This window comes from Pelodiscus sinensis, chromosome 7, assembly GCF_049634645.1.
Source record: "Pelodiscus sinensis isolate JC-2024 chromosome 7, ASM4963464v1, whole genome shotgun sequence".
Classification (NCBI taxonomy): Eukaryota; Metazoa; Chordata; order Testudines; family Trionychidae; genus Pelodiscus; species Pelodiscus sinensis.
The window spans coordinates 30,897,624-31,142,500 of NC_134717.1; the positions used below are offsets into that span (position 1 = coordinate 30,897,624).

At 41.4% G+C, this 244,877-nt stretch overlaps 2 protein-coding genes and 2 non-coding genes across 13 annotated transcripts; 2 read left to right on the plus strand and 2 right to left on the minus strand.

Moving 5' to 3' along the window:
- Positions 1-48,493: 48,493 nt before the first annotated feature.
- NR4A2 (nuclear receptor subfamily 4 group A member 2) lies at positions 48,494-67,471 on the minus strand. 6 transcript variants are annotated; one of them, XM_075933425.1, is made up of 8 exons: positions 56,442-59,663; positions 54,697-54,818; positions 53,389-54,076; positions 52,487-52,616; positions 52,008-52,171; positions 51,068-51,270; positions 50,677-50,855; positions 48,494-50,559 (listed from the first exon to the last, which is right to left on the minus strand). In XM_075933425.1, the coding sequence occupies exons 3-8, from the start codon at positions 54,061-54,063 to the stop codon at positions 50,303-50,305; spliced, it is 1,608 nt and encodes a 535-aa protein (XP_075789540.1). In that variant the 5' UTR covers positions 54,064-54,076; positions 54,697-54,818; positions 56,442-59,663; the 3' UTR covers positions 48,494-50,302. The 6 variants fall into 6 exon arrangements, with proteins under 6 accessions (XP_075789540.1, XP_075789539.1, XP_075789538.1 ...); XM_025185927.2 differs by lacking the exon at positions 56,442-59,663 and adding an exon at positions 66,939-67,471 and having other exon boundaries at positions 48,528-50,559; positions 53,389-54,254; XM_006125656.4 differs by having other exon boundaries at positions 48,528-50,559; positions 53,389-54,254; positions 56,442-59,629.
- Positions 67,472-86,671: 19,200 nt separating this feature from the next.
- TRNAA-CGC (transfer RNA alanine (anticodon CGC)) lies at positions 86,672-86,743 on the plus strand. Its single transcript has one exon. It is a non-coding gene; the product is annotated as a tRNA-Ala (tRNA).
- Positions 86,744-87,039: 296 nt separating this feature from the next.
- TRNAG-GCC (transfer RNA glycine (anticodon GCC)) lies at positions 87,040-87,110 on the minus strand. The gene has a single exon. It is a non-coding gene; the product is annotated as a tRNA-Gly (tRNA).
- A 24,062-nt stretch (positions 87,111-111,172) lies between these two features.
- Positions 111,173-243,570, plus strand: GPD2 (glycerol-3-phosphate dehydrogenase 2). Of its 5 annotated transcripts, XM_075933428.1 has the most exons (19): positions 111,173-111,376; positions 111,926-112,031; positions 138,215-138,256; positions 139,834-139,943; positions 156,048-156,219; positions 172,630-172,754; positions 173,751-173,848; positions 176,901-177,064; positions 207,024-207,188; positions 208,498-208,642; positions 219,854-220,047; positions 227,363-227,497; positions 227,733-227,908; positions 228,469-228,600; positions 229,073-229,231; positions 232,079-232,191; positions 232,288-232,366; positions 232,473-232,571; positions 240,506-243,570. In XM_075933428.1, exons 4-19 carry the CDS (start codon positions 139,842-139,844, stop codon positions 240,629-240,631), a joined length of 2,184 nt encoding a protein of 727 aa, XP_075789543.1. In that variant the 5' UTR covers positions 111,173-111,376; positions 111,926-112,031; positions 138,215-138,256; positions 139,834-139,841; the 3' UTR covers positions 240,632-243,570. The 5 variants fall into 5 exon arrangements, with proteins under 5 accessions (XP_075789543.1, XP_075789544.1, XP_075789542.1 ...); XM_075933427.1 differs by lacking the exon at positions 138,215-138,256 and having other exon boundaries at positions 111,174-111,376; XM_025185928.2 differs by lacking the exon at positions 111,173-111,376 and having other exon boundaries at positions 111,548-112,031.
- Positions 243,571-244,877: the final 1,307 nt, after the last annotated feature.

Below are 244,877 nucleotides of genomic sequence, written 5' to 3' on the forward strand. Positions count from 1 at the left end.
TTTGAAAGCTTATTTTATGGACATTTAGATGATGTAGAACATGGAGGTGTCAACTGGTTCAATAAGACTGCTGGCATAGTGGAACAATATGAGAAAGGAGAAAGGAGCCATTTTGCACAGTCCCAGAAATACATGTAACATGACTATGACTAGAGTTCTTAAGTTAATTTTAACAGCTTAATGTGTTGTTCTCTAGTCAAAACTACCAGAAAACTATGTACTGAAAGACTTATGAGTTTTGCATGGACTTATTTTTTCAGAAATTATTAAGCTTTTTAGCATGTGTCAAAATGTAAAACATCAACATTTAGCAACATGCTATATGAAATGTTTTCATATTGCATATTCTAAACTGGCAGAGTATCTCACTAATTATTATAACAGTTTTCTATATTTTCAATTGAAATTTGTGGACCAGATCAGTCTCACACTTAAGGTTATACACCAATAGCAGTAGCTAGCATTCCCATAGTGTGTAAAGCATAGTGGATAGGTATAAATGTGTGAATTCCTAATTTTAAAGCTTCCACATTTGAAGGTTTGCTACATACTACATAGCAGACAGTCAGCCTGGTAGAAGATTTTAGATTTTAACTATTTACGCATGCAGTACTAACCTCTAAAGTATTCAGTGAAACAGTTTTTTAAATTAAGTGACATCTTTGTATAGGTAACATTAGTATTAGACATGACAGTATACAACTTTATCTTCAATCAAGTGTTCACTACACAAAAATGGCAAATTTGATACTAACCAATAAATCTGATGGAGCACAAATCTGTATACTTTTACAACATGAAAAGGTGGTGATGGTGGTAGTGGTAATACACTTTGGAAATTTTACTCCACTAGGCAAGTTACATGGTGAAAATATGGTGGGGTACAAGCTCATTAAAGCTTCCAAAGAGAAAAAAGCGCTCTATACATTTTGAAAAATGAGTTATTTGTCAAGAAAATAAAAATAAAAAACCATCAAAAGTCACTAATCCTGGGAAGAGTTTGGTGATGCTAGCAGCAGAAGCCAAGAGAGATCAACTGTACTGTTGGCTACTGAATGAGTTTTCTAGTATGGCTGATGTACCACCATTTTGTGCTCTGTCACAAGGGTTTCTTTCAGAAATACACAAATAGGTCCAATTTGGCAAATATCAGAGTTATATTGAACCCAGAAATAAAAGAGAAAGCATCATGCACACTTGCTTCTATAGCCACCAGAACAAGTACATACACCAATGGCTGGCCCTGGTGTACTGTTTACATGAAAAAAAAGCCACACGAGACAGCAAAGAAACTTCATAAAATAGAAACATTTCAGAAAACAACCAATCGAAGGAAGGCAGCACTTCCAAGAGGAGATACGTTGTGCAGAACTGCGGAAGACTTGACTGTTAAGGATCATGGATGTAAAACCCTGTTTAATCAATTAACTGGATAAACGTTATTTTTAACCAGTTAATCGCTTAAATGGGGTGGGCTTCTCCGGCCAGGCCAGGTTGCCATGGGCAGCGGCTGGTCAGCCCAGCCAGGCCACTGGTTAACCCATAACTAGTAAGCATCACCCGATAAGAGTGATGCTTACCCAGTTAACCATTGGTATTCCTACTAAGGATGCAGTTCATCACTCAACATGTCTTTCGTCCTAGTTAAATAAAACAAATCTTAAAACAAACCAAATCTAGTTACACTGCAGGAGTCACCTTATTACATTGCATTTAGTCAGCAATATTCAAGGTTATATTTCAATGGCAACTGTTCTTAGTAACCAAAAAGGACTTATGCCTACATTCTGTAATGGACCAATGAGAAGAACAGAAAGCTAAATCAGTTGGAATCTCAAGCCAAAAGAATCTATGAGGATGCAATAATGTAACCACTATGTACATCACTGATGTCATGGCTGTGATACAAATAATGACTAGAGACAAATTCCACACGTTTGTAAATTGGCTGGTAAGTATTTGAGGCAGGTCCTAAAAAGACTGGACAAATCTAATTCTATAATTAATTCTCTGACAGATATGACAAAAGTAACCCTGTGAAAACTGGGGGGGAGGGGGAGAGAAAGACAGAGACAGACAGCATCTAAGTTTGAATACAAGAAACACCAAGTAATTGGCGATGAAAAAAATTTCTACACATGACATCCAACAGCAGTCACTTCTAAAATTTCTCTGCAAAAATATGATTAAAAATGCACCTGAGAGTGTCAGAGCACACCCAAAAGAAACACTTCTTTCCAGAGGCATTTTGCATGAGAGGACAATTGTGAAGATCATGTTAAAAGAGTATCTTGGCAAACCAAAATTGGGATGTCTGCACACACAGGTAAGCCAGATTCAGATCACCATAGAAATATGGATGGGAAAATAGGGATGAACTACTTCCTGTATTCTTCAAGGCCCAATTGCATATGAACTTCTACAAGATGTTATCTGTGCCTATTCCAGTTGGTGCAAACAATAATCAACTTTGTCTATAGTCAGAACAGTCATCCCTGTATAAAACCACGAACACACCAAGGCAATGAAGAATGTGGTAACCCATCCATTCTTGAGAGAGATCATGATGAACAAGATTTTGATAATGATGTTGACTAGGAATGTCACTAGCACTATTACATTTCAATGGTACCAGTACAAATTTATCATTAGATTTTGTTTTACCCTTCATTGTTGTTGTGATGCTTTGAGGTCCCAGAGAAATCTAATATTATGTCTTGAAATAATACACAGAGTTATTAAACTAAAACTAATATAAATATTTTAAAGAGATCATTTAATGTGTTGATGTTGTCATTGTTTATCCCCTTTGCACAGTAACAGCAGCACTTGACAGCTCCACATTATACATCATCTTAAAGTAGACAATAATAAGCTTTGAAATTATGTATGATGTGTGCATATGTATGATGATTATATGTAGACAGGGTCAACTAAATCGGTGGCATCTGCCTCTCACCTATTAGGACTGACAGCAAACAGAAGCTCTAATATCATCCTACGAGTAGACTTTATATTGTTTTACTCTGTTGATATTGCACTGAATCTGTGGGCTTATACATTGTTTTCCCCTCTTTTAGATACTTATTTCAGCTTTTTCAATCTTCTCATTTATCACATTCTTCTTACATTGTCACTCAGCATGATATCTAGAACTCTGTTCATACATTCCTAAACAATTACATCAAATTAAAATAAAATAAATGATACAGTGATTGATTTTTCAAATGCCTGCAGAAGCCATCAGATTCTCATCAGCTGTCTAGTGGATTGTGTGTTTCATCTTGAAGCAAGACTCATTGACATAAAACAGAAGAAACAAGCTAAACTCAGTCAAGTACCAGTTTAAAACTGCTCAAGAAAGCTGAGTCACGACCTAAAGGTTTGATAAAATGTCAACTAAAGGAAGCCAGAAAAGGAGAAAGTACACTTCAGAGTAAGCATGACTCCAAAGAAAATAATGCATGACTCCAAAGAAATAAATCAACACATTTTTCTTTAAACAACTGGACTCTTATTTTATTGAAATTAATGTAGTTCATATCCTTCTGATTTTTCTATTAGCACCTCTGAATTTTCAGTAGCACATTTTTGATTAGTCGATTACAATCAAATTTCTCCAATTTATCTCACATTTCTCAAAGTCCGCTAGTCTAAAGACTAATCCTTTTGAGCTACTATCTTTCACACAAACCCTCAGGTATATTTCAAACATGATGATATGATTACTAGACCCTAGATATTCACCAGCTTCCATCTTATTTATCATACTCGGTTCATTTCCTAGGACTAAGGCCTGATTCATTAAAAATTATATGCCCCATTTAAGCAGGTTTTCTGCATACTTTACTCAGGAAAAAATGTTGAATGCATTTTTCCACATAAAAGTATGTCTTTTTTATGATTTATTGACCTTTTATACCATGCATGTAAGTGGTTGCCTCTCAGCAGACACCTAGTGGTGCATAATTCCTGAAGAGGGTAACATTTGGTGATAAAAGGGCATTTCCAAGTCAAACTCAGTACATGCAACTGCTCATGAGAAACTAAATGTCATAATTATTATTGACTATTTATAAAAAATAAATGCCATAATGTTACAAAAAATATTCACAAAATTCTAGAGAGAGGGGAGCTTGGAAGGGTAAAATCTACAATAAACTTCACATTCATTTTTGAAAGATCCATAGCTACACACTTCTGGGCCAAATTTGGTCCAGAAAACCAATTGGATCCAATATATATTTCTATACAGGCTCAGATTTTCTCAATAGAGTCTGTATAATTGATAGTAACAATCTCTCTCATTAACCTTTTGGAGAGCTAACTTATCTAGAACTTGCAGAGTGAAAAATCTTAGGTTGAAATTCACCACAGTGCATGGAGCAATTACAAGGCCTTCCATACCACATAAGTCTTCTCCAAATGCTTAAGTGATGCAGGTGTCTTTGCATATCTTCTGTACACCATGATGAATTTTATTGTGAATGAGGAGCATCTTATCAACATTCATTTTGTAAGACTTTTCCCTTCTTTGCTTTGTATATGTAGACAACAGACAGATGGTATGAATTAGAAATGCAATTTTCTTAAAATCAATATTTTGTTGCTGCTTCTGCATTGCAGAAGCGATAAGGAGTCCTGTGACACCTTATAGATGTATAGGAGCATAAAATTTCGTGGGCAAGGACCCACTTCATCAGATGTATTTCAGTAGTCACTGATATTCTAATGTTTTATTAATTGGAAAGGATATGAATCTTTCCATCCCAGGAAAAATAAAATTCTAATGAACATTTTGTGAATGAATGCAGAGGATACTTGTTAAACCTCTGTCAGCAAGAATAACTGCTGTGGTACAAAATGATTGTATTTTTAACCTATCATAACTTCAATTAAGTTATTTCTATTATTGTTATACATTTGTAATGGTCACTATGAAAATGTCAATATTTTTCAGCTGTTACTTGTTACTGTTCTTCTTCTTATAGGGAAATAAATAAGAAGTTACTGAACTTGTGCAGTAACAATGGTTCTTCAAGATGTGTCCCCCATATGTGCTCCAATGTACATGTGCTTGTGTCCCTGTACTGCTGATCAAATAACTTTGGTAGCAGTGTCCATTTAGCCCAATCATGCACTTTTGCTCCGTCAAACCCTGCCACGAGGCTAACCAGAACAGACAAGCAAACCCCCTTCACTCTACGGTGTATTTACTAATATTTTAATCCTTCTCATGGATCTTCTCTGATACTTCTCTGATTCATCAAGTCATTTTCTGAATTGTGGCTACCAACACTGGACATGGAATTACAGCAGCAGTCACACTAGTGCCAAATCAGAGACAAAATAACCTCTTCATGTCTATTCAAGATCCCCATTTATACATCCCAGCAGCACAATAGTTCTTTTGGTCACTGTGTCGCACTGGGAACTCATATTCAACTAATCATCCACCTCAATCTCAAAAACACTGAAGCACGAGAGCACTTAAAAATCAAATTCAGATTTTTGTATTGTTGAAAATGTTTTAAGACAACCTCAGTACGGGGGTCACTTCCACTCTGGGTTACTGCCATACTGAGCATAAATATGTACTATTTTTATTCTTCTCAGCATGAGGAATCACTCAACTAGTGTAGAGCTGCCATAATTACTTCCTAAATCAACAATTAGCCTGCAATAGAGGATGCAACAGCTCATTGAGAGTGCATGGGTACAGGACACTGTGCTCTCGCAATTGCCAGCTAGGAGATAGTCATCTGGAAGCTGCTTATAGTTGGTGGAATGTGGAGCAATTGCTAGTCTGCTCTAAACCAGTGGTCACCAACCAGTAGGTCAGGATCTACTAGTAGATCTTGGAGCCTCTGGCAGGTGATCCTGACTGGTTTGGCCAAGAGGCTATCAAGAACCAACATTTCAGCTGCCCCTTCCTCCCACTGCTGCTCATCTCCTGCCCTTTGCCTTGAAGCTGCACCTTTCCCTGGGGAGCCTCCTGCTTTCTGTGCAGGACAGGAGAGGGAGAAAAAGGTGCTGATGTCAAGATGCCCCCTCCCATTCTGTATCCTGTCTCCACGAAGCACAGAGGGGGCACAACAAGACTTGGGATGGAGTTTGCTGGCTGCTTTAGAGAGTGGTGCAGGGTGAGGACAGGGCTGAGCCTGCCTTAGCCCCATTGCACCACCACCCAGGAGCCACCTGAGGTAGGCAGGGCCCAGCTGGAGCCCACAGACTGAACTCCTACCCCAGTCATGATCCCCCTCCTGCACACCAAGACCCAAGCACCCCTTCATCCAAATGACATCCCAGAGACTGCACCTAGAACCCCCTCCTATCCAAGAGCAGCTCAGAGTCTCTCTGACACTCCAGATCCCTTAATTCAAGACCAGAGCCTGCACCCCAACCCTCTGCCACAGCCTGATGAATGTGAGTGAGGATGGGCAAGAAAGGGAGGACTGAGTGAGCAGGGATGGGGCGTTGGAGTAGGGACAGGAGTAAGGCGGGACAAGGGCATTTATATTTGAGGTAGATCTTGAACTGAACTTAAATTCAAAAAGTGATCTTGTACTTTAAAAGGTTGGAACCCCTGCTCTAAACTATGCTATAATCAATATACGGTAGTTGCTCCTTGTCTCACTCCTCCCACTTCTCTGTCTGAAATAAGACCAAGAGTGGAGGCTTGCCTCCCTTGCTTTTAAGGTTTTCCCTTTAAGGAAAGGAACTACAGTTAAAACTTGCTGACAACATCCCAGAGTAACATTCAGCATCTAACTAATTTTTTTTCACACCTGAGTTAAAAAAAAAAAGAATAATCCCTCTGTAAATTTAGGAATTTGTTTTGAAGAATGAGTTGCTCCAATTTCATAGACTTTAGACTAAATTAAATTAAGTTATACAAATTGTATAATTAAGGTGTACAAATTAAATGAAACATCTGATGTTTTCATTCCACAACGAAAAACTGGTTAACTAAAGTTTTTCTTTTTTTTTAACTGATTTCAAAATTTCTCCAAATACTAAAAGTTTCACTGTAGAAGTGTTTGTCAAGTAAGATTCTAAGATCTCATCAAGTACAACATAAGAGATAACTTTACCAGACTAGAACTTTATCACTGTATAATGTTCTTGATCTGCTACATTTTAAAACAAAACCAAGATATTTACTTTCAAACTGAAGACATTTATCCTGCATTATTCTTTTACAAGAAATAATTGAGGGTTAATTCATTCAGTTTGATAGATATTATTGTAGTAGACAGTTACTCACTGTAGCATTATTTTGGGTGTAATAAGAATAATTGAGCAAAAATGTGCAGCCTTTCCAGGTTTAAAACTCTCATACAGATCACATTCTGCATGTGAAACAGAATAATGCCCAACAGAAAAAAAGTGCATTTACCAATGGGAAAATAAATCCTTTAAATTGCTGTATGAAATACTGCCATAAAAGTATGACTGGTATGGGACTGAACCAGAGTACAAATTAGTGCAACAACATGGTATCAAGATTCTCTTTAAATCATTTTCAACTTCTCAATTTCTATTTTGAAATTTTCTTAGTTTTAATACAAAATTAAATCTGTCCAGTCATCTAGATGGAAAACTAACGTATGCATTGATAAAAACCACCACAAAAAGTGTAAACTAGTTAGAACACATGTACAGCATGTTTTCTTTCTCTTATGGATGAGCTATTTTTGATTGACATAGTGACAAAGCAAGTCTGTTCTCCAAGCCAATAAGAATGTGGCTTATTTTTAATGACAGATTGGTCCTGCACAGTGATAGATGCTCACTGTCCTTCAGACAGATCATTTTCATCATCTGTTTGGTAAAGCAAATGGGATTGATTTTTATCTCACATAAGGAATAAATGAGCACAAATTATGCTGACAGTCAAGAGTTAGACCAGCACAATATTATTGTAAGCCCAATCAGAATGAGGGCCAGCCTAACATTATGTGTATTGTAGGATTAGTGTCTCACTTTGGAAAAAAGTGTCTGCTTCATCAAAGTATTTTGCCATCAGTCAAACAGCCATTACTCTCCTCATTATTCAGAAAATTCCTCATCATTTTCATAAACTTGAATAGAAGCTATACACACACGAAGCATGAGGAGTTGCATATATTGCATGTGTGGATTCATGTCATTCACTTGAACATTGTAAAATGAACAGCTAACAGCAGAGCAATAGATAACTGCATGCATAAAAATGTACCATGTAGAAGTGCTGCACTTAAATCTCAACTCCACCTGCATAATAGATATGGCAAGTCTCCTTTTAATGAACTGGGCTCCAGGCCCATAATTATTAACACATTAGTTTCTCAGTTGACTTCCCCAAAAAAGAGCAAGATCCTTGAGTCTGCCTTACCTGCAAGCCTCCCTTACTTCAATTTTAAACTTGTCAGGAGACCATTGAGCACCAGTTGCCTTTCCCAAGGCACAACTCCAACAAGTTTCAAGGATTCTCTAAGTTATGCCAGCTCATAATGATCCCCAAGGGCCTTTTATGTCCAATTGGTTTCTGGCTATCCTAACAGCTCATCATTCATGTCCCTCTTTTCCACAATCACATTGCCTATGCAAGAGATTGAGAGAATGGAAGACTGGAAGAGAACAGCATAGGGGCCATTACATCCTTTGCTACCTGAAATTCCCCATGCTAGCGAATCATGTAGGCTACATCTAGACTGGCATGATTTTCCGGAAATGCTTTTAACGGAAAAGTTTTCCATTAAAAGCATTTGCGGAAAAGAGTGTCTAGCTTGGCACGGATGCTTTTCCACAAAAGCACTTTGTGCAGAAAAGCATCCGTGCCAATCTAGAAGTGCTTTTGCGCAAAAAACCCCTGATCGCCATTTTAGCCATCTGGGCTTTTTTGCGCAAAACAGTACTGTGCTGTCTACACTGGCCCTCTTGCGCAAATGATTTGCGCAAAAGGGCTTTTGCCCGAATGGGAGCAGCATAGTATTTCCTCAAGAAGCACTGATTTCTTACAGTAGGAAGTCAGCATTCTTGCGGAAATTCAAGCGGCCAGTGTAGACAGCTGGCAAGTTTTTCCACACAAGCAGCTGATTTTGTGGAAAAACTTGCCAGTCTAGACACAGCCCCCATGAATTAAGCAGATTTTTCAATTGCATTGCATGTGAATCAGGGGGACAAATCTGGCCATTTTTTTATTTAGAAGAGTATTTCTCTACAATTGTAAGTTATTAAAGTTTATTGTAAATTATTCTGCAATTATTAATACAGATGATTTGGTATGTTTCTGATTCCATTAATGAGCCTTGTAGAATCAGATTTCCAGAGCAAATAGTCAAGATAGCAAATTCAAAATGAGTTTTCCATAAATGTTCTAAAACATGTATTTAAATATGTCACTTCATCAAATATTCCTGCTAGTAAAAATCTTTAGTAAGACATTGAAGAAGAATAAATGCAGGAGAGGGCAAACACATTAAAAATTTATTTAAAACTACAAATGCATATCACCTATGTGTTTTTGCTATACACTTCAACTCTTGTCTTTCAACAGGCTTCTTTTATGCATATGTTTTACCATTGTTCTATCAGGCTCAGTGACTTTTCCCTAAAGATCTTACAATTTTATAATAATTTCTAATCTTCTTTGCATAGCACTCATCTAGACTGTTTGTGTTGCCAAGCATTATATGCTATAGTATATCTTTCTACAGACAATTTCAACCATCATCTATCTTATCAGTTACATTTGATCTTGTTTTATATTATCTTGCATATGTAGCCTTAAATCCTAGTGGCTTGGATTTATTATAGTCTTTCTTGACTGTTTGATTGTGACTAAACAACGGCAAGGAGCCACTTAGATATTTGCTTTGAATTACGTACCTTGCCTATGAGATTTTACCTCATGCTGAATATAACATCAAGCCCAGACAAATATAGAGGACACATGGGGGTGAGACTAAGCTGTCTGATGCCCAAGGCAAAATTGTGCAAGAAGTCCCCTCTGAAGAGGAAATGACATTCTGGATAGCCTGGATGGGAGGAAAGATTCTGAAGACTAAAAGACTGAATAGGGTTTGGATGGGACACATTTTGAATACATCACATTGTGGCATCCTAGGTAGCTGCACGGAATGCCTTATGGACTCCTGCAATGAAGAGTAACAGTAGTTCGAATTAGGAGCTTTAATTCGAACTATCAAGCCCGTGCCGCGTGTAGCCGCGGGCAGGTAGTTTGAACTATGGGGCATTTAAAAATGGCGGCGCCCAGGAACATGCAAATAAGCCCGGGATATTTAAATCCCGGGCTTCATTTGCAAGTTCGAATGACTACATTAGCCATCCTAGTTCGAACTAGGTGGCAGTGTAGACATACCCTAAGGGTACATCTCCACTAGCTCATTAGTTCGAGCTAGGTAGGGTAATTAGGGCAAGCGGATTTGCAAATGGAGCCCGGGATTTAAATATCCCGGGCTTCATTTGCATGTTCCGGGGCGCCGCCATTTTTAAATCCCCCTTAGCCCGAACTCCATGCCCGTGGCTACACACAGCATGGACTAGTTAGTTCGAATTAAAAATCCTAATTCGAACTACCATTACTCTTCGTGGAACGAGGTATACCAGTAGTTTGAATTAGGATCTTTAATTCGAACTACCTACTCCGTTCCGCATGTAGCCGCAGGCACACAGTTCAGACTAAGGGGGATTTAAAAATGGTGTCGCCCGGTAACATCCAAATAAAGCCCAGGATATTTAAATTCTGGGCTTCATTTGCAACTCTGCTTGCCCTAATTACCCTACCTAGCTTGAACTAACGAGCTAGTGTAGACGTATCCTAAGAGAGCACTATGACTGCTTAGCATTCCAATGTATAGAGGGAGAAAAGCCTGCTGAGAATCTTTGGGTAAAGCTTAAAGGTGAGAGCAGAGATGATATTGTGGTTGGTGTCTGCTATAGACCTCTTGATAAGGTGGATGAGGTAGATAAGGCTTTCTTCAGACAAATAAGACAAGTTGGCCCTGGTTCTCATGGGGGACTTTAATCAACCTGACTTCTGTTGGGAGCCCAATACAGCAGTACACAGACAATCTAGGAAGTTGTTGGAGAATATTGGAAATAACTTCCTGGTACAAGTGCTGAGAGAACCAACCAGGGGCCATGATCAGCTTGCCCTGCTGTTTACAAACAGGGAGGAACTAGTATGGGAAGTAGATGTGGGTGGCAACCTGAGAAGCAGTGATCATGAGATTTCAGGCTCCTGATCAAAGAAAGAAAGGAGAGCAGCAAAATATACACCCTGGACTTCAGAAAAGCAGACTTTGAGTCCCTAAGAGAACTGAAGGCAGGATATCTTGGGATGCTAATATGAGGAGTAAAGGAGTCCAAGACAGCTGGCAGTGTTTTAAAGAAGCCTTATTGAAGGCACAGGAAAAAACCATTTCAATGCACAGTAAGAACAGAAAGTCTGGCTTAGCAGTGATATCCTTGGTGAGCTTAAACACAAAAGGGAAGCTTACAAGAAGTGGAAACTTGTACAGATGACCAGGGAGGAGTATAAATATATTGCTCGAGAATGCAGGAGAGTAATCAGGAAGGTAAAGCACAATTGGAATTGCAGCTAGCAAGGGATGTGAAGGGTAACAAGAAAGGTTTCTACAGGCATGTTAGCAATAAGAGGATAATCAGAGCAGATGTGGGGCACTTAGTGGATGAGGGAGGTAACCTTGGTACAGATGATGTGGGAAAAGCTGAAGTACTTTATGCTTTTTTTGCCTCTGTCTTCACAGACAAGATCAGCTCCCAGACTATTGCAGTGGACAACAGAGTACGGGAAGGAGGTGGACAGCCTCGGAGGAGAAATAACAGGTTAAGAACTATTTAGAAAAGCTAGACACACACAAATCCATGGGTCCAAATTTAATGCATTCGAGGGTACGAGAGAGTTGGCAGATGTCATTGCAGACATTATCTTCGGTCATTATCTTTGAAAATTCATGGACACTGGAAGAGGTCCCAAATGACTAGAAAAAGGTAAATATAGTGCTTATCTTTAAAAAAGGGAAGAAGGACAATCCAGGGAACTACAGACTGGTCAGCCTCACCTCAGTCCCCAGAAAAATCACAGAGGGGATCCTCAGAGAATCCATTTTGAAGCACTTTGAAGAGGGGAATGTGATCAGGAATAGTCGACATGGATTCACCAAGGGCAAGTCATGCCTGATCAATCTGATTAGCTTCTATGATGAGGTAACTGGCTCTGTCAACATGGGGAAGTCAGTGGATGTAATATACCTTGATTTTAGCAAAGCTTTTGATACAGTCTCCCACAATATGGTTGCCAGCAAGTTAAGGAAGTATGGATTGGATAAATGGACGATAAGGTGGCTGGAAAACTGGCTAGATTGTCAGGCTCAATGGGTAGCGATCAGTGGCTCAATGTCTAGCTGGCGGTTGGTTTCAAGTGAAGTGCCCCAAGAATCGGTTCCAGAGCTAGTTTTGTTCAACATCTTTATTAATGAGCAGCATGAGGGGATGGATTGCACCCTCAGCAAGTTTGCGCATGACACTATGTTAGGCAGAGAGGTAGATATGATGGAGGGTTGGGATAGGGTCCAGAGTTACCTAGACAAATTGGAGGATTGGGCCAAAAGAAATCTGATGAGATTCAAGAAGGAAAGTGCAGAGTCCTGCATTTGGGATAGAAGAATCCCAAGCACTTTTACAGACTGGGGACCGACTGGCTAAGTAGCAGTTGAGCACAAAAGGATCTGGGAATTACAGTGGCTGAGAATCTAGATAAATCAACAGTGTGCCCTTTTAGCTAAGAAGGCTAACTGCATGTAGGGGCATTGCCAGCAAATCTAGGGAAGTTATTATTCCCCTTTATTTGGCATTGGTGAGGCCACATCTGGAGTACTCTGTCCAGTTCTGGACCTTCCATTATAGAAAGGATGTGGACACATTGGAGAAGATCCAGTGGAGGAGAACCAAAATGATGAGTGGGCTGGAGACATGACCAATGAGGAGAGGCTGAGGGAGTTGGGCTTATTTAGTCTGCAGAAGAGTGAGAAGGGATTTGATAACAGCCTTCAACTTCCTGAAAGGAGGTTCCAGAGAGAATGAAGAGAAGCTGTTCTCAGTAGAGACAGAGGGAAGAACAAGGAGTAATGGTCTCAAGTTGCAGTGGAGAATGTTGCATAAAAAAACCTCCGTTTGAGCTCACTAGATTTATATACATGGATTTTCTAAAGCTACACCAAACTGTAAGGTCTAAGGTTTTAAACTAATTTATTATGATCCTTGTCAATCTTTGCAATCTGTGTAACTCTCAAACTTACTGTTAACTGCAACTTTGTAATCTTTGTAACATGCAGCCACCTTGCTTGTAACTTTCCCTAAGCTGCAGTCTCCCGAGTGAATGAAGAGAGGGTATGTCTACACTACCACCTCGTTCCACAAGGAGTGCAGGTAGTTCGGAGTAGGAAGCCTAGTCCAAACTACCTAGTTCGTGCCGCATGTAGCCGCGGGGCACAGAGTCCGAACTAGCGGACATTTAAAAATGGCGGCGCCCGGCAACATGCAAATGAAGCCCAGGAAATTCAAATCCTGGGCTTCATTTGCAAATCCGGTTGACTACATTACCACCCTAGTTCGAACTAGGGTGGTAGTGTAGACATACCCAGAGAGTGTGAGTGTGAGAGTGTGTTTGAAGAAGACTGGGAACAATGGAGCACATTTCAATGAGTCATCACAGTAAGGGCATGTTCCCTGCTGGATAAAGGGAAGTCTGGGCATGCTCCCTGATGACGAGGTGAATGAGTCACAGGAGCCATTCAGACACTATATAAAGAGAAGGAGCACATGTGAGACTCTCTTTTTTCTTCCCCTGCTCACTCCTGAGAAGCTCCTCTCCAGTATGTCTCTCTCCTGACCAGCTTTCCCAGCCAAGATGAGCAGACAGACCCTCCAGGATCCACATGCCTTGGCTCCTTCTGCAACCCATATGTCTGTGTAAGTGTGTGAGTGCCTGAGGGCAGGAATGAATGGGTGTGAATGAGTGAGTGAATGAAGGGGTGTGTGCTTGCTTGCTTGTCTGTGTGTGTGTGAGAGAGAGAGAGTTCTATCTTCTTTAGCTTAAACCTTTGGTAGCTGCTTTCTCCTCTTTAGTTCTACCTAGTGTAACCCTGGGTGGTCTCCAATGAGAATATTTTTAAGATAACAGAGAAGGGATAGGTTGGATATTAGGAAAAACCTATTTCACTAGGTGGGTGGTGAAATACTGGAATGGGTTACTTAGCGAGATGGTGAAATCTCCATCCCTAGAGGTTTTTAAGTCCCAGCTTGACAAAATCCTGGCTGGGATGGTTTAGTTGGGATTGGTCCTACTTTGGGCAGGGAGCTGAACTCAATGTTCTCCTGAGGTCTCTTCCAGCCCTAGGATTCTATGATTCTATGATCCACGCTGTAAAAGCATGCTAGGGAAAGGGGCTCAAGTCCAAGCCCTGTCATTTTGTAGCATCGATGCATTACACAGACTGAGTCAAAAGATTGGCATAGTGCAATGCAGATGTGATAGCAAGATTATGAAACATGGGCCAAGCAACTGTAAACCCAAGTTTTCAAAGCAATGTTGAGGCTCAAGTGCTGGCTTGGAAACACCAAGTCCCCAATCCTGGAACTATAATGCAGTGTAGACATACCTGTAGTGTCAAGATCCAAAAAGGTTATGATTCAAATTCCAGACTTGGTTACAGAAATTATATTCATACGTTTTAGAGAAAACAGTATCAATATCTTCTTAATATGATCAGTATATATTTAACTTTGATAATTCAACACAGTTTATTGTGGTTGGACTTCATATTACTGTTCAGCTGTGGAGGCAGATTCAGAAAGATCTAATAGGTGAAGCTATTGCTAATATCTCTTGTGAATCCATAGTCAAACTGATCAAATACTACTTGTCAGGAATAGGTTATTCAATTAATTTTTGCCATTTTTCACTGATTAATTTTCACATTTTGATTAATCATTTCTTCTGGTAACTGAAGTCAGTAATACTGACTTCCACTGTGTGAGTAAAATTAATTCTCATTTTGATTCCAATGATGTTTTCTAGAAAGTTAGAAAAATTATTCCTACAAATGGTGCCAATACCATCAAATCTCAAGAAAACCAGAATATAGCTGTGTCAGCATTAAGGATGTTAAGAAGTGAGTAACTGACTAATTGTGTACTCAATACAATTTGTACTGAGTACACGATTAATCAATAAGAGGCCTCACTGTGGCTCTGCAGTTTAAATGCAGTAAGAGCCAGGCACACAAGCTGCTCATCTCTCACTACATTTAAACTTCAGAGCTGCACTGGGGGTAGGTCCCAGACCTGGCATGAGCTGGGACTCAGTAGTCCCGGCTCGTGCCAGGTCCCTGATCACTATGCCTCTCCCTCCCCTGCTCCTCCACTGCAGAGACCATGGGAGGTCGAACAGGCTCCTGCTTCTCCCCTTTGCTGCCGGGGAAGGGGGCTATGCAAGTAATCGACTTGAATACCCAGTAAGCCTAGCCTTATCGGGTAGTCTACTAATCAGCTACTCTTTTACATCCCTAGTCAGCACATGAATAGAATAAAAGGGCTATGCAGAACATTAGTAGCACTCGGGAGTCAATAGGCAGCAAATCTCCAGCAAACTATATCAAGGCACTATTCTGCTGGGGGAGCAGTTTTTGGGTGCACAACTGAGGATCTAACCACTTAATCCCAAATATCTAATTGCATTTTTTACAAGAGTAGAAGCAATGGCTTTCAGATTCTCAAAAGCGATGTTGACATTTGAAAAGATGTTCATATCCTGTTCTAGACTATTATGTAAGATTTCTCTGCACTATTAAACAGCTGCTGCTTCTCAAATTAGTTGTGGCTGCATCTCAGCAGTGGATGATATCATACCCATGTGTAGTTTATATTTCAGTTTGCAAAGAACGTTGGGATTTTTGTGAATGAAACACTATATAATATAAGTTTTCTAAGCAATCCATAGTTCATGAAAGTTCTGTAGAATTTGTCACCTTTGTCTTATGAAGATCCTTGGAAATTATTCAGTTAAACGTTTTTCGTCAGACAAAGTCTACTCAAAACTGAAACTACTGATGGGAAAAGATCAGATTCTTTGACAAATTTCCTCTCTCTGCGGAGACAGAGGAGGAAGGTTTCAAAACTGTCAAAACATTTTCAAAACAGAAGTTCTGCTTTATGGTTTGAAACAACTTTTCATGTTGAAATTTCAGTTAAAAAGGTTAAAATCAAAATGAAGCATTTAAAAATTATTAAAAGGATTTTTTTTCAATCAACCTGATTCATAAAATGAATTTTCAAGTCATGAAAATGAGAGATTTGGGCCTTTTCGTCCCAATTTGGGACAGGATATTTTTGAAAATCCAAAGATCCCCACCAAATTCTAGAAATAGGCACTCTTTCCCCTCTTTCACCAAGGTGGCACTGTGTGTGAAGAGGAGGCTTCTAAGGAAGATGGCATCGTTGGGGGTTTTTAAGAAAAGGTTAGACAAATACCTGCCAGAGATGGTTTAAGTATGTTTGGCTCTACATCAGCACAGGCAGATGAACTAGATGATCTCTCAAGGTCCCTCCAAGTGCTACATTTCTGTGATCTCTGTGAGGACTAGGGATGTTAGATACTGGGAAACTGAATAGTTGAGTAACCACATGAATTCTTAGCAGTTACTCAACTATTCTATAGTCCCCATGGGTGGGACCAGCACCCAGTGCAATCAGGCCCACTCCCGGGGAGCCCGGTGCCTGTATCAGAGGCAGCAGCATGGGATGCCAGGAAGGAGCCAGTCCACAAGGGGAGCCAGTTTAAAATCCAGCTCCTCACTCAGATTGGCTGCCTGCCACACTGCACTGCTGCCTCTGGTACAGAGGCATCAGTCCCTGTCTGCCAGGGGTCCGAGGTCCCTGCAGACAGAGGATGCTCCACTTCCCACAAAGCAGTCTCTGTCTGCTGCAAGCTTGGGCTTACCAAGGATAGAGGCTGGTCTGGCAGCAGCCCCTGTCCACAGGAGGTCCCAGATCCCCACGGACAGAGGCGGCTCTGTAGGAGGCTGAGGAGCCTCTGTCAGCAGGGAACTCGGACTCCTCACTAACAGGGGCTGCTGCCACAAAGCAACCTCTGCCTGTGGCAGGCCTAGGCTTATCGGTTAATCATGTACTTGACTAAGTCTCATTTACATTGCTAATGAGGACATGGTAGTTCAGTTTCCAAACCTGTCAAGACTCCCAGTTATGAAGGTGAGTCTTGTGTTGTTTACGAACTGAATCAAGGCCAAACTCAACCAACTCAACAATGGCCGTTTAACAGCCATCCAAAAAGAACAGCTTTCAGTTACTAACAACCTGGGCTAGAACTGAATGAGCAACCTAGAAGCTGAAGGCTATATATGGGCCACTGCTAGTTTGCCAAGCCATTAAGTTTCCCTTATGTACTAAATATGATCCACTATTTATAAAATGTGCGATAGAAAACCCAAGGGCTACATTTCTATTTACACAGAATAGTTAACAACTGTATACAGTTTTTGTAAAAATTAGATTAAGAGCTTTATTTGAGCCCCCCGGATTTCCTTAAAATGTTTGATATGAAGCTTTTATCTCTGAGGTAAAATGAGCATAAGGATACAGTGACAGGGAGGAGATATTTCTGAATATGTTTGAAGAAATTTCATCCATGAAGGAACCAAATTACCATGGTAATTATCGTCTCACTTGCAAATGTAAGGATAGCCATACATATGAACCTTTTTTATTCTGTGTCCCTTAATCCTCCCTAGAAAGAGATTTATCATTTATAGAGTAACAATATTAAATGTGTTCTGTCAACCAGGAAGCTATGTTTTATTTGGGTTCTTTGCAGATGGTGCCTTATTTGTGGCATAATTTTAAATGTTCCTGTTCTGCTTCAGTGCAATGTTACAGAAGACTGAGAAACCGAAGGTCCTAGAAAGCCCATGAGTCTGACATTCATTATTGAAGCCTGAAAACTACCTGCGTGTTTACCAGGGTTGCACTGTCAAAAGAAGAGTAACTGCAGTAACGCAGCAGTATACAGTGGAATCAATTTAATTTCATTCATTTAAAAAATATGTAAAAACCATTTGATATGAGAAGTCCAAAACAAAGGGAGGGTGAGTATTAGTTTGTCTAAATAGCAGATTATTTAAATATGAAGGAGTCTTTTAGTGAGAATCCACTTTTTGGAACAATAATAGCACAGCAAGTAAAGTTCTGAGCCTGTTGTTAAACTGTATATTGGTCAGAGTCTTCAGCTTTGTTGGTCCATTCTTGTGGCTGATTCTTCTGAATGACTCAATGTTGTAGGTAAACATATTCCTGGTCCAATTCGTTTATAGAAAAATCAATTCTTCCAAATGGTTCTCAATCACTCAGAAGGGAAGAACTATGGACAGGCAACTACCTATTTATTCAGTCTAAGAATTGAACAAGTGACATGTGGAGTCGGGGTCACGGGTTCAACTTAATTCAATCAGTGACTGAATATTTGTTTCCTGAATGTTTGTTAAATGTTTATATTCAGGGGGCAGGTAAATTAATTCATAAAAATGGCTTGACTTCAAAGAAGGACTTTCAGAATAATTAAGTAAAAAAAATTAGTCACTAGCTGGTAAAGGTATGTGTGGAAGTGAGTGACTCCTTGACTCTCTCTGAGACAAGCAAGCAAAGCAAGATTCAGGATAAAGGTCTTATGAGTGAGAACACAAAAGTAGGATTTCCTGCATGATAGTTCTACAACCTAACACTGTAGGAAGAGATTAGAACTAAAACAGTTTTATGCAACAAAACATAATGGGCTCAAATGCTTTACTAAAGTCTAGAACAAGGGTCGGCCACCTTTTCAAACCAAAGAGTGAAACCACATCAAAATTCAGAACAAGTGGCCAACCAAGACCATATAAGAGTGCCCATTTGCATGACTGAAATTATACATCTTAATATTATTGGCAACTGACATAATGATTAATAGCATAAATGAAACATGGTACTCATAGACTTTATTTAATGAGACTTCTGCTGCTGTATCTTTTCACACATTTCTTTTAAGCTTACATCATAACTGATTGAATCCAGCTTCATGCACACACTCATGCTGTCTTCTGTCAATCTTATGGCAGGGGGGCTGGAGATGTGGGGGCATGAGGAGCTCAGGGAAGGGGGTTCGGGTGTATGATGGGCTCAGGACCCAACGTTGGGGTGTGTGGGGTTGCAGGAGTGTTATGGCGGGAGCTGGGGATATAGGGGTGCAGGCGTCTGGGTTGGGATGTATGAGGGGCTTAGGGCAGAGGGTTTGGGTGTTATAATAGATAGGAGTGCTGGCACTCAAGTATAGCTTTTGTTTTGTTAATAAAAATCACTTTTAAGGCAATGATTTGATTCTTGTGTTCTGGAAAGTATCAGAGATCTTATGTGTGCATTTGCTTGTCTAAGACTGGGCGGTCAGCTACCAGAGAGAGACTGTAGTTTGTTTCTCTCTCCCCCTTTTTCAAGCTTTTTTGGAACAAAAGAGCTTGAGGTACTCCTGAGGAAGGAATGTAAGTGTTCCTTCCTGTTTTTTAGCATGAAATCACTTGATGGTGGCAGCCTTTGGGGGGGGGGGGGGTGTTATCCTCAAGAGCGCCAGTGTATCTATGACTCTGGGGAGTGGAGTTTTTTTTGGAAGAAGAGCTTATAGAGGCAAGGTATTTAAGGTCTTTGCAGGGCCCCACCCTCTGCACTTCGAGAGCCAGAGTGGGGAACAGCCCTGACAGGTGTATAATGGGCTCAGGATTGGTGTGTGCAAGAGTGTTATAATGCTGTGGCCAGATGGGGGCTGGGCCCCAACTGGGGGCTTGTTGGCCAGGCTTAATTTTTAAATAAAAGTAAAATATGATGTCCAACACAAAAGGTTTCAATGTTGTCTTTATTTATGGCAGGGATGGGGAATCTTGTTTGGGTGAAGGAGGCAATTGTGACCCAAGGCATGGAACTAGCATGCATGAGTTTGGATTGTGACCTAGGGCAGAGGATTAGAGTGAAGGGTTTGGATTGTGACCTAGGGCAGGAGGGAATTGAGACAGGAGCAGGGGACTAGGGTGCAGGAGAAAGTGCAGGGGTTTGGATTGTGATCTAGATCTAGAGCAGGAGGGGATTGTGACTTAGGGCAGAGGACTGGGGTGCAGAGGTTTGGACTGTGACCTAGGACAGAGGACTGGGGTGCAGGGGTTTGGGCTGTGACCTAGGGCAGGGGATTACAGTGCAGGGGTTTGAGTTGTGGATGGGGGGGATTGTGACGGGGGGCAGGGGACTAGGGTGTAGGGTCTGGAAGGGGGCATGGGCTTTGGGGGGGCAGAGGGTTTGGGTTATGTGGTGTAGGGGGGCAGAGGGCTGGGGTCCCAGAGGCAGGCTCTGGCCAGGAGACTTACCAGTGAGACTCCCAGCCAGCAGCCCAGCACATTTTTTCAGGAGCCTGCCCCACCACCGCACAGGCTGTAGGGCCATGTGCTCTATCAATAAGAGCCCGAGGGGGTAAGATTGGTGCTTCACATACTGCCTGTTCTTGAAACAGGCAGCTCCCATTGGCCAGAAACCAGACAATGGGATTGTGCTGGGGGTGGGAGCAGACGTGAAGCACGACTTCCCCCTTCTCTCCTGGCTCAGTTTGTGAAAAATGAACGGCGTGCAGCCACTTTTCTGAGCGGCGTGTGGGAATGGAGCAAGCAGAGGAGTCTGCCTAGAGGCTCCCTGCTGTGTCCACAGGCCAGATTGTTCCACCCAGGCCTAATGTAACGCCAGCGCTGGCTCCCTGCTGAGGGGGGAATCAAGGGAGGGGGGCTAGGTTTCAGCTTCAAAAGAGCCATATCTGGCTCCCTATTGAGCCATAATTGGCTTGTAAGCCATAGGTTGCAGACCCCAGCCTAGAATCTTCATTTCTTACTCGATATGTGAAAGTATTCTATATAGCTTACGTTTTATACAATATTTGCATGTAACATACTTTTTAAAACTATATTTATTACTAATTTTCTTGGATTCTGCGTGAAAATTGTAATATGAAATTGAAGTGAAAATGAGGCCAGTTATCTTACACAACTTACACTGTTTTTATTTAAATGAAACAATCACAGAATCTGTTTCCTTACCTTGTCAAATCTTTGTTTTAAAACTTTCCCTTTACTATTTTTAGCAGTTTACATTTAACACAGTACTGTACTTGTCTTTCTGGGGGTGATGGTTGCTCTGTTGTTGCTCACTTGCATTTCCAGGTTCCAAATGTGTGTGGAAGTGTGTGGTTGACTGATCATTTTTTAACTCTGGTGTTAGTAACTCTGAGATTTTACTGTACATTTCTGAATGTGTGAATAGTTTATTGAAGGGACATAACACCGCTGAAAATGTGGACTTTAGTCTTACTCAAATACAGTTATGTTTTTAAAAAATACATTATGCAATCTTACTGTTTTATGCTGTATTCCTGTGCTGGTAGAGATGGTGTCTGTAAATAAATGCTACTGTTTATAGGTATTACTGACTGGATCTATTCTGAAAGCATATTTCTAAAGTAAGTGATTACCTAAAGAATCAGAAGTTAAAAAATAACCCTGCCAGCCACTAACGTGAGAAAAGATAATAATGTGAGAATTCTTTTCATTGGCAAAAGAGTCAAAGACATCCTCATCCTGAGATAAAGGTAGAGTCAGTGACTGTACAAAAGGGGTGTGGTTTAAGTTTCCTCAGGGAGGTCAGCATAAGCATCTGACAGGAGCCTTGACAGAGTGGATGACAGAGAAGATTTGGAATGAGGAGGCAGGGGATATTGAAATGAGTTGTGCCAGGAGATTGGATTGGGAACTAAAAGGGTAGGCAAAGATATTCACACAAGCAGCCAGAAGGAAGGTGCCAGGGTGACATCAAGACTGAGCGAGAAGCCCAATAAGGCAGACATGGACTGGGACCGTGTTTCGGCAGGGGAGGGAAGCAAGAGAAACCAGGTGAGGAGCTAGGGAAAGGGAACTAGGATTGGCTGGGAAAAGAGAGAGACTGGAACATGATCTGAGGAGGGGGGTGAAATGGACTCAAATGGTGAGTCCAGAGAGGGACTCCACAGGCAGAGGCTAGGACTAGCCGGGGTAAGGAGACTGGGATGAGAAGCCTGAAGAATGGAGACAGAGCAGGCAAGGTTAAATGGGATTGAGATGGGCCAGCAGTGGAGAAGAGACAGGCTGGAGGGGACATTCCAAGAACAGTCAAGCTTGGGGGACAACAAGCAGAATAATCTATGTTAACTAGGGATAAAAAAATCCTGATTAATCAATTAACCAGTTAAATCTTACATTTACTCAGTTTAATCTTACATTTACTCAGTTTAATCTTGGGTTTATCTAGTTTGACCTTATAGTTAACTGGTTTGACCTTACGTTTAATCAGTTAACCAATTAAGTGGTATGAGGACAGGACCTCTCAACCCTCGCCCCAGCCCCCATGAGCCTGCTACCAGCCTTACCCTGGCCTATGATGCAGTGGGCCACAGGCAGAGGGCTGCTCCTGCGCATCAGTAAACAATTTCCCAGTAAGCATCACCCAGTATGGGTTAACTGTTCACACTGTTAACTAGAAAAAACCCCCACTCCAGAACACAGAATAGAATTCAAGATTCCCACGTCTAGACACTCCTCTGCTGTCAGCCAATATCTATGAAACTTACTGACAAAGTATGTTTTTCATCCCCATTTAGTGGTGGTCTTCATACAGGATTACAAATTATCGTGATCAATATGCATACAATTTTATCACAGTATAATTAGGCAAAATCCACAAAATGGTCATGGTAAAATGTACAATATCTGTAAATGGTCATGGCAACAAAAAAACTCACAATTTAACAATGAAGTATTACAGTGCAACGTGGAAGTGCTGACACTAACCCAAAGGCTGGGCAGCCCCCTGATGTGAGTCAGTTGTGCAGGTAGAAGCCCCTCCCCAATCCCTACAGCCTGAGACTGAAGACCAAATTCAAAAACATCTTTTAAAATGACAGATTCCATGACTAAGGATGTTAAATTTAGACTAATCAATTCATTGAAGAGTCGATCAATTTGCATTGACTATTCGATTAGTCAATAAGGGCGCCTCTGCCTTTGAAATGGAGAGAAAGCTGGTACCACTTGCTACATTTCAAATGTGGAAGCACCGCGGGGAGCACGGGGCAAGCAGGGACTCCAGCAGTCCCCTGCTGCTCCCTAACTCCCTGCTTTTGAAATGTACAAGAGCCCCAGAGCTATCATACATTTCAAAAGCAGAGAATGCGGGGCCAGCAGAGGACTGCTCAAATCCTCCACTGGTCCCATGCTCTCCATTCACACTTTGCTTTTGAAATATACAAAGAGCTCCGTTCTTGCTACATTTCAAAAGCAGAAGTGCTGCTAGTTCCCCGCTGTGTCCCTGCCCATCTCCCTCTCCCCTCCCCAGCCTCTCCCCGGAGATGGTGATGGGGGGAACCAGCTTTTAAGCCCACTACCTCCACCACTGGCTCCTGCTCCCCCGCTCCTTGCATCCTCTCTCCGATAGAGGCAGCGAGGTGGGGGAAAGCTACTAAAGTAAAGCCAACTATCCGATAAGCATATGCTTATCAAATAGTCGACTGCATCCCTACCTCCCTGACAATCATAGCCTTACTAATCAGTTACCCTGTTAGCTCTGGGGACAGAAATCTGTGCAGTGGATATACAAATTCTATACCTGCTGATGTCTCATCTGAATGTTAATATGGGATCACATGATGGAATTTCTGTATTTTCAGTTTGCTTTTTTACAATACCTAAGAAATTATACACAAACTTCCCCTCCCCCTACATTTAAAAGAACATTATTAAGGTTGCAAGAAGTTAGGAAACAGCAGAATTAATGCTGCCTGTGCAACCCAGACCTGCCTTCATGTCCAATAGGGCATGTCAGATGCAGGGAGGAGCCCTGGCCAAAGTTCCACCACAGAACACATATTCTCTGTTTTCAAGGGCTCACAAGAAGCAGAATCTATGTTAGAGGAGCCTCGTGGTCCAATAATACAGAGAATACAAAATTAACTTAAACCCATCTTTGTCCTTCACCTCTTCCATTTCTGACCCAACTGAAGGTCTGGAGAAAACTGAAAATCAAGCCAAAAATTGCAAAACAAACATTTCAACCAAAATAGATCAGAGTTTGGAGTTTGTAATAGAACTTGAACTTGTATTTCTATTCATATATTTGTAATTAATATTCTAACTTGACGCTAAATCCTCAAGTTCTTACTCAGCCAGTGGGAGTTTTAACAAAAAACAGGACTGTGTAGCACTTTAAAGACTAACAAGATGACCTTTTAGGATCTTTTTCCCCATGAAAACATCTACTGGGCTATAGGGATGTGAAAGTGTAACTATATAAATGGTTAACTGATATACCTAGGCTTATTGGTTAATGTTCACAGTTAAACACAGGTGCCCGGTATGTGCAGGGAGACAGCTTAAAAGCCAGCTTCCCCACATACCACTTCCTGGGGAGCTGCCTGCCACCCTGCTGCTCTGAAAGAGAGGCAGCAGTGAAGGTTGGCAAGCGGGAGCCGATACACGTGGGGAGCCAATTTAAAAGCTAGCTCCCGATGCACACTGACTCCTGGGGAGCCTCCTTCCACCCCATCCCACCTGAAATTTTCAGCAGTTACGTGGTAACTTAATTACATGCATTTTAACATCCCTACTAGGCTAAGCAAGACTTGTGAGAGTTCTGTACAGTGCCAGTGTAGCACACATCCTACGATCCAGCAAGCCATATCCATGTCCTTAATGCCTTCACATACCATAATCATTTTGAAAGCTTCAACACATGTCTTCTAATAGTGTCACTCTATATAATAAGATATGCAAATTAGAATGCCAGATAGAGTTTTAATTTCATTATATCATTCTGAATTGTAAATTGTCAGTTAGTTACTGTCCAGGTAGGGCAATCAGGAAAAGAGAAGAGAAATACTCTTTTAGATGTCTGACCCCAAAATGAAATAGACTTACATTACTAATAGGCATATTAATATGCTTTTCAGTCACATGTTGAACAGTGGGTAAACACAGATAGCCTCAGGAGGTCATCAGCTTTTCCTTATAAATGCTTTATGAACCCTGGCTTCAGTGTTTTGGGGTCCTTAGGCTGTACTTCATATATTGTTTTTAAAGCTTATTGTAAACCCTGAGGAAAAAAACTTAGATCAAATACAGTTTGGCAGGTAAAGGGCATACTAGAAACTGCATAAGCATGCCTGCTAAAGGGGGAATGCATTCACGGGATAAGAAATCTTTTCAATGCTGTGCAGAAGTAAGTCTCTCCTGCAGAATTATTTCTCTTTGTCCCAACTATTGTATCCCTTTAAAGAGCTGTTGGATGCTCTATTTTTTTAAATAAACAAATGATTACATTCATTACTAGTCCTGATCCAGAATGTGGTGTCACTCCATTTTTATTCATATACTAGATAGAAAATTCATCCAGCATGGATCAAGTCCTTAACTTAATTTATTTTTTATTTTTGAAAAATAAAATGAAAATGCACATGATTCATTTACAACATTGCTCTGGGATGGGGATGGGACTTAGGGATGACCATGTGTAGCTGTTTATATGATTAACCAAAGGGCTCATAAGTTAATTCTAACTGTTATACGCAGCACCCTCTACCCTTCCCCATGCTGCCTCTGGATCAGAGGCAGCTGGAGGGGAAGCAGGTAACCTGCACAGGGAGCAGGCTTTTTAGCCAGCTCCCCACATGTGCTGGCTCCCATAGATCTGTTCCCCTGAGCACTGGCTCCCACAGAGCCACCTGCCTCCCCCCTCCACGCTACTGCCTCTCTGATAAAAAGGCAGCGGCGCAAAGGGGAAGGAGGCAGAAGCTGACCAGCTCCTACAGCGCTGCCTGCTCCCCACACACACACCCTGCACTGCTGCCTCCCACAGGGGCAGCAGCATGGGGATGGGGAGAGGCAGGAGCTGGTGCCCATGGGATGCCAGCTTAAAAGCCCACTCCCCAGGAGCACCAGCTCCTCTTTGCTATCCCATGTGTAAACACGTAACTGCTGAAAATTACTGCCATTACTGTTTACAAAATTAAACACATTTTAACATCCCTACTGGGTATGAGGAGTTCAGTATGCAGGCTGCCCTGGGAGAGAGGACTACCCCAGCCACCTCTCACCACAGCAACTTGGGGCCAGGTAAAAAGCGCCTCTCCATGGCCACTGCATCTCCTTTGTTCTTACCTCCACTGCTATGAGCTACTATATGCATAATCAGATGCAGGAGCTGCAAACCAAAGGTTATGAGAATGAATTGTTGTATATGTTGTGTACCCACCACCCCTCTGCTCCATATAGTAAATATAAGAGTTTTGAAACTTTTAGGTTTAATTTCTATTTACTCATCAAACCTAAAACAAGTAATATCTAAATTTTAAAGACTAGCAATTTTTGTGCCTAATTGAAGACACCTTAAAGGAGTGCTTGATGCTCAGCATTTTCTGAAAAAAAAAAAACCTGGTGTTTAACACACACCATTCTGGGCACCCAAATCACTGCCTGCTTTTGAAAATGAGGGCCTTATTGACTTATTTTCCAGAGTAGCATTTAACATATATAGAGACAAGTATGTATATTAAAAACAGAATATTTTTTAGGAAACAACCTTCAGAAATTCGTGACATTCATAAGAACTTCCTCTAGTGATAGCCAAACTAAGAAACATACAGAGTAATAGAAAGTTGGACGAATGAGATCAAGTGCAGTACCACACCATTATTATAATACTTTGCACTTTTTTAGTGCCTACTATCTGAGGATCTCAAAGCTTTTCAAATATTAATGAAGCTTTATCATACCTACTGAGGAAAGGAGGTTTTATTATTCATTTTATCCACAAGAGGAAATCTGTTACTCAGCCACAAGACCAAACTTCTTTTCTTTACTGGCACACAGTATAGTAAATCAGCAGAAGAAAAAGCTGATGGAAAAAGTTTTGAAAAGAAATTGAGGCTGCAACTCCTTTAAAATACATCTGTCTATTCTCTTTGCATAATTAAACTCCCATCAAATGGAATACAAAAATTATATCAACCTGAAAATTGTAGTTATCTATGATAATCCAGACCAAAGCTAATTTATGTGACACCTATCTTCTTTTCCATTGAGACAGAACCTCAACAAGGCATTTGAATATTTCTTACAAAATCTCTTACCTCTAGCAAGTACATTTGATAATAATACAGAATTTCACAGCTGCCAACACTCAAACTCTTACGTTACTATACTATTACTCTAATCTCAAGTTTTTTGGACCATTACGTTTGTGAATTTGTTCCAACTGACCACTCAGAGATTTCATCTGACAACCAGTAGAGATCTTCATTGAACTAGATCTGCAGAAAAGCGATAAAGTCTCTGATATAGATGAGGCAGACCAACAAAGAGAGTATATTCAATATGTCAAAGACAATTATTCAAGAATCCACCACTGAAGAACCCAAGTTTTAATAGTCTGGCTATTCTGTCTCAAGTATTTCAACCTATTTAGTTCTAAGGAGAACGCTTAGCCCTTCTTTTTGATGCTACATTTGTAAGTCTACTTTTCCCCTTGCCATGAAAACCACCCAGACCTGTCTGCTGTCACTTTCCATATTACTGTATGAGATGTTGGATGGGTATACTTATATAGCTCTTATGAGCTCCTTGATTCCAAAATACAAACACAGGTGGGAAGTCGAACTGAGTTATATCAGCATTGGAGAATCATGGAAGACTCAAAATTACTGGTCTTTCTTAGCTTTAATGTTCTCCTTCACTAAATGTAGAATAGTATGATTGTTACATTAATATAGTATGATATTGTCCACTTCCAGAAAGGTAAGTTACTTTGCAGTCAGAATCTGTAAACTTAGGACATAGCTCTAACTACAGAAAGAAAGTTTCAGAGGGGTTGGTCTGTAACTGAAAAAACTTAAAAAGCAACAAATAGTCTTGCAGCACCTTAGAGACTAACAATATTTGTAGATGGTATCATGAGCTTTCGTGGGCACAACCCACTTCTTCAGATGAATGGAGTTAAGGATTCTGGGTTCCAAATAAATAGCAGAGAAAGAGGGGGGTTGGGGGAAAGAAAGAAAAAAAGGGGTAAACATTGTTAATTAGAGTGTCCATGCTAAATGAAGCTGATAGAGTGGGTACTAAGTACTCTTAAGTAACCGGTGCTTGGTTTTTTATGTCATTAGGATGTGGAGTGTAGTGGGCCATCCACACAAGGTCTTTGTTTAATCTAATTTTAACATCCCTACAGAGGTCTAATCAACTAATCAAATAGTCAATGGAATTTCCATTGACTATTCAATTAGTCGATAAGGGGGCTTCTTCTTTGAAATGTAGCAAGAGCAAGCCCAGCTGTTGCTACATTTCAAAGGCAGAAATGCCGAGCAGCGTTCCGCCTTTGAAATGCACAAGAGCCCCCTACTGGGGCTCTTGTGCATTTCAAAAACTAAAACACCACATGGAACCTGGGGCCAGCAGGGGACTCAGAGTCCCCCACTGGCTCCAGGCTTCATGCGGCGCTTCCACTTTGAAATGTGCAAGAGCCCAAGCAGGGACTCTTATACATTACAAAGATGGAATGCCACTGCTACATCCCTGCCCCCTCCCATGGAGCTGGAGTGAACCGGCTTTTAAGCTGGCTCCTCCAAGCTCCCCTTCTTCTTCCTCCTCCTTCCCCTCCCCCCCCCCACGCTCCCACTTCCACTTTCTGATATAGGCAGTAAGGGGGGGAAGCAACTAGACGACCAGTGTGTCGACTTTCCAATACATTTTTGCTTATCAGATAGTCAACTAGTTGATTAGTCACTTACATCCCAGATCTCTGTTGCAGGTATCAAACTTGTAAATGAAATTAAGTTCTGCAGCCTCAAGTGCATTTCCTGAGAAAACTACCTTCATTAAAGTTATTTGTTCGTTTTCAAATATTTTAATATACACAAGCATTTTATGCACTTCCTTGATCAAAAAGATCACAATATACATGGTTTTGTGAGAGACTGCATATATGTTCATTTCTTTTCAAAGAGACTGAATATTTACATTGTCAGACTTGAAAAGCAATAAAAGCTACAAAGCACAGAAAAGTTCCAGGATGACAATCACTTTTTTCTCAGGAACTTTGTTGCCATCAAATACATACATACATAACTAACAGGGTCAGAAAATATTCAGACTACAAAATAGATCAGCTATAAAATATTTTACTGCACTGAATGCAAACAATGTAGCCTGATGCTTTGAAAGCATGACATGAACCCATGGAAACTGCCTATTAAAACTAATCTAATCACCACTTCATGGTTTTGGTGGTATTCATTGCAGAAGATTTTACCAGCAATAAGCTAAGTATCAAGCATTTGTCTGAACACTGAGAAGTAAGAAATGGACAACAAAAAAAGCTTTCAAAAAGTCTCATGTAATGAAAGAACTTTCCTGTTACCTGAGCTGAGCAGAATCATAAGTTTCATCACAATCTGCCACTAGGTGTCTTCACCACTAATAACATAATCAGGCTGTATTTATACAATATTCTCTTCCCACTCCCAGACATTACGGAACATGCTGTCTTTTGTTCATAAAGGTTTGGGGAGCATAACTGGAGAAAAACTTATAAATACATAAAGGGACAACCAGAGGATAATAGACTAACCTCGTGATGGGGGGGGGGAAATGGAAACCTACAATATTCTGTTGCCTAGTGTTAGATAATGCTTAATTTTTGCTGGTCCTTACCAGGGCCAAGTCCTGGCACCTCCAGGCTTGACAGTTAATAGTCCCAGCACCTCTGGGCTTGCTATGTCAGCTATGAAAGAAAAAGTGTTTTAACCTCAGCACCTCACTGCTTGAGCTTCAGCATGTCTTTCATTACAAATTAATGCTGGCTTGCAGTGATCCCCAAACCACAGAAAATTCAGGGCTCAGTTTTGAAGAAACCTCAGCTAGTCTGGAATGAACTTGTGTGACAGTTATAGTTTTGCATTGACAGCATGGAAAAATTATACATTTCAGAATTGCTTTATTATAAAACCAGGTAAAGAATAATGTTTTAAACTGATTTTCATTTTAAGATTTTCAGTTCACTTGAGCCTGAAACTCAGAGTACAATATGCTTAGATCAAAATAAAGAAAATGTTTGCTCAAAGCCCTAAAAAATAAAACAGCTGTGTTTCACGTAGCTCTAATTTTGACTCACATGCTAATGATAATTTGTTCTTCCTCAGGTTTCCTGTTCATACTAGGCAAAGAAGAATATTTTACCCGCTTTAACTTAACAGAACATAAATGCTTTTGAGCAAAATGTGATGGGCTTTTTTGCACATTCCTGTGTGCAAGAGGGATGCTCTTTTCCTTACATTGTGTGCACATCAGCAGCAAAATATATTTAATATATACAAAATCTGAAATGAAACAATCCTTATTACACCATCCAAGGAACTCAGATGACTACTTACCCATTATTTAGCTAAGATCAAGTGTAGAATCTCTTTAATAATACCTGATACCTCTTCTATCTAGAGATTATATCCTGCATTTGCAGGGCATTGACTCAATAATCTAATAGGCCTTTTCCATCTCTGACTTCTATTAGCCTATGAATCATAACAAAAGGACCATTAGGCAAACCATAATTGTGGGAACAGCCTTTGACACATGAAACTAACTACTGTCATGATACAGGAAAAACCCTAAAATTACAACATGGACAGACAATTGAAATTAAAGCTTTCATTTTACTTGGGTGTTAACTTGCATAATTAAAATTGAAACAAAATTTCAGTCAGGCACAACAAAGGCAAATATATTTCACATATTTTTTTCCTTATTAGGTAAATATGCTGTCTTTACTGCATAGAAAATGCTGTATTGTTACAGTAATAACCAGCTAGTCACTGAGTTTCTAGGACATTTCCCATAGCTTCTGTGCCTATAAACTTGCCCTATAGTCTAAACCAATAATGGCACACTGCCCTTGCTCTATAGTGGAAAGCCGCATGTCTTATCTTCCAAATGAGATTTAAAAAAAAGGCAAGCATATTGCCAAGATTTGCTATCTCAGCTATCTGTGGAGGACTCAGAAAAATAAGACATACTCTCACAGCACTGTCTACCACATGCCACTTAAAGAAGGTCATCTGATGATTCACAGCTTCCACAAGCTGAAAGGATGAGTAAAAAACAAAATCATACATTTTAATCTATTTATAGATGATGTAAAACTACAAATAAATGTAGCAAATTTATAATTTTATAAATAAGACCAGTAAAATCTCCAAGCTCCCCTTAGTGCAGGAGTGGGCAATAATTTTGGGGGGGGGGGGGGGCTCGGGGGCACTCCAAGACTTTGCAAAGTGGTCAAGGGCCACACTTTTCTTTTGAGGATGCATAGGGTCTAGAATGGAAGTTGAGCACAGGAAGGCATACCGAGTAAAGGATGGGGGTGGACGCCATGAGGTCTGAGGAAGTTTGAGCAAAAGGGGGGAGATGATCTGGGTCAGGAGATAGGGGTGTAGGATCAGGGAGGGGGCATGGGTGCAGGAAAGGATTCTGGCCTGGGAAAAGGGCACTAGGAGGTGCAAAATCTGGGAGGTAGCTGTGACCTAGGAAGGGAGTGCAGACTACAGAGGGTGTGGGTGGTAACATGGGGCAGAGGAGTGGGGTGCAGGGTCTGGGAGAGTGTTTGGGTGCATGAGAGGATTCTGGCGTGGGGGAACAGTGTAGAGGGGGCTACCGGGTCTGGGAGGGAGTTGTGCAAGGAGGTGCAGAGGGTTTGGATGGTGACCAGCTGGGGGAAGGAGTTGGTGAATAGGAGCAACTGCGGTGCCAGAAGCAGGCTCTGGCTGGGAGTCACTTACCTAAGCCAGCAGCACTGCCGCACCCCAAAGGCAGGCTGGGCTCCCTGCCTGCTGCAGCACCAAATCAATTAAAACTGCAGGCTGCTCCCCCTCACGTGGCTCTCGCTCCAGAAGATGGAAGAGACTTGTGCTGTTCCCATCCTCCAGGACAATCTCTCAGCTCCTATTAGTTGGTTGTTTCCAGACAATAGGAGCTGAGAGACTGGCTAGGGTCAGTTCCTATTGACCAGTTGTTTCCGGCCACTAGGAGCTGAGGATGGGAATGGGGAGATAGCACAAAGCTTCCCACTCCCTGAAGAACAGAGACACGTGCGGACTGCATTTTACACCACAAAGCTACGTGCCTGAGGGTCCCAACATGGTGGTCCGCAGGCCGGATCCAGTGGCTTGCTGGGCTAGATCCAACACCTGGGTCATATTTTGCCCAGCCCTGCCTTAGTAGAAGGCAGAAAACTTCACACATTTAGATCTGTTGAGGTCACACACACACGCACTTCTCCTATTATTGGCATAGGGTCCCCTTTCTCGTGGAATTGGCAAAAATTTTATCCCTCTAAATCAATTTATCTCACGGAATTAGTCAATGTGTAAGCCTTGTTTCCTCTCATAGTTTTCTCTTCCCTCCTACTGCCATCAGCAGACAAACTGAAAACTCACTTGACACACACTGCCTCTTGACACACAATTCACCTTCCACAAAGTCTGATATCATGGAAGAGGAATTTATGCACAAGCTTATCTTTAAGCTTGTGAGCAATTCCTCTGATTTCAGTTGGACTATTCAACAACCCTAAAGTTAACCATGCACCTAAGTGTTACCAGTAGCATGACCTTACTAAGCAGTAACTTGCACTTGACAGGCCCTTCAACACATGACCCACCATCTCCCAATCTGCAGAAAGCATTTTAGACCTAGGGACAAATTAAGACATGTTGAGGCCCAAACAATGTCATGTTTCAGAGACCCCACAGAAACAGCAAAAAAAATGTATTATTCTAACAAAAAGGACAATGAAAATATAAATAATAAAGCTATATATTTGTATATCAGTACATACCAGGATGCAATAATAACAATTTTTTTTTATTTAGAGGGCCCTCATAATCTGAGGCCCTAAACTGTATTTTAGCTTGTGCATAAATCTGCCACTGCATAGACCCCTAAAAATATCATAAATGAGAAAAGAAACATGCTATGAAGTTGTCTTTCCTCAGTTTCATGCTTTTCCAGCCCTAATCTGTGATCATCTCTTCTTAGAGAAACTGTGGGAGTATTTAGACCTTAGATCTTAGCAGAATGCCAGTTAATACATGCTATTACATAAAAAGTTTTGAACAAATACTTTCAAGCAATGATTTTTTTCAGTTTTCAACAAATATGCACAATACATTGAGTATTATTTTAAACACAAGTTGCTCTCATTAGCAGATTAACTTAAACATACTTTTAATACATTCTCCCTTTCCCTACTATCTTCCAAAAACAATATTTAGGCAATGGATGCTCATTAAAGACTCTCTGTATGGTTTCACCTATTTACAATAGTCATAAAGAAAAAACATTGACACATAATACCACTTCCTTACTTTTTATTTAAATGCAGATTCACTTCTTCTGCTTAGAAACTAGAGAATCTAGCCGCAGAATTGCAAACTGGAGCCAAACTATTGCATTAAATTGTTGTACAAGCTTTCCCACACAGCTGTGCCAATGCACCATAAAGCAGACTTGTAACACATCTGCTCTTCCAGTCCCTGCCCTCTGCTGAGGAGAAAGCTGCCAACTGTGCCTAGTTGTGCCAAACCAGTGGCAGAGGGTTTTTTTAATTATTGATATGGACAGACGTCCAGTAGGGACTAGGGGGAGACTAACATTTATTACTATTTGTGACCAGCAAAATTTGAAAACAGGTCTTTTTGAATGGCAATGGGGAGAAACACAGTTTTTGCAATACTATATTGTATTAACATTTCCATTTAAAAATTCTGTTTTAATTGGGTTTATTAGTTGGCAATAGCTTACATAGTTGTACATGATGCTAACCTGAAACACATTAAACCCTGTTCTAGTTAAACCCTTTATATTAAGGAATATGCAAAATACATTTTTTAAATCTATGCAAATAGACCCTGGCAGGGAACACTACTAATTCAATGGGTATTCATATAGGTACATGGGCTAATGCAAGCAAAGCTTCTTAGGTTCGGACCTTAATTGTTAAATAAACATGTATGGGTTTTTGTTTTTTGGTTTAGAATAATGGCTTTAAAAACATATTTGCTTGTTTTCATAATTTTTTGTTTTAAGTCCAAAATTAATGCGGTTTTGAAAACTCACTAAATATCCAATTTTTCAACCCTTACTCATACTAAGTAGAACCTTACTATAGTCTAATAGTGTTTGAAACATGCCTTTAGGGAAGCAGAGAATACATTAACCATTAACTTGAATCAAAGCAAGCGCTAAAATATAAGGAACAATCCTGCACTGGCAGGAAATGAACTGAATGGCAGTTGAAGCAAGATTAATTCTAAAATTGCAACCTTATTTCAATAAAATAAATTACTATTATTGAAGCCCAGATATTGAGGCCCCTTAAATATTTGTGTTACTCTTTTTCCCCAAAAATGCCTTCTAACTTTTTGACATCCTCTAATAATTAAATACTCGGGAGAGACAACAATATTCCAGCAAGTACTTATTCCTCATATTGAGAAGGACTATAACTTCCCAAATCTGTCCCATAATATTTTTGCCATTGCAACTACAAATCATGTTTGCCTTTTTCTTGTGTTGCTGTGTCACATTACAAGCTCAAGTTAAACCTATTTACTTTTAGCTCTGGTTTAACATCACTACTTTCCAGATTTCCTTCCTACTGAATGCCTGTTTTGTGTTATTTTACAACAACTAACAAAATGTGAATTAACCTGAAAAAATTGTAATCCTAATCAGATCCACTCAGGAAGACCCTTACAAATTACACAGAACACCTTACTTCATTCAATGTGATTCCACATGGATCTGCTTTCAAGAGCGAAATCCATAATTCTAACCTCTCAGTGTCCACTTTGTATTATTTATCTGTCCTTGGTGATGTCTGCAACACCTCCCAAGTTATTATTAGCTATGAATTAAATTCACTTTATATTTACCTCTTTTCTCAAATCATTGCTAAATATGTTTATTGAATATATTAGCTTAATGCTGATCACTGTAGCACACCACTTTACACCTTGCACAACTTGATATATTGTTGTTTATCTTACCATTTTATTTATGGCCCTTCACTTTTTTTCATTCATGTGAAAGTCGTTATATGCTAACCTAGCCAGTTTGAATTAATCTTTGAAATAAGATTTTGTGAGGCAGTGTATCAAAAGACCAAATATATTACACATCCACTGTGATCCCTTTCATCTATTAACTTTACAAATAATTATAAAAAATTACTGAGTTTGGCAAGATTTCTTCTATATAAAAACACTCATTTATATAATTTCCTTAATAAATATTGTATTTTTCATCCTAACTAAATTTAGTCCATCTGTATCTAAAATATACTGTAAATGTTTCCAGAAAATCCATATGTTTTCTGTTCACAAAAATAATTATTATTCCAGAATCAAAATTTACAATGAACTCTACATGACATACCTTTCTAGGAATACAAAAATTTCTTAACAATGACTAAATGCCTACATCTAAATGCTTCTTGAAATTGTAGCTCCCTTTTTTTCTATGACTCAGCGTATGTCTACACTGCAGAGTTTTTTTCAGAAAAATGGCTGTTATTCTGAAAAAAAACTTCACTTACGTCCACACTGCAATTGCGTTCTTTCGAAAAAAAATTGAAAGAACAGAGGGGTTTTCTAGTAAACCTCATACTACGAGGAAGAAGCCTTTTTCTGAAAGAGCTTTTTAGGAAAAAGGCAAGTGTGGATGGGGAAGAGGGAGTTCTTTCAAAAGAAGAGGAAAGAGGAAAAAGCACAGGTGCGCTGGTGGCCACTCCGTCCACAGTAGTCACAGCTTAAATGCAAGATAGTATCCATTCAGTGTGGACACTATCTTTCGAAAAAGCAGATCACTTTTTTGATGTGCTTTTTCTGTGTATACACTCTCTTTTGGAAGAAGATTTTTCAGAAGATCTCTTCCGGAAAAGCTTCTTCTGAAAGAAGCCTGCAGTCTAGACATAGCCTCAGAAGGTATTGATAAATTAACAAAGAACCTGATATTCACAATTAATGCTAAATAACCATGATCTCACTCTGTTTACAGTGATATGTACACCAGCACCTTCTTATGGTTATCTAACTTTATTTATCCCATTTAATTTATACTGTTTTATTTTGTGAATCTGTTCAAAATATAAAGTTTTAGAAAAACGTACTCTAAAAAGCAATTACAGCTATGACTTCATCATATTCATGTGATCCAGTTAAGAACAGACTATAAGTTGTGTGTGCTCAGTATTTATAAGCAAGAAAATACAGAGCATTTCACATAATTTTTAATTTCCTAAATCCTAACTTTGGAAATTAGGATCTTATTAATTTGTAACATTATAACAGTCTCTTCCAACATACAAACACTCCTAGTGTAACTCATAATTACATTTAATATAAAGGCAAATGGTATAATTTTCAAAGCAACAGAAGAGACTTTAGATTCTATGTCACTTTTTAACCCAAATCTCCAGTAATTCAAGAGATATGCTGATGTTTAGAATAATTTTTTAAACCAGAGTGCAGGATGTGTAACCTAACATTCTGATAAAAAGATCAGAATTTGTGAGACTACTTTCCAAATATTACTTTGCAAATTGATCCTTTCATGCACAGATGCTGAAACCAGGGATGCTGCTACACTTTTTGGCTTAAAGTGGTTTCTGTTATACAGAAGGGGTGCATCTAGACTGGCAAGATTTTGCGCAAAAGCACTTGCTTTTGCACAAAAACTTGCCAGCTGTCTACACTGGCCGCTTGAATTTGCGCAAGAGCACTGACTTTGTAATGTACAAAATCAGTGCTTCTTGAGCAAATACTTTCACGTTCCTGCTCGGGAAAAAGCCCTCTTGCGCAAGAATACTTGTTCAAGAGAGCCAGTTTAGACAGGGAAGAATTGTTTTGCCTAAAAAAGCCCCGATGGCTAAAATGGCGATCGGGGCTTTCTTGCACAAAATCGCGTCTAGACTGGCCACGGATGCTTTTGCACAAAAGCACTTTTTGTGCAAAAGCATCCGTGCCAATCTAGACACGCTTTTGCGGAAATACTTTTAACAGAAAAACTTTTCCGTTAAAAGTATTTCCGCAAAATCATGCCAGTCTAGATGCAGCCAAGGTTTACAGTATGTTCAATGGATCTCATCACTCCACTATTACAATCAGGGCCGGATTAAGTGGGGGGCTAGCTGGGCAGCTGCCTGGGGCGCCAACCTATGGGGGGCACCTGATGGCAGCTGTAAGATGCGCAGCGTGCCGAGGGATGGGGCCGCGCATGCGTCGCGCGCCCAATGCCCAGGGCACAGGAATGGCTCGAGCTGGCCCTGATTACAATTGTTCCAGCATCCATGCTTTATGGCCAACAGACTAATTTAGCTCACCTGAACACAGATAGGCAATAAATTTCACTGCAGACTGGGGTTGGAGTTATAATCCCAGACCCCAGGCCACTGAAGCTGAGCATGTCACAGTAATGATGAGTTCAGACTCCAGGGAGAGCATACAGACCAAACTGTTCATAAAGCATCCACTCCTAGCAACTCCATGAAGTAAACCAACCCTGACATCATTTCGAGAGAAAGCTACTCACCTGCCCTTCCACCTGGAGGTAAGGAGCTGTCATAGCGGCTGACAAGAAGTAAGTGGAGATAAAAACAGAAGAAATATCTGGGACGAAAAAAATGTCAAACCATACAAAGTTAGGAATGTATTTAAAGGGAATAACATTTAAAATAATCCTACAGAATTAGCAACATCAGGGATAGGGAAAAAAAGTGATTAGTGGTATGTTATAGTTTCTAAATCACCTGCAGAACTGCCCGCCAAGCATATCTCACAGAGTTAGCACACAGAAAAGGTTTTGCATGTCATTTATGTACACTGCCTACAGAAATAAGTGTGTGCGCATATAGTTTTAATTTAAAACTGTTCTATTCGGCCATTACCTATGAACATGTTAAACTAAACATACAACCACAGCTACAACTATTCTATAGACACACTACACCGCAGATACTATACCACACAGTGTACCACGTTCTATAATTTACTAAGCCACAAGTATAGCACAGTCACAGTCACTGATTCTTTTGTGAGCACCAGCCTAGATTACAGTTATTCTTTGGGTCTGTACCTGGCACCCGCCTCAGAAACTTCATCTGGTGCAGACTGTAGATACCTGTTTATCGTTCTTTCATAAATTACATCTGTGCTTTGGCTTCCAATTTGCTTCTGGGTGCAATTCAAACTTCTGAATTGATCTCTAAAGCTCTCTCAAATTTGGGCACTTTGTATTTTGGAGACTACGTCTCTCCCCATATTATAACCCAGCTATGGAGAACATCTCAGTCTCTCAAGGTCACATTCTCTAGCTATGGAGGATGGGGGCAGAATCTTAACAAAGGGAGGGGGAGAGGTCACAACTCTGCAGTTTGTTCTTCAACTTTCATCCAGCAGTCCTTTAAGACATATTGCAAGGCTTGTTCCTTCTCATAGGCTCTTTTTGATGGTACTATTTGAGAAAGTTGGAGGGGAAGGCTGTTCTAGATTTAAAGGAGGTACTTAAGCCATTAATAAAGATGTTAAATCAAATTGAGCCTAAGTATGCTTTGCTGCATGTTGCTGGACAAGACGGCCCCTCAGTTCTGCATTTTTTACGTACTCCCTAGTCCAAAGTGCAACCCTATAATTCAGTAATTAATATTTCACTAATCACTTTTTTCCTTAATATTTTAGGGCAAATCACAAGTCACCTTTGGGCTCTTGTGGAGGGTGAGAGAACAAACTGTTGAGTTTTTTGTGGGTTTTTTTTTTCTTTTTGGCTTGGTTCCTTCATTACTGCATTACAGAAATTGTAATGACGGGTAGGGTAACTGTATTACACTGTATTATTTTGTATGTGATTTTAAGCAATGTCAAACTGTCTAAAGCTTTGGATGGGTGTGTTTTAGAAAAGAAAAGAAAATAGGGCTAGCAGGTACCTAATGTTGAAGATTTATTCTATTGATTTAACTGTGCCTGAAGGGACACATTATGTGACAATACTGCACTGAGGGGTATTTGTTTCTTTTGATAAAGTACTTCGATCCTCAGGGCAGAAGTACATCTCTCACAAGTACTGCACTCAAACATACATGCACAACCATGGCCATGCAATTTTTTAAAATTTACAAGGGACTGGTTGTCAGACGCACTGGAATCTTTTTATGCCATGGATACGCTGTCAGGGAAAGATGAACAAAAAACTTTATGCATAGGGGGAAAGTGTTATTTTATTAGAATCTCTTTTCTCATAAACGGGCAGATGCATAAAGTTTAAAATTATAGTACTCTTTCACGTTGTTTCAAAGATCTCTTTATCTAAAATGTACAATAAAGATTAAGTACCAAAATAATAGGGCCAAAATTTTACACCAATTCTTGTATCACGCTCAGGATTCCAGATTGACCTCCTGATCCTACACAAACTACATTTGATTTCTTATTCAAAGAACAAATATACACCAGATATAATTTCAGCATATATGCAGCCTATTCATCAAAGGTGTACTTGAGAGTTTATATTCCATAATCAATCAAAAAAGTAACTTATTGGTCTGGTACACTTTCTAGCTTGTAGAAGACACCACATTTGAGACTCAAATGCTGACACATCATTTTTACAAGTACAATCATCTAAATCTATTTACAATAGTACTCCTTATATGTATACACTAAGGTAATAAGCATACCACATTTATTGAGTATCTATATTAAGCATCAGATATGCAGAATCCATTGCCTTTACATCTTACAATTGTTCATGCTAGATATATCTTTCTTTTGAAAGAAAAAACAAATCTGTTTTGTCACAACTGCTCTATTTACAATTATGTCATGCTTAACTGCAATAATACTGTTATTTACCTAAACACACTTGTTTAAAAACCAAAACAAAGCTTAAATCCCAGACATTTCTTTGCAGACGAGCTCTCTGTTTCCAACCAGGCAAAAGCTACATTTTACTAAAACAGAGAATCAGGAAGAGAGACAAAGCACCACACCATATACAAAATGTCAACATGTCAAAACATTAATGAATACCAATATCTCCCACCACACCAGAACCGGCTGTAAAGGTTATTTAGGGCTAACACCCTCCAAGGGCAGATTTTGCAGTTATAGATTTTATTTTTCTTAGCTTAAAAATGAGCCACAGGTGTGCCGAGTATGTTTTGAGGTATGAAGCCAGGCCAAGGATTCCTGCAAAGGATGAAGTACAAATAACAGGGATTTTCAAGTTCTAACTGCAAACATGAATTCCTCCTGTCTTATTTCTAACTGTACATTCTGTAGGTAAGTATGGTAATTAAGTAAACGACTAAGAAAACAAGCATTGTTGGTTGCATTCCAAAATTAATAATGCTCCAGTAAGGGTCTGCCTACTGTAGTTCATCTTTTCAATATTTCATTTAAAAGTAGCAGTTTCAGAAGGTGTTGCATAGCTTTCTTGTCCGTAAGTCACCAATTATGATGCATCTCAGAATAACTGCAGACAAATAGTTTTATAGGACTCAGCTTAATACATGAAAGCCCCACTTTTTGTTAGTTATCCAGGCCCTAAGATAAATGATGCTCAAATTAAATGTCAAAAGAAAAAGAATCTATTATATGAGCAAACATCTGACCTAAATCCACCATATCTTGTTTGCCAAGTGTGCAAATTCTAATCAACTCTGTGATGTATTTGTGCAACCCCAATATCCTTCCAAATTAAACACAGGTAAGTGTTCCAATTGTTTTTGGTAGGAGCCACAATTCACCCCCTTCACATGGAAATGCTGTATGGACTTGGCTGGAAATGGAAGAGTGGATTTCAAAGAAAGACTGACAGCTCATCAATTGTCTGATTCTGTTTCACTTACACTTCAGGGTACAGAGGAAGAGACTCCTCTTAAGTGGATGAAGTTACACTAGGGCAGGCATGTCAAATTGGTGTTTGGCGGGCCTCATGCAGACCGATCAAAATTTTTTGTGGCCCACCAGTACATTTTTATAAAGGAATAAAGTGCGACCCGCTGGCCGCTCGGAGCACATGACCGAGTGCAGATTACAGCTGGCTGGGCCGCTCTGCACCACAGCAACTGCTCACGGCTGGGGCCACTCTGTGCACAGCACCCAGCATGTGCTCATGGACGGATGGCTGTGCTCATGGACACATGCTCACAGCCAACCGGGCCGCTCTGCGCATGGTGCCCAGCACGTGTTCACAGCTGGCCGCTGTGCTCACACCACCCCAGCACCTCAGAGAAAGAAATGTGTGGCAGCAGCAAAGGCAACTCCGGAACCCAGGTATTGGGGGGGGGGGGCGCAGCTGGGAGTGCCTGGCTCTGGGGGGAGGGAGGAAGCATTAGACTGGGGGGGGCTGGCTCTCGGGGAGCAGAGGGAGATTGGGTTAGAACAGGGATATGGGAGTGCCTGGCTCTGGGAGAGAGGAAGAGGTTATTTTGTTAATATTTTGTTTATTTATTTATTTATTCCCAAATAAAATCCCAAAATGTATATTAATTTTATATCTATACATATATGTCAATGTTTTGCAATTGCACAAATATGTTTATGCAAAATCCCAAACTTACAAAGGATCTGAAATGTTCACAGAAGTGTGTTCTATTTGATTAACCATGGTCTAGACTCGTTTTTAGTTCAACAAAATAAGTTATGTATCATATAAAAAATTAAAAAGTACCTTAAATTTAAATTAAAAATGATTTTATATGAGCAAATAGTTGTACACGTCAAATTAGTGTATTATGTTAAAATAGGACCTGAAAAAATATTATAAAATATATCTAAAACATAATCTATAAGAATCAACAATTACGACTTGTTTGATAAAGTACATTTTCTTTGGTGGCCCTGAAAGCTCAGTTTTCGTTCGTGCGGCCCTCACTAGGCTTGGCGTTTCACATGCCTGCAGTAGATTAGGGTGAGATCAAGCCGTAAGTGTCCAAGCGGTAGGTGCTGGGGAAGCTGGGCCTGAGGGGCAGCTCAGGCCTGGCTGGAGTTTTCTTGCTCTGCGCCATGGTACGCAACTTGCTGCAAGGCGCTTCCGTCAGGGCGCCCACCTCAGGCGACTCCTGCTTCTCCCACTTGCCACTCCACCTCGTGCCGGCAGCCTCCAGCGCAGCGCTCCTTGGGGCCTCGCCCCCCTGCGGCCTGGCGCCCAGCCCGCCCGCTCTCGGGCCCGGGACAGCCAAAGGGGGGGAAACGCGGCAAGGCGAAGGCTCCTGGAGCCACACACAAAATGGCTGCCCGGGGCCGGCAGCAGCTTCTCTTTGCCCGATTTAAAGGGCCAGCTGAGTGCGCGGGCGGCCTAGTCGCTCCCGGGAGAGGCCTGCGCTCCCGCTGAGGGACGCTGGGAGAGTGAGTGGCCCTTGGGCTCCAGAACCGGAGCGTGGTGCTGCCTCGCCCCCCACGTGCGCGTCAGGGGCCGGATGGGTGGGTTGCAGAGGGTCCGGGCTGGTCAGTGTCGCCTGATAGCTGCTCGCAGACCCGCTGGAAGGCAGGATCCGCCGCCAGGGTGCCCCCGGTGTTTGCTTCCCCCTCCCCGGCGCTCCAGCCTCCTTCCTCCACCCAGTATGTCCCGGACTGTCCTTCCCAAGCCAACTCCAGGTCGAGCTCACCAGCGGTGACCACGCATAAGGGAAATCAAGGGACCGCAGGGCTTCCGTGGTTGCTTTTGGGAGCCTAAAACTCAAGGGGAGCAGGGGCACCTAAAGGTGCAGCCAGTTCCCTTGCTCCGACCATGACACCCGCTGCCGGCAGACCGACAGCGCCCTTATCCAGCCTGACAGTCTTAGCTCTGCTTTCCGGGCCCCACCTTCCCATGGAAATCCCCAGGAAACTTTCCTGGGTAGAGGATCACCAGGCCCAAACGCATCCCTGAGCTCCTTCAGATTCCTTTTGCCTGCTCTGAATCCTCGCAGCCCAGGGCCAGCGGCTATCTCTGATCTCCCCCGCGCCGGTCAGTCTCCATATACCTCCTTCCTTCCCCAGCTCCGCCTCACCTTCCCCATAGGACTCACACAGAGTCCTCGCCCCGTCTCTTCGCTCCCTTCCCCCACCACCGCCGCTCAAGTCTCCTTGCTTGTCTTGTTCCCCAATCTCTTGCTTTCTCCCATCTCTTTGCCTCCTCCCAGCTCTTTCTCCTTCTTCTCTCTCGGTCACCCTATGGAATCTCTCCTCCCACGCCATCTATCCGTCCCTTCTTTCGGCCACTCCCCTCCCCTTTCCCCGGGCAGTGTCCATTTGTCCCACTCTGCCTTTTTCTCGCCCTTCTCATCTCCTTCCCCGTCCAACTCTCTTCTCTCTCCCTCATAACAGCCACCAAGGAGTTTTAGAGAAGTTGCTTTCTGCCCGACCCTCTGACAGCGCCCCACATTTTGTCACCACATAGAAGATTTCCCCATAAGATGAGAGCATCCTCCGTCATTGTGCGAACCCTCGCAGTTGAAAGAAGGACAGGCACTTTACCAAATATCTGTCACCCCAGCAGCAGAGCTCTGCAGTAGCAGAGCTAGAATCACGGTACAAATTGGCTGTCCTTGCCGGTACTGTCTACAGCTATTGTTTCTTTCTCCGATCACAGAACTAATAGTTGATGATAAAGAAGCATTGGAAAGGGGAAGAAGCCAATCGATTACCATAATTTATTTTTATATATATTTCTTGTTATTTATGGGGCGGAGTAACCTATTCCTTCGGCTTGCAAGTGTTTGATGTTTGATCAAATAGACAGCTTTCCCCTATTGAAAGTGGGATCGCTTATTATGCCGAACAAAAACTTTCAGCGATAGATTTAGCTGGACGTTTGGCAGATTTTTAAGGACTTATTTCAGATTTACGTAGGATTTGACAAAAAGCTTAATACCCATTACATAAACGTATGCGTGGATGAGTAAATGCATGCTCGGTCTCAGTACTGATGTACGCGTGTATGCTATACATGCTAGTTTATGGCTAGTACTAAAGAAATATGCTTAAAAGACTATTATGAATTGACACGAAGTCTCATAAGCTCTGATATGGCTCTCTAAAAAACCAGGTGAACCCGCATAAAGGTATTAAATGTACTTATTGGTACTTTTTTATATTATTTAAAATACGTCGGAGATATAACAACCAGTGTATAGTAACATGTAACATTTAAATTCAAACAAGAGCTGCGAAGTTTAACATGAAATGGCATCCTCCCATTAATGTGTGAATTACTCCCATTCACTTTAATGCAAGTTTTTAGTACCCAGGGGAGAATAGATTCCTACATGTCTTTAGCATCCTTTCCTGATTGCAAGGGTGTTTGAACCGTGAATGACTGCATTTGTTTTATACTTGTTCCTAGTAGGTGAGTGTCTGTCGCCACATATACGTAAAACCAGCCAGTGTATATGCATGCACAAGCAGATGCTGATTTTAAAGAGTATGTGGAAATAAACCCCATCTGTCTAAGAAAATATTTGAGACCCATATATGTTGTAAGGATGGCATTTTAATATGAAATCTGATCTTTCCTGGCTGCTTTGTTTATAAGACTGTCGGTTATCCCCTTCAATTTCAAAATGGTGCGCCCGGTTTTATTCCTGGGATTCCCATTGAAGTCAATGACCTCAGCTTTGTTTAAGGGTATTTACAGAGAATAAGCCTGGAGTAGAAGATGAAACTGTTCCCAAGCTAGGCAAACCAGTATCCTTTCCATTCTGTTGCAATAACCTGCCGAGTTATTGTGACATATGACATAGCTGCTGTGGAAGCAACATGACCTATAGGCACAGCTTAAACGATGCTATTTGCACAGTGACTATGTATTCTAAGCAATGAGCAGAACAATAAATGGAGGCTAGCAGTTGTGCGTGCACTCACTCCTCTGGAAATGTATGCGCACCGGGGTGGCACCTCCTTTCTGCATTCCCAGAGGCAGACAGAGCTTTCCACCTGTTCTCAATGCCTCAAAGGCTTCATTTGACTACAAAGACTCGTGAGAGTGCCTGAAAAATTATTTCAGCAGGCGATGGAACATCCCCAGGGCAAAAGAATGAAGCCCGGGAGCTCACAAGTCCGGCCTCACTTGCAGGCAAGCTGGTGCTGGTGATTTATGGGCAGACTCAACGTTCTTCAAAGTACATGAGGTGGTTGCCCTGGCCTTCGATGGAAGCAAGAGCAGGATCTCTTCGAGCTAAGTCTTGCTAATGGTTGATGACCTGTTAAAAGATGATCACTAAAATGCATTGTCTCCTCATCTTAAACTTACCAGTATGTGGGCTTTGGGGTTTGGGAGCAGGAATGAGCCCAACATCTTTGATTGTTTATTTTAATTTTGTATCTAAATGATTGGCAAATCATGATTATAGAACTAAGACCAAATCATGCACTTAAAGTGGCTACCACAGAAGGACGTTTACAGTGTGCCAATCACCACCAATAGGTGCAAAGGTGTTGACCCGATTTCTTTAAAAGGCACAGAGAGAACCAAAAAAGTAAATTATATAGTAAAACAAATAACACATCCCTGACATTATTGCACCTGGTATTATTTGTTAGGTTGTTAGGCAAGAAGCACATTAGGCCTTGATTAACAGTTAGCGCTTGTTGTGTATCCTTTAATTACATACAACACCCCTGTGCTGATGGTGACAATGGACTGTCCCGTCAGAGTTTAGGATCAACTGCTCTGACACAATAGGAGTGTTTGCTGTGTACAGAATTGGAAGCATTTCAGCTATAGCTAGGTTATATAATTTCAGATTAATGCACACATGAAATGCAACAGATAATGTTACATCAATTTAAAAGCTGCAAAATATTGTCCGTTTATCTTCTTGGGGCAATATTTTGCACCTATTGACCTCCAAAAGTGATCAGGTATGCAACCTTCCCGAAGAGGCTAGGCCTTGTTTCACAGGGTTTTAGCTAAGCAGGCTCCATGACAGAGAGGTAGCAGATAAACTCTGGATTAAGGGGTGTGTGTGGATGAGAATTATGTGAAAAACGGAAGGTCACTGTGAAAGAGTCTCTGCATATTTGGGCTAACTAGAGATTTTTCTTTAGTTCAAAGAACTTCCTTGGAAACATGAAATCCATCAGAACAGGGAAAACAGAAAGTTCTTCCGGTACATTGTTAATTGCCTGCACAGCGCTCTATATTGTGACGCTAAGTAGCCTCTCTTTTTAGAGGTATTTACATAAAGTGTACATTAAGAGTTCATAGGACAATGTATTTCTTCCCTGTAGCTTCTTTGTATTGTCCTTCGCTGATGTGCAGAAGACGCATAAAAAGGAAGGCTGAACTATTTATGTTCAGCAACTAAGAAAACAAGTCACAGAGGGACAAGTGAATTCTTCCATCACTTGTAAAAACAAGTTGCATTCCTGTGCCCTCGCTTTCAGACCGACACGAATCCGTAACTAAATATGAACGTGGTTCTTTACGTAACAACATCTTTACATTGTAAGCCGCTGCAATAAGCAAATTCGCGGTTTTGCCTGAGAATGACAAAAGTAAAGAAATTCAGAAGAAACGCACGAAACGGTAGAAATCAGTTGGGAGATGCCAAGCGAGACTGTCAACATCAGGAAATAAAAATAACTTGAGTTTCCAAGTTGATTAAACAATAGGTCTCTCCATAAATTCGTATTATTGTCCTTCTGTGGACGTGTATCCAGCATAATCTGTACATTTACGCTGAGAATAGTAATCTGTGAAACATATTTTTCTGTCATGCACATCTGGGGCAAGCCGGAGTAACTCCGTTATAATCACAGGTATACCTGGGTACAACCGCAGTAACTTCATCACGAGAACCAAATTTGGCCCGTGGAGGGATAGTCTACGCGTTTATTTCAGGGCATTTGGAGATAAGCAGTAAAAATATCCCCGACGTAAAAACTGCCGCGGAAAGTTTCCAATGTCCTCCACCCCGGCTTGGATTTGAGGGCTTCGTGAGACTGTGGTAGGGACCCTGCCTTGTCTCTGCTTAAGGAATCGGTCAGGGCGGTAACTTAAGAAGTTTGATCCGCTTTCTGCTCAAAGATCCCTGGCCCTAAATCGCTGGGGCACGCCCGAGGAATGGACACGAGGAAGATTTTACATCCCCGCCATTGAGAAAAGGTCCGATACTTCGAGAGCAGATTTTACCGCAGAAAAACCCCGCTCCTGCTCCCTTTAGCCACAAACAGCAGACAAGCTGGGCTCAGGACTGGTTCCTTCTCCGCGCTGGAGTGGCTTAGCCCTCCTTAGCTCAAGCGCAGCCTGTAGGAGGAAGTCGGCGAGTCTGTGTTTGCAGAAAGACAGGGAAGATCCCGGGGCGTCTCGGCCGTACACCCCGGGGGACGGTTCAGTGACACCGGGGTTGTGTGCGGTACGGCACGTCCTCTTAAGGTACCAGCTGGTGCACTATTAGCCTGGATTGGTACGAACTGAACTAACTAGCTGATGATACCTACGCACACTGGAGCCGCACAATTTGATAGAGTGGGTTTGAACTACACACTTCCACTTCCCCTGCTTTATCTCTCGCCCTCTCATTCTTTTCTATCCAGTTCTCTAACCCCTGAGGCTCGGCGGATGTCCTTATGTAATCGGGGTTGTTAGCTGTAACTCGGGTTTTTTCCTCATACGAGCCTGGACTCTGAGAACCTCTCACTCCCAAATCCCCTTTTCTAGAAACCCGGAAAACTGGGCTTATCTCTTTCTTCTCATCTGCCCGTCCAGGTTCTTTATTGTGCTTTGCAGACAGCATATTCAAAACAGATTGAAACTAGCCCTGAGAATATTCTCTGGGATAAATCTCCACGTATTATACCAATGCTTTACTTTTACTATAAACGTTACCCCCTAAGTATATGTTAGCGATAATCATTCATATAACCACATTTAAATACATTATACTGTTCCACAATTTCTCAAATCCACGTTTTGTTTCTGAATTAAAATTGCACTATTCAAAGCTATGAAACAGACCTATTTCTCAGTCTCACATTGAAATATAAGACGCGTGGGGTCACTATAAAACAATTAAATTAGCTTTTCTAGCTTTCACCCTCTTTAAACTTTAAAAGTCTATAGATATGAGACTACATCATAACAAGTCGAATTCAAAACAGACCATTTCTGTCTTATTTATTCAGATACTTTCTTCAAGGGAAAAAAAACCAAGGAGGAGTCCTGTGGCACTTTACAGACTAACACATTTATTTGGGAATAAACTTTAGTAAAAGTGTTAGATTTTAAGGTGCCACAGGACTCCTGTCGTTTTAGCTGAAACAGACTAGCAAGGCTACCCCTCTAAAACTTTTCTTCAAAGAGAACTCTGAAGTATTCTAAGCCAGACTTAGAATTGATGCCTACAATGAAAATGCAAACATTTCACGGGCACAACATGTAAACGCTTTTTTAAAAACTGACTTCAGAAAACCACGTCCGTGGGACAGTCACCAGCTCTCTGTGCCCTTTACTTTTTTCCCTATCCCAAACAGACCTCAAGAGCTACAGTACAGGATCTGGAAAATCAGAGTCCTTAAAGGTTCCTTGATTTTATAAAAACAATATATAGGAGGAATTAAATGACATTAAAAGTAGTGCTTCAATTCTGTGCAAGGTCAGGGACCTCCTAAGAATAAAATGTGGACCAACCTTTTAGACTTAGATGTTCTTCTTGTTCCTCCTTCAGAGTCTGCAAATTCTGCTCCACAAACAACTAAATAAGTGACACAGCTCATCCGTTCTCCTTTTCATTTTTATTACTACATCGTCACAGTCACTTTTCTTTATCTGCAATGGATTTTGGTATTGGTACTTCTCGCTTAGACAGAAAGACGAAATTTTATTCGTTTACATGGTTTTATTGTTGTAAACATTAAAATTGTCTCTCTCAAAGAAAGAGTTTCAGGGGAAAAAAAAGTCAGCGTCTCTAACTGTCATACACCATAGAAAAAAAGGCAGTGACTTGTAGAATGTGCCATACTGGAAATATACAAAGAAAAATACTACAGGATATGGCAATATTCAAAATATTACTCAAACATAAAATATATTAACTGACAATTTTAGACATAAAAAACAAAACAAAAATTTCAAAGTGCTCAGTAATTTCCAGGGAGTTATGTATATTATAAGCACTCTGGAAACAGTCAAAAGCTGCTGCATGCAAAATTTGTTTAGCTTTAGACAACAAAATAATCGAGATATAAACTTTTTTTAATCAACATCAACAGTACATACAACACTTACAAACAAGGAATGTTGGACGGTGTTTACAAACACTATATGCCCCATTGTCCAAGATTTCGGTTTTGTAATACTTGTGCCCACCTATTTTACAATTGAGAAATGTTTGAAGCTTAGATAACTACCAATCTTTATAAAATCTAACAGACTACATAGTGTCTGAAATACTATTTATAGAATATAGACATTACTGAATTAGCAAGTGCCTATAACATTGTCTTCCTAGAATCATCATGCTTTCCCTTTTCATTGAGTTACTTAATTCTCTTTTGTTTTGCGAACACATCTATCTTTTTTAGAATTGATTTTAATATTTATTCATAAATAGGCACAGAATAATTTAAAAAGCCAAACTGCATCTGATAAATTTACAAGCCTTTGCCTTCTTTAAATTTCATGCCACCCACGAAACATTTAGTTTTTACTATATATTACAGCTTTCTTCTACATCAGAAAACTTTAGTCTTTAAGAGGGTGAGACTTGTGGGTCACCTTAATTCTTTGTCATCATATGAGTCTTAGCCCGGCGTTGCCAAATATGATCGTCTTTTTAATCAGAAGTCCTTCTTAATAATATTTTGAGCCGATAATAAAAAGCTTATACCATGGTATTTAAGTTGTCCATCATCTGAATCCTTGATGCTCCAGAGACAAAATGCCCATTCACTTTCTGTCTTCAGGAGGTTAGCAACAGTTTTGGGGATGGGAATGTGGCACTCAAAGGTGCTACTTTGCGCACAGGTGAATTCCCCTTCAGACAGATAGAGTTTATTTTCTTTAAAGTTCACTTCAAGTGCATGGGAAGAGTCTTAAAAAGGTAATGTGTCCAAGAAAAGTTTGTCGATTATTGCTGGAGGTGGCACCAAATCTTCTAGTTTCAGGTAGAAAATGCGTTGCAGCCCCTGCGTGCAAAGGGTACGAAGTTCAGGGAGTTTCCCTAAGAGTTTGGACAAATAATTGGGGCGATTCAAACCTCCATTGTTGAAAGTCACATGATCTTTGAGACAATTTACAATCTTGTTCTGAAGTTCTTCCACCCTCTTGGGTTCCTTTAGCCCATGCCTCTCTGCAAAAGACAAGGATGCAAGACATCATATGATTGACCATGGAAGACCAGAACAGGGCAAGTGAGAGATGGAGTGATGTCGAAACACCAAACACAAGAAGGTAGAGCTGTACTGACCTGTTACCATAGCCAGAGCAGCGATGCAGGAGAAGGCAGATATGTCAATGTTCATATTTTGCAAGTTGGAGGAGAATTCGACAATGGAATCAATCCATTCTCCAAAGCCCCGGACACATTGCAACCTGTGTAGGACCACCCCATTGCAAAAGATAAGCTTGCCCTCCACTGGGCTGGACCTGCAATTAATACAACAGGGGGTAGAGGGGAGGCGAGAAAGAGAAAAGGGGGGAAAAGATAAGCTAAACAACTAATTACGTGAAGAGCAATAAATGGAGGATTTAAGAGGCACCTAATTACCCAGGAGTTAATAAAACGCAGATCAGTGGGCCATGAAAGGGTTTGATTTCATAATAATCCAGAAGTTGCCTTTTGAATATTGGCCATTTACCTGTATGCTAGCCGGAGCACAAACAGTTCCAAGAAAGCGGATTCGAAGAGGAGGTCCTGGTCTGGTTTAGGGAGGTCAGTGAAACCAGGGATTTTTTCTGCCCACCCTCGGATGATCTCCATGGAGCCGGTCAAGAGATCATAAAACTGCTGGATATGCTGAGTGTCATCTCCATTCATCTGGTAGTCAGGGTTCGCTTGGAACTGGAATTTCATTTTAAAAAGCACTTAATGAGGTTCTCTAAAATATATAACCCGTGAAATTGCTAACCCCATTTCTAGTAGGGGAGCCAGGTTTTTATAACAATTAAACCTCTCTCTGACCAGTAAGGAAATTAGATGTTCCAGGGCAATTAATTCAATTAGGGATGGTGCTATGAGGTCGCTGCTTTGAATATGTAAATTGCCATTTCTATAGAGACTAAAGAGAGGGCCATCCTGCACTGAGAAGCGTTCCCTCTTATCTCCACAACACAATTAACAAGTTAGTATTCATGCCAGTCCCGATGCTGGCCTCCTGAAAAGCCTGGTAACCCCTTAATCAAAATTACATTTTATATATGTTAACAAATTTCTCTTCCATTAGTGCCTATATTTCCCCGCAGCTGGAATAACGCAGACTGTTCTTGCTAAGCTAACTTCTCCCTCGCTCCCAGTCCAGTTTGCCACAGCATCACTGCCCAGGGCACGGGGCACAGGCACCCAGCACGCAGGGTGTGTAGACACTGAAAAGCCTGTGCTCGGAGTATGCACAAGTGCTTGAGTGTGTCACGAGAGTCCCGAAACTCGGTGGAACAAATGGGACCGATCTCTGCCGTGCGAGTGAAAGGGGGCTGGTAACTAGTCAGTCTCTCTGCCTACGGGCGTGTGTGTGCGCGTGTGTGTATACGTGTGCGGGTGTTTGCAGCTAGGTCTGTATGTTAATATTGTCTCCAGCTTACCCTGGAATAGTCCAGGCTGCTCATAGCCGGGTTGGAGTCGACATGGGCTCTCACCAGGGCACTGATCAGACTCACCGGGGGAGAAGGGGGAGAGGGCTCCTGGGGGCTCTTCGGTTTGGATGGCAAGCGACCCCTTCGGCCTTTTAAACTGTCTGTGCGAACCACTGCGGAAGAAAAGGCTGGTCAGTGATCCTTCCCCCCGCCTGGTGCACCAGAGACACGCACAGCCCCCCTCTCCGCCAAAGGGACCTAGACCGGGTGTGTATGCACGGCCAAGGCTGCTTTAGTTTAATTTCTTTCTTATTCCAAGGGGATTCTACTATTGAAATATAATCTGCCTGGCTCGCGGGGACTTAGAGCTCATTCTCCCAGCTGAGGCCTGACACAAAGACATTGTGGGGTGGGGGTGGGCGGAGAGGGAACGGAAAGTATATGGGGGGAGGGGGAGCGGAGAGGAAGGGAGGGGGGCGAAGACCTACCTTCTTTGACCATGCCAACTGCAAGGCACTTTTGAAACCGACAATACTGACAGCGATTTCGGCGGCGTTTGTCCACCGGGCAATTTTTATTTGCTAAGCACACGTATTTCGCGTTTTTCTGGACAGTGCGCTACACAGAGAGAAGGAAACGACACATTATTTGTTAATTTCCATTAAATTCTGCAGCCCCCAACCGATCAAGTTAAAGTGCCTGCATGGCTGGGAATCTCCCCCCCCCCCCTTTTTTTTCCAGGGCATTTAACAGAAGAAAATTGATAGCGTTAACATTTGAGCTAACCTTGCAGCTTCTGGCTGTGTTTTATATGCCAAGAGAAGGAGAAGGAGACGCTCAGTAAATACAAATCCGTGGGCATTCATATTATTTACATTCCTTGGAGACCTTCTCTATTTAAAATGATAGGATTATTCAATCAGGATGGTGAAATAAAGAGATCACTTAATTTTACCATGGGGAATTCTGTTCCACTTGGTTAGCTTAGACACGGTTCTCTGTCCTAACCAATTTCAATCTGAAGGGGAAGGCAGCTTCTAGCACATGCAAATGCCTCCTGTTCAACTCCTGAGAGCAACTTCTCACCAAGGACCTGCAGGCATTGGGGGCCAGCCCGAGGACCTCCGGATGCCTTGCCACGTGCAAGTACTACATCGGGCTCGGAGGAGCACAAGGCGCTGTTATTTGCAGAACCTGGCCCTCCTGTCCCGCTTGCCCCTTCTGTGTTTGCCGCCCACCCCTCTCTCCCTTCCCTCCCCGTGGGAGCAGAGCCTGCTCCTTGGCCAGGCTGTTGCTTTGCATCTGTGTGGGCGCGCGCAAGAAGGGGCTCCTCTTGGCGTTAGTGTATTAACCCCTTGTCCCCACCCCTCCTTCAGCACCTGCAGCTCACCTTGAAGAACCCTTTGCAGCCCTCGCAAGTGCGCACGCCATAGTGCTGACAAGCCGCGTTGTCCCCGCACACTGCACAGAGGCCCTCGTTGGATGGAGACCCCCGGGCAGGAGGGGATGGCACCTGGGTGTCCAGCAGCTGGGAAGCGTGGCCGATCTGCAGCCCGGGGAAGCCCATGGAGGCCTGTTTGCGGATGGGATTGGGCACTGCAAATGTCTGGCCATCTACTACGTGGTGGGCCCCGGATGGCTCGGGGTTCATGGGCACGTGGAGGGGCCCGTCAAAGCGCATCTGGCAGCTGGACACCGGGGTCCCTGGGGGCGATTGCTTAAAAGAGAATAAGGAGAGCCTGGACACGGGGGTTTTCCTCTGCTCGATCATGTGGGTGGTGGCCACGTAATTCTGGTGGAAGTTGTGGAGGGAGCCAGGGTCGTCCCACATGGGGCTGTGCTGCACCTGGAAGCCGGGGGTGGTGGGAGTCGGGGGCGACGAAGGCTTGTAGTAAACGGAGCCTGAGTGAGGCATCATCTCCTCCGACTGAGGGGGGAGGTGGTTGTGTTGCTGGTAGCTGTGCATCGGAATATCTTCCACTTTAATAGAGGACTGCTGTCCGGAGAGGGGCATTTGGTACAAGCAAGGTGGCTTCACGTCGTAGCTTGTGCTGTAGTTGTCCATAAAGGTACTGAAGCTGGGGAGAGAAGTGGTGGCAGTGATTTCAGTGTTGGTGAGGTCCATGCTAAACTTGACAAACTCTGGAGTTAAGAAATCGGAGCTGTATTCTCCTGAAGAGTGGTAACTGTAGCTCTGGGAAGCTGGGCTGGCTCCTTGAGGCGATGACCCATACTGAGCCTGAACACAGGGCATGGCTGGAAATGAAACAGTGTAATATATACTCAGCCTGGTCAACTGCATACTTTCTCCCCTGCTTTGTACACCTGCTTTCTACAACACCGTGGGCCACATTAGGAAGCCGCACACACTTCTTATTGCGCAAAGAACACGTATTCACAGGGGAAAAGAGAGATTACACTAGAGTACATAGAGAGCTGATGTTTGTGAATGTTTAAAGTGCATGGTGTACCCCCAAAATGTCTTTCAGTCCCCCACAAACAGACAGAATGAGAACCAGTCGCTTTATTTCTGTGTACAATGATATTGCAGCTAGTTCATTTGTAAAGACACACGATGAAGTGAGCTGCACAATGTGAAGTTGTTTGGCACACATCTACGCACGTGTCTTACTTATGTTACTTGGCTTTCAGTGTGAAGTTGTTTCTTTTGAATATTAAAGAAATTAAGCTCACAAACCTTCAGCCGAGTTACAGGCGTTTTCGAGGGAATTAAAGGTGGACAGTGTCGGTATTCAATGGAGACAAAGTTTCCAAGGTTTTAGAAAATCACTGAGGACCGCAGACTGCCCCGTGCGTTCTCTGAAACAGACACAATAGACTATGTTCATATTTGCTAAGGATTGATTTGAAACAAATTGTCACAAAACCACGAGCTTCTCTAGCACAAGAATTTGCCAGTTTTAATAAGAGACATCGTGCGGCCTTTAATTAAGACATAAGATTTAAAACTGTTTAAGACCGAGGCAGAGCTAATAGGACAGGTTTTCCTTATGGTACTTCGGCATGTGAGTTAGTTCCCCCAAACAGTTATTACTGGGGAGAAAACTTGCTGGAAGCAGGTTATTCACATTATAATCTTTAATTATTTGTGTTCTACAATTTGGATATAGGGGAGAAATTGATTTGTTTTATATACATATCCCCTGCCCGAATAACAACCGAGTCCAGTTATTGAAGAATAAGAAGGGGGAAACCACGTTTTGCATTTCCATTGAAATTACTACAATCCAACCTGACTTTTAACGACAGCTCTAGGAAGGGGTATAGATGGCAATAAATCACGTTAAATAAGGCACTAGACAGTCCAAGAAGCCAGAGGAGTTTCAGGTTAAAGAAACCTGGTTAATAGTGGCGAAAAAATGCTTCCAGTGGATGCACTGACCCAGGGAAATCTTAATTAACCACAAATGAGCGCCGCCTAATATATTTTCTCGTTGTTTTCTAAGTATGCATAATTAAAGTTAAAAGGAGATATGTGAAAAAATAACAGACCCTCCCCAGCTCCTTTGAGCAGGTGTGTCTTTAACCCTACCAACACTATTTGCTTCATAGTGTGACCTCGCACATGTAACATATTGCCAGTTATACCACCACAAACTTAGTATTTACCCTCTCGTGTGAAACAAACCACGCTAACATCTCTAAAATCGCCAGACTGCATTGACACCCCAGGCAGCGACTCCGCATCTTCATTCCAACTCCACTTAATCCAAATAGTCACTCCTTTCCCTTCCGTGTTCTGCTAATTAATGCCTGGCACCACGGTGCGCTTTGCTGACGGTCACTGTACCCTAAGTCACTACAGTACAAGGTTGGGGGGCGAGGTGGAATCCTCGCCGAAAAGAATAACTACGCCAGGTGAAACTTGCAGGTAGCCTTACAAGCCACCCCCTACAGGCTTGTAACAGGCGCACGGCAGCAATATCAAAGGCAACTAAGTGATAGGACACCAAAGAACTCTACGCTGCCTTATAACACTAGCACCAGTTGCTAACCATGGAGATGGAGAGAAAATTGTTCCTAAGCAATACAGACGCTGAAGAACTTTTCTCCTGCTATATAACTGTACAAGTTCAGGCCTCAGCTAAGCATGTTTACCTTAACACCATAACTTTGATATGCTAAGTCCCCCAAATGCGTGAAAGTTATAGCAGAAAGCCAGGGGCAGATTCTTGCCCCATAGTTGATTTCACGTTAGCATAGTATACAGAATCGGATTAGAGGGTCACTGAGTGATGAATTAACTGAATGACATTTTGGAAACACAGTTCCGAGAAAGACTGCATTTGAAACACACACACAATATGTCAACGCCTCCAATCCCACCTGCCCTCCCACCCCCTACACAGGGGTCCATAGAGTAGATGGCTGTAAATCAAATACAAGATTACATAGGCGAAATTTACAAAAATAAATACTCACTTGTTAGCAATGTCTTTTTCATTCATTCAACCGTCTGAACAACAGTTTCCCAGGGGCAGATCGGCGGATAAAGCAACCGATGACGGAGCACTTGCTAATTAGTCTCTGTTGGGAAGTACAGTACTATTGAAGCTCAGTGCGAGCAAGCCGGACAGACTGGCCCTTCCCTCCAATGTGCCTTTGTTTATGTGGGCTCCGTATTCCACAGCCAACATGCACCTAAAGTCTCCAAGCGTCAGTGCACGTCAGTGCTGCCCGCCCAATCAGCCATTCGAGGGGCTGGATCTCTCTGCACAGTTGGCCAGTTCTTGCTTTGGTAAATTTCCGACGTGACATCACTAAGAGTGCAGATTTTAAGGTGGGAACAAGCTCCCTCGGTTCACCTTGTTACAGCTTTTCCAAAATAGGTGCGATCCCCCCTCCCCCGCACGTACACCCCCTAGATGTGCAAGACAGTAAACAAAGAACTAGAGCCCCCCACGCCGAGTCAAACACCTTACGGGATCTCTCTGCACACAGGCGGACTCTGTAATAGCGTGTGTTGCTCAGTCTGCGTGGGGTGTGTTAAGTTGTGTCTACACCACAGTGCCGTATGGGGAATTTTCTTGCATACGGACATAGCTACTTGTATGCACTGCTAGATACAGATATTTCCCCTTCTTTGTGAGACATTTGCTGCATGCTAAAAATGAGGAACCCCCTTTCTTCAAAAAACAAACAGCAGCACCGTAGTCACAGTCTCAAGGTACGTTTGAGAGAATGTTTTATTACGCGGAGCAGAGCAATCGTCACCGTACAAAGTCGGAGTCTGCCAGTGCCTTGAGATCACCCTGCTCTCAAAACAACACAGCTTCACGCAACAAGTGGTCCAGTTGTCAGGAAGGTGGGTGGGCGACCGGGGGTTGGTTTACACCTCGAGGCATGATTTCGGCGCTTGCACTACTTCAAAGTGCCAATTAAAGGCATCTGGAAATAAATATTTGTTTTGGGAGGAAAGTTCCTTCCGCAGTGGGCACCGCCTCCCATACGCGGCAAATAAGGAGCCCGATTGTACGAGTTATATGTATTAGACTAGACTTCAACTAGAGCCGTGTAAAAGCCTGGCTGTCAATATCTCTGTGCTCTAGTGAGAAAAAGCGCGGAGCCAGGGTGACGTGGGGTGCCCTGTCCTCATGCCAGGGCGATCCTAAAAGCTGTCTCACAGCCCCGTCTCTGCTTTGCATGTCACTCCCCGGACACAGGCTCGGAGCAGGCTCACGGAAAGGAGGAATCAATTCCTGACTAGAGAAACACTAGTGCGTACACAATAACAGTCAGAGAGACCAGCACCTGCCCCCCCCCCCCCACTCCCCTCTTGCCGGAGCAAAGCGTGCTCCAGACCTAAGGGCGCGTGACTTGTGCTTTATGTTTGATTCCCTTTGCCCGCAGGGCATGACCCCTGTAGAGCGGACAGCGGGGGTCCCCGACCAGCTCCTTGCCGGTCGCTGCACCGGCAGTCTTCAAGCGCCGAAGAAGCCTGGCCCCGCATCTGTCCCGGGTCCCCTGTCGACTGCAGCATCTGATCTCTGTCCGGGGTTAAAACCCTTGGAGAACCTAACACCCCTGGCGCGGAACAGCAGCTCCCTTGGGGTAGCTCTGCGCGCGCCTCATCAGCGGGAAAGGGCTTGCCCCGCTGCACCCCTGCCGCCCTCGTTGCAGCGGGGAGCAGCCCAGACTGCAGGAGCTCTGCTGGGCCGCGCTATAAATAGCCCCGGGCGTTCCAAGCGCGCGGAGCCCCGAGAACCAGCGGCAGCCACCTTAAGCTCGGCGGCGGCTGCGGGCCTGGCGAGCGGCGGGCAGGCGGGTGGGAGGGGGCTCATTAGCATGAGCGCAGCAGCGTCAGCCGCCGCCCGTGGGCTGCAGCGAACGAAAGGGAAAAAGTGAGAGTGGGGCGGGGCGGCGCGTGACGCAAGGGGACGCCGCTATTGACGCAACCAGCCGGCTGCGCCAAAAATAGCAGCTGCTTGGCCGGCTCCCTGCTCCATTGCAGCGGGGGAGCCGCTTATAGCCCGCGAGTGGGCGGGAGCCTATTTTAAGTAGCCCCGGTCGGAAGCTCAAGAGGCGATAAGGCTCGTGGCCGGGGGCTCCCGGCTTTACAGCGGGAAATACTTGTTAAAACTCAGCTCACCGGGGCAGCGGAACCCTCTTTGCTGTGGGGCTTGCTGCAAAGCTCATTAGGGGCGGGGCGGCTGGGTACTTTAGCAGCCCTAGACAGGGTGTGTGCTACTGTCATCTGGATACCAGCTCCACTTTTTCAGTCAGTCAATACAAAACTGCCATCAGTACAGCATGCGTGGCGGTGTGGTAGCTGTATTGGAAATAGGATATTGGAGAGACAAGGTGGGCGAGGTAAAGTTTATTGGACCAATTTCTGCCGGTAAGAGACAAGTATCTGAGAAGCTCTGTGTGCTGAAATGCTTGTGCCTCTCACTAGCAGAAGTTGGTCCAATAAACAATAGTACCTCACCCACTTTGCCCACCTGGTACAGAATGACATATAGATCTGAAAGAGCAGCATAGAAACCATTAGGATAACTTATGTATTGCTTTAAACCTTTAAATCATTGCTAGAGTCTGTCCCAGCATAGAGAGAAATCTAACTCTTAAGAAGAAAAAAAGAGTGTTTCTGTCCACATACATGCCATGTGAAATAGTGGCTTTTTACTGCCAAAAAAGATACGTCAGGTTTGAAAAACCAAAAGGCATATTTTTAAAATACTAAGTTAACTTGAGAGCATGCCTAACTGTAGATAATGTAGATTTTGTGCATGTATGTATATAGGAACAGAGAAACATACAGAATTGAATATGTATAAACAGTAAAACAATGGGCTATATGCTGTATAAGTCATTTCCCATACTAAAAGTGACTCCAGGTGTTCAGAATTGTTATACAGAGGACCCAGGATGTGGCAGTTTAACAGAAAGTGGGGTCTTTTTAGGCCCAAATCCTAATAACTAACCTTAGAAAGCTTTGTAATCAAATGGGAAGACTTCATACAGTTCTTGAAAAAAAGATAGCAATGAAATGAAACTTAAATACTGATGCTATCATCTTGAAAAAATACAAAGGGGAATAAAAAATGGAAATTATTAGCCTTTTTCCTTTTAAAAGGAATAAAAAAGTTCTACAGTGTTTAAGCAAAATTTAAAGCTTTGATTTTTAAAAACAGCAGATGTGTTTTTAAGGATAGACTGAAGGCAGTTAAAAACCTCCACTAAATCCACAGTTTATGCCATCTTTTAAAAACTTTTTAAAAGGAACATTTTTATAATAATAGTGGTCATATTGCTTTGATAACTGAAAATTTGACCATGAAAATAAGTAAAAGACTTGAGATATATATGCATTTAAAAAAATACTAAACATTGTGTTAAAATCTAAACTAGGAACCAATGTAGGGAACTCAATTGTAAATTTTTATTGTGTACATTATACATAATATGTATATACATTTAAAATACATCACAATTTAAAAAATAAATCTTAACCAGGGAACTTTTAATTCAATGGTTAATAAAGGCTTTCATGAAATAAGTATTTTCCTCATCCCAAAAACATATGATGCATTGTACATACATCACCCTTACTGATATCAACAGTAAGATTCCCAGTGACTTAAGTGGGATCAATAAAGGAACAGAATTCTGAAAAAGCAAAAAAAACTTAGTTTACAGAGTAAAAAGTTACACAATGAAAATAAGAGCACTACATTTTCATTAAAATCACCTTACAAATCTATTTTAAAAGGCAAAACAGCAACCATTTTAAATAGTGAAATGATGCATTAGGCTTTTGTGGAGTTGGGAAAAATGAGAGCTAGCTTGACATTGTCAATAGTTTCATAATAAACATTTATCCCACATACTAGACTTTTGAGAGAATGTGACTTCTGAGAACCGCCGTGTGTCATCACATTGAATTCTCTGCTTCAATTATATCTGTATATTTAAAAAAAAAAAAGTCAGTGATTTTCCACTGAAACCATCTAAGCCAGTGGCAAGTTTGGATCTACATACAGTATTTGGCAATGTAATTATCTTTTCTATCTTATAGAAAACTATTATATTCTTCTGCAATGAATGTAAATAGAATAAAACCAAACAGAACAATTTAGGGAAAAAAAAGACATATCCTTAGGATTATATTCAAATATAATCAGTTTAGAATAAACTGAACAAAAATAACTTTACAGAAAAAATATTTTAAAACACCCCCGAAAGGTACAATGTTTTAAATGGAAATAGTGAGCATTCCAACACATTCAAAATATTAACACGCACGTCCAAAAGCACTTGTAGATATCATGCAATCTGCATCAACCAGTAATTATTCCATTTTACTATGTCTAAAACTGAGAATGCTTGATATTTAAGAGTTAAAAATATTTTATATTCTATTTTGTAAATATGGCACCTGACATATAAACAGGAGGCCCCTAAGCTGCTTGCTTTAACTCAGATATCTAGTCCCACTGAAATAAAGGGAAATAATGCAAGTAAGTTTCAGATCATGTGATTTAGGTTCTTATCTACAGATTTGTTAAATTAATCTAACAAACTGTGTGTTATGATAAAGTGATCACAAGTAAAGTTAGTGAAAATTCATATGTACAATACTATTTGAGTTTCATCTTCAGAATCTCTTTTTAGAACCAACAAATTGCAACATGTTATAATCATCCTGTATTTCAATAGATATCTATTAAATAGTTGGAAATTCCAACTTGAAGTAAAATATAGAGTTTAATTATTCTCACCTGAAGTTCTGTAGTTCAATCTCACACACCCAGCAGACTAAATTTATACTACTTCAGTAGGCCAATCTACCATTTGAATGAGTCACATTGAATACAAAATTAAAAGCATAACTAGTTTGTAATATAATGAATAGTGCATACTTCAATGGTTAACCCACATCATAGTTTTAAGAGAAGTAACTTATAGCAAAGATCCTGATGTGATAAGTAATACATCTAATTACCATATCCTTAGAATAGAATATAAATTTCATTTCTCACTTAAAAGTTCTAAAGTTAACAGCATAAACTTGAAGTTGAGTAATTAAGTAATCCTTATATAGACACTTATTAAAGTATTTATACATATTATCTTAAATCTACATCTATCATTTTGCCAATTAAAATTAGGACTTTAATTGCAATTAAGTAATTTAATTGCCAATTGAACAGCAAAATTGCTAAGTGACTAATTTTAATGCCTATTTTAATTACCAATCATGACTGGGGAGGGAGCTAATCAAGCAGTATCAGAGTAATGATGTGAAAAAAAAGGGAGAACAAACATTCAAGACTACATGCTTTAAAAAAGAACCTTGCATTAAATAAATGCAAACACAATTTTATAAAATCTAGTAAAATGCTGTATTTTGGTATCTAAATACAAGAACACAGAACACATTTAATTAAAACAACTGTCAATCTGATAAAGTATTAAATATGAAGTGCACTTTTATATTATATATTTACATGATAGTCCCACTAAAAAGAGATAAACTAAAAACCGCATATCAATGTGAGATTGTGCACATGTTGGTAACTTAATAGGCTGAACCATTTTAGAAGAGAAATAGTGGTCACTTTTTATTTCTAAAGTTATTTTTAAAATGAAAGATGGAAGACAATCTCTCTACCTTCATAAATAAAGAAATACTGTAGCATTACTATACAAATTAGAAGAAGCATATTTTCAAATAATGGGGAGCAGCATATGTTGACTTTCTCAAAAGTTTGTCACATACTGCTATAGCTCTTACATCAAAAAGAGAAGCAGAAGTGCGAAGTATTTTAATACATCAGAGTGAACAATAAATAAATAGCTGTGGTTGTAATGCAATCAGAATTACACTGAGGAAACTAATGCATTAGTTTCAAAGACACTGAGGAAACTAATGCATTAAGGATCCACAATATGTGATGTTTGAATTTTTTCAAAATATCCTGTCCTTCCCTGCCTCCGGTGAAGTATGTAATATCCCCTTTATGTAATCAATGTTCCAGGCAGCTGGCAATTTAAGAGATTAGAATATAAAGAATGAACCTTTTCGGCACTCAAGTCCAAATTTTAGAAGGCCCATAGCTAAACAAATACTGTAAAATCCAATATGAATGTCAATTTAATGTTTTACCAATCACTAACATATGATTCCCTCCCCAGGTCATTAGAATAATGGTGACAGGTTCAAATGCAGTTCAATCCTTTTCTAGAAGACTAATACTGGCACACAGTCCTTACTCAGTCAGAACTCCTCAGTGAGGACCCTTTGCCCAAGTTTAGGAATACTTGATTAAGTTATAATTATAATGGATGTTACCTCGGACTTTAAGACAGTAATTCTACAGAAGTCATATGTGGGAGTGGGTCAGGCATAAACAGGGTCATAGAGAACACACACAACACCTCTCCCAAAAAGCCCCTCCCCCTCCCCGGAATTGAAAAGGAGTACAAAACAAAATCAGAGACTCATAGAACAATAGGGCTGGAAGGGATCTTGAAGGATCTCTATAATTCTGTGCCGTTTTGTCTGTCTGTTTTTAAAGTTCTCAAGCAGGCACAATAGGTAGGATGATCATACATGGATCAAAGACACTGGAGTTAAGAGTATATCTTATACCACTACTATTTTCATAATGCAATAAGGAAAACACTAACTGATTAAAATCACAAAACAGTGTCACTTGCCCCTATGTACTCACTACAATATTCATCCATTGGAAATCTGTTGAATACAAGAAACATTAACATAAAACCATTTTTTCTAGTTATGTTCTGATCAAAATATTTAAGTTAAATCAACTACTTTACATGATCTGATGGAGCTTTGGTTCAACAGTATTTTTTATCTCTATTGGCAAAATGGGAATAACTCATTGAGCCTAACACGACAGCACTTTATTTCATATTTGGGCAATTTAAACGTTGCCTTTACATATTTACATAGAAAGGTTCCTGTAACTATGTACTAGAAATAGGTATTCAATTCTGCTCTTTGTACAGCCAATGGAAAAAGAATGGTGCCATTATATCGATAGAAAAAGAGTCTGGTTGTCTCTATGGGAAAAGGAAATGACTTCTTGTAACATCAACATAATTTTGCACACAATACATACATACTGCCAGTCATACAGAATGTTACATTAAAAACACACTCACATATCCTATATATATTTCAGGAGCATGAAATCTCATTTTATATTAGCAGACCAGCTATTCTTAATAATTCATGAGGTTTATCACATAGAGGGATGTACAGTACAGCCGCTCCCCGAGTTGCGAACAGTCAAGTTACGACCGTTTGCACTTACGACCAAAGTTCCCATGGAGCGGTCGCTTACGAACAGCACGGTCGCGTGTGCCTGAATGGGGTCTGAGTTACAAATAGATCGAGTTACGGCCAAGTGTTTGGTTCGTAACTCGGGGAGAGGCTATAATATTTATTACTAATTTCACAATACCACCTAGAGGCTACAGCCCCATTGTTCTAAACATTATATGAACATAGAAAAGAGGCAGTCCCTGCCCCAAAGAGCCTGCAATTTATATTAGTTACATGTGTATAAATAGTGTAATTTAATTTAAGATTACAAAAACAGTGATAGATTCAAACTAGTTATACAATGGATTATAATCTCTTTCCTTGTTTTATTGTATTAATTTTCTTTCCATCCTGAACAAAATATCACAGGGAAAGAATACAATGCATTACAGTTACTAAAAGTGCCTCTGAAGAACTAATTCAGAGCGAGTGTGTAAATATACAGGGCTACTCAACTTAGGGGACCACAATGATACTCACAGTACACGTCTAGGGCCACAACTTAAGCCTGGTTGTATATATGCAAATAGCTTTTTTCACACTGATGGGCATGAATACAAAAATTAAGGCAAGACTACACTAAACACAGGGCCCATTTAAGTCAGCTCAGCTGAAATTAATAAAATGGAATATTTACCCAATTTCCACCCATATGTCAGCACTTTTAATGATCAAAGACAGTCCAGGAATTTAACTACTAAAATGCATTTCAACAGAAGACCATTATATTGACTACTTTTTTGTTTTAGCTCCCACCCACAGGCTGCAAACAAATAGGCTGCGGGCCACATGTGGCCTGTGGGCTGCATGTTGAGTAGCCCTGTCCTAGAGGTTCAGGTGGGTAAGTCCTTTACAATTCATCTACACTGCACCCTTACCTTGAAATAAGATCAGCGGAAATTGTATAGCTTATTTCGAGGTAATTTTGAAATAGCTTATTTCAAAATTTCAAAATAAAGTGCTATTCTGATGGGTCCCTTAACCCTCATGGAACAAGCATTACAGGGACACTGGAACAGTACACCCGTTAGTTCAAAATATATTTTGAAATAACCGGTGCATACAAAGATGCAGAATAGCTATTGGGATATTTTCAGTATTGCAAAATAGCGCTGGGCTACGTCTACACTGGCATGATTTTCCAGAAATGCTTTTAATGGAAAAGTTTTCTGTTAAAAGCATTTTCGGAAAAGCGTGTCTAGATTGGCAGGATGCTTTTCCGCAAAAGCACTTTTTGCGGAAAAGCGTCTGTGGCCAATCTAGACGTGCTTTTCCGCAAAAAAGCCCCGATCGCCATTTTTGCGATCGGGCCTTTTTTGTGGAAAACAAATCTCTGCTGTTTACACCAGCCCTTTTGCGCAAAAGTTTTTCGGAAAAAGACTTTTGCCCGAACGGGCGCAGCATAGTATTTCCGCAAAAGCACTGACAATCTTACATGAGATCGTCAGTGCTTTTGTGGAAATTCAAGCGGCCAGTGTAGACAGCTGGCAGGTTTTTCCGCAAAAGCAGATGATTTTGCGGAAAAACTTGCCAGTCTAGACACAGCCCAGCTGTCTAGACATAGCCTTAGTGTCTTCTCACACTTGAAAACATTGTAACCATGACACTAAAATAGAATACAACCCTAGAGATAATTCAACAGTCATTGGAGGCAATGGGAAGCTTGCCAATTATTTCACTGGGCACTGGATTGGGACCTGAGTGTTTTACATCCACGATATATTTAACATTCAAAGTATAAGATCAGCATAAGAAAGGGTATACATACCTGTTTCAGTTAGAATAGTAAGCAACTTAAAATTTCTGCAAGTGTAATTCTGAAAAAAATTAATCACGCTGAAGTAAAAAATGTTAGGTCATGAAAACAATAAACAAATATGGTCTCTAATGTAAACGAATTTGAAATTAGTGAGAGGCAACAAATTTACCAGAATCTATTTTCCTAGTTTTCTGGAAGATCCCAAATAATTAGTTTCACTGCACCTTTCTCTCTTCTTCCCCATTCCTGAATCCATACAAGTTGTGCAGTACAAGTGTAGATAGCTTTGGATATTGGAGTGTTTATAATAATAATGTTTCATACTTTCAAATGTTTTGAGAGATACAGGCAGGCAATTCTACTCAAGAATCTGGAAGGCGTGGTTGTCTGTTTTTATTGTGGACATGCCTTTATTGGGGCATGCTTCACTGTCTGAACAATTTGACAGCTGTCAAGATCCTTACATGCAAATGTTTATAGTATTTGAAATCTAGCGCCATTTGGTCACATTCCTATTATAAAAACTGTGAGTTCCATTTACCGTCTTATTGTTATATAGCATCAGGTCAAGGAATATAAATCATACCAAGCAATTCATCTTCCTGTTCAGAGAGTCATTAAATTTCGCCCAGAACATATTTGATTGATATTCGTGGAGGTGAAAGGCTAAACGGACCATATGGCAACATGTTGCATTCCATATGTTATCTGCCCATCCGTGCTTAAGCTGCCATTAGCAACATCTGCACCCAGCAGAAATCCAGCTGTGCAGAAAACTATTGATGGAATTGTACCGATGTAAAAACAAAACAAAACAAAAAGCCCCACAACACTCTAGCTTAACGCCATTAAATGGAGACAGGCAGGCAGCCTGCCCGGACGACGGAAACCTCCTCGGTTAAGTTCAATTAGGCAAGAGCTTTATTGGAGTTTGATTTTCAACTTTCAATCCGCGCGGCTGTTTGGAGGCAAGGGTTCCGCTGCGCTGGAAGGCGGGGTCGCACCCGACTCCTTCCCTGGGGAAGCCAGTGGCAGGGCAGTCAGGCTTCCGCCGCTCGCCGGCCCGCCCCAGCTCGCTCCGCGATTGCTACTTTATGGAGCGGCAGCCGGATTCTCCCGAAAGCCCCGCGCCACAACGTGGGTGTGTGGGGAGAGCAGGGAGAGGTAGGCAGCTACAGGAGCCGCTACACGCTTCCACGGCCCCGGACAGCGCCTACGGGGAGGAGGGCGGCAGCGAAGCCTCCCTTCCCGAGGAGAGGGGGGGGGACAGGCAGGGTGCTGTGAGCCCAAGTTTCTTTGCATTTCTCGGGGGGCTGGTTCCCCCCAAAAAACACCCCCACACGCCTGCCTGTAACAACATTACCTGGCTCCTCTCTCGCCTGAGCTGTCCGCAGCGGCGCGGCCGCGCTCCCCGGGCTCAGCCCGGGCAGAGCAGGGGAAGGCCAGGCGCGTCCCGGGGGCGGCGCTAGCAGCAGCGCCCGGCCCCCACATGCCACAGCGGGCGCCAGGAGGAGGAAGCGGGGGTTGCGGCGGGGCGCTCACTGCTCCGCGCCCCCTTCCCAGCGCCACACAGAGCCCCATTGTAGCCGCCGCAAGCCCAGCTGCAGCAGCCAAGAGCGTCAGCTCCCCCGTCAGCAGAGCCGCTCTCCGTGACGGCAGCGCCGCGGGATAAAGAGCCCGACCCAGGCGGGGCTGGGGGGGATTTTCCATTGACGCCGGTGCGGAGATAGGAAACAATGGCTGGGTCAGGCGCGCTCCCCGCACGCACAGCGGCCCACGGGGGAGCCTCCCGGACGCCCCCGGCTGGGGCCTGGCTGTCAGCCAGCCCGGCGCAGGGCTTCCCCTGCCGGCGGGCTGGTACAAAGCTCCACCCCCACTCTAAACGGCCCGGCTGTGCCCCGCCTGTGACCCCACAGGCCTGCCTGGAGAGCCCGGCATTGCCCCCGCCCCCAGCATTTCCAATGGGAGACGAGCGAAGCTGCAGAACTTGGCCTCATTTCCGTCGCTTGCTGGCTCTCGGCTGCGCTCGGACAGGGAGGGGCAAAAGGCGTTCTCCGCCCGCACCGCTAGGGGAATTTCTCAAGCCAAACTGTACACGGAGTGAAATCCACTTCTAGGCACTCCTGGATTTTGTAAAATCTTTGTACAAGACGGAGGGGTTGGCTCAACTACCCAGCAGAGTTCTTGTAACAGCCTCATAAACTGAGTCCCTCCCGTGAAAATTCACTGCCCTCGTCTTTCCTTTAAGTTTAGAATGATTTATGGTCAAGTAGAACTGGCCTAAACGATTGAATAAAACTATTCAGCAATAGTTCATGCTTTCTAGAGCACTTCCCATTCATAGAACTCAGAGTGTCTTACAAACATGCATGAAGAAGCCTCATAACAAATCTGAGGGGGGGATGTGTGGATTTTTTTTTACCATGGGGAAACAGGCTCAGAGAGATCAAAGTTTACACTTCCAGGAGTATTTAAGTAACCATTGACTGATAGCCTCTCTTTCTCCTACCCTTTTTGCCCTGGCCCCTGTCTCAACAGGAAAAAAAAAAAACCCTGTTTTTCAGTTGCCTCAAGTTAGTTCAACACACAGTGAAAAGTTCAATCAATATGCAGGCCAAAACCTTTGAAGCCTATCTAACTAGTACAGCTTTAAATTGCATCTTGAGAGGACTTTTCAATTGTATGGACATAATGGTTACGTCTACACTGGCATGATTTTCCGGAAATGCATTTAACAGAAAAGTTTTCCGTTAAAAGCATTTTCGGAAAAGAGCATCTAGATTGGCACGGACACTTTTCCACAAAAGCACTGTTTGCGGGAAAGCGTCTGTGCCAATCTAGACGTGCTTTTCCGCAAAAAAGCCCCGATCGCCATTTTAGCCATTGGGGCTTTTTTGCACAAAAAGTACTGTGATGTCTACACTGGCCCTCTTGCGCAAATGATTTGCACAAGAGGGCTTTTGCCCAAACAGGAGCAGCACAGTATTTCCGCAAGAACACTGATGATCTTACATGAGATCGTCAGTGTTCTTGCAGAAATTCAAGCGGCCAGTGTAGACAGCTGGCAAGTTTTTCCGCAAAAGCAGATGATTTTGCGGAAAAACTTGCCAGTCTAGACACAGCCAATGGGTTTGGAAAACACACCATCAAGACTTGGCTCCTTGTGTTGGCATTCTTTACTTAAACACATTTTATAAATTTAAATTACAGATCACTCACACCTAACTTTAGTTATGAAAATGTCACCATACTTTCCATCAAAGGCCCTTATCTACACAAATGAGGTAATATACTTGGAGCTCCTATTTTATAGGAAGGCTTTTCTGAAATATGGTCTTTACTTGCAATTGGCCTTTAAACCTGAGAAAGCCAACTAGCTGTAGCATTTAGGGAATCAGGTTACAGCACCATGCCTTTTAGGCTTGGTCTGTACTTCAGAGTTATATGGCATAGCTACACCAATCAGAAATGTGAGAAAACTACATCCCGACCAAACAGCTGTGCCAACAAAGTCCCTAGTGTAATTAAAGCCGCGAAAGAGAACAGTGTTTTTTATGAGGTACCTAATGATATTTGGGGAGGTGGTGTTCCTACACACTCTCAAAAAATCCTTCTCTTAAGCCATATCTATGCTACACAATTATATACAGTAAACAGAACTTATGTTGGCATACAGTACCAGTTATTAAGTTGCTTGTATGTGCACACTCTTGGTTCTTTGTGTTGGTGCTGAACATCCTCACCATGACTGCTTATACTGATTGTATTGTCAATGTGGGGATTGTGGGATGGCTTCTGAAGCCCAGTAACAATCAATGTAAACATCACAGTGTCTACATTGACATTGTGTCAACCTAATTACATTGACTGTGACTCTATGCTGCTTGGGGACTTGATGTTACTAAATGAGAGTATAGAGGCACTTATGTTAGTGGGAGCAAAATTTAAGTAAACACACTTCCACAGAAATGTCAACACAAGGCAGTTTAGGTTGACCTAACCCCACATTGTAGACCAGGTTTTAGTTTAGTCTGTGTTTATGGTAGGGATATCAGAATAGCTAGGCCAGCATAAGCTCTATAGTGTAGACATATGCCTAGCTAGTATTGCAGTTATGCTTTTTCTTAACTTCCCCTTTGTTTCATTCCTGAGGTGGCACGTTTTCATATCTTGGAATATATAAGTATTTTCTAGTAATTAATATTTAACAGGCTGTATTAAGTCAAATTTGGTTCACAATTCAGATCATATTATTTTCAGGATTATCTAAAATTTCAAATGAATATATATTTTCCTAGAGCCAAATCTGTCCCCACTGTTATTAATGTACAAATGCTGCAACATTGACCTAGTACACTAGAGTCTTAGACTGAAAAGGACTATCTATAAACAAAAGTGAAACTAATTATTCTGATTTTATTATTTAAGTGGCATGAAATACAAAGATAAATAATCAATTGTGGGGAACACAAAGGCTCTGATCCTCCAGGCTGCCTTTTCTGGATCTCTTGCTCGGTGCAAAACAAGATGAGGCTTTGTCTGGAGAATGGAATCTATAATTATGAAAATAGTTATTAAAATACTATTTTGCTTTTTTCAAATGCTTGACTTGAATATAGAATATGTATAAATTACCTCTAAAGCGATTAATTGTTTCCAACTATTAGAAAAAAGAAAATTAAATTGAAAAGTATTTACTGATCATAAAATAATCATTTATATTTTTAAATGATTAATTTAAAAAAGCTAAAAATAAGTGTTAGTTAACACCAGCTGAAATGTATATTTTTATATTTGTTTTTAGGCATATTTTTGTACTGTTTTGTGTCAAGTAAATACAACATAGGGCTGGGTAAAATATATACAGCAAAAAAATTGACAAAGCCTTTAGGACAAAATATACAAATTTCTTCAGAGAGTTCATTTTTTGCACATTATTAGGTTTACATTCAATTGATAATTCATATGTACCTGGATCAGTCTACATACTGCTCACATATTATGTGCTATAAATGTTGCTTTAAGCATTCACTAGTTGTGATTTACTGTTTGTGCTGTGTGATTGGTCACCATCTTACATCACATGATATTGTCTCTGCTCTCTGACAGAATATCTCCATGACAACAACAAGTTTCAAGATGGCTAAGTGAACATTTCCTCTCTAAATGCTCTCAGATGACACCTTCATAGCAGCCTTAGAGTGTATATTCGACTCTGACAAATGGCACTTTTAAAATGGCACAGTGGGATTCTACATATCTTGTCTTTCAGCTCTTGTCTACACTAGGGAGTTATTTTGAAGTAACGCCCTTTATTTCAAAATCACAAGTGGAGCATCCACACTACCAAGCCCATTATTTTGAAATAATAACTGCTGTTTTCCATGAGGAATAACATTTATTTCAAAATATTTTTTTCAAAATAGCATTAGTGTGGATACTCCTCTGTTGCTATTTTGAAATAACTACTAGCAAGAGTCATTCAAAGTAATTACTCCCCATGCTTCCTGAGGCACTAAATTGAAGTAGTGTATCCACATTAAGGGAGCCTGCCTCAGACTAATTTTGAGGCTTCCCTGTAGTGTGGACATGCTATTTTGAAATAGTTATTTCAGGAGTTATTATTTCAAACTAATAATAATTATTTAGTATTAATTATTGTAATAATTATAATAGTTAATAACCATTATTTTGAAATAATTTCCTAGTGTAGACATGCCCTCAGTAAGCTACAAATCCAGGCTTCAATCACACAACACAGTTCCTTCTATTTAAGCAAAGTCCAGTGACTTCAACAGGACTCTGTTCAGGTGTACGGTGTTTGAATTTATGGATTCCTTTGCATGGAGCAGCCTTAATCTAATCAGTTTAATTTTTAAAAATAATTTCAATGCATTAAATCAATAATATAATTATTTAAAACTGGACTAACATATTCCTTATAATGGCAAGGCAACAATACACAATAAAATAATAGCAGCACATTGGATACTTCTAAGAATACCTTACAATAAGTATTTATTTGAGAAAGAATACTAATACTGAATATTGACATTTTGGGCTATAGAAATTTAACACATATATACCGCTAAGGGAAAACTACACTTTCTTGCCTATTATATTTTAGCTAAATAGAACTTGGTTCTTCTATGTGAAATATTAGATTAATACTGAAATGATAATTGATCCCATTAAAATTATTAGTGAAAACAAACATGTTACTCTTCAGATCAGAGAGCTTTACTAATAAAATACAAATTATAAAGACCTAAATCAAAACTGATTTTTGTATTTATCAGATTATTCACCAGCAAAGCCAACAAAATTAGTCTCTATTGATAAGACAAATAAGCACATTTGCATTTTAATACAAAAATCATTAGAAAAATAAGCCAAAATGGAATTTTATATCAATCAAATTCCTATTAAATTAGTCCATATTATTTAACAAGGAAGCCTACAGAACTAGGCTTTTATTGACATATTGATAAGCAAATGCAAAAATATTACTTTCCAGATCATAGGGATTCAAACCAAAAGCATTTCTAAAAATGATCTCATTCAAAGTCTAGTGAAATCAAATAAGTATCTGATCCTCATTATAGTATTTCAGCACTTGCTTATTTAACAAGTAAAAGAGCATCATCCCTGTCTGGAATCAGCTGAAAATCCTTTCTGGCTCTTGCATCACCACAATAAAATTCTGCACGTAAAATTCTACTCTGTAACATTGCTGCAAAACCTCGAGTAACTGCACCAGTTAAGTTACTTTGTATTTACAGTGGTAAATTAAAACAGAATTTGGGTCTCAAACCTGGAGCCCCAAAAGAGACTTACGTATTGTGATGCTGAGTGTCATGGTTCCTAACTTTTAGATGCCCAGAATATCACAGGAACAATACCATGATCTGTAAAGCCAAATTAGGCACCTGAGTTCCACATTCAATCAATAGAAATAGCTTAGAATGAGATGCACAAAAGCCAGTCAGCTCTCCGCCTGAAATAGCCAATGGGAAAAAGTCTCAGAAGGGTAGCCATGTTAGTCTATAACTTTAAAAACAAAGGTCCTGCGAAACCTTACAAGACTATAACAAACAAATATAGGACCATGAGGGAGACACTGATAGACTAAATGCTGCCAGTTTCTCACAGACAAGTGTAACTCCAGGCTGCAAGGAGGCACTACTACTTCACTAGCAATCCATGATTAGGGACTCTTCTTGTTTCTTAGCAGCTGCATAGTTTCTTGTGGGTATGAGTGAGGTGCCTGCTTCACTCCACAAAAAATGTTGTTGCACAACTTACCTTATAACTTTTAGCGCAGTCAGTGGTTAGTGCACTTACTTGGGCTGTGGGAGGTCCAAATACACTTCCCCTCTCCTTCAGAGGGGAGAAATGATTTAAACAAAAGTTCCCAGCTCTCAGGGGTGGTTGTGATTGCCTGCCTTAGGGAACAGGTGGGAAACCTTTTTTTGGGTCCAGGGGCCACTCACCCACAGAAAATTAGTGGGGCGGCACACACAAGTGAGAAGCAAAAGCCATCCTCCCCTCATGACCCTCAAAGACCTGGCCCACAAATGAGAAAGAAAACCCCTCAGATCTGGCCCTCAAGTGAGAAACAAAGAGCAGGCTCTGCCTGGCAGTAATAGTACTTCTAGCCTGCTGTGCTGGCTGCCTGAAGAGCTGCTATTCTGCTGCCAGGAGCTGTCAGATACATATGGAAGACTCTTGAAAAAAGTCAAGTCGGGATTGTGTGTACACAGGAACCAGTAGGGCTCCTCAGACATAGGTTCTAGCTCGTCTCAGACCTTTGAGCCCTGCAGGGTCCTGGAACTCTAGATCCAAGCCCCAGGTTAGCACAACTACTGTGTGAATGCAACTGGGAGTTGGCTTGAATCCAGGCTCAGACCTAGGCATAAAATTCTGGGTAGATTTACCCTTAGGCCATATCTACACTAGGAAATTATTTTGAAAGTACTAAATTCAATTTAAGAACTCCAGATTTAACAAATTCGAACTTGCTTGTCCTCATTACAGGGAAGCATTGAAATTTGTCTGAGGCAGGCTCCATTAATGTATACACGCTACTTCAGACTCAGAGTCCAGGAAGCACTCTGGGAAACTGAGGGAAGCCTCCTGGAGGACAATTAGTTCAAATTAGCAGCATTGGAGCATCCACATTTATGCTATTTTGGGTTCATAAGTTTAGAGTTAGCATTATTCCTGTTGAAAAGCAGGAATACAGAGTTCAAAATCCGTGGCCTGTTATTCCAAAATAACAGGCTTGGTAGTGTGGACACACTGCTTACTAATTTGAACTTGGGGGAGGAGGAGGTTATTGTGGACTAAGGTCCTACTGTAGGCCAGGGCTTATAGTGCTATCTCCAAAGCCAGCATGCTAGGTGGAGTTCCCCTAAAATGGATGTGTTCCAAACCTTGCCTCTGTTATGGAAATAGCTATCTAAATCCAGACTGCAGAGAGGTGCCTATCTCTGCAAGTGAGCGTCTCTATCTGACTCATGTATAGGACCCAACTTAATGTGATTAGAGGCCTCCTAACTTCATGAAAATACGCAGAGAGAGGAAGGAACTTTCCTTACAACTTGTAAACCAGTGGTCAGAGAGTGAACCACACCCACTAAGTGTGTAGAATACCAAAGCTGGAGACCCCTGGTTTAAGACTTCCTGGTGAGCGGAAGGGACTTGAACAGGATTCTCCCACCTTTCAGCTAAAGACTATAACGACTAGGCTTTGGAATACTCTGCTCTGTCTCTCCTTCAGTCTCGACTGTTGAAATTGTTCCACTTCCATGCAATAGTTGAATAATTAATTATTAACAGGGACAGAAAAAGATGAATGAATGTAACCCACACTCACTGTCCCATGTAGTGGCATTTAAGACAAGATACCATGAGAGCGAAGAACATGGGAGCTCTCTACAGCCTGAGAGCCAGCTGGCTTTATAGGTGAAGCTGTAGAGAGGCTCTTATACTAAACTCCAGAGGTCCCAGGCGGTGGTTACAACTCACCAGCTCAGCAGTCAAGGTAATCATCTGACATGTTAATAGAGCCCTGTTCAAATCCCTTCTCATCAGGCAGAAGGGAAACCTGAACTTCAGCTCTCTCACATGCTCAGTGAGTGTTCTGACTCTGGGGCAAAGAGTTATAAGGGAGACCTGTCCTATCCCCTACCTGCTTTGTGTAGAGTTAGGTGGCCTCTGAGCATGCCTACCGGATTGGGCCTTGCATGTGAATTAGGCAGAGGAGTGTCTATCTTCCCTGTGATTCATGGATTGCTCAGGGGCTTAGGCAGGTGACAGATGCCCGGGTGCTTAGAGTATGGCAATTGCATGCATGCCCAGAGTCAGGAATATGGACAACTGGAGATTTCTTACTGTAAAATACTTAGGTGTCTACAGGGTTAGGTGGCAGCTAAGTAGGGATTTGGGTTGGGATGGGTTAGTACTGACAAGGAGTGCAATGTTAATGCTGATCCATGCTCTCCATCTCTTGAGTAACAAGGGGCAATTTTGATACAATCAAACCCTCAGAGCAGAATTGCACTTTATAAATGACAGAATTCCTATCATAGGTAGTGTGATTTATCTACAAGTCTACATGATGGCTAAACTTTACCTTCAGGTGTATATATTAGTAGTAATTAATCCTTATCTACAGATAAAAAGCACCATATCTCAAAGCTTCTTACCAATGTGGGAATGTTTCCTACATTTTTGTCAATGCAAACTGCATAGATGTGGTTAAATTTCTTCCAATACACTGGAAGCCCTGAGAGGTCAGGGACTGGATTTCTTAACTGCACTACAACAGCATCTAGGTCTTACAGAATAATTTCTGAAGGACAATAAGACCATTTTGGAGTGAAAAAGCTCAACATTTAAAATTTTAAAATTTAGCTGCAAAGGTGTTTGCAGTGTTGTTGTAGTTGTGTTGGTCCCAGGATATTACAAGACAAGGTGGGTGAAGTAACAGCTACTGGTGAAAGAGACAAGCTTTCAAGTTTACAACAGAGAAATCTTTCTCAGGTCTTTCTAGGCTGTCACAGCTAAATACAAGGGTGGAATAGAGAAGGTGTTAAGACATACTGCAAAAGATGATTTAAGGTGAAGTGGGTTGTTCTGCTTTATAGAGCTGTGACACTGCCTACTTCTCACTTTACCTTGGATGAAATTCTACTCTCTTGTACTATGGAAATATGGGGCATTTTCACTGAAGTCGGGGAAGTCACTTCGGATTTATGACAAAGTAACTGAGAGTAAAATTTGATCTACAGCCTTTTGTGCATATAAAATCCAATCCTAATTTTATGTAATCCAGGGGAGTTTTACCATTGACTGGAAAATGTGTCAATTGAATTTCACTGACTCCTTGGAATTCCAAATCATTATATTAAAGTTTCTAAGGAAACCACTTTTCTTCCTATTTTTAAAACATTGTGTGGTCATATTATGGGTTGCAAAGAATTTACTTTAAATAATTATAGTTTGTGTTAAGATCCTGTTTAACACACTCTTAATTAACAGCAAGTAGTATTTCTAATTATTGTTTCATATTACACATCTAAGATGCTTTGACAGCACCAGCTTACAGCAAACAAGCTTTTAGCACTTTAAAAATATTCTAGACCATGCAAAACTCTTTGATCAAAGTGACAAATAAGCATCTATTAGCAATAATAACTCTGCATAGTTGCAGTAATAGCCAATATACTACAACTTGTAACAGATAAGTATTAACATCTGGAAACTCATCATGTGTGCTTTTCAGTGATAATTATAGATCTATACTTACATGCATAATATTGGGGGAAAAAACAGCCTGATGTTCCAAATCCTTAGTCATACAATTAATCCCTTTGCTCTGGTCTACTCTAGGGAGTTATTTCGAAATAATAAGTGGAGTGTCCACACTACCAAGCCTGTTATTTCGAAATATGGGCTGGTTATTTGAAATCTGTACTCCTTCCTTCCTTCGGGAATAAGATTATTTTGAAATAGTTATTTCGGGATCAATAGTTAAATCCACTGTATTTCTTCCTTAAAAATATCATACTACCTGTACATAAAAGGCAAATAAAGTTTTTTTTCTCTTTCTCTCATGTGCTTTCTAATGGCCTTCACAGAGCAGTAAGAGACAGGAGAGGAAGAAGTGCATGAATAAGATTAATAAAATAAGATGCTTTTCAAAACAAATCATTTTCAAAACTAAACACTAATCAGGTATGCTCCGATCAAATATGAAGTGTCCTGTTTAATGATCTATCCTAATTGGAATGCTGTGTTTGTTTCCAAATCAACTTCTGTCATGGCCTCTCAAGTGGGATTATAATAGAAATTAAAGGCCTGTAAAAAGCGGTGTCATTTAACTGTCTGGAAATTTCTGTTTCATAATCTGTGAAAATCTGTATAACTACATGAGACTCTGTGTTTCTGAGTCTTACAACAAACATTCAATTTAACATCAAATCCAATAATGTTAATATTCTACTTTTATTCAGTTGAAGTAGAGTCAAGATTCCTTTTAATAAGTCATTAGGATTTGTACCTGATTCCTCAGGGCTGAATTTGGCTCAAGGAGCCGTTATTGTTCTGTGTAATTAATTTGTCAGTCAAATAATTTCTACAGGGCTATAATTTACGCATCTGTCTCCAACCATGACAAATGTTGCTGTTCAGAGCTTTAATCCTGTTTTTCTCTCTCCATTTTTGTCACTAGTTTTCTTTGTTCTACATCATGGGATGGTAAATGCCATATTTGTACATAACTGAATGTTAGGTGGTGTACTAGATTATTCCTGTTAGGGACATTAAACATCTAGAATCTGTGTCAGTCTTTATGGCATGCAGTGTATGAATGAGAGTTACATGAAGACTTTTTGCATGCTCCACTACCTCTCTCAGATGAGTAATCCAAACCAAATAAATGAGGGAATGTAATAAAAATCAGTCATGTAAAAGGACAGCGGGAGAGATTTTCAAAAGCACTTAAAGGATTTAGGAGCATAAGTCCCATTGCAAGTTGATGGAACTTCTGCTTCTAAATGCTTACGCACTTTCAAAAATCTTCCATGGTAATATTTACTCTGACAACTGTGTTCCCTGAGTGATAAACAAACCTGGCTTAGCAAACTGTTCATAAACTTGTCCCAAATTTTGTAAATAAATTATGTATTTTAAAATATTTGACTAATATCACAAGCATATAATTGGGATTCTATGGATTACTTGAATTAGACCCCTAGGTCATATGAATTTATTTCTGAGCCCGGATGAAAACTTTTTACACAGAGAATGGAAATACCAAAGAATATACTTTGGTACAAATTGGTGAAATGTGAAAGATGAATTAACATTTTGTGATGACCCATTTGAATATCTAAGAAAATAAATGAATAGCATACTCTTACTAATGCAAACAAATGAACTTGAATTGTTCGTTTATTCACAAATCTGTGATGTCACTATTCAACTGGCTCTAACATCACGAGAGACTATTTATGATTTGTTTCTGGTAATGTTTACATTACAAGAACATAAAGGAAGAATAGATTCTTCAACTCAAAAGAATGTAGGAGGGGCTCCACAAAGGGATTTTGGCATTGCAACACTGGCACAGTGCCTTTTAGTCTCCTAGAAAATCACAGTAAAAATCCTGAGATTCAAAAAGCTGAATTAGGTACTGATAGTCCCTATATAATTAGTGGAGACTGAAAAAGATACCTTTGAAGATGATCCATAAAGCCATCAAGCTAAGCAGCGAGCTGCCTAAGTTAATCAATGGGAAATGCTGATGAGAAGGTTGTGTACTAAGCTCCATTCCTCTCAGACTGAGGCCATGTCTACACTAGAAAATTACATTGACCTAATTTACATCAGCATAGAATCACCACAGTTATGAAATTGCTTGAATGTGTGCATGTTTGGCTCCTTGTGTTGGCAATGTGCATCCTCACCAGGAATGCTTATATTGATGGAACTGGAAATGTTGGGCACTGTGGGATGGCTCCTGAAAGCCAGTAATAGTTGATGTAAGCAACAGTGTCCACACTGACACTTCATCAAATTAATTACATCGACTGTGATGCTACATCACTTGGAGAGGTGATGTTACTAAATAGACATACAAAAGCACTTACATTGTCAGGAGCCAATTTTAAGTGAAGTCTGAAGACATTTCTACAGCTAGGTTGAGAGAAGGCAGCTTATGTCGACTTAACCCTGTAGAGTAGACTGGGCCTGAGGCACTTAACTCTGGGCTGCAGGGAGCACCTATCTCTGCTTAGTGATCCATGAACAGGACCTGTGTCATTTAATTTCCTGTGGGAATGAATTTGGTGCCTGCCTCACTTGAAACAGCCAGAGAAGAGAATGCCCACCTCACAATTTTTAGCCCTGTGGTGAGATTACTCAAGGGGCTGAAGAAGATCCAGGGTCAAGCCCCCTTCTATAGCAGTGAAGGAAAAACAATTTGAATAGTTACCTACCACTCAAGGAAAGGGGGGGAGACCAGGCTATACACTGAATTAGAGGTAGTTTGGTGTGTGGCTCTTCTCTTAAAGCTGGTCCACTGTGGATGAATAATGAAAGAGTGACTGGAGCAGAGAGACAGGACAGTAAGGGTATGTTTATACAGCAAAGAAAAACCAGCATGGGTGGCTGTCTTGGGCCAGCTGACTCGGGCTGACAGGCCTCAGGAGGGCTGTCGGATGTTTTCATGTTATGTAGACGTCTGGATTCAGGGTGGGAGGGTCCCAGAGTTCAGGCACAGACCATGTGCAAGTTTTTTCTTGCTGTGTAGACATATCCTGAGTCTCCCACATGGCAGGTAGAAGCCCTAACCTCTGGGTTTCAGAAAAGACCTCCTGAATCTTATAGATCTTTATACCCTTTATTTAGAATTAAATAAATTTGATATTGAACGCTTTTCAGATTGAATTATAGGAAGCTATAATGAGACCTTGCTACAAGGAACAAAGAGATTTTAGAACTGCGCCTAATTAGAGTTTATGTAAAGTGGAGGAAATTGAAACTTTCCATATGGTCCAATCTTTGCATTTAGGAATATTTTAGGGCATTAGTTCTAATAATAACAATTTCCAAACTGTGACTCTCATATTACAACAGAAGGAAAGTTCTAGGACTCCCCCTCATATCCTAAAAGTAAGAGGGTGGTTAGAACTCACCATAGCCACTGAGAGTATCACATTGAAAACCCATATTTTAAGGGACCCATATTTTAAGGGTTGCAGCTAGCCTTTAATACAAGGGTGGGGAACCTGCAGGCCAGGCCACTGCTTCCCACAGCTTCCATTGGCTGGAAATGTTGAACAATGCCAACTGGGAGCTGCTGGGCTCTTTGTCTGCAGACACTAAGTAAACAAACTATCTTGCAGCCCGCCAGCAGCTAACCCTGATCAAGCGCATGCAGTCCATGTGTAGTAAAAACTAAGTGTGCTTCTTCCCCTCCATTGCTTAAGCTAGAAACAGCACATATCATTTAGCTGATTGCGCATGTCTTAGAAGCTGCTAAACTTTCTGCCAGGGAACTAAGTAAACTTGCAGTGACCAATCACTTTGCGACACGCTGACCAGAAGGAATGTGAAATCTATAAAAGTTTCAGCTCAGGCGATGCTCATGGTCGACCCTGCTTTGAGCACTGAGCTCCTTGGCCGTCCTTGTTTGCAAACAATAAAATAGAGTTGGACCCAGCCTGAAAGTGTGACTCTCTTCTTGAGGCAAATTGAACTAGACTCCAGGGGACGAAACTAGCAATTTATGCAACACATGGGCCTGAGGTTTCCCACCCCTGCTTTAATAGGAACAACATTGGAGATAATATTACCAGGGACAATTAAGTCCTTTCTTGAATAAGTACAACATTTCTGAGGTACCAGGAATGAGTTAATCTTATTGAGAAATGCAGAGAAACTATTTTATCCTAGACTGATAGGCTGTGTCTAGACTGGCAAGTTTTTCCGCAAAAGCAACTGCTTTTGCAGAAAAACTTTCCAGCTGTCTACACTAGCTGCTTGAATTTCCACAAGAACACTGACTTCCTACTGTCTGAAATCAGTGCTTCTTGCGGAAATACTATGCTGCTCCCGTTCGGGCAAAAGTTCCTTTACTGAGTATCTATTAATCCTAGTTCTTTTACTGAGTATCTATCCAAACAGAATACATATAGGCTGTGTCTAGATTGGCAAGTTTTTCCACAAAAGCAATTGCTTTTGTGGAAAAACTTACCAGCTGTCTACACTGGCCACTTGAATTTCCGCAAGAACACTGACGATCTCATGTAAGAAATCAGTGCTTCTTGCGGAAATACTGTGCTGCTCCCGTTCGGGCAAAAGTCCTTTCGTACAAAAGCTTTTGCGCAAAAGGGCCAGTGTAGACAGCTCAGATTTGTTTTGCGTAAAAAAGCCCCGATCGCAAAAATGGCAATCGGGGCTTATTTGCAGAAAAGCACGTCTAGATTGGCACGGACGCTTTTCCGCAAAAAGTGCTTTTCCATTAAAAGCATTTGCGGAAAATCATGCCAGTCTAAATGTAGCCATAATGTTTTTTTCCTGATGTCAGCATAGAAACGCAAATACCAAGAGGTGAATTTAGTCCTGTGAGAGAGCTGTTGACTAAGCTGAATGTTAAATTGCATTGTGGTATCCAGCAAAATTAAAAAATTGTTTTGCACAGTATTTCTTGGAACCAGGATTATTTCCGGACATCTGGACAAGCCTAATGTGAGGCTATCTGGAACAATGCATATGTGGCAATGTTTGGAGGTTTGCGTAATGTTACGGGAACAACATTGTTAGATTTCTGCTTTCTAAAGTTTTAAAATCATTCAATAGTTGGGAATACTGGCATTTTGTACTGAACAGATTTATAGTTATATAAGGAAAGCAAAATATATTATATAGATCAATCAATCTATTTTTCTGAGTATGGTCCAGTAGGAGTGTTTTGTTTGAGTGATTCAATTCACTGTACTTTTATTAAGGGATGCTCTGCATGATATTTAAATTGAGCTGTATCACAAACATGATTTTATTTGATTATAAGCTGCAAATAGCCTCTTATGTTGGAAGCCAAAAGGAACATTAATAAAATACTTGCTAGTACTTAGATTGGCATCTGTTTTCCTCAGTGACATGGCTGTACTGTGTCTTGATCTGTCTCCCAAAACAGGAAGTTTCAGTTTCCCTGTCAATCAATCAAGGTATGCATCGATACTATGTATTTATCATGTATTATTCAGACCACTACAAGGAGGTGAATAAGGGGCGAAAGTGACTGCTCACTTCCCTTGACTGATCTGATGCTCTTGCTGCTTAACACTATTATTATTTTGTCCTTTATTAACAGTCAAATTAATTATGTTATGATTTGTATGAATTATCAAAAGCAAATTCAGTAATATCTAGAAGGCTGGTGGTTACTGTTTGCATTGTGGAAGACAATGTTAAATTGTTTGTACACTATTTTATTAGGAAGGAAAAAGAGCTCCTTCAACAAGAATATGAATTTCGAAGCCCCAAATGCTAGCTAGAGGAATATAGACATTTTATTAAGAGGCAAAGAATCCTCATCAACTCAGGGGTCTGTGCTGGCACCAATGTGCACATACAACTCCTTATATTAACATCTGTTATAAATGCACACAAACTGAAGGCAGAATAGTTTACAACAGGGCTACTCAACTTTGGAAGCCCCGGGGGCCACAATGATACTTACAGCACATGCCAAAGACCACAACTTAAGCACAGTTGCATATACATACAAATATATATTCAAATATATGCAAATAGCTTCTTTCACACTGACGGGCATGAATACAAAGATTAAGGCAAGACTACACAACACACAGGCCCCATTTAAGTGAGTTCTGCTGATATTACTGCAATATTTACCTGATTTCCACCCGTATGACAGCACTTTTAATGAGCAATAACAGTCCAGAAATTTAACTACTAAAATGCATATCAACAGAAGACCATTATATTGACTTTTTTGTTTTGGCTCCCACCCGTGTGCCGCGTGTTGAGCCCTGCATAAAACCGCACTGTGGGCCACAAACAAATGGACCACGGGCCACATGTGGCCCGCGGGCCATGAGTAGCCCTGGTTTACATTATCATGAGATAGACTGCTTAGATTCAAGAAATATTATCTGTGTAGAAACAGAGTCCTGGTCTGCACTAGGACTTCACATCAACCTTAGTCCCATATGGTGGATTTTCTAAATGATGCATCTATACTACCAAGCCTGTTACATTGCCCTTTGGGGCTGCTGAAGTTGATTTCTGTACTCCTGCTTTTCACCAGGAGCAATGCTATTCCTGCCCTTACACAGTTGAAGTTATGCCAATACAGAGACTAGGGACCTTAGCTATTGTATAATTGAATAGTCATGTAACCGCACAAAATATTGTCAGTTACACGACTATTCAATAGTCCTTGAGGGTAGGGCCAGCAGCCAGTGTGCTCCCGGCCCAGGGAAGGCTCCTGTCATACCGCACTGCTGCTTCTGTATCAGAGGCAGCAGTGCAGGGTAACTGGGGGAGTCAGTCCATGAGGGGAGCCAGTTTAAAAACCAGCTCCCCTCGTGGACCGGTTGCCTGCCGCTCTGTGCTGCTGCCTCTGTATCAGCAGGGTAGCAGCAGCCCATCCTTGAGGGACCCAAACTCAGAATGACGATACCTACGGCAGGACTGCAACGTGCCTGGTGGCTAAAGGCTATTCCAGGGACATCCAACAATCAAAGAGCTTAGGCAGTCATATCATAAAGCAAAGGAGGAGAGCTGCACTCTGGGACAGCACCTCACATGGCCTCTACTATGACCAGCTGAATCCCATGGGGTGGGGGGAGGGAGAACCTGGCCAGATCCCCCAGCGTGATCAAGTCTGGACAAGACATGCATGGTGTCAGCCATGAGGCGAGTGGGGTGGCAGAGGGGCATGAAGAGGAGGAGTAGACTAGCCAGTTGCAGATGGCTGAGAACCATGAACTCATGATGCTGGAGCCGGTTCCCCCCCTCCCCCAGGATGTCTCCCAGTCCATTGATGACCCCAGGGAGGGAATTTCCAGTGAGTTCACAAATTTTGTCTAATTACAAGCGGGTTCAGGCAATGGGGTGTGAGCTGCAGCATACTCTCTCTCTGCCTACATAACCTTATTCTGTCCTCCATGGTAGGACGCTTTCCCATGCCAAGCCACCAGTAAATTTTCTGGTGCCATGGAACCACAAAGCAGTGCAGCAAAAGACCCAGTTTTTTGGCCACATTCAATAAGCATATGCTCCTGATCACATGGTGTGATTCGGAGAAGACTGATATCTTGCATGGTAACATGGAGGGAGGAGTAAGGGAACCTATTAGCCTAGTGGTCACCAACCAGTAGACCAGGATCTATCAGTAGATCCTCGGACAGATGATCCAGACTGGTTTGGCCAGGAATCTAGCAAGCGCTGGCACTTCAATTGCCCCTCCACCCACTATCATACTGCTCCTGCCCTCTGCCTTGGAGCTATCCCCCTGGGAGCCTTCTGCTTGCTGTGCAGGATGTGGGAGGGAGAAGAGGCAGGAAACTGATGTCAGGGTGTCCCTCTTCCCCCCACTTCCGTACCTTATCTCCACACAGAGAGAAGGGGATGGAGTGAGCTTGGCAATGCAAACTCTATGGGTATGTCTACACTACCCCGCTAGTTCGAACTAGCGGGGTAATGTAGGCATACCGCACTTGCAAATGAAGCCTGGGATTTGAATTTCCCGGGCTTCATTTGCATAAGCGGGGAGCCACCATTTTTAAAACCCCGCTGGTTCGAACCCCATGCAGCGCGGCTACACGGGGCTCAAACTAGGTAGTTCGGACTAGGCTTCCTATTCCGAACTACGAGGTGTACCTTTGCAAGTGCGGTATGCCTACATTACCCTCCAAGTTCGAACTAGGAGGGTAGTGTAGACATACCCTATGTCACTCTCACACAGTGTGTGTGTGTTTGTCATTCTTACAAACACACTGTGCTTCACTCTCATCTCCCAACACATATGTGGGGGGGAGAGGGAGGAACTGTTGCTACTTCTTTTACTGCTTACCAAACGTGTTAGTTTTGGTTTTTGACTGGTCTGTGCATTTCATAATTTTCATTTCTCTCTTACACTTATATTTAATTCTTTGAGCTGGGAGTTCTAAAATGCCTAACCTGTTGTGGTTGGAGTAATTATCCCTGCTCCTGGAAGCGGCTGTGTCTCTACAGCCCCTGAGAAAGGCAGAGCAGGGGGTTTCCACATGCTGTCATGGCCTGCAGACAGCACTCCTGCAGCTCCCATTGATCAACAATGGGGAACCGTGGCCAGTAGAAGCTGTGGGCTCAGTGCCTGTAGATGAGGAGCAGCACATGGCGCTATGGAGCCAATGTTGTACATGGCACCTGCTTTCAGGAGTGGTTCAAGGCCAGGGCAGGAGTAAGCCTGCCTTAACCCCACTTCTCCACCATCCAGAAGCCGTCTCAGTTAAACCCTGCCAAGTCAGAGCCTGCTTCCTGAACCCCTGTCCTAGCCCTGAACTACCTCCTATACCCAATCTCCTGCCCCAGATGTGAGCCCCCCTGCACCCAAACTCCTTCCTAGAGCTTGCACTCTGAAACCCCTTCTGGACACCAAACCCCTATCCTGGGCTAAGTCCAGAGCCCCTCCCACACTCCAAATTTCTTGGCCCAAAACCAGAGCCTGCACCCCAAATCCTACCCTCTCCTGTTGAAAGTGAATGAGGATGGGGGAAGAAGTGAGCAGGATAAGGCCTCAGAGAAGAGGAGGGGGCATGGCCTTAAAGAAGGGGTGGAAAGGAAGTGGGACAAGGTATTCTGTTTTGAGGTAGATCTTACATTGCACTTAAATTAAAACAGTGATCTTGTGGTTAAAAAGGTTGGGAGACCATTGTATTAGCCTCCTCTCCATGAGGATGCATGCGTCACACATACATCCCCATCTCGTCCTGCAAGCAAGAAAAGAAGCAGTGTCTCCGGAAGGCCATGTGTGTGGAACCTGCACACAGCAGGAAGCCAACCTGCCCCTTTCCTCCACACCCACCTCAAGCTCTGGCCTGGCAGGACCCTTACCATGCCTGCCTCCAGACTGAGTGTGTCCCAATGCTCCTCAGAGATGTCTAGGTACCTGCTGTAAAGTGCCCGCTTTGAAGCAAACACTTGGCCTTGCACGGAACAATTTTCCATTTTCTTTACAGAGACTTTGGGTGTATGCTAAGCGATTAGGGTTCGGCTTCACATAATGCATCTTCTGGAACTTTTGCTCTTGTAACTTTTCCTTGCAGCTGGGTGTTCAGAGAGCCAGCTGCTTTGAGTGATGCGCAGGGGTCTGCATCTCTCTCTCCCCCCAACCTTCTGCTACCCTAGGTCACACCCCAAAATCCTGCACCCCAGGTCACAACCCCCTCCTAGACCCTACACCCCCTCCTCCAGGTCAGAATCCTCTCCTGATCCCATTACTCGTGCCAAGCCAACACCCCAGCTCCCTCCCAAAACCACATTCCCTCCCAGAGCTGACACCTCACCCCCAAACTCTCTCCCAGCGCCTGCACCCCAAGCCCCTTCCCCGGGTCAGAGCCCGCACAGACACCCGCCGCCCCGCCCACCTACATTTCATCCCAGAGCCTCAGGCAGGCAGGGGGAGGAGGGGCTCCGATACGGGCCGCACCACAATTTCTGTCTCCCCCCCCTCCCGGTTTGACGGGGTGGACTGAAGCGCGGGGCCGCGGGGGGGGGCACACTCAGAGTTGGGAAGTCTCCTCCCAACTTTTTTTGCCCCCGGGCCCGCGGGCCACCAGCCGCTCCTAAGAAGGCTCCTGCCCCGGCCAGGCCCGTATCGCTGTCCCGGGGCCAGGCGCGCAGGGCCGGGCCGCTGAGTGAGGCTGGCGGCTAGTGCCGGGCGCGCGGGGAGCTGTGCGGAGCGAGACCCAGCGCAAGGGGGGGCGGGGCGAACCTGAGCCCGGCGTGAGGTGGGCCGGTGGGTACGAGAGCAGGAATGATGCATAGGCCTGGCGGGAGTTACTGGGACAGCTGGGGGATGTAGCTCAGTGGTAGAGCGCGCGCTTCGCATGTGTGAGGTCCCGGGTTCAATCCCCGGCATCTCCAGCAGATTTTTTTGTTGTTGTTGTTTTTGCACTTTACCAACAGCTTCCAGGGGTCCCTAGTGGGTGGGCCCTGCGTCTCCGGGCTGGTGTAACCTCCAGATGCTGAGTCCTTATCATTAAAGGCATAGGCCAAGTAATAGGGACACTGAAAATAACAGAGCAAAAGCTTCTGGTGGTGTTTGGTCTTTGAATGAAAAGCAGCCTGAAGGCGCTAGCAGTGAAAACAGGGAGACGTGGTGGCTTTTAAAAAGTTGATACTATGCTGGCTCAAAAAAAACAAAAACAAAAAATACATGTTGCATTGGCCGGGAATCGAACCCGGGCCTCCCGCGTGGCAGGCGAGAATTCTACCACTGAACCACCAATGCTTCATGGGGATGAGGTTTGTATATAAGAATAAGTGAAATGTGACTGTGTACAGCATTAGCATCTATATGTACTATGGTGTAAAACAAATACATTTAAATATTGTACCTTAAAGCAGACTATACTTTTTAAAGCCACCTTCCGCTAATTAACATTTGGTTTATATAAAATAGTCTCTAAGATGCAGAAAAATATGCAGATTAGTTTAATATCTTGGAAATTGGCTGAGACTGTGTGCAATTTTTTATTTTCTTTATTTTATGTATCTTGAGCTTGCCAGATTTTGTTACAGGGTACCATGACTTCAGTCTTCCAGGGCTCACATTATCTTCCAACAAACCAATGTATCATGACTACATTTGCAACATTGTGTCAATATTTTGGCATTTTGATACAATATGATGTATCATGTTATCTCTATTAAAAATTAACCATTGTCAACTGACAGTGTATTAGTGTAGTGTCATCACTTGCACAGAGATGCAGTAATGTCATGTTGTGACAAATGGTATAGTCTTGACCAGAGTTGTTCACTTGAAATAAGCAATGCAAATTGAGCTACGTCAATTGAATAGCTTATTTCATAATAGCGTATTTTGAAATTGGGAGCATCTACACAGCACTTAATTGAAAATAGAGCACTCTTCCTCCGACTTCCTTTACTCCTCGGACAATGAGGGTTACAAAAGTCAGAGTAAGAAGTCCTCCAACTTGACAGTATTTTAACATTATTTTGAAATAACTGCCTGTTGTGTAGACACGGACTAAGTTATTTCCTAATAACGCTACTTATTTCGAAATAATGTTGCTTGTTGATGTACCCCTAGATGCAAAGAAAAAGAATTATTTTAACACTAAGGGTACATCTACATTTCAGCGCTATTTGGGGATACCAAAATAGCTATTCCGCATCTTTTGAGTGTGCCCATAATTTCAAAATAGAACGGGTTCACTATTCCAACAGCCCTGTAAACTACATTCCACGTGGAGGAAGGGACATTTTGGAACAACGATTTATTTTGAAATAAGTGCAAGGAAGACAGCGCCAAATTTTAAAATAAGCTATTTCAAGCTCCGGGTTCAGTGTAGACGCACCACAGACAATTTTCAGCTCTCCCCCGCTTTGTGAGTTCATATAATATGTCAAAATATGAATTTGCCTATGCAAAGAGGCATATATGCACATAAACTTCGTAATTATGCATCTGACTACCCCATGTACGCTCATAAGTTGTATGTTCAAGTGAGTGAATGCGCAAATTTTCTGTGTGTGAAAACAGAGGCTGCATGAAATCTGTCTTCTTGGTTCTGAACTAGAAAGAAACTCAGTATGTTACTTCCTCTTTAGGTTATCCGATAGCATATGTCACAGAACATATGTTACCAACCATCACCATTTTGAGACTATGGAAATCCCTAACTCCTAAGGGGTTAAGTTAAAGACAAAAGGGTCTTCTTGCCTAGAATGTTAGTGATTGCGGGAGGAGAGCATAAGGAAAAGACAGGGATATAGAGCCCTTTATGCCTGCTTTATATCATCAGTGATTTTTGTTTGTTTGTTGTTTACATTAGTTTGATTGCAATTTATTTATTACTATGTATTTGGATTCTTGCTTTGCATTTTAATCTGACAGTTTTAGATACTTTATCCACAGAATAGGTATAGGAATAACTTCCCAAAGAATTAGGTAAATAATGAAAAAAACAAATGTTTTCCTTGGAAAATAACAATGAAATATTCCAGATAAATTATTTTAATATATTTTAAATTTATTCACTCAGATCCACATGCCAATTGAATAATGAAAAAAGGCAAATATATTATTTCAAAACACAGCAATGTTTGTTCTAATAAAATATTTGCTAAATATTGATCACTCAGATCCAATTAATTCGATTAGGAATTTCCTTTGAGCAGCAAAAGCTAAAAGACACCTAAGACCCAGATTCTGCAAAGAGAAACCTGTGTGGAGATACCTTACTTATGCAAAGTCCCTCGGAAGTCAGCTGAACAGCTTAGCTTTCTGCGGTGTGGTTCTCTTGGTAGGATTAGGCATTAGGTGATTAAAGGGATAGGTTTTAGTTATGTTGAATTGCAATCTTCAAGAAACTGTCTTGACTGATTTACAGGGTTGCCACCACAGAGCCCTATGGTTTAGCAAGGTTTGTGTGATCAGCAACCAACCCCCTGATCATTTTGGCTATGTCTACACATAATGTTGAAATAATGGCGATGTGGAGGTCTTCTTACTCCAACTCCTGTAACCCTCATTTTACAAGGAGTAAGGGAAGTCGGAGGAATAGTGATCTGCCTCGGACTTCCTGCTGTGTAGACAGTGCCAAAAGCCAAAATAAGCTATTTCGACTTAAGCTACGCAATTGACGTAGCTCAAGCTGCGTAGCCGATTTCGGCTTTAGCCTTGCTATGTAGACATACCCTTTCAGAACAGTTCATTAGCACGAGTACTGAATTAACAGAGTTTTGAAAACTGTTACCCTAAATGGCTAAGGCACTTTTTGCATCTGTTTATGACATCCAGCCAGCAGAGCTAACCTGAATAGCACTGTGACGTGGGAAAATCAAAAGCAATTTGCAGACATTCTTTTACTGCAGCTCCAATATAAATCTAGAATTAGAACATGCCTGGAGCACCTTTGAAAATATCATATCATGGACTCATAGTGCGCTTTCCTCTTTAAAAATGGTGGTAAAGAAAAGATTTCTGAAACAAGTGATTATATGCAGATTTATGGTACTAGACAGTGGGGGCTAAGAAATATAGCAACACTCTGAAATAACTATCTTAAACTAAGTCAAAGTACAAGTACTTTCCCTCAAAAAAAGTTTCAGTTGTCTCTCATGTCATTTGCCACATTAAAACAAAGTGGATACACATTCATAAATCACTTAGTTATAAAAGCATTTGATATAGGCTACCTAGGCAAACTTCATTTTTCTCTGGGCTTGTGGATTATGGCTGCATGCCGCATAACTAATTTTTAATTTGTAGCATAAGAGATAAGGGACATTTCTTACTACTAGACTCCAACAGTTCTGACAATAAGATTTAGAGTTCATTTCAATTTTTTGAATACTTTATTTTTCAAAAAGATAAAATAAATGCGTTGTATTTCTGTGGCGATTTTATTTGCATTCTTTTTTTCTTACAGCAAAAGCAAAAAATATATTATAGTACTGAGATATTATGAACTATTTGGCTGCATGAACAAAACAGATACATATTTATCATACAAATTTTCTATTGACATGTAATTGGTTGACATTATTGAAAAACTGTTTTTATATTCTTCATGTGCTACTGCACAGTGGTGCCTGGAGATTCCCAAATGTTTTTCTGACTCATTATGATTTGGAATGCTGCTATCATCAGATTGTGATGGGGGAAAATGTCACAAGGGTATTATTTAGACAGCTTGAGCCCCTGAATTATTTTCAAATAGGTAAAAAGGTTGCAAAAGGGACAAAAGCCTTTTGACTGAACAGATCTGGACAGTCACCGAAAACCAATACATCCTATATCAGCCCCCAAGTTTACTTCTGCACCAATGGAAAAATACAGAAATAATTGTACAGTATAAACTTCTTGACATATACACTTCTTATAGTAAAGAGTGTATAAACTATTACAAGAAACTATTATAATAAACTATTACAAAACTAACAGAGGTGATGCATGTGGGGGAAGGGACATACAGAATCACATGCCTCCACAGATCTGTTGCTTGGCTCATGCTCTCTGTGTATGAGTATGTTCCATAAGGGTGCGTCTACACTGCACCCTTATCTTGAAATAAGCTACACTGTTTGCACTATGCAAATTGAGTAGCTTATTTCAAGGTAATTTCAAAAGAGCTTATTTTGAAATTTGGTGCTGTCTACACAGTGCCAAATTTTGAAATAAAGCGCTAGTCTGACAAGTCCCTTAACCCTCACAGAAAGAGGGTTACAGGGGCACCAGAATAGCACACCCATTATTTTGAAATATATTTTGAAATAACAGGTGTGTTTAAAGTTTAACAGGTATCCTGAAATAGCGCTGCTGTCTAGACATAGCCTAACACTGCTAAAGCTGGCTGCTCTCCCTCTGCCCCCTCCCCACTTTACTAGCAGCAGGCACAGGTACTCTCTGACTACAAACATATTTATATTGTTTTGTTTAAACTTACACTCCTTGAATATTTGCTCACTAGTATATATGGCATAAAATAAGACTAATTCTTTACTATTCCTAGAAACAATATAACTATGAAATAAATGTAAATCCATAGAGCCGTCCTCACCCATATGCAGAATATGCAGCTGCATATAGCACCTGAAAATGTGGGTCATCACTGGGCCTTAATATCCATTTATCCACTTCTTTTTATCTCTGTTCTGTGGCTCTGCTTCCTCAGGAGAGGCTCTAGTTAACATAAAAGCGAAAAAGCCTGTCAGACCTATTAGCAGAACATTGAACCTGTGAAAGAGCTATTCAAGTGGCAATGAAGCCATTTAACAGGCATTTGCCCACCTCAGATATATACTGTCATTTTCTGAATTTAATGTGCTAGTCTACGGGCCCTTAGCTTAAAATTTGATTTAAAAATATTTCATTAGAGTGTTGCTGAAGATTATAAAATCATGTCTCTAAACATTGTCTCCTCCCCCCCCCCCCCCCCCGGCTGCCATAGAGCAGAGGGGCACCAGTTTACTAGTACTGCATAGAGCCCCATAAATCCTAAGGACAGCCCTGTAAATACATGCCCTTCTGTGGGTCTAACTTGGTTCATACTCTGTACCTTTTGTACCTTTTTTTTAAAACTAATTCCAGACCTGAATATCCCCAACTCTAGATGAAGTGTATGAACAGGCTAAGAACAGTGGACACTAATTGTAAACCAATAAAGTGACTACTTTGTTGTATTATGGATTCACATTCTCTAGAAATTAAAGAAAACTTGGGCTACCATATAACTTCTTTCCCAGGAGCAAGAGCACATCGTTTTTTTGTTTAATTGGCCCTAACGTACATTGGGCATTTTAAGATAGTTATCTATATAGACAGAAAGAATAAATATATATTATAAAGCCTTCAGCAAAGATTGTTTAAACAAAACAAATGAAACAATTGCTGTAATCTTTAAGGTAAGATTTAGAATGTCGAACAACTTGTCAGTTCAAGTTAAAAGTTTTAAGGCCTAGCAATTTTGACAATGTCCCTTTAAGCACAGCGAGAGCATAGGAACTTGTAGGACAGGAAAAGGTCACTTGGTCACACAAATCTGCCTTCTTTAAGTTTACCTCAACCCCCAGTAGGCCTGTCCCAATTAATTATTTAAATACACGAAGAAAATATTTATGTAGGAAAAAAGTCTAAATATTCTGATATTGCCAAACATATTGCTGGAAAAGAGCAGAGAACATGAAATACAATCACCAAGTTTAATATGCTATCAGTCATTTGTATCTGGTAATTTTTTGTCTCCTCAGAAACACATGTACAGTATTAGCTAAATGGAAACTCCTGGATTTCCTCATTTCCCTTTATTTTCAGTTGCCTAGTTCTGCAACACAAAAGGTCACTAAACAAAAATTGACAAGAAACATAACTAATGTTGAACTAATTCTGTTTCAGTAGACAGCTATTGATTACATAGCTAGCAATTTGCATAAGTTCCTTGTGAATTTTTATGCTCCCATGAAAGCATCTGTTCTTATACATTATCTGAATGCCTATGTTAATTACCAGTACTTAGTTAAAGAAACAAAATATGTGTAATGTGAAGAGGATAACTTAGACAACATGGGATTCAAACTGTGTTTATTTGTTAAATGCACTGAAATGTGCATTGATGTATCTTTGGACAAGTTTCCTAATATTTTTTACTCATTACTTGAACTGTTGCTGGAGAAAGTTTAGGGACAAAGTGACAGACTTGAATGTTTGCTGGAGTTGTTACTGTCTCTCATATAGAAAACAAAAACAAACAAACAAACAAAAAAAGCAGGGTTCTGTCATAATCCAGGCCACAAGCCAAAACCAGTAAGGGATTCTGCTGTGTAATTCTAGGTACCTCAGCTGTTTGGCTGCTCGGGCTCACAGCCTGGACACCAAGGATAGGTCTACACAGCAACATTATTTCGAAATAACTTAGGATATGTCTACACTTTCAGCCTAATTCGAACTAGGGCTGCAAATGTAGGCATTCAGAATTGCAAATCAAGCCCGGGATTTAAATATCCCGCACTTGATTTGCATCTTCCCGGCCGGGAGCCATTTTTGAAATTTACAAGCCCGAAGTAACCGCCCGCGTCTACATGCGGCAGTGAAACGGGCATTCAAAATAAAGCCCTAGTTCAAATAAAGCCCTACCTGTTATTCCTCCTGTAATGAGGTTTAACAGGTAGTTCGAACTAGGGCTTTATTTCGAATGCCCGTTTCACTGCCGCGTGTAGACGCGGGCAGTTACTTCGGGCTTGTAAATTTCAAAAATGGCTCCTGGCCGGGAAGATGCAAATCAAGTGCGGGATATTTAAATCCCAGGCTTGATTTGCAATTCTGAATGCCTACATTTGCAGTCCTAGTTCGAATTAGGCTGCAACTGTAGACATACTCTTAGTCCACATCTACACAGCAGGCAGTTATTTCAAAATAGTGTCAAAATACTGTCAATCTGGAGGACTTCTAATGCCAACACCTGTAACCTCATTACAGGCAGTCCCCGGGTTATGTACAAGATAGGGACTGTAGGTTTGTTCTTAAGTTGAATCTGTATGTAAGTTGGAACTGGTGTCCAGATTCAGCCGCTGCTGAAACTGATCAGTTTCAACAGCAGCTGAATCTGGATACCAGTTCTGACTTACATACAGATTCAACTTAAGAACCCCAGGCATCCCCAAGTCAGCTGCTGCTGAAACTGATCAGCGGCTGATTCCAGGAAGCCCGGGGCAGGGGCTTCCTGTAGTCAGCCACTGGTCAGTTTCAGCAGCGGCTGACTTGGAGATGCCTGGGGCAGAGCAGCTGGGGTGCTGCTGGGTTGGTCCAGTAGCGCCACCGCTCCTTGGCGCTACTGGACCAACCCAGCAGCACCCAAGCTGCTCTGCCCCAGGCGTCCTGATTCAGCCGCTGCTGAAACTGACCAGCAGTGGCTGAATCAGGACGCTTGGGGCAGAGCAGCTGGGGTGCTGCCGGGTTGGTCCAGTAGCGCCCAGAGCGGCGCTACAGGACCAACCGGCAGCGCCCCAGCTGCTGTACCACAGGCGTCTGGAGCAAAGCTGCGGAGCATGGGGGCAGCGGGACAGCCCAGAGGCGCCGTGGCTGTCCTGCTGCCCTCGGGCTCCACGGCTTTTCTCTGCTTTGCTCCCCGTCCCCCTGGTCTGCAGACCAGAAGGACGGGGAGCAAAGCGGCAGAACACGCGGGCAGCAGACGTGCGTCTGGGCTGTCTGCTGCCCGCGTGTTCTGCCGCTTTGCTCCCCGTCCTTCTGGTCTGCAGACCAGGGGGACGGGGAGCAAAGCAGAGCAAAGCGACGGAACACGCAGGCAGCGGACAGCCCGGACGCGTCTGGGCTGTCCACTGCCCGCGTGCTCCACTGCTTTGCTTCATCTCCCTGGTCTGCTGGAGACCAGGAAGAGGGCCCCGTTCGTAACTGCGGATCCGACGTAAGTCGGATTCGCGTAACTCGGGGACTGCCTGTATATGAGAAGTAAGGGAAGTCGGAGGAAGAATGCTCTATTTTGAAATAAGTGCTGTGTAGATGCTCCCAATTTCAAAGTAAGCTATTTTGAAATAAGCTACGCAATTGAAGTAGCTCAACTTGTGTAGTTTATTTTGAGTTAAGCCCTGCTGTGTAGACACATCCCAACAGTCAGCAGGCCAGCATGCAGCAGCCTGAGTCTGGGTGTGCTTTGCAGCCCTGCTGCAGTGCCCTAACCCCACCAGCCTTTGTACAGCACAGCACCCTGATACTCTACACTCTTTGGTTACTACTTGAAGAAGTGACCCCAATGCACTTCCAATGCAAGAGGAAAAGGGGCTCACTGCTGTTTGGTAGTGAGTTTCAGTTAGCCTGACTAGCTCAGTGTGCCCCAGTTCATTAATGGATCACATAAGATTTCATTAAAAAACTAACAGCACATTGAACTTTAATATTCTTGCATGTTTATATAGGAAACACCCAAAAGGCCATACAAACTTAAAGGAAACCTGGAACTGAAATGTGTTTATCAGACAAATCTAGGGAGTGGGTGTAAACTGGCTTATTTGGGGAGATATTTTAAGGAGCCAGTCTTAGTTTTTTTTTTTTTTTTAAAGGAACTGCAAGCTATAGTCTAACATTCCCACAGACTTTGGGGCTGCTGCTAGCTACCTAGAGACTGCAACAATGTTCCTGTATTATATTTTATTTATTGTATCTGCTGAGCCTCCAAGATTACCACATAGGCTTTATCCCACTTCTAACCTCCCACCTCATTCCTCCTTCCCCAGGGCACAGAAGCCATTAAATGAGAGAATATGCTCATTATCCTGATTATACGTGAGATAATGGGTTTCAGTTACTACAAGGTGGTGATATAAGGAAGCAATATTATGAAAAATGACAAGAATGAAGAAGCAGAAAAATCTACAATCTCATTCCATCCTATATATCAGCATCATCCAGTTTCTGGCAGCGTGAAGTTGTATGTACTGTTTCTTTTACACCTCAGTGGGAAACCAAGCAGTAAGTAGTGCCTTTTAGATCTATGACCCATACATGCACCAAAAAAAATCCTGTGCCCTATCCCATCATCTCCCAATGCCCATAGTCCCTTTTGAGTTCAAAGGATTGTGTGATTTAGAACATAAGATAACTGTTTGGTCATCTTTGTAAGGAGGTTAGGTTGAAGGTATGGCAGATGTTGTCAAAGGATGTTATGGGTGAGAGCTAGAAGCACAGAACGGTGCTCCTACAGAAAGAGAGATAGGGGTCGGGGTGGATGGGAGGCTTGATTGCTCCTGAGTGAGGAGGTCGTAATGCTGCTGCTATTAGGGTAGGTTTTTCCCTTTCCTATCTCTGCTTGCATAATACAGTAATTCCTTGCTTAATACGTGCCCGCTTAACACATTTTTGTGGTAGCATGATTTTTTTTAGGGAACATTTTTTGAACAACAGGACCTGTCTCTGCAATAACACAATTTCCCCTACCAACCAGCTAGTCACCGGCAACTGCACGGGGCTTCCCCTGCCTCCCTGCAAAGCGGCAGAGGTTCACCGCTCGCCGCGCCATTCCCCAGCGACCCCCTCTGGCTGGATGCTTTGTTCTGTCTCCTCTGCCCCCCACTTGCAGACGGCAGCTGGGTTTCTCCAGCTGGCCGGCCACCGGCAGCTGTGCGGGGCTTCCCCCTGCCTCTGGAGGTTCGCTGCTTGCTGTGCCATTCCCCAGCAATCCTCTGGGGATGCTTCGCTCCCTCTCCTCTGCTCCCCATTTACAGCCAGCGGTTGGGTTTCCCCAGCTTGCTGGTCACTGGCAGCTATGCGGGGCTTCCCCTGCCTCCTTACAAAGTGGCGGAGGTTTGCCACTCACCGTGCCGTTCCCTGGCGACCCCTCCTCGCCAGACGCGAGGCATCAGCCAGAGAGGGTCGCCGAGGAACAGCGCGGTGAGCGGTGAACCTCTGTTGCTTTACTGGGAGGCAGGGGAATCCCCGTGCAGCTGCCGGCGACCAGCCAACTGAGGAAACCCAGCTGCCGGCTGCAAGCCCCCTCCCCTGTCCTTCCCTTCCCTTCTCTAGAGCCAAACACTTCCCCTCCCTGCTATAACCCAGTCTCCTTTCTCCCCCAACCTTATGTCCTGGTCTCAGCTGCTAACAAGTGCAGGCTGGAGCTGCGACCGCACGTGCGCTTAAAACGCAACCTCCACCTTTTCCATTATTTTCAATGGGAAAATTGACCTCGCATAACACGTTTTCACTTAGCACGATCATTTTCTGAAACATATCTACCGCGTTAAATGAGGAATTACTGTATTTGGCACTGGAGACTGGATAGCACACTGCTCTAGGAAACTATGAGGGTGGTTTCTTAGCTCCTTGAACCTGCTCAGCTTATACAGGAGCTGTCCCATGTCCAGGATAGAGAGGAGCTGCTCTCTCTGCCTTGAAGAGAGGCTGGGGAGGCAGGAAACTATCACAAGCAAAAAGAGAAGGTGATAGAAACAAAGAGTCCTTTCCCTAATTTGGCCCTGGTCTCTGCTGGGTCCTAGCACCCTTTCCAAGGGTGTAACGGCCTCTGACTGTGCATGATTCAGCATGGCCCCAGGCAGTGGCTTTTCGCTTTGGATGCTGTTGTAAGGAGAAGCTCTTTTAGGAGGAAGTGGGCAAAGAAAGATAGAGTAGCTTTAGGGACAGTAATGTGTCCCTTATTCTAATACATTTCCTTGTTAAGTCTTATATAAAAACAACTCCATGATCCTCTATCATTGTCATCATGTGAGAAGCAGAAAATTCACTTAAGCTGGCAGGAATGACTCAGTGGGCATTCACTGGATATTAAGGGTGCTTCTACACAGCACCCAAAACTTGGAATAATGTGCTCTTTCAAGCAATCCCTTATCCTCCATTTAACAAGTTTTACAGGAATGGAGAAATAGTGCATTATTACAAAATTTGGCGCTGTGTAGACAGCACAAAATATTTTGAAATAACAAGAGCATTTCTAAGACACAGGGTAGCTATATTAAGAGATCCCTATACTGTGGTATCTCAAAATAGCTACCCCACATCTTAGAAACACATACATTATTTCAAAATATTTTTCGAAAAAACGGGCGCGCTATTTCACCATCCCTGTAAACCTCATTCCACGAGAGTTAAGAGATGGCTCAAAATAGCACATTATTTCAAAATTTGGCACTGTGTAGAGAGCATCAAATTTTGAAGTAGACTATTTCAAAATAGACTCAAAAAAAGCTACGCAATTTGTGTAGCGTAAATTGAGTATCGTACTTAGAGTTATGGCTGCTGAGTAGACCCAGATTCTGATATCAGTATAAAATTGCAATATGTCCACTAGCATTACTGGAGGGTGTGAGAACATATTTCTGGCAGGGACTGTATTGGATCACAGCTCATGAAAGTGCCTCGGGATCACAGGAGGGTGCCCCAGGGAGTCTGAGCCCTTTAGCTTCTGATTGTCCAAGGATGCAATCTGTATTTATACAATGCATAGAGAGAATGCTTTGTGTAATAGAATAAGGAATGGATACACTACAGTACCTAGTAACACTTAAACTACAACACTATTTCATATGACCAGCCATCTTAGGTTGACAAATTTGACCATGGCAAATTCTGCCATCCAGTGTTGTGCTAGAAAAGGGCTACTCAACTTTGGAAGCCCCGGGGGCCACAGTGATACAGCACCTGCCGAGGGCTGCAACTTAAGTATGGTTGCATATACATGCAAATATAGCATCTTTCACACTGATGGGCATGAATATAAAAATTAAGGCAAGACTACACAACATACAGACCCCATTTTAAGTCAGTTCTGCTGATATTAATATGCGAGCGACATATTGAGTAGCCCTGTGCTAGAGGAAGCTATGAGGGTGCATCTACACTGCTCCGAAACTCAAAATAAGAGATGCAATTTGAGCCACGCAAATTATGTATCTTATTTCAATCTTATTTCAAAATAGCTTATTTCGTAATTTGGTGCTGTCTACACAGCGCCAAATTTTGAAATAACCCACTTTTCTGAAATGTCCCTTACTCCTCATGGAATGATGTTTACAGGGACATTGGAATAGCGAGCCTGAAATAACGGGCTTGCTGTTAAGATGTGGGATAGCTATTTTGGGATATTCTGGTATCCCAAAATAGCATTGCAGTGTAGATGTAGTCTGAGAGACCCTCATGAACCCATTGTTAACATTCCACATCAAAATAAAGGGAAGATTGAGGTGATTTCCCTTGCTTCTAGGGAGGTTGTCTCTTTTCTAGGTATTGATTAAGAGTATACCAGAAGCTTATAATCATCTGTAGATTGCAGACAAATACTGCTCAAGAGCTAACTGTACTGTCAGACATCACTTATTTCCATTGCCTGCCTTCTGAAGACAGTGAAGATGCCAGTGTTCCCATTCTAGGAGCTTGGGCTTGGCCATTAAATTATATTTTGTATTCAGCATCAAATAACGTGACCTGTAACTATACACTTTTTAAAACAAAAAGTGTGACTTGCATTTTTTGCTGACAAACCAATTTTTAAAATTTTATCATGACAAACAACAAGCTGTAGTAATGATTACAATACATTTTTCTTTTAATGAGAAAATGAATGGATTCCCCACTTCTCCTCAAGCACATGCACTCCTGAAATACAAGGTTTATCACACTTTAATGGGGAACATCTTTGCAGGAACCCCCTGATAATATATTGACATGTTCCTAGTGTAACGCTGTTCAACTAGATTTCTGAATAATCAAGTGATACTTGATATCAGCAGCCGGAGAGGGGGAAAACACATTTCTAAATATTTAATCATAGCTATGACTAAGTACTTTTGTTCTCTGAAAATAGTAATTATAATAGATCCCTCTTGAAGAAATCTCAGAATTCAGATTCTGCTGTTGTTTTCTTCATTATATGTTTCTACTTCTATGCTGTTATTATTAAGAGATGGAATGAAAAATAAAAAAAATTAGTTGAAGAAAACAGTAGCAGTATGAACAAATTTTCTTCAAGAGAAGAACTCTTATGATTAGGGGTCCACCAAATCTGTGGCTGTGAAATTCTCATCTCAGACTGTGAAATCTGGTTTCTTCCATGAAATTTGCTCTCCAGTTGCCCATCTCTTGAGGCAGAGCAGAAAGTGGCAACTGCTGCCTGGGGGCCAGCTCTAACAGCAGTGCCACCCCCAGCCATAATGAAGTACGTGTGGCAATGCCATAACCCCTTAATAAGATTGCAATGCCCTCTTGGATCCAGGGCCCTAGTTTGAGAAATGCCATGAAGAAATCCCATATATTTCATGGGTTGGTCATAGCATAAATAGTAAATATTATGGATGTGTAACACATTTGCAAAATTTGCTATTTATACCATGACCAATGCGCGAAAATTGTGTGATTTCTCTGCAATTTAAGTCAAGCCCTACTTATGATATATAGTTTTGGCATATAATCAAGAATTGATAATATTTTTCTCAGTGTTCCCTTGTTAATGAAAAGAAACTGCCTCAGGGATTGAGGACAAAAGGTGAGCTCTTTTCCTTAACCCAGCACCTGCTGAGCACTTGATTCTGGGCCATTTGTAATTCTGGTCCTGCTGTACATCCCAAGTAACAAGCTGCATGCAGAATCAGAAGATAATAATGTAACTTAGGCATTAAATAAAACAATATACTCAAAGGAATGATTTTAAAAAATGTTTAAGGCACTATTCAACTGTGAAAAGAATCTGTTTTAATGTTGTTTAGATCCTGTACTGTTTTAACTTATGAACCTATCTTAAGCGCCACCTAAAGGATCTGAAAAAACGATATGTTCAGTAGTTGTCTTCTAATTAAGGTGGGGCAGGATTAAATATTGTATGCTGGGTTTTGTGTACACAAATTTTGTAACTGTAGCTGATCAGCAAACATGGGCCCTGGATAGCTGCATTTAGATATCTATAGCAATAAAGTGGGTATCTACAGATTTGCAGGGCTCTAGCTATTTGCGTGGTTTTGTTACCCAAGAACTCAGTAACAAGAATAAATGTAAAACGAAGATCTGTGGAGTTTTGTTCCTGACACCAGAAGAACAGGTTCCCCAACACAGTATCTATCACCAGTGGATAATTGCCCAATGAAAACACAATTCAGGTATAAATTTCACAAATCTATTAAAGAATTTGGAACAGTACACAGCATATACCTACACAACACAATAGTAAAACCCCAGTATACCAATTATAAATCCAACTCCACACTCTAAGAATGGAAGGAAAGAAGATAGGAAAGTTCTCCTAACAAACAGGTAAGTTAAAATACTTTACAGTCTCTGGCCATGATGTTAAACCGCAGGTCGGCAGAGAAGATGACCTAGGTAGGACCTACTACCCAGTAGCCGCAAGCAGCCACAGGGGAGGAACTCTAGGTAGCTCAGTCCCACGGCAGTAGATGTTTCGCAGCAGATGTTCCTTAGATGTTAAGGTGGGAGAGAGTGGATGGCACTGTCCAGAACAGAACCAGGTCTTCACCATAGGTCTGCAGTCGGAGTGGCACCTCAGGTGGTGGGGCAAATCAGTGAACTTCAACGTAGTGTATTCCCAATACCACACCTAGGCCTTCACCATAGGTGGTATGGAGAAAACACCCTTGATAGCTCAAAGGCTCCGCAGCACCACTGCAGTACGGCTGTCTCTGGTCTGGTATCCTCAAACTTGAACGCCTGGGCTTCACCACAGCATGTGAGGGAACAAGCAGCAGCACTGATGACGATCTTGATGAGTCACTGGACAGGCAAGGACAGGGCATGGCACTCTGAGTGGGTGGTACTTTTATGTCTTTTGTGGGGGGGAAATGGATGATTGACAGCAACATACGTTGTGCACATTCTGAGGTAAAATGTGAGTCTGGCGCGAAAAACCAGTTCAAGCCTGTTCTTGTTTACCTCCACAGTAATCCCAAAGACAAAATAGAGTTTAAAATTCCAAGATGGAGTCTCTTGTGATTTTAAAATGGAGTCCAACTTGCATATATGATCAGTTTTTTTAAATAAATCAATTGCTGCCAACAGTTTGGAGAGGAGATTGTCTAATAAAGGTGATAATTTAAACAGATTTCACTCTCTGTTGGATTTGCTCATATTCAGATGAGACACTTGACCCCTTTCCTTATTTATTTATTTTTACTCAGTCATGATTGTGTTGGTCTTTGAGGATTCATAAAACACAAAAGGTTTCAGAGTTCAAAATGTGCTCACTTGGGAAAAATGTGTGTAATTATCTTTTAGATTTTTACAATGCCTTTTATTTTGAATGATCCAGAAGCACTTGGAAAACTGTAGGCATGCATCATTGGTAGCAACTGCAGATGTCTGGGTACAAATGACTACCAATAAGTGGATGCTTATCTGTTAATGGTGTTGATTACACTCAGTTAAGCCTCCTCCCCAGGAGCTAGATGAGCAGCTCTGAGCCCGGGGAGAAGGCTTCATTGACAGCTTTACTCCCCAGGAGGAGGCTTTGCTGCTGCATTGAAGCCTCCTCAGCTGGGAGCCGAGCTGGGAAGGCAGGGGCTGGCAGGCTCGCTCCTGGGGAGGCTATGCTAAGGGCTAAGCTTTATACTGAAGAGCATGCAGTGCAGGTAACGGAGTTTGGACTAAGGGGGATTTAAAAATGGCGGTGCCCGGGAAGATGCAAATGAAGATGCAAACGAAGCCTGGGATATTTAAATCCTGGGCTTCATTTGCAACTTTGAATGCCTACATTAACCTCCCTAGTTCAAACTAGGGGGCTAGTGTAGACATACCCAAAGAGGCTTCTAATGAAGCCTATTTAGCCCTATTCTTTGAACAGTTTAGAGCAGTGGTTCCCAAACTTTTTGGCATCACACCTCCTTTTTGATTTTTTAGAATCCCTCATGCCTCTCCCCCCCGCAAAAAAAATAGCAGAAAAACTTGTTGAGCAAAAGAAAGAAAGAAAGAAAGAAAGAAAGAAAAAGGAACTGACTGGGGCCAAAAAACAAAAATAGCAGCAAAACGTAAGAGGGGGAGCAATTGACTGGGGAGGGGGAACGATCTGGGTTGCCTCACACCCCCCCATGAATTTCTTCATGCCCCCCCCCAGGCAGGCCCACCCCCCTGTTTGGAAACCCATGGTTTAGAGCATGGGTTCCCAAACTGGGGGGGCGTGAAGCGACCCAGCCTCCCCCCCCATCAAGTTTTGCTGCCCTGCTCAGTTATTTTTTTTTCCTCAATAGGTTTTGCTGCTTTGTTTTTGGCGGGGGGAGGGGGAGTGAGGGTTTTTTCAAAAATCAAGAAGGGGGGCATGATGCCGAAAAGTTTAGGAACCACTGGTTTAGAGGAACAGGTCAAACTAGCCTAGGGAGTACCCCTTGTGAGGGGGTGAAGCCAGAATATCTGTTCCCACCTTTCTTACTCTCACAGCGGTATGGCAGTCAAGCCATTGCTTAACAAGGTCCTTTCTGCTGAGCTTGGCCCCCTTCCTTTGGAACAGATTAAACACAGTCTTCCTTCCCTGTATTCTTACAATAATTATAACATTGTTAGCAGCATTTCAATACCCATGCATTTAGTACTAACATGTTTTCTGACCAAACACCAGCCAAGTTGATTACAATAAGCAAAACACTACTCCGACTGTTGAATAACTAAGTAAAGCAGGAGCAAAGTGTATTTACATAAACACATCCAATGTTTCTTCCCCTCCCAGCTCAGTGTCAGGGAAATATTCCTTCAGATCCTGCTTACATGTAAATCAAGGTTTGGATTTTGAACTCTACTTTCTTCCTTACTTCCTTCACCTATGTAAAATTCTGAGCATTTGGTTTGAGCCTAACTCCATATATTCAGAGAAAACAAGATCCTAGTTCTTAAGTTCTCATCTGAAGAACTCAATTCCCAAAGCAAACTTTATGATACCTAGTTTTCAACCCCTCAAGGGCAAAGAAATGTGATGTTCTAGGGAACGGAAAGCTCCTAACTTTCACAACAGTGACACCTTCCTTTTTTTTAAAAAAGTATTGCTGTGTCTATTTTATTTGAGATATTCAAGCTGCCAAAATTGGAAGCAATGACTATTACTTACTTTGCAAAATTTTGAAAGCCAACACTGAGTAAGAGGAAGTATTTACTGCTGTTCAGTGATATCCATGTATTAGTCCAGCATCCAATTTAGTTCATCTGGTTATAGCTGAGCTAATGTGTATGTGCAACTGGAGAAGGATTGGATTCCTATGGACTCCTCAGATTGGACCTGCTGCTGACATTTAGCTGGCTGCCAAGAGACTGGAGCATGCCTCAGGGACAGCATGTGTGGGTGGGAGATGGGCCCTATCACTGAAGTGCAGCAGCAGCTTATTTTTCTGTGCCTAGCAGATGACATGTCTTGTCCTGGGCAGAAAGCATGTTGACTAGGCATTGAACAGAGAAGTACAGCAAGGAAAGTAGCTCTTGGGAAGGAGCCAAGAAACTTGGTAAGTGGCACTCACTGTTCCCTTCATCCTAAGAAAACAGGTGACTATGCATGGTCTTTTGAGGCCCTCACATCCCATTTCCCTTAGGCAACAGATCTAGGCAGTGCAGGGGAAAAGACAGGCTGATGGTGAGCTCAGGTATTTATAAAGAGCCGTAGAATCAGGTAACCTGTGAGTCTAGCATGGGTTTTTCAGTAGGCTTCACCTAGTGCAAAGACCCAACTGCAAAATGTAAAGATTAATCTGGTGGTATTCTTCACTTCCTCCCAGGCACAATGCAAGGCAGGAGCAGCCAGTTTGCAAGGGTTGGGCAGCACTCCCTGCACGCTGGAGCTAAGCACTTCTGCTCCTTTTACTGGGGCTTTACCATTATACTGGGTGAACAAGATGCCTGTTAATCAGGCCACGGTGACCTGGTCCCCTTGAACTTTTTGTATTTCTTAGTACCTGAAAAGCCCATAAGCTGATGCTGTGTACTGTGGGGGTTGGGAGTGTTGGCTGGATACTACATTGGCTCCAGTGCATCCGTCATTGCCTCCTCATCTTAAGGTGCAGAGAAACAAGGCTCCCCTCTTAACAGAAGGGAAGAGACACACAACATTCATCTAAATAGCAAGAGAAGTGAATATACAGGAAAAGAAGGGAGGTCAGAGGGTCAGAACAAGGATCCAGAAAGGAACATGAGACAATCCTCACTGCTTTAAGAAGGAATGAAGGGACCGAGTGGATTCCTTTCTAGGATTCATGCTAGAATGAGAGCTCAGGGAAGGGCCCCACAGTGGCAGAGAGAAGGCCTCACAGTGACATCCATCTTCCTTCCGGTCCTGCAAAATGGTAATTTGGACTAGTGCCAGGAAGAGGCTGATGTAAGTGACCTCTGAGGCCGCTTCTCTGTCTTGTATGTTCCCCCATTCCCAGGTCTTGATTGGCTTGGAGGCAGGAAAGCAACAGGGAAGCCTTGGGCTGGATCAACTGCGGACCCTATCTTGTCCACCTCTGTTGTAGAGGAATCTTCTAGTGCAGCATTTCTCACACTGGGGAGGGAGGGGGTCTCATCCTACAAGGGGATGGCAAAGCAAGCGCAGGAGGGTTGTTTATAGGGTCACCATATGTTGGGGTTTTCTCATCGATGACATCTTCTTTAGTCCTCTGATCTCTGTCCAGGCAGACTTTGGAAATATGAAAACATGCCCATGACTTTTCCTTGACTTCAGAGCGCAGTGGCTGGAGTGGCAGCTGCTCTCTGCCACCCAGTCTCATAGTAGCAGCTCAGAAGGAAGAGTGGCAACAATCATAACTTGCTGCACTTCCTTCTGTGCTGCTGGTGACGCTGTCTTCAGCATTAGGCTCCTGTTCCCTCTGGCTGCACAGCTTGGAAGGTAGAGATGTCACCATCAGCGGCACAGAAGGAAGAGTGGCAATACCATGCCACACCACTCTTCCTTTTGTGCTACTGCTGACCACAGTGCTGCCATTTGAGCTGGGCACCTGGCCATTGCTCTGTGACTGCCTAGCTCAGAAAGTAATATTGCCAGTAGCAGCAGTGCAGAAGGAAAGCTGACAATAACATAACATGACACTCGTCTTTCTGTACTGCTGCTAGCCGCAGCGTTGAGTTCTGTGCTGGGTGTGCTGCTCTCTGGCTGCTCAGTATGGAAAGCAGTGCTGCCTCCATCAGCAACATAGAAGGAAGTGTAGCAGTAGGAAATCATCCTTCCTTTTATGTTGCTGCTGGTGGTGGGATTGACATCCAGGTTAGGCACCTGACCAGTTGCCACAGGTTCCCAGCCATACATTTATAAGGAAGTGACACCGCCAGCACAGAAGGATGTGGACGCATTGGAGAGGGTCCAGCAGAGGGAAACCAAAATGATTAGGGGGCTGGAGCATATGACTTATGAGGAGAGGCTGAGGGACTTGGGTCTGTTTAGTCTGCAGAAGCGAAGAGTGAGGGGGGATTTGATAGCAGCCTTCAACTTCCTGAAGGGAGGTTCCAAAGAGGATGGAGAGAGGCTGTTCTCAGTACTGACAGATGGCAGAAAAAGGAGCAATGGTCTCAAGTTGTGGTGGGAGAGGTCCAGGTTGGATATTAGGAAAAAGTATTTCACTAGGAGGGTGGTGAAGCACTGGAATGGGTTACCTAGGGAAGTAGTGGAGTCTCCATCCCTAGAGGTGTTTAAGTCTCGGCTTGACAAAGCCCTGGCTGGGTTGATTTAGTTGGAATTGGTCCTGCCTAGAGCAGGGGGCTGGACTTGATGACCTTCTGAGGTCTCTTTCAGTTGTATGGTTCTATGATTCTATGAAGAAAAGCAATACCATATGATGCCACCCTTCTTTCTCGACCACTGCATCCTCCTGTCAGCTCCCAATTTCCCACTCTATGGCATCACAGTTTGGAATTCAGCACTGCTGCCAGCAGTGGCACAGAAGGAATGGAGGCAGTACAATATCATGCCACCCTTCTTTCCATGTTGCTCCTGGTGGCAACACTAACTTTCTGATTGCCCACCTTGAAAGGTAGAGCTGCCACCAGCAATGGCACAAAAGGAAGAGTGGAAATACAATATAGTGCCACCCTTCCTTTTGTGCTGCTGGTGGTGGTGACGCTACCTTCTAAGGCAGGCATCTGGCCAGTGGTGTTGGCAGTCTGATCACCCCATTTGGAAGGCAGTGCAGCCACTAGCCATGGTGCAGAAGGAAGCATTGCAATACCATACTATGCTACACTTTCTTTTGCACTGTTGTTGGTAGCAGCACTGTTTTCTGAGCAGAGTGGCCAGGGAGTGGTACCTGTTCACACGACACCCAGCTCAGAAGGCAGTGCCTCTGCCAGAAGTGGTGTAGTGGGAAGAGTGGCAATACCATAACATGCCACCCTTCCTTCAATGATGCTGCTGGCAGTGATGCTGCCGTCTGAGCTGGGCACCTGGCCAGTGGCCACTACTTTGTAGCTTCCCAGCTCAGGAGGCAGCCCCACTACCAGCAACAGTGCAGAAGAAAGGGAGGCAATACCATATTATTCCAAACTTCCTTCTGTGCTCGGGCTAGTGGTGGCACTGACTTCAGAACTAGGTGACCTGCTAGCGGCTGCTGCTCTGCTGCCACCCAAATCAATAAATATTACTGCTCACCTGATCAGGATAGCGATAGTGACTATGAAATGTGATGGGAGATTAGAGAGGCTATAAAAATTAAAAAATAATAATGGGGGATTTCAATAGTCCCTATATTGACTGGATACACGTCCTTTCAGGACAGGATGCAGAGATAACATTTCTTGACACTTTAAAAGAATGCTTCTTGAAGTAGCTGGTTCTGGAACCCACAAGAGGGGAGGCAATTCTTGATTTAGTCCTAAGTAGAGCCAAGGGTCTTGTCAAAGAGGTGAAAATAGTTGGAAATAATGACCGTAATATAATAAAATTTAACATCCTTGTGGTGGGAAAAACACCACAGCAGCCCAAAACAGTGCCACAGTGGCTTAGCAACCAAATAAAAGAAGCAACGAGAGATAAAAAGGCATCATCTAACATCACCATCATCATCATCATCATCAACCATGGGCTCAAAGGCACTTGGTGTCTGATGCCTCCTTCACTATCCTTCCACTTTCCCTGTCCAGTGCGGAGTGGCTTATTTTCTGTAGTCTAGCTCTGCACCAATCTACCATATCATCTACCCATTCTGTGTGGGGTCTGCCTCTCCTATTCGGACCATCCATTATGCCTAATACCAGGGTCTTAACTTTTCGCTCATCGTTCATTCTGCAGATATGCCCGAATAGCTGTAACTTCTGTTGTATATCCTTCTGCAGTAGGTTCTCTTTTGGCTGTATCTTCCTATATAATTCCTTGTTGGTGACGTTCTGCATCCATCCTATTCTCAGGATCTTTCTATAACAACTCCTCTCGAATGCCAAGTGGAAGTTAAATCCTAGTGAGGAAAATAGAAAGGAGCATAAACTGTCAAATGAAGTGTAAAAATATTATTAGGAAGGTCACAAAGGAGTTTGAAGACCAGCTAGCCAAAAATTCAAAAAGTAATAGCAAATCTTTTTTTACAAACATCAGAAGCAGGGAGTCTGCTAAACAACCAGTGGGGCCACTGGATGATCAAGATACTAAAGGAGCACTCAAGGATGATAAGGTCATTTCGGAGAAACTAAATGAATTCTTTCATTGGTCTTCATGACTGAGTATGTGGGGGGGAGGCCCAAACTCGAGCCATTCTTTTTAGGTGACAAATCTGAGGAATTGTTCCAGATTGAGGGGTCTGGCTTGGTGAGGTGGTGCATCAGTGTGAAGGTGCATCCCCTAACCAAATTGGGGGCAGGAGAGGATGTGGCTCTGGCTCATTCAGCTCAGTGGGGCTGTCAGTCCACTCCTTGTGTCCAGGAATCTGGAAATCCACTTCATTCTCAGGTCCATCAGAGTGTTTGGTCTATTAGTCTCTTTGCTCCTTTCTGGAGCGCTGTCCATGGATAGCTCTCTAGTAGTCTGCTGATTGGAGTTCCTTTATCTTGCTTGCTAACTTCTCTTTAGCCGCTCCACCAGTTTGCTGGAAATCAGGTGCATTCATGTGGATTTAGCTGCCTAATATAGGAACATCAGATTTGCCAGCCTGGATCAGAGCAGAGTCCATCTAGACATTTTCCTGTCCCTGACAGTGACCAGCACCAGCTGCTGAAGAGGAAGGTGCAACAAATACTGCAGTGGACAACTGTGGAATAACTTGTCCACAGGGAACAATCTTCCCGACCCCAGTCAGTCAGAGGTCAGATTATACCCTGATGCCTGAAGTTTCTAACCCTTTCAAGCTTCTGGTTGATCTTTTTAATCTGTACTCGTGTCACTTTGGAATAGGACTTTCTCTATATAAACATCCAATTCTTTTTTGAATGTTGCTAAGATTTGGGTCCCACTGAGTCTTTGTAGCAATAAGTACCATAAGACCATTGTGTTAGGTGGGAAAAAAATGGGATTTTTTTTCTACTGGTTTTAAATCAGTTGCCATTCCAAATCCTTGAATATTGCCTTGCCTTTGAATTATGCCAAAGGGTGAAAAGAAGTTCCCGATTCTCTTCTCTAGATTATCTGTTACTATGCTAAGGACATGATCCAAGTTTTAAAAAGGTTGGTGCTGAAATCATACATCCTAACATGTAATTGGTTAAATTATTCTGACCCCAAGTAGTAGTGCAGATCTGGGAGTTAAAGAATGATTCTGGGAAGACTCCTGCAGTAATTTATACAAAGATAAAATTTCCCAGGAGAAAATGAGGTTTGGGAGGCTTGTTTACGAGTGTTTGCAAAGAAATGGAAACCAAGTCAATTGCAAATTCTCAAGCCATAATAGGCATAAATTTCCCGCCCCCCCCCCATTTCAGCACTACTTTTTTCATTACATCTGTCTATTGCAGGGACACTGTTAACTTGAATTTAGGACCTTAAACTTCATTCCTGACTGGCAACTTTGGCTGTCTCAGTTTGAGATACAGTACAGGGCCTGACTGACAGTGAGTGAGTGCTCAGTGCTGTCTAAAAGCCCCCTTTAAGGTGCATCAAGTTACCCCTTCTCCCCAATCACTGAGCATTTCTAAACATAAAGGCTGTGTCTACATTGCTTTTGCGCCAAAACTTGCTGCTTGTCTACACTGGATGTGAGTTCTTGCGCAAGAACACTGACGTTCTAATGTATGAAATCAGTGCTTTTTGTGCAAGAACTATGATGCTCCCACTCAGGAATAAGCCCTCTTGCACAACTGTTCTTGTGCAAGAGGCCAGTGTAGACAGGCAACATGACTTTCTTGCGCAAGAAAGCCCTATGGTTAAAATGGCCATTAGAGCTTTCTTGCGCAAGAGAGCGTTTACACTGGCGCAAAAGCACGTCTCTTGCACAAAGGCACATGCCAGTGTAGACGCTCTCTTCTGGAAGAGTTTTTGCACAAGAACTCTTCGGCAAAAGAGTTCTTGTGCAAAATCATGCCAGTGTAGATGTAGCCTCTGTCTTCCATTTATGTAAAAAAGATGTTAAAAACCATAAGTGCTATGAAATCCATCGAGTTAGACTCATGCTGGCAAAGGGGCTAGGAAGTGTATTTTCAACATGCAGTCCTTGTATGTCTGGGACCATTCCTAGGCAACTCCCATGACTTGAGCCTGATGTGCTAGTTCTGAGAGAGGGGCACATCCCTCACCTCTGTAGGCCAGAAGCTGGGAATGGGTGACTGGATGAATCACTCAATGATTCCCTCTGAAACACCTGACATTGCCTGCTATCAGAAGATACTGGGCTAGATGGACTATTGGTCCAACCCAATATGGCTATTCTGATGTTCTTACATAGAACCCAGAGGTATCTGCCCTCTGCTACCCACTAGTCCTCCTCTCCCCCTTCCAGAGCTGAGCTAGGACCCAGGAAGTCTGATGGGGTCTCTGTCTCTGGCAGAGCTGGTGAAGTGACAATAGAAAAAATCTAACTTTTCACATGTTCATTTTTTTAAATTGTATCCTTTGGTATATATGGTTGTGCCAATTTTCTTCCACTATTTGATCTGAGGAAGTGGGTCTGGCCCACGAAAGCTCATCACCTAATAAACCATCTTGTTAGTCTTTAAAGTGCTACATCGTCCTGTTTTTAACCCTAACAGTGGCCCTAAGTGACTTGCCACAAGATGTCAGAACACGTCCTTAGAGCTGAGTGGGTCTAATATTTCTTTATTTGTTTATATAGGAATGAGACACGTGGCTCCTGCTAACTTCTACTTTATCTGCCAGAAAACTAGGGGTTTTCAAGCGCCTAGGTAGCCCTTGGAGTCATGGTTAAAGTTCCCTCCTTCCCCCGTTCTCCAGCCAAAATCCGAAATGGCGCCCTTGGCATGAGATGAGGGGGATCACAGCGCGAGCCCCCCCGCAGCTGCCGGGAGAGCTCCACGCGGCTCCCCTCCTCGCAGCAGCTGCAGGAGGTTCCCTTTCAGGCTCTGGTTACCAGCAGACACGCCTCGCGCTGCCTAGGTGCCGGGCGGGCCAGTGCCGCAGGGAAGAGCGGCTGTGGGAAGCAGCAGCAGCAGCAGCAGGAGGCACGGTAAGGGAGATGCCGGGCTTTGCATCCCGGGGCAGCGCTGCGCATACAGCGGGGAGCCTTCGCCTGCCCTCCGCTCGGGGCAGAGTCGGTTCCTTTGGCACCCGCCTCGGGCAGGGCGCGGACAAAGCCAGGCCGGGGGGCGGGGAGGTATAAATAGGCGCAGGATCAGGTTGCATCTGGGCCTAGTGGGAATCGCTAAGGGGCGGGGGTGCTCGGGCCCCACTATAACGGCTGGATCCTGCGCCCAGTGGCGTTAGCTTCCCCTCGCGGGCACAGCCCAGGGCAACCGCTGCCTCTTCGCAGGGCCGGGCCGCACGGCCGGGCAGCCCGCGCCCAGAGCTCGGCCTCCCCGCCTCCTGCTGGCGCTTTGCCCTGCCATTGGGCGAAGGAGACGCCAGTTCAGCCGCCTGCCCTGGCCCAGCCCCCGTGGACTTCCGTGTTGCCTAGTACCTAGCAAGCCCAAGAGCCGCTAGCTGAGGGCGCAGGTACCGGGGCTGCTGGCTCGGAGCTGGATTCGCTCCACCGCCTCCACCTTCTCTTCTATCCTAGGCGGGAAGGAGCTTGCGGGAAGCATCGGCTACTCATTGCGGAGCAGTTCGTGGTGTTACAGGGAGCAACAGCCTGACTAGGCTCTTTGCCAGCCAATTCCTGCTTTGTAAGTGCCTGTACTAATTTTTAAAAAGCCCTTTGCTTTGAGTTGCCTGCATGTCAGTAGTAAAGTAAAGAGGGATGCTGGGGGAGAAAAAGTGCAGCGTGCCACCCAATTCCATTTACATATACTGGGCTGGCAGAGCTTTTATGAAAGGGTACTTATGGGAGGCAGGAGCACTAGCAAGTAACCTCATCGATAATTTAATAGTATAGGTACAGGTAAAATAATAAAAAAAGGCTGGACAGCATAACATATATTGCCATGCCAATGCCACCCTGGCTGGGTTTATAGGAATTAATTGGGATCAACTCTTGTGATCTTATTGACAGAATCACATAAGAGCACTGCTGGGCTGAAACCATTTCCTCAGTGAGTCATCATCATTAGAAGGCATTTTTATGTTCAAGGGGCAGGAATAGTTTAACTTGGGCAAGCTACTTCCAGGCCACTGCTTCAGGACTTAGTTACTAAGGTTTGTGGCTTCATAACAGTGATGGATGGCATTGCTTCTTACTTCCTAGATAAAATATTAATGGATGTATCAATGCTTTTGTAGATGGCAAGTGACTTTTTTGCTTCAGTATTTAATTCTGATGTAAGTTTTGTATTTGTAGTTGTGGATGCAGTGAGGGGGGAAACACTGCAAAGTGTTGCTCAGTGGTTGTAAAAACAAACCATAAATAAGATAGCACACTGGTTATGAAATTAAGTATAATCCCTCAGAGTTCTATAAACAATCCTTCTGCATTAACCCCTTCTTGCGAAAGTTCTAACTTTTACAACTCAAATAGATTATTATAAATGTCCTGGGGATACTCATTCATTCACATCGCACAATTAAACAGGAATTTCATAGTGGAATGTGTTTTATATCAGAAATGACAGTTATTACTTAAGAGCTGAAAGTGTTTACATTTTTAAAATGATGATATAACGTATTTGTTGCATGAGGTCCTGATAGGTCCCTTGTTTTGCTTCTATGTCATCATCCCTTTCAGTAGTTAAGTACACTGAAGATTCCTTAATATTCTGAAGCTCTCTTGTTTTATATAGTGATATTTCAGACAATTCTCAAAACATTGTGGAATCTGGTTATCTTTTCTGCTAATGAAGCATTCTACTATAGTTAAGGTGTTGCCTCTCCTAAAAATGTCTCTGTTTATATATGAAGCAAAATGCAGGACAATGTAGCACTTTAAAGACTAACAAGATGGTTTATTAGATGATGAGCTTTCGTGGGCCAGACCCACTTCCTCAGATCAAATAGTGGAAGAAAATAGTCACAACCATATATACCAAAGGATACAATTAAAAAAAAAAAAGTGAACACACATGAAAAGGACAAATCACATTTCAGAACAGGAGGGGAATGCGGGGGGGAGGAAGGAAGGTAAGTGTCTGTGAATTGATGATATTAGAGGTGGGGAGAGTGGGATGTCTGTGAGCTAATGGTATTAGAGGTGATAATTGGGGAAGCTATCTTGGTAATGGGTAAGATAGTTTGAGTGTTTGTTCATTCCTTCCTGGAGAGTGTCAAATTTAAACATGAATGACAGTTCAGAGGATTCCCTTTCAAGTGCAGATGTAAAAGGTCTTTGTAGCAGAATGCAGGTGGTTAAGTCATTGAGAGAGTGTCCTTTCTGGTTAAAATGGCAAGAAACTGTTTTCTCTTTGTGATCTTGTCTGATATCTGTTTTGTGGGCATTAATCCTTTGGCGAAGTGTCTGAGATGTTTGTCCAATGTACATAGCAGACGGACACTTTCGGCACATGATAGCATAGATTATATTTCTGGATGCGCAGGAATATGTGTTCTTGATCTTATAACTCACTTGGTTAGGTCCAATAATGGTATCAGCAGAATGAATATGTGGTCAAAGCTGGCAACGGGGTTTGTTGCAAGGGAAGGTACCAGGGTTGGTATTAGTGTGGTATGTCCTGTGGTGGTTGGTAAGAATCATCTTGAGGTTAGGTGGTTGTCTATAGGAGACTATGGGTCTATCTCCCAGAGCCTCTTTGAGTATGGTATCCTGTTCCAATATAGGCTGTAGTTTATTGATAATGTGTTGGACAGGTTTAAGTTGGGGGTTGTAGGTGATGACAAGTGGTGTTCTATTGTTGGTTTTCTTGGGTCTGTCTTGAAGTAGATGGTTTCTAGGTATTCGTCTGGCTCTTTCAATTTGCTTTTTTATTTCTCTGGGTGGGTAGTTGAGATTTATAAATGCTTGGTAGAGATCCTGAAGCTTCTGGTCTCTGTCAGTGGGATTAGAGCAGATGCGGTTGTATCGGAGGGCTTGGCTATAGATGATGGATCGTGTGGTGTGTTCGGGATGGGAGCTGGAAGCATGTAGGTAACTGTATGAGTCGGTGGGTTTTCTGTAGAGAGTGGTGTCTAATTTTCCATTGTTGATTTGTACTGTGGTGTCCAGGAAGTGGATCTCTCGTGTAGAATGGTCCAGGCTGAGGTTGATGGTGGGGTGTAGGTTGTTGAAATCTCTGTGGAATATCTCCAGTGTTTCTTGGCATGCGTCCAGATCCTAAAGATGTCATCGATGTACCGTAGGTAGAGAAGGAGTGAAAGGGGACGGGAGTTGAGGAAACGTTGTTCTAGGTCAGCCATAAAGATTTTAGCATACTGTGGGGCCATGCGTGTACCCATGGCTGTGCCGCTGATCTGGAGGTATAAGTTGTTCTCAAACTGGAAATAATTGTGGGTGAGAACAAAGTTACATAGGTTCTATGGCAGTGCTATCAGGCTGGCAGTGGTGTCCTCTGGGATAGTGTTTCTAATTGCTTATAATCCGTCTTCATGTGGGATGTTGGTATATAGAGCTTCTACATCCATGGTGGCAAGGATGGTGTTATTGGGGAGGTTATCGATGTTTTGTAGTTTATATATTGTACTTTTTTTTTTTTTTTTTTTTTTTTTTTTAAAGAATTCTGATTGACAAAAAGTAAATGTTTTATAACAAGCTAGTCACCATATTGGAACATTGATTGAGGCTTGCTTTCCTATTGGAAAGCACACAAATCTGACTGTAAGAAGATAAATACCACATAAATCTGACTTCAAGATGATGAATACTATCTACAGAATACCATAACCATGGTAACATTGCTAAACTTTTGAAAATGAAGGGAATTATTTTAAATTTGCATTTTAAAAAAGATTTTTCAGGGACTAAAATCTTTTGAATTGGGTATTTTTGTATATTTAATTTCCAGCAGGATTTCCTTCAGCTTTTATCTCTTCTAGCCAGTCACTAATTGCTGGGGAAGTGTCTGGTGTGAAGGCCTTTAGTATATACCCTCAATTATATGAGTTATTTTCCCAGGCATAAAAAAAATCAGCTCTACCTCCCATAGGAGTACACCCACTATATGGAAGCTGATTCTAAAGAATCTGGAAGTTAGTCCTATTTCCCTGGCTGTTGGTAAGAAGTAGGAGCTGTGTCAGAACTCCCACTTTCCCCATTGTTGGGGCAAAAATAATCTTTTCCCTTTCCCATAGAAGCTGCATTTTCTCCATCCTGTCTTTTTTGTTGTTGTAGGGGAACTTGCTTTCCTCTCAACCCTAGCACTTCATGCTGCTGCTTAGAGCAAACGTGGGGAACCTCAGGCCTGGGGGCTGATGCAGCCCTCCGCTTACGTGGATCTGGCCCCTGAGAGTTGGGGCTGAGCCCATGCTGTTGAGGGATGTTTTTTTTCTCATTTGTGTGCAGTCCCTGACTGTTTTTTGTGGGTCAGTGTACTCTGACCCAAAAAAGGTTCCCCACACCTGACTTAGAGCTTTCTCAAGCAGCAACGGAATGAAATTGACAAGACTAGGCACTTGCACTGCTTCTACTCAATAGCCTCATATCAATTTCACACTTCTGCTGTCTGAAAAAGCACTGAACAAGTAGCAGGACATTGGAGTTCTGTTTTTAGAAGCAGACAACACTGATCACACTTGGAAATTCATCTTCATGACCATAAGAGATGGATTTCTATAAACATTTTTAATTCTTATAGTTCCTAATTTATGAGGGAGAGTTTCTTTGTCTCTGGTGACTGGAGTTATCAAGGTCTGAATATTGCACAGATATTATTGCAGTAGTAAAACTGGTTTCTGAAAAACTTCTAAAAAACCCCAAATAGTCTTGCAGCACCTTAGAGACTAATAAAACATGTAGATGATACCATGAGCTTTTGTGGGCACAACCTACTTCTTCAGATGAATGGTCTCAGAACCATTCTACTTCATTACCCATTCTTACTACAGATGCTATTCTTGTATTCTCTCTCTCTCCGTCTCCCTCCCCAGTACATATATATCCAAATACACATGCTCTTGGGATCAAAGTTTGTGAATATTAGCTGGGAGTCCATAGAGAGCTGGCTGGTCACATTCTAGCTGCATAGTCACTTTAAAAGATAGCTAAAAGTATAATAAATACTTTCCTAATATTACTTTCCCATGTGAGGTTACTGTAAGTTGCTACAAGATAGTTATGTGATTATAAGTGAAGGGGATATGATTGGTTGCACATGGCAGGAGAGTTTGTCCAAGAGACAGTTTGTCTATTTAGATGCGGTCCATCTTACGATAATTCTTGAGGTATCATTGACATGATATATTAATTTTGTATATGTAAAATGTTGAATGCAATAAATATTGGGAGTTTGACTTTGCAGTGGATTGTAACTATTACTTTCATTGGTTCTGTGCATTATGGTGGTGTCTTTTATTCTGTGATCCCACAAGTGAATATAGATAGATTCCATTTGACTGATTTTTACTGGGGCTAGGTAGTTATCACCCTAGGCTAGTTAGGCCCATCTTCTGATTACTGATTGTTAGTACTATAGATAGCACTTATTAAACAAGTGAATTTAAGTGCTTGGGATCTTCTAGACTTGACTGCTTGTTTTCTGAGCTCTGTTCTATTTTTATTCCTGTTCCTGTACTCTAGTATCTGGGCACTGACAAAACTGTCTAAGCTTTCTCTGCTCACTCTGACTACTTCTCCAGCCCTGTAATCTTTAACCAATATCCCTCCTATTGATTATTTCGCTCACAAACCTCTTCTGTTCTTTCCTTTAATTTTATTGGAAGTGCTTCTGTTTCTGACCAGGTAAGCATCAACCTTAATAAAGCATTATTCATCCTTGGCGCCCCTTAAGGTGCAACCTTTGTGGTTAATTAGACCTTCTAACATAATTTAATCCTCTTCAAGACTGGTGTGGGCGAACACTTTGTCACAAGCTCTGTCTAAACAGGGCCCTTTTGAATTTTTTTTCCTCAGTGTTGCTATACAGCATCAATGTAAGATGGAGCTTGTACTCATAAAGTTTACCTACATTATTTATCTACATCTACACTGATGTAACTACATGGTGCAAATTTCTCTATTTTTGATAAAACCTGAAACAGTAGGTACAATACCTGCAGTGCTACATATTTCTTTGTATGACATGTGATAGTGTGAACAAATGTTATATTCGTCAGCAAGGGTTAGTAGGCTGAGGCCAAATCAGCTTTCCCTTCTCCTCTATGGCATTTGAAGCTGGTGTTTGGGGGAGGAGTTGTAAAGGAAGAGGTCCGCTCAGCTGCTGCTTTAGTGGGAAGGAGAGCTGACTTGGAGCTCTTATTGTGAGGAGAGAAATTTTGCTGGAGTTAAGAACTGGGAATACTGCTATCTTACCAGGGTTTCTTCTAGGGAAGGGGTGAGTTTATTTTTTTCATGTATATTTTGGGCTTTTTTGGGTAGACCACATATATATTTTTTACTTTAGAAGAAGTGTATCTGTTATGTATATCTTGGAGGGATATGTCCCCTCATCCTGGAAAGCATTGAAGGTTGGGCAGAACAGTGGATGACCAGGAGGAAACCATAGGGAGAACAACTAATGTGCTATGCCAAAATGGAGCATGTGGCCACATAGTAATTAAGAAACAGATTGGATGTATAATAGTGTATTCAGTGGTAATAATTTTTATACAAAAAAATTAAGTGCAGTATTAGCCAAACAGAGCTGTTCTATGTCTCAGTCACTTATGGGAAAGATAATACAGTATTAGAAATGCTCAGCAGTAAGAGGCAATGATTGAAGATTAGTTATTAACTTTTACCTAGTGTGTGATCACTAGGTTTGACAGTTAAGAACATAGTCAAGTGTCTATGTCCTTGTTTCTGTATTTCCATGAATTCCCTTGTACAAGTTTTTCTTTGTATCAAATTAAAGGTTGGATAAGTTCTGGTTGCTGCATATCTAGTCATATGTATGTAAACACAGTACAGAAGTTACTTTAAAGATACTTGAAGCAGACCCTCCTAATAACCTGGTATCATCTAATATATTATTATGTCTTTAATAGTAAATCTCTGTCTTTAAAAATAGATTTTTTTGCTGATATATTTTATTATATAAAGTACTACTGTAATGGTATAGAATTCTGTACTTTGAATTTTTACTGTGCAATTTCTATAAAGATGTTTAAAAAGGTCCCTTTTACTTAATAATATGCTGCATTGCTTTCTTAGTATCATGAATTAGTGTCTGGATAATTAATGTACTGAATGTTCCATGGAAGGATAGCCAATCATTACTTTGTCTTTGGGATTCAATATATCATTGTTGTTTGTGTGATTTATGATTAAGGAGTATGTGTGATACGACACAAAAACAAAAAGTCCCTGGTTCAAAGCACTTACAATCTAAGTGTAAGACCAGAGACAACAGATGGATATGGAGACTGTTGGGGGAATACAAGGAAGCAGTAAGACAATAGCATGATAGCCTGTGGTCTCAGCACAACGGTAGCCTAGCTGTTGTCCAGTTTTCATAGTTAGGAGGCCAGAAGGGGCTTACTGTGCTAATCTAATTTGACCTTTTGCATACCTTTTGACCACTGCTTCTCAGGATACAGTTTCTCATCCTGTTTGGTTTACATTCTTTGTTCTCACATGTATACATTTACATTATGCTATATTAAAACACATATTGTTTGTGTTTACTAAGTGAATGTTAGTTTGCTCTGAATTGATGACTTTTCCCTTCATTATTTACACTTCCCCAATTTTTTGAGTCCTCTGCAAACTTTCAGTGATGATTGTGTTTTCTTCCAAGTAATTAAGACAAATATTAAATAGCATAGAGCCACAAACTGATCCCTTTGGGACATTACTGGAAACATACCTGATTGATGACCATTACCCATTTACAGTTATATTTTGAGACCCATTAGTCAGTTTTTAAGCCATTTAATGTGTGTCATATTAATTTTATATCATTCTAGTTTTTTAATCAAAATATCACGTAGTACTAAGTCAAATGCCTAGCAGATGTCTACGTCTATTGTGTCAGCATTATTTCCTATTATAAATGTATAATCTCATAAAATATATCAATTTTTTTGACAGGATCAATTCCAACAGCCCTTGTTGATTGGTATTAATTATAGATTTTTTTTAAAAAAATTCTTTATTAATCGAGTCCACTCACACTATTATCTTGCGTGGGATTGATGTCAGGCTGACTGATTGGTTTATAATTAACTAAGTAATCGAATTTACCCTTTCTACAAATTGGTACATTAGCTTTCTTCCAGTGCTCCGAGACTTCTTGAAAAGCAACATTAATGGTCTCTAGTGAGCTCCTTAGTCACTTCTTTTAAAACTCTTAGATGTATGTTAACTGGACCTGCTAATTTTAATAGTGTATGATGTTTAGTATCTGCTGTTTTAATGTCCTTCAGAGATTCCCATCATGTCTTTCTATTCTACTAGTGTTTTCCTCAAATATAGAAAAAATATTAATTGAATACTTCTGCTTTTTCTGCAGTAATTATTGGTAATTCTACCATTTTCCTCAAGTAATGGATTGATACTGTCATTAGAATTTTTTGTTTCTAATACATTTTTTAAAAAACCTCCTTTGTATCATCCATAATTCTGCTGTCTATAGATGTCTCTTTGTCCTTTGCTTCCCTTATACATTTTCTACAGTTCCTAGGTTCCTGATTTATATTTGTTACTATCAACTTCATCTTTTTCCCCCATTTGTTATGTATTTTTAAAGCTGCCTTTTCTTTCTCTCTAAACCAGGTCAGTTTTTAAACCAAATACAGCCTTCTTCCAAGATTGTGGATTTCTGGGCATCTAATAAATTGTTCCTAATGATTTCCAATGGGAATGTAAAATTGTGGTGCACTAGTTAAACAAAATGTTTAACCAGTTAAATATTATCCCACAGGTGGTAGACTGCTCTATCCTGGCTGCATGTTGAATGTCAGTTGATAGCTATACATTCATGAGGAGATGTTAGAAAGATGCACTGAAATTTTAGTTTGGACCGAAGACAGGTCTGACTGGAGAGAGAGAGAGATCTGTGAATTGTCAGTGAATAGGTGTAATTAAATGGGTTTGTAGGTGAGCTTACTCAGAGAGAAGTGTAGTAAAGAATAAAGCCCTTTGGAATTCAGAGGCTTACATGTATGCAGCTGCTGTGGCCGGGGAAGAGGCACACTCTTCCGGCTTCAGCAGCAGGGCAGGATTAAGAAAGGGGCTTTACAGGCTTAGTTTGGGGCCTTGGGCTGCAGTCCGTAAAGTCCCTGTATTCTGGGTGTGTGTGTGTGTGTGTGTGTGTGTGAGCTCAGCATGCTGCTGTTCCTCAGTGCTTGGAAGTTCTGTCTCCACAGCTCCCATTGGCTGGGAAACATGGCCAGTTGTGGGTGGTGGTGCCTGCAAGTGAGTGTGGGGCAACGCGGGCAGTGTTGCACCACTTATTGTCTCCCTACCAAGTGGGAGATGCTCCACATAACATCCTGTACCCCAAAGCTGTGCCTGAGCCCCCTCCTGCACTCTGATTCCTACTGAGATCTTGCATTCCACCTCAGCCTCTTGCCCTGAGCCCCCTCCTACATTCCAAACACCTCATGCCCCCACAATCCTGGGCCACTTCCCACACTCTGAACCCCTCAATCTCACCCTCACCACTGATTGTCCATGTGCAGAATGAATTTTGTTAAGTGCATTAATATGGAGGTGATGTGTTGCATATTATTTCCCTATTGGCTCTCATAAAATTCATTCTGCAGATGGACATAAAAGTTAGAGAACACTGGTTTGGGGTGTAGCAGTGTACTCCAGGCTAGGATCAAGGGGTTTGGCATGTGGGACAGGAATCAGGGCTAGGAGAAGGGGTCAAGGGTTCAGGTTCAGGTTCTGGGTGCTGTTTGTCTCAAGCAGCTTCTGCTATGTGGAGGCGTGGCTAGGCGGCTCTGTAGGCACCACTCTTGCAACTCCCATTGGCAATGGCTCTTAGCCAGTGTGAGGGACGGGGGTGGCACTTGAGGCAGGGACACCATGGAGCTGGAGGGGGAATATGCCAGCTGTTTCCCAGGACCTCTGTGGTGCAGAGGCTAGCAGAGAGCCTGCAAGCTAGGTGGCACTGCCACCACTGTAAGAGGCCCAATCAGTGGTGCTTTTTTGATTGGGTGTCCTGGATGAAATCTGAACTCCTAGTCACCCTAAAGGAGAACCAGGAAAGGACAAGATTTCAAGAAAAAGGGTATGGTTGAGTCTTTCAAAGGTGGTTGACAGCTTAAGGAGAATGGAGAACTGCTTTGGAGATTTAGCTAGAAAGGGGGCATTAGAAGTGGGAAGGAGTAGTTTTGGTTGAGTGCAGGGTGTGGAAACACTCCAAACTTTAGTTGTAGGAATGGAGTTAGAGATGAAAGGGAGATAGGAAATAGTTGGTGAATCGAGCATAATCAAGGTTTTGTTGTTGTTTTTTGCTTATGATGGGAGAGACTAAAACATGTTTGTGTGAGGAACTTTAGGGGTGAAGGAGAACAAGGTAAGCCATCTTTTCAGACATCAATTTCCTATATGAAAACATTAGGCAATTTTTTTTTGTAATTTCTGCTCAAGCAATAGTTCTTTGCCATTCTTTTTTCTACCCTCTCATAAGTATAGTTTAAGAATCATACTCTTTTAAATATCCGCTTCGATATATGGTTCCCATTTTGAAATATAAACCCTTGATGTTTCAAAGCAAGGGTTCTCATTAACATGTAAGGCAAGCAACAATTTAGTTTTTAGTTTTATCTGTATGGCTTGTTGTGTTTATTTGAAGGCAGGGAGATATGTTTCTTGTTTTCTCTGTGTGGTTTTGTCTTTATTTGCTTTTCCTTCATAAGATAGATCTTCTAGTCTATTTAGTATAAATGAGTTAGAGCTTACTATATTTACTTATGTAACTAGTCCTTATGCAAGTGGGTGTGCCAGAGAAGTTTGTGGGACCATTCAGATGAATAGGAATGCAGGATTGTGCTCTTAAGACAATCATGTTTTGTATAGCATATAACTGGACACGTAGCTGTTGGATCTTCCATACATTCAGGTGTGTTGGGAACAACTTAATGAAGAGAGAGTGAAAAGATAACATGCACATTTGGGAAATGTTGGAAATACAAACAAACATTAGAGAAAAGATTGGGGGGGGGGGAACCTAATTGTGAAGCAGATCAGAGAAAAGGGGAAAAACATTCTGTCAGAAGAAGACTGAATAGATTTTACAGAATGAGAGATTAACACAAGAAAATAGGTAGGTTTTTGATAACCTAACAGTAACAAATTTTGTATTTATTTTAATGAATTTAACATGTGGAAGAAAATGGCAATTTAGATGAAAAATATTCTGAACTTACAAAAGGTAGCCCATCATTGGTATGAAATAATCCTCCCTCCACCTTTTCAGGTCATACTCATGGGAGATAGGGAGTGAAGAGGGAAATGTGTTTGTAATTTTGCCTTTAAAAAGTCTCAGCCTTTCCTTTCAAAGCTGAATGTCAAGCTGCTTCTCTCCCTAGTGTCCAAGTGCAACCCCCTTTCAATTAAAAAGGAAAAAAAAGTCACTGTTTGGCTTCTGCCCTCAGTCACAGTAATGAAGAGTGTGCCTCAGTGCTCACTTGGATCCCTGCAAATAACTGTAGTTTCCCCCCAACCCCAAAATACCAGAAGGTGTTATTTCACACACACATTTATTTTCAAGTAAACTAATTACGTTTAGCCAAAGTTTTATAATAGAGTAACAAAGGAATGGCTTAAAAAATGTGTTGCCCCTTGTGTAATCAATTCCTAATCCATTTTAACCAGTTTCACTGATTTTTTGATTTAAGAACATAATTGAACAAAAACACTTAGATTCGTCTCAGTGAAGTTTCAAAATGCTCAGTGGTCGTCCACCTAGAAAGTGTGGGCTAATATTAATAATTTTGGTGAGACCCTTTTAATCCTAGTTCCTTTACTGAGTATCTATCCAAACAGAATACATATACAGTACTTGCATACTTATTTGTATTGCCCTGGGAGAAAGTGACTTTTCTATACATGTTTCTGTAAGACCAGTCAGTGTTAGGCTCAGTTTTTGAAACTATGTGTGCTAATATGGGTCTGATTCCAAAAGATATTGAACACTTGCAAGTCCCACTGTATTGGATGGGAGCTGCAGGTGCTCATCAGCTTTACAGATGAGGAACTAATTTAGAAAATTGGAAGCCTCCCTTGACTTGCCTAAACAATTGCTTATTGTGCAGTTACTGAAAGGGTGGTGTTTGGCTGTGCAGATCTGTGTGCAGTTTTGTAATAAATAGGATCATTTTTATATCTCTAAACTTCCTCCTACTAAAGAGTTTATTTGGCTGAAGCTCAAGGATAAATGTCAAGAACATAGTAAATAGTGTAGATAAAAAATTACAAATAACCTGAGATTTTTACTTAAATGAGTTTTTAAAAATTTAAATCCAATACTGCTTTATTAAAAACTATTTAAAATTAAATGACAGCTATCTTAAGGCCTAAATGTCTTATAATATTAAAATTTAAATTAAATGCAAAAATAATGTAATAGTACATATTTGCTGCTAAGTTTTAAAGAGTCAAACCACTGATCTCATGGCAGTCACTTTTGCAAGTGGAACTGGAGTATGAAGTGTAGGTTAAGAGTAGGTGTTAAGGTAGGTTAGATAAATGTCCATCAGGGATGGTCTAGACAGTATTTGGTCCTGCCATGGGGGCAGGGGACTGGACTCGATGACCTCTCGAAGTCCCTTCCAGTCCTAGTATTCTATGAAGTGCTAAACCAGCTTTTGACAGCAATTGCAGAGACTTGTCTTTTCAGTTTATTCAACTAGTTCAGTTCACTGACTCATTGATTCAAGTTAAGACCCCTCCCACTCCCAAAAGTAGAGAATCTTGTTTTCATTTTCTAATCTATGAATAAAAACAAGGTGCACAATGAAATATACTGATTCTAAAATCTTGAAGGACATTATCACTAGAAAGAAACATTTGGATTGACTAACTACAAATAATAGTCCCTTTGTTCAATTCCAGATGAGATCTTACCATTCTGGGCAGAGTGGGACAGTTGCCTCTTGTGACCTAGTCTGTTTCTAATAGGATAGATAGTGATCTTCTGGTTGGCTGCAGGTAGATTCTGTGACTGCTATTCATTGCCCAAATAGCCATGACACAAGGAGAAATCCAGGATGCTGCAGGCTGATAGTTATGGGGAGGAGTATTACAGAGGAAGCACCTTAATTTGTGTTGTATTTAGGTGTAACTGTTTGCTTGTTATCATGATGTGGATTTGAGAGATGCTTTGCTTTATACAGAAAGTCAGAGCAGATTACTATCATGGCTTCTCTCGCCATTTAAATGACCAGTCTTTTGAAAGGTAATAAATGGTGATATTATGCTAGTAGATTATTTTTAACTCCCCTTTTTACTTGCTGGGCATTTCCTTCATAGGTATGATTTGGAAAAACACCATTAATGTATAGAGTTACATTTGAGTCATGATAATAGTTTAACTTCTTTTAGATTAGATTAAAACAGTCATAGGTTGACTGTCTCATTCCTGTTTTATCTGCCATCACAGCTGGTGCTATAACTTGCAGTCTCATTAGGTGAAAGATTGCATAGGCAGGGAGCCTGGGTTAGTAAGTGTGAGAGAGGTTGCATTGCCTATGCCTGCTCATTCTGACATCAGCCTGGAACTTTAAATTCACTAGAACATTTTTTTTAAATGAAATGAAAACCACTTTAATAACTGTGCTTTTTAATATTATTAAAGACAGTAATGATTATTAATATAAACTGAGACAGTCTCCATGGATTGTGTCTATTTTTGCATAATCTCTTTGGGTGACTCATGCTTTATATGTTGATTTTTAAAATGGAGTGCTAGGCAACCACATTCAATGGTAATGGTCTCCTACAGTACTTCAGTACAAAACATCACAGACTGGATTACTTTTCTTAATGTAATGTGTTTTACATCTCAAACACTGTCTGATTCAGTGCACATGGTATTGCACACGGTATTTCACACACAATGCCAAGCTTTATGTTTTTATCCATCTGTTAGCCTGAAGTCTGTGGACCTTTACTAAAGTAGAGTTATCTTTGATCTTATTTTCCGAAGAGCAAGTGCTCTGACTACTAAGCAATTTAAACATAAGGATTGAAGTCCTTGCATCCTGTTAGTTGTGGATGTGACCTCAGATTATCTCACTTCCTAAGATAAAAAACGTTGTATAATGGTATCAACCACTGAACTCATTTAGAGTTACTGGAAACTTAATTACTGTTTTAAGAGTAGAATTTTACTTCGAAAAGTGTCCCCAGCTGCCAGTCACTTCAAAGGGTGCTTCTTAAATCAGGACAGAGTTTGTCCCTTGTAGACAAGAATTTATTTATTAAATAAAGGAAGATGGAAGATAGGTGAAACAGAAGAAAGAGACCAAGTTCAAGAGGCTGGCTTTGGCCTGGTCTACACTGGAAGTTTAGGTTGAACTTAGCCACATTAGGTAATTTTTTTCTAAACTAGTTCACATCATTGAGCCTGTTCTGTCCATTTTAAGGTCCTTTAAAGTAGATTTCTGTACTCTTGCTTTCATGATAAGTAATTGCTAAATTTGACCTTACATGGTCGACTTTGTAGTAGTGCAGACACAGCTCTTTGAAAGTCAATGTTCTTGGAGTCCAGGAGATATTCCGCAGTGCCCTGCTGTCACTGCTCTGGCATGACTTTCAACTCCACTGCTCTCCAGGTGACAATCCTGGGAAAATCTGAATTTAATTTCCTGTGTGGCCAGGATTTAATTTCCTGTGCGGCCAGTATGCTATCAGAGGCAGCAGCGCAGGATGGCAGCATCCCCTTGTCCACAGGGTGTCTGAGCTCCTCCCAGACAAAGGCTTCTCAGCGGGATGGCAGACAGGGGCCTGCCGTGGACATAGCCTGGGCCTGCCACAGACAGAGACTGCTTTGCGGCAGCCTCCTCTGGCCCTTTTTCCCCTACTGCTGCCTGTGATAGAAACAGTAAGGGGTGGGCAGCAGCACCATGGAACTGGACTGGAGGTAGCCATGTCCAGAGGATCGAATGCCAGTAGCAGTTGCTCAACTCAAAATGCTTTGCAGAAGTGTATGCTTATGGCCTCCCAAGATTTGTCCTTGTTCCAGTGGACCCTGGATATGCTCTGGACATACTCCAGCAGTAAGTGCACTATGCTTAATATCATTATTATCATGCTTTGAGACTTGATGGGATCTGTGATGGGTTCCATGCTATTTCACCGCCTTATTTTTGGAAGTTAAATGTTAAAAAATATATATTCAGGTTATTTAACATACAGAGTAAATTTATATTTCCCTTTTATGTTCATTTGTTTTGTTTTTTATTTCCTTGTAAATGTTAGAATGGAAAAAAAAATCTACCAGTAGTGGTAAGAGTGAATTATTGTTCCTGTGGATTTTTATTGATACTAAACTAATTCCCTCAACAAAATGCTTTACATTCTGCATGTTTTGCTTAACCCTTTGGGTGACAGATTGAACTGCATTTACCATAAATACAAATTACAGTACTAACCATAGGCTGGCTCCTAAAAATTTCAGTGCTCCTCAGTTATTCTTTAAGCCGCATCCAAACCCTGTAAAAGTCAATGGAAACACTGCCATTAGCTTCACTGGACTTTGGATCAAGGGTCTAGAAATGAGGGTGGTTTTGTTGTACAGGTATAATTTGAATTTGCACAAGAGATAAAGAACAAGACTCTTAGTTGTGGTTTATGATTTCAAGATTGTAGTCAAAGTACAGCACTCCAATTTCCTGCTCATGCTATTAACAGTTTGAAGTATTTGGGAAATATCAGAATAATCCTTTATGACTTTATGCAAATTTTTCAATGTATTCCTTGTATAACTGGTTTATAGTTGAAGTCCTTTAAAATCAATACAAATAAACTGCTTGTGCTGGCAATAACTTTAACTATCTCAGACTTGGAGAAGAATCAAATCTTCTCTCAACTTGAAATAGAAGTCTTTTTTAGTGTTCTATGTGCTAGAAAAGAGTACAATACTTCATATATCATCTATCAGATGGTTCTTTGTGGTACATACTTTATATCTATGATTTCAACTAACTCTTATCTAATGCTTATTGGGCCATCTGTCCCATCTGTGCCCACAGTAGCCCTTACTTCAGAACATTGTTTTCTGTGTCTGTATGCACCCCAAAGGTAGATCGCTCTGCTTTCAGTTAGCATTTATAGGGCATTGTTCGTTCCTTTTGGTCAATGACAGAGCATTATGCTAGATCCTAGTTTAAGCAGTTCCTATTCCTGTTTTTTACACGTGCGCACACACACGCACGCGTCTTCTCTGTTATAAAAATTGCTTCCCACTTCCCCTTTCATATGTTGCGGTGATCCTGAGGTAACAAAAAAAACAAACCTCGCACAGTGAAGATGAGGCACTTTTGTTTTAACTGTAAGATAAAGTCTGGGGTCCTCTCCAGGTTGCAGGTATAAGGTTGACCTCTGTGTATATACCTCACAGCAAATCAAGTGCCCGATCTTCAATATGCCCTTTATCTCATGAGAACTCATGCATGTTAATTACCGCAAGAGTTTTTTTTATTTTAAGCAGCATTTTTAGCTCTGAAGACAAGCCCCATACATGGCTATTTAAGTAGCTGGTCTTCTGTATTCTCTTCCTTGAAGTATTACTTATAAGTTGTTAATCTGTTCTGTGATTTAGGAATGATGATGCAAGTGTTTTTAAGTAAACATGAAAATTAAAAGGTCCTTTCTTGGCTGCCTAGTTTGAGTTACCTTTATTATATCCTTAAGAAGTATACATACTATACAAAGCACAAAATGTCTCACTAGTTGTTCCTACAGCGCTGTTTTTTCAACAGTTTTCATTTGCAATCCCTCAAACTTAGAATGGAGGTGCAGATCCTTTTGGAAACCTTGGGCATAGCCTGAGTATTTCCAGAGGTCAGGGACAACGGGTCGAAACCCACTGTTCTATAGTAAGTAAAAAAAAAAAAACCCCTTAATTTGGATGTCTGTGTCATTCTACATATAATGTATATCTGCAGTAATTAAGTTGGGATGTATTGGGTGAAAAGGCTTCATAGCATTTGAAGGTTTCTGATAATGTATTCAGTGCAACAGCCTCTGAAAACTTACATCAATGACAATTTGTAACAATGGGCACAGTTTACCTGGGAACACCAAGTGTTCAGGACAATTATGCTCAGTTATGATGCAGGTATGTCAGGGCAACTGCACTGATGTCATTGCACATTTTTATTATTTTTGTACCAGTTTAACTACAAGTTTCACTAGTATGAGCCAAGAAGAGAAAAATAATTAGTGCAAAGAATTGTGATATAATAGATAACACTGTACTGATTTGCTGTCCATGAGGTATAAAAAATGTCATCTGTGATTTTAAAATAAATATCTTTTGATAAGGGGTTTTGGTGGGATTTACTTCTACTGTGATCTTTATTTTCAAGGTCCTTCACAGCTGCATACCAAGGAAAAATGGGTTATTTGAGTATAACTGATGGTGGAATTTGACTTAAAGGGCTTACTGTACGACGAGGAAAATACATTATTAGCATTTAAAACAATCCTCTTGCCAAATACATACAAAGCTTTTAGTTGTTTAGTTATGGAGCAAGGTGGATGAGGTATTGAATAGTAGTCTAATATATACACAAGAATGTTTGTATGTTTGTGCCCTAATAACTTGGATGCTATAAGAGCTACCGCAATCAAACTTTGCATGGGCTAACCTTTCTTCCAGGAGAAGGTTTTAAGGTACTGTGGGAGGGTGTGACGGGGGCCCCACTCCCCCGCACTAGCTCTGCTGGTGGCAATGCATTCCCAGGCCGCTGCTGTTCTGGGCCTGTGGCGCTTTCCATCCCTGATGGAAAAGGGCGCTGATGGTTAAAACTGGCTCTAGGCCAGACACAAGGTGAGGGGAGAGAGGAGGAGGAAAGAGGAGCGGAGTCGGCTCTTTTGCACGCTGCCACCCCCCTTTCTCACCACCTCCCTAACTGCCGGCCTGTGCCCCACACAGACAGCGCCCTGCTCCTTCCCACCCCTCACCCGCCACTTAGACAGCACATGAGAGAACCTTTCATCTAGGAGAAGGTTTTAAGGTACTTTTCGACCCGATCGTGGTCCCACCCTGCCCCCCGTGGCACCAGCATGTAGCCTCCCGGGTCTTGCCCCCTCCCGCCCACAAGGTTACATAACCAATCCTTTTCCCCCTCTCCCACCCCCACCCCCCGCTGGCACGCAGTGCCCCCACCCCCATGCGCACAATGGCTCGGCCACCCACCCTTCCCCCTGCAGCCCTGGGTGTGAGCTGGGGCACCCCTCCTATGTGTAACTTCCCCTCCACCTAGGGTCGCTCCCCACCTGCAGAAACCAAAACCAAAGCCGGCCAGCCTTTCTGCTCAGCTCGCTGGGCTAAATAAGCCCAAATCCTTCAGACTTTCCTTGTAGGTCAGGTGCTCCAGCCCCCTAATCATTCTGGTTGCCCAGCGCTGGAACTTCTCCAGTGCGTCCACATCCTTTTTTTATACTGGGGGGGGCCCAGAACTGGACACTGTACTCCAGATGTGGCCTCACCAGAGCCAAATAAAGGGAAATAATCACTTCTCTAGATCTGCTGGCAATGCTCCTCCTAACGCAACCTAATATGTCATTAGCCTTCTTGGCTACAAGGGCACACTGTTGACTCATATCCAGCTTCTCATCCACTGTAATCCTCAGTGGATCCTCAGGTCCTTTTCTGCTGAACTGCTACTTAGCCAGTCGGTCCCCAGCCTGTAACAGTGCTTGGGATTCTTCTGTCCCTGCACTTGTCCTTGTTGAACCTTATCAGATTTCTTTTGAACTAATCATCCAATTTGTCTAGGTCACTCTGAATTCTATTTCTACTCTCCAATGTATCTACCTCTCCTCCTAGCTTAGTGTAAAATTTACTGAGGGTGCAATCCATCCCCTCATCCAGGTCATTAATCAAGATGTTGAACAAAATTGGCCATAGAACTGATCCTTAGGGCACTCCGCTTGAAAGTGACTGCTAGCCAGTCATCGAGCTACCCGTTGTGCCCAACAATGTAGCCAGCTTTCTAACCACCTTGTTGTCCATTTCCTTAACTTGCTAGCAAGAATATTGTGGAGACCGTATCAAAAGCTTGGCTAAATTCAAGGTGTATATCATGTCCACCACCTTCCCCCTGTCCACAGAGCCAGTTACTTCATCATAGAAGCTAATCAGATTAGTCAGGCATTATTTGCCGTTGGTGAATCTATGCTGACTAACACCAACAAAAAATTGACTTTGCCACTGCCACCTGAAATGCAACCCCCACCTTTTCCATTATTTTTAATGGGAAAATTACCCCATATAGCATGTTTTCACTTACCACGAACATTTTCAGAAACGCATCTATAGTGTTAAATGAGGAATTACTGTATTAGATATTTCCTATATAATAAAGCAATACTGTGGATCTCAGCTGATGCACAAAGGATTGTTTGAAGGAAATGTGCTAGTCAGTTGTATAAAATGAATAAGAAAGTTATTTCTGTCAACATAGAAAAAATGGATTTTTTTTAAATACTGGGGAACCATTCGTTAAAATGGCCGAATAGAATGTGCTTCTTTTAGATTATGGATCTCATGTTTAGAAATAGCAGATGAATAATATAAAGGGTAAAGTTGCCTTGGAAACCACTTTTTTAATTTGACTATCATGTAGATGTGGAAAATCAGCATTAAGATTTTTGTCAGCATTTTCGTTTGTGTTCCACTTCAGATTTCTCTACCTTCAATTCTGTTAAATAAAAATCATGTGCAGTAGTATGTCAGTTTAAATATGTGGACAATCTTTGTTTCAAAATGGTCTTGATAAAGATCACATTTTCTTATTCTGCATGATGCCTGCTTGAAGGCGAGGTTCCATTTTTTTAGCATACAGTTAAAAACTAACATGAACTTTTTAAATAGCTTTTGTTCTCAACATCACAACAATTCCAGTTTAAACAAACAAAGGCTGTTTGGAGTTCACTGACATGTTAGAAGGAACATTATAAAAAGGCCATACATAAGACTATGTTTTCATAGTTAAAACTACTGAATTCTAGTGGACTAATATTCTCAAGTTTTATCTTTTACATTTGTGAAAAGTGGACTCTTTGTTTAGATAGTATATGTAAATGTCTGACATCAGTTCCATTTAACTTTGGTTTCCAAACCACTTTTCTCTTTCACTATATATCTTTGTAAACAGCAGTGTGCTTTTAGCTTGCTGAAAACAACGGGCATTGGGGATGCTAAGTACTTTGTTAGGGTGATGCTGGTAGATGGAGGGCGACTGTTGTTTATTTTGGACTGTAGCACTGAGCTATGTTCCTCAATTAAATGATTGATTCTTGATGTACTTGAAACTGGTTGAGAATTTGAAAGTGGAAGATAGCTTGGGTGAAAGTGATCATGAAATCATAGAGTTCACAATTCTAAGGAAGGGTAGAAGGGAGAACAGCAAAATAGAGACAGTGGATTTCAGGAAGGCGGATTTTGGTAAGCTCAGTGAACTGATAGGTAAGGTCCCATGGGAATCAAGACTGAGGGGGAAAAACAACTGAGGAGAGTTGGCAGTTTTTCAAAGGGACATTGTTAAGGGCCCAAAAGCAAACTATTCCACTGCATTGGAAAGATAGAAAATATGGCAAAAGACTACCTTGGCTTAACCACGAGATCTTGCATGATCTAAAAGTAAAAAAGGAGTCATATAAAAAATGGAAAGTAGGACAAATTACAAAGGATGAATTTAGGCAAACAACACAGGAATGCAGGTGCAAGATTAGAAACCAAAGGCACAAAATGAGCTCAAACTAGCTACAGAAATAAAGGGAAACAAGAAGACTTTTTATAAATACATTAGAAGCAAAAGGAAGACCAAGGACAAGGTAGGCCCACTGGTCAGTGAGGAGGGCGAAACAGTAACAGGAAACTTGGAAATGGCGGAGATGCTTAATAACTTCTTTGTTTCGGTCTTCACCGAGAAGTCTGATGAAAGAATGGCTAACGTAGTGAATGCTAGTGGGAAGGGGGTAGGTTAGAAATTTTTTTTAAAAAAAAGTTAGAAATCACCTAGAAAAGTTAGATGCCTGCAAATCACCAGGGCCTGATGAAGTGCATCCTAGACTACTCAAGGAGCTGATAGAGGAAGTATCTGAGCCTCTAGCTATCATCTTTGGAAAATCATGGGAGACAGGAGAGATTCCAGAAGACTGGAAAAGGGCAAATATTTCCCTTTTTATAAATGGGCATTATAAGAACAACCCAGGAAACTACAGAGCAGTTAGTTTAACTTCTGTGACAGGGAAGATAATGGAGCAAGTAATTAAGGAAATCATCTGTAATCACTTGGAAGGTGGCAAGGTGATAGGTAACAGCCAGCATGGATTTGTAAAGAACAAATCATGTCAAACCAATCTGATAGCTTTCTTTGATACCATAGCGAGTCTTGTGGATAAGGGAGAAGCGGTGGATGTGATATACCTAGACTTTAGTAAGGTGTTTGATATGGTCTTGCATGATATTCTTATCAATAAACTAGGCAAATAAAACTTAGATAGGGCTACTATAAGGTGGGTGCATAATTGGCTGGATAATCGTACTCCGAGAGTAGTTATTAATGGTTCACAATCCTGCTGGAAAGATATACAAAGTGGGGTTCCTCGGGGTCTGTTTTGGGACCGTCTCTCTTCAATATCTTCATCAACAATTTAGATATTGGCATAGAAAGTATGCTTATTAAGTTTGTGGATGATACCAGGCTGGGAGGGGTTGCGACTGCTCTGGAGGATAGGGTCATAATTCAAAATGATCTGGACAAATTGGAGAAATAGTCTGAGGTAAACCGGATAAAGTTTAATAAAGACAAATGCAAAGTACTCCACTTAGGGTATGTGTACACTTGCAGCCTAATTTGAATTAGGGCTGCAAATGTAGGCATTCGAAGTTGCAAATCAAGCCCAGGATTTAAATATCCCGTGCTTGATTTGCATCTTCCCGGCTAGGTGCCATTTTTTGAAATTGACAATCCCGGAATAACTGCAGTGAAACGGGCGTTTGAAATAAAGCCCTAGTTCAAAATACCTGTTGTTCCTCCTGCAATGAGGTTTAATAGGTATTTTGAATTAGGCTGCAAGTGTAGACATACCCTTAGGAAGGAACAATAAGTTTCACACATACAGACTGGGAAGTGACTATCTAGGAAGGACTACGGCAGGAAGGGATCTAGGGGTTATAGTGGAGCACAAGCTAAATATGAGTCAGCAGTGTGATGCTGTTGCAAAAAAAGCAGACATGATTCTGGAATGCATTAACAGGTGTGTTGTGAACAAGACACAAGAAGTCATTCTTCCGCTCTACTCTGCATTGGTTAGGCCTCAGTTGGAGTATTGTGTCCAGTTTGGGCACCGCATTTCAAGAAAGATGCGGAGAAATTGGAGAGGGTCCAGAGAAGAGTAACAAGAATGATTGAAGGTCTAGAGAACAGGACCTATGAAGGAAGTCTGAAAGAATTGGGTTTGTTTAGTTTAGAAAAGAGAAGATTGAGGGGGGACATGATAGCCATTTTCAGGTATCTAAAAGGGTGTCACAAGGAGGAGGGAGAAAAAGTGTTCTTCCTGGCCTCTGAGGAGAGAACAAGAAGCAATGCACTTAAACTGCAGCAAAGGAGGTTTAGGTTGGTCATTAGGAAAAAGTTCCTAACTGTCAGGGTAGTCAAAAACTGAAATAAATTGCTCAGGAGGTTGTGGACTCCCCATCTCTGGAGATAGTTAAGAGTAGGTTAGATAACTGTCTATCAGGCATGGTGTAGACAGTATTTGGTTCTGCCACGAGGGCAGGTGACTGGACTCGATGATCTCTCGAGGTCCCTTCCAGTCCTAGTATTCTCATTTTCTCACTCACACTCACACACTCACACTCACACTCACACTCACGGAAAAAATACAGGTTTCATGGTTTAGAAATATAAACGATATAAAACAGCATGAGGAATTGCTTCTGTTTATTTTCTTTATGGCCAATTAATTCTCAGATAATGTAGGTTGTTTTTTGTCTTGTATTGGAAAATGCTAATTTGTTCTTTATTTTTAATTCACTTGAATTCTGGAACATATTGTGTTCCCAGAACAAGCATTTACAAGTTGGAGGTTCATTATGTTTTCTGAAGTGCACTCCTGCTGTATAAGGTATGTGAAACTACTTCCAGATGAATATGGAATTTACTAGTTTACAAACCGAATGCTTAATCCAGCTATGGATAAACTTTACAGTAGGTGTAGTGATACATAGAGTGCTGTGGAGAATTTAGATGTGGTAAATGTATAATCATTACCACTTTCTTTTGTGATTCCTTAAATATTAAGAGAGATGCTGATGATGACAATATAATTTTTCTAGTTGATTTCCTTAGTTCTTTTTGAGTATTGATCATTTTGCATATGTTCATCATTTCTTTCTCTTTTCATCATAACATTCCCAAATTTCTGCACTTCTCTGCAGTACAGGCAGTCCCCGGGTTACGTACAAGATAGGGACTGTAGGTTTGTTCTTAAGTTGAATTTGTACGTAAGTCAGAACTGGTACATATTGTACCCCAGGTGGCCCCGATTCAGCCGCTGCTGAAACTGACCAGCGGCTGACTACAGGAAGCCCGAGGCAGAGCTGCTTTGCCCCGGGCTTCCTGGAATCAGCCGCTGATCAGTTTCAGCAGCAGCTGACTTGGGGACACCTGGGGTAGAGCAGCTGGGGTGCTGCCAGGTTGGTCCCCGCAGTGCCGAGGTGCGGCGCTGCAGGGACGAACCCCGCAGCGCCCCAGCTGCTCTGTCCCAGGCATCCAGATTCAGCCACTGTTGAAACCGACACGCCTGGGGCAGAGCAGCTGGAGTGCTGCTGGGTTGGTCTGGTAGCGCCGACCCTTGGCGCGGCGGGACCAACCTGGCAGCACGCCAGCTACTCTACCCCAGGCGTCGGCGAGAAAAGCCTGGTCTTCTGGGGGGGGGGGGGGGGGGGTGCACTAGCTCCGCCCCCCCAGCAGATCAGAGAGACGCGGAGCGGCTTTTCTCGCCGTGGAGTACGCGGGCGGCGGGACCGCGGCGCATCTCGGCGGTCCTGCCGCCTGCGGCCTCCGTGGCGAGAAAAGCTGCTCCGGGCCCCCTGGTCTGCTGGGGGGGAGGGGGAGGCGCTAGCTCCACGTCTCCCTGGTCTGCTGGGGGGAAGCGCCCCCCGCGCTGCCGGAGGCGGCGACAGTGGGGGAGGCACCCCGCACTAGCTGCGCCCCTCCCCGTTTGTAACTAGGGGTCTGACTTACGTCGGATTGACGTAACCCGGGGACTTACTGTAGTCACATTTTGAAACAGCTATGAAAATAAGATATTAGGTTTATAATGGGTATTCTTGCTGACTTTACAAAAACCGTGACGGGAATAGTAAATCAAGTAAGGTGGTGTGTCTGCTAGTGGAGACAATTGTATTGCAGTAAAACACAAAAAAGGATTTCAAGGACTTCTTTTGTTTAATTGGATAGTTCAGATTGGAGAAAATGAGGTGATTTGAATGTGGAACAGAATCTTTTTGAGGTTTCTGGCTTCAAGATTTCAGCAAGTTTTTGAGGTATTTATATTATTTATCTGGATTCATCTATTGCATCTATCTTCATAGCATCAAGGATATTTCATAGCATCAAGGATATTTCTTTTACTGTTTTCTGTGCCTCCTCTCCTGCACTGTGGTGAAACAGAAAGCTAGATCTGTTCTTTACATAGCTCCATTGAGGAAGTGCATGTGAATTTAGTGAAAGAAAAAGAGGTAGACTAACTGCACTAGGTTGGCAACATCGCTGATGGAAGTTTTAAAAAGCAAATCTGCTGCTTGTCTGTACATCGCTATATGAGAAGTCATTTATTTCCAGGCTGTGGTTCAGGAAATTATTAATCTGTAAAATCAGGGCACATGCTTTGGTATGTGTTTGAACACAGATGAACTTGCTGATTTACTTTTCCTCTTGCTTGTGCCACAAGTATGTTGTAAAGCTCATTCATAAACCTTATAGGCAGAATCTGTTCAGATGAAGTAATGTACCTGAGTCATTCAGGAATATTTTGCTTGTTTTTTTTTATTTTTCATCCTTTCAGGGATGGATCTAATAACTTATCCATTTGCTTTTTTTCACACTGACAATGTTATGAGCTAGACTGTTACTAATGGATTCATGTAATATAGAGATGATGCTTTGTTAGAGGTTTATTTATCTCTGATGTGTAAAAACTCTTATGGAATCTATGAAGATGTCTTCATGGCAAGGCTTAGAGTACATATTTAGTGTTTTTTCCTAGCTTTGAGTAGAGTGGTGTTTTTAACTCCAGTAGCTTGGCCCATCAAGGGGTAGAGGCTATGTTGAAGTTAGTACAATTTATCAGTTGTGAAGATGACTCTTCTGTAGTATGAATGCAGACTAGCTCTGCTTGTGGGAAGGCATTGGAGGAGTACCATCACTCATTTCCTACCATGTACCCAGAAAGGACAGATAAGCTCTCCCACAATTCACTGCAAAAGAATTCATATTCAAACTAGCCTACCTCAAAGTAATTTGAGTACAGATACCCTCTTGAGTTTACTTGGCTAAGAAAATCTAACTTGTAGGTATGTGTCTAGAACTGGATTAAAATATCACGGACTTTGACAGCAGTGTCCAAATTGGACTCCCAGATTATTGAGACTGAAGCTCTGAGCAGTGCTCTGAAGGTTTTTTGAAACCCTTTCAAGAGCATTTTTGGAAAATTTTCTTTGGGCTGTCTGCTGCCTAACCCTTCCCTCTGGTCTTTTAAGTAGAAAGAAGTGTCCCTATGTTTTTCATCGAAACATTTTCCATATTGTTTTATCCCAAATGTATAATGAAATTATCCTGCTATTGTTGAAATGGGGTCAGGGAAACAAACTACAAATAATTTGACGTGCACTTAGTAAATAATTTGAAACAAGGTGTTTTTTTAAAAGAGTCTAATGATTTTGAGTGCCTTAGTTTTTCAGATGCCCAACCTTAAAAAGGCCTGATTTTCAGTAAGTGCTTTTATAGGGACCCAACCTGTACAATGAAATTAAACTTCTACAGATATGCATGCTGCAGAGGAACCTTGTTGATGACTTGTTGATGACTTTTCTTCCGAACTCCTGGGTGTCCAATCCATATAGGCCCACCTTAGAGGGCAACAATCAAATACATTTCTTTTTTGTTTCTAATCTTAGCTTTGCTGTTTCTCTTTACGTTTCTTTGTACTGTTGAGAGAATGATATTCTCGTTCATACTATATATCCAGATGTTTGATATAATTGGAACATGCTTGTTTAAAAATGGCTTTCTGACCTTGTGTCCTCAGTTTAATATATCAAACTGATCTATTTGAATTAGGAGTGATGGTGATTTGGAACAGAGTGATTTTATTCAACATGTCTTTAAAACATCTGTATGGTGTCCTTCCATACTGTTGGAGAGACTGGAGTGCTTTCATCTAGCAGATAGGAAATAATCAAGTATATAGAGTTGTACATTATTTTTGGATGTTTAGTCTAATATTTATAGGATTATACGAATCACGCTCTTCTGTCACTCGGGATTATTTCTTGCAGGTGCTTGACAATAAATTTCTACATTATTAAAGCAGTAACATATACTTAATTTAAGAGAACAGGCATTGAGATCATAATATCTATAGTACTATATCTTTTTTTCTTTCTCTAACTAGATTATTCTGCCATTCACTGTGCTCTACCCTACTTCCTAAAAGGTCAGAAAATTGTGATTTCATGCAGTGCTTTAAACTTTTTACTATTCCAAATCTCACCATGGAGTCAGTTCTCTTTAATGTGAGGGTCATGGACAAAAGCCACTTTCCTATCCAAACAATTTTGAATAACTTCTAGCTACTGTTTTAGTCTCACTTGTAAGGAAGTTGAGTATCAGGTAATTGACTAATTGAATAGTCAATGCAAAATACATTGACTATTCGATTATCGATAGGGTGCCTCTCCCTTTGAAGTGTAGCAACAGCCAACAGCTGTTGCTACACTTGAAAGGCAAAAACACCATGTGGAGCTCGGGGTCAACTGGGGAGTACCCAGCTGAGACCGGGCTCCACGCGGTGCTGCCACTTTGAAATGCCACGCGCATCCCGATGCTGGGCTCTCCCATGGCATTTCAAAACAGCTACGCTGCGCAGAGCCCGGTTAGCTGCGGAGTCCCCAGCTGATCCTGGGCTCCACGTGCTGCTGCTGCTGCTGCTTTAAAACACCATGTGCAGCCTGGGGACATCCCAGCTGTCCCTGGGCTGCACGCAGATTTTGAAAGCGGCAGCGCTGTGTGCAGCCTGGGGTCTGGCCCCAGACTTCAAGCGTCGCTGCTGCTTTGAAGTACCCTCTCTTCTCCCCTCCCCCCCCTTGCCTCTATCTGATAGTCCTGGCTCGTGCCAGCTCTTGGACCACTGTGGCTCTGCCTTTTAAATGTAGTAAGAGCCAGAGCCGCAGTGGGGTAGCTCTGGGACCCACAGAGGCTGCTTTGTGGCAGCCTCCCTTACTCTTCTTCCCCACTGCTGCTGCCTCTTTCAGATACAGATGCAGCAAGGAGGGGAGGGGGAGCGAGTAGTCGAGTACTTGACTCAACTACTTGCTTACATCCCTAAGCTAGAGTCCTAGGAAGAGGACACCTTCCTCATTCCCTGCCAGAGTCTGGAGAGACCATTAATTTGTGATAACCTATAGCCAAGGAGGTTCCCTGGCCCTGCACTCCCTATCCCTCATTTGCATCCCAGTGACAGATTAGAGTGTAGTCTTATTGGACAAGTGGGGTTGTAAGAAGAACCTGGACAATGGTGAAGGATAGCTAGCTAGTGGTGGTCTTTGACCTCCCTTCCTCAAAAGGGCCAGCTTATTTGCAAAGAGTCTAATTGTGGGCTGGAATTCACCTGTCATTAGTGGTAGGAAGTTTTAGCTGTGCTTGAGATTCTATGGCAAAAGCAGCCGCTTCTGCATAGAAGTATTTACTTTCAGCTGAGATAAGCATTATGTCTTTATATTAGTGAGGGTGTTTAAATATTCTCTCGCTACACTTTCTTCACTCACTCACTCACTCATTCTCTCCCTCTCCCTCTCCCCTTCCCCCTCCTCTCAAGGATTTTTGCATTCATCTTCTTTCTGTCTGAGGAATATTACAAGCAAAATGATTCATTTAATACAGTATATTGTTACTCCCAAACTTTACACGATTACAGCACCAATTGTAGTTAAAATAAGTGCTTTGTTCTACATGGTCTGAACTCTAACATGGATGAGCATGTTAATTTTACTTTTTTTTTCTTTTTTTTTATAGAGTAAAAAATGGCATTTCGTAAGATAGTAAAAGGAACGGCTCTCATTGGAGGAGGTGCGATAGCAACAGTTTTTGGACTCTCTCAATTGTCTGAGTATAGAAACAAACACGTAAGTATTAATTATGATTTCTGATAAAATACGAAACTTAAAATCTGCTTACGTGTATGTTAGGTTTATATTAATAGTTTTGTTTGGATATGAATGCCAAGGGCCTCTCAGCTTGAATTTGTTCAAACTAAATTAGAGTACTGCATTAATGATGTTTCATTGCTGTAGATCTTTGAATAGTAAAAAAACCCATGAATATTAGTCTTGTAACCATTTTAAAATTGATGTTTTAAATCTTCCCGTAAAAATGTTTTTGAAAATTGCTTGTCTACTATTGAGTTAGGGTGGGGATACGTTTTTCTTTACCAGTAAAGGTAACATATTAGAGTAGGGCCACTGTTTTCAAATTCAAGCTTCTCTACATACATCCTGATGCCCACTAAAGGTTCCTTCGTGCACTCTAACATAGTACTGCTTAAAACAGTACTGTGTTAAAATGTATCAGCAGGGTCTACATGGAACAATTAATGTGTAACTCATTAATGCACTTCAGAAATGATACTCCTGTAAAGTGAGTTACCTAACATGTATAGATGAGCCCTGAGATGTGAAGCAATCATGTAAGCAATTGATAAAGTGGTTTGATTTTCATAGGATGCTAATACTTATCAGGATCATAACGAGAGCCAAGTTTTTTTGGGGGGGCAGAGAAATTCCACTAGGGAAAAATGGATTTTTGCCCTCAAAGTTAACATATTTTAATTCTCTTCATTTTGAAACATTTTGTTTTCCAGTTTTGTCAGTAACAAACAATACAAAACATTTGATTTTTGAGTCTACTGGAACATTTTGCTGGATTCAAAACAGTTTTTTGAGTTTAGAAGAAAATTTGTTTTTTATTTAAATTAAATTTTATAAATAAAATATTTTCCTGCTTGGAAGAAAAACCAGACCAAAAATCCATTATTCACTTAGCTCTAATTGTATCATGTTAATTACACACCTGGATTTTTATGAGCTTCAGGGGGTAGCTGAGTTAGTCTGTTACAGAAAAAATCAACAAATGGGCTGGTAGCACTTTATAAACTAACAAAACATGTAGATGGTATCATGAACTTTCGTGGGCACAGCCCATTTCTTCAGATGACCGGAGTTATAAGTAGGGGATATGAAAACTCGAAATAAATAGGAGAAGGGAAAGGGGGGGGGGGGGTAGAGAAAGATGCTCTGTCACCCACCCCTCCCTTCCTGTTTACTGGAAAATGGGTCTCTGCCTAGTGAAGGGGAGTGGTGTTCTCTTCCTCCTTTGGAGAGCTCTGGCTAGGGGTGTGTGTGTGTGTGTGTGTGTGTGTGTGTGTGTGTGTGTGTGTGTGTGTGTGTGTTTTCCTGTGGGGTGCTCCTGCCTTCACCTCTCTGCAACATCTACCATTCTTGTTCTACTACTGCTTCTGCTACACATGCTTCTTCCCTGACTTATCTCAGTGTGCTGCTGTCCCCAGCACTGTCTCTTGAGTGACTGGCTTAAGGACGTTGCTGGCTGTGCCTCCCATCTTCTAGTCCTTGGGGGAGGAGGGTCACTGCTCTCCTAATCTCAGACAAGAGCATGCTTCTCCAGTAGAAGTGCAGGCTATGTCTTCACCAATAGACAAGATTCTAACACCCATTATCCAGTAAACAGGAAGGGGGGTGGGAGACAGAACATCTTTCTCTAATCCCCCCTCCCCTTCTCTTCTCCTATTTATTTTGAATTTTCATATCCTCTTTTCATAACTCCGGTCATCTGAAGGAGTGGGCTATGCACACGAAAGCTCATGATACCATCTACATGTTTTGTTAATCTATAAAGTGCTACCAGACCATTTGTTGTTTTTTTTTCTGGATTTTTATGAATTTGATGTCCCACAATTCAGAGAAATGCTCCCTTCTCATCAGTACTAGAAACCATCTACAAATTATTATTTTTTTTTTTCTTGGATGGATGTAAAACTTTGTTGGGAGGAGTTGCCCTAATAGCCAAATAAAACATTAGCTTTTGACCTGATCTCTAAAGCTACTGCCCATTGTAGGTTCACCCTAAAAACTTATCTGAAAAATTCTAGCATTTATATAGGCAAGAAGTCTGGCCAGTGAACAACATATAATTTTCCATGTGTAGTAAGTTGCACATATGCTCTGTGATAGCTGTAATTTTTAAAGCTTTAAAAACCCAATGAAGAGCAGCAGGTGGGACATAACTGGAGGGATTGACACAATGGAGAACAGCTCATTTACACTGTTGACATATCTAAGCTATGAGCATATCCCCCAGCACAACTGTCCTCTCTTTAATAATGCCTGCCAATCAAATATATGCTAGGGCAAAGGATCTTCCCATCTACAAGAGCCAGGAAAGGATGTTGCCCCAAGATGCATACTAATTGGCTACACATTGTAGTAAGTCTGTGGCTTTTTTAAAAACAGAATTTGTCACACAATCAGACAGAGAAACTAAATTAATATTCATATGGATTTCCTCTGATCTGTAAGCATGTTCTCATTTACTCTGTGGCAAGTTGCACCTCAGTGCGGTGGCAAAGTCAGTGGATTCTGTGGCCCTCTGGTGCCACAAACTGAAATGTTGGCTGCAGCCAGCATCAAGCTGAACATGGGCAACTTGAGGTCTTCATTATGTAAACAAATAACGCAACCAGTACAGCAGTTCTTGTTAATTTTGATACAAAATCTAATGAATTTTACATTGTCTCTCACATTCAGGTATTTCAGATTTTTGCACTGAAATCACATAGCTGCAACATAGAAATTACCAGGTGGAAAGTAGAGGTTTTGGCATCTGGGTTGGGGAGATTTGGAAAGTTGAGAGGGAAAGCTGGGAATTGTTGAATGAGCACATTAGCTGCCTGTTTCTGCTAAATTGATGAGCAGTGATAGTTCATTTTGGCACACTCTTCTTTTTCAAGCCATCATTGTATATGCATTGATTTTTTTTGCAGCAAAAGGCAGATTAATCACATGGCTTAACTCATGAATATGGAGCTGTTTTGTAATAATTCCTGAATATTGATCATCATTAGGATATTTCCTGCATGAATATATTTAGTTTTAATAGTGGGCTGTGAGGAAAAAGAGGGTATACCCTGCAAACACTTCAGGGTTGTTACAGGACAAGTGGGAGAGCCATTAGCGCAGAGGATACCTGCTCAGCTTCCTGTACAGCCTACCAAATTTGCTTGGACAACCAGGGCCAAAAGCCAAGGAACTGAGAGATTAAAAACTCTTTCTGTAGAGAGAAGTTGTCGGGGAGCTCTTCAGACTGAGGCAGGCAACTGCTGGGATTTCTGAAGCAGCTGGGACTGACTGGGTTACTGTCAACAGATGGGGAGCCTATACCTGTAAACTGTTTTAAAATCTGTTTCCCCTGCATCTGATGATTTTTCCCACTGTTAGTGTTCTGAGAATAAAGTCTTAATTCTGTCTGGTCATTGTCTTCATCACTGGTGGGAGGATGGCTGGTGCTGAACACCACTGTAGCCACTGATCGGGATAGGTGATCGTCTAGGCCTGTGATCACCAACCAGTCGCTCACGGAGTCATAGTCAGTTGATTGTGAGGTGTCCCCAGCCCGCCCACCCCCAACGAGGAGCCCATGCTGGCACTACAACCTCCCACAAAAATGGAGCTAGCTTTGGCTTCCTGCAGCGGGGGGAAAGTCCCATGGCTGGCTGCCAGATCCGGTTTCTCAGGAAGCACATGCTGCTCCTCCCCTCTCCACAACAGTGGGCATGCTTCCTGAGACGTGGGCACTGGCACACTGCTGCAGGGCCCACCCCCCACTCCACAGGAAGGCAGGCAGCACAGGGAAGGAAGGGAAGACAAGACAGCGCACGCTCCTCCCTACTCACAACAACGTGTGTGCTTTCTTGTCTTCCCTTCCTTCCCGGTGCTCCTGAGAACCAGGGGGGTAGTATTTAATACAGCGGTGCAGGATCCAGAGCATCTGGATTTTTTTTTTTTTAAAGGAGTCGCACGTGCTTCATCCAGCGCTACCCACAGATTCTGCCCCAGAGATCCTCGCCCCTGGAGACTCCCAGGTACCGGCCAAGCTGCCCCTTTCCCCTCCCCCTGGCCAGACCCCCACCAGTACCCTCCCCCCTGCCACTTGGCTGGACCTCCATCAGCACCCTGTTCCCTTGCCAGACACGATCTAGCACCCTGCTTCTGCCCAGACCCCCACCAGCACCCTGGTCACTGACCAGACCTCCAGTTTGCTCCTGTGCCCTATTTTCCACCCAAATTTTGCACCCGTATCCCAATCACTGGCAGCCCTGTCCTGCACACTGGATCCCTCATTTTTGGCCTCACCTCAGAGTGTAGAAGGGCCTACAAAATCCACTAACCCTGGAGTCCCAGAAAAGTTCATCTGACCCAAGGCTTTGAATCTCCTACCTACCCTCTCCCCAGGGGGCTGGAGTGCCAGGGGAGTGAGGTGTCTCAATTAGGACTCTCTCAGTGAGGCTTGGGTTTTTTTTTTTTTTTGAAGGGGTGTGTTTTTACATCTCACTTGTGTGGTGCCCAACTGATTTTTTTTGTGGGTCGATGGCCCAAAACAGGCTCCCCATCCCTCCCATAAACAAAGACAATGATGAAAGGTTTTGTGTTGGACATAAATTATTTAAAAATTAAGCCTGGCCAACAAGTCCCTAATTGGGGCCAATCCCCCATCTAGTTGCAGCATCATAACACTCTCCTGTACTCCGCACAGACCCAAACCCTGAGCCCATCGTACATCTGAACCCCTTGCCCTGAGCCCTCACATCCCCAAACTTCTGCAAACCCCCATATCCCGAGTCTTGATCCACAACACTCCTGCACCACCCACACACTGCAAACCAGTGCCCTGAGCCCATCGTACTCCCTCTCCCTTGCCCTGAGCCCCTCATACACCGTAACCCAACTCCCCACATCCAAAGCCTGCAGCTTGCTGAGCACCCCAACCCTACACCTGAGCCCCAAATTCTCCAGCCTGGAGCCCCCTCCCAGAAGCAGCATCCCCTTTTCCACCTCCTCCTGCACCCAAATTCCCCTCCAGAGCTTGCACCTCTCACCCCTTCCCCCACCCAAATCTTTCATTCCCACCTCAAATCCTGCATCTCCTGTCTCAACCCAGTGAGAGTGAGCAAGGGCTGGGGACAGCAAATGATGGAGAGGAGGGGAATGGAGAGGGTGGAGCCTTGAAGTTGGGGGGGGGGGGGGAGGGAGGATCTGGGGAACGGATGGGGGTATATCTTGGCTTGCCCTGACATTTAGAAAATGATCTTGGGTGTAAAAAGGTTGGAGACCACTGCTCTAGGCCTTGTAGCCTAGTTTGAGAGTTGGAGAACTGCAGAATTCCACTGTAGGAGAGGGAGATGCATGACTCCTGACACTTGAGGGGGTGTACTCAGAGATCAGAATGGAGGCAGTGGTACAGCTAACCCTGTAGCAGTGACACTAACCATATGAAAAGGAGTGACATATTATTTTGTGGTAAGTAGTGAAGATACTGACCGGATTGTCCTTCCTTGTGGCTGGTTCACTCTGTTTTTCTCATGCCTTCATGGTAACATTTCCTTCCTTTAACAGATGTCTGCCGTTTTGGCCAAAACCCTTGAGTTGTACCAGGGACCCCTTAAGTTTCTACAGTTTTGAGTTAAAGAGCAAAACTATATATGTATGGGTTGTAAGCGACTCGCATCTTCTGAGCCGGTACAGAAATTGTGTGTAATTCCCAACATGCTATCAGGGAATGTGAATCTGGATGGGGATAATAGGATGAATATTTCACTTTGAAAAGGATTTTTTTTCAAAATCTTTCTTTTACCAAATGATAGCCATGGGTTTGATGCTGTAAATCTATCTAGTGATAACACAGGGCAAATTATTATCAGAAATGCTTACTTTAGGATTATAGAACACTTTAGAACTTGAAGATTTAATACAGACTGCCAAACTAAATTTGTTCTCCGAAAGAATGTAATCAGAACTGTTCAAGGAACGCTTTCCTGAGAAATTGTAGATATAAGCGGTAATCACTTATTTCAATAAACACACTTGTTTTTTGCCACACTAATCACATTATTGCAGATGGGATGCCTGTATGCCTCTTTCCTTCAGTCTCCCATTTAATTGACAGTAAGATGAATCACTATCTATCAATTTCAAGTATGCCAGGCATCATGTTCTTTGTATGCTAATATGGTATCTGTTTAGGACTGTACCAAAGGATCTATTCTTTCACCTGGGTATAGCTATAGAAATACTCAGCTACACACACTAGCTCCCTCTTTGAACCTGGAGTCTTGTTTTTCTGGTAATATTATGTCCAGCTCAACATGTTGAAATTGCCACAACTCTTTACTGAAGGGATGGTGATAATTATCTTTTAAAAACCTGTTAAAAGTTTTTACGTTGTCTGTTGCTCAGAACTAATTTAATGACGGGAAATTTTTGAATTAAAAAAACCAAACTTACATGCAGTGCAGATACATGAACATAAATAGTAGTAGATAGCTAGAAATTGATGCATTTCTGGTTCATTCAACCATCTATACCATTTGGTTCATTTGTCATTAAATACTTTCTGATCACTATTATCTGGCTTACGCATGATATAATTTAAGAAATAATTGAAATTCAGTTTTAAAGATTCTTTGTAGTTTTACAGAATTAAAAGTATACTGAATATATAAATATAAAACAATGGTATGCCCACATCTTGAATATTGCATACAGATGTGGTCGCCTCATCTCAAAAAGATATATTGGCTTTGGAAAAGGTTCAGAAAAGGGCAACAAAAATATTTAGGGGTTTGGAACGGGTCCTATATGAAGAGAGATTAAAAAGACTTGGACTTTTCAGCTTAGAAAAGAGGAGACTAAAGGGGGATATGATAGAGGTCTATAAAATCATGATTGGTATGGAAAAAGTGAAAAAAGGAAAAATTATTTACTTATTCCCACAATAAAAGAACTATGGATCACTAAATGAAATTAATAGGCAACAGATTTAAAACAAACAAAAGGAAGTTTTTCTTCACTCAGTGCACAGTCAACCTGTGGAACTCCTTGCCAGAGGATGCGGTAAAGGCTAGAACTTTAACAGGGTTCAAAAAAGAGCTAGGAACTTACAGGTCACCTCTTGTATGTTGAGCTAAAGTGCAAAGTTAGCATATATATTTGGGACCTTTCATCTAGTGTTGATGACCTAAAGCACAAAGTCCATATATGTTTGTGACCTTTAGCATAGATCAAGGAAATGTTGAAGATGGCTAGCAGTGTTTTTTATACTTTTTTTTCTCATGACCCAGTTGAAGAAAATTGTTGATACCCACAACTCAACATAATTTGACTAAAGTGTGAACTCTGGGATGGGGCTGAGGATGAGAACTTCAGCTTTGGAGGTGGGCAGGGGTAGGGCAGGAGGTGCTTACTTTAAGTGGCTCCCAGTCAACAATGCAGTAGGGGTATTAAGGCAGGCTTCCTTCCTGTCCTAGTACTGCAGACCATACTGCATCTCAGAAGCAGCCAGCAGCAGGTTCTTGCCAGTGGGAGTGCAGACTGGTGCTCAGAGCAGGAGCAGTACGTGCGTTCTTCTGCTCTCAGCCTTCACCTATGAGCCGGGCCTGCTGCTGGCCACTTCTGAGGTGCAGTACAGTCTGCAGTGTCAGAACAGCCAAGAAGCCTGCCTTAGACCCTCACTGATCACCCTGTCGCAACGAGACCCAGTGCCTGACATTCCGCAACCTAGTAGTGGGTTGCAACCCATAGTTTGAAAACCACTGTCGTAGGAAGCTACCTAAGTTCATGTCCTTTTTTCAATCTAACAGATATACCATGACTGGGAAAGAACCTAAATAAGTGTATAAGACAGAATTCCAGGTGTGAGACATTAATGACATTACATGTCATTAATATGTATGTATATGTCATCAATATATACAGAGTATGGAGTTAGCATAACCTAACATTTTGTGGGTGAGGAAACTGTTTTGATATAGAAGGAGGGCTCAGGTGCTCTGTCCTCCTTGGCCGCTGGCCCTGCACCTAGGGTGGATAGGAGTAAGGGGGCTGATGTTCAGCACCTTCACTATTAAAATGGTTCCAGCTCCAGTAAATCAGATTAATTGGTGAGTCTAAACCCATACTGTCCAAAATAGCAATCTCCTAAAATCAGTCATTTGGGGGAAGAATAGACAACTGGAGCTGAGGCAGTGAAAGAGCTCCCTTTCTTCTATCAGGAGCTGAGAGAAGTTTTTGAATAGGGGAGGGAGTGGCCAATGTTATTTACAAGAGGGGAGAAGGAAGCAGAAAGAGTCCAGGATCTGCACCTTCATCCCTTCTTGGTTAAAAAATTTTCAGATCCTCTGCTTTGTTCTTTCTGCTTTCCCTCCAGTCTTGAAAGACTGGACTTGAAAGGCATAAGAGCACTCTTATTGGAACTTCCCCCACTGCCTGGGACAGGGTGAAGAATTTTCACAGCTATGGGAATTTTTTGGGAAAAGGGGACGGCAGCAGGTGGGGGATATGCATTATTGACTTTTTTTTTCTCTGAGTGACAAGGTCACCAACTTGACTTAGAGGTTGAGAGTGCATAGGTAATTCAAGTTTGGGATCCAGAATTGTAACTCTTGCTATGCATTAGTGAGAATTGTCACACACACGCACACATATATATATATATATATATATATATATATATATATATATATATATGAGGGTGGGAGAGGGAGTTAAAAAATCAAAGTGAGGCCCAGTGCCTATGTTTGTTTACTTTAAAAACCCTTATGGTTCTTGAACTTTTGCGATTGGCAATACGACAACTGTCTGATTACATAGTAGCTATGCATGGTACTCCAGTGGACTAGCTGTGAGGTCCAGTAGGTCTTGAACCCAGGGCTGCAGATTCAGGGATTGCTTGTACTTCATTTCCCTGACCTACTGCGCACACAGACCATGGAAAGCCCTTCCTCAAGGGGTCTGACACACAACATTTTCATGGCTTCTGATTGGTTCCTTGCCGTATAAATCCAAGAGAGGTTCCAGAAACTTCTAATGAAAGCATCTTTCACTATTGATGAAAAACTATGGCCCCATTTCGGCATATCACTTATATGCTTACCTTTAAGTATGTGAGCAGTCTCATCTAAAGCTAAGCATGTGCTTAAGTGCATTGCTGAACTAGGGCCTCAAGTCAGAAATATAGATAAGATACATTTTTGTCTTTGGTGGGGACTGCTACAGAACTAGACCTTAACTACAAAAAAAAACCCAGTAGTTAGTAGACCTTAGCTAGAGCATAGTAAAGATTGCTGCTGGAATTTTGATGTGACACATCTAAATGAGATATACGTCAGTCCTAGCTCTACTTTGTGTCAAAAATGGAAAACTTCAGTGAATCCTACTGACTTATTAAAGGTACCGTGGGATAGGATTGTATCAGAAATGGAGCCAAAGGTCAGGAATTTGTTCTCCTCGTCCCCCTGGATAGATTTGGTTTTAAAGAAAATGTCATATTCAAAAAATCAGATTGGTGAATTTTTTTTTGTTCAGTTACAGTTCACATTGCTTTTATTTAAAACACATTCCTGTGATTTGTATAGCAACTGGCTAGCTAAAATCAGTATGCAATGTAAAAGCATGGAAATACTTTAAGTTGAGTGGGCCATTATAATTTCTCAAAATTAGGTTGTGAAAAAAGGCTTATTAATTTTTACTTGACTTGGAGGAGGTATACAAATATGGTTAGTACCTCCTTAATTATAATAAATAGAACATGAAGCAATTTTACTTTAATCTAACTACTCCATTGATTGACTCGCATAATACAGCAGCAGCCTCTTTCATTCTCTTATGTATTAAGTAATTTGCATGAAACCCTACACACTATGCTCAAATTAATACTGTACATGATTACAGGACAACCTGATTGTTAATTGCCTGTGGTCTTTAAATACACACTTCTTTCCGCGGTAGACACTAATTATTAGATCTTGTTTTCTGTTGCACCAGTAGTGACAACTGTATAGAACATTTAAAAAAATTTGCAAGTCTAATAAGGGCTTAAACACAGGGAGAAAGTGATCTAATCATTTTGAGTGGAAGCTATCCAAGGTTCATAAACTATGGAAGGTTGTAGATTGGGTTTCTGTCTAGTCAAGTAATTCACCTTAGGGATATAGTGTAAACCATTATTGTTTAGTCTTACACCTACCTACATAGATATGTTGCAAAGGACTATAAGGCAAACAGTAAATTACTTGTTAAAGGGACATTGAAGGTTAACATGCCTAAAGCTTAGCATATTTAAAATATCAATGTATTTTTACTGTCCTTCAGATCATGGAAATATCTGTAATATGCCTTTTTTCTTTCTTTCTTTCTTTAAAAGTTTTATCTGGAGGCCTTGCTCTGAGTCACTTCTGCTACCACAAAGCTGATTGGCCACTTCAGAAAATCATACCATTTGGTTGGTTCTCTCAGGGAACCCCGATCATGAGGATTAGAGATAAAAGATGTCTCAAACAGCTATAATTCACAGGCAATAGAGCGGGAAACAGTGAAGCTATTTTCTAAAATTGAGCAATTTGTGTAATTCAGTACATTCAGAAAAGATATGCCCTCATGTTTGGAGGTCATAGGTGTGGTCCACATGGTGAAATTATCATGCCATTGTCACTTATAACTATATAGATTACAAAGCATCTCCACAAATAGGAAGAGGTGGAGAAACAGCATAATAGACAAGAGCAGCTGCTCTGCAATGGTGGTAAGAAGGTAGTATTTTGTTGTTCAAGTTTAGATTAAGTTACATGTGTGTCAAGCTGTTGGAGGGTGTACTAGACTGCACTCCATTACTGTCCTGTTCCCCACTAAAAGCATACACTTGAGTGCATTGTCCAATCTAATTCTGAATAGCTATAAAGCTTCAACCATTTCTATTGGAAGAATATTCCATAATCTGTTAAGAAACTTCTATGATGATCAGACTAAATTTTCCCCTTGCTCATTGTTTTTAGTAATTTAAGTGCTAACTGCACCCACTTTGATTAACTAATCCGTTTTTTGTCATTGCCTTTTACATCCTGCACAAATGTACAGGGTTTGCCTATGCTGCTGTCAGAGGTGGAGTGGCTGTCAGAGGAGTGGCTGACTTTGGATCTAGCTAGTTCAGTGTTTCTTAAACTCTTTAAGACTGAGGAACACCAAAAAATAACTTTTTCTTTTATGAGGAACACCAAGAATTTTTTGTTGGGGGAGGGAGGGAAAGTTCGAGGCGGGGGGGGGGGGGGGGGAAGTTATTGTGGAGGGGAAGAAAGGGTTGGGGGAAAGTTATTGAGCCAAAACAAAACAAAAAAGTCGCCTGCCTATTTAAGGGCCGCCATTTTGAACTCTGTTCTCCATGGCACACCTCTGACTGCCTTGCAGCACACAGTTTAAGAAACACCGATCTAGCTCAAGTTATAATTGCAGTGAAGCTGTGGCAGCATGGGCAACTACTTGAGGACACACTTAAAATATGCAGCGGGCTTGTACAGCCCATGCTTCCTCAGCTTTGAGGTTTGCTATCACCCAGGCTAGATTTTGCTAGCTTGAATATGTCTGGTGGTGGACATAGAATTAGTAGGGTCTTGTGCTCAGCTTCATTTTTGCCTCCCCCTTTGAGACTTACCTAAGAAAAAGAACATTGTCTTATCTGCACTCCCCCCCTCATTTTTTCATTTGTTGTTTTTCTTCTCCCTCCTTTTCTGTTGTAAGTAATAGGAAGTAAACAAGAATAAAGTGAGGTACCTTGACTGGTTTTTGTAGTTAAACTTTTCGCCCCACACATCACTTGAAAATTGCTGAGGGTGTTTGGTGGACCACTTCCTGATCTTTTCAAATGTGGTTTATACCATTTGCTAACTATTGTAAAGTTCTTTGGTTAAGAGTGACTTATATAAAAAAACCTTAATTCTTCCTCCGTCCATCTGTGTGGAGTTCTCGGACCACAGTTTGAGAACTTCTGGTCTAGATGAAAGCTTGTGTTTTTCATTATGCTCACATGAAAAAGTGTAAAAATAAAACACAGATGATCATAATTTTTTTATTATTTTCCTCAGCATGACCTGTAGGAGGAGCAAAATCAGCTTGACAGAACAGCATGCATGAGGATTGTCTCTGGACAGACAAGGAATTGATCAAAATAACGTCCTCTAATCTGTTGTTGGGGCCAAATCATGTTACTATTGAAATCAAAAGGGTTTGCTATTGAATTGAATGTGAAGAGGCTGTGTTGTTTATAATCACAGGTATCAAATCATGTGAAAGAGTCAGCAGACATCTGATCTTTGCCCTTTGCAAGGGAGAAACCAGCAGTCAATGAGGCTAGAAGAGTCTCTGTACAGTACCCAACTAATTTCTCTCTCTTTCCCCCTCGCCCCCCAGCAGCTCACTACCCACCCCACCCATGCCCCCTCTGCTCTTTGGGGCTCATCCCTCCCCATCACCCACACTGCCCCTCCTCTCTGTGAGCCCAGTGAAAACCAATCTTACCCTGATCCAGGACTGTGTGGTATAATGAAGCTTGAAGGTAAGTCCTTGGACATCTATGCTCCTTGGTGCAGCAGAAGTGAAATTTCCATTGCTGTCACCCTTGAAGTGCCAGAAGGAAGCAGAAGGTGAGAGAGGACTCCCCTGGGCAGGTAGTGAGCCACTGACCAGAAGGAACCAGGAATCTAGCACCACCTGGGCTGGAAAAGATCAGAGGTGAGCCCTAGAAAGGGGTAGTCCCTGCCCAGGCTGAACTGCCCCAGCCCTCCCCCTGCAATCCCCACTGGCCCCTGATGGGTGGCTTATCTTTCTGGGTCCTCAAACATATATGTCCCACCTCTTCCCTTTCTGTGTGGGGAAAAGTCCATTAAGTCAAGTGTAGACAGTGCTGGTATATTCCAGGATCTGTTGTGAGTTAATTGTTTTTTAACGTGCCACTCAGTTTCACTATTGACTTGTCCCTTGTCTTCAAGTGCTGGCTAAATACCTTGCAGGCATTGCCATAAGAGCAAACATAAACCTACTGCACAAAAATGGAAAATGTTCTTTGCTTTGTGGCTCCAGTGTGGAGGCCTCCATGTCTGAAAATATGTGTGTGTGTGTTAGCACACTATTACTGCAAAATGGCTTACTTTCTCATTCTTACCATATACAGGTTGAACCTTTCTAGTCTAGCGATCTCTGGTCTGGCAACGTCCATGGTCCAGCATGATTGTGGTTAGCTGGGTGTGGCCAAGTTTCCTTCAGTGTTAAATTGGAAAAAGAATCACAATTTGCGGTACGCGAATTGCGTGGGTTTCTTTTTTTCCTATTTACTTTGAAAGAGGCTTTTTCAAAATTTGGTGCTGTGTAGATGTCATCAAATCATGGAAAAAAGTGCTCTTTTGACATATCCCTTATGTTTATGGTGATGGTGAAAGAGCATGTCCGAAAATTTTTGAAAAAGCAGACTTGTTCCGGAAAAGCAATGCCGAATCCAAGGGATACTGAGGTATCCTGGAAAAGCAATGCAGTCTAGACGTAGCCTTCTAAAGTTTGTTTACAGGCCAGTCCTGACTCTCTGTGTTATGTGCTGTTACCTAGCTCTACTTTACCCCTAATTTCTTCTAAGAGCCCTGTAAGCAGTGGAAGAGTTGGTAATGCTGCTAGACAATATTGACCTCCCATGATTCAGCCAATTCTGTGGTTCGGCATTGGTCAGGTCCTGAAGGTGCCAGGTGTAAGAGGTTCAACTTGTAATTATAAAATATATAAATTGAAAAGTAAATATTGTACTCACATTTTAGTGTATGGTATATAAACCAATATACACAAACCATTGTCTGTATGAAATTTTAGTTTTTACCCACTCTGCTAGTGTTTTGTATTCAGCCTTTTGTAAAACTAGGCAAATATCTAGATGAGTTGATACGCCCTGTGGAAGCTGTGTGTGACCCGAAGGATACGTATATTCCCGGTTGAGAATCAATGGTTTGAAGATATTGCACAGAATCTCACTCTTAAACTAAAAGTGCTTTGCAACTGTGTATCAATTGAGCATTGCAATGTCTGTGTGAGGTAAGGAAATATTACCTCATTTTATAGGTGAAAGGATAGAGATGCTCCAGATACCGAAATTTCTGAAGTGACCACTAATGTTAGGTACACGGCTTGCAATAGTTCTGATTGCCTGGGGTGCTAGGCTTGCACAGTTGTACTTCAGATCCATGAGAGTTGCAGATATCTTCACCTCAAAAGTCAGCTTTCAGTTTGGCCACCCAAAAATTGACACACCAGAAATAAATCAGTACTTCTGAGTGTTCACTTAAATGAATTGCCCTAGACCATATGAGGTCTGTGCCACAGCTGAGAATAGAAAACAGGAGTTCTAACTCATCCTCAAAATGTCCTCATCTTCCAGCACCCAGACAGATTAATTACTTGCACATGCTTTGATTAGGTGTTTTGTCCTCAAACCCATTTTCCTGCACCACAAATGATTATTTTATTACAAAAAGATTGTCAGCCCCCTCGGACCTTGAAAATAATAGTTTGGAGAGTGACCCACTACCCAATTGAAGATTTATGGTGAATAAGAATGTGAGAGGGAAGAGAGACAGGGCTGAAGCAGATGGCAGTACGAGAGAGCAAGTACGATTTTTTTTTTGTGGCGTTGCATATTAATTAACTTTTGGATAATTATAATACCTGGCTACAGCCATTGTATGTAAAGTAATTAATACATTACATATCAGAGGTGGATTATAACACATAATGAAATGATATTGAAACCTATATTATGAAATGTACAACCATTACTAGGATTTTAGGATATCAATTTTTACATGACCTTTCAGACATCTATTTAAACTCTTTATATTAACCAAACCTCTCACTTCCTAGTAAAATCTTTAGGAAGTGGTCATTTTTTAAACTTAAAAACCAAACCAATATGCTACATAAACCAAAGCCTCATGCCCATTTTGGTTAATTGACTTAGAAAGTATTTAATTTTATTTCACTAGGATCATCAAACTGAGAGAAAAGATGGGTCAAAAAAGAGTATCAGGAAATGATTGTTGTAAATAAAGTTATATTATTTTGAAATCCATTAAAAAAACAGATATGGTCTCTGTCTATTGCCTTATTGTTATGCTATATGACTAAAATGAAACCTTACATAATGTTAGCACACTGTGTTGTTTGAGAAATAAAAGCAAAGTAGTTCAAAGTTTAAAAAAGGGGCGGTACATAGCTGATTTTCAATACTAAAAATGAGAAAATATGAGCTTTTATAACTTTTTACAGTCAGTTTTTTAAATTAAACTTTTTTTCTTGGGGACGTAGCTGAACCATTTTCCTATTTGTTTGTACATCACCAGACATGCTGGGGCCATTGATCAATACCACAATACAAAGAATACATTATTATTTTAATGTTTCATGAAAGCAACAAAAGCAATATGGCGAGCCTCTGGTGCAAAATAATCTCTTGGATGTCCATTGCATGTGCTGCAACGATTATAGTCTGGTGGAATAAGTGTATTTTATGTGTTAAAGCTACAGAGTTCTAATCCCATTCAGGATATATATTTATTACAAAATCTTCATTACATTCTCCTGGTATTTGATACTGTGCCTAGTTTTATTAATTCCTTATTACCTATACAAGAGTAGCAAGGTGAGTTTTAAGGTAAACTAACCCTTGGGGTTTTTTAATGCTTTTTATTATCTTTTGCATTTGCTTAAATATTAAATGTAAAAGTGACTTTGAATAAAGACATCTTCTTCTGATTATTTTCCACTAACCTATATATATTTTATAAGGAGTATCAGTGGCATACCATCAATGTATACAAAGAATGCCTTATGTTTCGTAGGATGGCTTTACCTGTAGCTGATTCTGTGTTACCCTCAAATGGGCAAGAAGGTGCTATCATGCAGAACAAAATAGCATCTTCTGTACAGCCTAATCTCATAGGCTCGGTATGTACAAGGTTTGGCTTGTGAAGGATACCATTTTTCATACAAGTGTACGATTTAAAAATGTCATGGCATGCCATTAAGAATAAGGCACAAATACTGTCTTGATTTTTTTTTTTGTCTTTTTTGTCCTCGTAGGGTAACTCTATGTATGTTCAGGCAGCAGAACCAGTGAACATACCAATGAAAAATTCTTTTCCGTCAAGAGATGATCAGCTTCTGGCTCTACAAAACACAAGTGAATTTGATGTGCTTGTTATAGGAGGAGGAGCAACAGGCTGTGGCTGTGCATTAGATGCTGTTACAAGAGGTGAGGTGTGAAAGTATAAGTTTATTATACTGGTACACGTACAATGAAAGTGTATGCATGAAATTTCATATAAACTAATGAAACTGGATTTTTTTCAAACACATAGTTGGTTTAAAATGGGGAACCTGTTCTCTTCCCCGCCATCACCTGAAGACAACATAATGTAACTGTTGTCTTTGAATCTCAATGGCTATCAGGCACTCAAAGGAAGCTGAGAGTCATATTTTGCTGGAACAGCTGAAGCTATATAGAAGCACATTCTTCCACACCATATCAGGAGTTCATTATGATGGGCTTACCCACTTCCACCCTCTGTTAGTTGTGTATATCTTTAATTTAAAATGTCCTCTTGCACAAATCTTGATGACAATTACAGTAAAGAAAGAAGGAAAAGCTATATGATAGTCAGCAGCCAACTTTATTCGTAGCAGGAAGGGCTGGGCATGAATTCTATGTGAGCAAACAAATATGGTGCCAGGAAGTCCCCTGTTTTTTTTGTGTGGCGGGTTGTAAAATGTTTTCACATTTCATAGTGACTGATTTGATCACAGAGGTAGCCTTGTGACTTTCACCTGATATACTGATCATACCACTGAGCACTGCCCACCTGCCCTCTGAGGTGTTCCACACCCCCTCCCATTCTACTGGGACAGAAGTTCTGGTTGCCCCTAACCAAGACACAGTGTTGTGGTAACAGCCACCCAGCAGAGTAACACACATGCTGAACCAGCTCAGCTCTTGGAGCCCTCATCAAAATCGCAAATCCATCTTACCTTGCCTAAAAGTTTTACACAGAGAAAGCTCATAAGTTTGCCCACTTCATCAATGAAAGAGTGATGCACAGTGGCTGCTCCCTTCTTCTCCCACTTGGTAACAATTATTTATGCTGGGTTTGATAATAAAAGAGAAGTAGGATTTGAGTGATTGAAAAGTAAAAACAGACATATCAAATGAGTTACTAAGCCAAAATAAATAAAACACACCAATTAAATCTAATACACCAAAAGAAATTGTTTCAAAGTATATTCCTCACCTTTGTCCTTATTTCAGGTAAAATGTTTCAAGACAGAGTTGATTTTTTTTTCTCTCTGACCTGGGTCTATAGCTTTGTGTCCTTAGAGGTTTTTGTTTTCTGGCTTCTTCATAGAATAATAGAACACTAGAATTGGACAGGATCCCAAGAGATCATCAAGTCCAGTCCCCTGTCCTCATTGCAGGACCAAGCACAGTGTATGTCATTCCTGATAGATGTCTGACTAATCTGCTTTTAAATATCTCCATTGATGGAGATTCCACAACCTCCCTAAGACAATTTATTCCAGTGTCCAACCTAAACCTTCCTTGCTGCAGTTTAAGCCCATTGCTTTTTGTCCTATCATCAGAGGCCAAGGAGAAGAATTTTCCTCTCTGCTCCCTGTGATATTCTTTTAGATACCTGAAAACCACTATCATGTGCCCTCTGTCTTCTCTTTTCCAAACTAAACAAGCTCAATTCCTTCAGCCTTGCCTCATAACTCATGTTTTCTAGACCTTCAATCATTTTTGTTGCTCTTCTCTGGACCTTTTCCAATTTCTCCATCTTTCTTGAAATGTGGTACCCAGAACTGGACACAATACTCCAAATGAGGCCTAATCAGTGCAGAGTAGAATGGAAGAATGACTTCTTATGTCTTGCTCACAACACTCCTGTTAGTGCATCCCAGAATCACGTTTGCTTTTTTTTTTTGCAACAGTCTCACACAATCGACCCATATTTAGCTTGTGGTCCACTATGACCCTAGATACCTTTCTGCAGTATTCCCTCCTAGACAGTCACTTCCCATTCTGTATGTGTGAAATGGATTGTTCCTTCCTAAGTGGAGTACTTGGCATGTAGTATTATTAAATACTTATTTAATTATTTAATTTCATCTTATTTACCTCAGACCATTTCTCCAGTTCATCCAGATCATTTTGAATTATGATCCTATCCTCCAAAGCAGTTGCAGCCTCTCTCAGCTTGGTATCATTTGCAAACTTAATAAGCATACTCTCTGTGCCATCATTTAAATTGTTGATGAAGACATTGAACTGAACTGGTCCCAAAACAGACCTCTGAGGAACCCTACTTGTTATACCCCTTCCAGCATGACTGTGAACCATTAATAACTACTCTTTGAGAATGGTTATCCGGCCAGTTGTGTACACACCTTACAGAAGCCCCTTCCAAGTTGTATTTGACTTGTTTATTGATAAGGAGGTCATGTGAGACCGTATCAAATGCTTTACTAAAGTCTAGTTATACCACGTCCACTGCTTCTCCCTTATATACAAAACTTTAATCCTATAAAAGAAAGTTCTCAGACTGGTTTGACACCACTTATTCTTTAAAAATCCCTGCTGGCTGTTACCTATCACCTTGTGTGTATCCTCTTTGGGTAAAGAGGCATTTTTTAAAAAGTCAGCTGAAGACTAAAGGCTGATAGCTTTCTATTCCTTAAATAGACTTTTCCCAGGGTGGGAATCCTTTGTTTTATCTCCCCATCCTGATGGAAAAATACAAGATTTAAGATGGAATCCAGCACCAGGTGTCATGGTCACATGTCTTTCTAGGACCAGCCACAGTTTGGGCTTATAGGGGAAACAAACCCATTTACAGATCATTGTCTTTGCCACCATGCCATTAAGTTTCCTTAAATACAAGTAATGGCTTTCATTAGAAGACTGATTAATAAAACATGTTTACACTTCATATTTCTAACTGCATGTAAAAAAATGATCTATGCATAGAAATACAATGTACACATTCAGCAGATTGTAATTTTAAAATGTCACATGATGCATTTTGCATAAAGCATCTTTGAGTTATGAATATTCATAAGCCAGTTTTCATAATGCATGGGGAGCCTGTGTCCAGTGTTCCCTCTAAGCTGCATGGCAGCACTGCTTTACAGGTGATTAATCAGCCTTGCCCAGTCAGAGGCTCAGGACTACCTGCACAGAGCTGACTGATTGGGTAGGGCTGATTAATCACCTGTGAAGCTGTGCTCCCATGCAGCTTAGAGGGGACACTACCTGCTTTAATACAGGCTTAGTGTTCCTGGAATATCCTATTTTGAGGACTTTGCTTGTTACTTATTGGTTAAACAGATGGCCTAATTGGTTAAACAGATGGCCTAAGAGGTAACTTACAATGCTCAACTCTACCTGAGTTTGGCCACAGCATGCTTCCTGTCATTCATACGGAGTTAACCTGTGGAACTCCTTGTCAGAGGATGTTGTGAAGACCAGGACTTTAAAAGGGTCCAAAAAGAACTAGATAAATTCATGGAGGTTAGGTCCATCAGTACTTATTAGCCAGGATGGATAGGAATTGTGTCCCTAACCTTTGTTTGTCAGAGGCTGGAAATGAGTGATAGGAAGGATCACTTGATGATTCCCTGTTCTGTTCACTCTCTTTGGGGCATCTGACATTGACAACTGTCGGAAGGCAGGATACTGGGCTACACGGACCTATGGCCGTTCTTATGAGTCTTTGGTGTTTCTTTTTCCTGTGACTTCCAGGCCTTCATTAGATCCTGTTGCTTTTTTTTTTATTTCCAAAATGTATTCCTTGCTTTCCATTGTGTCCTGATACCTTACAAGAATGAAAAATAACTTTATGCATGTTCATTCAACAGAATCTGTGAACATACCAATGGTAAGACCTATTTTTTGTTTGTTTGCTGCTCTCTAGCAATTTGCTGCTCTCTCTCTCTTTGTTTCTCTTGACTGTGTTCGACATCTTTCTCATGAAGTTTAGAATTAGTGCTGCTTTTCATGCTGCTTCTATGAACTTTAATCAGTTGCCTAAGAATATTAACAAAGCCCCGCTCCCATTAATTATATGGGGATATGGTATGGATTTCTTTATTAAAATGGCTTAACATGTTCTGTAATTGTTATTGTGACCATTTTTAAGATGCTCCAGCTTATTCTTTGTTTGGCTTTGATAGTTGGCAGAGAGAGAGAGCCCTCAGGCCACAGAAGTAACTTTTTTTTTTTTTGGTCCCATGAAACTCCATGTAAGCTTAGCTGAGAGATACTTTGCGTTTCTTCCTTCATTGTATTTCTCAGAAAAAACTGGACACCGAGTTGTTTTTGTGGATCTTATGCTTACATTGTAAACTCGTAGGGATGCAAACCATTGGCTTTTTCAGCTTAGTTCTTCTTTGAGGGTGTGTCTAGACTACATCCCTTTTCTTGAAAAAGGGATGTAAATTAGACACTTTGAAATTGCAAATGAAGCCGGGATTTAAATTTCTCAATTTTTGAGGAGTACAGAATCTTTCGAAAAAGGGTTTTATTTTCGAAAGATCCCCGTCTAAACTGCCGTTTTTTAAAATCAAAAAGCCCCGTTTAGAAAAAAACGCAGCCACCATTATGCAAATGAAGCACGGGAAATTTAAATCCTGGCTTCATTTGCAATTTCAAAGTGTCTAATTTACATCCTTTTTTTGAGAAAGAGATGTGTCTAGACACAGCTTGAGGGCTGGTACTTATGTGTATTCTATACACGGGCATGTATGGGCACCATATATCTGAGTTTGGAGGTTTCTAGCAATTAGTACCTGTTAGTCCACACTTATACAGTTACTTTCCTTGAGTACCAAACTGAGGTTAAAAGGGGTGATATGGACCAAGTCTTTTCTAGTTCTTTCTTACTGCTGCACAGCATGAGTTGGAATCTTCTTGTGTCCACGGATTTCATCTGTACTACTTAACATACCTGTAAATACATTGTAATTTGTTATTAGCATTTTTGTATAGTTAGTCTTAGTAGAATTTGTGTAATTTAATTTTCTCTTGTCTTGAGGAGTTTCTTCCTGTGAATAAAAACTGTGTCCAGAATCCTAGCATTTAATAACTGCATCTCTTACCTGTGCTGCTTCTCCATGAGTGATGAGCACCAACATTGCTTCTATTGTCTGGGAGAAGTGCATCTTTCTACTAAGTGTGCAACATTTGCTGCCTGTTACCCCTCTTCAAAACACTGACAGAAAACATGGTATAGAGAAGGCCGAGACTTCAGTCTGATCCAGGTCAGGAGATCCCTCTTGTAGATTGGCCTTTACTGAGGTACAGCACTTCTCTCAGAATGTGCTTAGTAGTGGAAACCAGAGCTAAGCACCAGGTGAGATCATCCAGGACTTCTCAAGAAAATGAGGCACTGTCATAGATATAAGGACAGTGATCCTCCTTCCAAGTCTGCTGGAAGAGAAGAGCCCCCTTCTTGACTTTGTCCAAGTTGAGTGAGTCCTTGTGCACAGGTCCTAAAGACTTAGACTTGCTTAGATCTTCTGATTGAGTGTAAGATGTGAAGGAAGAAGATTCTGCCTGTACTAATTAAGCCAAAGGTTTGACACCTTTCAACATCCAAGAGCTTCTGAGTAGACTCTGATTGTTCTGACCCATCTCCATAAAGATCTGTTATCCATGATGAGTGTGGATATAGCAGATTCTTCAGTTCTGACTAGTGGAACACTCTATACTACGGGGCAACCCAAATCTTACATTTCAACAGAAGATATCTTCACCCTTCCTTATTTTCCTTTTGGGTCCAACCCTCCTGAGAGACACTGATACCAGAGGGGGGAAATAACCGAGAGGAGAAGGAAATGTTCTTGACCTCAGACCTTATGCAGGAGCTTTCACCCATTAGTGCAGATGTATCTGTCAGTTGAACAGGAGCTGGTCTTCTCATCAGAGAAATTGGAGTCTCCAGACAATCATTTGCTTTCATGTAGGAAGGTGAGTTTGGACAGACATGAGAAGATCCAGGGTCCATCCTTCACCCCTTTATGACTATCCAAGGGGCTGACAGTACCTGTGCCATAAGGTCTGCATCAACTGATTCTTTATATTGGCTGTACTGGGGTCCAATGGGATCTTTCAATATATGTGTGGAGGATATTATCAGCCTTCAGCAATTAAATGTCTTTTTATGTAAATGACAATTCCAAATGGCTACGTTTGCACCAATTATCCTATCCCATAATTTGTATCTTTTGTCAAGAAAGTACTTACATTCATGGGAACACTCCTGTAGGTTTCTAGTAGGGAAAGAATACTACCAGTTCAAAGTACCTGCATTCAGATTTATAACAGCACCCAGAATCTACATGACGGTCTTCAGTGGTGACAGCCTAAATGACATGTCACTTCTTCATACTGTCTTTGTCTGCGCGACTGTCTCCTAATGAGTGTCTTGAGTCGATAGGTCTAGTTTTTGCTCCAATGTCTTGCAAACTTAGGAATATGAGTCAAAGGAAAGTACAGTTTGACTCCCACAAGAATTATTAGACATTATAAGAGTTACCTTAGATTCAGCCTCAACAAGGTCTTATTTTCCTATGGAGAAATTCTGGACCATTAACAAATTTGATAAGACAAGTCGCTTTCAGACTAGGAAAACAATGAATATTTCTGTGGCACCATAGAGACTAAGCAATATATAGGACCATGAGCTTTTGTGGCTAAAACCCACTTCATCGGATGAGTTGGAGTGGAAATAACAGAATCCAAGGTATTTATAACAGCAAAAGCTGTTACCTGTCAATTGTAGGACCTGTGTTAATTAAGCAGGCCTGGTGTGTCCCATTCATAGCTTTTGATGTGAAAATGCAAGTATCATAGGCTGGGGGAATTAGTTAATATCTTTATTCAAGCCCAGGTTGACAGTGTCAAATTCGTAAATAAATCCAATTCAGCAGTCTCTCTGTAATTGTGCGGTACAATTTCTTTATAGAAGAATGGCTACTGTTAAATCCATGATTGTCTAGGTAGGTTAAAATGTTCCCCTACAGGTTTATGTGTATTATCATTCCTGACGTCTGATTTGTGTCCATTTATCCTTTGTTGCAGAGGCTGTCCGGTTTGGTCAATATACATGGCAGAGGGGCATTGCTGGCACTTGATGACATATATCACATTAGAGGTTGTGCAGTTGTATGAGCCCCTGATGTTGTGGCTTCTGTGGTTAAGTCCTGTGATGGTGTCACTTGAACAGATATGAGGACAGAGTTGGCAATGGGGTTTGTTGCAGCCAGCAGTAGGTTCTTGGGTGAGTGTATCTGAAGTGTGGTATGTGGCCGCTGGTGAGTATTTGCTTCAGGTGAGGGATTGTCTGTTGGAGAGGATTGGCCTGTCTCCCAATGTTTGTGAGAGTGAGGGATTGTTTTCCAGGATAGGTTGTAGAATGTCAATGATGTGCTAGAAAGACTTAAGCTGGGGATTGTAGGTGATGACTAGGAGTGTTCTGTTATTTTCCTTGTTGGTCCTGTCTTGGAGTAGATTTTATCTACTGAGCATAAAGTAACCAGTTATCTCCAGAATTTGCAGATGTATCCTGGTATTTTAGACAACTACTTCCTGTCTCATATGCTTCAGAGCTGCCTGTTAGTTCCCCACTGGTCCATCTATCCATAGACAGTGCCTTCCATACTCAGGTACACTCGGTTTTTACTAAACCTGGAACAGCTTATATTCGTGAAGGGTCTTTCCCTCCAGTGATTAAGCCCTGCACTACTGTGATACCTCAGACTCACACTACCAGTACTTTTCAGACTATGTTGATACACTGGCTATGTGGTCTTTGAAAGTCACCTTTTTAATTACTATTATGTTAACTAGAAGAGTGAACACTTATGGCTGATATGCCACATGTTGTTTTTCATACAGAGGTTTGAGTTTCACCTCTATCTGCATACTGATATTCTTCCCAAAAACTTGTGCTTCCAAAGTGGAGAGAAGACTGGGTGTCTTGAGGTGTCAGGTAAATGCTGGCGTTCTATGTGCAACCAGTTAAAAAATCACCAAGACTAGCTTTAGTGGAATAGTTGTGAGGGAAAGTAGTATCTGCTCAGAGACTCTGGCTGCATCATTCTGTTACCAATTGTCTGTCTGTCTGTCTGTCTGTCTCTCCCCATCTCTCTCTCCCCCCTCCACCCCGCTCTTGGCCCCCAGCCTAGGGTATGAGAGCCATTCCTGCAGGCACAAATGACCTTTACAGCGCCTCTTGAGGAAGTACCTGTAACAGACATTTATAGGAACGCTACCTGGAGTTCCATCCATTCGTTCATGAAGTATTACACATTATTACAGGTTCCTCTGCAGGTGCAGCTGAAAGGCCTGCAGTATTAAAAGCATCTATATCAACTGCATTCCAATGCTACCACTCCATTTCAGTACTGTTTTTCCGTCACCCACATCTGGAATACACATAGGGACCAGTACTCAGAAGAAATGGAGGCTACTTATCTATAGCTGTAGATTCTTTGATATATGTCGTCCCTATCTGCATTCTACTATCCACCCTCCTTCCCTTTTGCTTTAGATCTTCTCTGATTCCTGGAAAGAGAAACAGGAGAGGTGTCCTATTGCACTGTCCCTTTTAACCTTCAGCTTGGAAGGCAGCTACAAGGGGTGTAGAGACTATTTGCTACAAAATTTCCCATTTCAGGCTCATAGTGTGCATGTATTGTCATATATAGAATAGAGGTAGGGACCACACACATCTCTGAGGACTTGTACTTACAGGTAAGTAACCTCCATTTCCCATCTGCTACCATGACATGTACTTTGGTAACATTATACAGGGTTTTTAATGTTGAATTCCCTAATATGTGGTTCAAATATCCACCATAATGCTTTACCTAGCTTTGCACGCAATATGGTTGGTAGCTGTAGAATTTTACATGGCATCTAGCACCGATTTTTAGGCTTGTAAAGAATGCCAGATGTTTGAGGGTGCAGTTCCGCTGACATAAGGAATGAAATCCATCAGCCAAGTCTGTGGGAAAACCATTATCACCGGGGCCAGGATTTCAACCCCAAGTCTCAATTTGAAATAATTTAGCTGAAATTTATTCTCATTATATATAAACTTTAAAAAATGTTCTACATAAGGTAAAATGAATTATAAATATATTGATATATTAGGGAATACATTACTATCAGTAGTTCAATTTTTGTTTAGTATATTAGGACTTATATTTCATCATCTATTTAAAAGTTTATTAGCTGTGTGACTTTGATTTTCAGTCCTGCTTTTATGTTGGTGAGGTGCTGGAAAAATTATATTTGTATGAAATTGTACAAAGAATGGTTGAAGTAATCTATATTTATCCTTTTACTACATATTCTGATCATATCAGTAGCTTTCTGAAGTGTGAAATAGTCATAGGCATTTGATTAATGAATTGTATATTGTTGCTGTTCATTCATGGAATTTGCTCTTTTATTATGTTGGATGCTTCACTTAACAACAAATTTTGCTTTCCTTGTATTTGATATGTTTTCACTAAATTATTCCTGATTGTATCCATTAATCTTCAGTCACATTTGACAAAAACAAATTACTCTGATCTTTTAAAGTTACCAGTAATTAAGGACATAAAAGTTTTGGGGTACCCACAGATATTCAAAGGGTTTTACATTGTTCAAGTGATATTATAAAGCACTGCAATACCTTTAAGGTGATACAAGGTGTGAAAATAGAATAATGTTAGTATTTACATTTAGTTATTCCCTCGTGCATTCAGTTATTCCCTTGTGCATGTTGCTGATCACAACTTCAGTAAGAACTTCCTTGTCTTTGCTTCCTTTTCCTTTTTCCCTTGCCCACATACTTTCTAATGAGGAAAAGAATACTAGTATTGGAGGAATCCACTGTTCCACTTGTTGCAACACATTGCATATACCTAGAAAGATTGCTCTTAACTGAAAGATTTTGAGAAAAAGACCACATTCTTGTCTTGTGGTTCTTATCTTAATTGGATTTATTGTGTAAATTTTACACTTTTATGAAACCAAATCATAACGGGTAAAAGCAATATGTGTGGTTGCTGAGCATTTCCAAATAAGTTAATTAGGTGTTTTACACTATAATTATTAATCAAGACCTAGGTTGTCACATTTTGGGAAAACCTCTCTTAAAAGAGAACCTTTATTGGTATGAATTATTAAAGTTGTGTTGTGTGTGCAAAACTTTCTCAGTTAATGTATGTGTTAAAACTATATGGACTAACTTTTATGGTTTACACAATACACAAGTCATGCCCTATTGTGAATGATACAAAGCTGTTCCTGCCATGGATGCATTTTCTCTAGTTCATAAATAGCAGAGTTTTGCCAAATGGCGTATATTATCATAATATTTTCCCATGAGGAATATCCTCATGCTTTATCCTATATCTCAAATAACTTTAAGGATACAGTAATGATTTTAATGTTATTCCTATGCTGTTTCCCTGGCATTCATTTATTTGTCTGAACAATGCAAAGTATATCTCTTGAAGGATCTGATTAAGTGTGGTTTCCTTCCCCTTGGGGGAGAAGGGAGAAAAGGTTCAAGCCTAATTCTAAATTGGCTAATTCCATTCTTCGTATCTAGTTTTAGTTTGATACAATATTCTTCTCTACATCTTGTTCTAAATAAACTTTAGTATTTGAGATTCAATTGCAGAAGTGTCTGTGCTTACTGTGTGTGTGTGTGTGTGTGTGTGTGTGTGTGTGTGTGCGCGCGCACGCACAGAGGGCCATGAGGTACACACACACTGAATATTATATTATATACACACTGAATATGTAATAAGCTTGTATACATAGAAAATGTGCATAAAAGATGTGCATATAGTTGTGTGTATGTATTCTATAAATGTATGTAATATTTAATAAATCATGAACTTCCTTAATTTAGGGCTAACATGCCTCGTTAAAATGTATCTCTAGTCATCTTTATTTTCTTGTAAGTCTGTCAGGACACAGCTTCACTTATTAGACAGACTTTTGCACGTTAACTTGCCTTTTCTCTTTTGAGGGAATTGTAACTTCAATATCCATGGTAGAGTCAGTGTGGGGAAAAAACAAACCTAATGAAACTGAAGCAATGCACACAGAATATTTTAATTAATAGTGTACAACTAAGAGGCTCTTCTATTTCAGTTCCCATAACTAAGAATAATATTAAATAGAAGAAAATAGATTATGTAACTTATCTTTGTATCGCAATTGTTCTTAATCTGTGTTTCTCTGAATAATTACTGCCTATGACTTTTCATAGCAAGTTTAAACACATAATAGATTGGAAGTGCATTGAGTTAGACAAACTTCATAGGAGCAGATACTGAATCAATCACAAGGTGCTGCATCCCTTGACTCTGATCCAGTAAAAACATTTAAGTATGTGCTGAATTTTATGCTTGTGACCACTCCCACTGAAATAATATGTAAACTGGTGGTTAAATCCTTTCCTGAACTGGAATACACTGCTCCGTACCTGGCAGATTGAGCCCCGAGCTACTTTTTAAATCTTTTTTTTAAAGAAGACCCTTTTTTAAATGCAGGAAATAGCTGATTAGTGGAATTAGTGTATGAAGACTTGCATTTGAGTTCCCTACTTTCCCTTCCTGGCTCTCTATCTGTCCCCCCGCGCCCAGTACTTTCAATGGAAAGGGCCCAAGTCTTCTGATCATATTTTAGAGAACATTTCCATTTAAGGCTGTACCAAGAAGCTTAACACAATCTATCACTATAATCAAAATGTGATCTAAGCTCTAAGAACCAGGAAGTTGTGAGTGCCATATTGGCTGTTACAAATTCATTCTTTGGCTTTGGGCATCTCTCTACCTTAGAGATAAAATGAGTAATAACAATTGTCAACATGATGATATGCAAATTAGTTTGTGAATGTTGCAAAGCTTTTGCAGAGTTTTATTCTTTAGAGAGCCATCTTTTTGTTGTTAAAAATATTATGTGGTTGTACTGTGACTACTGACTCTAACTGGGCTTTCACCAAAAAGATCAGCAGTCATTGGATGTTCTGTGAATGCCAGTGAAAATAACTTAAGATCAGAGGCTAAAACAGAGAAAGTGCAAGCTACAAATTACTTGGATAAGTCTTCAAGTCATTAGGGTCTGATAAAATACATCCTAGAGCTGACAGAAGAGAGATCAGAGAAATTAATGATATATTCAAAAAGTTATGGAAGATGGTAGTAATTCTAGAGAACTGGAAAAGTGGCAAATATAGTACCTATCTATAAAAAGGGAACTAAAGACAACTCAGAATTAATTACAGATTAGTCAGTTTAACTTCAGTACCTGGAAAGATAACGGAGGAAATAATTAAGCAGTCAATTTGCCAACACCTAGAAGATATTAAGATAAGTGACAGTCAGTATGGACTTGTCAAGAACAAAGCATGCCAGCATGATAGCTTTTTATTGATAGGGTAACAAGCATTTTGAACGGGGGGGGGGGGGGGGGAAGGGGGGGGAATGGTATATCTTGACTTCAGTAAGGCTTTTGTTACTGTTGCCTGACCTCAAACTAACTAGAGAAATACAACCTAGATGGAGCTACTATAACATGGGTGGGGAGCCTTTCTTTTATCAGGATCTACTGACTATCAGAAAATATCATTTGTGGGCCACACAGAGTCCTGCGGTGGGGAGGGGAGGCTCAAGGTGGGACCACAAATGAGGGCTGCAGGAAAGAGCTCTGGGCTGGGGTAGTATAGCCTGAGAGAATTATAGTGGAATTTAGGTGGTAAGGCTCGCCAATCTGACTAGAGATACTAAGTTTGTCCTCTCTATCCCAGGTTACAAGTGGGTAGAACCATAAGATTCCCCCTCGTGAGGATCTGCAGACGATTGACAGTCACACTTCAGATCAGGAAATGCAATCAAAATCAATTTTATTGCCACAGGAATAACTATCACAAAGACTATGGCACTGAGCATATAGATTTAATTGAATTTCTTCTGTAGATGGCATTAACAAAACCAAACTAAACTTATTTAAGTACAGGCAGTCCCCGGGTTACGTACAAGATAGGGACTGTAGGTTTGTTCTTAAGTTGAATTTGTATGTAAGTCGGAACTGGTACATATTGTAGGGGAAACTCTAGCCAAACATTTCTCCAGAGCTCAGTTTTATTCTCTCACCTCACTTCCCTCAGTCCTTTATTCTCAAGCTGAGGTGTCTGCTGAGAAAAGCCGCTCCGCGTCTCCCTGGTCTTTTGGGGGGGTGGGGTGCTAGCTTAGCGTCTCCCTTGTCTGCTGGGGGGAAGCAGCTAGTGTGGGGTCGCCTACCCCGTTTGTAAGTAGGGATCCGATGTAAGTCGGATCCATGTAACCCGGGGACTGCCTGTATACAGATTCTAATTACCTAACAGCATTTCATACTCACAGGATCTTAGTCTCGCCAAAGGCTGGGCGTGGAAGGACCAGCCTCCCTTTGTCTGAAAGGCCTTGGTGCCCATGGAATGTGATATACTTAGAATCAAAACTCAAAGAAAATAAAAGAAGCAAGATAGAAATATAAAGATAGAATAGAGAGAAGTATTTGGTTTCTGACCTTGAGAGAAAACAGGTTACACTCTGGAGCTGGCTCTGTCAACGACAGCTGCAGCAGCTTCGACTTCCCTAATCCCTGGGCCTATTTCTCTTTTGGTGCCAAAATATCCTGGATGTCCAACCCCTTACCCAAAGTTGGGCCTTGTACCCTAAGATTTCTGTGGGTGGCTATAACTGTTTGAAAGAGATGTGGGGGTGGCCTATGACTGTGCATAGGAAAAAAGTGATGTCTTCTTGGACCAATTCCCAGAACAGAGAAAAAGTGCGGAATCATTGTGGCTAGGTGCAAGAAATCTGGTGCTTTCGTTTTGTAGTATGAAAAGTCAGATGGTGGGAGTTGGTAGATTTTGCTTATTTTTTCCGATCAAAATTAAGTAATGGTCTCCCAAATACTGTCAAACTAACCGCAAAGGCATTTACACAATACATATATTGGAAAATAAGAAAAATAAAAGAAATAAATGTTAACCTCTACTTATCACACTACTCTTGCTGAAGCTGGGTCGTATGAGATGGATTGGATCCTGTAGACATCTTGCATTACTAGCGTAGTATTAAAATGTAAAATAGGATAGGAAAAACATATATCTTAGCAGGATACTGTAGGGAGTTGAGGTATAGAAGGGGAGTGAGGGCTCGGCAAGGAGGTGTGGGGTTTGGTTTGCAGGAGGGGGCTCTGTGCTTGTACTGCAGGAGCAGGTTCAGAATTGGGGCAGGGAGTTAGTGTGGGAGGGGCTTCCAACTTGGGTTAGGAGTGTGGGCTCTGGCCAGGCAGCACTTACCTGAGGCAACGCTTGGTTGTTAGTGCAGCATAGCTAATGCAGACTTCCTTCCAGTCTTGGCTCTGCACTGCTCCCAGAAGCAGCCAGTATGTCCGGCCCCTAGGCAGCGATGCTGACAGGCAGCTCTGCATAATGTGTGCCACCTATGGCTGCAGGCACTGCTCCTATTGCTCCCGTTGATCAAACTTCCCTGATTGACCCTGCACATATGTTCTCCACTCCTGGACTACAAGGTTAGTGCATAACTGGATGGAAAACAGTGATTCACAGTCAAGCTAGAAGGTCATATCAAGTGGGATTCTGCAGGAATTGATTCAGGGTCCGATTTTATTGAATGTTTTCACCAGTGATTTAGATAATGGCATAGAGAGTACACTTATAAAATTTTTAGACAATACCAGGGATGGAGGGGCTGCAAGGGCTTTAAGGATATGATTAAAATGATCTGGACAAATTGGAGAAGTATTCTGAAGTACAGTAAACTTCTGATAATCTGGCACCTTTGGGACCCAGGGGGTGCCGGATTATTGGATATACCGGAGTATCAGGAGGTACTCCGGGGGAGGGGGGTCGGTGAGGAACGGCATGGCGAGGAGCTAACCCTCCACTGTTTTGCAGAGAGGCGGGGGAAGTGACAGGCCAGCTGGGGCTGCAAGCGCCAGCGGCGACTTGGGGAAGTGGCAGGGTAGAGCAGCTGGAGTGCTGCCAGGTTGGTCCTGCAGCGCCACCCTTCACCTGAGCGGCGCTGCAGGAGCAAGCCGCAGCACCCCAGCTGCTCTGCCCCATGGCTTCCCCAAGTCCATCGCTGTTGAAACTGCTGCCCCTTACCCCCCTGCTCAGTGCCCGGCAGCACCTCAGCTGCTCTGCTCTGCAGCTTCCTCAAGTCCGCTGCTCGTCTGTTTCAGCAGCGGCACGGAGCAGAGCAGCTGGGGTGCTGTCGGGCACCGAGCAGGGGGGTAAAGGGTGGCGCTGTGGGACCAACTCAGCAGCACCCCAGCTGCTCTGCGCCTCTTCCCCAAGTTCGCCACTGGTCAGTTTCAGCAGTGGCAGCAGTGGGCTTGGGGAAGTGGCGCGGAGCAGCTCCAATTGTCCAGCTGGCCAGAGTGCTTCTGGCTTCCAGCTGGTGCTGGACTATCGGGAGAGCCAGACCACTGGATGCCAGACAATTGGAGTTTAACTGTAAATAGGTTGACATTCAGTAAAGACAAATGCATAGTACTCCACTTTAGGAAGAAACAGTCAGTTGCACACGTACAAAATGAGAAATGATTGCCTAGGGAGGAGTACTGTGGCCAGGGGTTTAGGTCATATGAACTACAAGCCAAATGCGTACAGTGTAGTGTGCGTGTGTGCGCGCATACACACAGAGCAAACATCATTCTGGGATGTAGTATCAAGACACAAGAAGTAATTCTTACTGTCTACTCTAGGGCTGATTAGGTTTCAGTTGGAGGATTGTGTCCAGATCTGGGTGCCAGATTTCAGGAAGGACGTGGACAAATTAGAGAAGAGCCAGAGAAGAGCAACAAAAATGATCAAAGGTCTAGAAAACATGACCTATGAGGCAAGATGGGAAAACATTGGGCATGTTTAGTCTGGAGAAAAGATGACTGGATGGCCTGGGGGACATGATAATTTTCAAGTACATAAAAGGTTGTTGCAAGGAGGAAGGAGAATGGTTCTGTTTAACCACAGAAGATTGGACAAGAAACAATGAGTTGGGAAGGGCAGTGTAGGTTGGATACTAGGAAAACCTTCTTAACTGTCTGAGTGGTTAAATGCTGGGATAAATTGCCTAGGTAGGCTGTGGAATCTCTGTTTGTTGGAGATTTTTTTAAGTGCAGGTTCCCTGTCAGGGGATAAAATTTATTTCAGCCATGAGTGCTCAGGACTGAAATAGGTGATCTCTTGAGGTCCCTTCCAGACCTCGTTCTAATTCATTCATAGAAGCCCTTCTACCTTGCGTAAAACTCCCTAGCTGCTTAGGTTCTATGTGCTGTAATGTCTTTTGACTGTGATATGTCCAGATTTTAATGTGCCTCTTTTAAGAGTTCTGTTTTTGACTTTTCCCTTAGGAAAAGACTATAGTCTTTTTCATTACAATATAGACAGTGCACTGCACTTGGAATACAAATTTATCTGTGTTCAGAGTAATTTTTCATGTGATTGTCTCTACCCTAGAGAAATATCTTTAATGAATTACATACAAATTGAGTAATTTAAGAAGTTAATTTAGTTTTCTGGTTACACAGGACTAAAAACAGCTCTTGTAGAAAGAGATGATTTCTCATCAGGGACCAGCAGCAGGAGCACTAAATTGATCCATGGTGGAGTGAGATATCTTCAGAAGGCCATCATGAGGTTGGATTTTGAGCAGGTAATTATTTATGCTGGCTGTTAGGCAAAAATTACCAGTAGACTTTTTTTTTCCTCCTCCCAATTAAATGTGTTCTCATTTTAAGGTTTTTAGTACCTTTTTTTTTGTTTTAATACCAGAGACACTGTGCATACAGAATAGTTTGTTCAAGGAATTCTGCTAGAATATTTTTTGGGAAACTTTCAATGCCATATCTTGCTAGTGTAGCATATTTACAGGGAATCTGAGAATAGTATCTTATGGACTGTACATAATGTGGTGGGGAGAGATTTCCTTTTGTACACTGATAGGAATTTTGTGTTTTGTTTTGTTTGTTTAAAAAGGGTTCTGGGAAAGAGAATATAGTAACTGAGTGGTACATATTCATTGACAGATTTCTAATATTGGTATTCACATGCATAATCTGTTGAAAGATGGGAGAATCCTCTATATTTGGGAAAACCCCACGCTTGCCTTCTTCCTGTGAAACTTGAGATTTAAAGCTACCTGAAAAATCTTAAAGATGGTAGAATACTGTACAGTGGAATTATTTCTTGTTTGCCACTCATATTTACTGATTGGCTCCTTAAAATGAAATGGCCTATCAGAAGTGGTTTATTGGATATCTTCAAAGATGGGAAGAATTTCCTATCTTGTTGAGTGCCACTAGCTTCTAGTAAAATGAAGTACCATTTTTTAGGTCCTTTAATTAGAGCTGATAATAATTAGACTGACCTGACATAGCACTAAAATGCCTAGTGGAATTTTCTCTGCACTCACAAGTTAATGATTTTGCATTTCTGATTTGAGGGGGTTCCCAATGTAATTTTTCAGACCACGGTGTCATTGTGCAATTGAAAGAGTAGAAAAGAATGTAATAATTATAAGCTAGCACAGAGGGGGTATTCTGTGTGTTTTATGGATCGACAGACTGAACAGTTTTAACATTGAATATTTGTGATCCATTAAGAAGGAGTTAAAGGTCCTGAATTGCTTGCTTTTTTGTTTTCTTCTTAGTACAGGATGGTAAAAGAAGCACTTCATGAGCGTGCCAACTTGCTTGAAATTGCTCCTCATTTGTCTGGTCCTTTGCCTATAATGCTTCCTGTTTATAAGTAAGTACCCTGATACTCCTTCTGCTTTAATTTCTTACCTCCTTGCTTTTGAGAATGAACTGAATGCTGTTTCTTTGCTGTTCTTAATTTGTCACAAGCTTTATCTTTTCAGAGGTGAGAATTTGTTGCTGTATTATAGAAACGTGAAGTGTATGTATAGCACTGTCCACTAGCACTATTTCAGTTAGCTATCCTGCAGTATTCCTCAGATTCAAAATTCTTTCAGTGGAGTTTTACCTTGGAAAACTCTTGCACAATTAACTTTTAAATTATTCAATTTGGGAAGGACAAAGAGAACAGTGGTTTTTATTTTACTTTATCCCCTCCCAAATCTTGCTAGGATGGGGAGAGATGGAGGAAGAGTCACTTCCAGCTGTTATTTCCTATCTTTCCCTTTTACTCTCCCCTACCAATTTCTAGGGCCTCCTCAATAGAGTGACATTCACTCCTACATCCCGTCATTGCCAGGGCCCATCAGTGACATTTGGAGGAGATGTGCAGTGATCAGAGGCATCTCCGTCAGAGCAAAGGAAAGTGCTTTCATCGCAGGAGTTGAGTTGTTTTTCCCTGGCATTGGCATAGGAATAAGGTTAGGACCTGAACTGAAGGACCTTCAGCTCTCCTACACAGACAACTGTAATCCATTTTTCTTTCAACTGCTTCCTCTCTAAATCGCTTTTCCCACTTGAGTTTAGGGAGAGACCAGAAACCTCATTTGGCCTTGCACTTCTAAAACAGCCAAGACCTTAGTCCTGCAAAAACAAATGTATTATGAATAGATTCACTGAAGCCAACAGGACTAGTTGCCAAAGTAAAGCATGTGTGTAAGTACTGGGCTCCACACCAAACTGTTAAGTCTGTATAAATACATTGCTTTGGAGTGTGGAAAGTCCTGGTTTCTGAGCTCTCAGTGCATGCAGTAAGTTCTTTTTTTCCTTCCTAAAGATTCTCACACCCCTGTTGAATACATTCTGTACCTTCCCCTAGTTTGAGAACCACTGCACTATAGGATAATAATAGAAGGGTCCTCAAGAAGTTCTCAAGGTCCGGGCCTTAGCACGAGGGAGGGCTGGACAAGTAAACCTAGACCATCCCTGACAGGTGTTTGTCCATCCTGTCCAATTCCACAACCTCTCTCATTGTTAGAATGTTTTTCCTAATATCTGACCTAATTCTCCCTTGCTGAAGATTAAGCCCGTTACTACTACTTCTACCTTCAGTGGACGTGGAGAACAGTTGATCATTGTCCTTAACATAGATGAAGACTGTTTTCATGTTGCTCCTGAGTCATTTTTTCAAGAGTAGGTATGTCCTGTTTTTTTGTCAGGTTTTCTAAATCTTCTATCATTTTTATTGTTCTCCTCCGAACTGTCTTCAGTATGTCCACATCTTTCCTAAAGTATGGTGCCCATAATCAAAAACAGTACTCTAAGGGTATGTCTACACTACCCCCCTAGTTCGAACTAGGGGGGTAATGTATGCATACCGAACTGGCTAATGAAGCCCGGGATTTGAATTTCCCGGGTTTCATTAGCATAAAGCCGGCGCCGCCATTTTTAAAAGCCGGCTAGTGCGAACCCCGTGCCGCACGGCTACACGCGGCATGGGCTAGATAGTTCGGAATGGCTTGTTAGTCCGAACTATCTGTACACCTCGTTCCACGAGGCGTACAGATAGTTCGGAATGGCTTGCTAGTCCGAACTATCTAGCCCGTGCCGCGTGTAGCCGTGCGGCACGGGGTTCGCACTAGCCGGCTTTTAAAAATGGCGGCGCCGGCTTTATGCTAATGAAGCCCGGGAAATTCAAATCCCGGGCTTCATTAGCCAGTTCGGTATGCATACATTACCCCCCTAGTTCGAACTAGGGGGTAGTGTAGACATACCCTAACTGAGGCCTTATCATGGCTGAGTAGAGCAGAACAGTTTAGTTAATATACCTCAGAATGACATTAGCAACTTTTTTGCAGTTTCATCACATTGACTCATGGTTTTGTGCTCCAGTGTACCCGTGGAATCTTTTTCTTCAGTATTACAACCAAACCTGTTACTCCTCAATTTGTAGCTGTACACTTAATTTTTTCCTTTCTAAATGAAGTATTTTCTGCATCTTAATATTGAATTTCATCTTGTTGATTTCAGACCAATTCTCCTATTTGTGAAGGTCATTTGAAATTCTAATTCTGTCCTCCAAAGTGCATGCAACCCATCCCAGCTTGGTGTCATCTGCACATTTTAGAAGTATGCTCTCCACTCCATTATCCACGTCATTAGTGAAAATATTGAAGAGTAATATAATCAGAATAATAGACCCAGAAATGGCCCCTACAGGATTCCACTAGATAAACTCTGTCAGTTGGCCAGCAAATCACTGATAACTACTGCTTGGATGTAGTGTTTCAGTCAGTTGTGTACCCATCTGCTAGTAATTTAATCTCGACTGCATTTCCCTGGTTTGCTTATGAGACTGTCACATGGGACTATGTCAAAAGACATGCTAACATTAAGGTACATCACATCTCCTGCTTCCTCCTATCCACTAGGCCATAAATTTTGTCAAAGAAGGAAATTTGGTTTGTCATAATTTGTTCTTAAAAAATCCATGCTTGCTATTCTTTGTAACCCTCTTAACCTCTAGGTGCTTACAAAGTGATTTGTTTCATTTGTTCTAGTATCTTTCCAGTTACTGGTCTATAATTCCCTTGGTCCTCTTTATTTTGCTTTTAAAGATAAGTAGTATGTTTGCCCTGTCTAGTCTTCTGGGACCTTACCCATCCTCTGAGTTTTCAAAGATGAAGTTCTATGGGCCTGGGCAAGTAATTCTGCCTCTTTGCTTTTGTTTCCTCATATTGAAAACCAGGCTAATACCTGAGATGTAGTTTGGATTCCTCAAAGTATGCTTGTAAAACTTCGAAGACAAAAAAGCCCTATGTAAATGGCAAACTTGGATGCAGAATAGAAACTCATAACAATATTAACGCTAATTACAACTAATGTTGCCATATATAATGAGGTGTTTTTTCCCCTTTCTCAGTTGAAATCTTTTTATTCCTCAGATGGTGGCAGCTGCCATACTACTGGGTGGGAATAAAACTATATGATCTTGTAGCTGGAAGTCAGTGTCTGAAAAGCAGCTATGTGCTCAGCAAGTCAAGAGCCTTGGAACTCTTTCCAATGCTACAGAAAGACAGACTTGTAGGCGCTATTGTCTACTATGATGGTATGTTTCCTTTCTATGTTTCCCTTTTTAATCTCTCTATGCTTGACATCATGTTTAATGTAAAGAATGTAACAAATGTGATGTATCTATGTACATAAAGTATTTTATAGTAAAATGTGTTTTGAGGGAGTCTACCTTGCACCTTACTTAATTTCCATTGTCTAAATGGACACGTAGGACTAAACTAGTTTAACTGGCTCACACATTTGTTTGGTTTAGTTTTAGTTTAGTTTCCTGATATACTGTCCTGAACGTAGGAGAAAAAAAATCTGTTTTTGCTCTGCCAGCGAGTAGATGCAGCAAAATATGTTGCAATATCTTCATGTTCTAATGATTTCCTGTTGGAAACTCTTGTGACTTCTCCAGCCATACATAGCTGTGTAATATTTAGAGAACCTCCTTCTGTACTGGATGGCTGTGTCTACACTGGCGCGATCTTGTGCAAAAGCAGCCGCTCTTGCGCAAAAACTTGCTGCCTGTCTACACTGGCTGCGTGTTCTTGTGCAAGTAAACTGACGTTCTAATGTATGAAATCAGGGCTTCTTGCACCAGAACTCTGATGCGCCCGCTCAGGAATAAGCCCTTTTGCGCAACTGTTCTCGCACAAGAGGCCAGTGTAGACAGGCAACATGAATTTCTTGCGCAAGAAAGGTCTATGGTTAAAATGACCATCAGAGCTTTCTTGCACAAGAGACCGTCTACACTGACATGGATTCTCTTCTGCAAAAGCACTTCTCTTGCGCAAAAGCACATGCCAGTGTAGACGCTCTCTTCTGGAAAAGTTTTTGCACAAGAACTCTTCTGCAAAAGAGTTCTTGCGCAAGAAGCTGTCAGTGTAGACGTAGCCGATCAGTGTAAAACAGTCTATATAAGTATGGTATTTGAAGTGCTCTGTTCCAACCTACCCCCAGTAAGCCTCAAACAAATGTTTCCTATTCAAATAATATACAAAATTGTAGTAGGCTTCTGAATCATGTGCTTACTTGAGAACATCTCTGAACACTTACACCTCAAGTCAAGACCCTCTCTTTTTAGAGTTTCCTATAAAAAATTAAAGGGATCTCTGAACACATTTACCAAAATAGTCCATGTCAAGGAAACAGATGATATTATTGATAATCTTAAATGGCTCACTATATGGTATTTATATTAAAAGAATTCACACCTGTCTTGATCATTTGACTTCCCTTTTGTGATTCTCATTTTTGAGTTGGGTTTGGCCCATCAGTCACTTATTGCTTGCACCCTCCTCTGCTATTTAAATTGTCTCTCTCTGTAGAGAGAGCTTGCATTGCAAATATTTTCAAATAGCATAAGCAGTTCGGCACTTGGGATGGCTTTCACTGGAAACCTATATATTCAAGGGGCTATAAATTTATAGAGGGGAAAAAACACTAAACAGTAATATGTCACCAGGACCAGATGATATTCACCCAAGAGTTCTGAAAGAATGGAAATGTGAAATTGTTTAACTACTAACTCTGGTTTGTAACTGATGCTTTAAATCGTTTTCTGTTCCAAATGACTGGAGGATAGCCAATGTGACACAAACTTTTAAAAAGAGCTCTAAAGAGCTGGCAATTACAGGCTGGTAACTTCAGTACCTGGTAAATTGGATAAACGACATTAAAGAAGAGAATTGTTGAACACATAGATGAACATAATTTGAGGACTCTTCAACTGCAGGGTATTAAAAATTTCAAAGAAAAAAGACCCAAACCTCCTTACTTGATTTAATGAATGATAAAGAGTATGGGTACAGCATGCAGGACATAGTGCAAAGACCCATAGCACCTTTAGAACCTCAGCAGTTGGGTCTGGCTTAAACATTTCTGGAGAAGAGATTGCATTTGTTCCCTAGAGACATGAATCTGTCCATAGAAATGCTGACATGTGAGTCTGAAATGAATCTATTTTATAGAGGAAAAGGCTTTTCATAACATGAAAAATAGGATTCTCATTCCAAATGAAGGCAGCCAGTATGTACCAAACTGTCCATTACTTAAAATGAGGCTTTGTGAAGGCATTTTTTCTTTGAGCATGATCTCTCCAATTCATATGGAGTATGAGTCCTGTGTCTCTGTCTATCATCACATACATCAGAAAGCTCATGCTCCACCAGATCTTCATATCATTAGTTTATAGCGGCATTGGTAATCTCCTCTGTCACTGAAGATGGCCTTCATGGAGTTGGAGATGCCACAGCAGAGCTCCCAAGAAAAGAACTCCTTAACAGAAGTTTTCTTTGGCTTGCCAAATAGTAAGGAAAGAAGTTCCACAGTACAACTAATATACCTGCTAGAAATTAATAATTTCTTTGGCATTAACTACCTAATAATTACCTAGATTCCAGAATGTTACCTTCCTTTTTGTTAATTGTGAGATGCTTGAGTTTGGCTGAAACCGCTACATCTCCGCACACCCTAAACTTATTTAAATGTGTTTTCAAGGCATTCTGAGCTACATCTGTGTCCAGAATGAGAGATAATTACATGTACATTAAGTTTAATGTAAACCAAACCATATTCAAACTTAAAAAAAAAAAAAAGCCCAACAAAAATTGCATTAAAAAAACTGTTGTGAGTCATGCACAATCTTAAAAGCCAGGAAATTCACAGCTCGAATTGTACTTCAACATCTAGACACAGCAGGGTGTCCACTTATCTGCTTTCTAGGTGCACCCCGTCGTGTCTCCATGCTAAAGGACAGTTTTATCTATGAATTTCTTTGCTTTTGCATCGGACCCTTAATGTTCTTTTGTTGTAGATTTTATTGGGTGATTATATAAATTGAGACAATTCTTTTTTTCTGTTAGACGTAAGAGTGCTTTATGCAAAGATTTTCTTAAGCCTCATGGGCAGCTTGGCAGTCTCATGGTAGCAAGATGTATTCAAATCAGTCATGGAGAAACTACATATCCCTTGTAGGAATGGAGGTATTATGCTTAGAAGAAATATGCTAAATACTTGCTTATCAGTAGTGGTGGAACTGTAGTTAATTTTTAACCTGAATATATAGTTGATTATTGTCATCTAACACAATGAAAGTTCATCACCTAATATTTGTCTTTTCCTTTTTGAGAGTTAAACTAGTCAACACTTATCAACAGGGAAATTTGGAAAGGAAAAATAGGGATATTTGTCTAACTCAATTGAAATGCTTTGGATATAGAGAGGCATGTTGTGGCAAAATAGCAAGGATAATTAGAGGTTGTCCTTCTTGAGTGGGGCCAGCTATTATAAATGTGTGTATATATTAATATATAATAATTTTCATAATCAGGAGTAATAGGAAATTGTGGAAATGAAAAAAATGATTTTTTCTCCTCATTGTCTGATTTTAAGATTCAGCAGATAGAGGTGGTCTTCTATGAAAGGACTGTTGGCAGCTATATTGTCTTGGAATATCTCCATCAGTTTGATAATATTAAGGCAATATTTGTTGTGGGCATATGTACGTGCTCAGAGCAATAATTCACTGGAGTTAAGGGACTTCACTAGGCTGGGGGAGAGGTAGATACATTGGAGGGCAGGGATAGGGTCCAGAGTGACCTTGACAGATTAGGTGTTTGGGCCAAAAGAAATCTGAAGAGGTTCAACAAGGACAAGTGCGGAGTCCTGCACTTGCGACGGAAGAATCCCAAACACTGTTACAGGCTGGGGGCCGACTGGCTAAGTAGCAGTTTGGCAGAAAAGGACCTTGGGATTACAGAGCATGAGAAGCTGGATATGTGTCAACAGTGTGCCCTTGTAGCCAAGAAGGTGAATGGAATATTAGGTTACATTAGGAGGAGCATTGCAAGCAGATCTAGAGAAGAGATTATTCCCCTTTATTCGGCACTGGTGAGGCCACATTTGGAGTATTGTGTCCAGTTCTGGGCCCCCCTGAAAGGATTTGGATGCATTGGAGAGGGTCCAGTGGAGGGCAACCAAAATGATTAGGGGGCTGGAGCACTTGATCTACGAGGAGAGACTGAGGGATTTGGGCTTATTTAGTCTGCAGAAGAGCAGTGGGAGGGGGGGATTTGATAGCAGCCTTCAACTTACTGAAGGGAGGTTCCAAAGAGGATGAAGAAAGCCTGTTCTCTTTAGTGGTGGATGGCAGAACAAGGAGTAGTGGTCTCAAGTTACAGTGCTCTAGGTTGAATATTAGGAAGACTTATTTCAGTAGGAGGGTGATGAAGCACTAGAATGGGTTACCTAGGGAGATGGTGGAATCTTCATCTCTAGAGGTTTTTAAGTCTTGGCTTGACAAAGCTCTGGCTGAGATGATTTAGTCCTGGGATTGGTCCTGCTTTGGGCAGGGGGCTGGATTCGAAGACCTCCTCAGGTCTCTTCCAGCCCTATGATTCTATGTTTCTATGACCGCATATTATAATTCATAGCAAGCCTTACTGGGAAGCTACAAATCAGTATTTGTACAGTGACCTTGTGTCGTACCTCCGTGTTCTGTACGTCAGTACCTTCAGTGGTCTGAACTGTCAGTGTAAGCGTCATCTGGTCAGGGTAGTTCTGGCGTGTTCCTGACAAGATCTCTACTCCGTCGGTGGTGATAAACTTTCGGCTGCATGCATAACAATCGGTACTCCCTTTATCTAGAGTGTTAGACCTCGCGCACTTGAGTCAACACAGGAGGTCTCTGAGAGGCCCCGAAAACGACAGATGCAGGCAAGGTTTGAAATCAGTCAAGCAGGTTTATTGTCAAATGTGAAGCTCTACCAGTTGGTAACAGAGATCAGTACAATGTTATACCACTGGGCACTATGGCCCACGTTGACAAGGTACCAACACTGGGCAGGCCTATTGCCATATAACATATATTAACAGCATTTAGTCAAAGTTAAGCTACTGTGCATTCTGTAAGTTTAGGCAATGACACCTGCTGTTCAAGCGCCTATGCGCCTCCCCTTTTCCCCCTCCCGGTCTACCTGAGAGCACTCTTTGAGGTGTCCTTTTATAGACCGGTATAAACAACTTACATAACTTCTTTACGTACCAGGCTACCACCCTCTGTTGCATAATTACCACCCTTTACCTTACGGAAGGGGGGCTTACTTACTATCCTTCATGCTGTCAATCTCGACCCGGTCCTGAACCTAGGTCAATATGTACATTAGTTTTTGGGGAGTCTTTGTACCAAGACACTTCTTATTAAGATATTCCGCTACTCCCCATTGGCTTACGGTCTGTACCCAGTGCCTCCCTGTGTCCTTCCATGCTCGACCTAACTTACACAATAGGGCCTCTTTCTTGGCACCTGTATAACTGAACCAAAGTCTTGCTCGCTAGATTGCAGGCCTGTTGTTGTTTTCATGTTACAGGCCTCTATTTAGGCCTGCTGACTCCATGTTACTGACCCTCAACTTACTACACTTTGTACTCTGCTGTATCAGTTTATTATTAAGTACTTATTATATAGCATTTTAGCACGAGTAACCAGAATTAAAATAACCAATTCTTAAAAAACAAACAACCAAAAAAAAAAAAAACCAATGTATGTGGAAACTTTGACCGCCCATCAACCTTCACTGCTCATGCTTATTCTGTTTCAGTATGATTGCGGGTATTTAGCTCACCTTTGGTAAGACTTTCCCTTGCAGTGATAAATCTGTGTAGAGCATGGCTTCCCAAACTGGGGGGTGTGCCCCTCTGGGGGCGTGTAAAGAGCTTCCGGGGGGGAGTCGGAGGCTACCCAGCCCCCCACACACCGTCAATCCCATCCCAACTTTTGCTGCTATTTTCTTCAGAGGGGGAGGGTGTGAGGGTTTCTCAAAAATCAAAAAGGGGGCATGATGCCGAAAAGTTTGGGAACCACTGGTGTAGAGGAACAAGGACTCATAAGCCAACTCCCTCCTCAACTTCTCTGGCAAATGTGGGCACAGAGGGACACCAGGGTCTCTGGGGTCATTGCTCAGGGAGAATGAGTAGGTTAGAAATGGACAGGCATTGATGTATGTATAAGAAGTGGAGTCTTTGATAATTGCAAGTTACTCTTCTCACCCCAAGAGGAAAAGATGAGAAATTCACAATTCTTCAAAGGCGCACTTGCTTGGAGCAGGAGGGAAGCACAGTTATGAGCCACCCCCTACTTAAGAGATTGAGCAAAAGCACAATCTAGTCTCTAAGGGTATGTCTACAACACAAAGTTAATTGGAAATAACAGCCATTATTTCAAATTAACTTTAATAGCATCTATACATGCAAACCTCTATTTCAAAATTAATTCGAAATAGCGGAGCGCTTAATTCAAATTTGGTAAACCTCATTCTACGAGGAGTAATGCCAAATTCGAAATAGCTGTTTCAAATGAAGTGCTGTGTAGACACTTAATTTGAAATAGGGAGCCTCCTGCCCTTCCCAGGGAGCCCTGGTGGCCACTCTGGGCACAACCAGGAAAATTTATTCTCCTGTCCCCCAGCCCCAGAGCCATTATGGGGTAGACCCTGGCCACAGTGCCTGTGCCATCTCCAAGCCTGCTAGCCCAGAGCCTGCAGTGGCCACCAGGGCTCCTGACCCAGTGGCCCCAAAGCATGAGCCAACAAGCCACTGGCAGCAGCCCTCCACCGCTCCTCAGGAGCAGTCTGCCAGCTCCCAGGAGCTGACAGGGACTGGAGAAGGTGGGCGCCTTCCTGGTCCAGGGTGGAGATCGTGGACCTTATTCAGGTTTGGGGGGGGGATGCCCCCAATGCCCATGATCTCCGCATTAGACGGAGGAATGCGGCCATCTATGGCAGGATAGCTGCCAGCCTGGCCACCAAAGGCCACATGCGAACCCAGGAGCAGGGTTGCATGAAACTCAAGTTGGTCTGTCAACACCCTCAACCCTGGGCCCTGAGCTCCCCCTCCCCCTTTTTCCCCTTGCTTCCCCCTTCTAGCTTCCTCCTCCCAGGTTTCCCCCTCCCCTCTCCCATCCTCTCACTTCCCCTCTCCCACCTCCTTTTCCCAGTCTCCCCAGAGGTTCATCTCTCCCCCCCCACAGTCTTGTTCAATAAACCTAGTTTCTGTTTTTGAACATACGTGTCTTTTATTTGACATCAGGAAGGGGGGCTAGGGAGGGGTAAGTGGAAGGTTGTGAGGGAGGAGTGGGGCACGAGCCCCCAGTGGAGAGGACGGGGGTGGCTCTGAGGGCTCCTCGGGGTGGATGCTCTCCCGCAGGACTTCCTGGATCCTGACAGGCCCCCAGTGGACCCCTCCGCCCCCCCGGATGGCAGCCTTCAGGAAGTGCAGCTGGGCTGATGGCAATGACCCCACAAGATGCACTGGTATGCCCAGGGGCAGCTCTGGCTCCATGTGGCTGAGTGCTATGGTATCCCGAGTGCGGGCACTCAGGGTACTCCAAGACAGCACTACTTTGCTGTCCCTCATTGAGGTAGACAAGCAAGTGGGGAACCCTGAGAACTGTCTGTTCAGGGTGAGGGTAGGGTCCCTTTAAGCACGGAGCTCAGTTAACCTCAGGCAGCAGCCACACACACTAAGTCCTAACCTGAACCCCTGCCGGCACTGGTTCTGGCCAGCCTTAACTTCGGTTCAGGGTCCACTCAGTGTGGATGCGCTATTTCGAAATAGCAAAATGCTATTTTGAAAATAGTTTTTGTGTATAGATGCGTTAATTTGACGCTAACGCTATAGTGTAGATGCACCCTCATATGGGTGTGTCTGCTTAAAATATAGTCCTTCTGTTTTACATAGCTTATTTGGATTTTATTTTTCATCATAGTAATTCAGAATGACTAAAAGCCATGTGGATTTTTAAAAGCAGTACAAATTATTAGCTTTCCCCTTGATTCATTCTTTGCTAAAATAAAAGTTGTGGGTGTTGCTAGTGTGAGTTACATTGTGGTATTGAATTCAGGACAATGATTATCTTAACTAACTAAGGCCTTGAATCTGCAGTGTGAGTCGCGCCACCAGAAACGTCCTCTTACTATGGGTTTGGCCGAGTTTCCCACAGTCCCGTGAAGTTTGTTTACAGTGTCCTGTGCTGACTCTGTGTTCTGTGCTGCTGTTAAGCTCTAATTTACCCCTAACTTTCTTTTAGGAGCCCAGCAAGCAGAAGTATTGGTAATGCCAGTAAGCACGAGCAAGGTTTTTATTACTTATTTCATTTTGCCAATATAATAAAACTTTGTAATGACACTAACACTCTGTTATGAAGAGACTGGTAATTCTTTGCTGGGTCTTGTATAAGGTATATCACATAGGGATGTTAAGTATCAGTTAATTAACTAATCAAGTAGTCTATGGAATTTCCATTGACTATTCGATTAGTCGAGGATGGGGCAAAATGCAGCACTCCTGCTGTGGGGCTATGTCTAGACTGCAGGCTTCTTTCGGAAGAAGCTTTTCCAGAAGAGATCTTCCAAAAAAACTTCTTCCGAAAGAGAGCGTTCACACTGCCAATGCGCATCAAAAAAGCAATCTGCTTTTTCAACAGCATCCACACTGAATGGATGCTATCTTGCATGTAAGCTGTGATTACTATGGACGGAATGGCCACCAGGGCACCTGTGCTTTTTGCTCTTTCCTCTTCCTTCGAAAGAACTCCCTCTTCCCTGTCCACACATGCCTTTTTCCGAAAGAGCTCTTTTGGAAAAAGGCTTCTTCCTTGTAGAAAGAGGTTTACCAATGTCAGAAAACCTCCACAGTTCTTTTGGAAAAAAAAAACCACACACACACGATTGCAGCGTGGACATAAGTGAGGTTTTTTCAGAAAAACAGCTGTTTTTCCAAAAAAACCCTCTGTAATGTAGACGTACCCTTTCTCTTCACTTTAAATGTAATAAGAGCTGCAGTTAAAGTGCAGAGTCTCAGCGGTCCTGGGGGTGTCGCAAACCAGGACTGTTCACTCCTGGTTCATGCCACCCCTGGGAGCTAACCCCACTGTGGCTCTGTACTTTAACACTGTTCAGTCCCACCAGGCTTTTAGTACATTTAAAGTGCAGAGTAGCAGTGGGGTTAGCTCCTGGGGGCGGCGTGAGCTGGGACTGTTCATTCCCTGGGACTGCTGTGGCTCTGCCTCCCCCACCTCCTGCACCATGGCTTAAAAGCTGGTTCCCCCCAGCACTGGCTCCTGTTCCCTCCCCTTGCTGCCTCTGTTACAGAGGCGAGGGGGGAGAGAGAGCGACTAGTCAAGTAGTCCATTACATCCCGAGTATCAAGTACAGTCATACATTTATTAAGCAGTATTGCAAGTGCTGTTCCATTTATTCGCCTTAGTGAAATAAAAATAGAGACCCACTTGTGACAATATTGACCTCTCTACATTTGGTAATTCTCTGTTTCATCACCTGTCAGGTCCAGTGGGGTGGGACTGGAGAGGTTCAACCTGTAATAAACTTTTGCAAATGATCCAACCTACAAAGAGTTAATTTAATGGCTCAGTCCAACCAATATTTAAAAACAAAATATTCTGTTGGAGCTAAAGACTGTTATAACTACATTTTTTCCTTTAAAAGAAAATTATTGAAATAAAGAAAAAATCTAATAGCCTACTGGCTTAAATGTATTGTTGGCAAATGGTTTTTTGAAAAGTTTCTTTGTTATGTCTGGATTTGAAGAATTTTTTTTCTTTTCTTTAGGCTAGCAAGCATATCGACTTAAGCTTAAAAAATAAGGCAGAATCCTGGCCCTACTGATGATAATATATGGAGAGATACCTATCTCATAGAGCTGGAAGGGACCTTGAGAGGTCATCGGACCAAGTACCATCCCTGAAAGATTTGCCCCAGATCCCTAAATGGCCCCCTCAAGCATTGAGTTTACAACCCTGGGTTTAGCAGGCCAGTGCTCAAACCACTGAGCTATCCCTCATTTTTTCAGGTGTATAGGTTCTTTCAAAAAAGGGGTTGTGTTTTTTTGAAAGAACTGCGTCTAGACTTCACTTCCACTTTCAAAAACCCCTTTTTCCAAAAAGCGTTTAGATGTGAATATGCAAATGAAGCACAGGATATTTAAATCTGCGCTTCATTTCACTTTCAATTTGCTTCATTTTCATTCCTCTTTCGAAAGAGGAATGTAATCTAGACATAGCCCAAATGTAGATAAGGCAGGTTATATTTTAACATTTGTTAGCTAGCTGACTGCGAACCTTAGGCTGTGCCTTACAGTTTATCATCTTGACTACTTCAATTGTACCCTCTCTGAACTAGATTGAAAGCATGCTAGCTAATGTATTGTTGAAAATACACCTTTCCTAACCTAGACAAGCCTGAGTCTTGGAGGAAAGGTAAGGAGAACAACCAATACACACATTAGATAATGGCACTAACACTTAAAGCTCAAAATAGGTTAGCAAAAATAATAGCTTTTATAGAAAGGATCATCTTAAGTAGTTGTATATTACTAATTAAATGCAGTTCCATAATACTTGCATTTCTCTCCTCCCTTCTAAAAGAGGTTTGTTTGTTTGCATCCAAACCCTTTGTTGTGCCTTCTGGATGCAATGAGTAGTCTCTCCTCTAGAATTGGTGTGTGGACCCTAGCCCCACCAAAAATACGTTTAATATACCCACTGTGTAGATTATTTCTGACTTCATAAAACCATTTACAGTTATTTATTTTTTGTATTGGTATTTTGTTTTTATCAAAAGGGGAGCAGCAGTGCTATTCCTGTTTGTTTGTTTTTCTAATTGATCTAAATAACACATCAAATCACAAATACATCGTTCTTTATAGTTTTCTGAAATGTTGTTGCTCCAACCCTCTTAATTACATTTTAAAATTGTTTATACAGACAAAAATGAATGGTACATAATAAATGTTGGATGTACCAGCAATAGCAAATCACAGACTTTACCAGGGGCTATTCTTGCTCTGTCTCAGCATCAGGAAACTATAGCATATGTTGGATGTTAGCCTGGGTGTACACAATGTGTCCTATTTATTCAAGGTTTCCTTTGAAGCCACAACTTACAAGTTTGTTTCTTAGGGGTACATGTCAGACTTCATTTAGCATTTGTTGGTATTCAGATACTTCTGAATAGCAAAAAGGCAACATTTGAGGGGAAGAATGTGGCTGCTATCTGAGCAGTGATCTGTCAGTTTCATTTATGTAGCTCAAGGAAATTTGGAAAAGAGGCACTATGGAGAAACCAAAGCTGAGAGCTCATCATAGAGAAAATTATTTTAAAGCATTTTTAATGGAAGAATTAATCTCCATTTGAATTATATGTAGCACATTGTGTTGTGGTCTAGAAAAATATCAAACATGTAAAGCAGATATCCAACAGTAAAAAAATTACAATTGTAAACATGTATAAAGATATGGGCTAATCCTAAGTGGCAGTGTTCTCTTTTTAAAGATGCATTATTTCATATCTCTGGGTGCTATAGAATTACTAGGGTATCTGCATAGTCTCTCTTCACAAATGAACTTTTAAGTGTATAAGCAAATATATTTCTAGGTTCTTTAGGAAGTCATGAATTTAAAATGGAATAGTTGTATTAATTACCGCTTTGTATTGGACTATATTTATATACTTTAAAGACAAAGTAGAACTGTAGAATCCTTTGCATCATTATTGCATTACAGTATTTTCTTGATTTTGTTTTCTGCCTCGTGAAAAATACATCTGATTGCCCAATAAAATTCGCATTTTCACTTCACTTTGCAAAATCTGCAGTTCAGTTAGATCCCAGTAAAGGCTCCACAACTCTGTAATTTTCCAGGATTTTGGAGCATATTTTTCCCAAGTATTTTATCTAAAATTCTAAATTTTTGGAACAAAAATGTTGCTTAAAGAAAGGTGGAAAAGAAAATCTTTAAGGATGGAGTGTTCCTTGTTTACTGTAATTCCCATGAGAAATTCTTCCTATTAAAAGAAAAATCAATGAAAAGAAGTAAAGCATTCATTAAGCTGTCAAAAATTGAATAAACACTCTTTCTTTAAAGGTCCTTAGGTCTTTTTTCCTTGTAGTGTGTGTGTTACATTATGAAATGTTACAGCTTTATAGTTCATATTTCTCAAATATTTTGAAAACATAGGCATATGTAATAGGGGCTTTGCTCAATTGTGGACATGGGCAGTTATAAGAACTTAAATGTTTGTTCCAAATTTTTCTCTCACTTGAAAACAAAAACAGTTTGTCACTGGAAAGGTTTTATAAAGATGTGCTGTAGTGCTACACATCTACATGTTAAAAGAGTTTTAACTTGAACATGGAAGCCTGTGAAAGGAGCTTCTAATGTTCAGCCTCATCGATACTGCTAGAAAACTATTATGGGTATTTAAAAGCAGCTAGGACATGCAGAACATATTTTGAGTGATTTTATTTAAAAGAAAACTTTCTGAGCGTCTTCAGAAGGAAAACCAGTTATGTGCTGTCAGGAGGATTGTAAAGGCATGATTGTCTGCCTCTTGTGGAATATATAGGAAGTGAAATATAAGTATTGACTTGGATGTTTCTATAGTTTCAATCCCTAAGTTCTTTTTTCGTTTAAGAGTTCTTAAATACTCTCTGATTTGGTGCAAGTAGTAGAGGGGAAGACAAAGGAATCAAATAGTATTATCAATGGTGATGCTTATTTCTTAAATTAAGGAAATCTGTAGCTTCTGTGTTTGTCTAGTGGTTTTAGCACAAAGCCCTTTGAATCAGATGGTATTTTATCCATCAAAGAGTTTTTACTTTCAAAATGGATAAAAATCAATATCCTAAATGACTTGTGTCTTTAACCCAGTTTTTCCTCTGTCAAAGGGTACAACTATATAAGCATACCTACAGGAGTAATAGTTTGTTCACCACAAAAGAGACTGTGCATTCCATAGCACTTCTTTAGCTAGCGGCGGCGTTCCCAAAAGCAAGCAGCTGATAACTGCATCTCCTGCTGTACCTGTAACAATTTAATTGTATAAGTCAGCCCAGTCAAGCATCCCCAGCTCGTGACTGGGAGACATGAAATTCATTGTCATTATTGTCCCTGTCATTTTGGATCATTATATCCTGCTGCAGAATTTTCCTCACTTCAGTGCTTTTTTACCTCCAGGAACCAGGGATTATGGCTGAGGTTGGGGTGGGGGCAGGACTGTGAACTACATTTACCTCAGGGGAGCCACAGATTAAATTGGCTTTGCTCTCTGACTTGCTGGATTTATCTATTTGTATGCTGTGAATTTCAGATTGGAAATGATTAATATTCTAGAGAATTGTATGCATTTGGTTTTTTTAAAAATGTTCATATAACCAAAGGATGATTTTTTTTGTCTCTCTTAACAAGAAGTGAATGGGGATTAATTCTTCAGATCTCATGTTACCGAAAAGATATAAGATTATTCTTGAGCGAAATGACATTATTTGCACATTACACCACAAACATCTTAGTATTCCCCAGCGTGTCATGGCTTTTAGAGGAAAGTCTCCAGTGAAGCATGTAATTTTGTTGTAATTTATATGTGTATATTTTATGTGAACTTAATGGTAGGCCATTAGTTAATATGTACATTGTTCCATACTGTAGATATGATAATATATATGGCTTGAGAAAATCCTTTATACCTTTTTCCAACATACTGTGTTTTTGTATATGAAATTGTAAAGCTCTTTGGGTATTTACTTTTTAATATAAATAAATAAAATGAAGGCCATTTACTTCCTTGATTATGCCACCTACTGCCTTTCTATGTTGATAATAAGCAGTGCAAATTGAGGAGTCTGTCAACTCTGTAGCTTGCAGGACTGGGGCCTAGAACAGGGCATTTACATCAATTAAAAAGGATAATGATACATTCCCACACATACATGGTTTGAGTGTTTAAGTGTTCATTGGCATCTCTTGTATCATAGAACTGGAAGAGACCTCAGGAGGTCATGAAGTCCAGCCTCCTGCCCAAGGCAGGACTAATCCCAACTAAATCAACCCAGTCAGGGCTTTGTCAAGCAGCTGTCTTTCTTTAGGCATGATTCCTTAAGGTGCTGAGCATCCTTGACTCTCTGACTCTAGTGGATTTGACGGCACATGGTATCATACAGAATGAAAACAGTTAATTCTACTTTTATTGAAATTAGAATAAAGGTGAGTGTCTGTTCTCTGGTCAGCAGTCCTCTCATTCTTTGTGTCATTTCCTCTGACCCTCTCTAACCCTTCTTCCCCCTCACATATACACGTGGGGCCAATGAATGGGGAACGTGGCAGAGTCACATCCAAAGGGTGAATTTAGTACCAGCTGTTGTGGCAGAGGCGAGTGGACTAAGAATCAACAGTTCATTGGAAAGACAAGAATATGGCATAGCAAACCCCAATCATAGCAATTAAAAGTAGCAATGCTCCCAGTGGACATGGGTGAACAGGACTTTCCCAGTAGAAGACCTAGTTGCCTAGAATTCTGTTTTTGACCAATTTGATAGGACATTCAGCAAGAAAGAGATTTTTTTAAGGACTATCAATTAACCACAGTTAACTCAAGCGATTAATGCAAACAAATTAACTAGATTAAAAATATAGTCACAATTAAGCGCAGTTTTAATTGCACTATTAAACAATAATAGAATACCTATTTAAATGTATTATAAATATTCTGTATGCTTTTCTACATTTTTCAAATACTGATTTGTTATACTACTGAATACAAAGTATACGGCTCTCACTTTATATTACTTTGATTACAGAAATTTGCACTGTAAAAATAAAGAATTTTTTCAGTTCTTGAGGTGGACTCTATAATAAAAATGCAACTTACAAAATATTATTTCTTTACATAACTTTTGTTTTAAGTGCAACGTAAAATAATAGAGCTGACAAGCCCATTGAGTCCTACCTCTTGTTCATCCAATTGCTAAGACAAACAAGTTTGTTTACTTTTATGGGAGATAATGATGCCTGCTTCTTACTTATGACACCTGAAATTGAGTTCAATTTCAGCCAGCATTGTAAGGGATTTGCATGCCAGATATGCTAAAATTTGTATGCCCCTCATGCTTCAGCCACCATTCCAGAGGACATGCATCCAGGCTGAATTTAAATGGGTATGTTGTTATTGTTTAACAGAGCGATTTTAAAACTGCAATTAATTATAACTATTTTAAATCTTGCAATTAACTGTGATATTTTTAAAAATTGTTGAACAGCCCTACTTTATTTGCTAAGATGTTCTTCTATTATGTTCTTGATCATGTTATGTGTATAGTCAACAGCGGGTGTTTGATCCTACCCTGGTGTTTATTTTTATGTTGGTGACAGGCAGAACGTGGGAGGAATGGGCATTATCAATCCTCATTGACTACCACTGGTTTGTGTTTAAATGTACATATAAACAACTAGCTGGCCTGGTAAGTGTTGCCCTGCACAGACAAGAAACAAATGTGCAAACAGCTCCACTGAGGGATTTTGACTTTTCTGTACTAGTGTTGGGGTACCTTCATTCTTTACTTAGAAATTGCAGTAGGTCCTTGGTGAGTGATGTGGTCACTCCTGTCTCTTCAGGAGTGATTTCACATCTGCTATTTATCTCTGACATATGTCTCTTTTTATACTGTTAAATCATAACTTTAGCTTTGGTTAATTTAGACAAGGGCACATAACAGGAATAATTTCCTTTTATATTCTATTAGAAGATTTACCTGTTGCTTAAGTCCTTCACGTCAAGAGGCTGGAGGTGTGGGGTGTGCTTGCAGGAATCAGGTGGGGAGTGTTGGAGTTAGTCAGGAAATGAGGAGGGACTCAATGCAAGTCCTGCTGGGGATAGGAGGTGTGGGAGGGCTCAGGAGAAGGGGTGGGGGTGGTTGGCGGCTGTTCCCCCAGGGCTGGGGTGCTTGCTGTTCCCTTGTGGCCATTCTGATGTATAATCCTTGCTATCACCCCCTTCCCTTTCCATTTGATGAGGAATAATCACATTCTGTGACCATCATATTGTCCTGGCACAACCAAATCCTGACCATGCTTTTAGTTATGATAAGAGGAAGCTATGTACCAAATTTGATGGTTCTAGGTCTTACCATTTAGGAAGAGTTCTTGAACAGACTGACTCATGAACAGATGGACACAGATGCAGAAACCCTCTCAAATATAGTAGATGAAGTGGGCAATAGTTCATAAACTGTTAACAGGTCTTCAGTTGATTTAGATAGCATTTGAAAAATAGCTACTGATCATGCACAGTTGTTTGCCTCAAACTTCAGATGTTACATTTGGATACTCTCTATATCGGTCAGTCAACCCTTACACTGCATTGATACATAATAACTTGCATTGACATCACATTTCTTTCTGACACTGCAGCATGGCCACAACAGATCAGCAGTGACTTTTTTCCATTGTGACATTTTAGCATGGTTTCCATAAACTGGCATTGACAATGTTTAGTTGCATTTTAACACTGTGCTTTTACTTACGCTGACATTGTAGTAAGATTGTTGTGACAAGCTGAAGGTTGATACAAAAGAAGTGGGAAATAGCATAATTATAAACCATCAACCACAAAAAAATAATGCTAATTTCTTCCTCTCAATCTTTCCTTCATTGTGAGGATAAACTTGTGGTTTATGAAGCTCTTAGATATGAGTGGTGCAAAATCTGCAAGTATCTCTATAGATAGAAATTCTGAATTAATGCTGCCATAAAATGCTTTAACTCCCTTTTGCCTGGCTGTTGCAATCTATTTGTAGTACAACTGTGCTGGCTTCAGTAGAACCTTTAGCTTCAGTATTTTTAATTGGCAGTGGAACTAGTCAGTGAAACACATTTATTTTTACAAATCCTAAAAATATAACTTCCCCCAAACTTTGTGGTCCTTCCTATTTAGCAGTTTTTTTACTTTGAATAAAAATTCACTAACTGTTTTTGTTTCCTTTTTTTTTTATTACTGTGACCCGTCTTTAACCATGTGAGCCATTTGCTTGGTTCCAGCCTCCTTAATTCCCTTAACCTTTCCTTATATGAAAATAAATAGTCTTCTTTTAAGTTTTCCTTGTAACATACAGTAAAGATTTTAAACCCTAGCTGGCCTTTGTTATGTTCTCTCCTGAGCAATATTTCATTTTTCAATATGCAATGAATTGAATATTTGTTTGTGAGTAGATAATAGTTCTTTAGCTACCAGATAGCAAAACCAAAATGTGGTCAGTGATGTTACCGAAATGTCTCTGTGGATGTCGCTGAATAGCGGGAGGAAGAAATCAAGTTCTTGTGGTCTAGGGTTGAGGTAAAGAAAAGAAGCAGCACCCTATTTCAATTTGCAGCCATCATCTAGATAAGATCATTATTAATAAACTTTAGGTGATCAAACTTCAGAATTTGTCAGAACAACTGGATGAATTTGTCAGAAAATGTGGATCTGTGAATAAAATTCAAAACGGAGGAATCATCCCTGTCTACAGAATGGCTATTAAAAACTATTTATCTCTTTACCTGGATTCTTTCACATCTGCTGTTTCTCTGACATTAGTATCTATTTCTTTTTCTAGTTAGATCATAATTCTAGCTTTGGTTATTTAGAAAAGGGCACATAACAGGAATAATTTCCTTTTGTATTCTATTAGGGTATGTCTTCATTGCATTCCTCTTTTGAGAGAGGAATGCAAATGCAGCTGAGCAAAATTGCAAATGAAGCGTGGATTTGAATTTCCCACGCTTCATTTATACAATCGCGTCTGGGCGCTATTTCGAAATACCCTATTTCGAAAAAAGAAATGCAGTCTAGATGCGATTATTTCGAAAGAGAACCCTTCTTTCGAAATTACCTTTTAAACCTTTTATAAGGAGTAAGGGTAATTTCAAAAGAAGGGTTTTCTTTCAAAATAACCACGTCTAGACAGCGCTTCTTTTTTCGAAATAGGGTATTTCTAAATAGCGCCCGGACACGATTGTGCAAATGAAGCGCAGGAAATTCAAATCCGCACTTCTTTTGCAATTTCGTTCGTCTGCATTTTCATTCCTCTCTTGAAAGAGGAATGCAATGTACACATACCCTTAGAAGATTTACCTGATATTGCTCAGGTCTACAGCATTCTTTCTTCTATTGCAAAAGCACACACTTAGATGTATGTTATATCCCTCTGGGAGGCTGAAGCAACACTAAAGCCAGGAAGGTGAGAGCAAAAGATTCAGGGGAAAGAGTCTGCAGTTGCTTCTTGAGAGGAAGGAGAAAGTGGGGACATGCGGGATGTTTTGTGCGAGAGTTAGTCCTGGAATCTTGCACTGGACTGAGGAGTCTGGCAAGAGGCTAGGAGATGAAGTAACCATAGGAAATAAAGTTGTCAATGACCTCATGTGCCAAGGAATTCCGCAAGTGGACATAAACTTTTCTTTAAAGATAGGTGATGATCAGTGTTCCCTCTAAGCTATGTGACAGCACAGCTTCACAGATGTCAGCACAGCTTCACAGGTGATTATCAGCCCTCCCCAGTCAGAGGCTCAGGGCCCATGCAGGGAACTGACTGACTGGGCAGGGCTGATTAATCACCTGTGCTGCCACCCATCTTAGAGGGAACAATGGTGATGATGACCACAATTGTGTATGTAATTGTGCATGTAGGTGACTAACCATATGTCACTCTTGTGCCCAGTTCTTCAGGGGCTGTATGCAGTTCTCTAGTTCATGTAAATTTGGCATGAAGTTATATATTCATTTTACATCTGTAACTGTGCCATTAAAACTTAATAAAAATCATGCAGAGAAAGGGAGCACATTGTCAAGTTAAGGCCCTTTCTAGGTCCAGAGTGATGCAGGATTCTTAGGCTGTTCTGAACGTGGTAGCTCTCAGGTAAATGGCTTGGTTGTTGGTCTATATTTTTCCTTGGTCTAAATGGGCTAGAGACCATTTTCAGGTAAGGTATTTGCATTGTTAAAAACTAACAAGAAGACCTAAAATTTACCTTTTTCTGATTTCCATTTTTGCTAGTTCCCGTTCAGTTTCTTCAGTTCTACCCTGAGTTTAATTGTCTTTTCTCGAATATCTTCCTCATACAGTTAGAACCAATCTTGAAAGGCAAAAGCCATCTAGTGAGTATGTTGGCAGAAGACTTTACAGGCATGATTGCACGGACAGCTTTTGGTGGGAGAATGTTGGCTACACAGGCTGTCTGCATTTGGTGCTAATACGTGTACTCTTGCTAGCGAAAGTATGTACCCATGGGGTTCAGATGAGTTATTACCTGGTACCGCCTGTGCTGCTGCGCTCTGTCTGCGCTATCCTAGCTATGCTGTTTTTAGTGTCCTAGCTTGTGAAAGCTAATGTGAGTGTGTCTGTGAGCTACAAATCACATCTGCCATTTCAAGTGTCAATGTTGTGAGGGAGGAAAGTATTTTGTTGGGGGGAAGGGTGAGGCGGGGAGAAAGGAGAGGCAAGGTGGAATCAACAACTATTTTTTGGAAAAAGTTCAAGACCATATTAGGCCAAAATGGTAATATTCTGTAGAATCTATCTGATATTGGGTTATGGGGGGTGAGATTGACCGTATCGAGGGTCATAAAGATCTTTGTGTAATTTGGGAGTGAATAGGAAAGAAGAGACATTGAGGTGAATTTCATAGCTCCTCTAGGCCCATAGGAAAGGGAATCCCTATGAAGGATTGGCCTCTCCATGCTGCTTTCCTGCCCCACCTACATTGCTATTTATAGCTCTGTAAAATGTTGAACCAATACTGAGCATTGCTTGTAATATTGTTCAGTTAGTTATGGATTTTCTTCATCTCTAGGAGGAAGAGTATGTAAGGGGATGCTTTCCTGTGGAGATTTTAGCTCATCTTCTCCAAACTATTAAAGATGAAGTGGCATTATCAATTTTGTTGATGCCTACAAAATAGCTTCCCAGGCACCCACAATAGGAGTGTTGAGGATGGGAATTTTCAAAATCAGTGTTAGATGTATTGCTATTATTCACATATTTACTCGGCATTGCTCGGGTCATTAAGGAGGGGCTCATGGCAGGGAGCTGAGGGTGTGGGGAGAGCAGGACTCAGTGTTGGGGATGAGGAGGGGCTCAGGGCAGTGAGTTGGGGATGCAAGAGTCAGAGCTGGGGATTGGGAGGTTTGTGGGGGCTCAGGGCAAGAAGCTAGCCAGGGCTACACTGCTGGCTGTGGTAGTGGTGGCCGCACAGCCCAGCTGGCAGCTCCTCTTGATTGGCCAGGCCAATGAGGGTTGTACCGTCTGCTGAGAGCTTACGGGATCACTAACAGTGTATGGTGGCCAGCAACATCCAGAACCTTGCCGCCAGTGTGCCTGCCCCTCTGTAGTCATTCTGCAGTATAAGTGTGCCTGCTAGCAGACCCTTCCCTTTGCATTTAATGAGAGGGAATCCTGTTCCACGCAAATTCCATTGTCCTGGCACAACCGAACCCTTACCTTGCTTTTCAGTTTGACAAGAGGAAACTGCACACCAAATTTGGTGGTCCTAGCTCTTACCAGTTAGTTCTTTTTATAAACTAACTCAGATGGACAGACACACAAAATCTGTCAAACATATAATAGATTGGAGCAAAGAGAAACAAATGCTGTTTTGAAAGTCAAACTCATAATATGTGACCTAAATTGGCTTGCCATGCAGGGCACTTGTAGCCATGTCTGTCTCAGGGTATTAGGCAAAGTGGGATGCCATTGGTCAACTGTTTTGTGATAAGCAGGCCATATGCTCCACTGAAAGGAGTATCCTAATAGAATGCTGGACTTTTTTGGTGAGAAACGAAATTGATTGATTAAAAGGCATTTCCTGTTTTTCTGGGTAAAAGTATAGACACACAATAGGAAAGAAAACTTAGAATGTTTGCCAGATTGACCCACAGATGTTTGTCACAAGTATTTTTTAATGTGGATGCCATTCAGGTCTCTTCTGAGTTTTTTGCTGAAGCTATTCACTCTTAAAAATGTCCATTTTCAAAATAGTGACCATAAAAAGCAACAGGGCTAATGAAGTAATAACCAATATAGGACAGAATGTCAGTAGACATCTGTTAAGGGCAAAAGCCATAGTTATAAATTCCCACTTCATTGCCCACTGTTATCAGCTCTTATGAGGTTTCTTATTTGAAAGAACACTCTAAATTACAGTGGCAGGTCTATTCTATTATTTTTAAATCATCTCCCAAACACTGTGATAAACCAAAAGATATTCAGGATTTAATATATGGGTTATCACTGGAAGCAAAAGAAGTTGATGTTCTGGTTCTACTTAGCTTTGTACAGTATAACTCAAACTGTATTAAAACTCTAGGCTTTATGATTTCTTTAACGTGGAGACTCCTGTCAAAACGAATGGCTTTGTACAAAAACTGTCCCAAATAAATTATCTAGGAATAACCATGTGTTTATAGATGTCTTGCCATTTGTCACTGAGCTATGCTTGTCCTTCCCAGGCATCTTTTTGATATGGCAGTAGGTGTCAAAAAGCACTGCATGTCATCTCTAGAGCAAATTAAACATGGAAGTGATTATCTTGAGGTTGGAAGAGCTGTCAGACTTTGATGGAGAGGTCAGTATTTAGCTGAAGATTGATGGAAGCAAAGACAGAGCTTTTCAAGGATAGATGGGAAGACCGAACTTCCAAGCCACAAAGGTTCAGTTATATCATTAATAAAGTTTATATGTTAAAACATACATACAACTAAGCTGTCTTGAGCAACTTAAATGGGTCCTTAAACTGCACCATCATTTGACAGTGTGGTAACAAGGATCATAAAAATGTGAAAACAGATAATGCTATTTCTAAAATAATAAAATTTTCCATCATTGGCTTTAAACAGAAAAACACACATAGCCCCCCTTCTGTTATGGTAGCTCCTCTTTATTTCAGAAAATGTATCTTTATCTGGTGAATGCTGCTGAAGTAAACACAAAGACTATTGCTGTGCCCTGTACAGACTGGATCTATACAGAAAACAAAACATAAAAACCAAAAAGGAAAGAAGCTTTCTTCTGAAAATCAAGGAAAGAATCACAATTTATGAAGAATGGGATTTTAATGCAGTGTAATTTCAATAAATCTGACTTTTTGGACAGTTTGGCTGAATGGGTATAAAAACTTGCTAAACTCCATCACTGTCTTTCAGTATTACTTAATAGAAGTGTTCTCCACAGATGACAGATTTAAAAAAAATCCCCATTTACTCAAAGCTGGGCATTTCAAAATCTAGACCACAGAGCAGAACTCGCCATTGGTTGCTAAATTATTCAGCTAGTAAATAGCTTAATGGAGCACTTCGAACAGATGAAAAAGAACACCTTAGAAAGAGAAGGCATGTGTTAACGAAAGAGTTAGAGAAATGAGAGACTACTTTGAATCATTGATGCTGCTCACATATTAAGCCTGTATTTTAAGTATATGTTTTATTTTTAATAATAAACATAACTATTCAGGCCACTACAATGCAGCAAATTCACTCAGATCAGAAGTACAGGGCGGCATAAAGCAAATCAGCACCTTAAACCAAAAAACAAAACAAAAACACCAAACCAAAACTGTTTCTCCCCTCCATCCATTTGGTCCTAAATGTGCTGATTTTGCTCACAAATGTGTATATTACAAAATGTGCCAGATAATGTTTAAACCTGATATGAAACTTTTTTTAGTAAATACACTTAGCTATTTTAACACTGCCTTCTGCACCTTAAACATTCAGTTCAAATAATTTCTCCTGTTTCCATAACAAATAAAATGGAGATGTGGTATGGTGTGACACATGCTAGAGATGACTGTAAGCTCTTTAGGGCAGAAGCCCTGTCCTCTTGTATTTGCCTTTCTAATGCTCATGTGTAGAGCTGTAGAAATAAGATGCTTACAGAGAAATTTGAACTGTATATAACTTTCCTTATATGGTCTTGTATTCAAAACAGGTGTCCAGATTACTGGCTCATGAATATTGATTGCCTGCTGGCCTGTCTTTCTGAGTTCTTTTTACTTTTTAGTATCTAAACTGCAAAACTTTTAGAGAATTTTTGCTTTGAAATTCAGTTTAAAAATACAATTTCAGTATGAAATAGGACAAAATTTGGAAGTTTTGAGTGAGTTTTGCTGTGAGATTTTGAATTTTTATTCAAATCCAGAATGGTAAACCAGATTTGGAGGAAGGGTTGAAATGACATTGAACAGAATACATGAAACTCGGGTCTCCTGCCAAAGTGACACTACCAAATCCTAGAATTCCAATTAATGTGCAAGCCAGCTGGATTCCTTGTGCAAATTTCTGGAAAGGTGGCTAAAGCATGAAAGGACACAAGAATCTTTAGTGCATCTGGCGTGTAAACATCTTACAACGCTGGCTACAACGGTGCCATGCAAGTGGTTATTCTCACTTTCAGGTGACATGTGAATAAGAAGTGGGCGTGCTGATGATGGCTTCTGCTTGATAATAATCCAAAGCAGTGCTGACTATTGCACGTTCATTTTTATCAACTGAGTCAGATGCTACCAGGAAAAGATTGATATTCTATTTTGGTGGTTCGAGTTCTGTATTTTCCACATCTAAGTGGTATTCTTTTAAGACTTCTGAAAGCATGTGCCATACCTCATACCTCTCAGATTTTGGAAGTCACTTCAGATTCTTAAACTTTGGGTCAAGCATTGTAGCTATCTTTAGATATCTCACATTGGTACCTTCTTTGCATTTTGTCAAATCTGCATTTGAAAGTGTTCTTCAAATGAATAGCAGGTGCTGGGTCATCATCACATACTGCTGTAATATGAAATATATGTGATAATGAAGGTAAAATAGCTCAGGCGACATGCAGTTTTTTCCCATGGGGCTCAGTCACAAATTTAATTAGCACCTTTTTTTTCTTTTTTCTTTTTTTCTTTTTTTAAGCTAAGTGTGTTGTTATGGTGGAAGTATGTTCTCTGGAGTGGTGCTCAAAACCTGAAGGGGCATACTCCTGTTTGGTGTATCTGGCACATAAATATACTGCAGTGTTGGCACAGAAGTGCCATGCTAATGTCTGTTGTCATTTTCAGGTGATATTGTGAACAAGATGCAGGCAGCATTATCTCCCATAAATGTAAACAAACGTGTTTGTCTTAACATTTGACTGAATAAGAAGTAAGACTGACTGGACTAATAGGCTATAAAGTTTTACACTATTTTGTTTTTGAGTGGAGTTGTATAACCAAAAAGAAAATCTACATTGTAAGTTGCAGTTTCATGATAAAGAGATTATATCATAGGTCTTGTATGAGGTGAATTGAAAAATACTGTTTCTTTTGTTTGAATTTTCAGTGCAAATCCTTGTAATAAAAAGCACTATACGCTTTGTGTTTTGTGGTGTAATTGAAGTCAATATATATGAAAATGTAGAAAAACATCTTACATATTATAATAAATTTTAATTGGTGTTCTGTTTAACAGTGAAATTAAAACTGTGATTAATCATAATTTTTTATGGCAATTAATTTGAGTCGATTGCGGGAGTTAACTGCAGTTAATCAGCAGCCTTAATGCATAGCAATTGAGCAAGAATCAGGTATGGTAGATTGGTAAAGACCAATTAAATGCATTGTGGCTAGAGTGGCTGTTATATGAACGCAAATCATAGAATACTAGAACAGGAAGGGACCTTGAGAGTTCGAGTCCAGTCCCCTGCCTTCACGGCAGGACCAAGCACTGACTAGACCATCGCTGCTAGATCTAACCTGTCTAACCTGCTCTCAAGTATCTCCAGAGATGGAGATTCCAAAAGCTCCCTAGGCAATTTATTCCAGTGTTTAAAATCACCCTGAAAGTTAGGAAGTTTTTCCTAATGTTCAACATAAATCTCCTCTGCTGCAGTTTAAGCCCATTGCTTCTTGTCCTATTCTCAGAGGCCAAGGAGAACAATTTGTTTCCCTCCTCCTTGTGAGATCCAGTCAGTTTAGCAGCAACGGCTTTGTTTCCCAGTCTTGTTGAAATCCTTGTGAACACCTTCTGTGTCCTTTCAGAGTTGTTTTTGTCAGAAAAGGTAGCTGAGAATGAAACAATTATTTTAGCAAAGTCTTTGCTATGCTAATGGGGGGTGATAAAGTCAGACTTAGTGTAGCCTTCAGGTTATTGTACACTAGTATGTCTACACTACAAAGTTAATTCGAACTAACAGATGTTAGTTCGAATTAACTTTGATAGGCGCTACACATGCGAACCGCTAGGCGCTTAATTCGAACTAGGTAAACCTCATTCTACGAGGACTAATGCCTAGTTCGAATTAAGTAATTCGAATTAAGGGCTGTGTAGCCACTTAATTCGAACTAGTGGGAAGCTAGCCCTCCCCAGCTTTCCCTGGTGGCCACCCTGGGCACCACCAGGGAAACTCTTCTGCCCCCCTCCTGGCCCCGGAGCCCTTAAGGGGCACGGGCTGGCTACGGTGCCTGTGCCAGGTGCAAGCCTGCCAGCACCCAGCCAGCAGACCCTGCACCTGGCACGGCACGAGCCAGCCACCTGCTGCCAGCCAGCACTCCGCCTCTTCCCGGGACCAGGCTGGCGGCTCCCGGGAGCCTGCCCGGGTCCGCAAGAGGCGGGCGCCCGCGTCCGCAAGAGGCAGGCGCCCGCCTGGTCTGGTGCGGACATTGTGGACCTCATCCACGACCTCCGCACTAGGCACAGGAAAGTGGCCGGCTAGGGTAGGATAGCTGCCAGCCTGGCCACCCAGGAGCAGGTTTGCATGAAAATCAAGGTGGTCCACTGAGACCCCCGACCCTCAGCCCTGAGCTTAGAACGGCCGTACTGGGTCAGACCAAAGGTCCATATAGCCCAGTAGCCTGTCTACCGACAGTGGCCAACACTAGGTACCCTGGAGGGGATGGACCGAAAACAATGATCAAGCCATTTGTCTCGTGCCATCCATCTCCAGCCTTCCACAAACAGAGGCCAGGGACACCATTTCTACCCCCTGGCTAATAGCACTCCATGGACCCAACCTCCATGACTTTATCTCACTTCTCTTTAAATTCTGTTGTAGTTCTAGCCTTCACAGCCTCCTGCATTAAGGAGTTTCTCCAGGTTGACTATTTGCTTTGTGAAGAAGAGCTCTGTTAGTTTGAAGCCTGCTACCTATTCATTTCATTTGGTGTCCTCTAGTCCTTCTATTATAGGAACTAATGAAGAACTTTTCTTTATGTACCCTCTCCACACCACTCATGCTTTTATAGACCTCTATCATATCCCCCCTCCGTCTCCTCTTTTCTAAGCTGAAAAGTCCCAGTCTCTTTAGCCTCTCTTCATGTGGGACCTGTTCCAACCCCTGATCATTTTAGTTGCCCTCCCCTCTCCCACCCTCTCTCTTCCCCTCTCCCACCTCCTTTTCCCAGTCTCCCCGATTTTTGTTCAATAAAGAGAGTATCTGTTTTTGAACACACGTGTCCTTTATTTTGTACATCAGGAAGGGGGGCTAGGGAGGGGTAAGTGGAAGGAAGTGAGGGAGGAATGGGGGATGAGCCCCCGATGGGGAGGACTGGGGTGGCTCTGCGGGCTCCTCAGGGTGGAAGCTCTTCTGCAGACCCCTGAGTGCTCCCCCCCCAGATGGCAGCCTGCCGCAAGTGCAGCTGGGCTGATGGCCGAGTGCTGTGATGTGCCAAGTGTGGGCACTCCAAGCCAGGACTGCTTTGCAAGCGGGGCACCCCTAAGAACTGTCTGTCCGGGGTCGGGTCCCTTTAAGCACAGACTTCGGCTAGCCTGAGACAGCATCTCCACGCTCTAAGTCCTAATCTGATGCCCTGCCGGCACTGCTTCCGGCCATCCTTAACCTCGGTTCAGGGTCCACTCAATGTGGACATGCTAATTCGAATTAGCAAAATGCTAATTCGAACTAGTTTTTAGGTCTAGATGCACTAGTTCGAATTAGCTTAGTTCGAATTAAGTTAGTTCGAATTAGTGCTGTAGTGTAGACATACCCTAGGAGATTTACCTGCCATTGCTCGGATCCTTAACTCAATTATTTTTTGTTTTTCTTCATTTAAATCATTGCTCTGGGATAGGGTTGGGGATGAGAGGTGCAGTATGCAGGCTTCCCCGGGAAGAGAGTACTACCCTAGCCCTCTCTCTCTGTTGCAGATTGGTGCCAAGTGTGAAACGCCTGTCCATGGTTGCTGCAGCAGACACAGCTTGGGGAGGAATGCATGTCCCCTGGCAAGGGCAGGTCCAGATTCATCTGCTGTCTGTGTCCTGAGCCAGAGTGAGGAATGCAGCAAATTGTGATCTTTCACCTCTCTCCCTGACTAAGGGAAATAGCCAGCAATGTTCCAGTACAAATCAGGGTGGGGGGGGGGAGAAGTCCCCCCCCTTCCCAAATCTTGGTTGGGACATCTCCAGGTTTGTCTGCTGCCTGCACTCCCCAGCCAGACTGAGGAATGAGGCAAACTGTTCACTTTCCACATGCTCCCTGATGAAGGGGAACAGCCAGCAATATTCTTGTACAAAATGTGCAGCCCCTCCTGCCCTTCCTAAAGGATGCTCAGGGGGTGGGAAGCTCAGGGCTGGGGTGGGTGGTGCATGATCAGAGACAGTAGCGCAGGGCACCGGGGGCTCCCTGGGAGTGGGGTCGGCACACTGGCTGCCAGTCCCACCCCCAGGGACTATCGAATAGTCATGTAACCGATAATATTTTGTGTGGTTACACAACTATTCAATTACACTATATCTAACATCCCTTGTATTCCTCCGTTAATTGGGGTCGCTCTACTTAGGGAATCAAAAAGGACTGAAATTCAGAGTGGAAAAATTGACTTCCAAGATCTAAGAAAAAGTATCCCGATGAAACAAACTTAACGTTAGTCTTAAATTGTGCTCTTTTTTGTGTGACTGACAAAACCACTCCTTGATTCAGCAGTTCATCCCAAGCATTAGCCTTTATTGCCATTATCAATGGGAAAATACATCAGTGACTGGCAAAGGGTCTTCAAAACTAATGAAAATTTGAAGATTTAGCTATTCAGCTTTCCTCTAATCAAATTATTAGAAATCACACGGATAAAGGTCCAGCAGTGCTACAAGGCTCTAAATAAACAGCCATCCTTTGATCTTCAAAGTTGAACTGATCTCATCTGCTGCTCAAGTCTGGTCAGGAGAGTTGACTTGAGGCTTGTTCCCGTCTCTGCTAGTCTGCAGATTGATAACATCCTAGTCTAAAGCAGGGCACGTTCTATTTGCATGCCCTATTTGGCCCTGCAGTTTTTGTCGGCAGCGCTGGGTTTGTTCTTTTTGTTTTGTTTTGTTTTGTCTTCTGTTACAAGCTGACCTTTCTGCTAGATAGGCGTGCCAAGAGCCAAGCATGCCTGCAGAGCCAATATCTATAACCTTCTAGATCTCAGGCAGTCTAGAAGGCCCTTCATATTTTCTGTTTGAAGAGGCTTGAATGAATCAGGACTGTTTTATGGCATCTGGAGCAAAGCACCAGAGTAAAGTGGAATGTCTCCAGAAGAGTTGAAAGCCTTTGCCATGCAATTACCTTTTAAATATCTTTCCTCTTGCTATTTTCCTGGCATGGCATTGGAACTATTGCTGTAAGGCAGGAGACTGATAATCCATAGAGGATGCTTACAGTTTAGAAGCCCAATATTTGCATTACTGAGCATTCCAGGATGTCACCAGGTGGAGGTTGCATTAGTCTCCAGTGGAACATTTGACCTATCCCCCTGCATTATGTTAGGGTTTAATTATTCCTCCCCCATCTCTGATAGTTGTCTAGCTTTGAGTAGTTTCAATTATAAAGAGCTCCTAACATCTCCTGATATCTGGTTCAATTGTTTAGCTCATCTTAAACCCAGTACTTCTTGGGCATTAATTTCATTACTTCAACTGAATTATTATTATTATTTATTATTTAAAACAGGGCAGTTGTCATTTTATCCTTTTACTGTTCATACAATCAACATAACATTTGATATATATTTTTTTAAGTTTAGGACGGATTGCACTGTACCGTGTCAGCTATGTTAGAATAAGAAGTTTGGGGGAGGGGAAGCACAGCTCTCAAAGCCATTGATCCTACTTTATAACTTTGCCCTTTTAGCTTGGAACAGATTATTTGCAAGGTGGTTCAGAACTGCACAGGCAGAATCAGAAGGACTGAACTTTACATAAACCATTTATACTAAATGTTTGGTATGCTGGCAACATAAATCAACAACAATATCCATTACAAATTCACCCCTTTGTCAGTATTATCTTGATAGAACTGATCCCAACATGTGGAAATGAACCATACCCCAATAAGTCTAGCCCTTTGTAAATTAATTATTCAGGGCACACAGAGCCTGCCCCTGCAATGTAGAGTAATTCTTCCCAGGGAACATCCAGGATTTTAACTTCAGTGGCAATAATAAATAGAAAAAAGTCTCAGGTGATGCTACTATTTTAAAGTAATTAATCATCTTCCCCTCAGTGCCCCCTCACTCCCCTTTTTGGTTCTTTATAACAAGAGATTTTCAGTCATAAATCTTTAATGATATATGTTAAAAGCCATTCATTAGTTTAATCTTGCTCTGCCTGTTTCTTTTTGATGCTTGTTATGCTGAACATTATTCGTTTCAAACTGGAAATGTACATAAAATAAATATCTGTGCATGGAAAACTGATGGCTTAGTGCAGGAATCTCAGAAAGATCATTTCTTGGTTTCTGAATGTCATGTAATGCCTGTGCTAATAGAAATTGTTAATTAATACCACTGGGGCTGTCAAGAGTAAACATTCTGAAGATGCTGTATTGCTGCAGTATCAGAATTACAAGATGCCTTACAAAAATGTCTTGTCTGTACCTAAGTTTGGGATGAATGAATGCTAATTTTGTTTTATAACACGTATGGCATAGAAATCATTAGTTGGACAATAATCTCGGATGTTATAAATGCCCATGTGCTAAACAAAGTAGCATTTTCTGCTGTTAAAATAGCAGGTTAATGCTCTGACCTAGAAGAGACAATGTATCTTTAAATAATTCTTGTTAGACCTGACCAGCCATCATGTATATGCAATGTGACAGGGACAGATGTGACAGATCGGTTCTGACACACTTCCATACCACAAGTCAGTGGCTTGAGGTGACTCATGTCCTTCCTTTGATTCTGTCCCCTGCTGCAGGACAGCACAACGATGCACGAATGAACCTTGCCATTGCCCTCACTGCTGCCAGGTATGGTGCTGCCACAGCCAATTACACTGAAGTGGTGCACTTGCTGAAGAAGACCGATCCAAAGAGCGGGAAGGAGCGTGTCTGTGGTGCACGATGCAGAGATGTTCTAACAGGTATGAGGATTGCAATCTAAGAGCAGGGCCAGATTAAGGCATGGGCTAGCCGGGATGCTGCCCGGGGCGCAACTATGGGGGGCGCCTGATGGCATCCGTAAGGGGCATGTGGCACCCTTTATAGCTGCCATCAAGCGCTGTGTGCCCGGCTCCGAGATCGCGGGCTACAGCAGCTCCCAGCAGCCACCCTGCAGCTGCCGCCTGGGGCGGGGGCCACGTTTAATCCCTGCAGCGCCGGCCAGCAGCGCATTCCCCCCTCCCTCCCCCCCCGCGGCCGTGGAGCTCTGCACGGCCAGGCTCGGCCCGCCCCGGGCAGCGTGCCAGCAGCGGTAGCCGGGCTGGGCACATGCGTCCTGTGCGGAGCTGGCAGCGACGCCCTTCCCCACGTGCCGGGCAGGGGCGGGGCCGGGGACGCGCATGTGCCCTTCCCAAACCCAGGGCGCAATTAAACTCTCTGCCTGGGGCACCAGAATGGCTTGGTCCGGCCCTGTATAGGAGATATTTATAGTCAGGCCTAACTTTACCTAACGACTTCTATTGGTTCTGTGTTGCTAACTTAAGCCATATTTTAATATATAGAGGTAATACTTAAAGGATTCTTATTCTGCAGCACGTTGTTCATTGGGTAAAATCTACAGGGGAAATTAATCAATTTTATCAGGTTTTGATTAATAGAATAAAACACAGCTATTTAGAAAATACAAAATGTGTTCATTAAAGAAACACAATAATGTATTTTAAAAATATGTGGATGTTTAAGATATGGAAATATCTATTAATTGGTAAAGGTGGGTTATTTCCAAAGTGCAGTGTCATGCCATTGATGTCAATCATCTTTAACTTCTGTCAGGTTTCCATCTAAATCCTTATGCTTTGCCATGGTAGACTAGGCTTTTACACCCAAAGCCTTTTGTCAAACAAAGCTGACATTGTAAAATGCCATATATAGTACAGTAATAATGCCTGTTACGAAATTCAGGGTTTGAACCACAATTATCACCAGTTTTTTAATGATCTGTTCTTAGATACTTTTATTGACAAAACAAAAATGGAGGGGGGGGGGGAAAAGTCAGCATGCTCAATTTTATTTGTAAAAGCTTTTTTTGATGGGTATTATTCTTTGTTTCATATCTGATATAAGGTAGAAAAGAGAAATATTTAACTCTTTAATAATTACAACTGTTTGGGTCCTCTACAGTGACACAACATACTTTACAATAGGTTAAGTTCATAGATAAAGTAATAATCCAGAGCGTCAGTGAGCAGGAAAACAAATGGGGTATGTGACTGATGATGTTTTCTTTCACAGGGCAGGAATTTGATGTCAAAGCCAAATGTGTTATCAATGCTACAGGACCTTTCACAGACTCTATACGCAAAATGGATGATCAGGAAGTATCAAACATCTGTCAGCCAAGTGCAGGCGTGCATATTGTGATGCCTGGTTATTACAGGTAATGATATTCAAAGCCTAGCCCATTTGTATCCATCTCTATTTGTGTCTATAATGAGTAAGGTGGTAAAGATACATTTGCAGTTTTTATGGTACTGCTTGAATGCACGCTTTGCTTTATAAAGCAGGGATTTTGGCACTGAGCCTCTTAAGAAAACAATTTTGTCTTACACAAAACCAATCAAATGTTATACTTCTTAATCAAGGCTTGCACACTTACTGAAGTTGAAGTATTGACTGCAGGTTTGTGTTGGGAGTGGGGCTTTCTTTATAAGTGACTTCTAGGTTGACTTCACTGAGACTTTAGGGGGTAGATATATAAAACTTCTTAATGTAAATTAAGCTAATTAACCTCATTGTTTATTTGTGACTTCTATAGGGGAATTCTGCACTGCTGTGCATGTACAGACTTTGTCCACTGCAGATTTTTTTTGCTTCCCTGCAGAAAAATGATTTTCTGACAGAGAAGCCACAAGAGCAGTCATGAAGCCCTCCCCACCATTATGTTTAAGGTGCTCAGGGCAGCCATCAGAGAGGTAAATCTCTGTGGGGAAGGGGGCAAGATGAGGGAAGACGTGGCTGATCGCCCATGCCCTGTGCCAGGTTCTGCTGCTAGTCCCAGCTGGGCTGAGGAGGACAGGACCTCCTCTTCCCCGCATCGCTGGGTTAAACCACCCCCAGACTTCTCTCCTGGGTACAGGAAGCTCATCAAACTTCCCACCCCCACCTCTTGCTTCTTGCACCCATCATGCCTCAGTTCCAGCAAAGGGGGTCCTTGTACAGGAAGCTGTTCCCCCGTCTGCCAATGCCCATGCATCCAGAGCCCCTCATACCTACACTATCCCATCCCCCAAGGAGGAACCCTCCCACTGAGCCACCTGCACCCAGATCCCCACCCCACCGACCTTCCGTCCCTCAGCATCTGAAACCCTGCACCTAAACCCATCCTACCACTGAGCCTCAAACACCTTTACTTGGATCCCCCGCTATTATCATTATACCCAGAACTTCCCAACAAGCTCCTGTGTATCCAGGTTCCCCTCTACCTATACTCCTAATTAACTTATGGATTTTGCTGCTGCTGCTTGTGAACATCAGTCCCAAAATATTGAGCTATTTTTATTTGCATTGAGAATTCCCTCCACTCCTGGGATTGCTGCCTCAGTTCAATGAATCCTGGAACCATCTAGAAAAATATTGGAACTGAGATCTGAGTATTTGGTACCAATGAATATTCTTCCAAACACTCCTAGTTCCTTTGCTACCATGGTACTTAGCAAGGCTCAGTTCTACTGCTCATTTGAATTACGTGATAGTATATAAAATGAGGCTCATACTTCTCACATATCTGAAATAATCCACATTATTATAGAAATTCATCTGCTCGTTAATCAGGTAAGTGCCTGGATGAGTTTAATATTGTGCATTTCTGTGTTGCCTTCCATCTGAACACTGTCAACCACTTGAGTTAGATGTTGTAAAGTTGACACACACATTTCATGACAGATTCAGGATTAGAGCCCAGATCTCCTTATTCCAAGTTGTGTGCAGTAATTACAAGATCCTCTTTGTTTTCTCTGTGTAAGTGTAAAAAAGGATGTTTTCTAATTCTATATAAGGCAGGTATGAAGTCACTTGCCTGCCTTGCTCTTTGAGAAGAGGGCCTGGGAGCAGATGTTTATTTAACATTCAGTTTTTTAAAGTTTTGTGTTCAGTCCACTCTGCAACAGAAAACGATTTGATATGCATCAAGGATTCAGTCTGTTTTACATAAGAAACCAAGTGGTATGAATCTGTTAAATTTATAGTTCCTTTATTCAACCCTGTTTCTCAGTGTGTGTCAATGTGTGGGCATTTCTTTTTTTTTTCTTTTTTTTTATAAAATAATGTCTGGTCACACATACCCACGATGCCACTGATGAGTTAAATCTACACTCGTTTCATTTTAAGAAGGCAAGGAACAGTTCCCTTAACAGAAAAATATTCATAATATTTAATTAAGCAGCAAGTCTCTTGAGTGAATGCTGCTTAATGGAGAAGGTATGTCTCTTCATTGCAACCACTTTCCTTATTGGTAAGCTCCTTTTATAAAATGTTGGTGTTGTCTTGCACAAATTATTGCTTCAGGTAAAGGCCTTTTATGATTAAATGTAGATAATTGCATTTTATTAACATTATATTAAGCTAACCTTACTTCCTAGCGGTTTACTACTTTTTGATACTTTTCATTAATAGCCATGCATTCCTCCTCTCATATTCTATTCTTAGTACATGTGTCCTTACACAAGTAGCTACAGTACGTCTCTCTCACGCTCTCCCTTATGTAAGTGTATCATACGTAAGTGTCACTGTTTTTCCTGCTGGTATTGTCTGTGGAGAAGGAGACAGGATTTAAATTACGTCTGTTGTGTGGGCCATGGACACCTCCTGTCTGGAACTGTTTTCTTTACAAATTTTTAAGCTCTTTTACAAATTTAAGTTATTTTCTTTTCTAGTCACAGATGTCCTCTAAACGGCCATTTATAGTTACTCCGATCTCCCACATAATACCATTTTAAAATGACCAAATATTCAACCACACTACCACTAAATGTATTAATTTGTATCGTCATCCTCTTTTTTTTAATTGCACTTATGCTATTTTACTCCACTACTTCAACTGGAAGTCTGTTTCATTTATCTGTTCATTCCACGCTACCTACAATATACCATCTTCTTAAATTATTACATGTATTGTCTCTTGATATGAAACCTAATCCCTCTAGAGCTAGTGAGAATAAACAATTCTGGTTTGTCCTGTGACCTCAGTCACTAGACTTAATTTTGATACGTTTAAATTGTTTAACTTTTTCATATTTTAGTGGTCTTCTCTTAAGACTAAACAACCAATTTTGTGTTGTTTTTCTTCATATGAAAGTCCCTCTATTCCAGTTAGGATCTGCTCCATATATTGTTCACTCTGCAACTTAACTCTCTTGTTCTCTGCATAAAGTGTCTAAAATTCAGCAATACGTTCCAATAATTGAATGATGATCTGCTCCACAAATGTTTTTTTGGGCAAATTCTATTCCTTGTGTTGTGCAGGGGATCAGTAGGGTTGCCGGGTATCCAGTATTGCATCGTATAGTCCAGTATTTTCTCCTCCTGTCTGGTAAAAAAAAAAAAATAATTCAGAAAATACCGGACACTTAAAATGTCCGGTACTTTCTGATTTTTTTTTTCCTGGCCAGGAGGCGAAAATCCTGGGCTGACCGGCTCAATACGGAAGCAGCCTGGCAACCCAAGTGCTTACTGAGTTCGGCAGGGAGCTGTCTGGTCCTGTGCAGGGAGGCAAGATGGCAAATGGCCAAAAAGCCCTCATAACGCGGTTTTTAAAAGGGCCCCGGTATTTGGGTTTTTTTTTTTCTTGCTTAACAACTCCCTGGGTCCCATCCCCCGCCTCCCCACCCCACCCAACAAACTTTTTCCTGGTGTGTTTTTATTTTTATTTTTTTGTTGTTTGGTATTTTTTCTGAAACTATCTGGCAACCCTAGGGATCAGACTAGATATTCACAGTTGTCCCTCTCAGATTTAGAGGCCCTTGTTGATACAAGGAAATATCTTAATTGTTTTTTTTTTACTTCAGCTACATAGTGGATCAGGTATCTAAATATTATTTTCATTGAGGTACCCAGAGCCATTTCACACTCTGTTGTAAGGCTAGTGCTATTTAAATCGTACATAATTTTTGCATATTGTATCGAAGTACGTAATTTTATGCTTACATGTTAAATTGTGTATACCACCTCTTTGCCCATTTGCTTAATCAAGATTTTCCTGTACAACTTGTGCATTCTTTTGTTTGTACAGTTTCAACATCTCTAGTCCGGGACTATGTGGTGTGGCAACATCCATGGGGTCCCTGTGGGTGCTCTGGGGTTGGAGCACTCACAGAGAAAAACTGTGGCAGTGAGACAAGTGATTCTGCTTAGCCAGAGAGCCCTGGAGGTTGGGAGCAGAGCCTGTCCAGGGCTTATGGCAAGGAGAATGGGGGCCAACCAGGGACCGGGAATCAGTGGGGCTGGGAGGGGAGCTTAGAGAATGGAAGGGAGCAGTGTGCCCCCTCTCCCCAGCAGTGGAGCCCAGAGGCAGACAGCAGAGGGGCTGGCATTAACCTCCCTTGGTCTGGCAAAATTCCTGGTTCCAGACCGGTCAGGTTTCTGCAGGTCTCCTGCGCCAGGAAGATCCAATCTGTATTATGATACCAATCACAGACTGCCAAATACTATATTCACTCATATAGAAAATCACAGTTGCTGCGCTGAAGAGAGTAATATTGGAGAAGGCAAGCGACATATCAAAAGTGTTGGTGTGGGATAGAATACATGCAGTATTTCAACAATAAATACAAACTGTTTTCAAAGCGCCCCTCAATCTAACCACCATCTGACTGCGTTTTTGTAGGAATGGTAGTCTTGGGGGAATCTGTAGTAGGAGATGGTGGCATTATGAATTGTTTTAAGAAACACATTCCATGGTGTTACTTTTCATTTTCTTCTGTTTCTGTTCATCAGCAATGATGGGACAAATGAAGTCTTTCTGCCATTATTTATACTGTGCCAGCCTCATTCACCTTTACCATTTTGTTCTGCCATTCTTCAGTCTTGTACTCTATTGTTTATCACCATATATGGTATCCTTTTTGGGTCCTCAGTCTTCCTTGAATATGTTACTATCATCTGCAAATGCAATGATCTAATCCATGAATTTAGATTTTTAAAGGGTATTGGTCCCAGTTTTCACAGAGGATTTGCATGTAGTAACCCAAATTCTGTGCTAGTTACCTTGTTTCTAATCTTTTCTTTAACCATCTTAAAAATCTATTTTCCAAACCACATTTGCAAACTTTATTCATTAATTAGTCACCTGAAACTTTTTTGAAGGTTTTCTGAATATTATGATGCAGTGTATTCAATCTTTAGGTTCCCTGGTCTCTAAATCAATATGTTTTTTCATTTTAAAAATTAATCCTTTCCCTGACATGACTTACCTTTCGTAGATCCATATTGGCTCACTCCTATTAAACTGTACTTTTCCAAATGTATTCTTCTAAGGTTGCATGCTGCCTCCCTGTGAAGATACTCCAGATTGTCCCTGTGCAAACACCTGCTTCAGTTTCTATGTAATTTGCCCTTCAAATAATCTTACACATGTTCACACACTGGTGCTAGCATTCACACCAACAAAGCTCATTAACCTTTGTGGGCCCAGTTTGGATGGATGAGTGGAGGCTGCTGACTGAAAATGTGGCCCTCTGTTATTGAAATTTACCAAAAATAGATATCTATTGAGAATTTTTGTGACGGCAGACAATAAATGTATTCCATCAATATGAATACAAGTCCAGATATCTACAGAAATGTGATTATCAGAAGTAAAAGAATGAAGAGAAATGGGTCACCTTACTGACTGACAGATGTAGTAGTGGAAGAAAGATAGGGTGAATGAGATGAACTAATTAAGTCACTAAGATAGCTTTTATAATACAGGCAGTCCCCGACTTACGCGGATCCGACTTATGTCAGATCCGCACTTACGAACGGGGCTTTCTCACCCCGGAAGTCGGGGCGAGAAAGCCCCGTTCGTAAGCTGCTCCGGTGCCCCTGGTCTGCTGGAGACCGTCTCCAGCAGACCAGGGGCACCGGGCGGGTTCCCGTGCTTCTGAGGCTTTGCCAGAGCAAAGCCTCAGAGGCGCGGGGAACTGCCGCTGCTGCCGCTTCAATCTGGGTGACTGTGGTCTGCTGGGGACGGTCCCCAGCAGACCACAGGCACCCAGATTGAAGCGGCAGCAGCGACGGTTCCCCGCGCCTCTGAGGCTTTGATCTGGCAAAGCCTCAGAGGCGCGGGACCCCCCCGCAGCTGCGGCTTCAGTCCGTGAGCCTGTGGTCTGCTGGGGACCGTCCCCAGCAGACCACAGGCTCCCGGACTGAAACCGCAGCCGCGGCGGGGTCCCTCCCTCTGAGGCTTTGCCAGAGCAAAGCCTCAGAGGCTCTGCTCCCCGTGTCCCTGGTGTGCTGGGGGGGGGCAGCTAGTGTGCTCCCCCCTCCCCAGCAGACCTGGCTTTTGTTTTGGACTCTGGGGCAGAGCAGCTGGGGTGCTGCCGATTGGTCCTGCAGCGCCCGCTCTGGGCACTACTGGACCAACCCGGCAGCACCCCAGCTGCTCTGCCCCAGGTCCTGATTCAGCCGCTGCTGGTCAGTTTCAGCAGCGGCTGAATCAGGACGCCTGGGGCAGAGCAGATAGGGTGCTGCTAGGTTGGTCCAGTAGCACCCAGGAGCGGCGCTACTGGAGCAACCCAGCAGCACCCCAGCTGCTCTGCCCCAGGCATCCCCAAGTCAGCTTCTGCTGAAACTGACCAGCGCTGACTACAGGAAGCCCCAGGCAGAGTTGCTCTGCCCCGGACTTCCTGGAATCAGCTGCTGATCAGTTTCAGCAGCAGCTGACTTGGGGACGCTTGGGGTTCTTAAGTTGATTCTGTATGTAAGTCAGAACTGGCGGTCAGTTTCAGCAGTGTCTGAATCTGGATGCCAGTTCCGACTTACATACAGATTCAACTTAAGAACAAACCTACAGTCCCTATCTTGTACGTAACCCGGGGACTGCCTGTACATCAGTTTTCTATTACTGGACCAATACTAACTCAGCTCTGCTTAACTGGCTTATCTTTTATATCTGCCATACTTTCTTGCAATATTTGTAGAAAAAAATAGCTTTTTGTGAACAATTCTCTTCATCTTTAATATGAACATTTAAAAAAGGCTTTCATAACAATTAAGGGAAGAGAAAGCGTAATTGTACAAGGCAGATACACAAACAATAGAAGGTCACATCACACAACGGCTGTGTCTACACTGGGCCACTTATTCCGGAAAATCAGCTGCTTTTCTGGAATAAGCTGCGAGCTGTCTACACTGGCCCTTGAATTTCCGGAAAAGCAACGATGCTCTACTGTACAAAATCAGCCGCTATCCCGGAAAAACTATTCTGCTCCCGCTCGGGCATAAGTCCTTATTCCGGAACACTGTTCCGGAAAAGGGCCAGTGTAGACAGCCCAGTAGTCTTTTCCGGAAAAAAGTCCCGATTGCGAAAATGGCGATCGGGGCTCTTTTCCAGAAAAGCGCGTCTACATTGGCCACAGACGCTTTTCCGGAAAAGGGCTTTTCCGGAAAAGCAGCCTGCCAAGGTAGACACTCCTTTTCCGGAAAAACTGAAAACGGAATAGTATTCAGTTTTAAGCATTTCCGGAAATTCATCCCAGTGTAGACGCAGCCAACAGGTTTAGCAAAAAGGTTTTATTTCTGAATGTTCCATAACCAAACTAGAGTAATTAGCTGAAGAGTAAGACATCCAAATGCTTAATGGGGTTATGCAGATAGGTGTGGACATATTTTATGTAGAGCCTGGATCCATTTGTATTTAAAAGTAGCTGCAGATTGCAAAGTCTCCCAGTAAGCACTAGAAATATTTTAGCCTACAGATGTCTATTGCTTCATGGGACAAAAGGAATGTTAATGGAAGTCCAGCTTTCTTTTGTCCTTTTAATAAAAATGAATGAAAAGGGCAGGGTGATTTTTTCAAGAGAATCTTGCGCTTAATTTTAAATTTTTTTACTTCTGGTCAGATACCATAGAAATCTTTTTGACCCTAAATATTCTGATTTTCAAATGATAAAGATCATCTAGGTAAAAAATTGGATACCAGGAAACAGTAAGTGGATTGAAAATCTGTACACACAGAGCTTTTCATTTTTACCTATTTTTATCAGTACACTGATACTAGCATGAAATAATGAAAAATATGAATATGAGAAGTATATCTAAGCTTTTCTATGAATCCTGAAATGAAACTAGGCTTTGCACTGGAATTCAGTAAATATTTTCTGCTTCTGGCATTAGCTGTATATTTTATGTAAACTCTAGAGTCTAAACAAAAGCTTGGTTTTGACTTTTGGTAGTGACTGATTATTAGTAGTGATTGAATTGGAAATGGCAGAGATGCTTAATGACTTCTATGTTTTGATCTTCACTGAGAAGTCTGAAGGAATGCCTAACATAGTGAATGCTAGTGGAAAGGGAGTAGGTTTAGAAGATAAAATAAAGAACTCGTTAGAAATCACCTAGAAAAGTTAGATGCCTGCAAGTCACCAGGGCCTGATGAAATGCATCCTAGAATAATCAAGGAGCTGATAGAGGAGGTATCTGAGCCTCTAGCTATCATCTTTGGAAAATCAAGGGAGACAGGAGAGATTCCAGAAGACTGGAAAAGGGCAAATATTTCCCTTTTTATAAATGGGCATTATAAGAACAACCCAGGAAACTACAGAGCAGTTAGTTTAACTTCTGTGACAGGGAAAATAATGGAGCAAGTAATTAAGGAAATCATCTGTAAACACGTGGAAGGTGGCAAGGTGATAGGGAACAGCCAGCATGGATTTGTAAAGAACAAATCATGTCAAACCAATCTGATAGCTTTCTTTGATACCATAGCGAGTCTTGTGGATAAGGGAGAAGCGGTGGATGTGATATACCTAGACTTTAGTAAGGTGTTTGATATGGTCTTGAATGATATTCTTATCAATAAACTAGGCAAATACAACTTAGATAGGGCTACTATAAGGTGGGTGCATAATTGGCTGGATAATCGTACTCTGAGAGTAGTTATTAATGGTTCACAATCCTGCTGGAAAGATATACAAAGTGGGGTTCCTCGGGGTCTGTTTTGGGACCGTCTTTCTTCAATATCTTCATCGACGATTTAGATATTGGCACAGAAAGTACGCTCTACTCTGCGCTGGTTAGGCCTCAGTTGGAGTATTGTGTCCAGTTCTGGGCACCACATTTCAAGAAAGATGTGGAGAAATTGGAGAGGGTCCAGAGAAGAGCAACAAGAATGATTGAAGGTCTAGAGAACATGACCTATGAAGGAAGGCTGAAAGAATTGGTGTTGTTTAGTTTAGAAAAGAGAAGACTGAGGGGGGACATGATAGCAGTTTTCAAGTATCTAAAAGGGTGTCATGAGGAGCAGGGAGAAAACTTGTTCATCTTGGCCTCTGAGGATAGAACAAGAAGCAATGGGCTTAAACTGCAGCAAGGGAAGTTTAGGCTGGACATTAGGAAAAAGTTCCTAACTGTCAGGGTAGTCAAACACTGTAATAAATTGCCCAGGGAGGTTGTGGAATCTCCATCTCTGGAGATATTTAAAAGTTGGTTAGATAAATGTCTATCAGGGATGATGTAGCCAGTATTTGGTTCTGCCATGAGGGCAGGTGACTGGACTCAATGACCTTTCGAGGTACCTTCTTCTCCTAGTGTTCTATGATTCTATGAATATGGATTTAATGTATAAGTGCCTCACACTTGAAACTCTTAGTGCCTGAACCAAAGCATATTGAAGTAGATGAGAGTCTTCCCATTGACTTCAGTAGTCTTTGAATCAGGTAGGCCTTCTGTGACTTTGACGGATTACTTCTATTTCCATGAGTCACCCTGCTCAACTTTTAGGGTCTTTGAAAGGTTTTTTTGTGGGTTGGGTTTATCAAGTCCATATATTTTGAAAATCTGCTTAATGATATTCTATCAAGACGAAACATTTTGAAATACTGACATTTCATCCCACCTCACCATCCTCATGATTTCTAAGAATTCACACGAGGCATAAAAAATCAAGGCAGAAAAGTTTTAATATGTGAAATGTGTTCACCAACTTAATATTGGCAATATCAGTCAGTTACAAAACATATTTGAATCATAGGAACATATGAAGAAGGGGGATAGCAGTAAGCCTAGACTTTGATTTTAATGTGAAAAATATTAAATATATTATATATTCAATAAAATTATAATCAAATACTTCATTTTGGCATCATCACAAATTATTACTTGGTATTCTTTCTTCTTCAAACTACAGCTCAGTGTCTTCTTATGATTAATGAACACTAGCAAGGTATACTGCTGATCTACACTAATACAGATGTAGCATATGTACCTCCTAGCTAATTATATTCTGTAACAAAATATTAGTATAAGGTTTACATTAAAAATAAATTGGAATTGAGTGAAAATGGTTTCATTGTCACCTGGTTTTTGAATCAGGAATGGGGTAGGAATAAGTGCTCATAATTCAAAATGCTCAACAACGAAAAAGTGTTGTCAGGAAGTTTCTTTGAAATTAGGGTCTTGATATATAGAGTCCACCAAAATAAAACAAACTTTATGTGGATTTTAAAAGAAAATAGTACCAAAAACTTGCATGCAGCTGCCTGGCTAAAGAATATTATGTTAGGCTCATAGTTGTGTAATATGCTACTATGATAACCTCATTAGAAGTTTTGGTTTGAAAGTACAAATAAGACTTAATGTTACTTTCCTGTTGTGTTTTTACTTTTCAAGAATTAATAAAATTAGTGATTGTACATTTACAAGGAAAATATTCCTATGAATCATAGACTCCTTAATGTAAAGAGTAAATCTTATAGTAACTGTAAGGAAACAGTGTTCATTTTCTTGCACTTTTTAAATATCTTACATGTTCATCAACTACCTGCTAAAATTGTAAGTAATAAAGAACTTATAAAAAGAGACAAAACAATAATTTTGTATTAAATCTCTCTCCCTGCAGACACTGGAGCTCATTTGTATTTGTTAGAATTGAAAGCTTCTTTTCATGGTTCTTTTCCAGCCCTTTCTTTTTTCACCTTATCTTAGTTGCATAATATTTATTCTTTATTCATTCTTTGCTTTAAAAAGCTTACCTTACATATCCAGTTTGTACCACATCTCTCGCACATTGCTGTTCTTAAAATTCAGTTTTTTAAATGAAAAAAAACCTTATGGGCCAAGATTTTCAACAGTCATTAGCGCTTTTGGGAACTCAACTTGAGAGATGTCTGGAGCTTTGTTTGTTGGTTTATTTAAGAGCGTGATTCCCCACCATACTGTGAAAATCAAGTTTCTTGAACATGACTAGTTGGTGACTAAGAATAAAGGTACAACGAAATCAAATTATTGGCCATTTATGAAAATCTTGGACTAAAACCATAACAAACATTTACAGTTCTGTGTGACTAAGAACAACATTAGTTAATTCATTGCAGTAATTACTGCTTTTTGTTAATAAAGTAGATACTTTATTTGATGTAAGGACGTGAAAATGAATAAGCTCTCTTTATTACAGCCCTGATAACATGGGGCTGCTTGACCCAGCCACTAGTGATGGACGAGTAATTTTCTTCCTACCATGGGAAAAGATGACTATTGCCGGGACTACAGATACTCCAACTGAGGTTACACATCACCCGATACCTACAGAGGAAGATATTAACTTTATTTTGACTGAAGTGCGCAACTATCTTAGTTGTGATGTTGAAGGTAACAATAATGAGCTTTTTTTGGAGTGGGGGGCTAGCCATGTTAGTCCGTATCTACAAAAACACCGAGGAATCCTGTGGCACATTAGAAACTAACAGATATATTAGGGCATAAGCTTTTGTGGGTAAACCCCACTTCATTGGTTTTTCCCATGAAAACTTATGCTGTAATAAATTTGTTAGTTTCTAAGGTGCCAAAGAACTCCTCATTTTTTAATGAGCTTTGTTTTTCATTTTGTGTCTGCAATTTTTAATAGTGAAACTCTGCTGTCACTAAAGTTTTTTGTGATTTGACTTATCATGCTTTTGGTATTCTGGGGGACATTATGTGATCTTACCAACATTTCAGGCTAATGCAGTTACTGCTTTGTCAGATGTATCCTGCATACCCTGGTAGTTTATATACTGATCCACTCTGAGGGCTCCCTTTTGGCCAGAATGGCATTAACTTTTTGGCTTCGCAGCCACTCATTTGCTCCTTTTGGGCTGGGGGGATTCTGTGTGATGCTGTCAGTTTTCATCAGAGGGAAGGGGTGGAAGATGTGGAACATGTGAAGGTACATCCAACATCTAAGCATGAGTTTGATGATCAGCCTCAATGAACTTTTCTTCTAGAAAAAGTTCTTGAATTTTCCAAAGTCTTTATTCTGGTTTGTATTTTTAACCACTTTGTCCTTAATATTTGCCCTTTTTTTTAAGGCACATGTTCAGTATTGTCCAGTTTTTAGTTCAGGAAGAAGGATTAAGGAAAAAAATGGAATTTTTAAAAATAGCACAGTGATTGCTAGGTAGGTTCATTTGATATAGGGCACTTAAATGGAAATGACCTGTTTACATTCAGATTGGTTTAGAGTTGAAAGCTTCATATCTCATTACCAAGCCCTTTAGCCATTCTGGCCCCTTTACTGTTGCTGTGTTTTAAAATATTTTTTGTGAAAATGTTTGCATTAGAGATATTAAAGTAAATCTGAAAAGTATTTTGCCTGCTGGGAATGTAGCAGTTTTGTGTAGTTAGACGTAGGAAGGTTTCTATCCAGAGGCTGAAAACTCTAGCTTTCTTGTTTACTCTTCCCTGGAATGGGTAAATTGATAGTTCTGTTTTTGTATCAAGTTAAGAAAAATGATCTATCCAAAAAATGCACCATCAAGTCTCTTGAGCAGAAGTTAATCAGAATGATGTGGTGTGCCAGGCAGGTGGTTTGTTGAACTAAGCTATGGCTCAGAGTATTGAATAGGACAGAATTTTTGCAAGGTGTTTCACAAAAGTAGTTTTCTGGACTGTTTAAAGCTTTTGAAGGAAACCCACATAGGTGCATGCTGGTTTTCACGTATCCAATTAGCAATGTTTATAGATTGCCTGTTTTTGAATTAACAACTGTGCTGGCCGTATCAACTCACTGCAGACCTGCTTTTTAGCTGCCAGAGACAGTGCCAGGGTTATCAACTTACACAGGCTTGGATGTGTTCCAACAATTTAATTATAGTGTCACACATGCTGCTTTTCCCAGTTTCTTTAGTTTATAAATGTAATATGGTATCTTATTTCTGTGATTAGCACTTCATTTTAGCGGGTTAAACATGTTGGCAGAGCAACATCAATTTCTGAAATCTATTCAGTGCTCTTTTGGGATCTCTTTATAGTCTTTTATCGATTTTCAGTTATCAGTCATGTGAAAGCAGTATCTAAAAACATACCCCAATATGCTTCCACGTAAAGCAAATCAGTCAATTTTTTCCTTTGTAAATTTAATAAGCAACACAGTTAAGTTTTAAAAAAGCCTCTACTTCTCTCATGTTTTGTTTAGAAAGTGAAATGATTATAACATCTATTTGTGGTTTTAAAAAGAAATAGTGTTATGGTATAAACAGATATGATCTATTTAAACCGGTTGGTAAAGACATTATAGCTTAAGCTGCTTGGAACTTTTAAATTATTTGGTATTTTATACATTATGCAAAAATAATGTGGATTACTCGGAACATGCATAACAAAAACATCTTTTAATTACAGTAATTTAAAAGATCCAATGTCCATATCACAAAAATTATGGCTTTGCTGGCTGATGGAAAAATTCAGGATGCGTGTGCATATTCCTTATGTGGTCATCAGTGAACTATGCAGGTGCGCTTCTCTAAGGCTATATCTACACAGCAGTGTTATTTCAGAATAATTGACATTATTCTCAAATGACAAAGAGCGTGTCTACACATTATTTCGAAATAATGGCGAGCTAGAGGACTTCTTACTCTGACTTCTCTAACCCTCATTTCACGAGGAGTAAGGGAAGTTGAAGAAAGAGTGTTCTGGCTGGATAACCTTTGTCAGAGAGTAGTTATTAATGGTTCACAATACTGCTGGAAAGGTATCACAAGTGGGGTTCTGCATGGTCTGTTTTGGGACCAGTTCTGTTCAATATTTTCATCAATGATTTAAATATCGGCATAGAGAGTACGCTTATTAAGTTTGCAGATGATACCAAGCTGGGAGGGTTTGCAACTGCTTTGGAGGACAGGATCATAATTCAAAATAATCTGGACAAATTGGAGAAATGGTCTGGGGTAAACAGGATGAAGTTTAATAAGGACAAATGCAAAGTGCTCTACTTAGGAAAGAACAATCAGTTTCACACGTACAGAATGGGAAGCAACTGTCTAGGAAGGAGTACGGCAGAAGGGAATCTATGGGTTATAGTGGACCACAAGCTAAATATGAGTCAACAGTGTGACGCTGTTGCAAAAAAAGCAAACGTGATTCTGGGATGCGTTAATAGGTGTGTTGTGAACAAGACACAAGAAGTCATTCTTCCGCTTTACTCTGCACTGGTTAGGCCTCAATTGGAGTAGTGTGTCCAGTTCTGGGCACCACATTTCAAGAAAGATGTGGAGAAATTGGAGAGGGTCCAGAGAAGATCAAGAAGAATGATTAAACGTCTAGAGAACATGATCTATGAAGGAAGTCTGAAAGAATTGGTTTTTTATAGTTTGGAAAAGAGAAGTTTGAGGGGGGACATGATAGCAGTTTTCAGGTATCTAAAATGGTGTGACAAGAAGGAAGAAGAAAAATTGTTCTTCCTGGCCTCTGAGGAGAGAACAAGAAGCAAAGGAGCAAAAACTGCAGCAAAGGAGGTTTAGGTTGGACATTAGGAAAAAGTTCCTAACTGTCAGGGTGGTTAGACAGTGTAATAAATTGGCTAGGTAGGTTGTGGAATCTCCTCTTAAATGTCTCCAGAGATGTAGGTTACATAAATGTCTATTGGGGGTGGTCTAGACAGTAGTGGGTCCTGCCATGAGGGCAGGGGACTGGACTCGATGATCTCTTGAGGTCCTTTCCAGTCCTAGTATTCAATGATTCCTTTGACTTCCTGCTGTGTAGATCTCACCGAAAGCTGAGTTAATCTATTTTGACTTCAACTACGCAATTGATGTAGCTGAATTTGCGTAGTTTAATTCGAGTTTTGACCTGCTGTGTAGAGGTGTCCTAACGGAATATCACCAACTGCATGGTCTCTGAAGGTACATCTACATAGCAGCGTTATTTTGGGATAACATCCGTTAACCCCAAAATAGCATTCTGTGCAGCTTAAGAGCACACCTGTTATTTCAAAATACATTTGAAATAACAGCCTTCTTATTCTGGCTTCCTGTAAACCTCATTGCACGAGGACTAACAAAGATGCCAGAATAACGATTTATTTCAAAATTAGCGCTGTGTAGAAAATAAGCAGTTTCAAAATAAGCCATGCAATATGCGTAGCTTAAATTGCATCGCTTATTTTGCTGTACGTGCTGCTGGGTAGATGCTCCCTGAGAGGAGATTTTGTACCTTGCAGTAATAGCCTCAATGCACAAGTCTGTATTGCAAAATGGCCCGTGGAATAGCACCAGTATCAACTATTACAGGAAGCAGCATGTGATTGCTACTTATAGGGTCCCTGGGTTGAGATCCAGAGTATTGAGTGGGCCCAAGTCCTCCCATCAACCTCTAACAGAATGACCTGAGACCCAAGAAAGAGTCAAGATTTGTTTAGGGGCTCAAGTGACAAGCAAAAATTAGAGGCTCCAGGAAGAAAGTCCTGGGGACATTGCTCTATACAGGGCAGACATAGACTTAAAGCTAGCCTGTTCATTTGTGACTTGATGGAGTGAATCTGGATATATCAGTTGGTTGTGGTTATTCATTGTGATAGCTTGAGACGTGTGCACGAAGATGAAAAAGAAGTGTCTTGTCCCAAGGAGTTCACTCTTGACTACAATGGGAGTAGGAACAGGTCCTTTAATGCATTGATATCATAATAAAGAAAACAGGTAATGAGAGACACAATGGAAAGAGTAGAATTGTGATCGGTTCCTTTTTCAAAATGTACAATTTTAACATGTTAACCTGAAGGACAAAAGTCATTCAAGAGGGGCAAGAAAGATGGAATGGAGATTTCCACTGAAAGACTAAATGGAAAAAATGAGAGGCTTTTACTGCTGGAAGCCTTTTCTGAGCAGTGGATAGTGGAATAGTGCTGATTGTTCTCAGAGCAACAACTGGGTACTGTTTATGGTCCCAGCTGTTTGCTCTTACATTATGGTCATAGGATATATTAAATTTTACTCAGCTGCTGGATCCCTTGGTACTTTAGAAGATATGGAGAAATCAAGCTTTTATTTACCTTCTTTTATTTTTCACATTCTACATAACAAGGCCTCTTAATTTTCAAGTAAATAATAGAATCGTAGGGTCAGAAGACACCTTAGGAGGTCATCGAGTCCAACCCGCTGCCCAAAGCAGTACCAACCCCAATTGAATCATAATAGTTAGGGCTTTGTCAAGCTGGGACGTAAAAATCTTTAGGGATGGAGATTCCACAACCTCTCTAGGTAACCCATTCCAGTGCTTCACCACCCTCCGAGTACTATAGTTTTTCCTAATATCCAACCTAGGTCTCCCCCACTGCAACTTGATGACCATCCTGTTATCTTAGTGGTAACAGAACAGCCTCTCGCCATCCTGTTTGGAACCCCCCTTCAGGTATTTAAAGGCTGCTAGCAAATCCCCTCCCCCTTCTCTTCACTAGACTAAATAATCCCAAATCCCTCAGCCTCTCCTCATATGTCATGTGCTCCAGCCCCCTAATAATTTTTGTTGCCCTCTGCTGGATTTTCTCCAATGTGTCCACATCCTTTCTGTAATGGGGCCCCAGAACTGGACACAATACTCCAAATGTGGTCTCACCAGTACCTAGTAAAGGTGAATAATCACTTCCCTTGATCTGCTGGCAGTGCTCTTTCTAATGCACCCTAATATGTCATTAGCCGCCTTGGCTCCAAGGGCACACTGTTGACTCGTATCCAGTTTCTCGTACACTGTAATCCCCAGGTCTTTTTCTGCCAAACTGCTTTCTAGCTAGGCGGTCCCCAGCCTGTAACAGTGCATGAGATTCTTCTGCGCCAAGTGCAGGACTTTGCACTTGTCCTTGTTGAACCTCATCAGATTTCTTTTGGGGCCTAATCCTCCAATTTGTCTAGGTCAGTCTGGACCCTATCCCTACCCTCCGACATATCTACTTCTCTCTCTAGCTTAGTGTCATCTGTGAACTTGCTGAATAAATACATAAATATATAATAAAGCTACATAATAGCGCTGGGGTTAATTCATCTAGGACTCAGAAAGGCCCACTATGTTCTTTTATAATAGCTGTTATATTATTCAGAAAACTGTTTTTATTAGGAGATGATGCCAATTGCAATGTTTAACGAAAGTAACTGTGCTTTTCTGGTTAAAAAGAAACAAAAAAACAGTGTTGCAGTGGCTCTCTGACTCTTTGAAGTAGTCCAGGGGAAAATGTAATTCAAGGCAGAGAACACAAATAGAAGATTTAAGTATCAGAGGGATAGCCATGTTAGTCTGAATCTGCAAAAGTGACGAGGAGTCTTGTGGCACCTTATCGACTAACAGATTTATTGGAGCATAAGCTTTCATGGGCAAAGACCCACTTCATCAGATGCATGTAGTGGAAATTCCGGAGGCAGGTATAAATATATAGGCATAAGAAAAGAGTACCAAGATTTAAGTGTGTTTCCAAGGAAAAACAACATATTTTCCTTTTCTAAAAATAAAATTACTGTTTTCCTGGCACCTAAAAAACCACACAAAACAAAAACAAAACAACTTGACCATTTTTCTCCACCTACCATCACCAGGTCCATTGAACTGGTTAGAGATTTCTGAGATATGGAATCCCCCTCTTTTAGCTCTACATACATCATGAAAGTATTTTGTGGAGAGGTGCAGCCTCTCATTACACACATGCTGGATATTCCACAAGGAGAAGGTGGGGGGAGCTCTTTGTTTCTTATTGAACCCCCCACATCAGGACAAGTATTTTGATGGGGGAAGGATGAGACTTCAACAACAGGTATAGGCTTGGGAGGGAAAGATTTCACCCACTTTCCTTTTGAATTTCCATTTTCAGCCTCTTTGTACCCCGCCTTCATGGTGAACTCAAGATGCAAATGTGGTAGGTAATCTTTCTGTGGATACTGAACTATCATTAGCCTGGCTGACCCAAAAGTCAGAGTTCTAAGATGTTCCTAAATATTGCACAGTAGATTACCCGTATTAGCAGCTGAGCCACTAGGAGCATCATCCATATCATTTTTTGGTTTTCAGTTGTTACTCAGCTCTGAATGATCAGATGGTTTTGTTGCACTAGTATGTGGACAGTTTCATGTACAAGATGCTGCTGACCAGCTTTCTATGATACAACAAAATAGGTTAGTGTGAAACATACCATTCAGCCATGTACATTGTGGCAGTTAACAGTAGTCATAAAAGGAGGGTGGTAAAAATAAATGATATGGGAGCGTTAGAATGATATAAAAAGTATGCTGGAATTTGTAAAAACCCAAGGTTATCTCACATATACTAATTTTCATCATATTTGAGATTGTCTGGGCACATGACTGGGAGCCAGGAATCTTGGAATTGTAACCTAGTTTTGATATTGAATCCCCCTCTTATCCTTGAGAAAGTCACATCAGCTTCTCTGTTCTTTAGTTTTCCGATCTTCAAAATAGGACTAACAATATTTCTCTCCTAAGGGGGTTGTGTTAGATAGTGTTTGTAAAATTTTATTGAAATTCTATATTAAGTCATAGGATGTGAGCAAACTGAGGATGCGTATACATATGTCCTTGCTTGTCTCTCCTGTATTCTTTGTAACTTTAAGAAAATGAAATTTTTGTTTTTAATCAGAAAATAATTAGAAACTGATCAGTTCTGAAGGTTATTTTCTAATTCTCTCTGGCTATTATTTGCTTCTAAACAGTGAGAAGAGGAGATGTCTTGGCAGCATGGAGCGGCATTCGTCCCCTTGTCACTGATCCCAGCTCTAAAGACACCCAGTCAATATCTAGGAATCATGTTGTTGCTGTTAGTGACAGTGGCCTGGTTACTATAGCAGGTACTGGAAATCCATTCCTGGTACCTCATCTGGCTTTGTTATACCTAACAGAGTATATTTAATTCAAAGTTAGTGAATGTTTGTACAGCAGATTTGAAGGAACAAGTGATATTATTTAGTTATTAGTGAATAAGTAACTTACTAGTTCAAGTCTAGTCAGGGTGAAACTATATTAAGTGTGAAGTTTGGCCAGTGCAACACACTTCCACTAATTACCAAATCAAATTGCTTGCAGGTGGGAAGTGGACAACCTATCGCTCCATGGCACAAGATACCATTGATGCAGCCATCCAGACTCACAATCTAAAGGCAGGCCCATGTAAGACAGTAGGCCTGTTACTGCAGGGGGCTAAGGACTGGAGTCCTACTCTTTACATTAGATTGGTCCAAGATTATGGACTGGAAAGTGAGGTGAGTCAACTACATTTTTACTCAGTTCTACTCTATGGGGGGGGGGGAGGGGGAAAGTGGTAGCACAGCCTGTACTATGAGCTCATAAATTGGCATAGGACTGTGCTGTTTGGTCACGGCAGAAATAATTGTATAAGAAAGAAAGAAATTCAGTCATAAATTTTCTTTGCTAGTGGAGTACTTAAAAGCCATGTGTACTCTTTATTTCAGTGTCTGCATAATCACCAAACTATGCCCTCGGTTTTTAAACGTGTGTGACAACCTAAGTCTTTGGCTTCTCAAGCCCAACAAAATCTATTCTTCTAATGTGATCACAGTAGCAGAAAGGAGCTGAAGCATCATTAGTCACCGTTACATTGATACATGCATAGTAGCGTTAGTGCTGGTCTAAGCATTCACAACGCAAGTTGTTTCCTCCCACACAATCAAAAACTAATACCATCCTCAGCCTATTTATTACAGGCTATGGGAGGGCTGACAAGAATAGCTGATATATATTCAGCTGTGCTTCAGAAGGTGCTAGGAAATAGTGTTCACTGAATGTGCTCTTCATTTTATAGGTGGCTCAGCACCTTGCTTCTACATATGGTGACAAGGCTTTTGAGGTGGCCAAATTAGCCCAAGTTACTGGAAAGAGGTGGCCTATTGTTGGAAAACGCCTTGTATCAGAATTTCCATATATTGAAGCTGAGGTATGAGAAAATGGCAAGGTTATTGTCTCTATAACTTGTGGTGATTATTGGTCTCCTTCCCTGTGAAGTATCCTTATAACCCCAAATCTTCAGGGGTGAAGAGAGGGAGTGGAATCTGTATCTGGAGTATAAACACAAATTTATTTCAGAGTAAAACATACAATTAATAACAGTTCAGGAAAAATTATTCTATCTGGATGCATGATCCCAGATGCTTTTTATATTTCTGCAAAAAGGGGGGCTTATTTCATACAAATCTATTTTCTTCAATCACTTAAGCCAAATCATGGCCTAGTGTGCATAGATGCACTCCATATCTGCCCCATCCAGTGCTCTTATTCACCTTACCAACCCATTTGCCAGAGCTTCCTGCTATTTTTTTGCCTCATTCTGACACAAATCCAGCCCTTTTCCCAAGTTCAAACACTTCAGGATTTTACATTTTTCTTTTTATTTAATTCTATTATCCTAGGTTGTATATGGGGTAAAAGAGTATGCATGCACTGCAGTGGATATGATTTCACATCGCACTCGGCTGGCCTTCTTGAACGTGCAAGCTGCAGATGAAGCCCTACCAAGAATCATTGATATAATGGGGAAGGAACTTCGCTGGAGTGATCAGAAGAAAAAGGTACAAAAGGCACTTTACAAGAAAGCTTTAAAAAAGTACCAGTTGTGGAGCTCTCTCTGTCTTGCATTTTTATCTTGCACATCCTGCAAGAAAGAGAGATTTCCCCTTGCTACTAAAAACAAATAAAAAACAAAACAAAAAGAAAAAAAACACGTGGTTGATTAATATATATAAATAGAATCCATACACAATTTTTATCACTAAAAGAATAAAAAAAAATTGCCGAAACCAGATAAAACAATACTTAAACCCCATTGATATAGTCATCACATCTTTCTGTCCTTTACTTTAATTTAAATACTAAAACCTTTATTGGAGGTAAAAGCCCTTCCTTCAAATTGCTGAAATTCTATTTATGAAAAACTGATGAGAGGTGTAGAGTTTTTTGGCAAATTACCACAAGTCAGGTTTTGCCCATCGAATCCTGCCCACAACAAAGTATGTTTAATCTACTCCTGCTAATATGGCCTATGGGACATAGAGTCCCAGTTCCACTTTAAAACTATACTATCTTGTTTTCCTTAACCAGTTTCCAGCTTAACAAATGTGTGTCCAAACTGGTTTAATAGAAAATTGCAGATGCTCTCTTCCTCCCACGAGGATTATCTTTTGGCATAGGCCATTATAAAAGAGCTATCAAACCAATTATAGTCTTGAGCTGCTTAACTTAAAAGTGAAAGTAAAATTAGAGGTTTCCTCCTGTTCCTTAGTTGACATGTTGTTCAACATGAAATTTGTCACAATTTACCAGTTTGTTCGAGGCACACAGTATTTGAATAGTAGGAGTGTTTCAAGTCAGAATTGCTGCTCATTGGTAGAGCTGTGAAAGGAAAGCTTGCATGGTTTTTTCCTGTATAGCATCTCATCTTGATTCTCCTCTTCTAAAGCTTCCTTTGTGAACTGATGATGAAGTTGAGCTTGATAGCACTCAACCAATCAGCAGTACTAAGTTTGCAAAACAGTCAGAAAATGTCAACACTGAGATTGCAGGGCAGCCTTTCTTGCCCCCTTCGCATGTACACATTGTGATAATCTGTAGTTGCATGATCGCACACCACTTTCAATAATACAAATAACACACAGTTTCTGTAAGTGTAGACTGGTGGTATGTCTCTCATGCCCAGGAAGGATTGATACCCTGCCCACTGTCTATATCAGGTCCTTTTCCTCGGGTCTTCATTTATTGGTCATACCAACAATATTCAGAATAAAAAAATCAAATAAACAATCAACATAAATCATTTGGTTAAACCAGGTTCCTTTCCATTACCCCAGGAACTTTGTTGTGGGAGTCACCCAGCTCTGATAGCTTTTTCCTAGTCCTCTTATAAACTATCTGTCTGGGTGTCCCAATGCTGCTGGAGCCAAACTGCTGCTTAGAGTGCTCCTCCATCAGTTTTTTCAGCCCTTATAAGAGTTCAGTGCTTATCAGGCAATCATCCCATCCTTTGCAAGTTGCCAAGTACCAGTTTATTTTAAGGGCTCTGCCTTAGAACAGGACTGACTAGCCCCATGATCCCTGGCCCTTTCATGGGGGCAGATCACCCTATTACTGTAATTACATATGTAGCATCTTTAAAGGTGATTTGTTTCATTCCTACATATGAGCTCTATTTTCAGTGTGGTCCAGTATATCTTTATTGCTGTTTGAGGGTGAGATAGTGTAGTACATCATCAATGCAGCATTCATTAATCCCTGATCCTGTAAAGATGTGTACATGCTTAACATGAAGCATGTGAGTAGTCCTGATAAGCTCACCAGGTCTCCTCATATACTTGAAGAGTTCTGTGTAGCTCAAAAGCTTTTCCCTCTCACCAGCAGAAATTGTTCCAATAAAAGATAATTACCTCACCCACCTTGTTGCTCTAATATCTTGGGACCAATAGAGGTATAACAGCATTGTAAACAACAATGTAAGATATTGACTTAATCACATATGTAGGTTTTTGCCACATATGTGCCCTGGAACTTTGGTGACACGTAGATATGCCTAGAAAATTTATACTATGGGTATGTGTCATTTATACGTAACCTTTAGCACACTGAGTAAGTAAACAGTATTGGTGACTTTTATGGCGTACATAGACCAAAATACTAAAGAAGCTACATAACTGTAATAAAGGTTTTAGAAAACTAGTATATGCTAATATACTGTGTAATATAGTTGAAAAATAGTATGTGATCACTTGATTAAGGCTACGAATTTGCATTTGACTATAATATTAAAAGGGGCTGGAAGGGTCAGAGCAAATCTCTGTAAATATACATTTTATGGTCTTCCACACAAGATGTTAAATACCAAAACCATACCTAAAACTCTTAAATAAGCAAAGAATTCAAAGTTGAACTGAAACATTTTAACTTATGACTAAGACCCTCCTTTTCATTCTGCTGTATGAAGATGATAATGTCAGGTTTTATTTTTATTCTCATATCTATTGTTGATTGGAGTCCATTATGGACCGTTCACAGCATTTAAATATTCATGTAAGTTACCAACTCTTAATTCTGGTCTTGCTGACATCATTGGAAGATGCATGTGTGTATTGAGAACATGATATGACCCTAAAATCTTTGTTCCATTTCTCTGTGTGTGAATATGAATTGACAATCAACACTTGAACATCAAAGCAAGTGATCTAGGTGAAGCATGGAATACTGCTTTATCTTAATGACCTCGCTTGCTTGTAAGCACTTTTTGGCTATTAAATGCTGATACTCCTCTAAGAACCAGCAATTATAATTAAGTGATTGGAGTCAATAAAATATTACAGTATAGAAGGTATTCAGCGTGTAAATATTCAGGATTATTCTAGAACTGAAACTTTGTTTCCTTCCCATTTTAGGAAGAACTTGAATCTGCTAAAAAGTTTCTGTACTATGAAATGGGCTACAAGGCAAAATCAGAACAATTAACAGACAGCTCTGAAATCACACTTATACCTTCAGATATTGACAGGTAAATAAAGTACAAATGGACTTTCCCCAGTCTCTGGGAAGAGACTTCTGTCAACCTTTTCCATATATCTGTACCATTCATAATTCTATTTTGCAGATATAAAAAGAGGTTCCACATGTTTGATAAAGAGAAGAAAGGTTTTATTACCATACTGGATGTTCAACTTGTGTTAGAGGTAATATTTCTCTCTTGATTTTTGAATTCTTATCTCAGTTGTGTAATATAGTATAAATCATGTTTAACAGATCCCATTGATTTGCTTGTTCTGTTCTTTTATTTAGAACATCAGCATTCAAATTGATGAAAATACACTTCATGAGATTTTAAATGAGGTGGATTTGAACAAAAATGGGCAGGTTGAACTCAATGAGTTTTTGCAGGTAAGTGTGTAGGGTGCTTGGTTTTTTTTAGTTGTAATGAAAGGGATGATAATTTCTATATTTGAAATTATTAGAGTTAGATGTAGGGTTTATACACAATTTTATAGGCTTGCCATACAGTTTTTTAGCCATGATTTTTTTTATATATGAATTTACTTTCGTAATGGTGGACAATGCATGTATCAACATTAAGAAATACAATTTTTACAGCACAGACTTTGTGTTGATCACATAATTTTCCATAATCTGAATCTGTTCTTATAAGGGCAAATGCTGCAGCATGTGCTTATACTTTTCTTAATAGTGATGAAGCATTGGAGAGAAAGAGACTAAGAGATTGTCTTCACTACCTTATTAACTTGAAGTATAACTCAGTTTTATCACTAATCCAACTGCTGTCCTCATGCACAAATATCTAGTTGGGGTTCGCCAGCTAGTCCCATCAGTGGGTATACTGACAACAGTGCTAATATTGCAGTGAGGATGTATCTGCTTATGTCACAGCAACCCATCAGTTGCTAATCAAATAATTGTGCAGATCAAGCTTTGCTCATTCTCTCTAGAGCAGTGTTTCTTAAACTGTGTTCCATGGAGAACAACAGAATTCAAAATGGCTGCCCTTTTTCCTCAATAACTTCCCCCCCAACCTCTCCCCCTTTTTTTTCTTAACAAAAAAATATTGTTTCGTGTTTCTCAGTCTTAAAAAGTTTAAGAAACACTGCTCTAGAAGCTAGCTTTGAGTGAGTGTGACCATAAAAAGGAATGCCAGTCTAGCTTAAGTGTAGTAACTTGAGTGTACTGACCCAAACTAACAAGATATTTCTGAGGTTGAAAACTTGGCCCCATTGAAATCAATAGGAATTGTGAATATTTATTGCCTTCAGTAAGGCCAGGATTTCATCCTTAGCATAGACTGCCTGTCCTGCATTGGTAAGGGTACACACTATATGAGCTAGTAGGTGTTATCCTTCTGTGAGAGAGAATGAGGACTTTTTTTTTTAAACATGGAGTTTGTCTGCCTCCCTTCTGTTGTGTCTTTTCCAGCTTTCTGGACATTAAAGCAGGTGGCTGTCTCTGTATATTTTTAAAGTAACCTAGCTAAAAGACTTGCTGAGTGGAAGGAACAAAAGACATCATGCTCCCAGCTGCTGAGAGAGAGAAACCTAAACTAGCAGATCTGAACTGGGAGTAACACAGAAATGGCTAATGTGACTTGTTGCAAACGCAAACCCTGAGCAAGTATCTATGTGTAGATCCTTACCTAGAAGATAATCACTGTCTTAAAATTGCCTAATAAATCTGAGGAGTGAAGGAGAGCAATACACTGCTGACCTATTCTGCAGTGGTAATTTATGCAGCTTTTCTGTTCATGCTGTGGAAATTTCACATGGTGTCAAGTGTCTTTAGAAGCTGTTTGAGGCCACAGTGGAACTCCTTGCTAAGAGGAGGTTGTGAAGACCAGGACTTTAACAGAGTTCAAGAAAGATACATTCATGGAGGTTAGGTCCATCAATGGCTATTAGCCAAGATGTATACTAATGGTGTCCCTAGCCTCTGTCAGAAGCTGGGAATGGGTGACAGGAGAGGGATCACTTGATTCCTGTTCTGTTCACTCCCTCTGGGGCATCTGGTATTAGCCACTGTCGGAAGACCGGATCCTAGGCTAGATGGACCTTTGGTCTGACCCAGTGTGGCTGTTGTTATATTCTTACAGTGAATAGACAGGGTAAGAGCAGGGCTGGCTCGAGCCATTCCTGCGCCCTGGATAATGGGCACACGGTGCATGCACGGCTCCGCCCCTGGGTGCATGGCGCTTGCGCGGCTTGGCCCCCCGGCGCGCTGCACACATTACAGCTACAATTGGGTGCGCAGAGCCTGATTGCAGCTCTGATGGGCGCCACGCGGATTCCAGGCGCACAGCGCCCCCCTCCCCATAGGTTGGCACCCCAGTCAGCTGCATGGCTAGCTCCCCCCTTAATCCAGCCCTGGATAGGAGGGTCATCTGTTCTCCCCAAATGATTTATAGCATCATAGAATACTAGAATTGGAAGGGACCTCAAGAGGTCATCAAGTCCAGTCCCCTGCCTTCACAGCAGGACCAAGCACCATCTAGATCCGTGGTCACCAACAGGTCGATCACGAGCTACTGGTCGATCTCGAGGCCTCGACCAGTAGCTCGCAAGGCGTCCTGTCCGTCTCGCCCCCATTTCCCTCCCACCCCCCAGAAGCCCCACTACTTACCTCAAGAGGTAGTGTCGGCTTCAGAAGTCCTGTGGCTTAGCGCCACTTCCGGCAATGCCAGAAGTGCGCTAGCTGCTCTGCCGGGCCCCCGGACAGCACAGGAGGGTGAGTCAGCCCTGCGGGAGGTGCGCAGAGGGTTTCCGGCGGGCGCGGGGGGTTAGCCCTGGGGCAGGTGTTCGCGCGGGGCTTCCCGGCGCGGGGGGGGAGGGTCGGCCCCATGGGCAGGCGCGCACGCGGGGGTTTCCTGGCCGGGGGGGGGGGGGGGGGAGTTGGCTCCGAGGCAGGCACGCACGGGGCTTCCCTGCATGGGGCGGGGGGGAGGGCGGTGCTGGCCGCGGGGCAGGCGTGCGTGAGCTCACGGCTTCCCTGCGCGGGTGGGAGGGTCGGCTCCCTGGGCAGGCGTGCGCGCGGGGCTTCCCTTCAGGGGAGGGGTTGGCCCCGGGGCAGGCGCGTGTGCGGGGCTTCCCTGTGCGGGGGGGGGGTAGGGGTTGGCCCCGGGGCAGGCGCGCGCTGGTTTCCCTGCGGGGGGGGGGGGGGGAGTATGCTGGGAGAAGGGAGATGCAGGGGACTCTCTGCGTCCCCTGGCACCCCACTCCCCAGCCCCCTCTCCCGAGTCACAGAATGCTGTCTCCACTCCTGTCCCCAGCTACAGAACTCGGTCCCCATTCCTGTCCCCTCTCCCCAAACTCTGTCCCCACTCTCCTGTCCCCAGCTATAGAACTCTGTCCCTATTTCTGTCCCCACTCCCCGACTTCTGTCCCCACTCCCCGAACTCTGTCCCCACTGGCACTCTGTCTCCTGCTGCAGAACCCTGTCCCCACTAGCACCCTGTCCTCTGCCCTCCCAGCATCCTGTTCCTTCTCCCCTGCCCCCAGTCGCAGAACTCTGTCCCCACAAAATGTATAATTATAAATGCTTCATTTTAGATTTAAATAGCATGAATACAAAACATACCATTTATTTCATAACTATAAACATGTGATTTTAATTGTATGTATCGCATAATTTAAAAATAAACTGTTGATCAGAGTATGTAAGTGAGGGCTGGGGATAGCAAGTGATGGACAGGAGGAGAATAGAGAAGGCGGGGCTTCAAGGAAGGGGCGGAGCTTCAAGGAAGGGGCGGGGCAGTAGATCTTCGCCTGTTCTGAGATTTAAAAAGTGATCTTGGAGACCACTGATCTAGATCATCCCTGACAGTATGTCTACACTACAATGCTATTTCAAATTAACTTAATATGAAATAGTTAATTCGAATTAAGCTAATTCGAAATAATGCATCTATACACAAAATCTATATTTCAAAATAGCATTTTGCTATTTCGAAATAGCATGTCCACACTGAGTGGATCCTGAACCAAAGTTAAGGCTGGCCGGAACCAGTGCTGGCAGTGCATCAGGTTAGGACTTTGTGTGTGGGGCTGCTGCCTGAGGCTAACTGAGCTCTGTGCTTAAAGAGACCCTATCCCCACCCCGGACAGACAGTTCTCAGGGTTCCCCGCTTGCTTGTCTACCTCGATGAGGGACAGCAAAGCAGTCCTGTCTTGGAGTGCCCTGAGTGCCTGCACTCGGGACACCATAGCACTCGGCCACATGGAGCCAGAGCTGCCCCTGAGCACGCCATTGCGTCTCGTAGGGTCGTTGCCATCAGCCCGGCTGCACTTGCTGCAGGCTGCCATCTGGGGGGGTCCATCGGGGGACTGTCAGGATCCAGGAGGTCCTGAGGGAGAGTGTCCATCCCGAGGAGCCCTCAGATCCTCCGTGGTCCTCCCCACCGGGGGCTCGTGCCCCATTCCTCCCTCACGTCCTTCCACTTACTCCTCCCTAGCCCCCCTTCCTGATGTCAAATGAAAGACACGTATGATGAAAAATAGAAACTGGGTTTATTGAACAAAACTGGGGTGGGGGGGAGAGGGATGAACCTCTGGGGAGACTGGAAAAAGGAGGTGGGAGAGAGGTTGGGAGAGGGGAGGGGGAAACCTGAGAGGAGAGTTCTGGAAGGGGGAAGCAAGGGGAAGAAGGGGGAGGGGAAGCTCAGGGCCCAGTGTTGGGGGTCTCGCCAGACCAACTTGATTTTAATGCAAACCTGCTCCTAAGTTCACATGTGTTCTTTGGTGACCAGGCTGGCAGTTATCCTGCCATAGACGGCCACATTCATCCGTCTAGTGTGGAGATCATGAACGCTGGGGGCATCCCCCCCAAACCTGAATAAGGTCTATGATCTCCACCCTGAACCAGAAAGGCTTCTGGGAGCTGGCACACTGCTCCTGGGGAACGGTGGAGGGCTGGCTGCCAGTGGCTTGCTGGCTCATGTTTTGGTGCTACTGGGTCAGAGGTCCCGATGTCCACTGCTGGCTATGGGCTGGCAGGCTTGGAGCTGGCACAGGCACTGGCTGGCACAGGTCTACCCCTTTAATTTCTCCGGGGAAGGAGGAGAGGAGAGTGAGTTTTCCTGGTTGTGCCCAGAGTGGCCACCAGGGCTCCCTGGGAAGGGCTGGAGGCCCCCTATTTCTAATTAAGTGTCTACACACCACTTAATTCAAAATAGCTATTTTGAATTTGGCATTACTCCTCGTAGAATGAGGTTTACCAAATTCGAATTAAGGTTTGCATGTATAGACACTATTAAACTCAGAGTTTCTTCTATGCAGAAACAAACCTTCTTAGACCCAAACAGCATATCCTGTAGTCTCTTGGGATAGCCTTTTCAGCAGTAGGAAATTCTGCCCTCAGATTCATGTTTCTTGCTTCCTTCAGATTGGGTGTGAGCCACCCATACCTCTGAAGGCACAATTTGGCTTGTGGTGCACAGTTAAAACAGTAGTATTTACTCACACTTAATATGACTGTTGATTAAAAGTTTCACTGAAAAAGTATTAGGGCTGAGAAGCCGCAGGTTCAGTGTGAGGTGTAAGCTATCTACATTGTCCTGCTTAATTTCTGAATTATCTATAGAGAGAAAGCAACAGAGTGCATGAAAGGGAGATGTTAGCATCAGTTGTCTATGCATCTTGCTGCAAACGATTTACAAGGGAAAATAGAAGTCAGTAAAGATATTCGTACAGTGTTTGCCTCCATCCCTTTGACTCCCCTTACGTGAGCAGTTTGTTTCCAGCTAGCCAGGTTTGTTTTTGTATAGTCTGTCTTGGTCAGGTGTTTCAAATGACTGCCAGGTCTTTCCAGAATCACAGAGATGATGAATGCCGAACATGTGATAAATTAATACTGAGGATTTTGGTCAATGTCAGCCCTTTCTTCACAGTGTCAAGTTAAACAAACAAGATCAAGGGAAAGGAAATGGTAATTGTCTCTCTGGAGATGAGCTGTAGATAAGAGCATTGTTGAATCTAAATGCAGAAAATTTTCACCAGTTATGCCCTGCATTGCCAAAAAGGAGGATTTATTTGCCTAAAGCATAGTGACCAAAAACATTTAAAATAAAATGGAAACAATAGCCCCATGACATCATACTAATACATTTTCTTAAACAAAAGCAAACACAGCTTTTCAGGCAATTGAGAGAGCTAGAGCACCTCCTCCCCCTTTTTATATAAGAGTTTTAACTGGTGAAGAATAAATAGCACTTTGCATTTTCTATACAGAGCTCTTCATTTGAGTGGCTTATGCTGTAACTTTGTGAGTGGGGGTACAGTATATAATTAAGAAACAGAAAACTGGCAATCATTAAGCATTTATTGTGCTCAAAACTCCTTTTAGAGGTTGTATATTTTATGTTTCTAATATTTCCAAAATGTGAATGACAGCATTTTTTTGAATTTTTTAAAACTATATTTATTGGTGGCTTCTAGTTTATCCTCTTTGCTTTTCATAAATGCACTGTATGCCCCATTTTGGAACAGGTTCCTTAAATAAAAACAAATGAAATCTGGTTGCTTCAGCATTGCCATAATGAGGCCTTTTGTACACTTGGGATGAATATCTTCTATGAATGTGTACAGCATGTAACTTATTATGCACTACTATAAATTAAGTTTTAGAATCACAAGTAATAAAAAAAACCTTTGATTTTTGCCACCCAGTTAATTAAATGTATGGAACTTACATAAGTGATGGTAAATCTTTTAAAATGGATCTATAAGGATATATGCTCCTTTTATGTTTGCTCTCTGAAAACTGTCACATTTCCTTGAAAGAATGTTTGTGGAAGCTTATGTTTGCAAATATTTGTGTAAACTTGTATTTGAATGTGTGGCAAGTGATCACTGTAACATGATTTTTTTTTCTGACCAGTTGCGAACAGTCAACATGGCTTGAACAATGAATGCTTTCAGAAACTGTTTCAATCTATCTAATGAGTTAAAACAGTTAGGAATTTTTGAAGAAATTATTATGCTAACAGATATAAACAGATGCTGAAGCTAAATTCATTAGATACATTTTTATAAAGTGTTTGCTCAGCTCTAGTCTGGTTTTTAAGAAAAAGGTCAGAGGAGTAAAAAGGGTGTTGAATGTTTTGCTATCATGCTGATACCACACAAATCAATACTGGAGGAAGGAAGATAAAAAGGATGTTGTAGAGTAAGACCTGAATAGAAGAACATATCAGCATCTGTGATCGCTAGTCTGTTGCCTCACAGACTAGTTTCTTGGCTATGTCACTTGGTGCACTTCACTGATGAGAGTGGAGCTATGACAGTTTACACCAACTGAGGATCTGGCAGATGTCTGAACATTACCTATGTAGATATTTGGATATTTTGTGCTCAACACATATTTTTCTTGAGTACTGTACAAAAGCCTACTTCTGCCTTCACTTACATGGTCCAGAACTGGTGAAAGAATAGGTGGAAGCGCAGAAGGCAGGGGAAAGAGTAGTTAAGCAGGAGGAGAATCACAGAGTCATAGAATACTTGAACTGAAAGGGACCTTGAGACTCAAGTCTAGTCCCTTCTTGTCTGGGGCTGGAGGCTTTGAAGTAAAAACAGAGCAGCAGGCTTATGACTCCTGACCCCGCCGCTGCTGCATTCCCTGGGAGCCGACTGCTGTGGCTATTTAAAGGGCTCAACGCTCCGGCCCCTGCTGGGGTAGTAATGTGACTGGGAGCCCTTTAAATAGCCGCAGCAACCCTAGGCAATGCAGTAGCAGTGATGCTGGAAGCTGCAAGCCCTTTAAATGGCAGCAACTTAAAGGGCTTCTGGCTCCTGGCCCCACCACTACCATATTGCCTGGCAGCCACCAAGGGTTGCTGCCTCTATTTAAAAGACTCATGGCTCAGGCCGCTGCCATGGTAGTGCAACAACCAGGAATCATGGACCATTTAAATAGGGTCCTGCTGCCTGAGCCACAGCCTGGAAATTTGGTGGCATGGACTGCAGGATATAAGTAGAAAGTGGCCAGGTGCAGTCCGTGGGCCAGATCAAAGTGTTAGGTGGGCTGGATCCAGCACCCTGGCCACATCTTGCCCAACCCTGGTGTGCATAGTTACTGCACTGGTGTAGATCAGTTTGTATGTCTTGATTTCAAGCAGGCGGGTAAGCGGCACCAATCATAGCAATGTATCTTATCTACATGAGGGGTTAGCTTCAGTTGCAGCTATGTTATTGGCTGGCCACCAATGGATGGAATCCTCAGTTCAGGGAAGACTTCAACCTTTGGGATTAAAATCTCTTTAAGTGTTGTGTCATGGCTAAATATGGCTACTATCATTAATATGTTGTACATTTTTTTTTAAGCTCATGAGTGCTATTCAGAAGGGATATGTGTCAGGAAGCCGACTGGCTGTACTTATGAAAACTGCTGAAGAGAATTTACATCAGAGAGTTGTTATTCCAGTGGATCGAAGTGGTGGTGGACTGTGAGTTTGAAAAATGCAAAACCTGCATACAGCTATGTGTCGCTGCCTCGTTCAGTGCTGAAAAACATTCCAATGGTTTCAAAAGTCTGTTTATTCTACACGATCTGTAGCTGGTGGTCAGGTAGCTTTTACAAAAACAAACGGGTGCATTTATCTTTTTCCTTATTTTCTGTGCTTATATTAATACTCCAAAATGTGGCCTTTTGGACTGGGCAGACTTCAGACATGGAAATTATTTGCAAGAATTCAGACGAGTCTAGAAAAGGGTTGTTCAGACACTCCCTCTCACAACTTTAAGCTCTTAGATATTCTCTATGCACCATTTCTTTTTAAGCATGCAGATTAACTGCTACCTAAAATCTACTTTAATTAAAAGTATTAGGCATGTTCAAAGTGCCTGTCAGAAAAAGAAAAGTTTTCATGGGGGAAAGGGGAAATGTTCACATTTAGGTTTTCAGGAGGTTGCCACAAAAAAATATCTTGAGCACTTCTAAATTAAACATCCTGATAAAGAATCATAGTGATATTTATGGAATGCTGCATAGTCACTTCAATGCTTCTCAGTGTTGTACTCATTCAGTGGCATCAATTTTTTTGTCAGATACATTTCTGTCAATAAAATGTTGACAGTATGAGGCTGGAAGAGCACAAGATGGAAGCAAAAAAACCAAAATTATCATAATAAGATATAATTTAAAGTAAAACATAATATAGGTACTGTATACCTTTCACTCCTATGTGTGGAAACCAGTCTGTTTTCAGTATATGCTATTGTCGAGCAGATATTGGCGTATCTTGTAAATTCTCGTACTGTTTGTTTTTGGGTTTTTTAGACAAATACTGAAAGTATATATAACAAGAGCTTTGCCATATTACTCTAATCTTAGTCAGTTAATATTTGCAAAATGTACACTTAAATGGGAAAGTTGTTTTGGTGATCTAGCAGGGCTTACTGAAAAAGCGGTAAGGGCTATTCAGCAAATTAATGCAAAGTTGAGAACACCAATTTTGGGCTATTTATTTGAGCCTTTCTCGCACATGCTGCACCTGGCTATTTGCCCTGTGACTCTTCCTATTATGAAATTGACTATGATCAGCATTAAGATCAAATGGAGGGTTTCTGCTTGATCTGTGGCAGGGAGGAAAAAAATAATGGATATTTTATTGGTAAGTACTTTTCATAATAGTCCTGAGTATAAATATCAGTTTACATCTCAAAGCAGAAGCCTTGAATTTAAAGTGCCAGCGTACATATACACAACTAAATGCAAAATCTGATTTATTTTAATCCATTAAGGGCACATGATGTGAGGTTAATATTCTCTAAGCAGTGCAGTTCTGAATAGTAGACAAGTAAAATAATATTGTATGCAAAATATTTAGGTGCTCAGGATGTAAAATAACTGTGATGACAGTACTAACTACAGGTGGTAATGGTGAGGTGATTGAATTTTCTCATCTAGTACATTTCCAGCTATTACAAATTGTATTGATCTAAATATGGGTGAAGGAAAAGCCCACCTAAAATTATTAAATGAATCTGAACTTATCAGTTAAGGGCAAATATACAGCACTTAGTCTAAACAAAAAATGGAGGGAAGACTGTATTCTAAAAAGCCCCAAGGTGAAATGCTTTAAAATGATTTTTCCTTTATTAGATTTTGCTAACATTAAGATGCTTTGTACTTTCTTGCACACATCACAGTGGGGAACTAACTTTTTTGTCTTTGAGATCACTGAGCACACCCTAGTATGGCTCAATCTGTGTGAATTGACACTTGATGACAACGTGAGGTTTATGTATGAACAAAAAGGGCCTTGGATTTGTTTCTCTATCAAGCTTTTGCATTAAAATATGTCAGCATACACTGGATAAAATATATATCTGTATTTTTACAATATAAAGTTATTGGTGCCAAATGTCCTTTTGAACTAAAGAGTAAAGAACACAACAACCTTTTGCTGCACATTCTAGAACTGGGAGAAATCAATGTACAATAATACAGAGTTAAGTTTTGTATTTTTCAAAAAGACATTATGTTACCAATAATTTTTAAAGTGTAATGGCTACAAGTGACACAGAAGAGTCCTTTTCAGGTTAGATGAAGAAAGCCATTGTATTTAACACATTTCTTATGATTCAGTACACCTTTAATAGTTCCCCTCCACTCCCTTAAGTTATACTGTTAAGAATGATAATTGAGGTTTTGCTGTAACGCCAATACTGTGTACCACACATCCAATATACTACTTGCTGTTTTTTTATTTACTAACTTAATATAATATGCAGAATGTAAAGGGATTTTCATGGCTGTGTGCCTGTCCTGTTCTGATTTGCTTTGAATTTTAGATGCAATAACTTTCTTAGTCCTCTGCTGTTTTGGTCTCTTGTGGCACAGTAGAATGTGTATAAGTACTTACATTGTATAGCAGAAAAAGTTGCATACATTGTTTATACTGGTTTAAATAGTAAAATGGAAATACAATCCAAAATTATTTGATTTCATCCCAACACTGTTTTAAAGTTTTGAAACAATGATTTTTCAAGATGTACTCTTCAGGTCAATTCAGCTGTAAAATTTCATTGGCCTGTATTATTCTAACCCAGTGTGCAGCAACTACTCTTTAAACAAAAACTATCAGCCCAATTTTGTGTGTGTGTGTGTGTGGGTGGGTGGGTGGGGTGTATATTGCATATTTTTATATGTGGCACTTATGTATTGTAGTGGGTTATTGCTATCAATTGGACAGTTAAATACTGTATTTGAGGCTGGGCTGTCCTTTTTATAATTGTCACAATGTTTTATTGACATTATTTATTACTTTTGATATACAGAATGAGCTGCATGCATTTACAGAGCAATAAGAGAATATATTTAATGTGCCTTGTTTTTAACTGAATAAGAACTGAAAGCATGAATCAATAAAACTGATTAAAATGGTCTACTCCTGGGTACTTTGTTACTGGCAGTTACAGAAATAACTTTGCTTTGACTTAAACAAGTTTAAAATAAAGGTGCAAAATAGATACTTTTTAAAAAAATAGTGTAATTGGCAAGTACATATTTAATTTAGAATTCACTGGTTACAAATCATAAAAGTTAATATAGATTTAACACTATCAGGTATATTCGTTTGCTGCTGGTGAGATATTCTGTAAGTATCCTGTTTTGCAATCTCATACTAAAAATACAATGAGCCAATTTCAGTAGGAATTTTGTTTCAAGCTCAATCTTCCTGTGCACACTGATGAATTTTATCATAACTAAAATAAATAGAAATGAATGGAAAAGATTACACATATCATCCATTTTGATCATTTTACATGTCAGGTTAGTCTAGGGTTGCCAAGTGATAAATGTTCTGACAGAAAAATGCTATGTATTTTCATTGTCAGTAAATAAGTATCGCTGTTACCAGTTTTAACACAAATTTTATAATCCCTATATTACTGTATAGGTCTTAATTTACTCATGTGACAGCGTTACCTTATATTTTCATTTAGCCATGCTGCATACAGACATTGGGTATGTGCTATAGGGGTGAACACCAAAGCACTGTATAATATACATAAGTGCTACTTCAAAAGTACAATTGCAAAAGAGTAAAAAAAACCTGTGCCTTGTATAAGCTATCTGTCAGAAAACATTTTTCTCAAATACTTTGCAGCCCTAAAATTGCCCTGAGGTATGATCCTGCATCCCTTACTCAGGCAAAACTCCCATTGAAGTTAATAGGATTCTTGCTAGAGTAAGAACTTCTGCCCTCTCTAGAATTAAATATTTGGAGAAGGTGCAGATTTATTGTAGCTAAAACCAGTTGTAGTGAGCATAGAAATACAATATGGAAATATAACAACATTAATATTTAGTGTCAGTGCTCAAACTGGGTGACTCCTATGTCAAATGTGAACTGATTGCATTGATTAGCGGTGACAAAATATTGAGAGAAAAACACATCTTCAAAAAGAATGTATCTTTGGTGTTTAAGTGAGTTTTCTTTCTGCCCCATTAAAAATGAAGATCTTCTCACAATTTCAGATTTTCCTTTCCTTTTACATGTTAGCCCTCATTCCCCTAATTAACCACCGGAGTTATGAATGTCTATGGAGTGGTACAGGAGCTTTGCTGCTGCTGCAGGATATTTGCACAGGTAATGTCACAAGAAGGTTGTGGACTTCACTCTGGAATCAATGTTGTGTTCAGTCTATGCAAGAGACCAACAATATGGCAAATTGCTGGGCTCATCTT

Bases quoted from the DNA above. Each gene is read 5' to 3' on its own strand.
- NR4A2 (XM_075933422.1), bottom strand. From the start codon at position 54,300: ATGCAGTTGACCAGGCTGAGTATATATTACACTGTTTCATTTCCAGCC. The intron at 52,172-52,486 runs GTAGGTCTTCGC...TTTCTTCCGCAG, and splicing joins AGTTGGCATGGTCAAAGAAG to TGGTTCGCACAGACAGTTTA. The intron at 50,560-50,676 runs GTCAGTACAGCT...TGTCTTTTGCAG, and splicing joins TGCTCTGGCTATGGTAACAG to AGAGGCATGGGCTAAAGGAA.
- GPD2 (XM_075933428.1), top strand. From the start codon at position 139,842: ATGGCATTTCGTAAGATAGTAAAAGGAACGGCTCTCATTGGAGGAGGT. The intron at 173,849-176,900 runs GTAAGTACCCTG...TTTATTCCTCAG, and splicing joins ATAATGCTTCCTGTTTATAA to ATGGTGGCAGCTGCCATACT. The intron at 227,498-227,732 runs GTACTGGAAATC...AATTGCTTGCAG, and splicing joins TGGCCTGGTTACTATAGCAG to GTGGGAAGTGGACAACCTAT.